Source organism: Schistocerca serialis, chromosome 2, assembly GCF_023864345.2.
Source record: "Schistocerca serialis cubense isolate TAMUIC-IGC-003099 chromosome 2, iqSchSeri2.2, whole genome shotgun sequence".
In the NCBI taxonomy this organism is placed as follows: Eukaryota; Metazoa; Arthropoda; class Insecta; order Orthoptera; family Acrididae; genus Schistocerca; species Schistocerca serialis.
This window is the reverse complement of record NC_064639.1, coordinates 46,773,861-47,062,218: the sequence shown is the minus strand read 5'-3', so window position 1 is coordinate 47,062,218 and position 288,358 is coordinate 46,773,861. Positions and strand designations below refer to the sequence as shown.

At 42.5% G+C, this 288,358-nt stretch overlaps 1 protein-coding gene across 3 annotated transcripts; it reads right to left on the bottom strand.

The window, feature by feature from the left end:
- Positions 1–114,643: 114,643 nt before the first annotated feature.
- On the bottom strand, positions 114,644–255,236 carry LOC126455439 (uncharacterized). Of its 3 annotated transcripts, none has more exons than XM_050091189.1 (5): positions 255,108–255,236; positions 221,672–221,833; positions 190,777–190,935; positions 134,785–134,950; positions 114,644–114,814 (listed from the first exon to the last, which is right to left on the bottom strand). In XM_050091189.1, exons 1-4 carry the CDS (start codon positions 255,186–255,188, stop codon positions 134,795–134,797), a joined length of 558 nt encoding a protein of 185 aa, XP_049947146.1. In that variant the 5' UTR covers positions 255,189–255,236; the 3' UTR covers positions 114,644–114,814; positions 134,785–134,794. The 3 variants fall into 3 exon arrangements, with proteins under 3 accessions (XP_049947146.1, XP_049947145.1, XP_049947147.1); XM_050091188.1 differs by lacking the exon at positions 114,644–114,814 and adding an exon at positions 119,643–119,789; XM_050091190.1 differs by lacking the exons at positions 114,644–114,814; positions 134,785–134,950 and adding an exon at positions 119,643–119,789.
- Positions 255,237–288,358: the final 33,122 nt, after the last annotated feature.

Sequence of the window (288,358 nt, the reverse complement as noted above, 5' to 3'; positions counted from 1 at the left end):
GCATACCCACTATACGCCCTCGCTCAAAGTCCGTCAACTGCACATACGGTTCACGTCCACACTGTCGCGGCATACTACCAGTGTTAAAGACTGCGATGGAGCTCCGTATGCCACGGCAAACTGGCTGACACTGACGGCGGGGGTGCACAAATGCTGCGCAGCTAGCGCCATTCGACGGCCAACACCGCGGTTCCTGGTGTGTCCGCTGTGCCGTGCGTGTGATCATTGCTTGTACAGCCCTCTCGCAGTGTCCGGAGCAAGTATGGTGGGTCTGACACACCGGTGTCAATGTGTTCTTTTTTGCATTTCCAGGAGTGTACATTGAAGGATTACTTAGCTAAAACAGAGTAGGGGTTTGATAAAAAATGTTATACGAATAAATAATAATAATAATAATAATAATAATAATAATAATGATTATAAAATATCCAACATTCCATGTAACACCTTCACTTTATGTTTTTTCCTTCTTTTTTTCTTTTCTGGAAATACTTACCCCCAAGCTATGTATAGCACAATGCTAACACCTCTTCCTCTTTCTGAGCTCAACATCTCACTCATTTTGGAGGAATGCTGACTTAGTTTTTCAGGATAGCAAATGGGAAGTTGCGGTACAGATAATGGCCCAGAGATCAACAGAGAGAGAGAGAGAGAGAGAGAGAGAGAGAGAGAGAGAGAGTGAGTGTGTGTGTGTGTGTGTGTGTGTGTGTGTGTGTGTGTGTGTGTTTTATGAAACAATGTATGTATCGCGTGTGCAGTGACTGATAGTGAGATATGAGTGAACAATGTGGCATTATTTAATACATCATTTGTAAGAAAAGTATTGTATACCAGGAGTAAATGTAATGACTCTCTCTAACTAGAAGTCTGTAAATATACGTGTATGTGATTAGCTTATTTTAAATTGATCTAAATTTGTAAATACTTTGACATGTCCTATATCCTTGTAAAATGAGATCTACAGATGAATAAATCTGCTGCTGCTGCTACTACTACTACTACTACTACTATTACCATGTCACAAATGGAATGAGCTATCAATACATTAACTACTCATTGGCTGTTTGCTTTTAGATATTTACAGTACTTCGCTGTAAGATCTAGCTGGAAAGGCATTTTACCACAATTTATTTTTGTAATATACAATTTTACCAACTTGTGATGTGAAGAGCTTTTCAGTAAAATTTAGCAAAACTAAACTATGAAAATAAATGGTGTCAATTTTCAGTATTACGTACATGAAAGTGCAGGAAACTTACACTACAGTGCAATGAATCTATATTGAAGGATTTAACGAATTCAACAATACAACATTGTAATGAAAACAAGACAACATTGAATATTAAATTTATTGGCATATATTGGTTTACGAGAGGGGAGGGATGGAAAAAGTGGACCCTGTTTCACTGCTTCCTGTTTGCATCAATTCAAACCGTTGAAACTCTGTTAAGTTCTTGTACAATTTCATTATTTCTTGTACAATATTTCCAGTTAATTCCTACTTGTTCAACTTAACAGTCATTTCTTTGTATTGTCTAATATATCATTTCCCTCTACCAGTTCACTTCATTTGTAAGGTGTGTCACTATGCCACTAACAATAATGTTTACTTACTATTAGTTACAGACCTTTTCACAGAACCCTCTCTGACACGAAGTGTTTATGAAGTTCCAGATGCTCAAAGGCTGAGAGCAATAGTGAATCTCATGGGCTTACAGGCTTGGCAAGAAAATTGTTTTTGATCACCAAAATAATCTGCCACAAGATGTGTGGATATGTGAGAAAATTGTTTTCGATCACTATAATAAACTGATGCCGTAAGATGTATGGGTATATGATATTTGCTGTCCCTACTAGAGGTCACACAACACAGAACCATTATGTCCATTCCGACTAATCTGAGAGCTCACTGTCTCCATGAAGCCTAGCACAATTCAGGTTATTTTTCAGTTAGCTAAGAAAATCAGAGATATTCTCACTGTGACTTCAGAAACAGACAAATCCTACATGGAATAGTCTTCTGGAAGTATTACCATTGAAAGAGCATGTATTGTTAAGAAATCTTTAGAAGTAAATTTCAGCATCTACTTCATTGCATTCTGACTGTCCCCTGCTGCCTCATTTTGATGATTCATGTCAAACAGAAGGCATCGTACAAAAAGAATGATAGAAAAATATATCCTTCATCTCCTCTTCTCTAATAACTTACTTTGCATCCAGTACGTTAATATGTAAAATACTGTAACTTCTTGTTGCCTAAAGTACTAATGGAAATAATCTGAAAACAGTGAAGGGTATTTTCTGTGCCTTGCAATCATTCTGTGAAAAGCAAACTTATTAACGTACAGTATGAATTCACAAATGGAATATCCCTTTATGCATGTTCTTATCACATATTTATAGCGAATTAGTTACCTAAATGTACGTCAGACCTGGTGTGGAATGGGTCAGTTAGGTCACAAATTTATCCCTTGGGCGCACCCGCCAATTTTTGTAACGCGAGTTGGTGCATGGCATAGTTTGTATACGTGTACAGATAGCTATTTTATGTTATCAAGGTAGGCATAAACATTTATGAGTTAAATCACAGTTTTATCTTAGGTTAATTAAACAATGATAAACTTCCATTATATGAGCTAAATCATTGTTCAATTAAACAATAATAAAATTAAGTTTATTATGTCACACTATTGCCGCATGCGATTGTTATCCCACAGTAATGACCCACTTGAAGCATTAAACATTGCAGTTGTTATCAGATCCCAGCCAAATGCTTATTCAATTACTAATTATCTTGCATACAGCTGTCTCATTGTGGGATCACACTGCTCGGAATTTGGAGCATTTTTTTTTTGCACGGGTCGTAAATTTTTTCTCGCCTAGCTTGCTGCTTATTTTATGTTACTGCCACTCATTTGTAGTATGACACCATAAATTATCATTGTATTAGCTGAAGCAATACTGAAGGAATAGGTACAGACTTGCGATACACTACTTTCCTAAGTTACAAATATGGTTTGGATTGTTGTTATTCTGATTGATTATAACATTTAAATTGCATTTATGGTCAATGTCCTCACAAAATATCTGTTATTTTTATGTACTTCAAGCTTAAAAATCATTATATACTGAGATCTGGTCACGTGATCGAAAGCATTCTGTTACTGGCTGATGCTCTGGTGGTGTCATAGGCTAGGAGTACGATGAAACTACATATGTCTTACAGGAGTGTTAGCTGAATTTACGATCTTTTTACATACTTTTTCTTCAAAGACTTTAGCTATTTAGTGATGAAAAAGCCAATTACAACTTTTAAGTAACAATATAAAGGATTTTGGGAATGCCAAGAGTGGAAGCCTCGTGAAAGTTTATGTACTTATGCTCTACCCATTTAGAGTGGTGATACATGCAACAACGAACATTCTGCAACGTCATTAAACTCACTCAGAACTAAGGAATTGTATAACTTTTGCAAGTGGCTCCATATATTATAACTAGATTGTCAACTGTCAGTCGAGCTACAACCCAAAGAACAATAAAATTATTCATGTCAAAACTTAGTGCTGATTTCCTATGTAGAAGACACTCAGCAGAGAGAACCTATTCCTTGCAGGCATTCGGCGGTGCAATGGAAAACACATCCGGCTGCAGATGAAGGGGTCACATGTTCGAATCCCGGAAGGGTCATATATTTTTAATAGTTTTACACAAAACACGAAACTAACGTTAATAAGAACTGACTGTAGCAGTTGTTTTAATCATGGGATGTATTATATACAGCTTCACATTAGTCTTAGTCTGAGAAATGGACAACAGAGGATAAACACATGTATTTTGCAAACAAACAGTTCATTGTTTTGGAAAGCATTGCTAGTAGTGAAGGTATCACCATATGCCAACAGTACAACAAGGTGTGGCATTATGAGGTTATACGGAGAGATATAAAGTGGGTACAATATACAGGTGACACAGACGTAAGGGCTATGATGTTTGTGAGTGTAGACTAATGTTGGCTTCCGAAGCAGACTTACTTCATTTTTATGTCAGGTGATGAAACTACAAAAGTTTAAAGAGTAAGTATCCTAGCTGGTGTTTCTAGTAAAGTGAAAGTAACACTAACTAGAAACTATCTTCTTGAATGTAAAGTGGGTGATAAGAGATTGCAGACGCAACCACATGTAAACAGCAAGGAAGACACAATAATATTCTGTTTCTGATTGGTGAAGTTTTGTAATTGTGATTTGGTTTTTATATGAGAGGCCCATCGAACCATTTTACAATGAGTTAAAATGTTCTTTTGCGTTAGATTCGATCCAGTGATCTATGGACATCAAAGCATAAAATTCGATGTTCTACTGCTTTAACAACTGAGCTACCGAACAACCGAGGTGTAGCTGGATAAAACAACAATTTTCACTTAGGGTTTAATTTAATTGAGTGACAATATCCTTCTTTATAACAGTTGGAGAGCTTATCTCGGAGGTAAGTTGGTGCTAAGTTCACAGTGCAACACATTTGTAATTAAGTTAGTGAACTTGTGCGTTGATGTGGCGGCAATTTGGTGGTACAGTGCAACCACATTTTATGAATATTCACATTCTCTGGTACACTGAAAAACAACTTTTCAGGAGTTTTTATAGATGTATTTGTACAGTATGGTACTACACACCATTTGCAAACCATTTTACAAAATATAGATTCCAAAACAAGATAGCACTGTGAATTAGCATTATGACAGTACGAACAGTGAGCTAGCCAATGATGTCACAGGACTTCACGACTCAAATGAAGCATTTTAGGGGCCTCTCAAATTCTTTGTATTTCATTTCCATTTTTATAGAATAATACTGAAATTCAATAGGAAAAAAAACCATGCTAGGAGCATAAAATGACAAAATTAATCATTTAAGACAATTACCAGAAAAACAGTAGAATACACAATTGCAAGATTAGTTGTGATGGCTATATATGTGTTATACTTTTTACCAATGTTATACAATGTGTTCATGTGTTTAAATTATCAGACATGTATTATATCTACGTTTTCGGTCAATCACGTGAGGGTTGATTGACCATTCTTAAATATATTCTTTTACATGTGATTACCCTACAATTGAGAAGTTCAAAACAGTTTTTAAAAAATTTTACCTCACACTGAATGGTAGCTTCTTTTATTTGTAAGTTATCGAGTTGGAGACATTAATGTTAATTTGAATTTCTCTGCATTTATGTAAGTTACAACATTGCAACTGACATGATTGTTTATTACACAAAATGCCCTAAATTTAAAAACAACAAATCAAAATGGTGTCCAAAGTTTGGTACTGAAAATTTAGGAAGTCCACTTTTGCAAAGTGTGGGGCTAGTTTTCTCTGGTGGGACCAAATATAAAAATTTGGTTTTTATGCATTTTGTACACCTGCATTATAGCAAAGTACTGTAAAAATTTGATATCTGACCGTGAAAAATGATATGAAGTTTTGAAAACGATAAAATAATTCACATTACACTACAACTGATTAAATGGTTTATTATTTCATTGTAATAAAATTCAGGTGTAACCTATTTTTACTTAACACTGTCACCCTATATTTAGTTGGTATTGTTTATTTTAATAATAAAATGTTGAACCCAGGAGCTTTTGCTTTAGTCCTATGTTAATAAAAATTGCCCATTTATATTTAGGTTGATTCTCAATTAAGCAGTACATAATTAAAGTTTAAAATGGTAAAAGTATAACAATAAACATGTGAAATTTCTCTATTCGTGAGATTCATGAAATTTGTGCATAAGTTTAGTCCTCAAGACAAGTGTAAAGACCTCAGTAGACAGAGTTACAAGTCTGCACAGGAGCCAGTACTCAGTGACTGTCCATCCCCAACTACATTTGTGGGGTTTCTTATTGTTGCAGTCAGTCAGTTCAGAAACCTCTGCAAGTGTAGAAGTACATACGTCATTGAGAGTGTAGAATATTTTATGTGCTTTTATTGTGAGTGTATTTTTTAATTAACTAAAATAATTTTAAAATTTAACAATGAATAAGTTTGAGAGACTAATTGGAATTCAGTATAACAGATGAACAGTGCTCTATTGGACATACAATTGCCGCGCGGAATTAGCCGAGCGGTCTAAGGCACTGCAGTCACGGACTGTGCGGCTGGTCCCGGCGGAGGTTCGAGTCCTCAATCGGGCATGGTTGTGTGTGTTTGTCCTTAGGATGATTTACGTTATGTAGTGTGTAAGCTTAGGGACTTAGCAGTTAAGTCCCATAAGATTTCACACACATCTGAACATCTGACATACAATAAGTGCATCACAGAACAGTTTATGGTTCAGTCTCAAAAAACTTTAAAAATTTAACAACTTTGAAGAAGACTAACTTTGTTTAACTTCTGTAACACCAATTTGTATCATAAGAAAAAATATATTTCTACAATCACATTTTTGGGAGAAAAATGTTCTGACCCCCACAAAGTTCTTATAAAGGCAGTTATTAAAAGTTTGAGAGAAATACAAATTGAACATTTGTCTTCGTTAAGTGTGAGTAAAACAGCTTCCCGAGTGAAACTTAATATGATTCTTGGAAATTCTCTGTGCTCAAATTGTTACTCAAAAATATTTATTGTGCATCCAGGATCAGAACATTGTAACCTTGTTAATGACATTTATGTTCATAATGAACAAGCTACTAGCAAAATTGGATTTTGGTTGTTCTAATATAGAGGTAAAGAAACTGCTCAAACTGAATCTGAGGAGGAAGTGTCTGACAATGTTACCTTCCTTCAAACAGTGGGTCACAACTGACGGCTGAAATGGTAACAGTGATTAAATCTCAGAAGTACATTGAATCTTTAACTGATAATTTAGAAAATCTCAAAAGTCACCAATATGTTTCTAAAATTTTTGAAGGACAAAAAAAGCACAATTTTATGAAACTGAATTCATAGCCCTAGTTGATTTTGCAGAAAACTTAGCATTTGTGATTCAGGATTGAAAACAAGGGTACCATTGGGTCAATGACTACGCACAGTGCATCTATTTGTTCTGTACTTCAAAATGAGATGAAGTTTCTAGTTCTTGAATTTGCTTTCTAAGCGACTACTTGGAGCACAACACTTCAGTTGTCCATGTGTTTCATAAGTATGTAACAAATTACAGAAAATAAAAGTAGTCCAAGGTAGGGAATTAGATAAAAGTGGTTGTCAACAAAAAGAATTTTCCATATATATTTGCAACGCCAAAGTAAATTATGAGTTGGAGGTCGAATTGCACTTTTTTACCTCTTGCCATGGTAAAAATGTGTGCAATGTAGAAGGAAGTACAACAAAATGTGAAGTGATTAAAGCCAGCCTACAAAGAATGACAAAATTCTTACAATACAGGACATGTATTCCTTTTCAAGGATGATGTTAAAGGCATCATCTATTTTTCTCATCAAGAAAGATGAGGTAGTTCTTCATATCAAAACAACACTTCAACCAGATTTGGAAACTGTATGGCAATGAAAGGGGCAAAGCAATCCACAAATTCCTTGGCATTGCAGGAAACTTAGTTTGGTACTATGTAACATCAGAAAGCAAATTTTCAAGGATTATTGTGTCAGTAAAATTACATCTCTATCTTTAACACTGAATGACACAGTGACATGTGTGTATGATGAATAATCATGACCTGCAGAGATTGAAAGAATAAGTTTGGAAAACAATGTTTTTGTACATTTTTACCATCATGCTGGTCCAAAAATATCATTCAAGGTATCTACTAGTGACAAAGTCTGGATACCAATGAAAAACATATTAAGGAAGCTTTCAGTGCTTGAACTTACCACTGGGCGGTCTTATTCAATATCACTGAAGCTGTCTGAAGAAATAAGTGTTCTTAACGATCACTACTAGGTTCAAGAAAGCAACACACCTCGAAAATATGTTAATTGAAAATATTTATTTTAAACTTGTCAAGATAATATAAAAGTTTAGTTCATTAATTTTTCAAGTTTTTCCTTGTAACACAGTTCATTAATTTCAATAACAATTGATAACATCTACTCAATATCACACATAAATTAGGCAACAGCCATGAGACTAACTGTAGTGTAATGTGAATTATTTCCTCATTTTCAAAATATCATACGTTTGTTTACAGCCAAATATCAATGTTTGAATTTTTACAGTACTTTGCATGGAATTTTTATATTCAGTCCCACCAGAGCTAACTAGCCCCAAACTTAACAAAAAATAAAAGATTTTCAAATTTCAAAAATTTATAAAAAATCAAGGAAACATTTGTCAGTGTTCTTGCTCTATATAAGGCTAGTAGTTTATGATATCTAAATAGAGAAAAAAATTCACTCTTATAAATCATTCCTTGGTTGTTCTTTTTGGGTCTAAAATGTGGATTTTCTAAATTTACATTATTGCCAAACATTGGGGGCCATTTTGACTGTTTGTTTTTCAATTTAGGGTATTTTGGGCAATAAACAATGTCATAGAGGAGACTTAGAATGTTAACTTGGACCCGGGCAGAGATATTCAAATTATCACTGTCACCACACTGAAAACCGGTGTGCGCTTACAATTTAAATGGGCTGCCATTGGCACAACGTAAAATTTAAAAAAAAAAAAAACTGTTTTGAGCTTCTCAATTATAGGGTAATCACATATAAAAAACCAGAATATTTAAACATGGTCAAGCAATCAGCTTCATTTTTATTGGATCACTTCACCTGAATTGACCCTTTTACATTTCAGTTTTAACACAGATTTTATGTCTTATGCTTGTTATAATCTCTTTGTTGGCTATGTACACGCAGTTTCCTTTCTAAGCATGTACAGACCAAGATGCCTACACAAATGTAAAAGTAATTGCTGCAGATTTCAATGCTGGGCCATCAATAAGCGTCAGCATGCGAACCATTCAATGAAACATCATCAATATGGGCTTTCGGAGCCAAAGGCCCACTAGTGTACCCTGGGCTTTCGAAGCCAAAGACTCAACATGTCCTCAAGATGCCTGCACGACACGAAGCATTATGCCTTGCCTGGGCCCGCCAACACTGACATTGGACGACCATTGGGAACATGTTGCTTGGTTGGACAAGTCTCGTTTCAAATTCTATTGAGCAGATGGGCATGTACGGGTATGGAGATAACTCATGAATCTGTGGACCCTGCATGTCGGCAGGGGACTGTTCAAGCTGGTGGAGGCTCTGTAATGGTGTGGAGCGTGTGCAGTTGGGGTCATATGGAACCCCTGATATGTCTAGATATGACTCTGACAGGTGACACGTACTTAAGCATCCTGTCTGATCACCTGCAACCATTCATGTCCATTGTGCATTCCAACAGTGTGAACAATTCCAGCAGGACAAGGTGACAGTCCACACGTCCAGAATTGCTACAGAGTGGCTCCAGGAACACTCTTCTGAGTTTAAACACCTCTGCTGGCCACCAGACTCTCCAGACATGAACATTATTGAGCACATTTGGGATGCCTTGCAATGTGCTGTTCAGAAGAGATCTCCACCCTCTCGTACTCTTACGGATTTTTACTGATTTATGGACAGCCCTGCAGAATTCGTGGTGTCAATTCGCTCCACCATTACTTCACGCTCTATTCGAGATCACGACAAGTTGTGTTGCAGCACTTCTATGTGCTTGCGGGGGCCCTACACAATATTAGGCAGAAGAGTGTTCCTGGAGCCACTCTGTAGCAATTCTGGACGTGTGGACAGTCACCTTGTACTGCTGGAATTTTTCACAAGTTGCTTTGGCTCTTCAGTGTATGTACTGTGGCGAAAAAGTCATAAGATAGCAATATGCTCATATACAGATGAAGTTAATACCACTTGCATAAAACATAAAAGGACAATGCATTGGCAAAGCTGTCATTTGTACTCAGGTGATTCGTGAGGAAAGGTTTCCAATGAGATTATGGACACATGATAGGAATTAACAGTCCTTGAATGTTGAATGGTAGTTCGAACCAGAGGTATGGGACATTCCATATTGGAAATCGTAAGGCGATTCAATATTCCGAGGTCCACAGTGTCGAGAGTGTGCTGAGAATACCAAATTTCAGGCATTACCTCTCGCCACAGACAATGCAGTGACTGATGGCCTTCTTTTAATGAGCAAGAGCAACAGCATTTGTGTATATTCGTCTGTGCTAACAGACAAGCAACACTGCGTGAAATAATGGTAGAGATCAATATGGGATACACGATGAACGTATACATTAGGACAGTGTGGCAAAATTTGGTGTTAATGGGCTATGGCAAGTAGCTTCTCTTGGGCTCTTGACCATATTGGTTGGACCCTAGCTGACTGTAAAACCATAGCCTCGTCAGATGAATCCTAATTTCAGTTGGTAAGAACAGACGGTAGGGTTTGAGAGTGACGCAGAACCCACAAAGCTATGGACCCATATTGCTGACAAGGCAACGTGTAAACTAAAGGTGGCTCCATAACGGTGTGGAGCTTTGTGTACATGGGACAGACTGGGTCCTCTGGTTCTACTGAACCAATCACTGACAGGAAATAGTTATGTTCAGCTACTTGGAGACCATCTGCAGCAATTAATAGACCTAATGTTCGAAAACGATGGAATTTCTATGGATGACACTGTGCCATGTCACTGGGCCGCAATTGTTCGCAACTGGTTTGAAGAACTTTCTGGGCAACTCAAGCAAATGATCTGGCCACACACATGCCTGACGTGAATCCCATCGTACATTTACAGGAGATAACCGAGAGGTCAGTTTGGGCAACAAAATCCTGCAATGGCAACACTTCCACAATTGTGAACAGCTATAGATGCCATATGGCCCAATAGTTCTGCAGGGAACTTGCAATGACTTGTCGAGTCCTTGCCACATCAAGTTGCTGCACTATGCTGGGCAAAGGAGGTCTGACCTGATATCAGGAGGCATCCCACAACTTTTGATACCTCAGTATATGTATATATTATTCCATAGTGTCTCTGACATACAATAGAGTCGTGCTGAATGGGCTGAGTATGAATAAATAATTAAATACATGAAATAATAACAATAATCATCTTACCAGCATACATAAATAAATAAAAATGAATATATACATTCAGACTATATTGCACTATGCAACTGTGGTGAGAGAAATCGAGAACAAAACAAAGAATATTAATGTTGAACAACATTTCAACTCTTCTGATTTATCTAATTCTTTCAGAAAATTAATATTACAAATTCCAGATGTTATTACTTCCTTTCATTTATCAACCAGGCAACATCATTACTAATGTTAACAATAGTCCAGTCAATGAAGGAAAATCATGGGAATAATTCGTGTAGTTACACACTTTTGTGCAGTTGTAGGGAGTAATGTTGTGAACAACATATTAAAAATCATGACTGGCATGGAGTGAGGGGCATTTAGATTTCACTTTTTTTTGTGTTTTCTTGAATATCTCAAAAAAAAAAAAAATGTCCTAGTCACTTTTTCTCAATACTAACGGTTGTAAGGGATGGAAAAAAATCACAGATTATGAAAAATTGTGTTTTAATTGTTTGTTGTTAAATCAAGCGAGTTGAGAACAAATATTGTAGAGATGTGCCATATCTAAGTGAAGGAGAACCATTTAAGGGTAAATATGGTCAGGGGGTGGAACAGGGTGGAAAGGGGGAAGTGGAGGGTGGATGTTGGAAGTGTGAGGGAACACAGGATGTGGATTGTAATCATACACTTTTGCCCTTCATAGGTCTGCAAACTGAATAGTGAGCAGGCAATTCCCATTCTCTCTACACAACTACATCACAAAAAGCAACTACAAGGTGTTCAACAAAGTTATAACAACCCTTCTGCAGCTCGCAACAGAGCTGGCAACATAATGTGCACACATGCCCGGAGTAGCAGGGAGGGGGATATTGTCCACAAAGTAAATTAACACTACAGGAACTGCACATATGAATTACTATATTCTGACTAAAATTACATAATAGTAGGTAAATTACTCTGACTACTCTGTATTCCGCATCACCCATACATGCTTTTATACCCACCACTGCTAGTGCTGCCACCTGCTGCCTTGAGTGGTTACTGCATGTTGACATCTAACATAGGCAGTGGTCACATTAATGTGACTGGACTGTGTATGATTTCTAACTACTTATGTATAAAATTATTACTGAAATCTCATATACAAAATGACAGACTAATTCCACCTTGCTTTTTCAGAACAAAGAACAGTAAGTTTGTAAATTACTGAAATGTTTTAATTATAAACCTCTGACCATTTTCTTAGTATATTATGTGCAGCCCAAAAGTACTCCATCTTCCAATATGGCCCAGGTAAGCTAAATGGTTAGACACCCCCATTGGAGAGCATGTTCCAAGTGTAACATGGTGGCAAAATGTATCCAATACTGTGATTTCACTGTCTATAATCAATGGCTGGAATACTGTTTGGAATATGAAGACTACCAAATGCATCATCCCAGCCTTGACTCTCCCATATCTCAAGACAGCCAGAAGCTTAAATTGTCTCCCTCTGCAACAGAAGTTCACCTGGGTGTTATGGAACTGCAGATAGTTCAACATAAGCCACACAATGCATTACAGCACATTGCTGTTCTAGATATGAACATGGTAACTCCTATTCCATCAAACGTACTGACACCCAGCCGACAAGTTATACTGTAGAGGTGTGGTAAGTGGCTCCACTCCATGCAGCCCACTCAACAAGTCCCAGCAATTCCTAATCTGAAGAAATATATGCAATGTACCAGTGACACAACTGATTGTGTAAGAAGGGCAGTAATTTTCTGGCCATTCATTAATTCAGACTAAGTGGCTACAACATTGTTAAATGGCTAACAATATGCTGTCAATGACAGAGTAGCAAGGTGCCACATTTACCAATATAATCCCTTTCCAAACACCACTATATAGGTCACTGACAACATCACAATTACAAATTAAGCACTTCACAGCCATTGTTTATAGGGCATATTGTACACAAAAGCTCACTAATCAACTGCAAATAAATATCTGCTTTATAAACTGACAATAATTCCAGTACACAAACACAAAGATGTTATTTCATCTACTCACCTGAGAGAACTGAACAGGATAGGCTTGTCAGGTATGGTCTGTCTGTAAACTGATACGGACAGTTGCCCTTCCTGGAACAACGCTACAGTTGTCATACAGGAAAAAGGATCAACTTCCCCTCTACAGGTGTAGAACAGTCTGCTTAGATTTTCATAGACTGTCCATATGCATTTTATGCATCAGTTTTGTTAGTATGGAAACTCATTTCTGTTTTCCATGTAGTGTTAATGCACTAGGCGGAAAATAAATGCCCCCGAGCATTACTGCGCACTGCATCACCAGCGTTTCATAAGGTGCATTGGCAGTGGGTCAGTGTAACTTGGTTAAACACCCTGCAATTGCTTCTTGTGATGTGGTGAGGTAGACAGTGTGTGTGACTGCCTGCTCATTCTACAGTTCATGGACCTACAACGGAGGGAAGTGCATAACCAGAATCTGGTGACCCCCTCCTGCCCGTCACAGCACCAGAATACAGTTTATCCCTCAATGTGGTTCTATTGCACTTTGATGCAGTATGAACATTTAATATTTGTCCTTAACCCATTTCACTTAACTGTCATCCCACGTAATCTCATGGGGGGCCATAAGGTGACCATTTCAGAATTTAGTCATATTTGTTACATGCATACATACATGTCTTAATAGTGAAATTGCCAAATAACACTGTCTTAACTCTAACCATTATCGATAAATTCAGGATTGAAGACAAGGGTTTGTGCCCGGTCATCAATCGGGCATCAAGTTTCCCATTTTCAGAGATAAACCACTTAGTAATGAGTTAACCTAAAGGCCTAATTTTTAATGCATCTAGTATGCAGGTCATTAAGTTGATATAATGTACAATAATTAGGACACATCATTCTGATTTTCTCATGAAAAATGTTGAAAACATTTTTCCATGCTGTGCTTTAAATTTGTGATTTTTAAAAAATGCATGACTTTTTACAGGGAAAGATCTCAGAGCTCAGCTTGTCATAAGTAATAACGGAATGCATTTGGCATTGCAATTAATAGTCCTTACCTTCACTTCAAGATGACTCCATCAGAGCAAAGTGTCAAATTTGATGAACTTCAAAGTCCTGGGATGGGGAGAGGGGGTAAATAGTTTTTCCTGAAATGTTTACATATCTGACAGCAATCATTTTATTGATTGGTAAAGAATAAAATGAAAACGCTAGGGAGCTGGTAAATGAAAACAATGTGCATTCATTGAAACATTGTTCCTAAAATGTTAGGTTGGGTGCACAAATGTTGTGATATATCCTTATTATGTTACTGTAAATTAAAGACACAACTTCATTGAAATAAAAGATGCAAGCTATGAGAGACATTAATATTTCTTTACTTATATGTTGCTATGTACAGACAGGAAGATTTTGCAAAGAACAGTTTCATAAACAGATTAAAATATAAAGAGTATAACACTGCATATACCATGTTGACATTGTGATCCAAAAACGAAACAAATTCACTTAAAGATGAGAGGTAAAAATCAAAGCACATATTGTCAAGTTTATTCAACTGTGCACTGTGACTTTGTGATGATGGGATTCCCACCTTACCTGTAACATTAAAGACGGAGTCCAAACAGCACTTTTTCTAGTGGGCAAGGGCGCCCATACCCAGGGTCAGGAGGGAGGAGGTGGATAACATTCTCTCCCTATCCCCTAGCTCTCAGGGAAAGTAATGAATATAGTGCAGTAAGGTACTTTTCTTTCAAGAAAGAAGTTGGTATTAAACAGGTTTTTAACAGGATAAGAAGTGGAACTTTTCTATGGCTACTTAAAAGCCACCAATTGTCCTCCTAATTATTAAAAATACTCCATACCTGCAGGTCTAGCCCCCCCCCCCTTTACAAACTGTCATATGGGTGCCTTGCTACTGGGCCATAAAAGTGATTTTGATTTGCAGAAAACATGCGGCTAATTTCACTATCTTAAATTCATGTGATGCCTGGGAAATGTGTCCCGTGTACCAGTTTTTGTCATATTTGAAAGCCATTTACTGCCCACTCACAACTGTTCCAACAGGGCATTTTCACAAGCTCCCATAGCAACAGTAGCCATGTTTGCATTTGTTGAAACCTATTCATTAGAATTAGTGTGATCATGTTCCTGGAACTGTCCTCACTCTACTGTACCTGCGCTCTAAGAGACCTTCATATGATTTGATTTCATGTGAAGAAACAAAGAACCTGTATTTCTGGACTATTCTGCATACAATTCGTTTTGTTTGACTAAAGTAAGTCTTTTCTGCACAAGACCTACTATGCTGGAAACATAACCTTTCCTTCCTGCACAAAGTACTGGCAAAAACGTCATTTTTCTTGAAACTTCGTTGTCTGTTTTCACAGTTTCACAAAACATCTTCTGAACAAATCCCACATTCTGCAGAAGCAGTTAAACCAATACTGTCTTTAACTTTTTTGCTACGTGTACCATATGCCCTGACACTAAAAGTAACAAGTGTTAAAACTACGATCTGTTCACTATGAGTTGAACTTCTACCTTCCTGAGTGAGGCGCTTCATTACATTGGAAAAATATGTGCATTGTTCACAAGGGCACTCCACAAAATATAGGGTGCTGATATGTTCTTTATGTATCCACAGATCAAATTGTATGAAGGTTTCTTGAAACACAAGTACAGTACAGTACAGCACAGTACAGTGAGGACAGTTCCCCCACAATGATCACTACATGCGTTTCTAGTCACTGCTACAAACCATATTCTAATGAGAAGACTTTCAAGAGATGTTAGGACCACAGTTGACACAATAGCATGTGGCTTACAAATATGACAAAAACTGGTAGATAGGACACATTTCACAGGTAGAATATGAATTTAAAAATGTTGAGATTAACTGCATGTCTCCTGTTGAATCACAATTACTTTCATGTGTCAGTATGAGAGATGCTGTTTGGGTCCCATTCTCCAATGTTGTATGTAAGGTGGATATCCCGTCATTACAAAATCACAGTGAACAGTTAGTTGTATAAACTTTACAGTGCTATGAAAAGAGCTCCTCTCTCACCTTTAAGTGAACTTATTTCATTTATGGATCACAATTACCAGGAAAAAATGTTGTATGTACCCTGGAAGATTTTTAAAAATACAACTTTCTGCTTTATATTTGGGTCAATCCGTATCAAGTGATGCAATGAGGGCTGCTTCGCCATTTTTAAATATCTTTTTAAATATGTGATTACCTTATAATTGAGAAGTGCAAAACAGATTTCTTAAACAAGTTCACCTTGCACCATTACTGAATGATGGTCAGTTTTAATTGTAAGTGCACTACAGTTCTTCAATTTGGTGACAAAAGCGTTAATTTGAATTTCTCTGCACTGGGTTAAGTTACAACGTTGCAACTGACATGATTGTTTATTATCCGGAATATCCTAAATTCAAAAATAACCAGTCACATCGACCTTCAAAGTTTAGTATTGAAAATTTAGAAAATCCACTGACCCAAAAATAACAACCAAGGAGAGAATTTTTCTCTGTAATTACGTATCATAAACCACTAGACTTACATGGAGCACCAACACTGACAATGGTTTCATTAATTTTTTATAAATGTTTGAAATTTGAGTATAAAAGTTTTGATTTATGCACATTTTGTACACCTATATGGAAGCAACGTAATGTAAAAAATTCATCATTAATATCTGACTGAGAACAAAGATATGAACTTTTTAAAATGAGTAAATAATTCACACCACACTACCACTGATCTTATGCTGTTGCTTATTTAAATGTTTTAATGCTTCATTGTAATACAATTTAGCTGTAACTTTAGTTAACATGATCACCCTATATTTTATTAATATTATTTATTTTTATAATAATATGTTAAACAACAGGAGCTTCTACTTTAGTTCTATGTTAAAAAATTGCCCACTTACGTCTAGGTTTATTCTCTCGTGTAAGTAGCACATTATTACAAGTTCGAAATGATAAAAGCAAAATAATAAAGATGTGAGATTTCTGTATTTTTGAGAAGGCTACAGTTTTGTGTATGAGTTTAGTTCTCAAGACAAATGTGTACAGGAGCTCAGTGGACAGAGTAACAAGTCTGCACAGGATGCCAGTAGTCAGTGACGACTCTGTACACGAAATGTGTACCCCACTACATTTGCTGCATGTGGCATTGTTGTATTCAGTGTGTTGAGAAACCTCTACTAGAGTGGATGAACATACCTCATTCATAGTGTAGAATATGTTATGTGCCTTTGCTGTGAGAGTAATTTTTAAATAACTAAAATAATTTTAAAATTCAATAATAAATAAATTTGAAAGACTATCTGGAATGCTATAAAATGGATGAACAGTGCTCTATTTGACAGATAGTAAGTGAAATGTTTCACAAAACAGTTTATGGTTCAGTTTACAAAACAACTTAAAATATGTTCATGACTTTGATAAAGATACACACACTTTGTTTAAATTACGAGTAAGCTGACCTATGAAAACAACTGTACTTCCATTTCTGTGTTTGTTGTATGTACGTGGAAATGTTTTGTAGAAGATCCTCTGTAATCGCTGTATGACAATTAAGATGCCAGATAACGTACCATGCAGACTACATTTAGGAAATAAAAACAAATTCACTTTGATTCAGAATCGAACCCTTGATCTTCTGCATGCTATCCAAAACACTATCCACTGCACCACCTGCACAGCACCATTCCTATACACTGACAGCGGTAATTACGATATGTGTAATTACAATGTTGCTAGACTGCCAGTCTTTGATGTCGATTTACACTAGGATTAGGAGGCTACACACCTCGGAAGTATGTTAACTGAAAATATTTATTTTTAGTTTGTCAAGATAATATAAATATTCAGTTCAGTAATTTTTCGAGTTTTTGCTTATAACTCAGTACCTTAACTTCAATAACAACTGATAGCATCTAGCCAATATCACACATGAATTAGGCAACAGCCATTAAGATCAACTGTAGTGTAATGTGAATTATTTCCTCATTTTCAAAAATTCATATCTTTATTCACAGTCAAATATCAATATTGAAACTTTTACAGCGTTTTGCTACCATACAGGTGTACAAATGTACAAAGACGAAATTTTTATATTCAGTCCCACCAGAGATAACTAGTCCCAAACTTTACAAACAATAAAGACTTTCAAATTTCAAAAACTTATAAAAAAATTAAGGTAACATTTGTCAGCATTCTTGCTCTATATCAGGATAGTAGCTACCTACTGGGCGGTGGGAGGGCGACACACACACACACACACATCACTCCATGGCTGTTTTTGAGGGTCTAAAATGTGGATTCTTTACATTTTCAAATCCAAATTTTGGAGGTCGTTTTGACTAGCTATTTTTGAATTTAGAGCATTTTAGGTAATAAACAATGTTGTAGATGAGACTTTTCTAGAAGCAATCAATTGCTATGTTGTAACTGCCCTGAGCAGACACATTCATAGTAACACTGATGTCTCTAAACTGAAAAACTGGCGTGCACTTACACATAAAAATGACCACCACTCAGTAATGGTGCAAGGTAAAAAATTTTTAAAAGTGGTTTTGAACTTCTCAATTATAGGGTAAGCACATATAAAAAAATTAAAAATGGTCACACAATTGGCTTAATTTTTATTGAATCGCTTCACTTGTACTGACCCGTTACAGAAGAGATCAATTAGGTTAATGTATGGACGAAGGTCTGAAGGGTTCTGTCATGAAGCCTTTGTGCAACATAAATAAATGACAATACTTTCCTTCTATCTGTATAGATTTATTATATTTTTTGTGAATACTAAAAACAACGTAAATAAGTGCAGTCATATGCATAATTGTGATACCAGAAGTAAGGGCAACTAATTGAGGCAGAGGACAAAATTAAAAATGACTGACAATAGTCCTTATATTAATGTGCATAGAGATGATTCAATAAGCTGCCACATACTTAAAAACTTGTGAAGCAAAGCTGTTCGACAAGGAGTCAAAAACTTTCCTAGTAAATAAGTGTTTGTATTCACTCAGTGAATTCTAGGTTACACGGCTTCTGTTAAAACACGTAATATATTTAGGACATTAAAAGAAATACAAGTTCCACTACTACGTGTAAGTGCTATTTATATTAATTCATTACACAATCCATGTATGAAGCTTGCAAAAGACTTGAAGACTACATGCAAAAAATGTATACAATAAACAACAGAAAAAAATACAGGACTAAATTCTGAAATGATTGCCTTATGATTAACCAAAATATCTGTGAGTTTGCAGGAAATGATCCTTAACTAAAATTGTGTACCATTAAACCACCATTTTCAATAATCTGTGATTTTTGCATCTCCTGCAACACAGAAATCATTCGTCATAGAGAAAGAAAAAAAAACAAAAAAACCGAACAGGGCCTTTTTTTGTAGGAAATTTAATGTAGTTTAATTTTGTATCAGGAAACCTTTTTCACTCATCACTGTGGTTTTTGAGATATCCAAGAAAAACAACCCCAACCCCTACCCCCATCCTCACACCCCACTAGGATCCTTTAATGTGTTGTTCATGATACTCCCCCCTACCACTTTACAAAAGCTGGCAACTATGCAATTCCCCCCCCCCCCCCCCCCCTCCACCTGTTTTGAGCTTCACTGACTGAGCTATAAAATTCAACCCACCACTTGTGTTTACAGCAGTTTTCACACATATCAGGTAGTACCATTCACCACCATAATGGTATTCTGCTTTTATGATAGGCAAGACATGCTGGAGAAAACATCACAAGCAGGGAGATGACTTCAACTGCGTTATGTTCAAATGAAATTAAATTGTGAGTGTCTGAGTGCCAAAATTGAAGGTCCATGGTCACATCCAGAATCAAATGTGTTTATAATATTGCAGATAGAAAGCAGTACCGTAAAATGGAATGAAGTAATACAGTTTCTAACTTAAAAACATATTAACACACACAATTTTTTTATAGATTTATATCAATGATTGATGACATCTATCTTAGGAGTGTCTACCTATATAATCATTTTCGATTTTTTATATTGTGTGTGTGTGTGTGTGTGTGTGTGTGTGAGAGAGAGAGAGAGAGAGAGAGAGAGAGAGAGAGAGAGAGTGTGTGATTCAAGGGATCTACGATACATTACAATTAGAAGAGAGGCCAACTCAGCTGCTAATTCAATATAGAATGGATCAGGATTCCATAAGGCCCTGGAGCTTTGCTGTTCTTACAACCACTGTTGCTTTTTGACACACAAGACATGCAAACAACACAAATTGTCCGTTTTTGTTATTTGGTCTTTTAGTTTTATAACCAAAAAGATTCCTACCTTGAGGACCATGTAATCAGCTCCTGGTGCTTGGCTTACTACTTCAATTTGTACAATTCTTCTTATGATTCTGGCTCATCCTCTTCATCGTTCTTGAAACTTCCTCCACGTTCAACCTGTAACTTTTCCTTCTGGCTGGTTCTTGATCTCTACTTTCTTTCCCATAATGGAGTTCCTGAAGCAGACCTTAGGCAGCTGATCAAGTACTTCTTGACAGTCCAACAGAACAGTGCCTGTTTTTCTGAAGCCACTCCTACTGCTGTCTCCACAACTTTCACTCAGCTCTTCAATTAGTCTTTTCAAAATTAGTGGAAACTGGATCTCAGTCAGAGAGCCTCAGCCATATTTATTTCTCCACTGCTGAAGGAGTGACCTCCACTTACTTTTCAAAGGCTTAGAAAAGATACACGCTTCGAGTCTGGACCACATGAGTCTTTGGGAATCATTTGTAAATGTGACTCCTTCATATCCAAGATATCAAAACCACATCAGAAAAATTGCTTGAGGGGTTGTCACCAATGAGAACTCTTGGTTGCGGCCGTTTCTGCAGGGAAGGTAAAGTCACTGCAAAAGATACCACTCTTCAAAATGTTTTTGGTCGAACAAGCCACTCTTCATTCACCTTTGATGTGTACCATTAGCCCCCACCCCCACCCCCACCCCAAACACACACATACACACCCATTGCACCACGACATACAAAGTTTCAGCTTTGTATACAACATAAATTGGTAACAATTTACTATCAGCTCTGAAAGAGCATTAATAATTTAGCAAAGTCATTTACTTTTTCAAGGTGCTTTTGACCCTTTCGACAAATAATTGTTTTGCTTTCTGGATCGTCACTCAAATTTGTTTGCAATACTGCAAGGCTTTGCACCACTGAAAGTTTCTTCAGGAATGTCGAAATAATCATTTATTGCTTGTCCAGGGGAAATGGAAACGTCCGATTCCACATGTCTGTATTGACCTGTGATGATTGGTTTGTGGGGTGCTCAACTGCGCGATTATGAGCACCTGCATAAATTCCCAGTATTTACACATTCTAGTCTCGCCACTTTCACGAATAGTGATGAGGAAAACACAAACACCCGGTCCCTCGGTGGAAAAAACTTCCTGACCTGGCCGGGAATGGAACCTGGGACCCCATGATCAAGAGGCAGCAACACAGGCCACTAGACCAAAAGCTGCTTGACCTGCGACATAATGGTGGCCAGGTGTGGTGTTTTTGAGTTGGATATAATTGTAGATGTAGTGTTGTACTTGATGGTGCCCTCTGGTAGTGAATGTGAAAAAGCTGAGTTTGACATGACAACCTCAAGTAAGAAGAACAAAGAAGATATTTGCATGCTCTCAGACAGTCATGGAATGGGCTTAGCTGGTATTATGTATAACATGCAAACTATGTTTAAGGTTAGTGGAATAACGAAACCAGGTGCTCCCTTGAGTGAAATTCTAAAAAACTGTGAACATTTTTTGGAGCCAGGAAGAAACTGTCTAATAATCGGGGGTGCTAATGACGTTTATAGTAAGCACACTACAGAAAATTACAAATGTGAACTTCTATGTTGCAAGTATACCAAAAAGACATCATCTCATGGAAAAATCTTGTGTCAACAAAGAAATCACTGTTACTAAAAGAAAATTTGAAAAAACCTGCCGAAGCTTCCCAAATGCCACATATGTGAATGTACCATCTTCAGAAAGAAGTCATTTTACCAGGCATGCGCTACACAGAAATAAACTTGGAAAAGCATTCATTAGTCGAGGAATACTTAATGCAGTGTTAGCAGTTGAAGACAAGAATTGCCCTACCATACCACTACCACCACCCATCACAGCAACTGAAATTCTCCAACATAAAAATGAAGATTTAACAGATGTAGTTTCAGCTCCTTTATCATTGCTAATGAAGTTTACAGAAGGGGGTACCTCTCCCACACCAGCAGCAGAATCTCCTAAGTTGGACAAAAATGATTGCAAGATTATTCATCATTAGAAGATGAAACACCATCCACACCACCACCAGCTGAAGAAATATCTGAAGGCAACATTAAACTTCGACTCAGAAGAAAAACAGCTCCACCAAAACATCTCCAGGATTTTTTATTGGCAGGCAACATCACACAAATAGTAAGGTAAATGGTGCACTGAAATCAAAAAACAAAGATGAGTTAACAGAATGTATAGGGTTTAGGCAGCTAAGTGAAATAGAAGTCCTCCTAAATGACTATTTAAAAGAAACTTCAGTCTTGTGTGTAAACGAGCATTGGCTGAAAGAGACACAGTCATGTACTGCTGTTATTCATGAATTTGAAATGATACATTTGTTTTGTAGAGCTAATAGTAAGGGTGGTGATATGTGCAAATATGTTAGGACAGATCTTGATGCCAAAGAAGTTAAATATAGCAATGTAAAATGCATAGAAAAAGACTTTGAATACTGTATATGTGAGTTAAAAAAACAGAAAATGTTTATTGTGTGCATATATATAGATCACCATCAGGGAATTTTACTTCTTTTCTCCACAACCTTGAAATGCTGCTAAATCAACTCAAACAGAAATTAACAAATACAATTTAAAAAACTAAATGCTGTAAACAACAACAACTGATCAATCTGTTCGCATCTTATAATATGACAGCAACAGTAACAGAAGACACTAGATGTTTAAATGGGTCTGAAACAATCATTGATCAAGTATTTGTCAATAAGAATAAATGTGAGCATATCACTGAAGTAATAGAGACGGGGTTCTCGGATCATAAGGCAGTCACGTTAACATTATGTAATATATGTATTAAGGATCCAGTGGTGTATGAAAAATACAGAGAGAAACGATTTTTAAATGAAGATAGCATAAGGGTTTTTAATCACATGTTATAAAATATAACTTGGGACACAGAATCAATGTGTGGTGTAGATAAAAAATTTGAGAAATTCCTAGCAAATTATTGGCGTTGTTATGACCTGGGAGGTAATAAACAGGAGCATAGGTAAACAAAAAAGTAAAAACAGCATTCTTGTAATTAAAAGTGAAGAGAAAACAGTAGAGGACCCACTACACATAGCCAACATATTCAACACACATTACACAAATATCGCAATTAAACTAATTCAAGGACGATGTGATTTCAACTCCAGAGCTCAACTGCCAATGAATGATAAAACCATGTTTCTATACCCTGTTACTGCATTTGAGGTACAAAATGCCATAAATCAGTTAAAAAATAAAATGACATGTGGCTGTGATGGGATTCCAGAAAAAGTAATAAAGAACAGTGCAAGATACCTAGATTCCCTGCTTGCTGACATGATTAACATGTCATTTAGCATAGGAGTCCTCCCAGAGAAACTAAAGAAATCGATTGTCAAGCCTATTTACAAGAATGGTGGCCAGTCTGATGTTATCAATTACTGGCCTATATCATTGTTATCTGGATTTTCAAAAGTAATTGAAAGGCTAATGCAGGAAAGACTGTCTCAGTTTCTTCATAAAAATCAAATTCTAGTAAAAGGGCAAAATGGTTTTAGGAAAAATAAATCAACTGACACAGCAATTCATAACTTTTTAAAAATGATCATAAAAATGAATTAAAATGTGGCCTGTTTTTGGACCTGTCTACAGCTTTCGATGTCATTGACCATAATTTACTGCTCAGGAAACTATACTGCTACGGGGTTCATGGAGTAGCACATGATTGGATCAAATCCTATCTTTCAAACAGGTATCAGAAGGTAGTGATACAGCATGCGGGTAAAGTCTACTCATCGGCATACCAAAGAGTCAGGTGTGGCGTGCCGCAGGGCTCTGTACTGGGGCCATTGCTGTTCTTAATATTTATAAATGATTTGCCAAGCCATTTATCAACAGTAGATGCAGTATTGTTTGCTGACGACACCAGTCTATTTGTCAAAGCTACGAATGAAACTGACTTACTGGAGAGAGTTACAGTAGCCACAGAAGAAGCAAACATGGTTTACAAACAACAAATTAACTGTTAATGACAAAAAAACAGTTTGGATGAACTTTAGCCATATAACAAACAAAGTAAAATCAGACCTAACTGTAAAACTTGGGCAGTGTAAGATAGAGCAACCCCCCCCCCCCCCCCACACACACACACACTAAATTCTTAGGATTATGGCTAGATGAATATTTAACGTGGGAGAAAGAACCACACAGAAATGTTAAACAAAAAATTAAGTCAGTATTCTTATGTTCTTAGAATACTAAAAAAATCCTGTAGTGTTGATGCAGTGTTACGTTCATACTTTGTGCTCATACATAGCACACTAAGATATGCTATCATATTTTGGAGGAATACCAGTTTGGCAAAACACTTGTTTGTGCTTCAAAAGAGGGCAATAAGGATAATCAGAGGTATGACACACAGACAATCGTGTAAAAAAGTTTTCAAGGAACTACAAATCATGACTTTACCATGTATCTATATTTATGAAAGTATATGTTTTATGAAGGCACACCAGGAACATTCTTTGTTAAATAGTCAAGTTCATGCCTACAAAACGAGAAATAGAGACTACTTTCATCGAGAAAGTCACACAAAAGCTATGTATCAAACAAGTCTTCTTTATCAGCCAAAAATCTTATTTAGTGCACTACCAATGGAAATTAAAAGTATACCAAAATTCCACATATTCAAAAAAGAACTTTAAAAAAATGTTAATCAGCAACATTTTTTATAGTGTCAAGGAATACATAAATCACCAGCATTCAATATAAAGTAGCTTATTTCCTTCATCATAATGACCCAAAATGCTCATTGAAAACTAAATTGTATTCATCTATTATTATAATTTATCATATTATGAATGCTGTTACGCATATGGTTTCATGTTATATGTAATAATATTTTATTTATGGACATATAATTGTGAATCTTTTCATGTCCTATTTTCTATGTAAGGCAATGTATGACAAATCCTATATCATTTTTATAAGGATGAGATACAAGAATACTAAGTAAATAAATAAATAAAATGTGGTTTTGAGTTCATTTATGTTATCATTGTGGTAATGCGGTTTTGAGTTGAGGAAGTTGGTGCAGTAACATGGGTTGTGGAAGTGTTTTCAGTGAGTTACTAAGGTCTCATAAGTGGTGTTTGTTTTGTGGAAAGAAAACAATTCTTATAGTGCTTTGTAGTTAGATACGGATATGACAGTGAAGTTCATGAGTGGGTGTTTGAGATTTTTCTGTTTTTTTTTTTTTTTTTGGTGTGTGTGTGTGTGTCTGTGTGTGTGTGTGTGTGTGTGTGTGTGTGTGTCCACCCTAGGTAGTATTGCCAGACGCTTTTGTTGATAAGTAATTTCTGCTTTGGGGTAGGTTGTGTTTTAATTCATGTAGTGAATATGGGGTACTAGGGTTTTTGAATTGTTGGGGTTTCGGTTCAACTTTTCACAGTTGCAGCTGTTGGTTTCTTGGTAACGATAGTTGTGGTTGAGCTATACAGGTTAAGAGAAATGTCCGATTCCTGTGGTTTTGTTGGAGTAGAGAAATGTGCCTGAAACCCTTCAAAATTTCATACCTATCCGACAAATATATTTCAAACTATACTGTCTGAAGTGTGCAGTGCGTAGCTAAAACGCCGAAAACGGGGCAATCCTTACCACAGTCTAAAATAAAAACTTATATGCTGAACTTTAAAACCAGATTGATCCATACAGCCTACCGCACAGTAAAACTAACAAAACGCTTATGTACGTCCTGTACAGCAAATCACTAAATTTCGCAAAAAAGTTAAAGAGCACAGGTCGGTAAGCAATAGAAATATATTAGACAGTGGAGAATAAATAGCTGCTTCGAATATTTTTCTTCACTGTTTTCAGACAAGTGTTCCTAGCCCGTCACTGTGATCCGTATCGAGAAATAATACGCGGCCCCTAGAAGCGCAATAATATTGAAAACATCAAAAACATCTGACGTATTTTGGGACGTCCAGAAATATTGTGCCGTCTGTTAACAGTACTGAGCAATAGCCTTGACAGTCTGTCGCGTGGTACACACATTAGGGGCCTATATGATCTTAGCGTTCACTGTTCGTTGTTATGATGAAAATGAGTTCAAAATTAGACGAAAGAGCATTTTCGATTAGAGTGAATCGATAAATAATTGCCAGCATTGTGAGATGTCACGGCAGACGAGTACGAAGACAAATGTTAAGAATGAACCGGATAATTTGCTGCTCAGAAACCACAGCGCAAAATTATAAATTGTGTGTGTGTGTCATTACCTGCCCGCAAATAGTAGTATTATTTCATGATACGCTTCTATAACTACGTATCAAATATTTTACGGTGTCGTAGCATAACAGTTAAACGCTGACTTTGGTGAATTACGTCTCTCATTACATTATTTTGTTTTGTGATCACGGGCATTTGAGAATCTGCGGAAATTTAACCTGGAGTCAGGGACGTTGAAGGGTTGTAAAATTTATATTTTTCATGTAAAAGAGTTGTTCAGTTTTGCAACAAACATTATATCCCAAACAACTGATGGTTATCCACTCAGTATTTGGTACACGAACATTACTTCGATACCGTCTTCACAACATACGAAAGGTTATGCAGCAAGCCATAAAGTATTCTCACACTTCGCTAAACGAGAAGTTTAGCGGAATCACTTCTAGAAGTACGGTATACAAGAAGTTTGCAATGAATAAAAATACCGTACACCAGATTCCAAGAAGGGGAAAGGCAAACGCCTAAGTATGGGGACGTCTAACATATCAGATGTTAGGCCAGCAAACACAAATGTTATAATTTTTTTCCTCCGATTCCTCAACAAATTTTTGTGAGTGAGCTTCATCTCTCCTTGATCCAACTTTGTTTCTGTTTGCAACAAAGTACAGCCCACAATCGTTGAGAAAGTTGACTTTGTCAACCTTCAGAATTTATTTGTGAACGGAGTGTCTCTTTGGGCGTGTAGTTACATTATTAAAAATAAGCATGTTTCCTTTAAAGCTTACGGCTGTCCCTGCGTTGATGAACAGCAAAAACTATTTTGGACATGACGATTCAATGGGATATTGTCATGACCCTTAAAGCATCCACCCCTCTGAAACCACAATTTAAGTTAAGGGAAGACAAGACAGAAGGGGAAAGACGCTACATCACAAATGGGTAACTTTCCCCTATGCAGATGGAAACGACAAAAATACACCACTCGCCCAATATATATGCTCCTGCAGCCGTAGTCTGCAAATCCGTGTTCACAATCTTGATAGGTCGAAGAGAAATACTGATAACAGTGAATGCACACTTGGATTTTATACCGTATAAATTATAATGTGGGCACAGATTTGAGGGCTTGTTGCTGTTACAGTTCATAAACCAACTGCATAACACAAATACTTCTCAAATTTTTGGACAGATACTTTCTAGGCAATGTATTTATCAGAACTGCAATTACTTGGGTGCGGTGTACTGATGAACACAAATTATATAAAATATTTCAATATCATAACAACAATATATTATTGGTTTTAAAATCTTGGGCGTAGGTACAACGGCAAGAACTTTTATTTTAAAGAACTTGTTTGTTATGCAGAGTTTCATTTACTAGTATTTTATTTAGCCTACTTCAGGCTTCACATGGACTGTCAATACCGTGGTATCTAGAAATCTCTTGTGTATGTTCTTACTTTAGTGATCGGTTCCCAAAAGAATAGGAAATACAACTGTCAAAAAAGTTTTTGCACTATCAGTCAACCAAGGTGCTTCTTGCGCCAAGGCGTTTCCAACTTCAAATTGAACTTAGGGTACGTAAATGCTGAGCTTTTGCATAAATCTATCACACAGCTTACTCAGATTTCCGAGACTATACTTGTTTATCTGATTTATCCTACAGAACAGACGCAATTGGCGCGAGAAACGAAAATGTCGACGTCAGTTCAAAGGCATGTTTCCTCGACACAACAGGGTACTGAAGCGTGCTTTCAGTCGTCTTTGCTTGCTCGAAATTTCAACAGTTACTTTACTCAGTACTCATGATTTATATAACGCCAAGTTATTAAGCTGTTCTTATTATTTCATGCGTAAATTGCATCAATATTTCTTGACACGGCTGGGCCGGTAAATTATATCCGAGACATAAGTTTCAAGATGTAATTTATACGACATTAATTGCACCCATGCTGCCATAGTACATTTCGCTAATCAGGAGCTTTAAATTCAATCACTTATCATTGCAATTATAAACTTATAGCGAACCTAAAGGCTTCATGCTCATTTAAGGGCATCGAATGGATCCCAATAACGACGCACCGATTATAGCAAGGAACTGAACACCTATAATATTTGAAACCACGTACAAGGAAAAGGTCTTATTTTTAGAACGTACCTTAGCTACGCAGTTCACTTCGGAGAAGCAGATTCCTCCACAATTGCTCTGAAAACTAAATTTCTGTTACGACCTGCTTCCTTTTCCTCTTCCTCACTTTACCCTGTTCGACAATAATTCAAACCGTATTTCATGCTACAATGGGCTGACGCGGCCAAGCTGTCCAACATTGCGAAATAAACAAACCCAAAATGTTGCGTCTTTGAGAGTCAATAAAATGCACAATGAGTTCTTTGTGTCTCTTATTTTAAAGTATAGGTAAATATAGCAAACACAACTTGCAAATATTGCTTTTCTTTGCTAAAGTAAACTTCCGCAGGATACGATAAAATGCCTCTCCACCAACGTGATTGTCTGTTAGGATCAGTCTGTCCATTCAAAAAAATTACGGACTCTGTTGTTATTCTGTTACATAGATAGCGTTATTATTATCAGTCTACACACGTGTGTCTGTAACCATGGAGGTAGAATAATTTTACCTCCATGCCTGTAACAGTATCATTCTGTCTTCTGATACAGTTTCATACACTGCCAGTCTTCGCATTTCATTACTCTCACCATAGCCAACTTAACACAACTCTTTTGTGACAGAGTCGCGCAGATGTCAGATCGACGTTGGTCTTTACATAACGAACGTCTTGTTGAACATCACATAAAAAACTGTTTTACTTTGTAACAGGTGCAACTGTATGATTATAGCACGCATACAAGAACCAGTCACCTACATTTAAGTAGCCACGAATGCTATGTTAACAAGTGTCTAAAAGGAAATACACGAAAACAGATGCTATAAAAGTCATACAGTAGGACGTGTGCACATAAATTAGAACAATTTTAGGATTAACAGTAGTGTGAACCAACAGATCACTATTATTCTTCTCACTGGAATGAACAATAGTGGAGTTTTAACATAGAGAAAACTTGTTAACCGTATATAAACGAAAACAAAATATTGTTCAGGTGTATAGGGCAGCATGCTCTTACACGTTAAAAAAACAAGTTTTTCACGCTAATAATTGTAAAAGATGACTGTAACTTGCTATTATGTATCAAATTAATGTGCATTAAGTTGTTTCTAACGTTATTAGAGTCGCTTAATTCATTAGAATTTCAAGTAAAGTTTCCTCAGTGCGTACTGCAGGAAGCAGTAACATTTGTTTAGCCGGCCGATGTGGCCGTGCGGTTCTAAGCGCTTCAGTTTGGAACCGCGTGACCGCTAAGGTCGCGGGTCCAAATCCTGCCTCGGGCATGGATGTGTCTGATGTCCTTAGGTTAGTTAGGTTTAAGTAGTTCTAAGTTCTAGGGGACTGATGACCTCAGAACTTAAGTCCCATAGTGCTCAGAGCCATTTGAACCATTTTTTTAGTAACATTTGTATTTTGATGATACAAAGCAGCATATTTCCGATGAGCTGTTCCGACGGTTTTGCTGGTATCTGTAAATCCATTTGCATTTACTCAAAGGCTCACAAATGCAAGGAAAAGGCGCCGTGTGAATACAACTTCATAGTAGGAGAAATTGCACATACTGATAGTATATTTTGACATTATTACATTTATCCTTTCCTTGTATCACTTTCAAAATCAGGGGAATCAAGAGGCAAAAACCTGGACAAGATGCACAAGAACAAAACATGAAATTACACGGATACAGAATTGCACCACAAATAAAACGTCACTATGTAACTAAATTTTTGTTTTCCTTGAAAAACAGTAAGTTTCCTTTTATTTTTATTCACTTCTATTTTGCTACAATTATTCAGCAGAAAATTGGGCACTGTATGGGCTATATTTTCACACATGTCACTTAGAGCATGTCTCATGAAGAAACAGGTGTCTGACAAAGCTAATCTTTTCAAAATTGACTTTAGAGTCTGCTCTTGGTTACACATTTTTAAAAAGTATGAGTCATAGCAATCTGGTACACACAGACAATTCTCTAAGCCATGTGGCCTAGGCCTAATTTTATAACTGCTTTGGATGGAAAAGTTAAGCAAACCTTATTGAGAATGTCAAAATAAAGGCTACAGCATTCATGTGATTTTACAACTGCAACACAAGTTCCACAAGACACTTTTTGTATAGCCTTCTGTAGTACATACCAACAACATAAACAAAAGCAGGATTATTATTAGTTATATCATTTTCATTCATTACTCTGATAAGTGAATATTAAATTCTGGGTTTGGTAGAAAAATGCAGTCATCCGCATCACCACAGTCAGACTGGACCATTACAAAATCATGATCCAAAATCTGGTGGTTGAAAGAAATGCTTCCATAACTAAAGACCATAAACCAAATAAATTATTGACACTTTTTTAATTCTAAAATCTGTACAAGATGTGATAATTTGCTCCAGATAGTTGTCTGTCGTCTAAATTACCAGTCTGAAGCCTTCTGTTCAGAAAATACTGCATTTTGAAATTATTAAAACATAACTTAATACTGCAAAGAATAACTTCATTAGTGTGGTACAAAGCTTTGTGTGTTTCTCTTGAAAGTGATGAAACTCTTACATTTAATGACTGTGACCTGCTTAACCAACATTTGAAATTTTATAAAAACTGTAGCCTAGAACCATTACAAATAAAACTGTGAACTGAGTTTCTCACACTGACTGCCATCCACCAATCTGTAATTATTCATACAAACTGGGCTGTACCCTCACTCTGCACTTCAAAAGACATCAAAGCAGTAACAGCTGTGTCACGAAAAACATTGTTTGCCAAATTTACATTTTGTCTGTCAATGGGATGCACACTTTTGCAACTGAGCTTGGAGCTGCTTTTATAAAGGCGGTGTGTCTATGTTCTGCTATGTAAAAGTTCACCACATCAGAAAACGTTGCTTCTAAAACCTTTTCACAATTCTGATCAAATGAGGGGAATATGAATGTCTTGTCTGCATCTTTTAACTTCATCTGATTGTTTTTTATGTCTTCAACAGATTTATAGTGTCATAAATGACATAATTATGTGAAATTATCTTTCATTACCTTTAATGTCAAAAGAAAAATGTAAGTAATAATAGCTGAGAGTTTTGTGTAAGTTTCATGAAAAAGTTTCTATTTACAGCATTGTTATCGCAGATTTTAAATATGAGTTTAAGTTCACAAAACATTACAAGTTTTCTGACTACAAGTGGTTCTTCATATATCTCCTGTCCAGACACATTTTTCACTGGATTCAATGAAGCAATTTTATTCATTCTCTTAAATGCAGCTGACACTAGAAAAGCTAGAACTGTTGTAGCTTCAGTTCTTAATTAATTCTCAGCAACACCAGTTATAACAACTCCTTTGAACGGAATTTTGAATGAATATAATTCTCATTCAACTGTAAAATACATATTCTTTCCTGAATGAGATATCCACTCTGCAGCAGAGTGTGCACTGATATAGAACTTCCTGACAGATTAAAACAGTGTGCCTGACCGAGACTCCTTTCTTCCAGGAGTGCTGGTCCTGCAAGGTTTGCAGGAGAGCTTCTGTGAAGTTTGGAAGGCAGGAGACAAGGTATTGGCAGAAGTAAAGCTATAAGGACAGGGCATGAGTCATGCTTGTGTAGCTCAGATGGTAGAGCATTTGCCTGCGAAAGGCAAAGGTCCTGAGTTTGAGTCTCAATCTAACACACAATTTTAATTTGTCAGGTTTCATATCAGTGCACTTCGCTGCAGAGCGTAAGTCTCATTCTGTAAACATCCCCTAGGCTGCAGATAAGCTGCGTCTCAACAATATCCTTTCTTCCAGGAGTGCTAGTTCTGCAAGGTTTGCAGGAGAGCTTCTGTGAAGTTTGGAAGGCAGGAGACAAGGTATTGGCAGAAGTAAAGCTGTAAGGACAGGGCGTGAGTCATACTTGGGTAGCTCAGATGGTAGAGCATTTGCCTGCGAAAGGCAAAGGTCCTGAGTTTGAGTTTCATATTCTTTCCTGTTCAGGCAATCTGGCAGCTATAGTCTTAAGAAAATGACAATTACTTGACTTATTTTCTGCTGAATGTTTAAGGAAGCAATAAGTTTTTGTATTTGTTTTGGAATTGGTAGACATAGAAGACATTTTGAACAAAGACTGTGTGCTGCACTGGAGTGTTCAAATATTAATAAAGAACATAGCAACATATTGCAAAAATACTTTTTCTTTTTCATATCATATAACATAATTTGTTCTCACAAGAAATTGACACAAGTGCTTTTTCCTTAGTCATCAGTAACATTTTGCAAATGTGCAACACAATCTTTTAGTTTTGGAACACAATCATGCTCCCAAGTTTCAGTCAATGTTTCAATGGTTACATACCTCTGTAGCATGTTCTGTAGCTGTGACCACTGAGTTATTTTCAAGTATATAGGCACTATCCATTTCTGGAGCACTTACAGTATTATTGCCAACATATATTTGAACACACTTACAACTGCCAATCTTTACATTAACTTGAATTTGTGGAATGTCTTCCATTGATTTATAGTGTCATAAATGACTTAATTATATGAAATTATCTTTCATTATCTTTAATGTCAAAAGGAAAATGGAAGTAATAATAGCTGAGAGTTTTGTGTAAGTTTCATGAAAAAGTTTCTATTTACAGCATTTTTATTGCATATTTTAAATATGAGTTTAAGTCTTAGAGAAATATATAGAATTGTTAATTACAGCATGGCATCACATGTCACTTTGCACAATTCTACCTATGTTTTCACACAAGTCTGTAAAACATTTCATAACATCTTCTGCAAGCAGCTCTTCATTTCTCTTATGAAGCTCTTCCTCTTGCTTTCATCTTCTTTTAACTAGATCTTTTCCAGAGTTATATTTAGACAGCCTGCTTAAATAATGTGTTAGACTGGGGGAAACTCTTGGTATTACTCTGTCTCTCTGTTATGGTCAAGCACTTGAACATTTCTTCTCATTTCCTAGCATACCTTTATAGACATACAAAAGTTTATTACATCTTTTTCAAAATGCTTAGCACAGACCACAGATCTCTTGCAAGGTAAACAGTCTTTTCTTGGATTGGCTGTTAATAATTCATGATGCATATCTGTATCTGTTGGGAACCAGAACACCGTGATATAGCTTTTATTGCCACTGGGTCAGTAATTGTGTGTGCATACTTGTCTGGAATTTGAAAAATATCATTAAATTAATGGTAATACCGATTTCCTACAGATAACAAACTACTCTTCACCAACATGTTTATCATATGGCTTCACTTCTACATTATGTCATTTTTGTTTCTATGAAAACATATTAGTCAGAAACTTACCTTTATAAAGAGACTAGAGATCTATCAGCATCTAGAGAAATAGTTTACAATAACAAAAATGGTAAGTCTCGCAACAAACAAAGCCAAACATTCACAAAGTACACAGAACTGCATCAGTTCAGTAGGCTGTCTTCACAGTGTTGCCACTTCTCATGACTCCATCTTGTGTAAAATGGGCTATGCTCCTACATACCAGGCTGAAGTCATTTCAGTGCAGCAACGAGCTTGAATAGATGTAACAGGTATTCAGCCAAAATTGACCAATTAAATGTGACATAAACGTAAACATTAGGCCACACTACAAATCAATCTGCTGCCACAACTGTTATTTGTCTGTCACATCCTTTGGTTGCACCAACTTACAATCAAATTAGCAACTCTCAATTTAACCTAGACTTCAGGTTATGCTACAGATCAGTCTGTCAACACAACCGAGTCAATAGTAGATCTAGGCATCCTGTATGGGGTGGAGGGGGACCAGGGAGGCCTCAGGGTATTATACTGGTCGCCCTAACCGACAAGTGCGAGAATTTGAAACTGAGCCACTGGGACTCACTTCAACTGTTTTAGGGAAACCTGTTTCGTCCAGAGTCAGGAGGAGACAAACAGAAAAGGGCAGGGGCCTGTTAATAGCTGGAAGTTCAAACCTATGGCAGCTGAGGTCACCAGCAGCAAGGAAACAGCAGCAAGGAACAGGAAAGGACACCAGGTGTACTCAGTGTGTATGCCTGGGAGCCTTATTCATGTTGATGAGGCTAATCTAGCAGTAATTGAGAGAACAGTGTGCAACCAACTGCAGATTGTGTCGCACATTGGCTCTGAGTTCATACTTGGGTCATTCCAGTGACTCACAGAGAAGGTTGAGAAGATTAGCCTTGTACATGGAATCTGAACAAAGCTCACAATTTGCAGCATTGCCACCAGAAATGATCATGGCCCTTTGGTTCTGAGTCAAGTGGAAGGACTGAACCAGAGACTTTGAAGGTTCTGTGAAAGCTAGCCTGTGACTTCCTGGACTTGGGCCATAAGACTGAACTGTACGGTCCCTATAAATAAGTCAGGTGTGCACTACACATAAGAGGCTGCTGGTCAGGTAGCTGACTTGTCTGGGTTGCACACAAGAGTTTTTTTGTTTGACCAACTCTCCATCCGATCCAGACTGATAGCTGTGGGAAACCCAGTAACATCAGTGTAAGGCTGAAAGAAATGCCTCTCATAGGCAAGAGTGTTAAAATTCTAATGTAAACTGCTGAAGCATTCACAACCAAGTGCCAAAGTTTGAAGTGCTCATGAAAACCCGTGAAACTCATATAATACTAGGTACAAAAAGCTGGTTGAAACCTGAATTTGACAGCAGTGAGACTTTTGGAGAAAATTTAAGTCTACATCAGAAGGATAAGCAAATGGGAAATGGAAGTGGTGTATTAGTCACAGTAGACAAGAAACTCAAATCCAGCAAGACAGAGATTGAAGCTGCATGTGAGTCAAAATAGGCATGACAATCTAAGTTACTGTTACGATAATCTCCAAAATTTGCAGTAACCCTAATAGAATAAGTAGCTGAATCTAAAAATTTCAGCAGATCATCATTGTGTTTCTTCCAATTCAATTTCTCATCAATACACACACCCAGAAACTTTAAATATTCTGCTTTAGTAGCAGATTTCTGTTCAAAGTCTATGTTTATGAATGGTGTAATGCCATTTACTGTACAGAACTATATATACTGTTTTTTCTCAAGATTTAGCGAGAGTCCATTTGCAGAGAACCACTTAATTATTTTCTGAAAGACATTATTTACAGTTTCCTCAGTTAATACTTGTTTGTTGGATGTGATTACTTTACTTGTATCCTCAGCAAAAAGAACTAGCTTTGCATCTTCATGAATACAGGGTGGACAGTCATTAATATATATGAAGATTAATAAGGGACCCATGATTTTACCCTGCGTTTCACCATTTTTGATACCTCTCCAGCTAGAGGACTCTCCTGATTTTTACAGACTATCTGAATTGTTAATTTCAACCTTCTGCATTCTTCCAGTTAAATACGAATTAAATGATTTGTTCACTGTCCCACTCATAACACAATATGTAAGCTTACATAGAAGAACTTCATGATTCACACAGTCAAGAGCCTTCAAAAGATCACAAAAAATTCCAGTGGGTGATGTTGATCAGTGAGAGCATTTTCTATTGAAAAGCCTTCCTGAAAACCAAACTGACATTTTGTTAGCACTTAATTTTTATGTGGAGCTACTCTTGAATACAGTACTCCTTCAAGAATTTTGGATAAAGCTGTCAGAAGTGGGATTGGGTGGTAGTTGTTAGCATCAGCTCTTTCCGCTCTTTTAAGCAGTGATTTAACAATAGCAAATTTCAGTCTCTCTGGAAAAATGCCCTGTTTCAGTGAGCTACTACACATGTGGCTGACAATCCCACTTATCTATTGAGAACAAGCTTTTAGTACTCTGTTGGAAATGCCGTTAATTCCATACAAGCTTTTACTTTTTAGTTAATTCATGAGTTTCCTAATTTCAGCATGAGAGATGTGTTGAATTTCAGTTTTATCAAATTAAATAGATATTGCCTCTTCATATACAGCCTTGCATTTTCTAATCTACAGTTGGATCCTATTTCCTCTACAACACTTAAAAATGACTATTAAAATTATTTTCTACTTCTGACTATTTGTTAACAAACTTTTCATTAAGTTTGATAGAAATACAGTTGATTGATTGATTGATTTATTGATCCATCTTTAAGCATTTTTCATGCAATTGATGTCGTCATTTTACATACATTATATAATTACAAAATAAGTCATACATTTTTAACATTCTGAATGAGTAAATATGTTTTATATTGCACATGTTTAGTAGTCATTAAACATAAATGTGTCATGCAGAATGACAAAAGGAGATACTGTATGTGTAACACAATATATATTCTAATAAAAAACATTTTAACAAATATATATGAGACAGGCTTAATACATGTTAACCACTGGGGAAAATGCATTATGTAAATAAATCACAACAGCATGGTACAATAACATTTTCAGAAGAACTTATGTAGTAGGGTGGTCATGTCATACAGCAGTTAACTATTGAGTAAAAATACATTATGTAAATAAAGCACAACCGCATAATACAATAACTTTTTCAGAAGTGCTCATGTAATATGGTGGTCATGTCATACAGCAGTTTTAATAGATTAGATCATTTTTATTACATACTTTAAATTCTTCTATTGTATAGAATGCTTTTTGTCCAAGCCACCTTTCTGTAATATTTTTGAAGACATTCAGTGATACACTGTGTGCTGTAGGTGGTAGCATGTTAAATAATTGTATCCCTGTGTATGTGTAACTGTTTTGGTTTTTTTTTAAGCCTAGTAACTGGGATGTCTATCATCTGCCTTTGGCATGTGTGATGACTATGAACAGACTTGCACAGTTTATAGCTTTCTTGGTTTTCCTTCATGTGCACTAAGCAACTGAGAATAAACAGTGATGTAAGTGTCAGTATTTTTAACTCTTTGAAATAGTCTCTACATGATACATGGTTTCTCACTCCAGCAATACACCTAATGGCCTTTTTCTTCCAAAGAAAAATTCTTTTTGCCCCAGAGGCGTTGACCTATAACAGTACTGCATATGTGAGGTGGCTATGAAAAAAGGCATAATAGGCATTTAGCAGTAGCTTGTCCGTCACACAAGTCCTGAGCTTAGTTAGCATATAGGTGACTCGGGATAACTTTTTGCATACATAATTGGTGTGACTTTCCCAGGTTAATTTTGGGTCCAGATGAATGCCAAGAAGCTTAACTGAGGAACTACAGCTGTCATTGTTACATAGGCTGAATAGAAAGTTTACAGTTTTATAGTGGTTAATTTGTAATTCATTCGTTCTGAACCATACACTGGATATTCTGAGATGTTCTGCACTTTTGTGCTTGAGTATGTTCAAGGCCCCGTATGCTGTAAGAAAGGTGGTGTCGTCTCCATGTAGTATGGACTTACAAGGCATCATATTGGACAAATTATTTACATAAATTATGAAACGCAAGGGTCCAAGCACGGACCCTTGTGGCACACCTCGTGCTACACCCAGTCTGTTTGATTTGTTTCTGTTAAAATGCACTATTTGTTTTCTCTCACTCAGATAAGACGTAATAATAGATAGTACTTTGCCTTCAAAACCATACGAGCAGAGCTTATTTTATAGAAAGCTTTACTTAGATCTACAAGTGTGTGGCATTTACAGAACGTTTGGATTCAAATGCAGACAAAGTGAAAGAAATAATATTTTCCAGTGCCTTCACAGTTGATAACATAGGTCTGAATTCAAATTGAGAATCACTAAGGAGGTTGTTGGCAGATAGATGCTTATGGATTTGGAGTTGCATGCAATGCTCTATTACTTTCGATAGAATGGGTAGAAGAGAAATTGGTCGATAATTACTTGGACATGACTTGTGGTGTGACCACTGTCATTTTTAAACATGTTGGGAAACAACCTCTAGTAAACATCCAATTTACAAGTACACAGAGTGGAAATGCTATTATACCTCCTATTTTTTTTTTTTTTTTTAATTACAAAATTAGAAAGACCATAAATGTCTTCTGCTCTTGAACTTCTTAATTTTGCAATTGATCTCATGATATCACTTAACTGGACCTCTTTCCATTCACATGTAGGAGAAATGTGTTCCAAATGTTGTAGGGAAGATACAGCTTCCTTTAGGTCCTGTTGACGTTTATTATTTGACTGAACTGCAGCAGAGGAACTTATGTCACAAGCATTAATGAAATAGGCATTGAATTCATCTGGTGTGATATTCACATTATATATAGTCATAACTTTTACAGTTCTTACTTCTTCCCAGGTCAGTCTTTACAACATTCTATGCAGCTTTACATTTGTTGTCAGAATTATTAATGCAATTGTCATTTGCCTCACACTTTGCTAACCTGATTTCTGATCTGTATTTACTCTTTAACTTAATATAACTAGCTTTGTCTGTATCATGATTTTTATATTTATCATAATAAATCATAACCAATGCTCTAAGCCTCTGCAGAATGGATGTGAACCACTTGGGTGTATAGTCATGTTTTCTGGTTGTTGCCGTATTTCTTTTCAGAACTTTTGGACAACAAGTCTTAAAAATGTCTGCGAGTATATTGATAAAAACTGTAAATGCATCCTCGACACTTTCACTATCAAGTAGGATGTCATTCCATCTAACGATCTGCAACTGTGTCCTGTAGTTGTCAATATTTTGATCATACAGTATCCTAATATGCTTTGCTTTGGGGCAGTTAGATATAGGTTTATTGATTTTTAATTTTAACCATATCCCCTCATGGTCTGAAAGAAAATAAGTACTGAACAACCCTAGCTCATACAGATCTTTTTCAACATTGGTGGTAAATTATCAAGACGGGATAACTGCCTTGTTGGATTGTTATTAATGCAATATAGATCATATGATCTTAACATATTCTGTAGATAAAGCTGCTTTGATGTCTTTAGCCTTATATCAGTGTTTATGTCTCCAAATATTAATATTCTATATTTGCTTAACTTTTCAAAGTGTAAGATCATGTTTTCTAAGACCTGTGTAAATAATTCACTATCACTATCTGGAGTATGGTATACTGAGACTATTATGAGTTTTAGTGTTGGAGTGCCCTGTTTCTCTTTTAACATTATTCCAAATTGTTTTAATTTAATTATCAGAGATGCTTATCTCAGACATAATGCATATGCTTTTGGACTTTTAAAGAACTTTTCTTAATATAGTGCTGTAGTTTTTATAATGTTTGACTGTTTCTGGATCATTAACCCCTCCTTCTAGCTATAACATACATTTCCCTTTTTTGTTTACAAGGTATTTTTATCCCTTTAGATGCCTTGGCTTTTTAGATGATTTCATACAGTTATGTTTCACTGTTTTCTTGGGGAAACTGTTTTCCCATATACTCATATAGGTATAATGAAAAAGGTTAAATTTTAAATTAGAATCAGGTTCCCTGTACAACCTCATTCCAATCTAACTGTTGCAAGAGTTCCCTAAATTTGCAATTGTTAAATTGTTAACTGAACTGTTTTGGAGGACTGTTTTGCAAGACTGTATGGAGCTACGTCATATACTGTAACTAGCTGTGCATCATGATAAAAAAGACCATTCTTAACTAGAAAAGTTTTTATTTGATTAAATTTATCTTGTTCTATGAAAATACTATCTATCAGTGTGCTGCTTTTCTGCACTACCTGATTAGGAAAATCAATAACTGATGTCAGATCGATAGAACCAAGTAGTACTTCAAGGTCATGCTTTCTACCAGACTCTTTCAGAAAATCTACATTGAAATCCAGGCAAACAATAATTTCATCCCTCTGTCTGACAGATAGCACAACAAAGAATGCAAGCTTTGCATAAATAGCTGAAATTTTGCAATGGGTACCTATACACAGCTACTATTATGAAAGTACCATTATTTATTTAAAACTCACGGGCACATTCTTCTGTATGTTGCTCTACACAAAATTTTTTAGTTTCTAAATTTTTCACATTACGGTAAATTTTAACACACATGACAACTCCTCCTCTCTCCATAGTGTCTCTACTTACATGTGCTGAAAGCTTATGTGTACCTACATTTATCTTTTCCATATTTGTAACTATATGATGTTCAGACAGGAATGGTACATTTACTCCACACCCAGCTTCTAAATCTTCTAACAAAACAAGAAGTTCATCTGCTTTGTTTTTTAATCCCCTTATATTCTGCTCGAGTATACTTACATTATTTTTCACTGTACTTTTACGAGAATCTTGTGATATATTAACATTATTTTTCACTGTCCTCTTATGAGAATCTTGTGATATTTTAACATCTCTAATATATGCCTGTCTGAGCTTCTCCTTAAGCTTAATTTCATTCAGTGATGAATTATTGGACACTGATCTTCACCTAAAACAAGAGGTACTCCCATGAGTTTCAGTGCCTCCCTCTTAAAGACTGTGCTATCATCCCAGCCAATTTACCCTTCCCTCTCTTACTGAGATGCAGGTCATGCCTTATGAGCCTCATTTACCACCATCATCAACAGGAACCAAACCAATGCCTCACAAAGTAGCCACCCGAAGCAGCTAATCTAACTCTGTATTGACCTTCCTAACAGAGCTGTTCAATTGGGGCCAATCATATCGCATGAAACCAGAAACCAAGCCAACATTTGTGTGTTTCATTGCAGATGCTATTATTTGTTTAAGGAACTCGGGATATTCACAGTATCTTCACAAAATTTTTATTAACAATACATCCCAACTCAAACATAATACCATAGTGCATAGTTGCAACACGAGATGAAAGGATGATATTCACTATTCAGTGTTACATCTGACTCTGGCACAGAAAGGGGAGAGTTAAGGCACCACAAAAATCTTTGGTCATTTACTAAATAGCATTAAACATCTGACAGATAGCCAACCAGCATTTAAAAACATATTAGAATAATTTCTGAATGATAATTCCTTCTACCCAGTAGATGAATTTTTAGATATGAAATAGTAAAAAAAAGATTATACTGTGTAAACCAAACTTATGTTAAACTGATACGTTCTACATCCTTATGAAATGTCATATTCATGATCTATGGAACAATGTATTAATGTAATGTCATGAAATTAGTATTATTGTCAGTGGTGTTGGGAAACAGCTGAAATCATTAAAACTGAACAAAGCTTCGGGGCTCAATGGAATCCTTGTCAGATTCTGTTCTGAATTTGTGGCTGAGTTAGCCCCTCTTCTAACTACAATCTATGATAGATCCTTTGATCAAAAAGCTATGCCCAGTTTTTGGAAAACAGCACAGGTCACACCCGTCTACAAGAAGGGTAGTAGAAGTGATTTACAAAACTACTGTCCAATATTCTTGAAATTGATTTGCTGTAGAATCTTGGAACGTATTTTGAACTCAAACATAATGAGGCATCTTGAACAGAATGACCTCTCAATGCCAACTAGTGTGGATTCTGAAAACATTTATCATGTGAAACACAACTCTCACTTTTCTCACGTGACATACAGAAAGCTTTGGATCAGGGCAGTCAAATAGATGCATTATTTCTTGATTTCAAAAAAGCATTTGACTCAGTATCACATCTATGCTTCTTGTCAAACATATGATCATGTAGGGTATTAAGTGAAATTTGTGACTGGATGAAGGGCTTTTTTGGTAGGGAGCACACAGCATGTTATCTTGGATGGAGAGTCATCATCAGATATAGAAGCAGCTTCAGTTGGGACCCAGGGGAGTCATGCTACCCATGTTGTATATTAATCGCCTTGAAGACAATATTAATAGTAACCTCAGACATTTTGGGCATGATGCATATGTCTGTGGTGAAGTACTATCTGAAAGAAGCCATACATATTCAGTCAGATCTTAATAAGATTTCAAAGTGGTACAAGGATTTGCAAATTGATTTAAATGTTCAGAAATATAAAATTGTGCAGTTCATAAAATGAAAAAATGTAGTATCCTATGACTACAATATCAATGAGTCTACCAAGCGAGATGGCACACTGGTTAGCACACTGGACTCACATTTGGGAGGATGATGGTTCAAACCTGGATGTAGCCATCCTGATTTAGGTTTTCTGTGATTTCCTAAATTGCTTCAGGCAAATGCCAGTATGGCTCCTTCAAAAGGCCACAGCCAGCTTCGTTCCCCATCCTTCCCTAATCTGATGGGACCGATGACCTTGCTGTTTTGTCCCCTCCCCCAAATCAACCAACCAACCAAACATCAAGGAGTCTGGAATCAGCCTACTCATACAAATACATGGATGTAACAATTAGTAGGGAAATGAAATGGAATGACCACATAGTTTCAGTCATGGATAAAGCAGGTGGTAGATTTTGGTGTATTGGTAGAATACTGAGGAAGTGCAGTCAGTCTACAAAAGAGATTTTGTGCAAATCACTCATGTGACCAGTTTTAGATAATACTTAAGTGTGTGGGACCCAGACCAAATAGGGGATATTGAGCATATACAGAGATGGGCAGCACAAATGGTCACAGTTTTGTTTGATACATAGGAAGGAACTCAGCTGGAAGATCCTTGAAGACAGACACAAACTACACTATGTGATCAAAAGTATCTGGACACTCCCAAAAACACACATTTTTCATATTGGGCGCATTTTGCTGCCACCTACTGCCACGTACTCCATATCAGCAACCTCAGTAGTCATTAGACATCGGGACAAAGCAGAATGAAACTCACAGATGTCAAACGTGGTCAGGTGATTGGGTGTCACTTGTGTCATACATCTGTATGCAAGATTTCCACACTCCTAAACATCCCTAGGCCCAGTTTTTCCAATGTGAGAGTGAAGTGGAAACGTGAAGGGACACATATAGCACAAAAGCATACAAGCCGACCTCATCTTTTGACTGACAGAGACCGCCGACAAATGAAGAGGATCATAATGTGTAATAGGCAGACATCTAACCTGACGATCATACAGGAATCCCAAACTGCATCAGGATCCACTGCAAGTACTAAAGTACTATCACAGTTAGGCAGGAGGTGAGAAAACTTGGATTTCATAGTCGAGCGAATGCTCATAAGCCACACACCACACCGGTAAATGCCAAACGACGCCTCACTTTGTGTAAGGAGCTTGAACGTTGGATTGTTGAACAGTAGAAAAAACATTGTGTGGAGTGATGAATCATGGTACACAATGTGGCGATCCAATGGCAGGGTGTGGGTATGGCGAATGCCCGGTCAATGTCATCTGCCAGTGTGTATAGTGCCAACAGTAAAAATTGAAGGTGGTGGTGTTGTGATGTGGTCATGTTTTGCATGGAGGGGGCTTCCGCCCCTAGTTGTTCTGTATGGCACTATCACAGCACAGGCCTACATTGATGTTTTTAAGTACCTTCTTGCTTCCCAATGTTGAAGAGCAATTCGGGAATGGCGGCTGCATCTTTCAACACAATTGAGCAACTGTTCATAATGCACAGCCTGTGGTGGATTTGTTACACAACAATAATTTCCCTGTAATGGACTGGCCTGCACAGAGTCCTGACCTGAATCCTACAGAACACCTCTGGGATGTTTTGGAATGCCAACTTTGTGCCAGGCCTCACCGACCAACATCGATACCTCTTCTCAGTGCAGCACTCCATGAAGAATGGGCTGGCATTCCCCAAGAAAAATTCCAGCACCTGATTGAAGATATGCCTGTGAGAGTGGAAGCTGTCATCGAGGCTAAGGCTGGGCCATCACCATTACAGAAGGAGGGCGCCATGAACTTTTAAGCCATTTTCAGCCAGGTGTCTGGATACTTTTGATTACATAGTGTATCTTGAGAAATTCTATTAACAAAGTTTCAAGAACAATCTTTCAATGATGACTCTAGGAATATATTACAATCCTTTACATATCACCCATATAGGGGTCATGAGGATGAGAAAAATTACTGCACGCAAGAGACATTCAATTGTTCTTCCCACGCTCCACACATGATTGGAACAGGGAAAAACACTAATAACTTGTACAATGGGATTTACCCCCTGCCGTATGTCTCACAGTGGTTTGCAGAGTGTAGATGTGGATGTAAATGTAGAATCAAGTCAATTAAGTTTAGCCAAATGGCAGTTGCACCATACTTATTTTAGTGACTCATTTGGCAGGCATGAAGCCTATACTGTGTTACTTGTTGTGTTATTGCTTTTGCCTCACATTAACAAGCTGCTTTTTAGTTGAGAAATTCACACAGTAGCTCCTACTGGCAACAAATTTCTTCTATAAACTTGAGAATTAAAAAAAGTCTTTAATCACTGGCGTGTTGTAAATACATATAGAAATAAGTCTGTAAAGTACTTGAAATAGCAAAATTAGGTCTTGGTGGTTAATAAGTACTATCAGACTTCTTATTTCATATACCTATGGCTTTGATGTAAGATGTAGGCCTAGCCAGTTGCATAACGGTACTAATCCAGTATGTTGTGTCCCAGAATGTCGGAGCAGCTAAGAGAGCCCCATTAGCCTAAGTAACAGACTATGTAACTGTATTCCAATTTCCAAATGGTGAGGGCAAGGCCATTGTATGATGGAAAACTATTCCACAAAGCGACTGGAAACCTTCAACATATTAAATTGTTTACATCAAACATTTTTATGAAACATTTTAGAGAAAGTAATTTTAGCAATGTAGATGGTTCTTGCGAAGGGAAGGAATTATTCTATAATTTCATATAAATAGGAAGATATTTAAACCCAGCAGTGGAGGACCCTACACTGGCATTAAGATTTCCTGTAGGACTCTGAAAAGGCTCAGTTCTAAGATAAAAGTTCGATGGGCCTCCAGTTTATAGAATATGTAAAGACTTACAAAAAATATATTGTCAGGTCATTGCAAAGGCAAAACTACTTTGAAGTGATAGCATAGTAAGATTGTCAGGCAATAAATCAAAATCTGTTTGGCAAAATATAAAAAGTGAAAGGGAGAAGAGACATGAAGAAAAGGAAATTACACTTACAAGTGATTATAACACATACTGTAAAAAAGACCTGCCAAATTACAGCATATAAATGCTTCCCAAATAATGAGGTTAAGTTTCACAAATCAGAATAAACTTGCATATCGTACACCAACTTACAGCATGAGGTTATCTACAATTACTGAAAATGAAATGTAAAGGTGGTTATATGCCTCAAATGTTAGCTGGTGTAGATGAAGTACTAGTGCACTTCTAATTCATAGTGATTCATAAATTGCAACACCTTGATACATATTGCCACTCTGTCATTCACTGAAGGAATATTCCCTGACAGATTAAAAATTTTGAAAGTCATATCTTCTTTCAAGATTGGTAGTAGGCACAAAGCTGTAAATTATTGACCTGTATTACTCCTCTCAACATTCTCCAAAGTATTTGAGAAATTTATGAAACAACAAATCACAAAGTACTTAAATGACCATGAGCTACTGATTAGTAATCCATATGGCTTTTGATTGGGCACATCAAGTACAGAAGCAGCAGTGATTGATTACACAAATGAAATATATATGAAGACAGTAACTGTTCTCAAAAGAACAGAATACTGTTGATGACCGTGCAGCTTTTCCCTGGAATCAATGATGACTAACTGAAACCCTCAGCTGCCGACAGGTGTTGTTGATATACCTCGATGTGGACAGCTGAAAATGTGTGCCCTGACCGGGACTCAAATCCGGGATCTCCTGCTTACATGGCAGACGCTCTGTCCATCTGAGCCACTGAGGACACACATGAATAGCGTGACTGCAGGGACTTATCCCTTGCATGCTTCCCATGAGACTCACATTCCCAACTGTCCACAATTCTACATATGTAATGTACCTTATAGACATGTGCCATTCACTCATTACTTGCGCACCCTTTGGCGATTCCCGTAAGACTTTGGGCAACCTGTACGCATTCGCACAGACTCAGGTCAATGGCTGGGTAGCCAGCTGGCCAGCCGGCCAGCCAGCCAGCCAGCCGGCCAGCCAGCCAGCCAGCCGGCCAGCCAGCAAGCAAGCAATCATTTCTGCCAGCCAGCCAGGATTCCTGCCTCTGCGGTCGCCTCCCGCCAGTGACAGCAGAGTGGGGCTTCGGCCCCAGTCGGCGTTCCGTCAGTCTTCCTCTGTCTTAGTCTGTCTTTGTCCGTCTTTGTGAGTCCTTTGATTTCTTCTGTAATTTTTGTCCTGTCCTGTTCCTTTCCTCCTTGTCATCACGTCAACGCCCATCACCACTACCACTAGAACCACTACCGCCATAGTCTACACATCTCCCTTCACTGCCACCACCACAATTATGTGGTGTGCCCAATCTCCCCCCCGCCCCACCCCTCATTCCATCCCCCCACTTCTCACTCTCCCTTCTGCTTCGCTCTTTGTTGCCCCATCCCCGGCTCCTTCCTCCCGTGCCTCCTCCTCTGATCCCTTCCCTCCCCTCCCTCACTCTGTCTGTGCAGCCCCCACTAGGGTGGTGGCCCGGAGGGCCACGTCCCACGCTCCGCTCTTGCCCTCGCCTTCACCATTGTCGTCATCTTCATCATCGCCATCACCTATGCTGTTGCCATCCCTGTCTGCGGTGCCAGCTCCAGTGTCCACGCCGAGACCTGCCACTCCCCGACACCTCCCAGTTGCTCCTGTCCCACATGCCTCCTCTCACTCTTCCATCGCCATCAAATGCCCCAATGGCACCCCTGCCTCCTCTGCTTCCAAAAAGGCCCAGCCCCGTCCTCCTCCCCCCCCCCCCCCCCCAGGATGCCATTGATGTCACCTCGCCTGGCCCTGCTACCTCCTCCTCCTCCTCCTCTTCCTCCTCCTCTTCCTCCTTCCCCTCCTCCTCCTCCTCCCCCTCCCCCTCCTCTTACAAATACTTCCTCTCCTGTCCTGATCCCTTCCTCCTCGAGGCCCAGAATCTCACGCTCCTCCTCCACCAACACTTTCCCAGAGCCCCAATCTCCCTCCTCACTCCTCGCCGAGACTCCCTCCTCATCTCCTCCCCCAGCCCCACCCTTTACACAGACATCCTCTCCCGCATCCCCGTTACCTGATTTAGCCCCAGTGCCTCCCTCACTCTTGTACCTTCCCTGTGCCCCTCTCACCAACCCCAAACCCCGCGTCGCCCACTGACCCTCACTGCTGTGATCACTAGGCTTAGTCTAACGGTCACAGAGGAGGAGGTGTTGGTGGAGCTCAAGGCGCACCCCTCATTGGAAATAAGGGCAGTCTGCTGCATATTCAACCCATCCGGCCCCACCCGCCTTATGCGGATGTTCTCGGAACATGCCCCATCCCTTGACCATCTCCTGAAGGAGGGTGCCCTCCTCTTCCACCAACGTTACAAGGTCGGCCCCTCCCATTCCCCTCCTCAATCCCTCCGCTGCCAGAGGTACCTGCGCTATAATGCACACCCTACATCTGAGTGTCATGAGGCCCCTGTCTGCCCGCACTGTAAACAGGCGCACTTCCTCCGGCAGTGCCCCAACCTACAGTCCTCTCCCTCCTGCAACACCTGTAATCTCCCACATCCCACTTACTCCCAGAAATGTAAGGCACGACCCCCTCCCACCACTCCTGAACTCACCGTCCCTGTCTGCCCTCTCGACACCCCCACCCCTCCTGACAATTCCCTTCGTCCCCCCCCCCCCCCCCCCCACCGCTGAGGACATCATCAGGTTCCTAACCATCGTCCTCCAAAATGTCCACCCATTTCAGCGCCCCCACACACCTCAGCAGATCTGCCTCGCCGCCCAATCCATCTTCCACCTCAACATGTATGCCACCTACTCCCATAATCAGGCCCATTTCACCTTCTCTTGTCTCGACACCCTCGTTTAAATCCCTGTCATGGCGCAACAGCACTGTATGTTGTTCAATAACATCTGTTCCCTTCCCGCCAACAAGAACCTCTTCCTGCACACCCTCGCAACCCATCGCATGGATGCCTTCCTCCTCAATCAAACCTTTCTTCAGCCCCAACACACTGTACACACCTTGCCCTACCTCCTTCACCACTCCAATAATCCTCTCCCGATAGCGCGTGGTGGAGTGGCCATTGGTCACCACCGCCAGATCCCTGTTCGGCTCCAACCTCTCCTTCCCAACCCCACAGAACACCTGATCCTTAGCATCTTCTTCCCTAGCCTTACCATCACCTGCACCACTATCTATGTCTGCCCCAATGCCCCTATTCCGTTTCACTTCCTCTCCCACATTGACCATACCTTCTCCTCCTAAGTGATCGCTGCCGACCTCAGCATCCATAGTCGTTCCGCCGCCCAGTTACGGCGGTGGCATTGGTTCCTCTCCTCTCCAGCACACCCGCCCTGAATCCAGCTCCACTCCCGATGTCATCCTCTCTTCCCCTAACCTCCTTGGCCGCATAACGGTGGATGTCCTGGACCCCATTGATAGTGACCATCTCCCTGTCCTCACCGTTTCAGACGGTCGTCGCCCCCGAAATACGTCCATGATTATTCCCGTGCCAACTGGAATGCCTACTGGGATATCCTCTCTACCCAGGTCGATACCCACCCCCTCACCTACCACCACCCTGATGACATTGCCCATGCCGCCTCCTTTCTCCAGCAGACCTTGTCGGTGGCTGTGGAGGCCCATGTCCCTTCCGTCGCCAACCACCCCCACCGTCCTACTTTACCCCCACAGGCCGTCCTCCTTCTCCGTGAATCCTGCCATCTCTACCATGCCTTCCTTCACACGTGTGACCTGGACACACTACGATGCCACCGGCAGCTACCATGACACATCAGAAACTTGCTCACGGCTAAGAAACACCGGGACTGGCGACAGACATGCACCCGTCTTAATGCTACATTTCCTATCAACTCGTCCAAGTACTGGTCAGCCTTCCGCCGCCTTACCGGATCTAACCCCCCCCCCTACTACCCTCTCCTACATGATAATCACCCCTTCCCTGACAACCTTAGTAAGGCCAATCACTTTGCCTCCTACCTCTCTGATGTCTTTACCATCCCAGACGATCCCCAGTTCGATTACTCCCTCTTCCCAGATGTCCACGATCGAACTGACTCCTCTGTCCCACCCCTCACTCTCGGTTTCCAATACTTGGACAACATTGCACACACGGAACTCAATGCCCCGATCACTACACAGGATCTCATTGCTACACTCCACACAAAACGCAACACCGCTCCTGGTCACGATCATGTCATCTACTGCCACCTTCGTGAAGCTCCTGTCCCTTTCCTCTGCACCCTGGCCAGGCTCTACAATGTAGTCCTGTCCACAGGCTACTACCCCGACCTGTGGAACACCTCTTGCATCCTGATGTTCCTTAAACCCGACAAACCGCCATCCGCTGTCTCCTCCTACCGTCCCATCAGCCTTACCTTGGTCTTCAGCAAGGTCCTGGAATTCATCCTTACCCACCACATCCACCAGCATCTCCGCCAGCACCGCCTCCTTCCCATTACCCAGTGTGGCTCGGCTGTCCTTCTCTACCGATGACCTTCTCCTTCACCTCACTCATCTCCTCTCCGAACAGCTTAATTCCTGTCACTCTGCTATTTTCCTCTCCCTCGATCTTGAACGCACCTATGACGGTGTGTGGCATTCCGGTCACCTCTTCAAGCTCCTAACCTTTGCCCTTCATATTAACTATGTCCGTCTGATCGGGTCCTTTCTTTCCCAACGTCCTTCCTACATCACCATCCATAACACAGATTCCTACACCACAGGATCCTCAAAAATGTCGTAAGGAAAGCTAAAACAATGGCAAATGATAAATATATTAAAAATTCAAATAAGAAATCGAAAGCTATATGGGAAGTTATAAAAAATCAAACAAGTGAAACCAAACAATTTAAAAAATATTTACTTATGTTTTGAATGACAAATGATTTCTTGCCCAAGAAAAACTGCAGCGACCTTCAACAAATATTTTGCAAACATAAATGAACAGCTGGTGAGTGGACTGGAAGAACACAACAAAATATCATCTCAATCATCCAATAGCGTGAGGAATGTGTCTACATAATTGTTCCTTTCACCCACAAATAGTGAAAAAATTTAATCAGTTATAAAAACCGTGAAAACAGGGTACTCATGTGGAATTGATGGAATACCAGATGTGATTATTAAACAATGCTGTCTTGATTTATCTGAACCCTTGACACACTTGAGCAACAAACAGCTCAACTGGCATCAGGAACCTTCCCATCATGCTTAAAAACAGCAAAACTGAAACCACTGCTCAAAAAAGGGAATCCAGAAAGTGTTTCAAATTATAGGCCAATAGCCCTACTGCCTGTATTTTCAAAAATTTTAGAAATTTTTTTTATAAGAGATTGTCTGATTTCCTAAATAAAAATAAAATTCTCTCTCCCTCACAGCATGGTTTCAAGAAAGGCTATTCAACTGAAAGTGCAATATTTGAATTTCTTATTGAAATCTATGCTAAACTGGATGTGAGTGAGTTTGTTACAGGCATATGTCTTGATTTATCCAAAGCTTTCGATGTCATTGACCATAATGCCCTACTGCAGAAACTTGACCACTTTGAAATTAGAGGTATATCAAATGAGTGGCTCAGGACATACCTATGTGGTTGTGAACAGGTGTTTGAAGTGCAATATACTGACCATAACGAAATCAGCTACTACTATTCAGGATGTGAAAATATGGCGTCCCTCAAGGATCAGTATTAGGATCCATTCTGTTTCTCCTCTACGTCAATGATCTTATGTACAACAAGTATTGTCAAACTACCCTCCAATTTGCAGACAATACAAGCTTCCTTATAAGTGGTAAAACTGAAGAAAAACTAAAAGACTTCACTATCCAATCAATGAACAGTGTATAACAGTGGTTCAGCTATAACAAGCTAATTATAAACGAAGAAAAGACAGTGGCACTGAACTTCTATAATCTAAAAGGAGGGAACCACCCAAATATACAAATAGAACTAAGGGACAGAGTTCTAGAAAGTGTTGACAGGACAATATTTCTGGGACTCTGGCTCCAGAACAACACAAAATGGGAGGTACACATTGAATATTTGCAAAGAAAACTAACCAAAACCTGCTACATGATAAGGATCTTAAAAACTTGTTGCAGCAAAGCCAGCCTGTTAAATGTATACTACTCCTATGTGCATTCTGTAATTAAATATGGTGTAACCTTCTGGGGCAATGCAACAACAAATACTAAACTTTTCAGGATGCAAAAGAGAATATTAAGAATTACTGAAGAGGTAAACAATAGGAAATCATGCAGACCCATATTCAAAAAACTATCAGTTCTTCCTCTTCCTTGCATTTTTATCTACAAAACATCAGTTTTCATCAAACAATATATTGATAGGCACCTAGATATATTATTAAAAATGAAGATATAATTGCATACAATACAAGGCAAAAATCTGACTTTCATACGAAACAGGTAAGAACATCATTGTGCCAAAAAGTCACTCTTCATACTGGAATAAAAATTTACAATAATCTGCCTAACCATATTAAATCAGTAAGTAAACTCAGTAGTTTTAAGACTGAACTAAAGGCATATTTAATTGATCGTTGCATTTACAGTCTGACAGAGTACCTAGAAACCAAAGAACAAAAATTAATATGCATTAAGAATATTCTACGTTGTATGTTGCCTTTAATGTTTGTTGTACATATGATTCTTTGTTAAATTATTCAAATATCTAGTCCTTAGGAATGCAATACAAACTGTACTTTATCTTGTGAAGACCTAACCATGTCCAATATCCTTGTATATATTCTATACATGTAGGATTTGAAGGACTAACTAAATAAATAAATAAATATCTTGATGCCAGAAGAAGAGCATGAGCGCAACCAACTGTCTAAATAACTTTCTATGATATTCCCTCTTACATTAGCATATGGTACTGGTACTATTTGTCTTATCGTTTATATGCTGCTTTTGTTTGTTTTATGATGGATGTTCTGTCCTAATCTGAAAAAGAATATTGATAATATGAATACTTTGTTCTGTGAAAGTGTATCTCACTTGATTTACAGTTTTGTAGTGCTATCATATCTTTTACTTCGCAATAAGGACAATGATATGCAGAATTTTCCAGTAATATTGCTCCTACATAACTCTTGCTCCACTACAAAGTTGACTGTTACAGAAATTAGTGTTAGTGGTGTTGAGAAACAGCTGAAATCGCTAAAATTTAACAAACTTTCAGCTCACGGTGAAATCTGTATCATGTTCTATACCAGATTTCAGTCTTAATTACCTCCTCTTTTAGCCATAATCCATGATAGATAAGATTTCAAAGTGGTGCAGAGACTGGCAACTTGCTTTAAATGGTCAGAAAAGTAAAATTGTGTGCTTCGCAAAACAGAAAAAACATGATACCCGATAACTACAATATTGATGAATCATAATTGGTGTCAGTCAACTCATACAAATACCTGGATGTAACATTTATAGGGATATGAAATGAAATGATCGCAGTCTCAGTCGTGGGTGAAGGAGGCGGCAGAAATACAGTCAGTCTACAAAGGAGAGTGCACAAAAAACGCTCGCACAACCCACCCTGTAGTATTGGTCAAGTATATGTGACCTGTACCCAATAGTACTAACAAGGGATACTAAATGTATACAGAGAAGGGTAGCATGAATAGTCACAGGTCTGTTTGACCCATCGGGGAGTGTCACAGAGATCCTGATGAAACTGAACTAGCAGATGTTTGAAGGTAGACATAAACAATCCTTAGAAAGCCTGGTTAGCAAGTTGCAAGAACCAGCTTTAAATGACAACTCTAGGAATACAACCCCCAGTGTATCAATCCTGGAGGAGAAGTTTAGACTGATTACAAAGCCCATTGAGGCGTTTAAGCAATCATTCTTCCTGTGCCCCATATGTGAACTGAACGGGAAGGAACCATAACAACTGGAACAACGGAATGATGATTGGGTTTCACTTCTCGTCGACTTCAATTTCATTAGAGACAGAGCACAAGCTCGAATTTTGTGAGGGGTATGAAAGGAAATCGGCCATGTCCTGTCAAAGGCATCATCCTGTCATTTGCCTGGAGTGGTTTAGGGAAATCACGGATAACCTAAATATGGATGGCCCGACACATGTCTCAACCATTGTCCTCCCAAATGCGAGTCCGGTGCGCTAACCACTACACCACCTTGCTCGGTCCTAATTACTGATCCAATGGGAAGTAGCCTTTGCCATACACTTCACAGCGGTTTGCGCAGTATGTAGAATCATTGTTGCAAAGAAATTTATTTTAAGGTGGATAGAAGACAGGCACACTTAGCGCTAGGAGTAGGAGAAGAAGCTACATACAACTTACATCACCTATACAAGACGAACCAGAACTCCACTGACAAAATTTCGGAGATTGTTTGAGGATATTTTCTGAGTTATTTGGTATAAATGACTTGTTGTCTCCAATGACGCGTTGCAGAGTAATGATGAAATGATGATTGGTTCTGCTTCCTTACCAGAATTTGAAACGTCTCAACAGAGCCATTCCATAAGAACTTCCAATTATGAATTATGTGGTCCACCATGTAACTGTGCTTGAGCGTGTGAAACGCCCCAGAAGGCCTGAGTAGCTGGACTGACGCCAGAAAAATGTTTTTACTTGCCACAAAACTAAGTATTCTGCAAAAGGTTATCAGTGTTTGATTATATCATGTCATTTATTATGTTTCACGTTCCCACATATACAGGGTGGTCCTTTGACCGTGAGCGTGCCAAATATCTCACGAAACAGGTGTCAAACGAAAAAACTACGAAGAATGAAACTTGTCTAGCTTGAAGGGGGAAACCAGATGGCGCTATGGTTGGCCCATTAGATGGCGCTGCCATAGGTCAAACGGATATCAACTGCGTTTTTTAAAAATAGGAACCCCCATTTTTTATTACATATTCGTGTAGTACGTAAAAAAATATGAATGTTTTAGTTGGACCACTTTTTTCTCTTTGTGATAGATGGCGCTGTAATAGTCACAAACATATGGCTCACAATTTTAGACGAAAAGTTGGTAACAGGTAGGCTTTTTAAATTAAAATACAGAACGTATGTACGTTTGAACATTTTATTTCGGTTGTTCCAATGTGATACATGTTCCTTTGTGAGAACGCATGCGCTTACAGTGTGGTTACCTGTAAATACCACATTAATGCAATAAATGCTCAAAATGATGTCCGTGAGCCTTAATGCATTTGGCAATACCTGTAACGACATTCCTCTCAACAGCGAGTAGTTCGCCTTCCGTAATGTTCGCACATGCACTGACAATGCGCTGACGCATGTTGTCAGGCGTTGTCGGTCGATCACGATGGCAAATATCCTTCAACTTTTCCCATAGAAAGAAATCCGGGGACGTCATATCCGGTGAACGTGCGGGCCATGGTATGGTGTTTCGACGACCAATCCACCTGTCATGAAACATGCTATTCAATACCGGTTCAACCGCACGCGAGCTATGTGCCGGACACCCATCATGTTGGAAGTACATCGCCATTCTGTCATGCAGTGAAACATCTTGTAGTAACATTGGTAGAACACTGCGTAGGAAATCAGCATACATTGCACCATTTAGATTGCCATCGATGAAACGGGGGCCAGTTATCCTTCCTCCCATAATGCCGCGCCATACATTAGCCTACCAAGATCGCTGATGTTCCACTTGTCGCAGCCATCGTGGATTTTCCGTTGCCCAATAGTGCATATTATGCCGGTTTGCGTTACCACTGTTGGTGAATGACACTTCATCGCAAAATAGAACGCGTGCAGAAAATCTGTCATCGTACCGTAATTTCTCTTGTGCCCAGTGGCAGAACTGTACACAACGTTCAAAGTCGTCGCCATGCAATTCCTGGTGCATAGAAATATGGTACGGGTGCAATCGATGTTAGTGTAGCATTCTCAACACCGACGTTTCTGAGATTCCCGATTCTCACGCAATTTGTCTGCTACCGATGTGCGGATTAGCCGCGACGGCAGCTAAAACACCTACTTGGGCATCATCATTTGTTGCAGGTCGTGGTTGACGTTTCACATGTGGCTGAACACTTCCTGTTTCCTTAAATAACGTAACTATCCGGCGCACGGTCCGGACACTTGGATGATGTCGTCCAGGATACCGAGCAGCATATATAGCACACTCCCGTTGGGCGTTTTGATCGCAATAGCCATACATCAACACGATATTGACCTTTCCGCAATTGGTAAACGGTCCATTTTAACACCGGTAATGTATCACGAAGCACGTACCGTCCGCACTGGCGGAATGTTACGTGATACCACGTACTTGTACGTTCATGACTATTACAGTGCCATCTATCACAAAGCGAAAAAAGTGGTCCAACTAAAACATTCATATTTTCTTACGTACTACACGAATATGTAATAAAAATGGGGGTTCCTATTTTTAAAAAAAATGCAGTTGATATACGCTTGACCTATGGCAGCGCCATCTCGCGGGCCAACCATCGCGCCATCTGGTTTCCCCTTTCAAGCTAGATGAATTTCGTTCTTTGTAGTTTTTTCGTTTGATGCTTATTTCGTGAGATATTTGGCCTGGGAACTATCAATGGATCACCCTGTATACCTATTCCTTTCCCTGAGCCGTCTTGTGTGTGTTTATGTGAACAAATGAGCATTTGAACGTCTTTTCTATCAATTGGTGGTGGAAGTTGAGTTGGTCGTCGTCTGGTAGAGCGAGGGCTGGGTGCTCGCTGCTTGGAGGGGAGAGCAGGATGACCTCCTCAGGATCCTAGTAGCTGGGCAGTGGGGCCTATTCTTTCTGGAGCTGGTATTGTTGGTATGTCACGTTGGTGACAGAAGCTCTTTCTGGTTTCCGTTTTCAAACGGTAACCGGTGGAACCTTTGTGGAGAGGAAGGCATTCTGCTGCTGGTTACTGGTGAGTACAGACGTAGCCCTATATTGCTCTGTTAGGAACTTTCGAAGTTTGCGTTTTATCAGTTCTAAATAGACTGAAATATTTAAGTTCGTTTCATCCGAAACGCTATGGGTCTTCCAGTGCCTTTGTGCTATGACGAAGAAGGAATAGCTGACGATTATGCGCAGTTTTGCACTGATCGGAATTGGCTTTGTTCCAGTAGGACAACGTGGTGGACGCACCAAAGAAACTTTCCAGCTTGTTTACGTGAGAATAACTTGCGCATACTTCGCGTGAAAAGTAAGGATGTTTATTCCTTCATTTCTTTGTGCCTTTGATTCCTAAGCTGACCGTCGTGCTCTTTGTTCGCATTGTAATGGTTGTCGTTATTTGAGGATCCATCTGCTCAACCTTTCGTGTATAATAAGTTTCTTTCGCTGTGACTTTAAGTAATTACTTTTATGATGGCGGAGGAAATCTGTTGTGTGAGAATCATGTGGATGTGGAATAGGTGGAGGCCTTCAGCCGGACCAGATACAAGGCGTGTTTTTTTAAGTAAGTGCCGTTTTGAAATTAAAAAAAGACATACTAAGATATCTCAATTATTTTATTTTTACATGAAAGCCTATACCTTATTCTACTTTCCTACATAATTTCCGTCAATATTGAGGCACTTGTCATAACGTTGTACCAGCTTTCGAATACCCTCCTCATAGAAGTCTGCCGCCTGCCTTGTTAACCACTGCATCACCACTGTTTTGACTTCGTCAGCTTCTTGAAGATTCAGACCGCCCAGGTGTTTTTTGAAGTGCAGGAACAGATGGTAGTCACTGGGCACAAGATCGGGGCTGTACAGAGGATAATCTAGAGTTTCCCATCGAAAAGATGTGATGAGATATTTGGTCTGATTCGTCACATGCGGACGGGCGTTGTCTTGCAGCAAAACGATGCCCTTGCCCAACAACTTCCATGGACTGTTGCTTTGATTCTGATGTGACGTAGGCCACCCATGTTTCATCGCCCGTAACAATTTGGCTTAAGAAATCATCACTGTCATTATGGTATCGCTAAAGGAAAGTCAATGCACTGTCTAAACGTTTGGTTTTGCGCACATCCATGTACATTTTCGGTACCCAACGTGCGCACAATTTTCGGTAATTCAAGTGCCCGGTCACGGTGCCATACAAGAAGCATACGAGAAGCATACGAGAAGCATACGAGAAGCATTAGGAAAGTCATCCCGCAAGGTGGACATCGTAAAGCGTCTGTTTTCTCTCACATTATTGTCCACTTCCTGTACAAAAATTTCATTAACGACTGAAGGACGCCCACTCCGTTGTTCATCATGTACATTTGTGGGGCCATCTTTAAATACACTCATCCACTTTATTACCATTCCATCACTCAATGTTTTCTCCTTAACTGCACAGGCCTCGCGATGAATAAAGATCGCTTTTAGGCCTTTAGCACTAAGAAATCTTATAGCAGCCCGTACTTCACGGTCGGCGGGACTCACGATTATCGGAAGAATCTTAAACATTCAGTACACAACGTAAACAAGGAAGAATCAGACTGTAATGGCGTCAGTGCGTAGATTAAGGTACAGGCTTTCATGTAAAAATAAAATTATTGAGATATCTTAGCACGTCATTCTTTAATTTCAAAATGGTACTGACTTAAAAAACACGCCTCATAATTCCTCTCGATTTGATTTATACAGCTGCTATTCTGTGATGGAAATGCAGTATCTCTGCCCATTTTTCCTCCTTTGAATGTGAGTACTGGTGGTCGTTTCTTGCTTGAGTCCATCTTCTGAGTCTGAACTGAATAAATGAGTGTATGCAATTTCCTTATTACTACATGTCCTATCCCTTCCTTTGAATTTCACAAATATTACGATCTTCTCATTAAAGAGAAGCAGGTTATTTTGTTCCAGGATCAGGCAACCGTTTTTCTCTTGTAAAGCGTCTGATTCCCTCCATTATTAAGCGCTATTAATTGATTAAACCAGTGATAAGTTGTGTATCATCAATCCTGCGTATTACAGTATTTCACGATCGTTAGGTTAATGCCTGGTTTCAATTGTAAAATCAATATGAATGCTCTGTTCATTTTTATATATATCATATTGCTCATAGTTGTAAGTCTGAATGCCCAAAGTACTAAACGTAGAATAGCGATTCATGGGTCCTAGGTCAAGTTGCCAGTGCACACTCTGTGCAAGATGCAAACATCCTACTTACATATGGCGACTCTGCCAGGATGCGCTAGACGTGGAGTCTTCTGGAAAATACTTATTTAGATTTTTACAGTGCTTTTATTATATGTGTTCATTTGTTTTTCTCTTTCTACACAGCAAAAGGAATTTTGTATTGTTTGTCAAGATCTGTGTTGCAAACAGCATTGTGGTTGTTTTTATGTTTCATTTTGTATTTTTATTATTTTGTTGTTTTTCTTACGTTTTAAATGGTTCAAATGGCTCTGAGTACTGGACTGAACTTCTGAGGTCATCACTCCCCTAGAACTTAGAACTGGCTCTTACGTTTTATTCATACATGTGATGATATCGTAAGATAACGTTGGGTAGTGCTAAGTACAGTGATTAAGGAAATTGTATTGATAGGCGGGTGTAGCGTTACAATTGTACAACGGATTTCATTCGTAAAATTATGGAAACAGTCAAGAGTGGTAACGGGAAAATCTGCAAAGGAAATAGGTTCAAATGATTCAAATGGCTCTGAGCACTATGGGACTTAACTTCTGAGGTCATCAGTCCCCTAGACCTTAGAACTACTTAAACCTAACTAACCTAAGGACATCACACACATCCATGCCCGAGGCAGGATTCAAACCTGCGACCGTAGCAGTCGCGCAGTTCCAGACTGTAGCACCTAGAACCACTCGGCCACTCCGGCTGGCAAAAGGAAGTAGGGAGGAAAGTGAAAGTACTAGTGTAATTGCACGAAGCGATAGTCGTATGAATACAGAAGCCACAAAAACCAGCGCAGTAAATAACAGGGCAGAGGCTGGATGTTTAGAATCTTGATGCTAGGAGTGTGGAAGAGGTAGAAAGAATACCAAATCCGAAACAGAACGCTCATTCGTTTAATAGAGGGAGTGAGGCCGCTGGTATTCACAGTAGCAATGAGGCGATGGATACGACTAAGCTCTTGCAGTTTCTCATTGTAATGCTAGGTCAATTAGAAACTAAAATCAAGGAGCAGTCAGATGGAATCTGAGCCGAGATGAACAGGTGGTTTGAGGAAGTAGCTGGAGGAATAAATAGTATTCTAACCAATGTAGAGCCGTGGCTTGGGGACATAGAAAATGAACAGCTGCATGTGAGAGAAAGCCTTATAGACCAAGAATGGACAATAGAAGCGAGATTTCAGGCCATTGAGACACAATCTCAGAAAGACAGGGAAAACCTACTGCCTCGGCTACAGGCAGCGGGCAAACATTGCCCGGACTAGGAGGGAGCAATATACTGCTTGACTCTTCGGTGAAGGTATGTTCTCGAAACTTTAGCAAAAGCCCGTACCGAGCTACTGAGCGTCTCTCCTGCAGAGTCTTCCACTGGAGTTTATCTTTCATCTCCGTAACGCTTTCGCGATTACTAAATGATCCTCTAACGAAGCGCGCTGCTCTCCGTTGGATCTTCTCTATCTCTTCTATCAACCCTGTCTGGTACGGATCCCACACTGCTGAGCAGTATTCAAGCAGTGGGCGAACAAGCGTACTGTAACCTACTTCCTTTGTTCTCGGATTGCATTTCCTTAGGATTCTTCCAACGAATCTCAGTCTGGCATCTGCTTTACCGACGATCAACTTTATATGATCATTCCATTTTAAATCACTCCTAATGCGTACTCCCAGATAATTTATGGAATTAATTGCTTCCAGTTGCTGACCAGCTATTTTGTAGCTAAATGATAAGGGATCTATCTTTCTATGTATTCGCAGCACATTACACTTGTCTACATTGAGATTCAATTGCCATTCCCTGCACCATGCGTCAATTCGCTGCAGATCCTCCTGCATTTCAGTACAATTTTCCATTGTTACAACCTCTCGATACACCACGGTATCATCTTCCAAAACCTCAGTGAACTTCCGATGTCATCCACCAGGCCATTTATGTATATTGTGAATAGCAACGGTCCTATGACACTCCCCTGCGGCACACCTGAAATCACTCTTACTTCGGAAGACTTCTCTCCATTGAGAATGACATGCTGCGATCTGTTATCTAGGAACTCCTCAATCCAATCACACAATTGATCTGATAGTCCATATGCTCTTACTTTGTTCATTAAACGACTGTGGGGAACTGTATCGAACGCCTTGCGGAAGTCAACAGACACGGCATCTACCTGTGAACCCGTGTCTACGGCCCTCTGAGTCTCGTGGACGAATAGCGCGAGCTGGGTTTCACACGACCGTCTTTTTCGAAACCCATGCTGATTCCTACAGAGTAGATTTCTAGTCTCCAGAAAAGTCATTATACTCGAACATAATACGTGTTCCAAAATTCTACAACTGATCGACGTTAGAGATATAGGTCTATAGTTCTGCACATCTGTTCGACGTCCCTTCTTGAAAACGGGGATGACCTGCACCCTTTTCCAATCCTTTGGAACGCTACGCTGTTCTAGAGACCTACGGTACAAGGGGGGCAAGTTCCTTTGCGTACTCTGTGTAAAATCGAAATGGTATACCATCAGGTCCAGCGGCCTTTCCTCTTTTGAGCGATTTTAATTGTTTCTCTATCCCTCTGTCGTCTATTTCGATATCTACCATTTTGTCATCTGTGCGACAATCTAAAGAAGGAACTACAGTGCAGTCTTCCTCTGTGAAACAGCTTTGGAAAAAGACACGAGGGAGAATTGAACTATGAGGATGATGAGACTGCTAGGTGCTCGTGGGGCTGGAGAAGGCATTCTCGCAAGTGTTTCTCATGGTACGAAACAGAGGAGTTTGACCACAAACACTTCCCGTCATTAAGAAAATTCAAATTATTTAAGGATACGAATGACGTTATCCATTTGTGGCTTGGGTGGAACAATTCTGTCTCACCCTCCCTCCAACGTGGCCTAGCACACACAAGATAGAATTCATGTGTGGTTTTCTGGCAGGAGAGCCCGCCTCTAGAATGCGCGAGTTTAAACAGGCGTTCCTCGTGACGTATTGGTCAGAGGTGGTGCTAGATCGCCTAAAACACAGTATATTTATGATTCTGGCTTTGAAACTCTCCAGGTTTAAGAGTGCTGCACATTTGTTTGAACATATGGTGCAGTCAAATTAGTACCTTGACGAGCTGTTTTGGCTTACGGAACTCATACGTATGTGTATGACCAAGCTGCCTTCACACGTACGTCACATAGTACTCGCTGCAGGGTGCAAGCATGATATAGATGGCTTCAAAGGCATTCTACAAGAATTGGAATATGAAGCTGGGCAATACACACAGAATCACATTGCAGAACAGCGCGACAAGGAGGCATGCGATTCCAGCCGCGGGTGCAGTAGGTGGCGCGTGAGAGAGGTGTCGAGAAGGCGCGAGAGGCAACGGTCACGGGACTGTGACTGGTGGAATGGAAATCGGAATGGCGGCTGGCAAGGCTGTGGAAGTTGGGGCAATGGTCAGGACCGTGGCCATTAGTATGGTAACAATAGGGACCAATCGAGGTGAAGGACATATGGAAAATTAGGAACAAATGCAAGGAGGGAGAGATAAGAACAGGGGTGCGGCGACGATGCCACTGCCCCGGGTCGAGATTCACTGTCCGGATCCAGTTGGCTGAGGAGGTGGTGGAGGAGGCGGTGGTGGTCGGCTGGAACAGCCGGGCTGTGGAGATGGCCCCCCGGGCTGTGATGTTCCCATTACCGACTGGTAGGGTGGCAAACAGATGCAGCTGTTGCTCTTCTTCTTCCGCCAGATGAGTCGCGCATGGGCGCCAGAGGGCTTGCGGTGGCGCCGCGGCGGTGGTGCCGCCGCTGCTGCCGCCGCCTCTCGCGCAGCTCTGATTGGCGTTACACTCGGCGCAGCATTACTCTGCGATGGTGTGCTGCTGATTCCCATCCCATCCCCGCAGCCACCGCTCTAGGTATACGGTGTACATCGTGTGATATACCTGTAACATAAATAAGAAAAAATAAGTTTAATGATCTAGATTTAAAAGAACAATAAATAATAAGACTAAATAATGGTAAATATTTGCTGTAACGATAAAGTTCAAAAATATTCACCTCGTCCACTCTGGATCCATGGCTTGAGCAACTCAACGGTACATTCACTGAGGTCTCCCACCCAGTCGGAAATATTCACCTCCTCATCTAAAAGGGCCATAATATTGCGCCTTTCGGTTTCTTGTTGTTGATCCGCCACGGCCGCCATCTCATGGACTCAGTCAGAGATTTCACCCCCGCCTTGTAAGCCATCCCAGGCATCCCCCTCCCTATGCATGGAATCACCTAGAAAGAAAAGAAAAGAATATGTGTAAGAAAGCTCAATCTAGACACTTGGAAAACCAATAAATATTACAAGAAATTATTTTATCTAAGAACTTCGTTTTTTTTTCTTTTTACATATGTACTTACATTCACTCTGTGCTTCAGCCCTCTTGACCTCTAGCTGTTGGTCTAGATTGGCTAACATCTGCGGGATGAATTCTAGAAAGATGGAAAAGAATGAGTATAATATGCAGTATGGAAAAAATCTCTGTAGCACACACACACACATACATACACACACACAATCAGTTAAAGGGTGCAGCAGTCTGCGGTACAAATACATGTATAGCACACACAATAACCGTTTAAGGACGCAGCAGTCTGTGGACTGTGGCCCAAACAGATATAACACATAACACAGACATAGAATCTGTTAAAGGACGCAGCATTCTGTAAAGAGTGCAGTCCAAAACAGATATAACATAGAGACACTGAACACAGAGACATTGAACAAACACACACACACACACACACACACACAATCTGTTAAAGGACGCAGCATTCTGTATAGAGTGCGGTCAAAAACAGATACAACACACATACAATCAGTTATTGGATGCGGCAGTCTATGGACTGTGGTTAAAACAGATAATTGAACACTGAAAAAGTACTTACCAGGAAACTGATCTTCATCTAGGCGGCAGCGCTTGCTGCTGCTGCTGCCACTGTTGATGCCGCTGATGGTGCCTGCACTCTTCATGGTGAAACCGAAAGTACCGCTATTGAACACACTGAACCAAGTACAGAAGCAGAGTGAGGGTGAATTGGGTTGTGGTATGGTTTATATAGGTTCTATGACGTCGAATCACGTCACTAATGCATTAGCCAATATGAGTGCAGCATTCTAGGGGTGAGGGGTGCTACGTCTTGAATGAATGATCACTGCGCTCCTAGTGGGAAAACCTCGAACATCTCATTTGATCATTGAATATCCAAATGGTACATTCAGTTATGTAATATCATTAAAATTGGCTTGGACTTAAGTACATAGATAATTCATACATTCTAACAAGCAGTCGTGCGCTCGCAGCCTATAAACACACTGCACACCCCATTATAAATGCATGAGAGAGAAAGCACTGCAGCACCTCTCTCTCAGCGCTTGACAGAGGGGTGATGCGTGTTTCACGTACTGCAAGCGACGATCTTGAATTACGTAATGAGATCGCACAGTTGCTCTGTCCTAGACCATATGACGAATAAAATGTTTGCCACCATTTTGGACAACGGTACTTGCGTCATCACCTGACGTCATGGTAGTGTCCTCTGGCGGTGGCAATATGTAGTGAGTCAGTTGGAGTCTGGATCTTGTGGTGAACACGCTGGATGCCCGTACTAGTGGTGGTCGGGCAACTGAGGTTAGTACGAGTGTCCTTTTTTCTTTCGCGCCATGGTCTTAGCTTAGTAGAGATACACAAATTGAGCTTTGTTTACTGCCAAAATTCAAACTTTCCACCAAAATCCGCCATCTTCAATGGCGTCATGGCCGCCATCTTGGATGACGTCATGCACTGTTGCCAAATCTACACAACGCCATCTTGGATGACGTCATCGCCGCCATCTTGGATATATCTGGCAACAATGCAGAGTAGCCTTGTACCTACTTTGCTCCAATACTGATGTGGAGAAAACCCTTTCCCTTTTTTTGTATGGATTGCCTCGATTTCAACAACATCCTGCTGTGGGGTGTGCATGATTCTATACGGACCATTGCATGGTTTGAAAAACATCCTGCACACACCTGCCTGTTTGTTTGACAGCTTATGAGCTCTCACTAGCACCTTCTGCCCTACTGTGAAACCTATTTTTCTGTCTCTCTATTTGTATGTCTTAAGTCGGGCCTCACCAGCTTTCCTTATGTTTTGTAATCCGATGTTAATAATCGCACAATGCCGCGGTTTTGGCTCTGCTGGACATGGCACAACTTCCTTAATCTTGATTGGTGGTTCCTTATTCTTCAGAATCAGGACAGTGGTAGTGTAGAAGAGGCATTTGGTAACTCATTTAGGATATCCTGAAATGTACTCTGGTGCACATCCCAGGTATGATGGATCCTATTACAGTATAGTCTGCACAGCTTATTAGCTTCCTTTATAATGCATTTTCCCGGGTTCGAGGTGGTGTGAAACAGTGAGATGAAAATAGGCCTAATTCGGTGTCTCCTCAGCATTCGTTTGCAGTGCACGGACTGGAACCAGTCCATTGTCCAAATTCACTCGCTTCACCAGACTGACTTCCTTTAAGAAGTGGTTGGTGAAAGCCATTGCAACCATCTTCACTGTCGCTCTCCTCAAGGGGAGTGAGGCAGACGTACTTCGATGTCAACTCCACAGCTACTACTACATATGTGAAACCCCTCCACGAATGGACAAGTGGTCCGAGAAGGTCGACGGCCGCGAGTTCCCTAAATCTGCTAGGAACAATAGGATGTAGCCGTGTGGCATACGACACAGTGGACAGCTTTGCACGCTGACAGGGCTTGCATAACCCTAATGACACAATGAATTCTCCTCAAAATGTCATTAAAGTAGCAAGTCTCCCGCAGCTTTTCATAGCATTTTCGTGCACCATATTAAGTGTCCATAGCTCAAATGCACGTACCATTCCAACTTGTTCACTAGCTCGTCAGGGATGACGAGAAGCCACATGGGGGTTCAACACCTTGCTTCTTGAGCAGCATGTCATTCTGCACTAAATAATGATGTCGTAGTGCGACATTATTCCTATCATGCCACTTTGTTTTCACCTCCCGCGACACCTTATCCTTTTCTTGTTCCCGAGCGATGCCACCTAACGACACCGTATCATGGTTTTCGAAGGCAACCCGACGCGTATACAGGACACTAAAGTTATTCTCGCCAAGGTCACCATTTTCCACATGCTCAAGGCGCACCGGAACGCGTGAAAGAGCGTCCGCTATGATGTTTTTCTCTCCTGGAATATAATTGAGCGTAAAATGGTACTCCTGAAGCAGCAAGGTCCACCTTCCCAGCCTCCCGTGTCCTATCTTTGCTCTCATCAAGAATTGGAATGCCCAGTGATCTGTAAATACCCTAGTTCTCTGTCCGAAAAGGTAGTAACGAAATCTTTGGAAAGCCCAGACTACAGCCAGGGCATCGAGTTCGGTTACAGAGTAGTTCCGTTCTGCACGAGAGAGAACCCAGCTTGCAAACAAAATAGTTTTCCAGGCTGTAGGATCGTCTGTTCCATCCATCTGGAATAACACCACACCAAGCCCACTGAGGGAGCTATCCGTCAGTAGACAGAAGTCTTGATTCAGATGGGATAAGATGGGAGCGTTAACCAATGCCTTCTTTAGCCCTTTAAATTCATTGGTCACTTGCTGGTCCCAAATCCACACCATATTCTTACTGGTCAGGGAACACAGCCATTTAGTATATACCAACTTCACACTCACGAAATTTTATAAAAGTTACAGAGACCAGGAAACCCACATAACTGCCATCTTGTCTTTGGTGTCACCCAGTTGGCGATTGCTGCTAGTTTCTTCAGGTCCGGCCAGATTCCATTTGTGGACACAACATGCTCCAAGAATTTCATATCTTTTATCCTAAATTGAGATTTGTCAACGTTTACCATGACTCCAGCTTCGGCAAAGACACTGAGGAGTCTATTCAGCATGTAGCTGTGTTCTTTCCATGACACCTCCGCAATCAGTATAACATCGACATACTTCGTCACTCTGTTTTTTAAGTTGTCCAGTAAAATGCTATTTAGGCCTCTAATAAATGCCACGGACGAGGTGTTAAGGCCACACGGAAGGTGACAGAACTGAAAGCGATTTGCACACCATAGGCAAGCAGTGTACTGTCAACAGGGCTCGTCAAGACATATCAGCCAGCAGCTCGGTCAAAGGTCAATCGATGAGAGAGCCTTTACCCCACGAAATCGTTGCAAAAGCTCTTCGAGACTCTCTGGTCAGTTGGTCTCTGGCATAATCACGGTGCTGATCTGCCGTGAGTCTAACACCAGGCAGACTGATTTGTCACGCTTCAGAACCACTAGTAGGGGAGAATTATAAAAACTCCTGGCCCATTTGATGATTCCCTGCTCTAGTTCCATCTCCACACTTGCCCTGTGCGCAAGGAGAATTGGCTACAGTTTAACGAAGAAAGGATGATGCGATAGCACTAAAAACCTGTAATTGAACCCTTTTTAGTACCTGGATTGTCAGCAAACATGGATGCATGTCTAGCAATGATTTCAAGCAACTCCTTCCATTCTGCGTCATGGTTTCTGACACAAGCTAGTCCATTACCCTCAACGTTCGCAAAGACGACGTCCAGATTCCGCTCTTCAGGCATGGGAACTCTCCCCTCGCCAATGTTAACGAGGAACTCATGCTCGGGTTGCACCTCAGCATGACCGGGAAACCGTAAACAGCTTACTTCACTCTCTCAACACAGCACACGCCGGTTAAAATACAGGGTGATGAGGATGTCTCGAACCTTCACCACCATAAACAAATTACTGACGTCGATTACCGCGTTGTATATACTCATGAAATCGATCCTCAAGATGGCCGCCACGCGCAACAAGGTACAACGTAGAAACAAAACTCAAAAATATGCCCCTGGGACGAAAATTCTAGCATCACTTGCTAATTGATTTCGATGCTCTTGTTGTGGATTGCCCCCCTCACCTCTGCCCATCACACTGGCAGAATAGTCCACTCCCCAGCCTGTCTGCAGCGTCCAAAAGCCATCTTTCTCACGATGGAATAAGGACTGCCAGTATCCAGAACACATTCTTCCTGCTGCAGACCCCCTATACCGATGCTCACTTCAGGCGTAATGACTGGCACCTTACTAGATAACTCCTCGTGCAACAAATCATTCCTAATATCCTCTCTTTCTACTAGCAACACACTCTCAATTTCCTTATTATTGAAACCACTGAGTTCTGCCTAGTTCACATATCAAAGGTCGGAGCTGTTGACCTTCACTAGGAGGATTCAATGAAAGGTGCGCGTACCAGTGCATATACTCCTCCCTACAGATGACGCACCATCACCAGCCCCATCTTCGACGGGCTGGACACCTAGCTGTAGTAGTAATAGTAATAGTGATTATCCTGTGGCTAGCGGTAGTGCTCTCCCCCGTCCTACTGGTAGTGAAGTACATCAGAATAATGGTGTACTGACCCTTCTAGAACACTCAGCAGTTGCTAGGGCTTTTGAGGGGCGCATCTCCTTCATGAAGATTGAGAATCCTTGAGGGAGGTATCGCGACCCTGTCAGGTATTTAGAGGCATTCCTCCCTGTCTTGGAGACCGAGCTCCTCAAAGTCCTAGACGACCCAGGATATAACGCCATTAAGAGCAGTGCAGTACTATGCTGTGAGCTGAATCACCCCCATAAACATCCAAGTGATGGGTTATGGCGTTGTTTCTCGGCGCACATTCATTGCTGAGTGGTATCGTATCGTGAATCCACCTTGAGTGCTATCATGGCCCGATTTCCCGAGATGGAAGTACGCAGGTCCGCTAAAGTGTTCAGCTGTATACCACACCTCGACATCCATATACATGTCTATGATCCAGTAAATGCAGGGTCCAGTTATATGAAACTCCCTGAGAATATAGCTAATAAGCAGGCATGCATTAATGTCGAAAATAGGAAGGATCAAACTTGTTTTGCATGGTCAATCCTGACTTGTGAGAGAATGTTCAAAACAAAAACGCAGCGTCCGAGCAGTTACAAAGTCAGTGATATTAAGACATATTATAACTTTGATGGTATAGAGTTCCCTGTAATGATCCTGGACATACCCAAGTTTGAGGCTCTGAATACTGGAATATCGGTTCACGTTTATGGCTTGGAGAAGAGGAAGAAGGACAAGTCAGACGAGCAAGAGAAGCACACCTTAGACGGCCCCCTCCATTTCTCAAAATTTGCAGGTGAGCGAGAGCTGCATGTAAACATGCTGCTCTTCTCTGAAGGTGATTATTATCACTATGTCTGGATCAACGACATGTCCCAACTCCTTTCCTCCCAAATATCCAAAAATATCGTTAAAAAGCATATTTGTTTAATATGTCTGAATTATTTTTCATCTGAAGAGTTACTAGCTATACATCTATTAGATTGTGCTTCCAAAGACTCGGTACGTGTCATTATGCCCACAGAGGAAAATAAATTCGTTAAATTTCAAAATGCTCACCACCAGCAGCGAAGACCTTTTGTAGTGCACGCCGGCTCCTATTACTCGCTGTGAAGGGAACCCCTTAGGCTCACATACAAACTTCACACAAGAACATGTAACTTACGCGGCAGCCTTCCAGGTGTATGTGGATATGATTCTAAACTTAACCGCTACCAGTCTTATGTAGGGGACAATCCTGCGGTTTGGCTCCTCACTGAGCTTGAAAAACTTCCATGAGAAGTTGATAAGCTCTACAGCACCAACATTCCCATGACCAAATCAAAGGAAGGTGATAAATTGTATGAAAAGGCGGTTGATTGTCATATTTGTGGGCTAACCTTAGACATAAATGCGGAAACTCCTCGTAGGGACCACTGTCACCTAACGGGTAGGTTCTGCAGCTCATAACGCATGCAATTTGAAGTATAAGTTGCCTAGACACATACTCGTCTTTTTTCATAATTTGAGTGGGTATGACACTCATTTTCTCGTTGAGCACTTGGCTAATTTCGGTATGAAGAAAGATCAGGTCAGTGTCCTCCCTGAAAGTGTTGAGAAGTATATTTCTTTCTCAAAACGAATGACGCCAAAAATTACGCTCCGTTTCCTTGACTCTTTACGCTTTATGCAGTCTTCACTCCAGAAACTCGTTGAAACTTTACCTCGGAATGATATGCATATCACTCGATCTGCGTTTCCCGATTAGGAAAAGTTCCAACTTGTGACCAGGAAAGGAGTTTTCCCATCCGAGTATGTTGATGGTATGGCAAAACTCAATGAAACCAGGCTTCCCGACATATCTGCATTTACCAGTACTCTCACAGGCGATGCCGTAACTACAGCAGATTATGAGCATGTCATGAATGTCTGGCGGGAATTCAACATCCCCAGTTTGGGAGAATATGCAAGACTATACATGGACACGCAGATGTTTTCGAAAAGTTCCGGAGTGTATGTATGGCCACATACTCTCTGGACCCTGCCTTTTATTACACGGCACCTGGGTTGTTCTGGGACGCTATGCTCAAAAAAATGGTGCGCAGAGTCGAACTTTTGACTGATGCTGCAATGCTTCAATTTTTAGAGCGAGGGATCCGCGGGGGACTTCGTCAATACGTTCACAGGCATGCCAAGGCAAATAACCAGCAGGTGCGTGTCGGATTTTGACGCATCCCTTGATTCAAGGGATGCGTACAAGATGTAGGGCATGTGCTTGAGACAGACACCACATATCCTAATAATTTGCATGGAGAGACAAGCGACTTGCCGTTATGTCGAGAGCAACAAATTCCGCGAGGAAGCACCATCCCTAAACTGTTGGCTACTGTTGGAGATAAGCAGAGGTATAGTATTCATTATCGTAACTTCCAGCAGGGCCTCAGATTAGGGCTGAAGCTTGTTAGAATCACCTGGGCAATCTCCTTCAAGCAATCCCCCTGGCTGAAGGAGTATATTGAACTAAATATCGAAAAGAGGGCGGTCGCGAATAATGATTTTGAAAAAAGATTTTTATAAATTAATGAACAATTCCATTTTCGGGAAAACTTTGCAGAATGTAAGAAATGAATGCGATATTTTGATTAGAACCGAATGGGAAGGGCGTTATGGCGTGAGAAAGTGCATCACCAGGCCAAATTTTAAGCGTGCCACCATCTTCAATGAAAACTTTGTTGCTTTGGAGAGCCGGCCAGTGTGACCGAGCGGTCCTAGGCGCTACAGTCTGGAACCGCGCGACTGCCTCGGGAATGGATGTGTGTGATGTCCTTAGGTTAGTTAGGTTTAAGTAGTTCTAAGTTCTAGGGGACTGATGACCTCAGCAGTTAAGTCCCATAGTGCTCAGAGCCATTTGAACCATTTTTGCTTTGGAGATATCGATGACTGCAGTAGAGTTTATGAAGCCTATTTATTTGTGGATGTGTATACTGGATATCTCCAAATTCTACATGTACCGCTTCCACTACGAGTTTTCGAAACCTCATTTTGTAGAATCAAAGTTGCTTTATATGGATACAGACAGCTTTATCTACTGTGATACATATGAAGTAATTAGGTGCAAAGGTAAAGAATTCAACACGTCTTCTTACGAGGCCGATAATCCTTACGGTATTGTTCCTAAGAACAAGAAGGTTATTGGTCTCATGAAAGACGAGGCAAATTGTTTATCGATTGTAGAGTTTGCGGGATTGAGGTCAAAAATGTATGCGTATCGTACAATAGACGGGGGCACCCAGAGTGCGTGCAAAGGGTGTTAGATGTGCGGCATCTCGAGCTCTTATGGTTGAAGACTATTTGCAGTGCCTGTATGGTCGTAGCATTCAAGGCGCTCCTCCACACATCATTCGGCAACCTAGCATTCAGTTACGAGGTCACGAGGTGTACAGTGTATTGCAGTCTAAAGTCGGATTGCCTCCTCATGACGATAAATGAGTCATTTGTGAGGATGGGGTGGAAACCCTCCCATACTCACACTATTTACTTGAAGCGAAAGGAGCGGCGGGGGACTGTGGTTCATAGGTAGAGAGAGAATGATCGTGTGAATTGGGTGATGCGAGTTTATGCATCGAATAGTATGGCTCTTTTATCATAGTGTAAATAATGGATGAGTGTGTTGTGTCGTGTGTATCAGTCTGCGTGCTTCCGTGTATGTCTGAGTGTGCGAATGAGTGTGGGAGCCTATGTGTAGAAAAAAAAATCTGAAAAAACTGTCAAGGAAAAAAGTGTCTATGTAAATATATTTCATTGTTATCAGTAATTAATATGCCAAGGAAAAGGAAAAACTAAGTTTTCGCACTTCATATGTGCATGTGTGTGAGTGGTTATAGATTAGATTTTAGTTTGTAAGTTTCAGCTGCTGCTATCCATCCAGTCAGAAGTAGTTTTAAGCATGTGAGTTCCACCCAATTAAATTCTTTATATACAAGTCCACTTGCTTGAGGTAGTGGAAAATGTTTAGATCCACCCACTTCAGAAATATGTGTTCACTTGCTTGAGGTAGTGGAAAATGTTTAGAGCCACCCACTTCAGAAACATATGTTCACTTGCTTGAGGTAGTGGAAAATGTTTAGAGCCACCCACTTCAGAAACATATGTTCACTTGCTTGTGGTTGTGGAAAATGTTTAGAGCCACCCACTTCGGAAACATATGTTCACTTGCTTGTGGTTGTGGAAAATTTTTAGAGCCACCCACTTCAAACAAATACGTTCACCTTTACCTAAGAGTCTTGTCTGTTTCGGGTGTAACTTCACTAGAGATAGTATTTAGCCTGTAAGATAGTGTAATTAGTTTGTAGTAGTACCTCTGCATTAGTTGTAAACTGACATAATGTAAATCTGAATCATGTATCTGTCAATTGATATAATATAAATGTGATCCCGTACCTGCAAACAGCAGAATGTTGATATTTCTCAAAAAAATTCTAAATCTGAATCATGTACCTGTAAATTTATATAATGTAAATCTGAATCACGTATCTGTAAACTTATATTTCGCAAACAGTGTTAAATCTGAGTTTAATAATAAATTCACTTATTTTTTGTAAAAATGCATAATGTTATTATTTTATGTCTCAGCCATGGTTCTTTTGATTAAAATCATAAATGTGTTTCTGTAGAATGGGTGGTTACATCCGCATTGCACTGCACAGCTCTATAAGGTCTGCTGCTTTAAACACTATGTCAACGAGAGTTGTGAATTTATCATAAATGTGTTTCTGCACAATGACGTACCGCCTTGAGCACACACACATTTTTAGAGACTTCCCTCCAAGCGAGGGGCAAGGAATGTGAAAGCGCACGTATTAATAGCACACGTAACGCTTGCTTGAAAGGCCTTGGTGAAAGCGCGCCAAGGCCCCGGTAAGGGTGTCAGACAGTTCCAGTGGAATGCATTTATAGATGGAGGCGGGTATAGTATCACCGATAAACTTACTTGCTAAGGACGTAGGTGTCAAAAAAAAAAGAAAAAAGTATACAAGGAACACCACTTTTTTGATACATGTTCCTGAGTCGATGGATAGATGGACAGCTGTAGCATTCCAGGTCTTGAATAGAAGCAAATTTAAATATTCGACGCATCCATGAGATCTTGTCCCTTCCCTTCACATAGACGATGGTGTCCATGTGATCGAATAATTTAAGCGCAGTCACCATATGTTTATAGGGTATGCCAGGATCATCCCAGTTAATTCCATGGTAGAAATGTGTTAACCACTTTGTGCTCTTCCTTGTCTTAGCGCACCTCACTTGATTGAAAGGTCTTGGTGATGTAATGTTTGCAGAGAATGTCTCTATTATTCCAGAATACTCTGTGTATGCTACAAACGTGAAATATTTAAATACGAACTGTCTACGCTCACCGTCATAGAGACCTAGAGCATCCGCAATGATGTTCACAACATGACACGTCATCGTGAAATGCTCTACGTGGGGAGCAGTACCTATTCATTTTTACATCTCGCTGCACAACACCTGTTAGCAGACAGTAGTTGATTACACGGTCATGTAGAACTAAAGCATATGCGGCAGTGTGTTCTGGGAAATTTGTCGATGATTAAAATTCAATTCACACAGCTATAGGTCCATCTTATCTCATTTTGTTTTGAGCAGTCTGTTATGATGATTGGTGAAAGCTCTTTGAAATTACGTGGACTAAGTAGACACTGCCCTCCCTCTCCTTCAGCAATTTCATAGTAAGAAGGGCGAAACCTCGCATACATGTCATACGCTAGACCCTACACATTTTGATTCCACTGCAGATGGAGATTGTCATATGGGTAGAATTCTGAATTGTGGTAGACTTTGGCAATAGTTAACTTGCAGTTATCGAACATGGCGGAATCATTTGCTATATTACCTCTTCTACCAGTCTGAAACTCAAGTATGATGAATCTAGGTGTCTCTAGATGGCTGGAGGTTTTAATAGCCCATGTGTGTCCGCTCGCCGTCGGTAACACTGGGTACTCGAAAATCTCCCACGAGCGAAATGTCAGTGACAGAAATGTACCTGAATTCAGGGCTTTTAAAAGCTTCAAACGCTCCTCATCAGACACACTGATGTGAGGCATTTTCCATACTATCTTGCTGATTGTGATCATATTCTACTCTGGAGTTCCTTGTCTGTCGCACTCCGCACCAGAATGAGTTCTTGTTTAGCGTTCATAATAATCTGTCTCATATCCTCAAAGTATCACGTAAGCATTTTTAGAGGTATGCTTGCAGTAAATCGCTTGCACTCTTCAACTTATCTATCCTCTGGATCGTCTATGAACCATCCTGCACTTTCTAAACTATGCAAATCTTCTAGTGATGCCGAGACATATGTTTTAATGGTTGATGTTATGCTGACATTGCGTGTATGGTCGATCTCAGACCCAGTGAGTTCATAGCTTATCTCTTGGATCAGGAATGCTAAAGCGTCACGTGTCAGCTTGGATCCCACTGTATCGCTGCTGTCAGTTTTCTTGAATGATCCCCTAGATATACGAAACTATTGCATGGAAGCATGTGTCTTGGTGCTGGATGACAATCCTGATTTCATCGTTCTTGTTAAAGGTGGTTGAAGCATAAGGTTTATGAGAGAAGTATTCCTGATGTATAATTCTCTCATCATACTCTACTGGACTGGTTATATTGAGGGATGATGTCATTGCACAGCTTCAGGCCAACTGATTTAAGAAACGCGTAGTTCGCAGGTGTTAGCACTTTGCTGTTCAGTAGCGAAGTGGCACGCTGTGGATTGCGTGCACTTGTTTTATATGGTATGCCCATCCTGTCTTAGATGTAATCCTACAATGATTTCCTCACCACGAAAGTCAGCAAGTTGATTATTCTGGTCAACAATACGCAACTCCAAAATAGTCCAATGTCTGAGCTGTCACTGGAAGTATTTTGCATTGGCAGACGTCTCAACAATCTTATACCACGCTGCAACTGAGGGGATGAATCCGTAAATAGTATGAATCAGACTATCGTTGAGATAGGAGTTCGTTGCAATGTTACACTTGACACTGATTGTGCTGACAGGGAGTATGTCCACTGTCTGATCTGACTTGTAAAATTTACTTGGATCCTTCCTCAAAATCTGTCCTTTTGTGAAACCCAGCAGGCGTCATATTGAACCTTCCTGGTTGAAGTCAATCGTTGCCTTTACAGTCCTTATTTCAGATTTAAGTGCATTGATGTTTCCACGTAGTTCAGTACCTTGTCCAGACTGTTTTAAGACTTCGTTTAAATCGTCGATATTGTATGCTCCCGGTTCTATTTCCACAATAGCTTTTTCATCATTAATATCCAGGTGCAGTTTATTGTTAGTCTCGGTGATATGTTGATGCTGTTGTACGTCTCCAGTCCAATCAATACAGTACTCCATTCGGCAACGCTCAAATCAATTGGTCGGAAATAGTTTGCACGCAATACAGATGATCGTCTTTTTAATGTCAGCGTGTACGACATTGCATCTAAACCTCAACTGACGAATGAATGTTTAAACCTCCTCCTTATATAGCGTGCTTATTCTTTCTGAAAGTTAAGAGCAACATGATGCATAGATGTCCTCAGAGGTGTGTATTGAAGTCCTGATAGCGTCGATAATTGTAGAGCACATGTCTTCTGTGAGTGAAGTATTGTTGTAATTCTTCTGGTGGCTGCAGGTCACCAAATGCGTCGAAATAGTAGACGGTATCCGCATCTTTCATAACATATGACACCCAGTGGGTGCCATGGCCTCCAGCATCATCTAAATTCACAATACCGCATTCATCAGTTTTCCACATAGTCTTCGGTAACCTATCCCACATAAACACACCACAGAATCTTGATATCTTGAATTTATCTCTAACAAACTTAAGAAGATCTGTATTTGTAAGTGGTCGATCTCGTAAGACCGCTAATGGGCTTTTTTTTTAAATTTATGAATAGACCAAGCCCTTTCCTGTACGGTTTCAAGTATAGTCCTTTTCCAATGGCTGCGGCTTCCATCATGCGGCTATGTCTTCTCGCCTCTTCTAACTGTGGCTGGGGCTTTTGCGCGTTCTTGATCGTTAGAGGAATAGCTGCAGCACCACCAGCGAGGGAGATTGTCGGGATGAGAAATGGAATAAAACCGCCAGATGTCTTGGGTATTGGTAGAACTCGAGGTGCTTTAACGGACCATTATCTTCTCCTTCCCGCATCTTTCTGCTTCAGTGAGTTTTTAGCTGCATACATCGCTGCCAGGATACAGTTCTTCAAACAGTCCTTCTTGTTCTTCTTCTTCTTGTTTAGTGCACAATGTACAGCATTCATAACTCACTTGAAATTCATCACTTCTAAGCCCAACTTGATCTTTCCACGCATGGCTTTATCAACTGCAAATGCTGCGATGCGTTGACCTATATCAATAGCCTTTCTTCTCCTTATCACCTTAGCCTTATCAGCTAAAATCCTTTCTGCAATGTGACTGCTTGATAGATCTTTATTTGCGGTGTATGCAATGTCGTGTTCCATACACACTTCGTCGAGCAGATTAACTCCCTTATCACCTCGCGCCAAGCATTTATGAAGGTTTGTCCCAGGTCCACAGTAGTTATACCCAGGGATATGTAATTCCAGCGGTAGTTTGTCTAGAATAGCACCACCTCCTCTAATGCGTCTCCTAACGTGCATGTTACGCTACTGTGGAGGTTGTGGACAAAACAAATCCATTATATAGCAAATCGCTTGCATCAATCCAACTGTTTTGTGTAGCATGTAAACCAAGCCATTTGACTAGTGCTTTATTTCCCCGACGTATTATGACTCTCTCCACGAGAAAAACAACAGGTTCTGAGCTTTTCTGCATCTCCTCGGTGTAGAAGCAGCCTGCAGTTTCTTCACCTTTACTGTCCTTGAATATATAAGTTCTAGGATTCGTTCGCTGCACTTTTGAAACTGTCAAAATCTCAGTTGACCAGTTCGGTAGGTATGATTTCTCAAATGCCGTCTTGTGTTTTGAGATACGTACCAAATCACCTACATTAAATTTATGTTTTCGTGGATCCAGCATCTTAATGCGATTGTACACCGTATCCGTGAGTCCATTATAACGAACATCGATTGGTCTCATTTTTATTGTGGTATGTTTGGTTCGATTATACCGAGCAGTTATTTCTGGGAGGACATCTCTCCATTTGTATGAGCCGCGAAGGTTAAAACGCATCCACATTCGACCTTTTACTGTTCTGTTCAGGTGCTCCAAGACAGTCGCCTTCAGGTGAGTGAATGTTGAGTAGTGCTGTATTCCGTACCGCTGCATCACTGTCTTGAAATACCTATTGTAGAACTCCCCACCGTGATCGGTTTGGAGGTTGTCTGGGCATCGATTCGTTCCTGTCTGTAGCAAACGCTCAAAAACATCGGTGACATTTCGACCCGTTTTTGTTTTGACAGGTAATGCCCAGGCAAATTTGGAGTATGTATCAATAACCATTAAAATGTATTTGAATCCTTTATTCTCACGTGAATATTCCCTCATATCTACAAGATAGGCTTGCCACAAGTCATCAACCCTTTAATCATAACATGCCTGGGAGGGTATATTTTCCTGCTGGTTTGTGCAGTTCTCGAACTACTGTCTCCATACTTATTCGATGATACCTCTCTCTCTAAGCTCTGTGATTATTGAAACAACTTCATTCGAATGAGCTGTATTTTCTGCAGTGGCTGATGCCATGAGCAGCAGTTGTCGATCTATTAGTTCATTAGGGTCCTCATAATATATATACTGAGGGATTCGATTTTTCACCGCTTTATGCTCAATGTCAATACCATCACCGCTGCTGTTGTTGTTGTTGTTTTCGCCTTCAAGTATTGGTTTTATAATGGTTTTATATTTCTCGTTGCTCAGGCTTTTCGTGATCTTGTGTACACCAGTCATATGAAATTTGCCTTATCCCTAACCAACTGTTTGGGGATTGTGGAATATGTTTGACTTAGACAAAATACATCAGCACCCATATGACAACCGAAACAGAAATATTTTCGAATTTGGTCTTGGTTTTTGACAGCAACATTGTCAAATATGAAGACTGTGTTTGGCTTTGCTTTTTCAGGTGGAGGGGTACCACCGCTTTCACTGAATGTCGTGTATGTAACACCATCTACACCACGCAATATCTCCCGCAATAGCTGATACTTGGGTTGAAACAGTGTTTCTGAGAATACACAAACATGTCCAAATGGGACCCCATCTACATCTGTTAACAGAGTCATGAGGATATTGGTCTTCCCATAATTGGATGGACCTACAGTAATTGCTCGTATATTATCAGGAAGGAGAATTCTGTTCTTCTTGTTCTTCTTCAGGTCTTCATTTGCATCTTCACAGACAGTACCAGTCACCGACAACAAAGTCCTTGTGGCGAGGGTGCTTAACCCAACCCGCCATTATATATATGAACGGATAATAATAGTATGTGTAGCCACTATAGTTCCATCACTTATCCGACTGAGCTATATTGACTACACAGAGAAAACAGCTATGTATTTTATGTATCAAGGTTAACTTGATCATCTCAGTAACTCGTATAGCATTGAAAAAAAATTATAATACTTTGATTATAATGAACATGAACACTGTTTGGTTTATACATAAATTATTTATTTAAAAATAATACATGGGGCGTAGTATTTCAGAAATATCATTACAATCTGTATGTATCTTCTTCTTCTCACTTCTACAGTATTTACCAAATAAAGGTTTTTGGCAATCAATAAATTCAGCGTGTATCTCACTCAAGCCTATAGATGACTCACAGTATTCAGGTTTTTCACACAAACAGTTCATTTGTTTGTCTTTAGGTTTAGCGGTCATATGGGAACAAAGGTGTTCCTTAAGATCGTCAACATATATACTATGCACATGTAGGGAGTTTACAACACCATTGCATGCAGAGTCTATACTAGGCAAACAACGATTCAGTCTGTCCAGTGCAAGACATATGGAAATGTCCAGATCGTATAACTTTATAACTGAGGAATGTCTTAGATAAACACAGTTGTCAACCAATTTCACACATAATGCACAGTCATCATACGCAGTTATAAAAGAAAGTGTCACACCAGTAAGGCGAACGTCTGGGGAGAGTGAGTTGGATAATGTTCTGTAGTCATCTGCTGATTGATACAGCGCTCTTCGTGGCATATTTCATCCCAGTCGAACTCGGAAATTGGCACTTTAAGACATTTAGATACATTTTCAATCTCCATTCTAGCACGCAACCCCCAGACACGATGCACTACTATAGCAATGTTCACATGTTTTGATCCACTGGGAGTTAAATTGTATGCGGATGTGAAAAGCGTAGGTGCACTCAACGCCTTCTTCTTATTCACAGTATCTGCACTCTGTGGGTGCGCTATCACAGGGATGTTCTGCTCGGATGGGTCATATGTTGGCGACCAGTACTGACCTCCATCTTGTTGTTTAACACTGCCAGCAACAGCATTCGATGTGTCGGGGGCAGATCGCATGTCCTCATCACATAAATTGATGAGTGGGATGGACAACAGCAACTCCTTGTCCTGCTCCAACAAGTGGGCTATCTGCGCTACTGGATCCCACGTGGCAGCTATTGGTTCAGACTCATTGGAGGCTGTTACTGTAGGTCTCGATGAGATGGCAGGCAAGTTTGCTACAGGTCCAGACTTGAAAGCAGAGCTAGGAATGTTGGCACTCGACTCTGTTGAACAAAGACGAGGAAGAATTAGATACGGACCAAGATGTGAAAACTTTGAATAATAATAGTAATAAGGCTAACCAGAGAGAATGATGTGATATGGGATAGTTACTTTTCCATTTAATCCTGTTCTGCATGACTGTGCTGGAGTGTGACTGCTGTTGATGCTTCATGATTCTGCTGACTGACTGAACAAGACTGAGGCCCCAAAGCTGCTGAACCCCACCTATATCTCCTAGGATGACGTCGCCAGATACTTCCATCTTACTGGCTGAAGTTGACATGTGACTGGATTAAGAGTTCCATTTGGTTCCTGCCATTTCCCCCACCCCAGAACGTCATCAGCTGACGTCACGACAGCGCCCTCTAATGCCGATGCTTGGTACTAGGTTCAGACCACGTGGTGAATACACTATTTACCGCCATCTTGGATAATGGTACTTGAGTCAACAGCTGACGTCATGGTAGCGCCCTCTGGTGCTGGCAATACATACTAGCCCATGTGGTGAACAAAATGTTTGCCACCATCCTGGATAACGGTACTTGTGTCATCACCTGACGTCACAGTAGCGCCCTCTGGTGGTGGCAATATGTACTACGTCAGTTGGAATCCAGATCTCGTGAATTTCCCATCACTTTTCTGGGGTAGGGGAGGTGTTAGGTTAGTGGAGGTATCCCAATTGACCTTCTTCCCACCAAAATTCAAACTTGCCACAAAAATCCGCCATCTTGAATGGCGTCACGGCCGCCATCTTGGGTGATGTCATACACTGTTGCCAAGTCTACGTGACGCCATAATTGATGATGTCATCGCCGACATCTTGGATACATCTAACAATAATGCAGAGTGGCCTCGTGGATACTTTGCCCCAATACTCATATCTCAAACATGAAACCTTTCATTGAGTGAGGATGGCCAAGTTGAGTGCAATATGATGCAGTTAATTAGGGATAAAACACTTCCTCTCTACATGATAGTGTCGGGTCAGTTTATATTTCCAATTGTTAAAGTATTCTTTTCTTTCTCTGGTAAGTGTGTTAGGCTTTAGTAATAGTGTATTTTTCATGTAAATGGTTGTGAACGAATATCGTCTGTATCTTTAATGTGTTCAATGTTCCAATGTCGAACTCCCAACGAGGAACATCGTGAGTCTGTTTAGGATTACAGTAGTTGGTGGCACATACACCATCTATCACATATCAGCGCACTGGGGCTCAAGAGGCGATATCTGTGTTCCGACTCAGTTGGCAAGCTGGACATCGAGCATAAAGACGCCAATAGAATACGATGTTCTGTATAAGGAGAACAGTATTTGTATATTCTGGTTCCATGTCTTGCTAATAAGGGGTCAAGAACCACTACTTTTGATGTCCGAGGGAGAATTAGAGAATTTCTCAGTAGCACAGTTGAGACTACCAATTTAATTGAAGTAATGTTCGTGTTTCCACTCTTCTTAGTTAAAGTAATCAAGCTGATTTCGAGGAAGATGTCTGCTACCTTGTTGTAACTGACTAATGGTTTTTTTTAGTGATCATATTTCTGGTGGTGCTTGTTTTCGCCACTTGGTGCACATGTTCTAGGAGAGATTGCAGAACCAACGGGTGGTCCATCGACACAGTGTTACCGCAACGTGGGCTGTGTGTTCACCACTAACTGATGTGCCTCTGTACGAAGGAAGCTGGTTGCTGTCGTAGACTAGGTACCAGAGAATGACGACTGACAAAGAGATGGTGGTACTGGTAGCCAATAATTGTATTGTAATCTTAGAGTCAGCTCAGTGTAGTGGGACATGAGTTGTGGTAGTTCTATGTTTTGTGTTTTGTATTGTATGCCAAAGGTAGTTTGGTTAGTGGGACGGTAGTTCTGAGTGTTTTAGATGTATGGAAAGTACTTAGGACTATTTAGACAATGTGGCGTGAAATGATGAGTGTCACATTCCTTGTGCTATCTGTTTCCAAGCCAAACTGTGACCACATTCCCCACCCTTATGTGAAAGTGAGAGGTTGTTGCTGTCGTAGAATTGATTGTACTCTGCATAATGTTTGGACGAGTTAAGCCTTTAATTATAGGACATTGGTTTTTGTTTTGTTGAATTTCTTTTAAAATGCCATGATATTGAGAGGAGTGATCGTTTCAAGTAGATAAAGCTCTCATCTAAACTTTTGGGAGACTCTGTCCAGCAATTTCTTATTATCATGATTGATTAATGCTCAGTTAGCGGAATATTTCGTATTTTTTGCCTATTTTACAAAACTTACTAGGCACATAGTTTTAAGTTAACCTTATTATTATTGTTGTATTTTTGTCTGCTTTATAAAGCTCACTAGTCGTAAAGTTTAAGCACAACTTCCTATTATTTTTGTAATTCTTGATGGTTTAGAGGTTAATTTTTGGCTTGGATTGTGCGACATCAACAGAGGACATTTTCGAGCTATCCTTGTAAATAAGGACACCCACTCGGAAAAGGATTCTCTTAAGTCTGTTTTTTAATGTTGGTGCTGTTTCGTACTGTGTAACGCACAAGTCCGTTGTCATAACAGGTATCTCAATACTGTGTCTCAGTGAGTGCAGAAGGGTTGGCTAGAGTTCTTCGCATTCCACTCCGCCGTGCAGGCACTGCACGGAGGGAAAGAAGCGGCGAGGGCGCGGCTGTACGTAAGTAACAGGCAGCTGTGCTTGTGGCTTCCCACCCGACTCCTGTCCCGAGAGAGGGCGCGTGTCCAAGGGCGCCAACAGCTGGTCTAGCTGCCGAACGGGGGCGCGCCGTGGGCACACATATGTCGGGCGGGAGGTATACCCTGCCGGCGGGCGACAGCGTCTCTACTAAGGCGCTGGCACTGACCGTCCCAAGGCGAACTCACATAACGGCTAGCTTTTCGGTCGTGGCGTACGCGCCATTGACGAGAGAAAAGTGGGCGGTGTACTCTGCTAGCTTAGGGTGACACGCAGAAGAGCCCAATGGTGTCACCCTTGGGTGAGGGCATCTCGACCGCACTTCGAAGCAATAAGCTGAAGGAAGAGGGGTTAACCAACGGTGCCACCACAACCGAGGGGCGTGGTTGCCACTGATTTGCGCTCGCCTGGCGCCATACTGACGATCTTCAAAAGTGACATTCCGGGGTACAGGACGATAACGGCGGCGCAACTAAGACGTTCCTTTGTACTGCAAGCTATGACGGCAGATTGCCTTATCTTAGAGATGAATGAAAGGAGAATCGTGTGTGAGTCAGGGCCTGCGTTTTAGATGGATAAATGTCAGTTAAGTGCACGTGTGACATTGGCCGCCGGCCGGGGTGGCCGAGCGGTTCTAGGCGCTTCTGTCTGGAACCGCGCGACCGCTACGGTCGCAGGTTCGAATCCTGCCTCGGGCATGGATGTGTGTGATGTCCTTAGGTTAGTTAGGTTTAAGTAGTTCTAAGTTCTAGGGGACTGATGACCACAGATGTTAAGTCCCATAGTGCTCAGAACCATTTTTGCCCACTTTTCCTCCTTTGCATGCGAGTGCTGGTCGTGGTTTCTTGCTTGAGTCCATCTTCAGAGTCTGAACTGAGTGACTGAGTGTATCCAATTTCCTTATTACTACATGTCCTTTCCCCTCCGTTGAATTTCACAAATATTACGAACTTCTCATTACAGAGAAGAAGGTTATTTCGTTCCAGAATCAGGCTACCGTTTTTCTCTTATAAAGTAACTGATTACCTCCATTATTGAGCACTGTTAATTGAATAAATCAGTGATAATTTGTACACCATCAGTCCTGCGTATTATTTCATGATCGTTAGGTTAATGCCCGGTTTCAACTGTAAAATCAATATGAATGCTCTGTTCATTTTTATATCTTTTGACGAGTCATTGCATAAGGGCAGTAATAAAAGAGAAGGTGAAAATCACCAGAACAACTTAATTAAATGATCAGAGAAAAATAGGAAAAACAATTGTAGATCCCCTTTTTTTATATAAACAGTTTTCAGCTCGGCTGGGTCTCTTGTTTTAAGAGTCGGCTTAGGGTGGTGGTGACCCTAAAATTCTATCATATTACTCGTAGTTGTAAGTCTGAATGCCCCAAAGTACTAAAAGTAGCATACCGATTCATGGGTCCTAGGTCAAGTTGCTCTGTGGAAGACCTAAACATTCTACTTATAAATTATCTTTGTTTCTGTGAAAATACTTTCACAACACAATCAACAAAACGTAGTAACATGAAAGGATCCAGTTATTTATGGGGAGCTATGGACGATCTACTGTTACGTGGTTGCCGTCGCTGCGGAAACAGCTGAGCATATCGTCGTCGTGTTGATTTTATATTAAAGCATGCTTTGTAGAGTAGGAGAAATAGCAGTTTTAAAATCTGTGTTTGTAATTTGTTTTTAATGTTTTTCCATTGCAATTTATGAAAATACGGTCGTAAGGAAAAAAGAATTATTATTGTGTCTGACAGAAAATTAAAAAAATTATAATCACTTCCGATCGCAAATATTTAGGCATTGCAGTTCTTGTTTGACCATATCCAGTCCTCTTCATCAGCACAGCACATAAGGGCCATCGGCTCTTCCACCTGCCGGACAAGTCGTGGAGTTGGGACGGGGAGATTAGTGGATCCTTCCTCGACATTTTCTGGGTGCAGATTTCACTGGGTGCGGTTTACAGGACAACCTATTCGACAGCTTTGAACCTACCTGAGGCGATTGACAGCAACTCACATTCCTAGGAATCGGCGTTACTCAGGGAAGACCAGAATTTTGCGTGTCCCACGGTCTCGCAAGAACAGATTACAGGGATCTGGGAATGTAGAAGGAATGTTGGGTGTTAGGGGATGTGGCAACGATAGTAATGAGTGTGAAACATTTAACTCACTATCTGAAACAGCGATAACAACGGAATATAACTGAGGAATTTCTATCAGTAGGTCGTAGAGTTTAGAGTGTAAAGAAAGCTAAGTATCATATCAGCGCACACTCCGCTGCAGAGTGAAAATCTCATTCTGGAAACATCCCCCAGGCTGTGGCTAAGCCAGGTCTCCGCAATAGCCGGCCGAAGTGGCCGTGCGGTTAAAGGCGCTGCAGTTTGGAACCGCAAGACCGCTACGGTCGCAGGTTCGAATCCTGCCTCGGGCATGGATGTTTGTGATGTCCTTAGGTTAGTTAGGTTTAACTAGTTCTAAGTTCTAGGGGACTAATGACCTCAGCAGTTGAGTCCCGTAGTGCTCAGAGCCATTTTCTCCGCAATATCCTTTCTTTCAGGAGTGCTAGTTCTGCAAGGTTCGCAGCAGAGCTTCTGTAAAGTTTGGAAGGTAGGAGACGAGGTACTGGCAGAAGTGAGGCTGTGAGGACGGCGCGTGAGTCGTGCTTCGGTAGCTCAGATGGTAGAGCACTTGACCGCGAAAGGCAAAGGTCCCGAGTTCGAGTCTCGGTCCGGCACACAGTTTCAATCTGCCAGGAAATTTCAAGGTAAGTAATATTTACAGTGTCTACGCACCAGAAGAGAAAAATGAACTTAATAATTACAATACACAATATTTAATAATTACAATGTTATCACACGAAGCTACAATTCAATTTGAAATTACTACAATGACACTGTTTGTAATTTTGTGATTTGAAATTAAGAACAGGGATAACTAAGAAGAAGTTTGTGTAATGTACTCAGTTACAAACAACTAGTCATAGAGAAAAATAAAAATAGTTCGATGTGTTGGTGGTTACTAAAATTAAGAAATGGCACTAGTTGAGGGTAATGTAAGGACGGTAGGAGGCGCAATATAAAAATAATTACAGAATTAACACAGACCGAGCGAGGTGGTGCAGTGGTTCAACACTGGACTCGCATTCCGGAGGACGACGGTTCAATCCCGCGTCCGGCCATCCTGATTTAGGTTTTCTGTGATTTCCCTAAATCGCTCCAGACAAATGCCGGGATGGTTCCTTTCAAAGAGCACGGCCGACTTCCTTCCCCGTCCTTCCCTAATCCGATGAGACCGATGACCTCGCTGTCTGGTCTTCTTACCCGAAAAACAACAACAATTAACACAGATGCAAGATTCCAGGGATGAAAAGATATTACACTAGTTTGGCAGCAAAACAAAGACAACCACTGTTAGGATTAGAGTTTTGCTCCACTGCTTTATATACTTTTGTTCAGTTCTTTCCCGCTGCTGTCTCGGTAATTATTCTGCGATCCTTGGTCCACTCATTCTGAAGGCCAAAGCAGAATATGACGTTGTTAAAAGTCTTTAGCTGTTCACATGTCATATTTTGTCTTATTGTTAAACTACACTACTGGCCATTAAAATTGCTACACCAAGAAGAAATGCAGATGATAAACGGGTATTCATTGGACAAATATATTATATTAGAACTGACATGTGATTACATTTTCACGCAGTTTGGGTGCATAGAGTTTGAGAAATCAGTACCCAGAACAACCACCTCTGGCCGTAATAACGGCCGTGATACGCCTGGGCATTGAGTCAAACAGAGCTTGGATGGCGTGTACAGGTACAGCTGCCCGTGCACCTTCAACACGATACCACAGTTAATCAAGAGTAGTGACTGGCATATTGTGACGAGCCAGTTGCTCGGCTACCATTGACCAGACGTTTTCAATTGGTGAGAGATCTGGAGAATGTGCTAGCCAGGGCAGCAGTCGAACATTTTCTGTATCCAGAAAGGCCCGTACAGGACCTGCAACATCGGTCGTGCATTATCCTGCTGAAATGTACGGTTTCACAGGGATCGAATGAAGGGTAGAGCCACGGGTCGTAACACATCAGAAATATAACGTCCACTGTTCAAAAGTGCCGTCAATGCGATCAAGAGGTGACCGAGACGTGTAACCAATGACACTCCATAACATCACGCCGGGTGATACGCCAGTATGGCGATGACGAATACACGCTTCAAAAAATGGTTCAAATGGCTGAGCACTATGGGACTCAACTTCTAAGGTCATTAGTCCTCTAGAACTTAGAACCAGTTAAGCCTAACTAACCTAAGGACATCACACGCACCCATGCTGGAGGCAGGATTTGAACCTGCGACCGTAGCGGTTCTGGCGGTTCCAGACTGTAGCGCCTAGAACCGCAAGGCCACTTCGGCCGGCAATACACGCTTCCAATGTGCGTTCACCGCGATGTCGCCAAACACGGATGCGACCATCATGATGCTGTAAAGAGAACCTGGATTCATCCGAAAAAATGACGTTTTGGCATTCGTGCACCCAGGTTCGTCGTTGAGTACACCATCGCAGGCGCTCCTGTGTGTGATGCAGCGTCAAGGGTAACCGCAGCCACGGTCCCCGAGCTGATAGTCCATACTGCTGCAAACGTCGTCGAACTGTTCGTGCAGATGGTTGTTGTCTTGCAAACGTCCCCATCTGTTGACTCAGGGATCGAGACTTGGCTGCACGGTCCGTTACAGCCATGCGGATAATGTGCCTGTCATCTCGACTGATAGTGATACGAGGCCGTTGGGATCCAGCACGGCGTTCCGTATTACCCTCCTGAACCAACTGATTCCATATTCTGCTAACAGTCATTGGATCTCGACCAAGGCGAGCAGCAATGTCGTGATACGATAAACCGCAATCGCGATAGGCTACAATCCGACCTTTATCAAAGTCGGAAACATGAAGGTACGCATTTCTCCTCCTTACACGAGACATCACAACAACGTTTCACCAGGCAACGACGGTCAACCGCTGTTTGTGTATGAGAAATCGGTTGGAAACTTTCCTAATGTCAGCACGTTGTAGGTGTCGCCACCGGCGCCAAACTTGTGTAAATGCTCTGAAAAGCTAATCATTTGCATATCACAGCATCTTCTTCCTGTCGGTTAAATTTCGCGTCTGTAGCACGTCATCTTCGTGGTGTAGCAATTTTAAGGGCCAGTAATGTAATCTTTGCTAATTTATTCTTCCGACTAAAGATCTTAACCTTTATGCAGTATGAGACAAACATTGTAACTACTGGCCCACGTTTTGTGGCACCTAACACTCTTAATAGCCAACGGCCTTGTCGCAGTGGTAACGCTGGTTCGCATCAGGCATCACAGTTAGGTGCTGTCTGGCTGGGCTAGCACTTGGATGGGCGACTATTCGGTGCCCTTGTGAGGCAAACTGAGGAACTAGTTGACTGAAAAGCAGTGGCGCCGGTCTCGTAAACTGACATACGGCCGGAAGAGCGGTGTGCTGACCACATGCCCCTCCATGCCGCTGCGTATCCGCATCCACTGGCGCCTGTGGAGTGAGTCCCGTTGGGCCTTCCAAGGCCTGTTCGCACGGAGAGAGCTTTTTAATACTCTTAATCACACCCAATGGTTCCTATCAACATAATTTTACCAATTAAAGCCTGCACGAGCAGGTTTTCTGCCTATTCTACCTCATTTCTTGCTATGCTGAACAGAGACAGGGTATTCTGTCTTCGATAATGTTCTAGTTAGGCTGCGTAAACAGGCTGTTCTTCTGTCTTAATCTCGTGTCTCCTTTTCATACTCAAGGCACGGACCGCTTTAAGTCACTGACTTCAGCATTTTTTTGTAACAGTTTCTCGAATTCTGGTGAGGACTGCTGTTCTTGCATGCCCTCGACAGTGCACTCTATCAGGTCGAGTGTGTCTTCCTGGTGGAGCGCATCATTTCAAAGAGCGGAACTCAATGTACAGTACAGGGAGCTGAACACAGACCTTACCATCCGTCGAGGACATTAGCTGGTGCGCGGCGGCTGTATATTCCCTTGTTTGCTTTCCGGTTTCAATTTTTCAGTGTAGGTTGGTAGTTTCAAAATGCGCTACTATCACGAAATTTCTTTCAAAGGATTTTCAGACGTTGGATATGCCGCCTTTCGTATCACGGAGGCTATTAAAAAGTGGGTCGTGAGCCACGAAGATGTCGTCTTAAAGCGAGCTGGAACGCTCTATCCTGACAATGTTAAATTTAGTGATTTGGGGTTCCCTGTATTTCAGGAACCACTGTAGCCATTGACATGAAACCTTTACAGGACATTAAACTGTATGTTCTGAGTTACTGAACTACAATGATTGCATTTCAGCTACTGCTTTCGGAAATACAATTTTTTAATTACACAGTTAAAATTTTGTGTACTTTTTGTATATTATCCGAAATAATTTTAATTATACCTAACATTGCATTCTTCTTTTAGTTCAGTAGACTCAGGATATGTAAGTTATTACTCCCTGAAAATTTAAATACTCTACTTGAAGTGGTTTCTGAAATTTTGGAAAAAATGCAACTGAAAATGTAAATGTTCAGAAACACCTTCAAAAGTTTCAAAAGACTGTAACTCACCTCATATATGCTTAATTTTTTATTTTTAGTCACTCAGAAGCGCCCTGCGCCATACTGTATATCATATCTCTTGACCTTTTTTCAAGTTTTTTCTTCGTCTTTCTGGACTCCTTAGTAGCCAACTGTGCTGTATACTCTGCTTTATCAATGCGAACCTTGTCCATTTGTTCAAGTTCTCTGATGCAGTTTGCTCCAGTATTAATTCCCATATGCTGTAGCACTTTCACCCTACCAATGTTACCATCATTAAAAGCAATAACAGCACCACTGACGCCCCCACTCTAGTGTCTTTATTCCAACAAAAACATTTTTTGGTAAGCAAGTCCATATAAGATTATTGAATGACTCATTGGGAATTTGAGTCTGACCATGTAAACACTTCTTCAGTAATTCAGGAGTTGCCAGGTCTCTGTCTATGGCTGTATGAACGTTTTGAGTACTGGGCATTGCGGTAATAGCACCATGAACCAGGTCCAGGACGGCAAAGGTGGTGTACTGGTTTTTCATCAGTTGACAGTCTGTGAAAGAAGGTAGCCTAAACTGCCTGCTTCATTTTCAACATATCCTCAGTATTATTTCTAATGGCCATCCCATAATACTACTGTAGTTCATCAACCATTTTGTCTGTCAGCCTGCCTCTTGTGGTTTTACCATCAAAAAGTTTCTTGTCTCTCAAACTTTGTTTCCACTTCCTCAACCTGGTGACCATCCTCTTCTGGACGTATGGCTGTTATATGCTTCTGAGTCTCCATCACCTAAGAACTTAGTGTAACACACTCCCCTTTCAGTTGCAGATAGACTAAAAATTTCAATAGCTGCAGAGGGCTCCATACCACCACTTGTTCCTTCGTAATTTCTGTAACAGATATGCCCTTCTTCATTCCCTGATTTACACTTATAACAATATTTGGTTAAAATCTGGAAATCTATTACTTTTCCAATATCCATACCATCATTTATTTCAACAGCTTCATTTGCAGCACCCTTCATTGACTCACACACAACAGATCCCACAGCAGCTCCAATAAATCCTGCATACTTGTCGATTTTACAAGGTGGGCGTGGCATATTCATCACGGCACACATTGTTTCTGCTGCAGTGTGTCCTTTACCAATAGCTCTCAATCCATAATTATCTTTAACTTATCGGAATTCCAAAATGAATGACTATTTTTACAACTGGCACAATTAGGGGTAAGTTTGCCGGCTAGTTCATTTGATACCTCACTGTCTTCATGTAAACTAATTGGCCCTTCACATATTTTACAACACACACATTCACCTAACATCGTTGTTAGGATGTGTAAATCTATCGGAATATAGCCTAATCTACCATTTACATCACTTTAGTTTTGAGAGAACTGTGTATCACAACGTTTTATTTTAATCTTCGAAGCACTAATGAGTGTTTCTCTAGATTCTGACGAGTTTGCCTGTATTTCACTGTCTGTAACTTCGCACGCCACATGTTGAACACAATGTTTCCATTTATTCGAAAATCTATTACCACGAAACCCACGTTTCTAAAAAACACTTCGTTTTGGCGTCATACTTTACTTTTTGAGAGATTTACCAATCTATTCGTCACTTTTCTTTGGCAAAACGTAGCACTTCGGCATACAACGTGTGTTTATGCTATGAAACTATACGATACTGTTTTTGACAGTGCTTTTATAATACAGCAATCCATAGCCTTCTATGTAAAAAAATAACTGATTTTATTAGATCTTGAAGTAAGGCACGTAAAAATTTTAACATTTTCAACCAGTGTAGATTTTATTTAAAAAAATAAAATAAAATACTTCCCATGTGATTCGTAAAATTGCAAATTATATAATGAGATAAAAATCCTAAAATGTGAATTTTTTCCATTCTAACTCCTCTTAATGCCTTTGCAGCCCTCTCTGTTCTTCGAAGAAGTCACCAGAACTGAGAAGCATTCTGCTAAAAGGATAATTGTACGTCAACTTCATAAATGGTGGCAGAAAGATACAGGCAGAATATGACAAATGGTGAAGAGTCACTTATAGGAAGTAAATGCAATGTCTTGCATGAAAGTGACTAATCACAACCACCAGTCAGCGTCATATAATAATGAAGAGGCACAGTTGATTTCGAATTTGTTACCTGTGGTCGTAAAAGTGAGCAAAACATTGGTAAGGAAAAGTTTGTGATGGCGCTTGGACTAAAGTTTACTAAGAAGAAGTCACTTTGCGTCATGTGTTTCAAAGGACTACAAAAACAGAAGGCAGAGCAGAAACCGTATTTCAATTTTGTTTGCTATCACAAGTCCAAATATGGCAACTGCACGACTTTCAAGTTCGCCTGCGTTCTTAACAACGGAAATATCCTTGTTTATGTGACAACAGCTGATGAAATCGGAAATAACACAAATCAATATAAACAGTTCTATGCTCTCAGAGAATTGAGAGAAAAAGGATTAAATGTATGCCAAGAGATGTCACTCCCAGGTATTTGTGTCTTAAACTGAATTAGCTCTGTGACGAAAATCTTGCTTTGAGCGGTAATATGCAAGATGTATGGAAATTATATGTTTTGCGGAAAGTAAAGTCCGAAGACTTATGTATCATTATTTGGATAAGTGCGATTACAAGAATATGATGCTACGGTACCTCTGTCAAAATGCGGAATATAAGTAGCCTACATTCACCGTGTATCTGTGCCACTTCATGTCTTCATGTTTTGCTCCGAATACGTTACTCTGTTAAAAACAACAAGACACACAACATTGTACTTCATGCAATGGGATGCGTAGTTCGTAGGCAGCCAGCAGAGAAGGAAAACAGAACTTGTTATGAGTCGTTCAATACGTAATGCACCACATTAAAAAAAAAGCCATTAATATACGACATAAATAAGAGCTGTTTGGGCAGCATAGTTTCACAGAGTGTCAACAGATGAAACCCTACAGCATGATTTATGTCCAAAAGGGGAGATTCGTGGTGCAAGTACTTGTTGAGCAATGCTACAGGCATATAGTATACCCACAAGCATTCCATACCACTTGCTGTAATGGAGGCAATTAGGCCTATATATAGGGATCTGGTAAATAAAAATCTACTTAGGAAATGTATGCATGGTCTCTCTCAGAATGCAAATGAAACCTTCAACAGCTGTGTATGGGAGAGAATACCCAAAACTGTATTTGTTGGGCTGACAGTGCTAAAGATTGGTGTAATGGACGCAATAAAAACATTCAATATGGTGCAATTTCAAGGATCAATGTTATGAAGAAATTGAACATCCAGACGGGAAGGGATATGGCTTCAACTCTAACTGCTATGGATAAGCGGCGGGTAACCGAAGCAGAGACAGCTGCAGAAGCTGCTACCAAGTAGTCAAGGATAAAGAAAAGAGCGAAGAGAAAGAGTATGGAGGATAAGGAAACAGTAGGACAGCTAGAGTATACAGCTGGAATGGTCTAAACGAGCATAATAGTAAGTTAATAAATCTATAAATCTTCTTTTGCGATTTACCGAAAACTTGAATTTTCATCATTCAGGCGCAGTTTTCTCCTAAATGACTGAAGTTAAACTCACAAAAATTGCTACAGGTATTTAGAATGATTTCCGCTACCTCCCTTGTCCTGAAAAATTTATAACATGATGATGATGTCGGTGATATTTGAACAACATTTTAAAATATTTTTGTTATAATAAAATAAATTACTTGTCTTTTTCACAGATCAGCATCAGGAAAGGGAATTGGAGGTATAAAATACTTACGTGAATGTTGTCTGTACTCTGACTCTTTTTCCAAGCTGTGCAGTCAGTGGTTCCAAAGAAAATGGTACCGCAGTGACATAGTGTTCCGTTTTTTATACTATTGTAAATAATGTTGTCAGTACCAAAACATGATAAATATCTAGATGATTTTTTGGGAAAAGCTTTGACTAATGACCCTAATCGTGTGTAAGAATTTTGAGCTATCTCTCATTTGTAGATCCGTTGCACAATGAGAGTGAAGATAATGCTAAAAATGCAGCCCATTTAGAGGCGTGTCCCCTTATTGGACGCAAATACAATAACCTGAAGAAGGAAGCGATCGGTCACAGGATATGGAGGCAACAAGAATCAATCATAACTGGATCCTGAAATAATTTCCGTTGTAAATAACCTGTGGCAACTTCCACACGTGTGACACGTTTTGGTTTCTTCTTTTTGTAACCGGTCTTCTGACTGGTTCTAAGAGCCTGCCTCGAGTTTCTCTTCATCTTCACCTTAGAGCAGCATTTGCACCCATTTTACACAGTTAGTGTCGGATGTGAGATCTGATTTTCTTCTGGTGCAAGCAGTGTTCAAATAACTTACAGGAATGAACTGTGTGTGCGAGTGTTACATTTCCGGAGTTTCTCTGAAAACCGAGGTTTTAGACTGACTTGCACAGCGCTTACTTGATGCAGTTTTACCTTGAAAATGGCAGAGTGTGCTCCTGTCGAAACATCAGTGGTCCCCCGTAAGTTATTTGAACGTTGTATGCGCCGGGAGAAACTTTACTTCTACGAAATGAAATGTATCGTTGCTTGAGCACGTCGGATAACTTTGCAGCAGTAGAGTAAGATTTCAATGTGCGTTGTCGTTTTTGATGAGCTGTCATGATCAAAATGTTGTTCTAACGTCTGCCAAAGTTGAGGAGCATATTAATTCTCCTGATACCAATCGTATCAAGCAACGCGCTGTCCTAGATCTTGTTCATGAGAGGATCTATTACAGTCGCCGACAGTTGGATTTTGTTTCGCATGAATTGTTTCGGCTTCATTTAATGATTACTTCGAAATTGGGGTTTTCTTGTGATTGTCTAGACAGTGCTTCATGATCAGTCTGGGAATTTGCCGAAGTTTCAACGTTTGCGTGACTCGGGGTCTAATCTATAGCTCGACGTTCTGTGAGAAATCTCACGGAGGAAGCTTTTGACGACGCAGCTTTATCTGTTCTAGGAAAATGTTTAAATTTTGCCCCGTCTCCCAAGCGTTTGCCAGAGGTTGACTTTATTCTGTTGAACAAGCTGTTTTTTAACTACCTTCTGATCCTGCAGAGGAGGCTAGGAGAGAGGCATGTCATGTGTTGATACGTTCACTTAGAGGTGATCCCCATCTTGTTACTTTACCTGCAGGCAACGGCAATGCTACCGTTGTTTTGGACAAGCAGGATTACATTCAAAAGATGGAGTTATTACTGTCTCGGTGCTGACCCCACAAAAGGTGTTGAGAGAAATACCAACAGCCTCCTGAAGAAAAATACCTTATGGCAGGGGACTGTCAAGAGTCTTATTTCATATTGTGCTATTCCCTCCTAGGTTATATGTCGTCCGTAAGGTCCACAAGGGACAGGTTCCTCTTCGTCCGATTTTAGCATTTTTGCTCCGAAATACCGTGCAGCAAAACACCTTGCTACTCTGTTGAGCACTATAGAATGTCAGCGTGAGCACCACATTAAGAACTTGGGGGATCTCTTACGACAACTAGAGGGAATGCGTTTGAATTACTCTGACATTCTAGTTAGTTTTGATGTGGTCTCTCTCTTCACCCGTGTTCTTCTGGCTGGTTCGTTGCGTTTGATTGAGGTTACGTTTGGTGCTGAATTAAAGAATCTATTTCGACATGTGTTGACTTCCACTTACTTTTTATTCAATGACCAATACTACGAGCAGACAGATGGAGTTGCCACGGGAAGCCTCCTTGTCACCTATAATTGCCAAATTACTTACGGAAGATTTGAAGGAAAATGCATTGGAGCCGGCGACTTTGAAACCTGTGTGTTTATTCAGATATGTAGACGATATTTTGTTGTTTGGATTCATGGCAGTGAGAGTCTGAACGACGTTTTGGAGCACCTGAATTCAGTCCACCTGAATATTTATTTTTCGATGGAAGTGGAAAAGGATGGCAGTCTTCCCTTCCTTGATGGGTTGGTCAGGAGAAAGGTGGATGGTACGCTGGGACATGGTGTTTATAGGAAGCCTACTCACTCAGACTTGTATCCGGCTCAACACGAAGGGGTTCTTCGTGCCTTGGTTCACAGGGCCCATCCCATCTTTGATCCTGAGAGTTTGTCAGCTGAGTCAACCCATCTCGAAGTCACCTTTCGTCAGAATGTTCACAGTGAAAGACAGACCAGGCGTGCGGTGCACTGTCGAGCAACCGTGCACCAGGTGAGTGACGATAGTGTCGAGTTGGCACCAAGGTCATATTTTACAGAAATATTTTGATGTTAAGTGCGTTTTTCGACATCATCTAAGACGAGGGTGCTTTTACGTTCCGTAAAGGCTGGTATCTACCGTGTTCCTCGCGGTTGTAGCATGGCATACGTTGGTCAGACTATACTGGGCGCAAGCGGCAAACATGCTTACAAGGACCGAGTAAATCCGCCACTGCAGAACGCTTTCTTGGCACCGGTCGTCCTGTGGAATGTAGCAACACAGAGATTCTGGCATGCACTTCCAGCTATTGAGATAGTATTATTAAGGAAGCTGTAGAAATTATATCAGCAGTAACCTTATGAATGGAGATCGTGGTTTTTGTTTAATGGAGATGATGGTTTTTGTTTAAATTCTGTACGTAATCCTGCTCTCTCCCCTGTGAAAAAACAGAGGGGCACGGTTTATGCTAGCTCATCGTTGATTGTTAATTTCACTATCGATAACTTCTGAGATCATCAACTTTGATTTGTGATACCGCCAGTGTGTGTGTTATCTTTCCGGAGTTTCTCTGAAAACAGAAGTTTTAAGTTCGCTAGCACAGTGCTTACTTGCTGCAGCTTTACCTCGAAAATGGCATGTCGTATTCCTGTCGAAATATCGGAGGTTGTTGACGAAGTTACCCAGATGCATTCCCGTTAGTTATTTGAACGTCAGTTGGATATATTCCAATCTCTGTGTATCCCTGCAGTATTTACTGTCAACAGTTCTCTCTAGTATCTTGGACGTAGGAATACACATCCTATTAGCCTGTTCCTTCTTCTTGTTAGAGTTCTCCATATGTTCTTTTCTTCGCCAATTCTGTTCATTTGTTACCTTATCAGTATACCTAATCTTCAACAGCCTTTAGTAGCACAACATTCCAAAAGCTTCGATTTTCTCCATTTATGGTTCTCCCACAGTACATGACCATCACCACACAATGCTTTGCTCCAAATGTACAAATTCTTCCTCAGGATAAGGCCAATGTTCGATACTGGTAGACTTCTTTCTCCCTTTGCCCGCCCTAACCTGCTTTTGATGTTCTCCTTTCTTCGTCTGTATTTATTATTTTATTTCTAAGGTAGCAGAATTTCTTAACTTTGTGGTCCCAATTCTCATGTTAGGTATATCGCTAATCTCATTTCTCCTCCTGATCAGTGCTTTCGTCTTTTTTCGATTTGCTCTAAATTCAGATTCTGCACTCATTAGAGTATTCATTCCATTCAACAGGTCCTGTAATTCTTCTACAATTTTACTGGGGCTAGCAATGTCAACAGCAAAATTTTATCGTTGATGTCTTTTCACCCTGAATTATACTCTAATGCAAGAAAAAAAAGACAAACCACAAAGGAATTATACAAATGGGACGGAAATTGGTAGGTGTGATGTACCTGTACAGACAAACTAATGATTATAATTTCAGAAAAACTAGAAGATTTACTCACTAGAAAGAACTTGAAGAATTGAGCAAATCAGTGACACGTTAATCCATCTCCGGCCCACATGCCAGTACTTATTCAGCTCGGCATTGATTGATAGAGTTGTTGAGTGTCATCATGAGGTATATTGTGCCAAATTCTGTCCAATTGGCGGGATACATTGTCAAAATCATGAGATGGTTTCAGGGCCTTGCCCGTAATATTCCAATTGGAGAGAAATCTGGCGATCTTGCTGGTCAATGATAATGTTTCGCAAGCATGAAGACAAGCATTAGAAACTCTTGCCGCCTGCAGGTGGGCATTATCGTGCTGAAATGTAAGCCTAGGATGGCTTGTCATGAAGGGCAACAAAGTGGGGCATAGAATATCGTCGATGTTCCACTGCAGTCTAAGGTTGCCTTGGAAGACAACCAAAGGTGTCCTACTATGATAAGAAATGGCACCCCACACCATAACAGTAGTAGGTTCGTGGCAGTATTGGCCCACTTTTGATATCAAATTGATATCAAATTAATTGATCAATTAATTACCCCATGCTCCTGATGACATCATGGGTTTATCTCAGCTGGCATGTGCCCCTTTCCCCTGCCACCTCTCTGGGAAATCTCTGTCTGGCCCCTCCCCTACCCTCCCCTGCCACCACCCAATAAAATGGCGGGAAAAATTGCTCAGTCTGTGTTGGATTGGGACGATTTCACAACTGTAGGTTAATATCTCACCAGTCACATTGCATTTAACAATTTAAGGCATTGGAATATTGTTTAAACAATTTTTGGGATATTGTTTGTTTATTTATCTAATAAATTTTCAAGAGCCAAGGCAGTGCAGAATGTTGTTTATTTAAACAATTTTCAGGGATGGATTTCTCACAGTGTATTTATTTCTTCGATGCTACTAAGTATTACTGGAATGTCTTTGTGTGCAGGAGAAATTTTCGCATATTTAAACAATTCGAATCTCTTTCTGTAGTAGATTGCTCAAACGTAGTTCAGTTCCGATTGAGAACTAAAAATGCTTGAAAAAATACTGAGCTACCTAGGATAGTTTGGAATCTCCCAACAGAAGTCGCACTAATCCCTGAACAAAGCGTCAGGTGACAGCAACCCTTTGTGCTGCTGCGCTGAGAGGTAAGAGGTGATAGGAAGTATTAGCATTCCCCTGCTATGAACATCAGATGTGATGTCAAGGTTGACTACAATGCAACAGACTGACTGTGGGAATAATGTATTACGAAAAAAAAACATCGACAACAAAGGTCATGAAAATACCACACCAACAGATATACAACAAATAGACTCTATAAAACATGCACCCACTCACAGCTCCAAGTAGATGCACAGTGATAGAAAAATAATTCCCTTACTGCATCTCGCTGGGACCATCGCGACAAAATGTCTGCCTCCCACTGAGTCCCAAAGCCTTGAGCCTAGGCCTGCAGACAACTAGAGAACGATCGCAGTGCCCCAACCGACTTGGTGTGAACAACTGACTGGTGTTCACATCACAAAGAGTGACGTGGTCCATCCCCACGTATGCAGACAGACAAAGGCAAACGAAGTATTAATTTTCAAAAACACTCGTCATGTATTAGGGAATGAAGTATTAATTTTCAACAACACTCGTCATGTATCGGTGTTCTTGTATGCCTCAGTTTGTGAACACAGACACTCTCCTCCACACGTTGCCCATAGCCCACACTATCGTGAAGGCAGCCAAATGCATACTAAGTAGGAGCTCGCTATTCACCCAGGGCGCCTCAAGTGTCACCACCAGGACAGTCCAATGACCGCAGAACAGAAGTTAACATCCTTTGATGCCTGATACCTGGGAAACCTCCTCCGCTCTCTCTCAAGTGGCTACTTCCTGTTTGTGCTTGAACCACTGTCTCCAAATATTCAGACACAGGAAGTGGTTGGCCAACTATGGCTTACCATAGCTCTTGTCCTTATTGTTTCTGCTCTACTTTCACTGGCTACCAGTTTGGAGAATTTCCTCCCTCATGATGCTATATCCTATAGGGCATTTATGATCAACCAATCGTAGGCTGCAGACAGGAGTGACACATCTGCAAATTTTTATGTAGATAGACCCATGTCTGTTTGTACTAGACGCTCCTTATCAAGTGGCTACTCCCTGTTTGTGCATCAACCAATGTCTCCAAACATGCAGACGGAGTTTTTCATCCCTCCTAGGAATACTGTGTGCCTATTGGATAATGCAGAGGACAAACGAAGAGCTGGCGCAATTGCGATTTAAAGAAGGTGGAAAACAGTTCATTTGCGCCAGCCTATGAAATTGATTGTTTAAGAATTTAAAGAAGTCAAACAGATTGCTTAAAACACCCACCAGCACCGTACAATGATCCTTCTTTGTAATAAAACATATTTTCAACGTTTGAGACTCACATGCAAACAATATGCAAATCAAGTAATAAAATTTCCACCTCAAATAGCGCTAAATATTTCCGATGTCTTGTATGCACCAAGGTTTCAGAACACAGGCGCCCTTCTCCGCCACAGCATTTTCACTAGACGTACCTGGCGAAAAAAAAAACCTTCCAGTCACATACACTAGCGATCCTGAAGTGTGTACCGTCTGCTGGAGAGCCATGGCCGCTCCGGACAGGATATCGCGTCTACGCGCGTGCACCGGTCGGAAGAGGCCGACACACCCATCGTCCACGCCGGCACCTGCGTGATCTTCTGCAGCCAACCAGAAGCTCAGAGGCCATACAGACTTTTACCGTGATCACCGACAGTTTACGTGGGGGGAATAATCGTCCAGCACAAACACTCGCCACATTAAATCTTCTCAAATTTCCACTTAATAATCGGAGAATACTTGCAACACACGCGACCACGAAGGCTGCCCAACACGTACTGAATATTAGTTCACTATTCACCCGTCCAGAGTGCGACATGGTTTGGTCTGCTGCGGACTTAAAGCATCCCACTCCCTCCCCCTTTCCGCTACGGGAGGCTCAGCAGTGGCTTGCACCTTAAGCCCAAATGTCCATTCGCTCCAGCCACCGGCTACCTCCGCCACGCTCCTAATTACCAGGCAGAGTCGTCCTGGCAAACCTGCCAAATATTTATCAGTGTAATTACAATTAAATATTATGATTACAGCGCCAATGGTCACATAATGAGCGAAGTATCAGAAATACCTCCCATGACGACTGTGGCTCTGGAAATATCAATTTCCCACATAAATCTATATACTCCTTATGACACGACATAATTTTCCATGTAAAATCTTTCATATCCAAATAAAATTAAAGGCCTCGGCTTTAATGTTACTTTGTAAACGGTCGCTGACCACGCAGCCATGTTCAAATCTTTCATATCCCTTACGGCTGTCTACGCATTGAAATCGCAGCTTTCCAAATTAAAGTTATACCTCCCTTATGACCGGACATAGTCCTACCCACATCATTTTCTTCACACATGTCGTAAACCCGACCACAGCATCTTTATATTCTAACACATACACATTTCTGAAAAGCAATGCAATATTGTTTATATCTATATAGTGTCCGGAAAAATTATGGTATCTCCACACTTACACCAGCGAGGTGTCTTTTCTCCTCAGATCTAGGAAATTGCCATTTAGGTCTTCCAACCAATCAGAATTGAGGACAGAATGCAGGTAAGGTACTTTCAGTCAGCGCTTCTGAAAGTTGTTACATCCTGGCAAGGCTCTCAAATATGTGTTGTACATCACAGGGTCCGCCACTTTATCACAATCGACAGCACTCACACGGACGAAAGAGTTGGAAAGATATCACCGATATGGGTTGGTGTACTGTAATAGACGTAGCAGTCGACAGTGGGACAGAGGACGTGTGGGAATCTGCTTAGGGGAGCCGATGAGAGAACGTTCTGCATATCCATAATATTGCAGCCTTATTGTCTGCCCTGTTTGTGCTCTATATCAGATCCAGTTGAACCCTTGTATTGGTGTATTGTGCAGCTGTTTACGAAATGAATCTATCACGCTTTATGGTCAGATATACTCGCCAGTGCCTTGAAATCACATTTCCCTACATCAAATCTGCCGCTCCCCCATTATGGCTAGACATACGTAATTTTTTGCGGGATTCCTTCCCGCACACGTCTGTCGATATGTCGGAACATTATCCACAGTAACTTTACGGTCCAAAAGCTTAGCATTCCCGAAAAGAAGCGTGATTATCATTTAATTGTGTATATCGTCCGAAAAATTATGGTACGCCAACACTCACACCACCTGGGATTCGTTTCCCATGGCCTACTACTGCTTCTTAGTAGCAAACCCCGCCCGCCATATCATTGTTATCACATATTCGTCGAGGAATAAAGGACGTAATTACAATTAAAAAGCCACTGTGTCTTTTATTTATGCTACGTACGTTCTTGCACGATAGTTGGCGTTTGCCAGATCAGGAGATCTGATACCCCCAGGTAAATAATAGACCCCTGCTAATTCTCTGGAAATCCCTTTACATTTTGACAGCACTGTTCCATAGAAGGCTGTCTAGTAATCCACTTGTCACTGACTGGGTAGAGAGCTATCACCACGAGAAAAATAGCACCCTAATTCACTACAATGCAGAGCGTACGTGGACAGCACAAAGAAATTCAAAAGTATTACACCTATCATTCATCGAGATCGAATGACAGTCCATAAATATCCCCCTATACATATATTAATCTCCCGTATCGTATTCCTACGATTATCACGCTAGAAATACGACAGCGTAATGATATCGGAGTCTTCGTTGACAGCACAGTGTCTTTCTCTCATGCTCTCTCACTCGTTATTTTAGTAATATCCAACGGAGTAAAACTATGAAGTATATTATAAAACTACTACCTTCTACAGCGCAGAAAAAAACATAGATTCTTTGTGATATATCTATCTTTGTGATTGATTCTTTGTGCTCCCTGCCACATCCGAGTAAGGTTCAAATATTATGCTATGATCGGATCAGTCCTATGAAATGATCGTCAGCAACGGAAAATGCATGAAACAAAGACATTTTGTAAGGAAATAGACAAACGCAAAGCAGAGGTGTTTGAAATTTGCAATTACACGCCCTGCTTCATTAACTCCACGAGCAGAACACAGTCTCTTCCACACACTATCATCTGACAAACAAATGTATACACAGGGACTGCAGTACCTCACAAACCCCTGTCACTAACTTAGAACCACTGCAGTTTTAAGACTGAAGGCACGATTTATGCGGTACAGGGATGGAGTACTTTGCATACATCTTCGTTCGTCTAGAGGAGGGCGCTGAAAAAGGTTTTCCGGCGGTTTGGCAGACGGCGCCTGTATTGGAAGTCCTCTGTTTGTTTTTAACGATTGCAGATAGCTAGTGCTCTAAATCACCCGCAGAACATATAGTTGAATATGAGTTGAATACCGGTTACACCACACAACTGATACACTCGTAGAGAACAACGGAAAAAATGGTTAAATGTGTGACAAATGAATTGCCACAACCTCCCCCTCTCTCTAGAATCAGTCTACCATTAAATCATACCTCGTTACAATCCTTCTCAACTGATCTCTCCGTCTACTTTCTCTCGTCGTGTAATTCTTTTCAATGAATGCATCTAACACAGTTGTCAATTTGGATAGTTCCCTATTACCTCAGTAGACATATAGCAGAATTTTGTTAAAAACCATGCAGCAACTGTTCGCTAAGGTATTTGTTAGCTGACACCACATTGTTTTGATTAGTAGAGAGTACAGATAAGCACAATGTAAATGCTGTTTTTTAGAGTTTAAAACACATAAACAGTCTTGCATAGGGTCAAACACGCGATCCATTCCGTAGTTGTATATAGCTGTCCCCCAAGCTTTTAACACAATGCGCTTTAGCTAAGGACACTTTATAAACAATATACAAGGTGATTGCCGATAACCTTAGGATCACACTTGAGCTTGTGATCCAATATACATAATTTTATTACTTTACATTTGGTGGTCATCCACGTTAAACAAGCTATTCCAGCTGTCTTATGGTTGTCGACGAAAAATTACCGAGTTTCCGGTTCCCGGTGCTTCCATATCAACTTCTTCTCGTACTAATTCCTATGTACAAGAATTTTCCTGCACCTAGCAAACATGTAAGTACTCCCTCATTCTCTCTGAATTTCCTCGCATTTTGACGTATTTTCCCCCCATTTATATGTATTTTTCGTCAAAATAGTAGTTTTACCGATTTCATGTCACTTCTGCTCATATGATCACATCACTTCTGTCCACGCGTTCTAAAACTGCTTGTAAGCGTAATCTATTTCTCACCACCTTGTGCAATGTGCTATTTTCCTGGATGTGAGAGCGCATGCATCAGTTCCACGTAGGGGGCCCTAATGGCACAAGGTAGGTTTAGGACGGGATTGGGACAGACCTCGGTGCTGGATTCACCATGCATTACGTCAGGGATAGGGTTTGAAGGTGGATCCACCACGCGTTACAGTCATAATAGGGTCCGAAGGTGAATCCACCATGCATTATGGCCGGGATAGGGTTCGTAAGTGGATCCACCATGCGTTATGGCCGAGACAGGTTTCGAAGGTGAATCCATTCATCATATGTCTGAGGCTGTCTTAAGGTGGATTCACGGTCAGTAGCTTTGGAGTATGGTCTGAGGGCCCCATAGATGAAACAAAAAAAAAAAAAAAGAAAGAAAAACACACACACACATACAGAAAAATAGCACAGTTGCACTAGGTGTTGAGAACTGTAGTACATCTACAAGCAATTTTAGAACACTTGCCCAGAAGTGACGTCATAATCACATGAGCAGAAGTGACTTAAAATCGTTAAAACTACGAACAGTGAGGAAAAATAAGTATAAATTGGTCACAAACACGCCAAAATGCGAGGAAATTCGAGGAGAATGAGTGAGTACTTACATGTTTGCTAGGTGCAGGAAAATTGTTGTACATGGGAATGAGTGTGTGACAGCAAGAGGAATATGAGAAAAAGTTGACATGGAAGCATCAGTAAAAAAGAAAACAGCAATTTTTTTGCGCCTGGGTGTATCAAAATCATTCCTTTCCTCCACCGGTGGGACTGATGGTGCATATTATCCATACTCTAAGGGTTTAAGCCCTGCAGTCCGAAGGTGGATCCACCATGCACTATGGCCGGGATAGAGTTCGGAGGTGAATGCACTACATGTAAAGGCCTGGATAGAGTTCGTAAGTGGATCCACCATGCGTTATGGCCCTTATTCCACATGTGGTTATGCATTGTAAGTCATAAAAATGAAGGACGCAGTCCTGAAGATTAGGAGGTGAGGATGACCATCACGTAGGACACTGAAACAGCGATCAAATACTTTGGTGCAATATGCACCACTAGTATGAGTAATCGATGCTCTTGGTCTCTTCAAAAATGGGACGCAATGACACTTGCTACCCCGTCACTGTGGAAGATGAGATTAAATTCAGACAGCTGTTTGGAAACGCTCCACAATGCCGCAAACTCTTTCAGTTTCGATATGTTACGATGTCTTCCACATTTTTGTCAATAAGAAAACTGCCTCTATCTTTTATTTCAACCATCTTGTGTGCAGCGGGAGCAGTAAAGTTTGCACCATGCTATCGATGTCCAGCTATTTGAGAGACACAATAGATCGAAACGTGTTAATGTTAGTATAGCACCTGACACAGACCTCAAAGTCACGGTAGAAAGACAAAATGCATGGCTATGTACACAGCGGTACTCATACTCTGCTCCAATGTGTTACAGCAGAAAACAATGTGTCAAACTGCTTACGAAACAACAACACAAGAACTCTCTATTGTGACTGGTAGTCTGTTGGATATGGTCTTCCTCTAGCACAGGTCTGTGGAAGCGACTTGATCAGACTGCTCCAGTAGACCAATACATGTCAATTTAATGGGATCACAGACAATATTTGTTTCTGATGTATTGGAAGAGAGAGACGAAGTGGTAAAGTCTTATTGAGCTCTATACCAGGTGATGTTAGCGAAGTTCTTATACTTCATAATTTTACTCTGCTGGGTGTTACAAAAACAAAGAGTGTGTGTGTGTATTTGTGTGTGTGTGTATGTATGTGTGTGTGTGTGTGTGTGTGTGTGTGTGTGTGTGTGGTGTGTGACAGTGGGAAATAGACTATGCTGTCAGCGTAGTCTCTGGCACCATTACAGTGTCGTATTTGTAGCATGGTAATCATACGAATAAGATACGGGAGATTACTACATATGTTGTTGTTGTTGTGGTCTTCAGTCCTGAGACTGGTTTGATGCAGCTCTCCATGCTACTCTATCCTGTGTAAGCTTCTTCATCTTCCAGTACATACTGCAGCCTACACCCTTCTGAATCTGCTTAGTGTATTCGTTTCTTGGTCTCCCTCTACGATTTTTACCCTCCACGCTGCCCTCCAATACTAAATTGGTGATCCATTGATGCCTAAGAACATGTCCTACCAACCGATCTCTTCTTCTAGTCAAGTTGTGCCACAAATTCCTCTTCTCCCCAATCCTATTCAGTACCTCCTCATTAGTTATGTGATCTACCCATCTAATCTTCAGCATTCTTCTGTAGCACCACATTTCGAAAGCTTCTATTCTCTTCTTGTCCAGACTATATATCGACCACGTTTCACTTCCATGCATTGCTACACTCCATACAAATACTTTCAGAAACGACTTCCTGACACTTAAATCTATACTCGATGTTAACAAATTTCTCTTCTTCAGAAACGCTTTCCTTACCATTGCCAGTCTACATTTCATATCCTCTCTACTTCGACCATCATCAGTTATTGAGCTTCCCAAGTGGCAAAACTCCTTTACTACTTTAAGTGTCTCATTTCCTAATCTAATTCCCTCAGCATCACCCGACTTAATTCGACTTCATTCCATCATCCTTGTTTTGCTTTTGTTGATGTTCATCTTACACCCTCCTTTCAAGACACTGTACCATTCCGTTCAACTGCGCTTCCAAGTCCTTTGCTGTCTCTGACAGAATTACAACCTCAAAGTTTTTATTTCTTCTCCATGGATTTTAATACCTACTCCGAATTTTTCTTTTGTTTCCTTTACTGCTTGCTCAATATACAGATTGAATAACATCGGGGAGAGGCTACAGCCCTGTCTCACTCCCTTCCCAACCACTGCTTCCCTTTCATGCTTCTCCACTCTTTTAACTGCGCTCGGACAAGGAAAAGCAGTCCCAGAGTCGAGAACCGAGCCCGGAAAAACCGGGAAAAAGAGCAAGAATAGCTGGTGCAGAGTTACGGAAGCACTTGATGGGAGGAGTTTTATTTAGACTACAGCCAGCCGTGATCATGTTGGGCCACCGGTAGACTTCAAGGCTAGTTTTCAATATTTGGGCAGTAAAAGATCAGGTGGGTGGAATATACTTTTAAGAAGATGTAACAAATGATATATAACAGGACAGAGTTCGGCGAAGTCCAGGGAGAGTACAAGTAACTCAACTATACTCACCTTCGTCACACTATGCAGACAGACCCTGACTTACGGGGAAAAAGTGGTTGGATGGACGTGGGTGACTGCATACTAAGGACTCTTTTCGTTACGGCCGATTCAGAAGACAATGAAAAGATCCGTGAAACCTTGTGACAGCTGCGAGCCAATGAAGACAGTAACCAGTAGTCTTGCCATAGTGTTGCGGGACGAGGTATCCGGCTGTCCTCCCGTCACTGGGAATACAGCGACGCTCTCCTGCGCTGTGGGGCTCTGAGCGTGACGCCTTGCCGCTGCCTTCTGTGGTGCGAGACAGCACTACGGGCCTTTTGCGATCTAACAACAGTAGCCACCGCGAGCACCTGGTCGGCAGCCGGAGGCTAACACACCCGAACCAGTGGAGTCAATGGCTATCCATTGTATTCGTTATGAACAAAGTGGCATGACAGTTCATCAATGCGTTCCTCAGTTGTTGGTCGCCCTGCTTCACTGGCAGGAACCCACAACCCACTGCCTGCCTTTCCTGTACCACCTGCACTCCTATGAGGAATGTAATCCACACTGTGTGAAGGCCAGAGTTCATTCCGTGATGCTCGTAGTTTGGAGGTGTTTTCATACCGTGGCTTGGACTGACCCACAAGTAGATGACAAGCTAATGGCATTTTAATATTTTATTCTGTTAATGGTACGTGAAATTCATAACTCAAATAGCAGTCCCCCAAAGTAGTTTGATGCAAGTCCAAAATGTTCTATAGAAAAATAACATTGATTTATGAGCGCCTTTCATACACAGCATCAAGTCGTACTTTAGGTAGGCTGCGTGGCTCTGCGCAGTATGTTTGCCTGTCACATGAACAACCTGGGTTCGAACCATGGCGGAAGTGAATTTTTGAACAAAGCTGCATGTTCCATGAGCAATTCGTGAAGCGTAAAGTATATGAGGCTTCCCTATGGCTCGGTCTGGTTAAATAGAAAAGAAATATAAGAGAAAGCACACGTTTGTAATATGCATGGGATTGGATATACGTCCTAATCTCCTTCTCTCCCTTGCCTCTCTCCATATCCCACTCTCCCTTTCTTCCTCCTTCTCCTTCTCTATCTGTCTGTCCATTACTGCCTGCCCCTCTCTTTGTCCATCTTCTCCTGGCCTCCTCTATCTCCTTCTGTCCCCTCTCTCTCAGTCCATAATCTCCTCCTCCTTTCTCTGTCAATCTTCTCCTTCTCCCCTCCCCCCTCTCTCAATCTCCTCGTGCACCCTCTCTCTGTCTATAGCCTCTTTCCCGTTTTCTGTACACACACACACACACACACACACACACACATATATATATATACAACATTGAATTCTAAATTCTAATATGGGCGTGTTTTTAGGTAGCTAACACACACACACACACACACACACACACACACACACACACACACACACATATATATATATATATATATATATATATATATATATATATATATATATATATATATGTGTGTGTGTGTGTGTGTGTGTGTGTGTTAGCTACCTAAAAACACCCCCATATTAGAATTCAATGTTGTGACAAAATTTCAAAGCAAACCACGGAGATCTTTTGGAGATTTATTTGAGCGTTTGAAGAAACTAACATCTACGTTTGTTCTTAATATAGAAACTGTACATGTTGCTAATCTCAAATGTCTGAAAGTTTTTGAGTGAATGTTCTGAAATTTTTACACGACATTGCATTGGAACAGATGTGTTTTATATGTCTATTTTTTAAAATATGTGTGGTGTATAATTTTTTATAAATTTAATAATAGGGAAACGTTGTCACAAAAAAATCTCAGAAAGTTATATTATATTAAAAAATGGGTACCTGATAACATGCCTGTATTAGACTGCAAGGTTTTGTCAAAATTTCAAAGCAATCTGTCAAGAAATTTCGGTGATACACGATTCTGAGCAAACGAACCTTTACATTTTTATTTAGACCGTTGATGCAGGTATTGAAACTGAATGAAAAAAAAAGGCCGAAACGAGACTCGAACAAGCTATCCAGCGATCACCCGTCTCGAGACCTGGTGGCTTTTTCTATGTTTTTGTGTTCTAAGCTTCAGGGAAATACTTGTAGAACATGTACTATTGTTTAAAAGTTGGCATCGGCGCGTAATAAAATCCACGACCCCTACATGGCAAGTGACCATCCTACCACAAACCCAGGCTGACTGTCGAAAATGTTTGAACTTATTTTACGGTATTAAAACGCTCGGAAAACTTCAAAGTCGATTGTCTCGAGAATTTTTAGAGTTGCATCGAATAGCTTTGGAAGACTGACACTTGAATTCTGAAATCCACGTACCTTGAACATAAAAAATTATAAAAATACGATTGCCGTGTAGCTTCTTGTCAGCCACTCACAATCCCTTGAACGTAAACAGTATTTTTATTTTAGCATTGTCGGTGCAGATAGTCCTTCTTTCTTCCGTATCTTAATGATGAGATCACTGTGGACAGTGCCGGCTTCCAAGACTGCAGTGTTCATAGGACTACGCTCCTGGATAGACGAACACTCAGGCACCCTATCGCACGGGGACCGATGACCTCGCTGTTTGGGCCCCTCCCCCAAATCAACCGACCAACCAACCCTTTTGCACTTGAGCTAGTATGCTAGATTACCCGTCTGTAATCCTATAGAAAAACTCTGGAAGTGTTCAGAACAGAGGATGAAACGTTGCAATAACATTCCCACACCACAATTTGATAACTCTGTGGAATCTGGTCATCAATGTATCTCCAACTGGATATGGCACATCTCAAGAAACTGCCTCCCCGAATTGAGTCAGTACCACACGGTATTTGCTTCGTGTCTCCTGGGGTCACTAATGCTTTTTCTGATCTGCTTAAATGTTTATTAGCTTTCAACATGGTTGTTGCCCAGCAGTGAGTGTCTTTATGGAGGTAGTGATGCCCTCTGGATTAATGATACATATTTTATTATAGGCAGCCCATTAGTGCCTTACGTATTTCACTGATCACATTCACAAAAAAGTGTAATAATACGGAACTTCATTTTCGCAGCTGTTACACAGACTTCTTGAAAGACTTTATCTAGTATTTTAACGATAATTTCCATTTCCCAGACATTTACTTTTGTGTAGTTCTTATCCATAGTATGGAAAGAAGAGAAGCTTCAGTCTGCTTTTGCAAACAATTCTGCTGCCTTCCAGATAAATACACTCCTGGAAATGGAAAAAAGAACACATTGACACCGGTGTGTCAGACCCACCATACTTGCTGCGGACACTGCGAGAGGGCTGTACAAGCAATGATCACACGCACGGCACAGCGGACACACCAGGAACCGCGGTGTTGGCCGTAGAATGGCGCTAGCTCCGCAGCATTTATACACCGCCGCCGTCAGTGTCAGCCAGTTTGCCGTGGCATACGGAGCTCCATCGCAGTCTTTAACACTGGTAGCATGCCGCGACAGCGTGGACGTGAACCGTATGTACAGTTGACGGACTTTGAGCGAGGGCGTATAGTGGGCATGCGGGAGGCCGGGTGGACGTACCGCCGAATTGCTCAACACGTGGGGCGTGAGGTCTCCACAGTACATTGATGTTGTCGCCAGTGGTCGGCGGAAGGTGCACGTGCCCGTCGACCTGGGACCGGACCGCAGCGACGCACGGATGCACGCCAAAACCGTTGGATCCTACGCAGTGCCGTAGGGGACCGCACCGCCACTTCCCAGCAAATGAGGGACACTGTTGCTCCTGGGGTATCGGCGAGGACCATTCGCAACCGTCTCCATGAAGCTGGGCTACGGTCCCGCACACCGTTAGGCCGTCTTCCGCTCACGCCCCAACATCGTGCAGCCCGCCTCCAGTGGTGTCGCGACAGGCGTGAATGGAGGGACGAATGGAGACGTGTCGTCTTCATCGATGAGAGTCGCTTCTGCCTTGGTGCCAATGATGGTCGTATGTCTGTTTGGCGCCGTGCAGGTGAGCGCCACAATCAGGACTGCATACGACCGAGGCACACAGGGCCAACACCCGGCATCATGGTGTGGGGAGCGATCTCCTACACTGGCCGTACACCACTGGTGATCGTCGAGGGGACACTGAATAGAGCACGGTACATCCAAACCGTCATCGAACCCATCGTTCTACCATTCCTAGACCGGCAAGGGAACTTGCTGTTCCAACAGGACAATGCACGTCCCCATGTATCCCGTGCCACCCAACGTGCTCTAGAAGGTGTAAGTCAACTACCCTGGCCAGCAAGATCTCCGGATCTGTCCCCCATTGAGCATGCTTGGGACTGGATGAAGCGTCGTCTCACGCGGTCTGCACGTCCAGCACGAACGCTGGTCCAACTGAGGCGCCAGGTGGAAATGGCATGGCAAGCCGTTCCACAGGACTACATCCAGCATCTCTACGATCGTCTAAATGGGAGAATAGCAGCCTGCATTGCTGCGAAAGGTGGATATACATTGTACTAGTGCCGACATTGTGCATGCTCTGTTGCCTGTGTCTATGTGCCTGTGGTTCTGTCAGTGTGATCATGTGATGTATCTGACCCCAGGAATGTGTCAATAAAGTTTCCCCATCCTGGGACAATGAATTCACGGTGTTCTTATTTCAATTTCCAGGAGTGTATGTTTTCGCTCCTTGGGCAAGTTGCACATTTTCTCTATACTATAATGCTGACACAGAATAAAATGTTACTTTTTGCATTGTTGGGCATATGATATCATAGCCGGCGTAGAGAGAAATTGCATATTGTTACTGCCATTCTCTAAGGTGACATTTTGTGTGAGACTGTACCTCCTAAGCTCAAAAAAGAAGTTCATTAGACAGTCCTGCGTACATTCAGAGTTCTTTTCCCGTACATCACTTCTTGAATTTCAAGTTGTCGGGTTTTCGATGTTACTTATTTCGCGATTATGTCTTTATCGTGCTCTTATCCTCAATTTGTGAGTATGAAATAAAGTTAATTCGCTCATTTCCAGCTTGTACCGGTACTCAAGATTTCGGTCCCCAGACGAAAAGACTGGCATTCCTTAAATTTCTTTACAACATATGGTCTTTTTATGACCACTTACAGTTCTCTGACCTGCATGTGGTTTGTCTACAAACTGTGTCTCTTGGCTGCCAAATCTCTTTCATGCAATAACTGAGTCCCCATTCAGTTTGTTTCATCTGTTTTTTTCGCTCCACTTCATAGTGATTTCGGTTTACATTAAGATAAAACTATTTGTTTTGTTACATTCTGGCAACAAAGCATAAAAAAAAACTTTCGTAGCGTTCAAACACTGCAGCAGTAGATTATATTCCTTACGCCATATTAGATCCAAACCACAGATGTGACACGATATTCTTGGTTCAAATGGCTCTGAGCACTATGGGACTTAACATCTGAGGTCATCAGTCCCCTAGAACTTAGAACTACTTAAACCTAACTAACCTAAGGACACCACACACATCCATGCGCGAGGCAGGATTCGAACCTGTGACCGTAGCAGACGCGTGGTTCCAGACTGCAGTGCCTAGAACCGCTCGGCCACCGCGGCCGGCATGATACTCTTGAGTCGCATACAATGGTAAGTCAATCGTGGAAGTGAAGTGAAACTCATGAATTACACTCTAGAGACCAATTACTTGACGATATTGATAAAATGATGTAAATCCTCTCTGTAGGTGGCAACAGAGTAGGAAGATAATCAGAGTAGCTACGTTAAACATAGTTGTTCTCTGTGGGATGTACGCCAAATAAAAGTGATGTACTTGTATTCCGACAAGTAAGCATTGGAGGTGTGAGATCCTGTTGGTATTCACAGGCGAATGAGTGTTACATGAGAAGAGAAACCTTTATTAAAGAAGCAGCTGTACGAGTGGAGTAAAAATTTCAAAAACGGCGCCATATTACCCTTCTGTTCGAGACAGTTAGGGAAGACATGTACACAGTGAAACAAAAAATTAAATTTTGGATGGTTTTGAAGAAATTAATTCTTACAGAAGAAAATGTTTGTATTTGTTTAAAAAACAAGTCATTTCCCACGTTATAGACTGAAACAAAAATAATTTCCCAGCTAACTAACGCCTGGGTTTTTAATTTTAAAAAGATGCTGCAAACATTTCACGGTATTCCAAGTGTAGCACACAGTGAAACAGTCATGATATTTTACGCTATTATTACTTGAATAGCTTAAATTACACATTAAACATTAATATATGTCAGATACATTTACGAACACTGAGATACGTTAAGTTTTGCTCATTGAGCATCAAGGCTACTAAAACTGATTGGTCAAGGAACATAATTTAACACTCGCCTAGTAGCCATATCCAAAACACCGCAGGCAGAAACATCGAGTTGTCCTTTTTATGTGACGCAAAAGCTGCGTCTTCTGCTTCTGGGAGTACAAAACTTTTGTTCCCAAAGAAAGGAGGCCTCATATTAATCATCACCAACTACTAACTTAAACACTTTAGCGACAAAAAATGCATCATTAGGAAATTTTATCAAAATATAGCTGCCAATCACAAGACCCCAGTTAAAAGAAAGGAAATCCTATGATCTGATTCATTGGATGACGTGTTTATTGCTGTGTTTGTTACTTTCACCTGAAGCCCTTTTGCTTTCACACTGCTTAGTTTCCTTGTTGTTGGCTCTCTTTACTCTTCTTTTCACTTTTCGTTTAACTGTATCTTTTTGCGTAAAGGTTTTGTTCAGTAGCCTCTTTCGTAGGTGTTGTGGGAGTGTCAAGTTGTTTTCCTAGGAGGATCTTTTGGGTAACCATGAAGCTCCTTGGGTGAGATATATGATTCGCTGGTCCTACTGTTACCAGTGTACAAACTGCACCTGGTTGCCTCAGTGTTTTGCATATTATCATCATAATTATTTGGAGAAGCTCTACTGGATAAGGCACACCATCAGAATTTATAGTGTGGTTTGAAACTGCAGACATAAGGAAATCCGACGCATCAAAGATATTGACATTATGTGGATAAATTCCACATTTTCTAACCCAAATGTTACATTTGTTGGTATCACTGCCTCAAGAAAACTTTCACCAACACAATCTGCGACTCGATCCATTGTCATAGGCTTGGATTTCTCAGCGTACCTGAGTCTACACTGTTTCAGTGTGTACTGTATTCAACTGTTTTGCTGTGTACTAAATACACCAATAACCATAAAAGTAATAATATTCATCCCCTACATATCTACCGCATCTAAAACTTGTGAATACATAGGTAAAAGTATATTTGATCACAAGATAGCAAGTTACTCTTAGCTGTATGTATTGTGGGAAATATCTAATTTATAAGTGGATGTTAATTGTAATTTCTGACCGTCAAAAAGATACAATAACATATAATGAAGCAAAAAGTTCATCAAATTTTCCAGCGTTAGTGTCAAAGATGTCACTAATAAAGATCAATGTAAAGAAAACATATTACTAGAAAGACCCAAAATCGAATTTATGACTGTGTATCATGTTTCGCTGTGTTCTACTCTCCTCCTACGATAACGCACTGTAGTAAGACTATGGCTGAGGTGGTTGAATTGTTAAAAATCGAATGGTATCGATCCGTATTGACTCCTTTCCAGTCACTATACCCTCCCTCTTATTGGATGTTATTACTTAAAAAGACGACATCGGTAGACGTCGTACCTAACATCTAGTTGACGAAAACTTTCTATCAGGTACATCTAATAGCGTAGCTTGACTGTTTCAGACTTCTTTGCTAGAGGAGGCACCACAACGAATTTGAATTACTTCAATGAGCTGACTAAATTAACTTTCTGCGAACTCGGAAGTAAGAATTCAGTCATTTGGGTAACAACAGTTACGTAAACGTTCCGTGACTACTCAAAAGTTGGTATTTGGAATATTACCTCTGCTCTTGTCCTTAAATATCGATAACTGCTTCATTTCGAAGTGCGATAAATGTAGTGTGGTAGTCGCCAGAAGAACATCTGGGAATGCACAGTGAAACGCAGCACTATTCTGTGGCGACGAGTGCACGGACAACCTGCTTTACTCTTTGGTTTTTATTAATATTCTTTGTATTGACTTACGTTTTTCAGTTGATTGGTGTTCGAGCTTTAGGAAATAAAAAGTTATTGCCCGACTACTACGTTGTAGGTCTTCAACAGACGGAGATAAGCTTTAGTTGACTAAAGTAGTAATTTCAACAAAACTGAATCACGAAAAAATCAATCTTTTGTAAGATAAATCACATTCAAAAGCAAATAACTTTGTTCCACACAAATGTTCACATCAACTTTCTTGACAGATAAATAAATCGCTTTCCATTTTCAAATATGTGTTTTACTTGAACTTTACAGTAACGTCAATGTTGATCGTAATAGGTCAAAACAAGAACAATGTCTGTGCCATGACGTTTTCCTTTACAACACTGATCGTCCATTTTTTTGTTTGTTACATACAATCAGTTTACATTTATTTTATGAATCAGAGGGCGCCGACAGGGTCTTGTACTGTGTGATGGTCTGCGGTTGGCGGACAATTGCGATCAGACCTCTGCCTGCCGGGTGTGCTAAAGACACCGCCATCGACATGTTACTGCGCTCTTCCACGAAAACAAACAGATACAAAACAAACCATTTAAATGCACAATTTCAATTTTAAAGACACACAGATACCACTGACAATAATCTTAATAAGTATCTAACTTTATACTCGTAGAATACACCCAACATGTGATTACCTGCAAACTGACCTGCAGGGGACATCGGGTAACTGTATTGATATTTTCTTACACTACATCTCCCACTCGCTCGTTCAGTTTGGCAGGTGATGAGACTAGGACTATCCCCCTTTTGCTTTATTTTAAGACTCATGACGACCCTTTGTTTCTCTGCAGTGATTATCAAGCCTAGCTATCAGTTCTGTGCAGCATACCATCTTATATACGGCGTCTGTTATCTCTCTCAGCTTAACTTATCTTTACTTGTTTCTCGAGCTTCTTTCCGAAAAACCAGCACTTAAAAATTCTGCGCCAGGTCAGGCTGGTATCTTTTACCATCTACTATACTTACATTAACCTGCCTTCAGTCTTTACTTTAATTAACTCTATGACAACCATTGACCTAAACTGATAATTATCAAAGTTATTCTAGATATACCGACACAGTTCCCTCTAGTTATAAGCTTACATGTTACTACTGTATGTAGCATTAAGACACTTTCTTTTTAGCTAGCTAGTTTTCATGCAATACTCTTTCATATTATCAGATTTTCTTTAAATTTTGAAATATCAGAATATGAACTTAAGATTTTGGCCGTCATCTGGAGCCCCAGTTTGATGAAACAGCTGTATGTAATCAGCTTTATAGAGATAGCCCATTCAACTGCATCATATTGGATGCTCTGCAACACTATTTTCTGTTTTTTCAATCAAACAGTTGCTTTTTTTACCTGCGTTTCACACACAGAGCTTCCAGGCATTCATAGTGTGAATTACCACGCATGAAGTCTTATGATTTAACATCTCCTTTTGATTAATGTGTATCGAAACCTGAGTTAAGAATCAATACCAGGGGGCTCTAAGCGCAAAAATATCAGAATTTCTCCCATACAACAATGAAAACCAACTTGTAAGGTCAGGGGACAATACGTCCGAAAGAACACTTACGTCAGACTCGGTATGGCATTGCACCATTTTGGCATGTCTCTTATGACATCGGAGATGTCTCTTAATATAACTATGAAAAGGATGTGTGTATTGTCATCTTTGGAGAACTTGCCCATAATATCTTCGCAAACCACTGTTAAAGGCACTGTCACTACTTTCTCGAGGACATTTACGTCCCGAAATCCAGAGGTCATTAGTATATTCTGCTCACGTCTCCCATGGCTAACCGAAGTCCACTATGTACTTGTGTGACATTACTGTCTTCTCTGCTTGGAATATTATTATTATGAATGATTTGCTCCATATATTTCCTAGCTCTATGCTTAAAGGTAAGTTGCTATAATGACTGATTTCATGGCTAGGTACATTTCGGATCAGGCTCTTCAGACTTTCCTTATCTCATGAACTAGACTTTCACCCTGCGTGTGCTTTGTAATCACACTGTTCCATTCTATTTATTTCCAGCTTTTCATCTAGTGCTTATTTGCAATTAATGGCTTCTCTCCTTTTCCTCTGTCCTTAAACAGTGCGAAATCAATTCTTCCTGTCATCGTGTTAATTCCTTAGATTATTACCAACTTATGACTATTGGTGGTCAGCTGATTTTTATCTATAAATAACTTTATTACCTCTCCTGCAAAGGATATGCTTCGTTCTCTTATTTGTTCAGAAATGGTTTAACTTGGTCTACACTCTATAGGTCTCTAATGACACGTGATACTGGCTCTTTCAGTAACAAGGCAACAATTCTGCTACTAGCAGTCCTTCATATGAGTAAATAAAACCTTGCATTCCTACTCACTTTTAGAACTCTTAAGACGTGATTTAGCTAATACTAAGTCTCTGAGCGTTCTGGTTGTATGTTTTCAGTCTCCTATCGCAATCCTGCGTTAACTCATTATGTACTACTACAGTCTATAAATGCCCATTTGCTGCTTCCACCAGTGGCCATGCAAAAGATGACAATTACGATGGTCCTATTTTGCATTTTCCTCTTGTTTTCAATTGCGATAAACACGTACTTGAATATGGGAGATCATTTAATATCTTCTCGAAATGAGGCATTAACTGGGCTCATCGAGCGTGCTTATTGGAGCAGTACATTCTACGTAAACGCCCCAAAAATGTCATCATGCACTCAGCAAGGTTTATCTCACATTGCAGTATCATTTCCTTGAATTGCTTACATGTACTTACTGCCATTCTCTCATAATAGATGCTGTGAAATACTCCAATTTTTAAAATAATCCCGCGTTAAAGAGCAAATAAAACACTGGGTACTCACTCTTTTCAACATGTATAATGTTACATGTTTTTACCAACACTTCAAGAGTACGAACACATATGTTAATTCTTCCAAACTATGCAGTTAAGAGCCGAAAAAATCCACCGAAATTAAGTACCATAGACGCTTTGGAATTATTGGATAAAGTTTATATCTTACGTGAGAATTCCTGTCTTTAACTTTTCCGCCGCGCGGAGTGGCCGTGCGGTTTGAGGCGTCACGTCACGGATTTCGCGGCCCCTCCCACCGGAGGTTCGGGTCCTCCCTCGGACACGAGTCTGTGTGTTGTTCTTAGCAGAAATTAGTTTAAGTAGTGTGTAAGTGTAGAGTTTGACCTCAGCAGTTTGTTCCCTCAGGAATTCACACACATTTGAACATATAAGCTTTTGGCAAACTTCACACGTCCTTAGTATCGATATCATTATTCGCGCCATGTTTTTGAAATAATAGCACGTCATGAGATTCTTTACACGCCTTCTTACTCCGAAATGTCCATACCATTCTTGCATTTAAGTGAGCAGTTCTTCAGTTGCGGAACTGGGTATACAAATGCGCCATATCAATCGTCATTAAAAGGTTTCCATTTCCTTCCCTTCCCTAAGGTTATGGATAATTTTTACTAGCTCTCCATCGTTCACTTGGTCGAGCTTCATAGAGTTAGCCAATTGCTTCATTTTTCTATTATGATTTACTTTGTTTGAAAAATGAACAGTTCACTACCGCTGTGTCATGATAACAGCGTTCTTTTCCACTGGTAACAACATATCCGGCATTAGTTCTGCTCTCTTTTAATATATCTTATTTCATAATTAATCGTTTATTCCCACTGTTAGTCGGGACAGCAAATCCGGTACTAGTTCTACTGTGCTTTAATATACCTTATTTCATAATTAAATTCCTGTAGACAACAACCTGTGGTGTAATAATTGGCAATTTGTCAGAAATGTCAAAGGTTGGTGGTCTGTACATACTACCGTCCTTCTTCTCCCCAGAAGTGCTGACACCTGCTGACAGGTACCCCACACCGGCGACCGCAGCAGTCGTTAGACATCGTGAGAGAGCAGAATGGGGCGCTCCGCGGAACTCATGGACATCGAACGTGGTGAGATGATTAGGTGTCATTTGTTTCATACGTCTGTACGCGAGATTTCCACACGTCTAAACATCCCTAGGTCCACTGTTTCCGATGTGATAGTGAAGTGGAAACGTGAAAGGACACGTACAGCACAAAAGCGTACAGGCCGACCTCGTCTGTTGACTGACAGAGACCGCCTACAGTTGAAGAGTGTCGTAATGTGTAATAGGCAGACATCTATCCAAACCATCACACAGGAATTCCAAACTGCATCAGGATCCACTGCAAGTACTATCACAGTTAGGCGCGAGCAGAGAAAACTTGGATTGCATGGTCGAGCGGTTGCTCATAAGCCACACATCACGCCGGTAAATGCTAAACGACGCCTCGCTTGGCGTAAGAAGCGTAAACACTGGACTATTGAACAGTGGAAGAACGTTGTGTGGAGTGACGAATCACGGTACGTAATGTGGCGATCCGATGGCAGGGTGTGGTTATGGCGAATGCCCGGTGAACGTCATCTGCCAGCGTGTGTAGTGCCAACAGTGGTGTTATGGTGTGGTCATGTTTTCCATGGAGGAGGCTTGCACCCCTTGTTGTTTTGCGTGGCACTATCACATCACAGGCCTACATTGACGTTTTAAGCATCTTCTTGCTTCCCACTGTTGAAGAGCAATTCGGGGATGGCGGCTGCAGCTTTCAACACGACCGAGAACCTGTTCATAAAGCACGGCCTGTGGCAGAGTGGTTACACGACAACAACATCCCTGTAACGGACTGGCCTGCACAGAGTCCTGACCTGAATCCTATAGAACATCCCCTTTGGGATAATTTGGAACGCCGACATCGTGCCAGGCCTCACCGACCGACATCGATACCTCTCCTCAGTGCAACACTCCGTGAAGAATGGGCTGCCATTCCCCAAGAAAGCTTCCAGCAGCTGATTAAAAGTAAGCCTGCGATAATGGAAGTTGTCATCAAGGCTAAGGATGGGCAGATATCATACTGAATTCCAATTTTACCGTTGGAGGGCGTCACGAACTTGTAAGTCATTTTCAGCTAGATGTCCGGATACTTTTGATCACATAGTGTATGGAACGAGCGCCATATACCATCAGCCTCGATAGAACAAAAATGATAATAATAAATGGCTTCAAGCTAATTGTAAGCAGTGGATCTCTGCTACGCTGGATGAAAATGTGGACTCCACCATTTGGAAAAAATGGAACCCTTATGAATCAGACAAAATCTTTAGCAATAAAAATGTATAATGGATTGCATGTTTTACGTATCAATTTTATTAATTTTACAGTTTCTTATGGCGTTAGAAATTCATACAGACATTTTACGGTCTTTAAGTTGAAACTTTCTGGCACACAGGAACGGAGAAACAATGATAAGACTGAAGTCTATAAGTATTTATTTATTATGTTGTAAATACAGCACAGTTCCGTATCACAGCTGTAAAGGCGAAGCCACATGAGGCTACAATTCAGACGTAACCGTGGCTGAGAATACGTGTTGATTAGCTGTTTCCGCCCACGGTTAACCTGGAAAGAACCTCAGCATTAGTGTTCACAATGACGATTACGTAAAAGAACACGGAAATCATAATGTATTTTAAACAACAAAATTTATTCCCCGAAGCTCAGTACCATCGAGAGGTTTGATCATGCTCGTACCGCCTGTACAGCTGTGCCTCGCAGCTAAACGCTTCCGTTTGGCAAAAGCGAGAGAGAAGCCTCGGTGCTGCGACTCTGGTCTGGCATTCGAGAAGGGGGCGCTTCAAGTCTTCATCATGCCATCGAGATTTGGCTCTCACTCTTTTTCCCCAAGTCCCATAAGGATACTGCCGGCATGGTTCCTTTGCAAAGGACGCTGTCGTTATCCTTCCTTACCTTTTTCATTCCTGGAGTGGACTGCCAATAGCAGAGGTAGCCGTGAGAAAAAGATTGAGTAACCAACGAAAGGGTAATATACTGCGAGTCCGAGTATGGAATGGTAGAAATCTGAATGTGGTACGGAAGCTAGGAAATCTAAAAAGAGAAATGCAAAGCCTCAGTCTAAATATGGTGGGGATCAGTAAAGTTAATCGGCAAGGAGATACGGATTTCTGGTCAGAAATCAACGTCCAAAGAAGTAGGATACCGAGGTGCTGAGGAATGACGAGGTGCGTTTGATTCCCTTAGCTGGTAGATAATTCGATAATGAATACCATAGTAAGCAGTTTAGTTAAAAGGGAGAGGGGTTCTCTAGTAAGTGAAATCACAGAAGTTGCTTACACAAAATCTAGCTACTAGGAAGGCAACGTAAAGAAACTTAGGGCAAAAGAAGAAGTGCCTCAATTAATCGACGAAAGAAGGAAGTACAAAAATGGCAAAAAATGATAGAAAAGCAGCTATATAAGTCCGATAGGAATTTAATAAATGTAAAGTGATGGAGGGAAGATGACACGAGGTGATTGCAGGAAAACTGTGAAGAGATGGAAACAACAGTGGTTGTTGGAAGGGCAGATTCAGCATGTAGCAAAGTCAAAACAACCTACGGTGGATTTAAAAGAAAGGCAGTCATCATTAAGAGTGCAGGAGAGATTCCGATGTTGAATGTAGAGGAGAAAGCAGACAGGTGGAAAGGATAAACCGAACGTCTCTACCTCACAGGGAAAACCTGTCAGCGGACGTAACAGAAGAAGAAATGAGAGTCAATTTGGAAGACACAGGGGATCCAATTTCACAGAGGTATGGAAGATTTACGATTAAATAAGGCAGAGGGCATAGTAACACATCTTCGGAATTATTAAAGTCGTTAGGGTGTGTAGAAACATTGAGACTGGACACATCCCATCAGACTTACAGAAAAACACCATTCACAGTATACTGAAGGTAGTAACCACAGATAAGTGCGCTACCTATCGCGCAATCACCTTGACGGCTCATGCATAAATTTGCCGACACCAATTAGAAACATGGAAACGAAAGTCTAGGATCTCTCAAGTGTCGGTCAGTTTTGCTTTAGGATAGGTAAAGGTACCAGAGAGGCAGTTCTATCGTTGTTATTGTTAATGGAAGCATGACTTAAAAACATCAATACACGTTCGTCGGATTTGTCGATCTAGATAAAGCGTTCGACAATGTAAATGGGCACAAGATATTCGAAATCCTGAGAACAACAGGAGTACGATTTTAGGAATGAGGGGTAATATACAATGGGTATCAGAATCAAGTAGAATGGAAGACCAGCAATGATTAGGTGTGATCAAAAAGGCAGTAAGGCAGAGGAGTAGTTTTTCTCGCCCAATGTTTAACATTTACACCGAATAAGTAATGTCGGGAATAAAAGCTAGGTTTCTGAATGTCATTACACTTCAAGGCGGAAGAATATCAACGATAGAGCCTAAGATTCGCAGATAACATTGCCCTCCTCTGACAAAACAAGAAAGAAATAAAGAAACACGACGGACTAAGCAAGGCGGACACAAGAAGCAGCATAGGGCTGTGCGATATGTAGGGTGCTGATTTTTATCCACTTTGCCATCTTGGCTGAGGGTAAACGTAAAATAAATACGTTTTACAGCAAAAATATTTTTAGGACCTGAAGATGACAACAAAGCCTGTTGAAACCAGGTGTCTTAAATAAAGAAATATTTTACGCCATCTTGGCTGTTCAATGGTTTTTAGCTCTAGGGTGGCAGGTGATACTGTCTGTTATGCATGAGGAAGTAGGGCAGTTCACCTCCCAGGGAGTAGTTGCAGTGCATTGGTGGTGGCAGGTGTATGGCAGCGAATGTCATAGATTCAATGCTGGTTGAACTAGTCCTTCATTCCACAACAAACGCAGCATTTGAGGTAGAGCTGGAAAGGCAGTGGGTGGCCTCTATGACATAAGTTGCCGAGGCCGGGAAAGCATGCCGGTGTCAGCAGTAACCCACGAGAAGGGTGGAACACTGCATGTTCCCCCAGGTTGCAAAGCGACGCTTACAGCACACCAGCAATGATGCTGACTCAAGAATGGCGCACAGTCGACAGTCACTGTGTGGTCTGAAGCAGCGGGACTGGGGGTGTTCGTAATTTCGTCCACTGTGCAACTCCTTTTTTTTGTCCCAGGGACGGAATTTGGAACTGTTGTTAAAAACTGATTTTATTTGCTGTTTGTAAAGATTACTTTTTTCATATGGAAAACCAAAAGCGGAGAGAAGTGGATTCGTTGCACTAAATTCTTGGTTTGCTATCATAAAATATGCTCTTCTTCTACATAGACATGTAAATTCATATTTGACAAATTTTTAGAATGATAAAAATAATTTGAAAAATAGTTCATTTGTGGCCTTTCAAGTGATTTATAATAGTGAAACTGTCTGGCAATGTTACACTGGAAAAATACAGTTTTTAGTTAATTGTAATTTTGGGAATTTTTGTGGGGGACGGAATTATGAATACGTTTTTTGTATTTCTGTTTTTGCAATGTTAATGTTTTGGTCAAATACTGGCTTAAGTATATTATAACAATTTGGTTGTAACTTGCCCCCAATTGGAGGATAAATTCAGGAATGTAGACTCAGGTGAAGAAAGTGACGGGACACCTCCTAATATCGTGGCGGACCTGCTTTTGGCTGGCGTCGTGCAGCAGCTCGATGTCGTTGGAAGTGGCCTGCAGAAATGTGAGCCAAGCTGCCTTTATAGCCGTCCATAGTTGGAAAAGTGTTTTGTACGCTAACTGGTCTCTCCATTGTGATCCATAAATGTTCAAAGGGATACTTGTTGGGCGATGTGTCTGTCCAAGTCATTTGCTCAAATTGCCCAGAATGTTCTTCAACCCAATCACGAACAATTGTGGCCCCGTGACACGTTTGGGAACATGAAATCCACGACTGACCAACCGCAAATGGTCGCCAAGTAGCCGAACATAAACACTTTCAGTCAAAGTTCGGTGCAGTTGGACCAGAGGACTCAGTCTATTGCATGTAAACACAGTCTGCACCATTATGGAGCCACCTCCAGCTTGCACAGTGCCTTGTTGACAACCTTGTCCGTGACTTTGTAGGGTCTGTGCCCAGCTCGAATTCTGACATTAGCTCTTACCAACTGAAATCTGGACGCATCCGGCCAGGCCACCGTTCCCAGTCGTCTAGCGTCCAACTGATATGGTCACGAGCCCAGGAGAGGTGCTGCAGGCGATGTCGTGCTGTTGGCAAAGGCGCTCGCTTTGGTCGTCTGATGGCCACTGATGCCAAATTTTGCCCTAATGTCCTAACGGACACGCTCATCGTAGGCCCCACCTTGATTTCTGCGGTCATTTCATACATTGTTGCTTGTCTACTTGACAACTGAACACAAACGCCACTGCTCTCGGTCGTTAAGTGAAGGCCGTGGGACACTGTGTTGTCTGATACCAGAGGTAATCCCTGAAATTTGGTATTCTAGGGATATTCTTGCCACTGTGGACCTCAGAGTATAGAAATCCCTGAGGAGCTACCACTTCAAGTTCAAAGTCTTTGTTACCGTCATGCGGTCATAATCGTGTCGGAAACCATTTCACATGAAGCACCTGTGCGCAAATGACAGCTCCACTAATGCACTGCCCGTTTATGCTTTATGTACACGTGCGTATTGCTACCTCATGACTTCGTCAGGTCAGTTTATAATGCATACTGACGAGTCTGCCAGCGTGTCCAGAAGCCCTGTCAGTGGTGTAATGTGTAGCAACACCTCCTCCCAGAGGCGTTGGATGACGTCTTCTGCATTTACAGTTCACTGAATAATTGTTCTTTTGTACTGAACACATGCTTTTGTGCCAGGCTCCTGATGACATCGTTTTGCTGATTCAATCGCAGGAGTCATTCGCTATGCCAGCCAAACCATGGTGCAACACTCCTCTCCCCTTACACTGGACTGTCTTCTCTTTACTCTCCTGGAAATAATATCAACAATGTCCTTGGTTTGACGTTTTTAATAGTCTCCTCCGTTTCTCCTTACTACAGCTTGGACCACACTGTGCACTGGCAGCTTATGAAATTAATTACTAATTTCTAGTGGTAACCCGATTCTTCTAGCGACTCATGCACTGTGAGCTCCAGCAATCGGATGCAAGTTACACGAAGTAGAGTCAGTACGACAAGAGTACCAGAAGCCAAGACACATAATCTCATGACTTTAATGCATTGTTCATCACGGTGTTTTGCACTTGCTGGAACATCTGCTCTATGGTAATGCATCCTTTTCCCCTGCTATCTGTTCGTCCAGTAAATGGATTACTTACCAGGCGGGAAGTATCTCCAATGGTTTATCCAGAAAATACAAGGGCTGTTTCATATTCACAATAGAGGTCTCAGTGACAGTAGCTGACAGATGAAAATCTACTTTTGAGATGTCATAAGTTGTGTCACTATATTGTAGTTCTAGTCTCAGCATCTCTTTCAGTCGGCCCCGCTCTTAGCAGTTTAAAATAACCACTTCCGCCTTGAATATGGAATAGATCCAACGCAAGCCGACCTTAGGGAGTAAGAGTGTGGTGCTACCACATATTCACTTGTTCCGAGCTTCGTTAAAACATCTGTACCTAGTCCCTTTGCTTTGGTCTTCACTATTTAGGCATATCTCACAAAGTAGGAGTTTGGCCACGGACAGTAAAGCGTAACTTTGCCTTTCTTTAGAAATCAACATCTGCTCTTGTGATCTTACATGTAGGTACTTTCCCAGAGATTCCCACTTCATCTGTCCGGGATGGACTATGTGACATCAATACCGTGTGCCGGTACTTGCCCCTGGTAACTGAACTAGTACTAAAATTAGAAGGAACGTCAGCATTGGTCGTAATATTGATGATTTATTAACAGCAAAATCGATTTTAGATCACATAATGATCATCTTCAGTGCTTTAGCGTACAAATTAAAGCTCGCAGACAGTGGTGTCTAGTTATTAGCAGTAATAAAAGCTATGAAACGATCACAATAATTCATTGTGCCTATGAGCTTTAATTTGTACTCTAAAGCACTGAAGATAATCATTATGTGATCGAAAATCGATTTTGCTGTTAATACATCATCAAAATTACAGCCAATGCTGACCTTCCTTCTAATTTTATGTATCATATGGTCGTTGTGCATTCTATGGAGTCGCCAATCGATGAACTAGTATTTCTAGTTGGGCTGTACCAGTGATAGAATAACGAGAAGCTCTGCCCACTCAGTTTATCTTCTGGTATCACTTCTGCTATTAATTCCTTCTTGACCTCCCATAGACCAACCAGAAATTGTTCCAGGGGTAACATTGTAGGATTCAACTGCCCATGTACTGCTTGGTGTATGGCCTCCTGTAATGCTGTTATCTCTACCCTCGCATCCCCTTTGCTACCAGTTAGGAGTTCACGACTGTCACTCTTTCATATGAAAAATCTAGCTGGGACTGTATCACGTTCACCTCTAGATTCGCCATGTCCATGGTTGTTTTATCAGACTCCGTCAGTTCTCTTGTTGGTTCACACGACGTTCGAGCCTTATTCCGCATGCCTTGTTCCGAATTTGTTAGATGCGTGGTATGGCACTCCATTATAGCGTTTTTCCTACCACCTAGTCTTCTTACTTGTCCCAGTGAATCATTTATTTTTCAGTTATCATCTGTACCAATGGTCCCTTAGATCAGCTTCAGTAACCTACCAGCTGTATTCAAACAAACATCATCTCGCGTGGCAACTTTGTGTTACTACTCACTTAGACGTAAGCATTGATTCTCTCGTCGTAATTCCTCCTACACTCTGTTCTTCTCGGCGTCAAGATGTAATTCTGCGAGTGCAACTTTCGTGTACAAGGGTGGCTAGTTAGGATGACACCCTCCTGTCTGGAGAACAGCACCCCTACCTTCAGTTGTTGATTCTGCATGCGTCTACCACTTCCTCATCGAACAGGTTCAACACTACCAGAATTGTGGCATGCACCATGTTTGTCCTTGGCTGGAACGTCACCTGGAAAAGGAACTCAAACATTCTTCCTCCCCCTCCTGATGCTGGGAATTCATTTCTACACATCGCAAACGATAAAAATCCTTCTGTTACGTAACACACCCCTGTATCACCTAACTCCTTAGGCAATAAACTCCTTCCAAGCCCAGTGCTATTAAATACATCAATATAAATAAAATAAATCTGCCTTTATCGACAAATAGTGTTGCTGTTGTTGTGGTCTTTACTCCGAAGACTGGTTTGATGCAGCCCTCCATGCTACTCTATAGTCTGGAAGCCTCTTCATCTCCGAATAACTACTGCAAACTATAGTCTTCTGTATCTGCTTACTGTATTCATCTCTTGGCCTCACTTTGCGAATTATACCTACCACACTTTCTTCCAGTATTAAATTAGTGATCCCTTGATGTCTCCCGGGTTCGATTCCCGGCGGGGTCGGGGATTTTCTCTGCCTCGTGACGACTGGGTGTTGTGTGATGTCCTTAGGTTTGTTAGGTTTAAGTAGTTCTAAGTTCTAGGGGACTGATGACCGTAGATGTTAAGTCCCATAGTGCTCAGAGCCCAGCCTTGATGTCTTAGAATGTGTCGCTTCAACCGATGCCTTCCTTTAGTCAAGTTCTGCCACAAATTTCTTGTCTTCCTAATTACATTCAGTAGCTCCTCATTGGCGGCCGAAGACTTCCGGCATAAGAAGTCACCCTCATTCTGCCAAAGACCTTGTCAATGAGGGCGGAGGAGCGGCCGGAAGTTCACGGCACTCTCTTTTCCTAGGGGCGGGAAACTGCCCCTGAAAGCGGAATAATCAGCAACGATCAACGGCACGAGGATGCTGAAGGCAATGGAAACCACTGCATTAAAGTAACGTGTAGGGTGTATCCATAGGACATGTGGCCTGTAATTGAAGAAGTGTCATGATGATATCTCCACTGGCTAAAGATTCCAACCCTTTCGGGGGGTGGGGGGTGGGTGGGTGGGGAACTGCCAAAGGCGGAGTTACCATGAGAAAAATATTGAATAATCAACGAAAGGATAACGTTCTACGAGTCGGGACGTGGAATGTCAGAAGCGTGAACGTGGTAGAGAAACTAGAAAATCTGAAAACGGAAATGCAAAGGCTCAGTCTAGATATAATAGGTGTCAGTGAAGTGAAGTGGAAAGAAGACAAGGATTTCTGGTCAGATGAGTATAGGGTAATATCAACAGCAGCAGAAAATGGTATAACGGGAGTAGGATTCGTTATAAATAGGAAGGTAGGACAGACAGAGTGAAGAGTTCAGCGATAGGGTTATTCTCATCAGAATCGACAGCAAACCAACACCGACAACGATAGTTCAGGTATACATGCCGAAGTCGCAAGCTGAAGATGAAGAGACAGAGGAACTGTATGAGGATATTGAGAGGGTAATACAGTATGTAAAGGGGGATGAAAATCTAATAGTCATGGGGGCAGGAATGCAGTTGTAGGGGAAGGAGTAGGAGGAAAGTTTACAGGAGAATATGGGCTTAGAACAAGGAGTGTAAGAGGAGAAACCTAATTGAGTTCTGTAACAAGTTTCAGATAATAATAGCGAATACTCTCTTCAAGAATCACAAAAGGAGGAGGTATACTTGGAAAAGGCTGGGTGGTACGGGAAGATTTCAATGAGATTACATCATAGTCAGAGAGAGATTCCGAAATCAGATACTGGATTGTAAGGCGTACCCAGAAGCAGATACAGACTCAGATCACAATATAGTAGTGATGAAGAGTAGGCTGAAGTTCAGAAAGAATCAATACGCAAAGAAGTGGTATACGGAAGTATCTGCGTTACATATACTCTTTCCACCTTTCAGTTTTCCCTTCTTTTCTCAGAACCGGTTTTCCATCTGAACTCTTGATATTCCTACAGCTGCTTCTCTTTTCTCGGAAGGCCTCTTTAATATTCTTGTAGGCATCATCTATCCTGCTTCTAAATCATTACATTTGACTTATAGTCATACTTGCTTAGACTTTTTCACTTCCTGTTAATTTTTTTATATTTTTTATTTTATTTTATTTTATTTTATTTTTTAGACGTTTGTGTTCCCTTTCACCTCTTATGTTATGGCACAGTGGAGACTATATCGCATGTTGTCCTCCATACATCATCATTTAATAGCAAAATAGTGAAATATTTCCCCATACATTGACTTATTGCAGCAAAATTGTAACGAATTGCCCTATACAGCGCATTGTTGTCGCAAAAATTGTAACAAGGTACTCTAAACATCGGTATGTTAAAGTAGAGTTGCCCTTCTTATAGCAAAGCTGTAACAATTTAGGCACATCGTGATGTTACAGATAAGCATCAACTGCCATTACTCCTCAACCATGGTGACTACCGCTACCCTGAATGCTATTGGCACAGTGATGGTCAGTTCATCAGTGGCTACCATTATCCCAATCATGATGAACACCAGTATCTCCAGATACTGTTGACTGGGACATGATGGTAAGTTGACGAGGTGACTGTCATTACCCTAGGTACAACTGGGTAGGGTAGTTACTGTCAACTAACATTGTGATTGCCATTGTTTGGAGACTTGTGTGTGGGGCAGTGACGAACGGTTTTCAGGGTGACTACGATTACCTGACATAGTACTGTGGGGCAATGATGGTTAGTTGACTAGTTTACTACCATTACCTCTCGACCATGGTGACTACAATCACTGTGAATGAAACTGCTGCTAAGATGGCGACATGATATGACGACTACCACAATCCTGATTCTGGTGACTACCTTCATCCTGAACATGTGGTGACAGTATGCATGCCATAACCTAATAGTGCGTGTCAGCCACTAAATCTCAAACAGTACTGTAACACCAGAAGATGGCAGTGTATGTGCTATAACTCGGCAGTGGCTGTCAGCTACTAGATCTCCCCTGTTTTATGATCAATTACAGACAAACAGGAAGTGAAATTGTAACGTATTGCTGTATACATCATCATGTTACGGCAAACTTGTGACAGATTGCTACATTACGGCAAAATTGTGACAAATTACCGCATGAATCACTACTGATATACAAAATTGTAATAAAATGCTCGTGTTATAACAAAAATGTAACAAAACTTCGCCATACATCGGTATGTTATGAAAAATGTAACAAATTGTCCATAAATGGCCATGTTACAGCAAAAACTCTAAGAAATTACTCTATACATCGCTATGTGAAAGCAAAATTGTGACAAACTGGCTGTGTTATAGGAAAATTATAACAAATAGCACTTACACTTTGATGTACTGCTGCGATATTGCAACACATCATCTCGTACATGACCAATGATGTCAACTAGCGGATCTCTGATAGCTCCCTAACACGAGGAGCTGGCATTGTAGGTTAAGCAGCTTGCCAATGGGAGTCAGCCACTGGATCTCGAATAGTATCCCAAGCAATAAAACAAAACTGTAAAAATTGCTCCATACATCAACTTTAAACAAAGTTGTAGCAAATTGCGTCATATATAACCATTTTTGCATAAAGCGGTAACAATTTGTCCCACACATTGCCAGCTCAGCAAGCTGAGTCTTAACTGGTAAAATATGACTTGTTCCAACAAGCAAAAACGATACATCAGCAAGTTGAGGTCTGTTGGTGCCAGCAAATGAAGACTTCTTCCAACAAGCAAACTGCTTAGTCAGATTTGTGATAATTCATGTGTACATTAGTGCTGTATCTATGAGATCACAAGCCACATCACCTTTACTATGATGTCATCGTTACACCATGTACAGATAATTGAAATTGACACTATGATATCAGAATCAGTGCAGTATTTTACTGGCCATCATAACAAAACAACCAGTCAGTATGTGCGTGACATCTTGGGTTGTGAGTGCACACAGACAAGGTCCAGTGACCTGTGCCTGATGTCATGGTGATGTAGTAAAGCGGTCTGGCGTGTGACATCATAGATGGGATATTGACATAAGCACATGATGTAACGAAACTACATCTTTTGTTGTTGGAACGTCTCGACTTTCTGGCATTATATATACGTATCTTGTTCGTTAGAATAGATCACCTTCTTTAGTTGGTGATGTTTGGGGAAATTTGTTAAAGTTTGGTGTAAGAATAGTGACAACTGGGGCACTTTGTTACAGTTTCATTTGATGCTTATGTGTAACCAAATATGAAATGTGGGATATCAATAGCTACAACCCACTATCAAAATTTGACACACACACACACACACACACACACACACACACACACACACACACACAAGCACACACACACACAAGCACACACAAACACACACACACACACACACACACACACACACACACACACACACACACAGCTGGCCATTATTACTGCACCCAATAGTGTTCAGAACAAGAGTAGTCACCATTACTAGGAGAGTGTCATTACAGGTATACTGTAACATAACAATACACAGGTCAGTTTACTACTATATTGGTGTAAAATGATGGTCATTGTGGGGCAAAATGTCATATAGTCTCCATTGTGCATTAACATAAGCAAGGATTGTTAGCATAAAATGAAAAATGTTTTATATTGTCAGATAACAGTAACACCGTATCATGGAGCCTGTAAGAAACATTGGTGACTTTTAAAAGTGGTTGAACATGGATAGTTGAAGGACAGCAACACCTGTTTCTCACCTATAGAAAGGTGTATTACCACTGCTCAGTATGCTATTTCATCAAAGTGTCATGTAGTTGCCACTGTGTGGCAATGTGAATCAGTTCTCAAGAAGTACAATTAAACCTGGAAGTTATAACAGTAGTGTCTTGTGTTTATACAAATAATGTCGATAATTTTTGGTTTCTGTGTACTTCAAACATCAAAGTACTCTAATTTATAAATACCCTACAGTCTGTAAGTTAGACGAGCAGTAGTACCATGTGTGTTGTGTAATGTTATAAAGAAATCTTTATGTATTTTGACAAATAACACAGACAATTAGCGTAAAATTAGAATTTTAGTTCGTGATCAGAGATCCATAAATATACTTGTATACTATGATAAGCAATCTGCATGTGTTGTTCTTCAACTTATTTAGTAATTTTGATGGATAATTTTATTTGTATGCTAAGGTTGTAACTTTGAGGGATTGAACTTTCCATTCTGTGTGGAACCTTGTTCATCGTTTTGTTTGATAGAATTAAGTTTTGATGTTATGATTTTGTATCATGAAAGTATGCAGTTTAAATGATGCGATACATTAAAGATCCCATCAAACGGTTTGATGTGCTAAAATGCTCAAAAGTGGAATGTTGGTGGATAACATGTCACCAGAAGTTTGTCCAAGATCAAAGGTACTAAAAATAAAGCTATATTAATCAGTTAACAACGTTAATTATTATTTTCTTGATGCTTTATGTTTTTCTCCTCTAAAACAGTGCTCCATTACTTTAATTCCACACTACCAATAAAATAGTTTCGTTTCGTTCTGGGAGGAACGATCAAATGTTGCTGCATTGGAATTTAGATAGGTATATAATATTGTGGCAACTATATTCAAAGTTTACAATAATGTTTTAAGTGTCAAGAGCAAGTTACATATTAATATAGCTAAGAGAAATTAAGACCATTCTTTGTTTGAGTTAGCTGTCACTGCTTGTCTGCTTAGGGTAGTATTTTAACCATTTCAAATTTTGTACACATACAGGCTTGGTGGGTTACTGAATATTGTTTAATTAAAACCTGATATGAAATGTCATCTGATTTCTTTGTATGTTATTTTGACCATGTGTTTTGTCTACTGTTATGAGACAATAACAAAGATAATTTAGACAGGGAAATGTAATTACGACACATAATGTGAGAGTGCACAGCGACATTTTGTGCATGATATGAGATGTGATAATAACAGTGTGACATCTGACATAAAAACCGTGTGTGTTGCTGATTTACTTTTTGGCATCTATTTTGGACATGTAAAAACTGTAAATTACACTCCTATGACTGACGTTTCAGATGTAAAAATCACGATGTGACACCTGACAGAAACATTTCATTGCTGATGTAACCTATGTACATATTTTTGATATAAATTTTTGATGTGCAATTACAGTAAGTTAGGCCGTTCATGTATTTTTGAAATACATTTTATGGGTGAAAACACTTGAAGTTACTATTCGTCCCCAAATTGCTTCTTGATCAGTTCGTTTTCATGTATACCCTCATTATCCCTAGAATAATATGTCAAAGCCTGTCTAGCATTTTACTTTAGTCATATGTTTTTTGTAGAACTATGGAACAATTTTGATGTAAAAATAACATTTTGACTCTTAATTTGACAGTTCACAGTCATACAGTAATAACAATGTAACACTTGCCATAAATATTTCTGGCGTATTTTTCACATACATTGTAGAGTTTACGTAGTGCAAGTTGTATCCTTAACATATTTTGACAGACGGTTTAGATGGAGAAATAATGTTGTGACATGGGGCACAAATATTATATATATATATATATATATATATATATATATATATATATATATATATATATATATATATATATATTTATTGTGCCGATATGACTGCATAGTGTCTAACAATTTATTTGTTATTTTCTCGTTTTATGAATTTAAATAGAAAAATTGGTGTCGAGGAGTGTTACATAATTGAAAAATATGTATACGCGAAACACAACCTCCATTTGAGAAAGGGAAATGGAAGCCCTACAACAGTCACTGTCAGAGACTAGTACCACCGACACTAAAGAATTATCGTTCCATGCGTAGTCTGCCATTAGCGCCATAACACAATCGGTGCGTCCGGGGTGGTGAAATTGTCGCGAATCACGGATTGCTGATGAATGGAGTCGCATTGTGTTCAGTGACAAATTGCAGTTCTGCACTACCCAGATGAACTTCGTTGGCGAAAGTATCGGCGACCTTGTGGGAGGTCCCTTTCCTCCTGTGTTTCCGAGGGACACAGTGATGCTAATGCTTGCGCCTTGGAGTGGTCACCCCTAGGATGTGACTTCAGATCGCGGCTGGTAGTGATTTCGGGAACTCTGACGCCACAATGGTACATCGCGAACATCTGTTTATTCATATGTTACCTCTCTTCCCAGAGTATTGTGGTGCAATTTTTCAGCTGGGCAATGCTAGTCCACACACAGCAGGTGTCTTCAGGGCTGTCTGCGTGATGCTGAGGTACTCTCACGGCGAGCAATATCGCCAAATCTGTCCACAATGGAACACGTGTCGACACCACGTCGGGCGGCAGCTCCGTCCCGCTGCCAGTATCCCAAGATATCAAGCATCAGTTGCAACAGCTGTGGCCCGTCTCACCTCGGGAGATGATACGACCGAATCAGTCATCACATCCAGATGCAATGCAGCTGATATGTGGGCTCATACCACCAAGTTCTTTGTAAATGTGACTCGATATTGTAATCACTGAAGTAGTGTCACAGACTTTCATAACTCACGAAGTTTGATTTTGCCTCTTTTTCCCTTTGCGGCTGCTATTGTTTAGGTTTTACTATTTTTTCTGTACTAAAGCAAATAAAATCATTTGGTATTGTTGGCTGCAGAACCATGATACCATCAAACACCTGATTCGAAATTTTCTTATTTCTTCACACACGATAACATCTTTTCATCGCCAAGCTTGAGTGTTGTTTCTTGCGTGTACGTGCTACAGCGTAGGTGACTGTGCAGACTATACGCAGCTTCTGAGGTTCTGTTTGTGTGGTTGATGACGCTGAGTGAAAAAAGGAATAGCATTATGGGCGTTATTGAGCTGAACAGTGTGGTTACCTACGGAGGGCTTTGGTATCGTATCTCGCGTGTCTGTCTATTGCTACTGTCGTACCTTATGGAGACGCTAGTTTAACAAGGAGATCCAAAGTCGCAGAACAGCTTTCGAACAGGCCAGTGTACACTCTGTACACGTACACCACATCGAAGGGTGTCCGTCCCATCTGGATAATTCCTTCGTGGTGCGTGTATTTCTTCCTTTGTCTCAGAGTGTATTTGCACCTGTTCTGATTTTTGTAGCCGGCCGCGGTGGTCTCGTGGTTCTACGCGCGCAGTCCGGAACCGCGGGACTGCTACGGTCGCAGGTTCGAATCCTGCCTCGGGCATGGATGTGTGTGATGTCCTTAGGTTAGTTAGGTTTAAGTAGTTCTAAGTTCTAGGGGACTGATGACCACAGAAGTTAAGTCCCATAGTGCTCAGAGCCATTTGAACCATTTTTTATTTTTGTATCTATCATCATCTACATGTGTACCTTCTACGTGCTAAAATAAATTTATTTAAACCACCATATAATCCTCTCATGTAATGCTGTACTAACTGTTGGGTATTACACCGAAAGTCACATGAAAAATATAAACAATGTAATTTATTGTAACAGGCAGTGTGGATTTGTGCCTTGTGTCTAATTAAGAGGATCTGTACGAACCACCTCTTCTTGTCCTGTGCGTCAAATGATTAGGAAGGATATTTCTTGCACTCGCAGAACTGTTAGCTGCTACCTCCGCCTCTCAAACGATTATGAACACCCTCGTCTGCGGAGCTTAACGTTTTGCGCTGAAACAATTACTTGATAACAATAACTCAGAAATCTGTTCCTTACCACGGGAATATCAGACTTCGTAGATGGAGACAAGTGTCTGCAGACAGAATAATTCTTCGCCGTCCCTCAGGGCCTTGGAGTATATTTTGTACTTCCCGTAATAAAGCGAGCTGAACTTTTGTAGAGTCAATCCTCGTAGCGATAATCCACTGAAGTGGTAGGTTCCCTGCATACAGAGAAAGCGATTTAATTACACATTTCAACAATAAGAATCAATTAAAAAATAAAATAAAGCCGATTAACTACGGTTAAAAGCGAATAACTGCCATCTTACATCACTAGATATGTTATCGGCAGGCTCAGAAGAAGTATGGGTTTGCCGAATAACTGCAGATACACCTTCTTCTAAACCTGTTGTTATTACAGTATTCTACATCACCCACACTGATATGTGTATACCTCGGCAATCCGCGAGTCTATGCATTCATGAGATGGCCACAGCAATCTTACTTTTGAAAGCTGATTCCATCCCCATTATCTATAGTGACCCTAATTTCGGCAAGATGTGGTTCCTGCAAGAAGGAGTTCGACACTATCGCAGCAGGAGAGTGTTTGATGTTCTGGAGGAGCACTCTGGGGACTGCATTCTGGTTCTGGGGTACCCAGAGGCCACTGGCATAAGCCTCGATTGGCCGCCATATTCGCCGCATCTGAAAATATGCGACTTCTTTTTGTGGGACTATATTAAAGACAAGGTGTACGGCAATAACCCCAAAACAATTGCTGAGCCATTCAGGAGGTCACCGACAGCATCTATGTTCCAACACTTTAGCGGGTCATGCAGGATTTCGCTATTCGTCTGTGTCACATCAGCGCCAATGATGGAAGGCATATCGAACATGTCATTATATATATATATATATATATATATATATATATATATATATATATATACTCCTGGAAATTGAAATAAGAACACCGTGAATTCATTGTCCCAGGAAGGGGAAACTTTATTGACACATTCCTGGGGTCAGATACATCACATGATCACACTGACAGAACCACAGGCACATAGACACAGGCAACAGAGCATGCACAATGTCGGCACTAGTACAGTGTATATCCACCTTTCGCAGCAATGCAGGCTGCTATTCTCCCATGGAGACGATCGTAGAGATGCTGGATGTAGTCCTGTGGAACGGCTTGCCATGCCATTTCCACCTGGCGCCTCACTTGGACCAGCGTTCGTGCTGGACGTGCAGACCGCGTGAGACGACGCTTCATCCAGTCTCGAGCACGTTGAGTGACACGGGATACATGGGGACGTGCATTGTCCTGTTGGAACAGCAAGTTCCCTTGCCGGTCTAGGAATGGTAGAACGATGGGTTCGATGACGGTTTGTATGTACCGTGCACTATTCAGTGTCCCCTCGACGATCACCAGTGGTGTACGGCCAGTGTAGGAGATCGCTCCCCACACCATGATGCCGGGTGTTGGCCCTGTGTGCCTCGGTCGTATACAGTCCTGATTGTGGCGCTCACCTGCATGGCGCCAAACACGCATACGACCATCATTGGCACCAAGGCAGAAGCGACTCTCATCGTTGAAGACGACACGTCTCCATTCGTCCCTCCATTCACGCCTGTCGCGACACCACTGGAGGCGGGCTGCACGATGTTGGGGCGTGAGCGGAAGACGGCCTAACGGTGTGCGGGACCGTAGCCCAGCTTCATGCAGACGGTTGCGAATGGTCCTCGCCGATACCCCAGGAGCAACTGTGTCCCTAATTTGCTGGGAAGTGGCGGTGCGGTCCCCTACGGCACTGCGTAGGATCCTACGGTCTTGGCGTGCATCCGTGCGTCGCTGCGGTCCGGTCCCGGGTCGACGGGCACGTGCACCTTCCGCCGACCACTGGCGACAACATCGATGTACTGTGGAGACCTCACGCCCCACGTGTTGAGCAATTCGGCGGTACGTCCACCCGGCCTCCCGCATGCCCACTATACGCCCTCGCTCAAAGTCCGTCAACTGCACATACGGTTCACGTCCACGCTGTCGCGGCATGCTACCAGTGTTAAAGACTGCGATGGAGCTCCGTATGCCACGGGAAACTGCAAACTGGCTGACACTGACGGCGGCGGTGCACAAATGCTGCGCAGCTAGCGCCATTCGACGGCCAACACCGCGGTTCCTGGTGTGTCCGCTGTGCCGTGCGTGTGATCATTGCTGCTACAGCCCTCTCGCAGTGTCCGGAGCAAGTATGGTGTGTCTGACACACCGGTGTCAATGTGTTCTTTTTTCCATTTCCAGGAGTGTATATATATATTACTGGCCATTAAAACTGCTGCACCAAGAAGAAATGCAGATGATAAACGGGTATTCATTGGACAAATATACTAGAACTGACATGTGATTACATTTTCACGCAATTTGGTTGAATAGATCCTGAGAAATCAGTACCCAGAACAACCACCTCTGGCCGTAATAACGGCCTTGATACGCCTGGGCAATGAGTAAAACGGAGCTTGGATGGCGTGCACAGGTACAGCTGTCCACGCAGCTTCAACACGTTACCACAGTTCATCAAGAGTAGTGAGTGGCGTATTGTGACGATCCAGTTGCTCTGCCACCATTGATCAAACGTTTTCAATAGGTGAGAGATCTGGAGAATGTGCTGGCCAGGGCAACAGTCGAACATTTTCTGTATCCAGAAAGGCCCGTACAGGACCTGCAACATGCGGTCGTGCATTATCCTGCTGAAATGTAGGGTTTCGCAGGGATCGAATGAAGGGTAGAGCCACGGGTCGTGACACATCTGAAATGTAACGTCCACTGTTCAAAGTGCCGTCAGAGCGAACAAGAGGTGACCGAGACGAGTAACCGATGGCACCCCATACCATCACGCCGGGTGATACGTCAGTAAGGCGATGACGAATACACGCTTCCAATGTGCGTTCACCGCGATGTCGCCAAACACGGACGCGACCATCATGATGCTGTAAACAGAATCTGGATACATCCGAAAAAACGACGTTTTGCCATTCGTGCACCCAGGTTCGTCGTTGAGTACACCATCGCAGGCGCTCCTGTCTGTGATGCAACGTCAAGGGTAACCGCAGACATGGCCTCCGAGCTGATAGTCCATATGCTGCTGCAAACGTCGTCGAACTGTTCGTGCAGATGGTTGTTGTCTTGCAAACGTCCCCATGTGTTGACTCAGGGATAGAGACGTGGCTGCACGATCCGTTACAGTCATGCGGATAAGATGCCTATCATCTCGACTGCTAGTGATACGAGGCCGTTGGGATCCAGCACGGCGTTCCGTATTACCCTCCTGAACCCACCGATTCTATATTCTGCTAACAGTCATTGGATCTCGACCAACGCGAGCAGCAATGTCGCGATACGATAAACCGAAATCGCGATAGTCTACAATCCGACCTTTATCAAAGTCGGAAACGTGATGGTACGCATTTCTCCTCCTTACACGAGGCATCACAACAACGTTTCACTAGGCAACGCCGGTCAACTACTGTTTGTGTATGAGAAATCGGTTGGAAACTTTCCTCATGTCAGCACGTTGTAGGTGTCGCCACCGGCGCCAACCTTGTGTGAATGCTCTGAAAAGCTAATCATTTGCATATCACAGCATTCTCTTCCTGTTGGCTAAATTTCGCGTCTGTAACACGTCATCTTCGTGGTGTAGCAGTTTTAATGGCTAGTAGTATATATATATATTATTGGTGTTTTGCCCTTAAAGAGCACAGTTGGCCTAAACTACATGGCCAATTCCTTTTGCTGCCTTCCTTGCTGCCCAAACTTCCCTCATTCGCTCGCTGTGTTTCTGTTTCCTGTCCTCTGTCCATGCTTCTTATAGGCTTTGTGTCTTCAGCTACATCTTGATTGCCTTTTTGGTTGCCCATATTTCTTTCATCTTCCGGCTGTGATCTTGCTTGTGTTCTTCGGTCCATTTTACGCCTGTTCGTTTGTTATAGTGTATCTCGTAATTTGCTTTTCTTAATGATGTTTCTGAACTTTATTCTGTCGTTTATTGTGTCTGCTGTTATGTTGAGTTGGTTCAGGTCGTTTTTTACCTCTGCCACCCATTTGTTGTTTCTAGTGGTTACCCTGTAAAAGATCTGTTTGGTCAGTCTGTGTGATGGCATTCTGTATAGGTGTCCATAGAATTGTAGTCTTCGTTTTCTGATCTTTTCTGTGATTGTCTCCATATGACTGTATAGTTCCTCTGTAAGTTTCTTGATCCATATTGCATTGTTGTTGGTTGCGCCAAATATTTTTATAAGTATTTTCCGTGGTCTCTAGTGCATATAGTGCCTCGGGGAGCACTACCGTGTCGTAGTGGCGTCATTTGACATTTTGTGAGATAGACTTCTTGCTGTAATGATTCCAAACTACTTTGTATGCCTTGTCCAGTTTAGTTTTTCTTTCTTCGTTTGAGTCTTTGTTATTTCCGCTCATTTGTAGTGTTTCAACAAGGTATTTGAAGTTCGGCGTTTTGAAAATCGTGCCGTACTTTGTGTTCAGAGATAAGAGTTTCTTTGTGCTCATAAACTGTGTCTTTTCGTAAGAGATCTGTAGTCCAGTTTTGGAAGCGATTTCGTGTAGTTTTTCAATAGAGTCTTTTGTTTCGTTTGTACCTTTAGTGACAATCGCCAAATCGTCTGCAAAAGCCAGGCATTTAATCTGTAGGTTTCCTAGGGTTATCTCCTGTTGTGATGTTTCCCATTTATTTATTACCTTATCTAACACTAGATTGAAAAGGAGAGGTGAGAGGCCATCGCCTTGTCGGACACCTGTGCGAATTTCAATGGGCTCTGATAGTTCCTCACAGAACTTAACTTTGGAGGTCGTGTTGTTCAAGGTTTGCTCTATGATAGTCTGTGTTTTGTTGTCTACTTTGTATTCTGCTAGAATTTTGAAGAGAGTTTTCCGGTCGATAGAGTCGTATGCCTTTTTGAAGTCGACAAAGGAAATGACCAGGTTCTGTTTGTGTTGTACAATCATTTTCAGGTTCCAAATTTGTTCCGCACAAGACCGCCATTTACGGAAGCCTGCTTGGTATTCCCCAATCAAGTGGTCGGTCTGGCATTCTAGTCTGTTTAGTAATACTTTATAGAGGATCTTGTATGTGACCGGTAGTAGGGATATTCCTCTGTAGTTTCTCGGGTCCGTCTTGTCACCTTATTTTGTGTAGTGGGTGTATCAGGGCAGTTATCTAGTCGTCAGGAATTTTCATGGTCTTTCAGATATCTTCCAAGATCCTGTGGATGTCTTTGGTGAGTTTTGGGTCTTGTAACTTCCAGATTTCCGCAATGATACCGTCTTCTCCTGGTGACCGATCGAGGTGGCGCAGTGGTTAGCACACTAGACTCGAATTCGGGAGGACGACGGTTCAATCCCGTCTCCGGCCATCCTGATTTAGGTTTGCCGTGATTTCCCTAAATCGCTTCAGGCAAATGCCGGGATGGTTCCTTTGAAAGGGCACGGCCGATTTCCTTCCCCATCCTTCCCTTACCCGAGCTTGCGCTCCATCTCTAATGACCTCGTTGTCGACGGGACGTTAAACACTAATCTCCTCCTCCTCCTCCTTCTCCTGGTGCTCTACGATTCTTGAGTGACTTGATTGTTTCTTTAATTTCTTCTAGAGTTGGAGGTTCACTATCTGAATTGTACGTGCTCGTTTCTGTCATCGTTTCTTCCATAAGGGGGGGGGGGGAGGGGTCCGTTTGAGGAGTTTTTCAAAGTACTTTGCCAGAATGTCACAACTGTTTTTGGTATTGGTTTCTAGGGTTCCATTCGCTTTTCTGAAGCACAAGTTGGGTGGTTGATATCCAATCATATTTTCTCTGAACGTTCTGTAGAAGTTTCTTCTATTGTTCTTCGTGAAGTCCGATTCGATCTCCGTCAGTCACCGTTTATCATACTGTCGTTTTTCACTGCGGATGATTTTGCTTGATTGTTTCTGTGTTTTCAGGAAGTTCATCCAATTCTCTTGTGATTTACGGCTACTAAATTTTTTCCATGCACTGATTCGTTGATCAATAGCTTGGTCACATGTGTGGTTCCACCAACGGTGTTTCCTCGTGCGTGGTGCTTGTGCTAGTTTCATGGCCTCTCGGATTCTACCTGAAAGTTGTGTCCAGTCTGTCGTTTTCTCCATTTTAATTTAGTCTAATATTTGTGTCTGGTTTAAAGTAAGCTATTCTGGATCTGGTCTAACAATTTTATTCTTCTGGAGCTTTTTCTTGGACAAAAGACGAATCCTGATCTGTAGTAGGTGGTGGTCTGAGTCGAAGTAGCCCTTACGTGTGTCTATGTTCAAAATTTCTTTTTGTGAGTCTTTCTGGACTATTACGTGGTCGATCTGTAGTTCTTGCTTTCCGCTGGGGAATTTCATGTGGTAAGTTTCCGTGTTGGTTTCTTGAATTTTGTTGACATAATGGCGAGATCGTGGCTTTCGCAAAAGTCTATCAGGTGTTTTCCATTTTTGTTTGTGTCCTTGTGTGCAGTATGTTTTCCTGTGGTATGTCTGTATATCTTTTCTTTTCCTGTTGTAGTCATTAGTCGGTGCATGTCCGTTGATTATTGTGTAGGACTTGTTGGCTGATTTCACTGTGATGGTGCTAATTATTTCGTTTGGTGACGAAAAGTCGATTATGCTGTCCGTGATGGACCTGTGTACTGCAAATCCTGTGCCAAAAAGCCTTAGGTTTTTCAGTTGTCTCGATAGTTTTCCTTTGTGTATTCTAAAGTTCTCCGTGTTGAAATGGTCTTCGTCTGTGAATCGTGTTTCTTGCAGTGCACATATTTTGATTTGAAATTTTTCGAGAGCGTCTGTGAGTTGCTTCCTCTTCCCGTCTTCATCAAGTTGTTCACGTTGAGTGTGCCGATGTAGTGTTTGCGTTTGGTCTTGAGGGAGTTGTAGAAGCACCGATTCTTCTCATGATGTCCGCGAGTCCCCGAAATCCGATGCTCACGACGCTCCCAGTCTGTTGACTTTGGCCCGGGGTAATGAGATTTTCCTCGTTGTACCATCACGATGTTTAGTAGTTGAGTATATGGCATGCTGCCGAGTACAACCTGACTTTCCAGATCAGGAGGTTGGTTGAGGCCGCTACTGAGATGTGGAGCAGACGCCTTTTGTAGCCGCCCACTGTTGGAACAGACGCTACTAGTAGTTTCGGTCCGACCCGAGTATTTCATTTCCTCGGTACCACCTATATCTAGGAGGCATTCCCCTATCCTCCACCTGGGGAGGCCCTCGGTTGCGAGTCTACTAACAGCCCCGATAGTGTATATATATCAAGCCAAGGGACTGGTAACACAACAAATAAAGAAAGAGTAAAAAAGTTAGAATTTGCATATAAATTAACACAAAACTACTACAATAAGAAATCAATATCCATACAAGCGAAGATTAAACATTATAATTCAGTTATTAGGAGACAAGCAACGTATGGATCAGAGTGCCTAATATTGAATAAGAAAGATGAATTAAGAGAACTAGAAAACAGAGAGAGAGAAATGCTAAGAGAAATTTTAGGTCCTGAGAAAAACAAGGAAAATAGGTGGATTAAAAGGAGAAATGAAGACCTGTACAAAAATACAGAAAAGATCACAGATACAATGAGGAAGAGACGACTAAAATTTTATGGTCATTTAAAAAGAATGGAAGAAACACGGATTACAAAGAAAGTTTTTAATTACGTTAGTAAGCTGAAAAATACTGTAGGATGGATAGAAGTAGTAAAGAAAGACGCCAACAAAATAGGTGTTACAGAAGAAATAATACGTGACAGGAATCGCTTTAGGCTACTTATCGAAAACGCAAACTATGAAGAAGATGAGACAAAACCTCGACCCAAGAGAGTGTGGACAGATGAGCAGAGACGAGCAGTTGGTGAGAAAATTAAGAAGTACTGGGAAGAACGGAAGAAAAAGAAAAAAACCATAAGTCTTAAGATGTATGCGGTCCATAGCTGGCTAAATTCATATATATATATATATATATATATATATATATATATATATATATATATATATATATATACGGGGTGGTCCATTGATAGTGACCGGGGCAAATATCTCACGAAATAAGCGTCAAACGAAAAAACTACAAAGAACGAAACTCGTGGAGTTTGAAGGGGGAAACCAGATGGCGCTATGGTTGGCCTGCTAGATGGCGCTGCCATAGGTCAAACGGATATCAACTGCGTTTTTTATTAGGAACCCCCATTTTTTATTACATATTCATGTAGTACGTAAAGCAATATGAATGTTTTAGTTACACCACTTTTTTCGCTTTGTGACAGATGGCGCTGTAATAGTCACAAGCGTATAAGTACGTGTATCACGTAACATTCCTCCGGTGCGGACGGTATTTGCTTCGTGATACATTACTCGTGTTAAAATGGACCGTTTACCAATTGCGGAAATGGTCGATATCGTGTTGATGTATGGCTATTGCGCTCAAAATGCCCAACGGGAGTGTGCTATGTATGCTGCTCGGTATCCTGGATGACATCATCCAAGTGTCCCGACCGTTCGCCGGATAGTTACGTTATTTAAGGAAACAGGAAGTGTTCAGCCACATGTGAAAGGCCAACCATGACCTGCAACAAATGATGATGCCGAAGTAGGTGTTTTAGCTGCTGTCGCGGCTAATCCGCACATCAGTAGCAGACAAATTGCGCGAGAATCGGGAATCTCAAAAACATCGGTGTTGAGAATGCTACATCAAAATCGATTGCACTCGTACCATTTTTCCATGCAACAGGAGTTGCAAGGCGACGACTTTGAACGTCGTGTACAGTTCTGCCACTGGGCACAAGAGAAATTACGGGACGATGACAGATGTTTCGCACGCGTTCTATCTAGCGACGAAGCGCCGTTCACCAACAGCGGTAACGTAAACCGGCATAATATGCACTACTGGGCAACGGAAAATCCACGATGGCTACGAAAAGTGGAACATCAGCGACCCTGGCGGGTTAATGTATGGTGCGGCATTATGGGAGGAAGGATAACTGGCCCCCGCTTCATCGATGGCAATCCAAATGGTGCAATGTATGCTGATTTCCTACGCAATGTTCTACCGATGTTACTACAAGATGTTTCACTGCATGACAGAATGGCGACGTGCTTCCAACATGATGGATGTCCGGCACATACCTCGCGTGCGGTTGAACCGATATTGAATAGCATATTTCATGATAGGTGGATTGGCCGTAGAAGCACCATACCATGGCCCGCACGCTCACCGGATCTGACGTACCGGGATTTCTTTCCGTGGGGAAAGTTGAAGGATATTTGCTATTGTGATCCACTGACAACGCCTGACAATATGCGTCAGCGCATTGTCAATGCATGTGCGAACATTACGGAAGGCGAACTACTCGCTGTTGAGAGGGATGTCGTTACACGTATTGCCAAATGCATCATTTTGAGCATTTATTGCATTAATGTGTTATTTACAGGTAAGCACGCTGTAACAGCATGCGTTCTCAGAAATGATAAGTTCACAAAGGTACATGTATCACATTGGAACAACCGAAATAAAATGTTCGAACGTACCTAAGTTCCGTATTTTAATTTAAAAACCTGCCTGTTACCAACGGTTCGTCTAAAATTGTGAGCCATATGTTTCGACTATCACAAAGCGAGAAAAGTGGTCCAACTAAAACATTCATATTGCTTTACGTACTACACGAATATGTAATTAAAATGGGGGTTCCTATTTTAAAAAACGCAGTTGATATCCGTTTGACCTATGGCAGCGCCATCTAGCGGGCCAACCTTAGCGCCATCTGGTTTCCCCCTTCAAGCTAGACAAGTTTCGTTCTTTGTAGTTTTTTCGTTTGACGCTTATTTCGTGAGATATGTGGCCCAGTCACGATCAATAGAGCATGTCTGGGATGCACTAAGGAGACGGGTTTCATCACGTCAGCATCCACCAACCATTCTCCAAGTCCTGCAAGCAGCGCTGCAGGAAGAAGGGGCGTTACCGCGTCAGCAAGAGATTGATGATATCAATCACAGCACGTCCCGTTTTTGTCAGGCTTGTATTGCTTCCAGAGGTGGTCATACCCCATATGGAGCACATTAACCAGATGTCGAAATGTCTGTGGAAAGGTTAAGTTGGAAAAAACGAAGGACATTTTTGTTTACCGCTATGCCTGTTGGAGTTGTTTATGTTCTGTATTCTTTACACTGTTTCTACTTTAGTTACTAACACCCATTTATACTGCTTTGTGGAAAAATAAATGCAACCTCGCGAAATATCCCTTTGTTGCTTTAATTTTGAACACCAATGTACAATCGATTCTTTTCAAGTGCCTAAAATACCCCAAGTTAAACTATATAAAAGTTTAACTATGAGAGTGCTACTTTCCAAATTACAAAATTATTGAGCTTCTAGTCGGAATTTGTGAAACAACCGAAAAGTACTAATTTTGGAAACTAAGATTATATTTCTGGTTTCTATGAATTACGCAAAGAGGAGCGTCATACCACGTGAGGTCGGAAGAACAATGTGATGGTCCTTATATTCAGCACAATATGAGATAATAGCAACAGTAACATATACTCGTACCTTTTGCCATAGGATTGCTCATTAATAAGGCATATGATGCTCAGGTAATAGAAGGAGTAAATATTTACAATTACTGGACTGAGAAACAAGTCAGGACAGTGAAGTATTAAATCAATCCTAAAGTTTGTTAAATTGTTGCTGAAAAATGGCTCTGAGCGCTATGGGACTTAACTTCTGAGGTCATCAGTCCCCTAGGCTTAGAACTACTTAAACCTAACTAACCTAAGGACATCACACACATCCATGCCCGAGGCAGGATTCGAAATTGTTGCTGAAGGCAGTCTAATCTAATAATTACTTTTGAATACATTATGGAAGTGGCAGTGATCAATGTGTTACAAATATTTACTATTAAAAACAGTCTTGATCACGATTTATTTATCAAGGTGACCGGGTTCGACCACTGCTGTGGTCATCTTCAGACCTACAAGTTGTATACAAAGCTATAATTAGAGGGCTACATACATTAAAGAAAATACATAAAGCTACAAAGCAATGAAACGAAGAATTACCGTTGAGTAGGAATCTGTTGGAGTTATTTTGGAATTAAGTTTCATAATTTTAGTGCGTAATCTAATAATGTATTCTACAACAATGCCAGCGCGCATTATACTTAATACTACAGAATGTGGCAGCAGAATTGTCCCCACTGGGCACCAAAATGTAGCAGGACAGGGATAGCTGTGGGAAAGCCAGAGAGCAGTTGTTGCTTGTCGTGATGTGTCCTTCTGTTGGCACAGTACAGTCTGTAGATGGTTTGGGAAACAGGCAACACTTGTGGGGAAGTGGCAGACAGACTAGTGGCGGACATATACACTGTCCTTTATTTAATTGGTCAAACTGACTTGTTCATGGACATGAACAAATGTTTAATTACTGCGTCCAGCTAGTATAGTGATTGCGGTGCATGTCTCTCTACACGTAATATTCTGCACTCCGCGGTATTGTAGTAATGTACAGTAGCGCAGAGAGGCGATCTGTTTACACACAAGGGAGGCCTCTCGGCTCGAACGAGAGTTTGTATTTAAACGTTTGTACACAGACACATCTCACACTCCTCACGACGCCTGAGAAGGCGTGTGACTGTGTCGCTCTTGGTTTGTACACAATAGCGCTTGCAGTCTTTCAAGAGAGGCCGGGTGGGAGGGGAGAGGGGGCTACACGACAGTCGATCTTTTACCTCAGCAAGTAGTTGAAGTGTTCAGCGTCAGTACTGTCATACATATACAACGAAAATGAACGAAAACGTTAATGTTTGGAACGTTTTAAAAAATTGTGACATACAAGCTAAGAAGGCGGTTTAGGACAGGATGATGAAGCTTTCGCAATGGTTTCGGTGAATCTGATTATTCAGAGACATGACTGTTGATTAGACTGTTCCGATGAAGTTGCATTGGACGGGATAGTGGACGAAGAAAACAGCTTTACAGATGATAGCGCGATTAATAGTGTTCAAGATTGTAGCGCTAGTGCCAGTGGCAGAAACAGTACTCATCAAAGGAAAGCTAACAAGTTGACTATGAACCTTCACCAGAAAAGAAATCCAGTTTTGTTAGTATTTTAACACTTTCCAAAGAGCGTCTTTAATGTTTTTAAGATGATCATCATACTGCCCCACGTCGAGTTGCGACTTACAGTTTGTTCTTGAAAAGACATCCATCTATAAAAAGCACATTGACCGTCAAAGTAACAGTTGATTATAAGGAGAAAAAAATGTGTAATGAACATGAATTACGAGGATACAAGGTAATGAAAGAACTGGAGCTCAAACAACACATTCCACCCCAATTTTACAAGGGACGAAGGAAGATGTGTCCGCTACTGGTACCTCAAGCTTTGGGCATTTCAAAAAGCAAGAGATACCGGGGACACAAAGTTTACATATTATGCAGTTTTCATAGCACGTCTCAAGAAAGAGTACAAGATGTGCCGCAGACACATCACTGCTTTCATGACAACAAGACATGTACAGGAAGACTAAGAAATTCGCAGTCTGGTGGCCACATTGTCGAAGAAGGAAACCAGAAAACTGCAAGTTTCCAGATACAGCCACACTTCATTTGGAACTCTGATTAAAGTGGATTTAATTATGAACTAATTTATGGTGCGTCACTGTCTAAAAAGGGGAAAAATCAACCGCTGCCTTGGTCCAGTATGCACGCAGTACAACTCATAGTTACACAATAATGTTGCACTTTTAGTGGGTGGACATCTAACAAAAAGTTCTGTATTTCCATTTAGGAAAAAAAAAAAAGAAAATTTCGGCCTGAAAGTTAGAAGACGATTGAAGACGGTCTTCCGCCAAAGACACATTTGGAAGCTGCGAAAGGAGGTTGTCTGCTGTGGCCGTGCGGTTCTAGATGCTTCAGTCCAGAAACGCGCTGCTGCTACGGTCGCAGGTTTGAATCCTGCCTCGGGTATACATGTGTGTGATGTCCTTAGGTTAGTTAGGTTTAAGTGGTTCTAAGTCTAGGGGACTGATGACCTCAGATGTTAAATCTCATAGTGCTTAGAGCTATTTGAACCATTTTGGAGACTAGGAAAAGTGAGAAAATGTGAAAAGACCATTTGAAACCATTATTCATAAAAGTTGTTAATGACAATGTCGCAAATAACAGGAAGTGCATATTACTTTGTGATTCTTGCAGTGCTTACAAGAACACAACAATAGTTCGACTTCGATACTCAAGTAGGAAGCAGAATTTCTATAATGAAAGTGCGTTCTGTTATTCATAACCAGCTGCCTGCTCCAGTGTATCAGCTTATGCATCAATATTCCTTGCAAGAGGCTAGGTTGAAAACTCCTGCACGTGTTGCAGAATTCAAGAATGTGATTCATGCGGCATTAATTTTGCAGCTCAAGAATGTTATTCTGAGGATTGTCCAGATATTGATGATGATGATGTTGGGTTTGTGGGGCGCTCAACTGCGGGGTTATCAGCGCCCGTACAAATTCCTAACCTTTTCTCAGCCCAATTTCGCCACATTCATGATGATGGTGATGAAATGATGAGGGCAACACAAACACCCAGTCATTACGAGGCAGGTGAAAATCCCTGACTCCACCGGGAATCGAACCCGGGACCCCGTGTCCAGATATTGGTTTCACCAAATGGGCCTATTGTGATTCCTCATATTGTTTCATGCATTTTGTTGAGAAACCTCACGTACATTTTTTAAGTCAGGTAACGGGTCGACTAGAAAGCTTCTAAGTACATTTGGAGCAAGGAATTCCTGTTCGAGCCGACAAACGTCCCTCGCCAGTGGAACATCGACCCAGGGCGCCAGCTCGGCGTTGGTGACGCAGATGCTGCAAGCAGAGCGGGGCCAGCGAGCAGCGCCGCATGTCTTTACGGCAGGCACATGATGGCGCTGGCCTGGGTCCACCTGTGCAGAGCAGCCGCGGGCGGCTGGTGGAGTGCTGGCTGTTCGGGTAGCGCTGCGAGGCGGCGGTCGTTGGTTCGCGAGCCGGTGGCGGCAGAACTACAGCTTAGGCTTCTCAGAACTACAGCTGAGGCTCCTACTGACATACACTGGGCGTCACTTACGCACCAGATGGCCGATCGATGACGCGCAGGTTCGGCCGTGGTTAAATATAGGACTACTGCTATTTTTAAAAATGTAGGGAATCCGATACGTCGACATTTAAAAAATATCATTATCGGGCCTCGATGTATCGAGAAATATTATCAGTGTACCGACGGAAAAAATATCGGCGCACAGGCAAAAATAAATATCGGCTCCACATTGTAAACATACTGCCAGTTTAGAGCTGTGTACTTAAGTATTGATTTATTATTAGATCTTCTTACATCAACAAGCTAGCAGCCTGCTTATCCCAGTTAGAGTGAACTGAAAGGAAAACAATGCACGTTCATACGTGACGATAACCATTTTGCTAACAATGGCAACTGCAAGTAAGTGGCACAATAAAAGGTATCCGATGGGTCTGTCGTTCGGTTTCGTCACATATCGGATTTGTCCTGAACACTTCATATCGTCTTCCCTGTTCTTCCATTTCTGCAAACGTCAGCGACCTAGCAATTGTAGTGTCAAATTTGCGTGGTGAATTTAATCTCTGCAGTTTCTCTTGGTAGCACTGAGCACCGATTATGTCAGCATTTCCCCTCACACGTCTCCGCCCACCGCAAAGATCAATCTTGTCATTTAATTTTTGTTCATCAGTTTCAGCAACTGTTTTTGAAGAATGCCGATGTGAAGAAATAGCACACTAAGTGCGTTAAAAATTGTTTTTTAACGCAACTGGTATGCTATTTCTTCACTTCGAATATCTTATTATTCCTTTTACACCGTCAACTCCCAGTGCAATCGGACTGCTTCTTTGTGCCATCTATACTTGCTTCACACAGTCAAAGAGGAAGACTGGACGTCATGAAGCTCAGATAGTAATAAGACTCCTACATACAGTGAAAGTAAAATTATGTTCTGCTATAATTTCAAAAGAACGATTTCAAATATTTTCGAAAATTTATGTAAAGATATAATATAAAATAAAAATATCGGCACTCAACACTGCGATTTTGATGTTGAGAAATCGATATAACAATCATGGCGATATAGCCTGTATATATCGGTACTGCTATGGAATGGTCTTAAATGATCGATATATATAGGTTTATATCGGTTAATGTGTCGCGGCGAATTATCTGGAACGTGTCGGTGACCACCTGCTGTTGCAATGGGCTGCAATACTCCTGGAGGCTGTATCACGCATCTGTCGTTACAGGGGCGATTCAAAGCCACATACTTCCCACGCCAGCTGCGAAAGACTTGGATGTGGGGAAAGATTTGCAGGTCTCGTTTATAGCTTTATCCTTTACTATACAAAGCAGCTAACCATTAGAAAAGAATATGTGTTTAGTACTTCACATTTAAGTAGTACGCTGTCTACAGTCAGTGAAAATCCTGTATACTACCGTGATGGTAACTGTTCGACTTGATACTCAGGTCTCAGTGGAGACGTCCGAGCAGCCTGCAATAATATGTCGTTGCATATCATCGGGTGTAGTTGGCGTGTCCTTGTAGACAGCGTCTCTCCACAGAAAAAAAGTCTACAGCCGTTAAATCCGGCGAACGGGCTGGCCAACGTACAGGTCTACTGCGTCCAATCCAACGACTTGAAAACAATTCGTGAAGCCGTGCATTAATACTTCGTGCACTAAGGGATGGTCAGCCATCGTGCTGGTACCACGGGCTGCTCCTAGTCGGGAGAGGAACGTCGTCTAGCTTTGGTCTGTTAGGAGGCTGCGATACTTGTGGTGCCTGTTCAGTGTTCCGTCCGTAAGAAACGGGCCTATGATTCACTATTCCACAATACGGGTTTACACACCACGGACGCTGGCGTTACACATCACGAAGCCCACGGGGATTGTCAGCAGACCAGTAGTGAATGTTCCGGCGGTTTGTCTGGCTTCGATTGGTAAATGAGGCTTCATCACTGAACAAGATACATGATACATCTGGAGTATCCTGTCTTAATACTCATGAACAGAATCGTTTCCATGCAGCTCTTAGCGGAGAGGGATGTGATAGGGATGCAAGCTGTGTCGATGGAGAACGCGTGGGACACTCGCCTGAACTGTGCCGTTTTCTCGTACAGCTGCGCTGGAGCTAACGTGCAGATGAACTGCAACAGCAGCAAGAACATTAATATCTCCCTCTTCTGTAATTACTTGTTTCCTTTTGTTACGTTATTTCGGTGTTATACTTCCACTTTAACATAATTGGTTGAAGAGGCTGGTAAATAATTGCCGAGATAGTTGGCGCCTATTGGGATATTTTGTCACATACGCCGCACAAGAATGAACTGCACTCTTCCTAGACTCACCATACACAACACAATAAGCATGTCGGCTTTTTCTGCATTGACAAATTCCATCGTCAATTCAGGACCTACTGCTTGGACCGTCACAGCCTACTATAAGCAAACATAACACTGTACCTAGCAACTATGCAGGTTGATTGGCACAAACAAGCATCGGAGAGGAAATTTTTCAAACTGCGATATCTCATAAACTACTCAGACTAGAATGCTGTAACAAATACCACTGACATTTTAATTTACTCTACTTTTAGTATGTTAATGTTGATAGACACTGTTCCATTTAAAAAAGTGTATATTTGGACAAAAAATGCACGTTATGCTTAGTGGCTAGCAGTATGACACCCTAACTACCAAGCCTTTCTGTGAAAGCCGCACATCAACAGCATTTTCCATTTCCACGAAATGTGCCGTGCAATTTTCAGGTGACTCACCCTGTATAAAATTTTCATAAGTAGCCTAACTCTCACATATCAGATTCTTAGTGAGTCAAGTAAGGAAGATATTTTAGCACAAAAATCTTTTCTCTGAGCTGTTCTCCTTCTTTTGTCACTTCCAGTTTCAATACATATTATTAACTTTCCTCTTTTCTGCTTATGGTTTAGAACCATAATTTTATCTGTAAGTTTCCTAAAGCAAATATTCACAATATGAGGACAGATATACTATCCCAATTGTCAAGCACGGTATCTCATTTACGAAGTTGAAATTCCCAATACGGTGCACTGAATTACCTTTCCATATATTGTTGTATCCTAGCTATACACCTGCCCCTACGGCTACTTGGGACACACCTGCTACCGTTGGGTGCCATGCTCCAGTACCACAAGCATCATCTGTCTAAGCCAGCTCATGTGTTGGCAGTTCAGCACTGGCTACAATGGCACTACTGGCACCAGCGCCTTCACAGCCGTGTACTAGCTGCCTATCTGCCAGCTGTTGCCCCGACCAACACACTGCGACCTTAGACTCCACGGCCTCTAATATATGTTGGCAAATCAGTACTGGTCAGACGGACACGTGATTTGAAACATTCCAGCACTATTAGAGTTTTCATGTGATTCAGCATTTTGGACATCCATCCAAACTGTAGTCCATCTGGAAATAGAAAATTGTTCTGTGCGATGAACCATGGACTTTGCCGTTGGTGGGGAGGCTTGCGTGCCTCAGCGACATAGATAGCCGTACCGTAGGTGCAACCACAACGGAGGGGTGTCTGTTGAGAGGCCAGACAAACGTGTGGTTCCTGAAGAGGGGCAGCAGCCTTTTCAGTAGTTGCAGGGGCAATAGTCTGGATGATTGACTGATCTGGCCTTGCAACAATAACCAAAAAGGCCTTGCTGTGGTGGTACTGCTAACGGCTGAAAGCAAGGGGAAACTACAGCCGTCATTTTTCCCGAGGGCGTGCAGCTTTACTGTATGGTTAAATGATGATGGCGTCCTCTTGGGTAAAATGTTCCGGAGGTAAAATAGTCCCCCATTCGGATCTCCGGGCGAGGACTACTCAGGAGGACATTGTTATCAGGAGAAAGAAACCTGGCGTTCCACGGATCGGAGCGTGGAATGTCAGATACCTTAATCGGTCACGTAGGTTAGAAAATTTAAAAAGGGAAATGGATAGGTTAAAGTTAGATACAGTGGGAATTAGTGAAGTTCGGTGGCAGGAGGAACAAGTCTTCTGCTCAGGTGAATGCAGGGTTATAAATACAAAATCAAATAGGGGTAATGCAGGAGTAGGTTTAATAATGAATAGAAAAATAGGAGTGCGGGTAAGCTACTACAAACAGCACAGTGAACGCATTATTGTGGCCCAAATAGACACGAAGCCGACGCCTATTACAGTACTACTAGTTTATATGCCAACTATCTCTGCAGATGACGAAAAGATTGATGAAATGTATGATGAGATAAAAGAAATTATTCAGATACTGAAGGGAGACGAAAATTTAATAGTCATGGATGACTGGAATTCGATAATAGGGAAAAGGAGAGGAGGAAATGTAGTAGGTGAATATGGATTGGAAGGAGGAAATGAAAGAGAGAATTTTGCACAGAGCATAACTTAATCATAGCTAACACTTGCTTCAGGAATCATGAAAGAAGGCTGTATACATGGAAGAAGCCTGGAAATACTAGAAGGTATCTGATAGATTATATAATGGTAAGACAGAGATTTAGGAACCAGGTTTTAAATTGTAAGACATTTCCAGGGGCAGATGTGGACTCTGACCACGATCTATTGGTTATGAACTGTAGATTAAAACTGAAGAAACTGCAAAAAGGTGGGAAATTGAGAAGATGGGACCCGGATAAACTGAGAGGACCAGAGGTTTTAGAAAGCTTCAGGGAGAGCATTACGGAACGATTGACAAGAATGGGGGAAAGAAATACAGTAGAAGAAGAATGGGTAGCTTTGAGAGACGAAATAGTGAAGGCAGCAGAGGATCAAGTAGGTAGAAAGACGAGGGCTAACAGAAATCCTCGGCTAACAGAAGAGATATTGAATTTAATTGATGTAAGGAGAAAATATAAAAATGCAGTAAATGAAGCAGGCAAAAAGGAATACAAACGACTAAAAAATGAGATCGACAGGAAGTGCAAAATGGCTAAACAGGGATGGCTAGAGGACAAATGTAAGGATGTAGAGGCTTATCTTACTAGGGGTAAGATAGATACTGCCTACAGGAAAATTAAAGAGACCTTTGGAGAAAAGAGAATCACTTGCATGAATATGAAGAGCTCAGATGGAAATCCAGTTCTAAGCAAAGAAGGGAAAGCAGAAAGGTGGAAGGAGTATGTAAAGGGTCTATACGAGGGCAACGTTCTTGAGGACAATATTATGGAAATGGAAGAGAATGTAGATGAAGACGTAATAGTAGATATGATACTACGTGAAGAGTTTGACGGAGCACTGAAAGACCTAAGTCGAAACAAGGCCCAGGGAGTAGACAACATTCCATTAGAACTACTGGCAGCCTTGGGAGAGCCAGGCCTAACAAAACTCTACCATCTAGTGAGCAAGATGTATGAGACAGGTGAAATACCCTCAGACTTCAAGAAGAATATAATAATTCCAATTCCAAAGAAAGCAGGTATTGACAGATATGAAAATTACCGAACTATCAGTTTAATAAGCCACGACTGCAAAATACTAACACGAATTCTTTACAGACGAATGGAAAAACTGGCAGGAGCCGACCTCGGGGAAGATCAGTTGGATTCTGTAGAAATGTTGGAACACGTAAGGCAATACTGACCCTACGACTGAACTTAGGAAATAGATTAAGGAAAGACAAATCCTTCGTTTCTAGCATTTGTAGACTTGGAGAAAGCTTTTGAACAATGTTGACTGGAATATTCTCTTTCGAATTCTGAAGGTGGCAAGGGTAAAATACAGGCAGCGAAAGGCTATTTACAATGTGTACAGAAACCAGATCGCAGTTATAAGAGTCGAGGGGCATGAAAGGGAAGCAGTGGTTGGGAAGGGAGTGAGACAGGATTGCAGCCTATTCCCGATTTTCTTCAATCCGTATATTGAGCAAGCAGTAAAGAAAAATTCGGAATAGGAATTAAAATCCATGGAGAAGAAATAAAAACGTTGAGGTTCGCCGATGACATTGTAATTCTGTCAGAGACAGCACAGGACTTGGAAGAGCAGTTGAACGGAATGGTACAGTGTCTTGAAAGGGGGATATAAGATGAACATCAACAAAAGCAAAACGAGGATAATGGAATGAGTCGAATTAAGTCGGGTGATGCTGAGGGAATTAGATTAGGAAATGAGACACTTAAAGTAGTAAAGGAGTTTTGCTATTAGGGGAGCAAAATAACTGATCATGGTCGAAGTAGAGAGGATATAAAATGTAGGCTGGCAATGGCAAGGAAAGCGTTTCTGAAGAAGAGAAATTTGTTTACATCGTGTATAGATTTAAGTGTCAGGAAGTCGTTTCTGGAAGTGTTTGTACGGAGTGTAGCCATGTATGGAAGTGAAACGTGTACGATAAATAGTTTAGACAAGAATAGAAGCTTCTGAAATGTGGTGCTACATAAAAATGCTGAAGATTAGATGGGTAGATCACATAACTAATGAAGAGGTATTGAATGGAATTGGAGTGAAGAGAAATTTGTGGCACAACTTGACTAGAAGAAGGGATCGGTTGGTAGGGCATATTCTGAGGCATCAAGGGATCACCAGTTTAGTATTGGAGGGCAGCGTGGAGGGTAAAAATCGTAGACCAAGAGATGAATATACTAAACAAATTCAGAAGGATGTAGCTTGCAGTAGGTACTGTGAGATGAAGAATCTTGCACAGGATAGAGTAGCATGGAGAGGTGCATCAAACCAGTCTCTGTGCTGAAGACCATAACAACAACATTCGGAGAAAGTGTTTAACCATGAACCACGAATTAAGACACTTCACTGATTATCACACTATAAGACTTTGAAAAGGCCAGGTGACACAGGAAGATTTTAGTTAGAGTACATCATGGTTAGGCAGTGATTCCGAAATCAGATACTGGTTTGTAAGTCTTACCCAGGAACAGTTATATCGGCAGATCATAATTTAGTAGTGATGAAGAGTAGGCTGAAGTTTAAAAGATTAGTCAGGAAGAATCAATAACCATAGCAGTGGGATACCGAAGTATTAAGGAGTGACGAGATTCGCTTGCAGTGCTCTAACTCTCTAGACACAGCAAAAAGGAATATCTCAGTAGGCAGCACAGTTGAAGACGAATGGACATTTCTAAAAACCGCAATCACAGAAGTTGGATAGAAAAATGTAGGTACAAAGAAGATAACTGCGAAGGAACCATGGATAAGTGAAGAATTACTTCAGTTGATCGGTGAAAGATGGAAGTACCAAAACGTTCACGGAAACTCAGGCATACAGAAATATAAGTCGCTGAAGAATGAAGTAGTTAGGAAGTGTAAGGAAGTTGAGACGAAATGGCAACATGAAAAATCTGAAGATATCTGACAAGAAATGATTGACGGTAGGACTGTCATAGCGTATGTGACAGTCAAAACGATCTTCGATGAAATTATTAGCGAGAGTGGTAATATTAAGTGTACAACGGGAATTCCACTGTTAAATGCAGAGGAGAAATCGGATAGATGGTAAGAATATACTGAAGGCCTCTATGAGGGGCAAGATTTGTCTGATGTGATAAAAGAAGGAACAGGATTCGATTTAGAAGAGATAGGTGATCCAGTATTAGAATCAGAATTTAAGAGAGCTTTGGAGGTCTTAAGATCAAATAAAGCAGACGGGATAGATAGTATTCCATTGTAATTTCTAAAATCATTGCGAGAAGTGGCAACAAGACGACTATTCACGTTGGTGTGTAGAATGTGTCAGTCTGGCGATATGCCCTCTGATTTTTGGAAAAATATCATCCGCGTAGTTCCGAAGATTGCATGAGTTGACAAATGCTACAATTATCGCACAATCAGCTTAACTGTTCATGCATCCAAGTTGCTGACAAGAATAATATACAGGAGAATGGAAAAGAAAACTGAGGATGTGTTCGATGACGATCAGTTTGGCTTCAGGAAAGGTAAAGGCAACAGACAATGGAAGCGAGCTAAAGAAAAATGAGTACACGTTCATATGAATTGTCGACCTGGAAAAAGCTTCCGACAATGTAAAATGGTGCAAAATATTTGAAATCCTGAGAAGAATAGAGGTAAGCTATAGGAATCGACGGGCAGTATACAATATGTATAAGAACCAAGAGGAAACGGTAAGAGGGGATGACCAAGAACTACGTGTTCGGATTAAAAAGGATGTAAGGAATGTAGTCTTTCGCCCCTACTATTAAATCTGTACATCGAAGAAGCAATGACGGAAACAAAAGAAAGGTTCAAGAGTGGAATTAAACTTCAAGATGAAAGGACATGACATTCGTTGCTGACATTGCTATCCTGAGTGATAGTGAAGAGGAATTACAGGATCTGCTGAATGGAGTGAACACTCCAATGAGTACAAAATGTAGACTGGGAGTAAATCGAAGAAAGACGAAAGTAATGAGAGGTACTAGAAATGGGAACAGAGAGAAACCGAACAACACGATTGACGGTCACGAAGTAGATGAAGTTAAGGAATTCTGTTACCTATGCAGCAAAAAACCTATCACGGACGGAGCAAGGAGGACATCACAAGCAGACTAGCACTCGCTAAAAGGGCATTCCTGGCCAAGAGAGGTCTACTTGTAACGTAGGCCTTAATTTGAGGAACAAATTTCTCAGAATGTACGTTTGGAGCCCAGCATTGTATGGCAGTGAAACATGTACTATTGGAAAACCGGAACAGAAAAGAATCGAAGCATTTGAGATGTGGTGCTACAGACGAATGTTGAAAATTAGGTGGGCTGAGAAGGTAAGGAATGAGGAGGTTCTGCACAGAATCGGAAATGAAAGGAATATGTGGAAAACACTGAAAGGAGAGGGGACAGGATGATAGGTCATCTGTTAAGACATCAGGTTTGTTGATTTGGGAGAGGGGATCAAACATCGGTCCCATCGGATTAGGGATGGATGGGGAACGACGTCGGTCATGCCCTTTCTCAGGAACCATCCCGGCATTTGCCTGAAGCGATTTAAGGAAATCACGGAAAACCTAAATCAGGATGGCCGGACTCGTGTTTCTACCGACGTCCTCCAGAATGCGAGTCAGTGTGCTAACCACCGCGCTACCTCGCTCGGTTGAGACATCAGGGGATGAGTTCCACGGAACTAGAAGGAGCTGTAGAGGGCGAAAGCTGTAGAGGAAGACAGAGACTGGAATACGTGAAGCAAGTAATCGAAGGCGGAGGTTGCAAGTGATACTCTGAGATGAAGAAGTCAGCATAGGAGAGTAATTGACTGATGACTCAACAAAAAAAAACGGTCAAAGAGTTTGCATTTGAGGGTCGTACTATCCAGTCCTGCTGCATCCTCGTCGTACAGGAGCCGTCGGCTATACAATCTCTGTTTTAAGGGATCAAGGCCACGATGATCGCATCCGGAGAGACCAGAGATACAGGGTGGATGCTAGTACGTCGACTACTCGAGTTGCGTACCGACATTCGCGATAAGGTGACGTGGGTTATCGTGAAGTATCAGCATCCATTGTGGTGGAGTGGCTTTCGTTAGACATGCTGCTCATCATTCTTTGATGTCTATTATTGTTTGTCCATCAGCAGCCAAAAAAAGAATAACAGCACGTTGGTAATAATGTCGCCACAATTCAAGTTTCTGCATTTACAACACGCACGTCGGATTGACACGAATGCAACACTAATTCCTTTCCTAGATGTCCGTGCTTATACACCCGCAGCGAAGTCGCACTACGTTGCATATACACTGCAGCAACTCCTTCAGAGGTAAAATTTTGAAGGCCCCGTATTAAAAACAGCTCACCGCTTATATAACACCTGGAAGTCCTGTTGCACTCTGTGACATTATGTTATTGGTAATAAAGTTTTCATTGTTGTTTCTGTATCTTGGAGCTTGTTCTGTCAGTGTGAGCTCATAACAGGCCACATAAAAACATAGCGACGAGAATCAAAGTTCATAAAGTTTAGTGACACTCAATAACAACAAGCCTCGAGAGTTTAAAATTTTTGTCTGCTCAATCGATGTCGGCGAGTTTTTCAGCGTATTTATAGTGAATTTTCTCACATCTCCGACAGTAGACGGTGCTCAAGACAACTTTGTGCATATCTGTCGTTGTGACGCTCGAATTTTCTTACAGTATGTTCCACAGACAAGACACCACACGTTCTGCCTTTATTATAATCAATGCAGCAAATGCAAGAACTGATCGGAGAAGCTGGTCCACATCACCACATCACCGGAGGTACCCAGCCGTATTCCCCTAATCGCCTCCACAGTCAGTGGGCTCTGAATAGCACTGGTGCCTCTTCCCCAGTCCTGATGAGGCAACCTTGAGTCAAACTGATTCCACACCTGGAACTACAACTCATGACACGTGATCGCTCAGGTATGCGCATCAGTGGAGTTTCTTCTTAGCTTTTTCAGCTACTGAAGATACTTGCCCTTTCTGACACATGACCACCGTGGTCGTACTGAAGATACTTGCCCATTTCGACAATTGACCACCGTGGTCGAACCTCAAACCTTACACTATGTAACACTGTCTATTTTGCTTTTAGTAACAATTCTTTTGCTCATGCACACACTTCACAGTCAGGACATCACCCACATCGCTACAGGACTCATTGCCAGTCCTTCCTGTTTGTCCAGTCCAGGGTGCTATTACGCACAATATACACTCATAGAACCCATCGCCAGTCCTCCCTACTTACGCAGTTCTTGGCGCTAGTATGCAATGAAGATATTTCATGGCGTCTACCATGCCGCTCCAGGGCTTGTTGTTCCTTCACCACTTCGAACACCAAAGTGCTTCCGTTTCCACAGAACCTATATACGTCCTCTGGGCACCAAATGTCTACACAACTCCATTAAGAGGTGCTCTAGCATTACTGTAAACTTTCCAAGAACAACATATTTCAATCATCACATTGTAAGGTGCTCTTGCCCTCCGGACACAACACATACAAATAATCTCAGTACATGGTGCTGTAGGACTAAGGGCTTAACCCATTTCAACATCCCTGTGTCACCATTTCAGGCAGTCAATCCCATTTCAGAAGGACTAACTCATAATCATCCTTTATCTCTTCCTCTGAACCGACCTGGCTAAATGCTACAGGTCGTCTTCCTGCAACGCTGCAGTCTAGTCAACTCTCCACGTATCCTCAGTTGGATGGGTACAAATACGACTAAAGGCATCACACAGGCTGATTGCCATTCCACGCCGGACAATCTCTTAGGACCACCAACTGGACTTTCTATGTTCCTCTCTCTTGGATATCCATGTGTAAAAAGGCTGGTCTATGTTGGACCATGTCTCGATTAACTGGTAAACGGCGTTTTCGCTAAAACGATCCTACAGTTCCCTGTCGTTACAGATTCGCTCCATCCGCTGTTGCACCAGTTTTCTGTTACACCCTGGCAGTCCACATTGGCAATTGGAATGGTTTCGACTCTCGGGTCCCAAATCTGCTGAAGTATTTCTTCTGTTACCAATGGTTTCTTTGCAGTTACATTCTTTATATTTATGTTATTCTTTCTAGCCTTACAATCGAATCTCTGATTAAGGAATCTCTTTCTGACCATGATGTAATCTAACTGAAACTATCCCATATCGCCCCGCCTTTCCCAAGTATACCTCCATCTCTTGTTATTCTTGAACGGAGTATTCGCTATTACTAGGCAAAATTAATTACAGAACACAATTAGTCTTTTTGCTCTCTCATTTCTTGTCCCCAAGCTCATATTCCTCTGTAACCCATTCCTCTATTCCTTTCCTACAACTGCATTCCAGTCCGCCATGACTACTAAATTTTCATCTCCGTTTACTCAGTATATTACCCTTTCAATATGCTCGTATCTTTCTCTATATCTTCATCTTCAGTTTGCGACATCGGTATGTATGCCTGAACCATGGTTGTCGATGTTGGTTTGCTTTCGACTCTGATAATAATAATACTATCACTGAACTGTTCACCGTAACACACTCTCTGCCCAGCCTTCCTATTCATAACGAATCCTACTCCCGTTATACCATTTTCGGCTGCTGTTGTCTTCCTTTTCAGATTTTCTAGCTTCCCTAACACGTTCAAGCAGAACTGACATTCCACTCCCTGACTCGTAGAGCGTTGTCCTTTCGTTTGTTATTCAATCTTTTTCTTATGGTCACCTCCCCCTTGGCAGATCCCTCCTGGAGATCCGAATGGGGGACTATTCCGGAATCTTTCGCCAATGGAGAGATCATCATGACATTTTTCCATTTACAGACCACATATTTTCTGGATACATGTTATATGTGTTTAATGCCATGGCTTCCATTGCCTTCTGTATCCTCATGCCGTTGATCCTTGCTGACACTTCCGCCAGATATTGGTCAAGGCGTGCAAACGTAGTTTAGAAGGCATCCGGCTAGGACTAGGTTTATGCTGCAACCCCAGTTGGATGGTAATATTTAGGGCATTCTCAAACAGTTGGACAGCGTGAGTGCTATAAAGGAGAAATTGCGGAGCTTTATTTATTCCTAGAGTGGCGCTGATGTTTGATAGTTTCCCAGGCACCAATATTAGATGAAGGTCAACAACATTTTTAAGTTTTTCATTTGTTGTACTAGTCCTGTAGCGACATTCCGAATCTGCTGAGTACTGGCGAGTAAGTTGTACATGTTGATGAATAAGGGCGTTTTGAGCTTTAACTGGAAACAGTGCTGCACACGGATGCCTTCATTCCATCGATCCGCATCCAAATGATTTGACGATCAAAACATCGTTTGGTGTAGTGTCCCACTAGAACTGAACAAAGCTCTCTTGATCCAACGTTGCAGGTGAGCGTCGTAATGCTTCGTAATTGTTCCTGTACATTGATGATCACTTGAACTAAATCTCACATGGAACGGAGAATTACCTTTTGACCCTAACACCTCAGAATTAATTTATAACCTAACAACTGCTTGGCTATACGTAGTAGGTGAAATTCTTCCTCTTAAAATAGCGCTAGATCAAACTCGGCCAAGTCAATAAGTGCTGGGGCGTATGTAACAAGTGGTACAATCATTCAAACAACCATTCTACAAATGTAGAGACTGGCATATGGAACAGTGATGTCCCAAGGACGGTAATTAAGCAGTAAGGATATAACATCTCATTTCAGTGGACAAAGGCAGAAATGTGGAGTCCTAATCCTGAAATTAGCAACACAACTGTAAACCCAGGTAGTATCATGCTCATGTCAGTTGGTGGGGTATGAAGGCGATGACACATAGCCTCAGAAATAACCACCTGTAATAATGGGAATGAACAAAAGTAGAATGCAACAGTATCAAGTATCGCAAACTTCATTGGATGGGGAGGAGGAAGATGTCGGGGTGGCTGGATGTAAATGTTAGAGTCTCTTGACAATGAAAAACTGACATCTCCACATAGTCGTAAGCTCTCAACTAAATGATTAGTTGAATTGATTCAGTATATATGGATAGCAAAAGGAGGAGAGGGTCAGTAGCGTGTAAGGAAGGATGATGGCTGTGGGGGAGAAATACTGTAGCGCTGGAGTTACTGACAGCGGTAACTGTACGAGGAGACTTGGCTTCCATTTCTTTCAGTAGGATGTAGACGCTCGTAAAAAAGACGTCAACGCTAGATTGCAGCTCTCGTGAGAACCCAGATTCTCCTCAAGAAACTTGAAATGTCTACGACGTGGAACACAACTTTAGCACTACAGGCTGAAAAGGAAGAGGCTCCAAATCTAATATGCTCTCTACGTCACACTGGTCATATAAGAAGAGTAAAAACAGAAAGTTCATCCCTGATGGCAGAGCCATGAGAGGGGTACAGGTTGAACTCTGTAAGAAGAGAAGCACTATGTTTTGATAATTGTCGAAACACTACATAGAAAGAAAATGGTAGTGCCAGGAAGATTCAGCTTTAAATACCCTTCTTTGGCTTAAGAAGTAAAACAGAATAATATCAGTGGCATGGTAATGGGGTAAGAATAGACAGGGGTAGGGTCAAAAAATTTGATGGCTAGTGTTGAACAGCAATCGCCCACTGACAAAATTTCTCACAGATCCGCAGCCCGGATGATGATGGATGAAGGATCTGTACCACTGAAAAAATACTCAAACTACTCCTAACTCGCCACAGATGGGAGGCAGTCCACTCATAGTGCTGAACCAATAACATGAATTCAAGTGAATACTGACCATCCACAGTATTACGTTGCAATAGCAATCTACTGATCACACCCACAGCTGACATCACACCTATCCCAGTAGGTTACTTGAAATGTACAGGGTGAATCAAAAGTCCACTGACAATCTTTCAGAGGTTTTTCAGGGATATATTTAGAGTATTTTGGTACAAGGGATCCGCATCTCTGATCTGCATTACAGTGAAAAAGCTTGTAGCATTTACTTATCAAGACACACAACATAAAGCACACAGTGATGGAAACTCCCACAAAGACGCAAAATGTGCTGTTGACGTGGTTGCTGTCAGTGCGGGAACAGCGTAGCCTAACGCCACTGTGCCACTCTTCCATTTCATCAGCCAGCTCTTCACCAGCACACCTTCCCACATTCCTGCTGTGGATCGTTGTTAATGCACAACTAACACTGCAGGTATTTTCGTACACTGAAGAGCCTAAGGAACTGGTACGGCTGCCTAATACCGTGCAGGGCCACGGCGAGAGCGCGGAAGTGCAGCAGCACGTCGTGGCGTGGACTCGAATAATGTCTGAAGTAGTGCTCCAGGGAACTGACATGAGGAGTCCTGCAGGGCTGTCCCTAAATCCCTAAGAGTACGAGGGGGTGGAGATTTCTTCTGAACAGCCAGTCGCTAGGCGTCCCAGATGTGCTCAACAATGTTCATATCTGCGGAGTTTGGTGACGCGCGGAAGTGTTTCAACTTAGAAGAGTGTTCCTGGAGACACTCTGTAGCAATTCTGGACGTGTGGACTGTCACACTGTCCTGCTGGAATTGCCCGTCGGAATGCACAATAGACGTGAATGGATGCAAGTGGTCAGACAGGATGCTTAGGTACGTGTCACCTGTCAGAGTCGTATCTAACGTATCAGGAGTCCCATATCACTCCAACTGCACACGCGCCACGCCATTACAGAGCCTCCACCAGCATGAACAGTCACCCGCTGACATTCAGGGTTCATTGATTGATAAGGTTGTGTCCACAGAAGTTTACCTCCAACTGCTCGACACAATTTGAAACGAGACTCTCCGACCGGGCAACACGTTTCCAGTCATCAACAGTCCAATATCGGTGTTGAGGGACCCACGCAAGGTGTAAAGCTTTGTGTCATCAAGAGTACACGAGTATGCCTTCGGCTCCTAATGCCTGTATCTATAATGTTTCGTTGAATGGTTCGCACGCTGACACTTGTTGATGGCCCAGCACTGAAATCTGCAGCAGTTTGTGGAAGGGTTACACTACTGTCACGTTGAACGATTATCTTCAGTCGTTGTTGGTCCCGTTCTTGTAGGATATTTCCAGCCGCAGCAATGTTGCAGATTTGATGTTTCGCCGGATTCCTGGTATTCATGGGTTACACTCGTAAAATGGCTGTACGGGAAAATCCCCACTTCGTAGCTACCTCGGAGGTGTTGAGTCCCATCGCTCGTGCACCGACTATAACAGCATGTTCAAACTCACTTAAATTCTGATAACCTGCTATTGTACTAGCAGCAGTAACCTATCTAACAACTGCACCAGACACTTGGTGTCTTACATAGGCGCTGCCGACCGCATCGTCGTATTCCGTCTGTTTACAATTCTCTGTATTTGAATACGCATGCCTATATCAGTTAGTTTGGTGCTTCAGTGTAGAAACAAGGATAACTGGGATAAGAAACGGAATAAATCATAACTATATAATTATTGCGTGACGAGTCATCGGAGACCAAGGGTCCCACATAACAATGTTCTCAGAATGTCTCTCTGAACAGGGTCTGCCACTTTGTCGGTGGAGTTCTGGTTCACTCTGTAAATAGTCGAGGGATCGTTGCGTGTTATTTACATACACTGATCAATAAAATTCTGCTGATCCTCTAGTAACTAAAGTGAAATGATTGTAGATTCAACTTAAGGAATAAGACCATATTGATGCAATAGGTAAAATTGCATGACAACAGCGCACTGAACCAGAAAGCATTCATGGTACCCAGGGGTGCTGGTTTTAAACACTAACGTAACTAGTCAAGGGTGTTAGTAATTTTTCCGAAGAATGAAAGTAAGACACAGCTATAAACTCATGAGAACAGCTAGGAGCTCATGAAAACAGCTACGAACTCCTGAAAATAGTGACAGACATTGCAGTCAGAAATCGAAACTCATCAATCGACATAGAAGGAAATCAGTTATTAGGGATCAACTCCAGAAACGTGGAATGCATAAATATTACATACTTATCAGAGACTTGTGTATTGGTAACGGTACAGTTTTCTTGTTGCAACGCTTCAGTGAATGTGGGGATGCCGCGTTCTGTGTATCTGTATAGCCGCTGGCTACTGACCACTTCTGTAGGTGGGCCAGTCATGGGCCTCCGGAAGAGGATACTACGCTGGTGGGAGGGGGGGAACTCGGCATGGCCAACGGTGGGAGAACACTGCGCGGCCGCTGGTGGCGGACACAGCACAGCCCTGGTGCACGCGTCGAGTCCCGGTGTGTGTTCGTTGTGGCCGTGGACGCTGCCGCCTTCAGAACGGAGCGTTTGTGTTTTGTTTCCACAGTTGGGGAGTCACACGTTGTGCTGAACTGAAATCCACTAGCCCGTTTTTCTACATTGTCGGGCAGAAGTATTTCTACTGCCTCTTTGACAACCAAGTCCCAGAAACGCTGCCGCTGCATAGATTTATTCAAAATCGAAAGTGCGTTCCTCGTCGACGCTATGGTCTGCCTGTGGTGTCACCGCCAGACACCACACTTGCTAGGTGGTAGCCTTTAAATCGGCCACGGTCCGGTAGTATATGTCGGACCCGCGTGTCGCCACTATCAGTGATTGCAGACCGAGCGCCGCCACACGGCAGGTCTAGAGAGACGTCCTAGCACTCGACCCCAGTTGTACAGCCGACTTTGCTAGCGATGGTTCACTGACAAATTACGCTCTCATTTGCCGAGACGATAGTTTAGCATAGCCTTCAGCTACGTCATTTGCTACGACCTAGCAAGGCGCCATTATCATTTGCTATTTATCTTGTGATGCATGTACCGTCAGACCGATGTTTACCAATTATGGATTAAAGTTAAGTATTCCAGAAGCTACGTACTTTTTTTACTATCTCAACTCCATTAACTGTTCCAGACCTCACGCCAGCCTGCGTGAGCTTAAACGCGTGCCTTTCGGCTTCCCGTCACAGTGGATTGGCGCTCTTGCCTAGTCACAACACTGCCACCACTAACTTGTCTGTCTGCCCTGTCCGTTCGGCGCTGTGAGATGTATCCCTCTGTACGTCCAAGTACTGCATCCCTCAATACCGTAAATGTCCAGCATCTGCAGACCTAACCGTTCTTTGGTTTAGTCAAGCATGTCTTAATTTTTCGCGTTGCGTGGAAAACGGTCTTTATTATGGGATTCTCCTTTACTCTCTCGATCCTCGCTGTCGGCAGGCCTATATGTGGCAGGAGCTGCACGTGTTTGGCTTCTTCTTCTTCATCTTCTTCTCGTTTGTTCTCCCGCCTCTGTAAGGCGCGTCTTACTAACAATTTGTGGTAATAGTTTTTCGCGGATAGTTTCCCACAGATGCTCTAACTCATTTAGCAAGCTCTTCCTGTCGTAGATGGACCTATCTCTATATATTAAGGTGGTTAATACTGAGTTGCACTGATCTAGATGATGCCAACTGCGAGTATATAGGTCCATATGCATATTCTTCCTGTAGACGGAGTGTCCCAACGAACTGTCTGGATTTCTCTTGATCAACAAGAAGGGTAGACTTCGACTTTCTTATACACTCCTGCAAATTGAAATAAGAACACCGTGAATTCATTGTCCCAGGAAGGGGAAACTTTATTGACACATTCCTGGGGTCCGATACATCACATGATCACACTGACAGAACCACAGGCACATAGACACAGGCAACAGAGCATGCACAATGTCGGCACTAGTACAGTGTATATCCACCTTTCGCAGCAATGCAGGCTGCTATTCTCCCATGGAGACGATCGTAGAGATGCTGGATGTAGTCCTGTGGAACGGCTTGCCATGCCATTTCCACCTGGCGCCTCAGTTGGACCAGCGTTCGTGCTGGACGTGCAGACCGCGTGAGACGACGCTTCATCCAGTCCCAAACATGCTCAATGGGGGACAGATCCGGAGATCTTGCTGGCCAGGGTAGTTGACTTACACCTTCTACAGCACGTTGGGTGGCACGGGATACATGCGGACGTGCATTGTCCTGTTGGAACAGCAAGTTCCCTTGCCGGTCTAGGAATGGTAGAACGATGGGTTCGATGACGGTTTGGATGTACCGTGCACTATTCAGTGTCCCCTCGACGATCACCAGTGGTGTACGGCCAGTGTAGGAGATCGCTCCCCACACCATGATGCCGGGTGTTGGCCCTGTGTGCCTCGGTCGTATGCAGTCCTGATTGTGGCGCTCACCTGCACGGCGCCAAACACGCATACGACCATCATTGGCACCAAGGCAGAAGCGACTCTCATCGCTGAAGACGACACGTCTCCATTCGTCCCTCCATTCACGCCTGTCGCGACACCACTGGAGGCGGGCTGCACGATGTTGGGGCGTGAGCGGAAGACGGCCTAACGGTGTGCGGGACCGTAGCCCAGCTTCATGGAGACGGTTGCGAATGGTCCTCGCCGATACCCCACGAGCAACAGTGTCCCTAATTTGCTAAGAAGTGGCGGTGCGGTCCCCTACGGCACTGCGTAGGATCCTACGGTTTTGGCATGCATCCGTGCGTCGCTGCGGTCCGGTCCCAGGTCGACGGGCACGTGCACCTTCCGCCGACCACTGGCGACAACATCGATGTACTGTGGAGACCTCACGCCCCACGTGTTGAGCAATTCGGCGGTACGTCCACCCGGCCTCCCGCATGCCCACTATACGCCCTCTCTCAAAGTCCGTCAACTGCACATACGGTTCACGTCCACGCTGTCGCGGCATGCTACCAGTGTTAAAGACTGCGATGGAGCTCCGTATGCCACGGCAAACTGGGTGACACTGACGGCGGCGGTGCACAAATGCTGCGCAGCTAGCGCCATTCGACGGCCAACACCGCGGTTCCTGGTGTGTCCGCTGTGCCGTGCGTGTGATCATTGCTTGTACAGCCCTCTCGCAGTGTCCGGAGCAAGTATGGTGGGTCTGACACACCGGTGGCAATGTGTTCTTTTTTCCATTTCCAGGAGTGTACATCCTTGTTGAACTTGATAATACTGTGTAGGCTGTAGAAGCTGTAGAATGTCCTGTGCCATACGATTACCTCACTAAGGCGCCGCCCACATATCTGTAGTACCTCTTTCGCTTCACGCGGCGGTGTTCAGCATTACATCGTCTAAGTGCTCCGTGTACAGATTAGCAATACCCGGAGGTAAACCCTCTTGCCCATAGAATTTCCCGTCGCATGTTAAACAGTTAGTACCTGTCGAAAGAGTGTGACTATGTCCCGATCAACGCGTCCCTCCAGTAGAGCGAAGGACTCTTCCAGTAGCACCAATGTGAAGAGCGACAGTCGGCCGGTGTGGCCGAGCGGTTCTAGGCACTACAGTCTGGAACCGATCGACCGCTACGGCGCTACGGTCGCAGGTCCGAATCCTGCCTCGTTCATGGATGTGTGTGATGTCCTTAGGTTAGTTAGGTTTAAGTAGTTCTAAGTTCTAGGGGACTGATGATCTCAGAAGTTAAGTCCCTTAGTGCTTAGAGCCATTTGAACCATTTTAAGAGCGATATGAGATTAATGCTGACTAGTAGTTCCTTCTTGTACAGGTGAAATCCTCGGAGTGCCTTTACAAATTCTGTCGAGTGCTTAACGTGGTGCGAATAGGACCCAAGAGAGGTATTAGCACTTGTGCTAGACGTTAGGGTATCCCTTACGTGGGCTAGTTTATGGTGTTCATATCAGGCTGCAGTGGAACTTTCTCCTTACGGATTTTTGGGACGCTATTTAGTCGTAGTGGCGTTGGTTCTCTAAGGTAAAGCCTTACGATGGTATTCCTGTCGAGTCCTGAGCTGTTGAGTAGACAGATGCTCTTGCATGTCGCAGATGTTCCATCCTTTCCTATTTGATGCGTGTCAGATCTTGCAGTAAAGTAAATGAAATTCACTCGCAATTGCGAATACGAACAACTATCAGTTGTATTACGGAACGACGACAATGAAAATTTGTGCTGGTCCAGGACTCGATATCGACACAGATTTTTTAATTTCCCTGCCTTTCCATATACAGGGTGAGTCACCTAACGTTACCGCTGGATATATTTCGTAAACCACATCAAATACTGACGAACCGATTCCACAGACCGAACGTGAGGAGAGGGGCTAGTGTAATTGGTTAATACAAACCATACAAAAATGCACGGAAGTATGTTTTTTAACACAAACCTACGTTTTTTTAAAATGGAACCACGTTAGTTTTGTTAGCACATCTAAACATATAAACAAATACGTAATCAGTGCCGTTTGTTGCATTGTAAAATGTTAATTACATCCGGAGATATTGTAACCTAAAGTTGACGCTTGAAACCTCCGACGTTCAGTTGTGTGTTGTAACAAACACGGGCCACGGTCGGCGAGCAGCATCTGCAGGGACATGTTTACGATGACGACCGCGTTTACGAGAGTGGCTGTAGTGCACTGTTGTAGTTTGGTCTAGCTGTCGCAGTGTCCGCATGTAGCGCTTGCTGCTATTGTTATTCTGCATTCGCCTCCGCACGCAGACCAACTGTAGTACACCGTGTTACCAGACGTCTGTGAAAGTGTAGTGTTGTAGGAACTGTGACCATGGTGTATTCGAACTCTGAAAAGGCGGAGATGATACTCATCTATGGCGAGTGTCGACGAAATGCAGCTGAAGCCTGCAGGGTGTATGCAGAACGGTACCCGGCAGAGTGCATCCAACGTGCCGCACATTGCAAAACATCTACCGCCAACTGTATGCAACGGGTATGGTCGTAGCACGCAAACGGGTCCGTAACAGGCCCGTCACAGGAGAAGCGGGTGCAGTTGGTGTGTTAGCTGCTGTTGCCATGAACCCACACATGAGTACACGGGACATTGCGAGAGCCGGTGAGTCAAAGTAGTGTCATGCGCATACTGCTTCGTCACCGCTTTCACCCGTTTCATGTGTCGCTACATCAGCAATTACATGGTGATGATTTTAATCATCGAGTGCAAATCTGTCAATGGGCATTAACAGAGAATGCGTTGCAGTTCTACCTGTTTACCGACGAAGCGGGTTTCACAAACCACGGGGCAGTGAATCTACGGAACATGCATTACTGGTCCGTGGACAATCCTCGCTGGCTCAGACAGGTAGAGCGACAGCGACCGTGGACTGTACATGTATGGTGCGGAATCATTGGCGACCACCTCATTGGTCCTCAATTCATTGCAGGGGCCCAAACAGGTGCAACATACATCGTGTTTCTACAGAATGATCTGCCAACGTTGCTCGAAAATGTCCCACTGGAAACGCGTCGACGTATGTGGTATCAGCATGATGGTGCACCTGCACATTCCGCAATTAACACTAGGCTGACCCTTGACGGGATGTTCGACGGGCGTTTCATAGGACGTGGAGGACGCATAAATTGGCCAGCCCGTTCTCCTGATCTTACACCTCTGGACTTCTTTCTGTGGGGTACGTTAAAGGAGAATGTGTACCGTGATGTCCCTACAACCCCAGAAGATATGAAACAACGTATTGTTGCAGCCTGCGGCGACATTACACCAGATGTACTGCGGCGTGTACGACATTCATTACGCCAGAGATTGCAATTGTGTGCAGCAAATGATGGCCACCACATTGAACATCTATTGGCCTGACATGTCGGGACACACTCTATTCCACTCTGTAATTGAAAACGGAAACCACGTGTGTACGTGTACCTCACCCCTCATGGTAATATACATGTGCGTCAGTGAAAAAGACCAATAAAAAGGTGTTAGCATGTGGACGTAATGTGCTGTTCCAGTCTCTTCTGTACCTAAGGTCCATCACCGTTCCCTTTGGATCCCTACGTAATTCGGTGCTCTCCGATACACACGATCGAACAGCGGAGGAGTGGTACTCAAGAGTCAACTTTAGGTTACAATATCTCCGGATGTAATTAACATTTTACAATGCAACAAACGGCACTGATTATGTATTTGTTTATATGTTCAGATGTGCTAACAAAACTAACGGGGTTACATTTAAAAAAACGTAGGTTTGTGTTAAAAACATACTTCCGAGCATTTTTTTATGGTTTGTATTAACCAATTACACTAGCCCCTCTCCTCACGTTCGGTCTGTGGAATCGATTCGTCAGTATTTGATGTGGTTTACGAAATATATCCAGCGGTAATGTTAGGTGACTCACCCTGTATTTATGTCCATGAAGCTATTTTCAAGTGCAAATTTTGTCTTCGAAACTTTTAAATGGAACTGTCATCAGTATCTAGATTTCTGTAATTGCTATTTCACAGTTTGGCAATCTTTCTACAGTGTATCCATCCTGTAGATGGTGGAGGGTACATGATACCACAAAACTCCATACTGCAGTTCGGTAGCAATGATATGCAAATGAATATATCACTAAACAAACTTAAATATTTGTGGGGGACAATCTATAAGGTGGATCGAAATGGAAAGCTTGAACTTTCTTTAATGCCAAGAATATAGGGAAAGACACTATCACACAGCAATGGTCAAACTGAATTTGCTATGCAGATGAGTAGATGCACTATTCATGTCTTGGATGGCATCTGTATTACACACCTGTTCTCATTCGGTACTCAGCTGGTATCGATAGGTTATATCTGTGCTGCGCTTTGCTTTGCTGGAGTACTGGCTATTCTTCATGTTTTAATGGCGCCGTTAATACATTGTGATTAAACGAATATTGAACCATGCTAATTGGGATTACTCTATCCAATGAGAAATATTGTATCTTTGATCGCTACAATAGTAAATGAAGGGAAAAAAGCATATAATATTATAGTTGGAATGTGCTTTTATCTGTATGCAGTCTCACGTGTGTCGGCTTGGAATCCTCTGTTATAGTGCGACGTCTGCCGTAATTGGAAATAAAAATTATTCAATATTTTATTACGCGATTCCCTACTCAAATTCTCCTACTCACGGTGGTCTACATTTGTCATTTGGATAGCGATGTTGCATAAGAATAGAAGGTGGGTAGCTGGTACGTCAGTTTCTAGAGTCAAGTGCAGGTGAGTTGGATATTCAAGTTAGCCTCTGCAAAACAAATATCACAGTACAAATATCATTTCTCTTACATGAGGCAGAGAGAGGAGTACTGTGAAAAACTGGAAAGCGTTTTAAGAAGTTATAAAAATCCTATTATAGTTGAAAAATTTCTCTATGCGTCTGTGTATTAAAACAAAAAAGGTGGGAGAGATAGCTGTAGACCCTAACATCTAAGCTTGTGGGTCAAGAGCTACAGAAACTACTGTGCATAAACAACGTGTACTGTATCACATGTCAGTGTATTAGAATATACACTGAAGCCCCGAAGAAACTGGTACGGGCACGAGTATTCAAATACGGAGATATGTAAACAGGCAGAACATGGCTGTGCGGTCGGCAACGCCTTTATATGACAACAAATGTCTGGCGCAGTTGTTAGATCGGTTACTGTTGCTACAGTGGCAGGTTATCAAGATTTAAGTGAGTTTTAACGTGACGTTATTGTTGGTGCACGAACGATGGGTCACAGCATCTCCGAAATAGCGATGATGTGGGGATGTTTTACGAGCGTGCCGTGAATATCAGGAATCCGGTAAAACATCAAATCTCCGACAACGTAGCGGTCAGAAAAATATCCTGCAAGAACGGCACCAACGACGACTGAAGATAATCGTCCAACGCGACAGTAGTGTAACCCTTCCACAAATTGCTGCAGATTTCAGTGCTGGGCCATCAACGAGTGTCAGTATGAGAACCATTCAACGAAACATTATAGATATGGGCATTTGGAGCCGAAGGCCGATTCGTGTACTCCTGATGACTGCATGATACAAAGCTTTACGCCTCGCCTCGACCCGTCAACAGCGACACAGGACTGTTGATGACTGGAAACATGTTACTTGGTCATACGAGTCTCGTTTCAAATTGTATCAAATTGTATTGACGTGAACTACTATAGGCACAACTTTACGAAGCGATGGACCCTCATGTCAGCTGGTGGAGGCCCTGTAATGGTGTGGGGAGTGTGCAGTTTGAGTGATATGGGACCCCTGATACCTTAGATACGACTCTGACAGGTGACACGTACCTAAGCATCCTGTATGATCACTTGCCTCCATTCATGTCTATTGTGCATTCCGACGGACTTGGCCAATTCCAGCAGTGACAGCCCACACGTCCAGAATTGCTACAGAGTGTCTCCAGGAACACTCTTCTAAGATGAAACACTTGCGCGCGTCACCAAACTCCGCAGACATGAACATTATTGATCATATCTGGGATGCCTAGCGACTGGCTGTTCAGAAGAAATCTTCACCCCCTCGTACTCTTAAGGATTTAGGGACAGCCCTGCAGGATTCATCATGTCAGTTCCATGGAGCACTACTTCAGACATTATTTGAGTCCACGCCACGTCGTGTTGCGGCACTTCTGCGTTCTCGCGGGGGCCCTGCACGGTATCAGGCAGGTGTATATGTTTCTTAGGCTCTTCAGCGTACATTTTAGCCAACCGCTATTTAGTGTGCTCTGCTAAGATAAGTGCTTGGATTGCTCTGCAATTCACAACTTGTGAGCGGTAGGTACTCTGTAATATCGGATTATTTGATCCTTTAAATTACACATACTACTGATCGCCAGAGCATTACTGACTACATGCAGTCTCTACAACAGAAGAATTGGCATAATCATCATTTCTCGTTTAAATATTGTAAAACCGATGTAAAAAGGATTGCTGTGCACATCTTGCCACAGAGGGGTGATAGAATGTTAATAATGTCCCACTTCTAAAAAATGGTTCAAATGGCCCTGAGCACTATGGGACTTAACATCTGAGCTCATAAGCCCCCTATAACTTAGAACTACTTAAACCTAACCAACCTAAGGACATCACACACACCCATGCCCGAGGAAGGATTCGAACCTGCGACCGTAGCTGTCTCGCGGTTCCAGACTGCAGCGCCTAGAACCGCTCGGCCACCGCGGCTGGCTGTCCCACTTCTAGAAAAACCTCAAATGGCAAATAAGCAAGTTACATAAAATCCTTAGATTGAAGGCTTGATGTCTCCTTGGTGCAACCAGTTGCCTGTGTACTGACTGGAATATGGTGGCCACATCGTTCCTGGCATACAAAGCGAGGGTCAATGACTTACGTAGACACCCATCCTAGTATGTTCATAGTGCGCTAATACACCAATGGGCCAGTGGCTGCTTCGTGGCCAACATAGCTGCAGTAAAGGCAATAATAAGCCCGTTGTGATGGAGGCAAAGGCAGTGCGCTGGCATGTGGGGCGAGGCAATACTCTCCGGTGAGGCAATCTTTGATATGTGATGGGGCTCTCCAAGGCGTGGTACTTGTTTAAATCAGGGGTGTCCAACTTACGGCCCATTTTTGTAATGAATGAATCCATTCTCTGTTATACACGAGGGTCATTCAATAAGTAGTGCCCCACATTTTTTTCTCAGAACATATTTATTGTTAAGAGTCAGAATTTGGTGGCGTCAACATGTCTTGTCCATGTCCTTTTTTTCTACATAGTCTCCATCATATTCTATGACAGAACACCGACGTTGTGGAAGAGTATGTAGGCCCTGCTGGTAAAAGCTCTCGTCCTGTAGGCGTAGCCGTGTTTTCACTGCATGACCGACACTCTCGGCATCTTGAAAGTGTGTTCCCCGTAGAGAATCTTTAAGCGGCCCAAAGAGATGGAAGTCCGAGGGCGCCAGGTCTGCACAGTAGGGTGGGTGAGGCAGTGATGTCCAACCCAATTTGGCGATGTATTCCCAGGCTCTCAGCCGCGCGGGGTAGCCGCCGAGCGGCTCCCAACGTCAGAGGCTCGAGTCCTCCCTCGGGCATGAGTGTGTGTGTCGTACTTAGCGTAAGTTAGTATAAGTTACGGTAAACTGATAATTTTTACTTATGGACCGTCTGACAGCAACTGAATAAAACACAATTTTAGTGACATACGCATTTCGCCTTTATTTTCTGCAAGGCATTATCAGTGGCAGGTTGCGTGGACAATTTCTTACATATTACGCTCATGTTGCATTTTTGGTGTTGTTCTTCTTCTTATGAATGGCAATTTGTGGTTTTTTCCCCACATTCCACAGCACCATGAACTGAACGCTTGTTTCAATGTAATGTTTTGGTTTCTAACGCGTATGGACTTAAATTGTGTTTTATTCAGTTGCTGTCAGACGGTCCATAAGTAAAAATTATCAGTATACCGTAACAGCACACGCAACTGAGGAAGACAGGACTACAAAAGTTGAAGATGTTAGTATAAGTTAGATTAAATAGTGTGTAAGCGTAGGGACCGACGACCTCAGCAGTTTGGTCCCATAAGACCTTACCACAAATTTTCAATTTCCCAGGCTCTCAGACTTGTGTGTGGGCATGCATTATCGTCTTAGAGCAAGATTTCTGCTAGATTCTTGTCCGATATAACACTCCGGGAACGGTTCTTGAGTTTATTCAGAATCTTCAGTATCTCTCTGTATTGATGGTTGACCCTCTTGGCATCACATCTACGAGAATAACTCCATCCCAATCCCAGAAGAATGTCACCATGACTTTTCTGGCAGAGGAGGTTGTCTTGAATTTGTGGTAAATGAGGATGATGCCACTCCACGGACTGCCTGTTTGTTTCTAGCGCAGAGTGGTGCAGCCAGCTTTCGTCCCCCGCAACGATCCGTTACAGAAAGTCCTCTCCGTCGGTCTCAAACGCTACAACAATTCAGATGACACAGCCTTTCTTTGAATCTTGTGGTCCGTTGTGAGCATTCATGGGACCGATTGTGAGCACCCCTTTAATATTCGAGAGTCTCGATCATTGCAGACTCACTTGCAATGCTGACCGACAACTGTAGAGCCAATTGTCGAGTTGCGATGCGACGGTCGTCACGAATAACGTCATCCGCTCGATTCAGCATGTCTGGAGCAGTGGCTGTGACAGGACGCCCCGAGCGTGGCTGGTCATGGAGCTCTGTTTCTGCATTTCCTGAGGCTGTAACATTCATTACCCATCGTCCAACTGCACTCCTATCAACTGCAGCATCGCCATACACTGCACACAAACATTTATGGATGTTCACCACGGTTTCTATCCCTGCACACAATAATTCAATAACAACACGCTGCTTGTAACGTGAGTCGTATGTAGACATCATTTTGATGCTGTACTACGGCCCTGCATCTGCCACAACGTTTGGAAACTTCACCGGCGCACAGACGAAACACCAAATGTGAGGTACCAACAAGGACGTTTGTCTATGTATATTAATGGCTTTTTTTTTTAAAAAAATGTGGGGCATTACTTACTGAACGACCCTCGTACATTACTGTCCTGTTGTGAAGAAAGTTCATAGGCATTACGCCTTATTATATATCGATGGGCCTAGCATCCCAGTAAGCATCAAAGCTGGGAACGGAATTGCAGGTTTCTGTCACGCGGGATCCTGCAGACTCGATGGAGCGCGCCGCTAAGCCGCGCCTGCAGTGGCCCTGGACTACGAGCGCCCTCTCCCGCACAATGCAGGATGTCTGGCAGCAGCCACAGAGCCCACTCGCCCTCGGAGCCTCTTTGCTACGTGACGCTATGCAGACACTGCCTAGTTGTGACTCTGAGACATCACTCGTGCTTTAGATCTGAGAGTCTCTTCCTCGTTAACACTCAGAGCCTGGTTCTATTTCTCGCTGCATTATTTGTAATAAGTCTTTGTACACTTGGAGAAAGACAAGTTACGTAAACCTTCTGTTTACTGCTTTAACTTGTTTGCTAATCATTTCTGCTCCTGTAGAGCTTTACTACAACAACAGTTCCCACACCGCTTTGTAGCCCACCTACCCTTACCATCGTGTGTAAGTCATACACAACACATTATATAGTGAATAATTACGTTTGTTGACATTATAAGCATTGCTACAAAAGTTCCTTTGCCCCTATAGAATGAAGTTATTACATAATGAATAAATAACGTAGCCGATGTTATAAACTTTGCTATGGGAGACCCTTTGTGCAGCATTATATCTCGTGTATGTATTTATGTAGGTGGATCAGACTTATGATGCTGTGTCTGCAGTGTCATGTGGTCGACACACAGGAGTACTATTTTAAGATGAGAAGAGCCTTCATTTTGAAGTAGAACAGCGTTCATTGGTAGTTGCCACCTGTCTGCGTCACCAAATTTAAAATGCAGTGATTTTGTTTGGAGATTCTATACTATGCGGACTCTGAATGTGTTGATAAAAGAGAGAGTGAGTAGTCCGCAGGAGCTGATATCATAGCACACACAGTGAAGCTGTGTGACATGCGGTGCCTCCTAAGTGTCGAGGAAGCTCTGTGACAGAGGTGACACCATATCCACAGTATGTTTTCTGCACTACAGTACTACACACACACACACACACACACACACACACACACACACACACACACATCAGTAAGTACAACATAATGTATTGATATTGTGATGACCAGTTTCTTATGTTTCTTAAAACAAACTTACAATTGTACATTACTGCTGTGCTTATGATTTCTGCTCTTCCCCATTTGAAGCCTGGTTTCTTGGTATGAAGTTATACTATCAGATTATTTGTAAAAGTTATGATCGTGTGTTAGCTCCGTGCTGGTGTTCCCTGGAGAAATTAAGATAAAGCAACCATGCATTAGCCAATAGAAAAACGCACATTTTAATTTTGCATCATTTTTTCCAGCCAATACGAAAACGGGGAGTCGGGGAAGAAGGGAGCGAGTGTGGGTGTGGTGGAGGCTAGCCATTTTGTTTACATATGGGCCACAGCCAAGTGAGCAGTTAGTTTACACAAAGATCGAAGGGTCTTGCAATGTTGTACAGAGATGGTGTTGAGTGGAAGGATATTGAGCAACAAATTTATTAACATTTTTATTAAAAACACAAACCAGTTCCTTAAAACATAGAAAATAATGCAAGACAATGTGAGCAGCTACCCCTGGAATTAATTAATTTATTTCCAACAACACAACTCTTGTAGATATTACATAACTTTCAGAACTGACTGAATGCAATTTAAAAAATTATTTTCTTGGGAACAACATTAAGCTAAAAACATTGATAGACGCTTAGCCCAGAGGTCTCAGCAGTTAACAAGCCTATAAAATTAACCTGCATATTCAACATTACAAGTTTCAAAATCGTATTGAAAATAGCTAACAGGTCATTAACATCAGTCAACCACTATCACGTGACAGTTGGCAGGTAATTAGATGGAAGACCACTGGGTCCAAGCAGGCAGAATAACCTGACAACACTAAATTCAAACTATGATACAAGTGGGAGTTGCAGAGCCAAGCAATTTCTCTTTCGTCATTCAAGCATTTATAGCGATCGCAACTAACCAGATACACGCTGTCAGTAAAGGTATTTATCATACCCACGCCTCTTTAGCTGGGTCCACAATATAAACAACAGATACATCTAGCTATCCTATAATATACAAATAAATAATTAACCCTTTGCATTTGTAACGCAAATAGACACTGTAAATACACTTGAAAAAGTCGAAAGTTGTGCATGAGGCACCTGATTCGTAAATAAACAACAAATTTTGTTATAGATGCGAACTAACTTAGTCAAATAGCTGAAGCATCGGTACTTTAGTCACATGCACTCACAGACACGTAACTTGAGTGAGACCATTTAAAGCATTTGTGAATGAAGATGTTTACATGTCATGACGGATAGCCAGCATGGCAAAATAGAATACCCTCTATGCGCCACATCATCATCATGCACATGTTAATTGTCGGCTCACCATAATTTCTTACAGACCGAAGTGTAATTTGAGAACTGCTCAACCAAAGCTGGCATCAAGCAGCTGCTATGACCAGTTTGCTAAGACTCAGAAACCAACCACGTGCCTCTGCTCCCAGTTCTTGAAATTGACAGACAGGAACCCAAATCGGCGGCACAGTGGGCACAGGATTCTTGCAAATTCAAATCCCGAGAACCATCATGTAGAGGTAGCTTTTTTAAAGAGCGATTTTCATGGACCAGACTACATTAAATCCAGCCGGACCCATAGTGACCAAAATTGAAATTTATAGCACTGCAACAAAGATACTGTCGCGCACAATATCTCGGCATTTACTTCAGCTGCTATCAAACACGCCGTTCAACCGGCCATCACTTCAAGAGCGCCCCCAGAGCAGCGACAGCGCTTAAGTGCTAGCCGACAGACAAACCCTCTAGGCGACAAACCACTCGAGAAGCTATTCCGTGCACAGAGGCTAGTAATGAGTGGGAACTATCGATATCAAAACGTGTCCACACAGCACATATCTAAAGACTATTTTGTTTTCATGACGGCACCAGCCGTGTAATTGGTTTGTCTGTGGCAGTGATGTAATTGTTTACGTAACTATGATAGACTAAGTAAGTGATTTGGAGATATGGCAACCATGCAGTCTGAGTCAACTCTCCTGACCAACAGAACAATGCCCATTTTAATTTCTCCTCAATTTGAGTCACCCAACTGGACTTGAATGGTGAGGAGAAGGGGAGGGGGACTGACCTTGAATCTTGTTGTGCTGGGCAGGAGAGCCAACACCGTGTTACTAGAGGAGGCCGAAATGTACGCGTTTTAGCTCACGCAGGCTGGAGTGAGGTCTGAAACAGGACGAGGAAATTATAATTTAGTAAAACGGACGTAGCTGGTGGAATACTTAACTTTAATCCATTAATGATGAACGTCGGTCTTGACGGTACATGATTCACAATATCAATACTAACTGATAATGGCGCCTTGCTAGGTCATAGCAAAATGACGTAGCTGAAGGCTATGCTAAAGTATCGTCTCGGCAAATGAGAACGTAAGTAGACAGTGAACGATCGCTAGCAAAGTAGGCTGTACAACTGGGGCGAGTGCTAGGAACTCTCTCTAGACCTGCCGTGTGGCGGCGCTCGGTCTGCAATCACTGATAGTGGCGACACGCGGGTCCGACGTATATTACCGGACCGCGGCCGATTTAAAGGCTACCACCTAGCAAGTGTGGTGTCTGGCGGTGACACCACAGATCTCACATGGATGTTTGTTTACATAAGAATATTTGGCAACAATGCAGGCTGAGACAGAAAGTACCCTACCCCCTGCTAACAATTTAGGGTTGAATTTTCTGTTATGAGTAGTCTCAGGTAGCACCTTACGAAGACAACAAATCCTGTTGTCCAAATATTTTTGTGACACTGATATCTGGCGGACATATGAGGGTGTCAACAGATGGCTGTGAAAGCCTGAAAAATTACAAGGAACTCTATGGGGAGGAGATGTACTAAAATATCAAGAATTTGGACAAGCTTTGACAAAGGGAAGCGAGGATGCTGAGATGTCAAGATGGAGAATTAGTACAAGTTTTCGCTAGGATGAAGCACCTCATCAACTCCAGAGCGGCGAACAGGATAAAACGTCAGGTGAGCATAGTAGTTGTGAAGGAAAGGTTTCGAAATAGAAGCCACAGACTGGATGTGATTACTGGGGAGCTTTTACACTTTTACCTGTATACCGCGGCCTCTCTAGTAGATAATGGTTGGGACTGGATATACAGTGCCTCTTGGTCCCTATCAGAGTGCACCAGTGTGCTAGTCTTTGAAGTTTCACGTTATGTGTAAGGGGGCTCATGAGATGGAAGATATCCTCACTGTGATGAGATGAACTTAAGTGGCAAGCAGTTTGATGCCACCACCTTGAAGGTACTCAGCAGAGCCCTCAACTTCGCAAATACTGCTAGGAATGCGCGTATTTCAAGTGTCATTAGTGCCATGGAGCAAGTAACGAGTGAACTACCACCAAATGTGGCAGAAGAAATCGGCCGGGAGACCCGCAGAGTGATCAGTAAGACAAAAATCTTCAAAATCAAACATTTCCAGTGATGAGAACCAGCGCTCAGGAAGCTCCAGGCAGGCAGCAGCATCATGGATTTGGCAGCAGACAAAGGGAACTCCACTGTCATTATGCAGCAGACTGATTATGATGAGACAGTTCGTCATCTTCTATAGGACCCAACATACAGACGTTTGCAATGTGACTAGGTGGTCAGAGTGGACAAGAAGACCAGGGCTCTCTTGATTGCAACAGGTATGCCTTACAAAGTTATCAAACAAGTACGATCTAGAGCGCTTAGAGCGCTATTTCCACCTAAACTGTATGGACTATGGAAAGAACACAAGAAGGGTGTGCCACTAAGCCCAACTGGAAGCAACACCAGCGCATCAATGTACACAAATGCTTAGAATTTGAAGGAAATGCTATGCACATATGGCGGGAAACGTATTCATCTTCGAGGACTTTTTGCCATGTCTCAGAAAACTACATACCATGGAATCTGATATAACAGTCAGTTTCGATGGTGTCTCCCTGTTTACTAAGGTACCACTGAAAGACTCAATGGGTCTAATTGCAGAGAAATTTGTTGCTGCTCTAATGGACCCATTCAAGCATATACTAACATTTTTTGCTATATTTGGGCCGGAATAACGCAGAGACAGAAGGAGTGGTCATGGTCTCCAGTCTCTACCAACCTGTTCATGGGAAAATTTGAGGAGGAAGCATTAGAGACGGCTAGATACTAACCCATATGCGTCATCAGGTACATGGGTGTTACTTTTGTGATCTGGCTCAGTGAGTTTTCGGAGCATTTTAACTGACAACACTCAAATACAAAGTTCACCATGGAACTGGAAAGGATGGTCAGCTGCTGTTTCTGGATGTAGTGGTCAAAAGAACAGCAGATGAGTCGTTTGGGCACAGCGAGCATTGAAAACCAACAATCTGTTTTATACATGCAAGCTAGCAGCTGTCATCACCCAGTGCAGAAGAACGGAGTTCTAAGGCATTGTTCCACACACCTTGTCAGACCAAGATAGTTAGACATCGTAACTAGAGCATCGCCGTTCAGTTTTCTGCAAGAATAGATATGCAGTCGAACAGATTCAGAGGGCGTTTCAATCAGTCACTTTGCCACACATAAAGTTGAACAAGAAGATGAACCAAAGAGTATGGATTTCTTAATATGGAATCTATTTGCGCCGGGATTCTCCGGAAGCATAAAACCAAATATGTGTTCTGTCCAGCGACCAAAACAACAGGACTATTGGGAAATGTGAACTCGGTCCTCGGTTTACGAAAATGAATAATTCATGGTACACCTTGCCCATGTGGCATGTCAGGTATTGAGCAAACAACTAGAACAGTGGACATGAGAAGCCAAGAACATCAGAGACAGATATGACTGTGATAGGCAACTAAATTATCCATTGTTGAGCACTTCCTGGAACTCAATCATACCATGATATATGAAGAAACAAGGGTTCTGACACAGACTACTAAATACTGGGGCAGTGTTACAAGAGAGTCAACTGAGGTAAAGAAGGTAGAAAACCCCATGAATCGCGACACAACCTCAGCAAAGCCTGGGATCCTGCACTGGAGGTGTTAGGAATACATCGGTTCCAGCAGCAGAACTCAACAAAAAGAAGATTTGAGAATGTGCATATGGAGAATGAACTGCAGACAGAGCAATATGTGCAAAATTCTGATAACAGATCGCCAGATCGCTGTCAGTCGCACTGGACCGAAAACGGAACGTCAGCTCGCCGCCACGCACATTGAACCGAAGACGGAACATCTCAGGACATTTATAGAGGGAACTGACTGCAAAAGGACCGCTAGAACCGACAATGGAGGGGGAAGGCCATAAAATACTGGACCCGTTCCAGAAGACGAAAGTCTCGCATAGCACCTGAAGAAGGCAACGAGCCACGTTGTAGAACTATTGTGCATAGAGAACACTGGTATCCCATAGAACACTTAGCAGCTCAAGATGGATTAGTGGTGTTCGTGTTTAGCGTTGCTACAAGATCTGGTAGTACATATAATAAGCGAGAAGAGCATCAGATGTTGGGTAATGCGGTGAAGAACATGTAGATGCAGCGTAATCATCTGGGACTGCGTTATCAGCGACTGACAGAGTTTGAAAGGGGCCTCATTGTGGGTCTCCACTTTCCCAGTTGATCAAATTGTGCGGTACCCAGATTTGATGGGCCTTCAGATGTGACAGTGGTCCAAAACTGGACTGCATGGGAACGCGAGAGTAGGCATGCTCGTCTTCAAGGTTCAAGTCACCAACTCAGAGATGCATCGCCATATTATGCACCAAACACATCGTAGCCCTCCATATCTGCATCTGCCACCCGAGAACAAGTAATGACCTTCCTGCAATATTCTGCCTTGTCTCACTACCAGCCCAAGCACGGGCTGCTGTTAACATCACAGCACACACGGCTGTGTGTGGAGCAGTGCTGTGATTGGGAAGTTGAACTGCTGAGCCGGCCGTGGTGGCCGAGCGGTTCTAAGCGCTAGAGTCTGGAACCACGCGACCGCTACGGTCGCAGGTTCGAATCCTGCCTCGGGCATGGATGTGTGTGATGTCCTTAGGTTAGTTAGGTTTAAGTAGTTCTAAGTTCTGGGGGACTGATGACCTCAGAAGCTAAGTCCCATAGTGCTCAGAGCCATTTTTTGAACTGCTGACGAATGGCATCGCACTGTGTTCAGTGACGAGCTGTGGTCTTGCACCGTCTTGGATGACCAACGTCCGTGAGTGTGGCAGTGACCTGGGGAGAGATTCCGTTCTTCCAATGTTTCAGAGAGGCACAGTGGTGTTACTCGTGGCGCCATGGTGTGGGAATCCATCGGGTATGGCTTCATGTCACACCTGGTACTGACTGAGGAAACTCTGACGGCACAAAATTACATAACAGATGTCCTGCATCCTTATGTACCAACTCTATTGCTGCAGTATCATGGTGCAGTTTTTCAACAGGATAATGCTTATTCTTCAGTGAAATATGTCTCTATAAACTGTCTGAATGATGATCAGGCACTCCCGTTGCCAACAAGAGCATGTGGGGAACCAGCTCCGAAGACAGCTTCCTCCCAGTGGCATTATGCTGGGAAGTTAAGTTCTAAGGATCAGTTACAACAATGGTGGGCCAGCTTGCTTCAGGAGAGGATACTCCCATGATGCGAGTTCGGTCTGAGCAGCCAAATGTTACGTCCTCGCTGCTAGTGATAAATGGGTGGATGGTGGACAAAGGGACCTAGACAGGTAAGCACACGAGGGCACTTTAAATAAATATATTGTACTCAACTTGTGGGTGAAGAAATGCTACTCTGTTGACGTGGCAGACGCGCCTAACCAGAAGCAGAGGCCGATAACAGGCGTGCATCCAAGTACACTGAGCTTGCCAGTAGAGCTAACTGTCAACAACTCGGTGTAACGTTGTGTGCCAGCCAGGAACTCGAAGTAATCTTGAACTAGAAGAGCGGTGTCCAGGTGCCCGCCGGTCTTGGCGTTCTTCATTGGTCTGCGACTTGGAGGTTCTTCATTGGTGGCGATGTTTCATGCGCTGCTCCCGGCGCTTGCAGGAATCTTCAAGACACTGGCTCTGGCAGTATGTATAAGGTATGATACTATAGATATAAGGTTGTATGCAACCATTCGCCCAAGAATCAGTGCTTGCATTCAGGCAGATGGTGAGACGTCATGTTGATATGTGAATTAATACTGACAAGTACATTGTAAAGTCGGCTCCATTTTGTAACCACTGAAATCTACGTCTACATCTACATACATGCTACGCAAGCTGCCATATGGTGCATAAGAAAGGGTATCTTGTACCACTACTAGTCATTTCCTTTCCTGTTCCACTCGAAAAGAGCCCAAGGTAAAAAGCGACTGTCTATATACCTTTGTATCAGCCCTAATTTCTCTAATCTTTGCCGTCGATACGTTGGTGGTAGCTGAATCCTTCTGCAATGAGTTTCAAATGCCATTTCTCTAAATTTTCTCAGTATGTTCCTGGAGAAAAACGTCGCCTTTCCACCAGGGATTCCCTTTTGAGTTTCCGAAGCGTCTTCGTAGTACTTGCGTGTGGTTCGAACCTACCTGTAACAAATCTAGCAGCCTGCCTCGTAATTGCTTCGATGTCTCGCTTTAATGCGACATGGTGCGGAATCCACGCACTGCAACAGTACTTAACAATGGGTCTCACTATTGTCCTCCATGCGGTCTTCTTCACATATGCTCCATTCTTTCCTAAAATTCTCCCAGTATACGGAAGCCGACCATTCGCCTTCCCTACTACAATCCGTATAAGCTCCTTCCATTTCAAAGCTCCTTCCATTTCATGCGGCTTTGGAACACTATTAGTGATCACAGCACGGATGCTGTATTCGACCATTATGGTTTGGTTTTCCTACTCATCTGCAATAACATACATTTTTCTAAATTTAGAGCGAGCTGTCATTCATCACAACAACTAGAAATTACGTCCAAGTGATCTCGTATCCTCCTACTCTTCTACAGTCACTCAACGACGACACTCTCCCGCGCATCAGACCGTCATCAGCAAACAGTTGCAGATTGCTGCTCACTCTTTCCGTCAGATGGTTTACATATATAGAGAGTAATAGCTTTCCTGTCACACTTCAGTGGGGCACTCCTGACGATACCCTTGTCTCCGATGAACACTCGCCGTCGGGAACAACGTACGTGGTTCCGTTACTTAACAAGTCTTGGAGCCACTCAAATTTCTGGGAACCCGTTTCCCATGGTCGTACCTTCGTTAACTGTCTGCAGTGGGGCACCGTGTCAGACGGTTTTCGAAAACTTAGGAATATGGGATCTTCCCGTCGCGCTTCATCCATGGGATTCCATCCGGGCCTGGTGACTTAAATGTTTACAACTTTTTCTGCTGATTCTTTGCGCCAGACACGGCTACTACTATGTCGTCTATACGGGAGTCTCTGCGATTATCAAAGGACGGTGCGTTTGTTCGACCCTCGTACGTGAACGATTTCTTAAACGCGAAATTTAAGACTTTTCTATTGCCACAGCTGACTGCTGTACGAGTGACTGGATAGAAACTTTCGGCCCGCCTAGTGATTTTGCGTGGGACTAGAATTTTCTCGGCCGACCAGCAAGATGTTTTGCTAAGGTGTGACGGTGATAGTATCTGTACGCTTCACGCATCGATCATTCTAGAAACGCACTAATCTTTACCATGGTTTGCGTGTTCTGGAGGAGACTAGTGTGCAACGTCCCGTCAAGAACGAGGTCGTTAGAGACGGAGCGCAAGTTCGGATTAGGGAAGGATGGGGAAGGAAACCGGCCGTACCCTTTGAAAGGAACAGTCTTTCCGTTTGCCTCATGCGGTTTAGGGAACTCATGTAGGACCTGCATCTGGATGACCGGACGCGGGGTCGAACAGTCATCCTGCTGTCCTCCTGCATGCGATCCCATTGTGCTAATCACTGAGTCACCTCGCTCTGTTTTTTGTGCGTTCTATTTTGAAACATAGGTGCAGTAGTTTTGTTTCCTTAGCATTTTCTGAGTTTTGTCATTAAACGACGGTGCTCAAATCGTGAAATTTCACTTCGCTTGTTCCTCCTCTGCTGGATGGTTCACTGATTTTGTCAGGCAGTGCAATTAAGTTAAAACTATATGGGAAATGGCTGAAACACAAACTGCGAAATCAGTTAAGCAACGTGAGAACTTTGTTATTGATGAAAACTGCCAAATAAAGAAGGAAGCATTTAGTTAGCTAACGTAATCGGAGTTCAACGGATAAACCAGTAGAATATATTCAAGAAGCAATGCCACATACAAACACGCTTATCGTAGTTACTCCATGTTCTGTCAAGAAATGTAATTAGCTCTCACGAAAGACAACGTTGTTACGGAGCTGATAATGTCTCAAGTTAAGTATTAAATCCTGTTCTTCACGTTCATGCAGTTTGTTCAGTGACATATGCGGTGTATCTCTATTGAATTTGATAATCCCAGACAGATTGAAATGCGCTATAACCATATCTCTTTACAGAAAAGATAGTAATAGATATTAATTCTAAACACTACTTACCTCTTTCTCGAATGTACTGGAAACAGTTATGTAAACAAGGTCCACAATTCATCTCTCTCAAAATAAGGAACTCTTAATTTGTGTTTCGATGTGCCCTCTCTCTACAGAACACGCTATTTTTCAATTAAGGAATTAGATCATACAAAATTTATATAACAAGATATTGTCAACTAGTATTGACTGACTTGTCAAAGGCATCTGACTGTGCAGTTAACAATACTCTCCTAATTACGCACAAAAGTTATTGCGTCATAGACCTTGCTAGTAAATGCCATTAATTGTCTCTATATAAAAGAATGCAGAGTGTCGCATTAAGAGACGCAAGGAGCTGTACACAGTGAAACAGCATCTCAAGAAACGAGAATAGGCAGTACAGGTGTGCCACAAGGATCTATATTTATATTAATAATGTACCATTACACATGAAAGTAGCAGAAATGGTTCTCTCTGAATATATAAATACTCGTATTTTAATCAAGCCTAAAAAAGATAATCAACACTTGAAATGTAAATGAAATTTTCTTTAAAATTCGTAACCGATTTTCGGTAAACAGAATGTGATTGAAGTTAGATAAACACAATGCGTTTACAGATGTAAGAAATCTTAACCGTCCAACCTCTGCAAATTTTGAGTTACAGTTAAAACCAGTTGTTCAGGATGAAATGTCAAAATACTGACTTAATTCAATAATGTTCATTCCCAAATGTCATATGACATCATGTTGTAGGATAGCTGGTCGTTGAGGGAGAAGTTGTTTACCTCCCCGACATCTGCAATATCTACTCTAGAACCACTTGTACACAGGCCTTTCAACACTAATATTGGCATGGCAACAGTAGCCTCACCCTACGCTTCTTAACTTACGAAGTATGTTTACAACAGACAATCACATCTCGGACGTAAGAGTAACATTTACAAATATAATGCATGATACTAGAATCAGAAATTACTCATTCCACCCACCATTCAATCTGATTGCAGTACAAAAAGGGCTGAGGAGTTCGGTCATAAGAGTTTTGACCACCTACCCAATAATAAAAGGAATTTAATATTTGATGGAACTAACTTAATGATAAACAGATACAGACACAAAAAAAAAGAAATAGAAAAAGAGAAAAAAACGAAGCACCACGATGGAATTATCCGAATGGTATTATTGGTTCAAATGGCTCTGAGCACTGTGGGACTTAACGTCTGAGGTCATCAGTCCCCTAGAACTTAGAACTACTTAAACCTAACCTAAGGGCATCACACACATCCATGCCCGAGGCAGAATTCGAACCTGCGACCGTAGCGGTCGCGCGGTTCCAGACTGTAGCGCCTAGAACCGCTCGGCCACCCCGGCCGGCAATGGTATTATTAGTAGATCTTATATATTGACAAGCAAGGTATTACAGTTTCAGGAAAATTGAGTCATTTACACTGACGAGCCAAAACACTACGGTCACCTGATTAACACTTTGTTTGTCCGTCTCTGGAACGAAGAACACAACTGATTCTGAGTATCAGGCATCCGACAGTTTTTGGCAGGTTTGTGGATCTATGTGGTGTTAGATGTCTACGCAAATTTCATATAATTCGTGTAAATAACGGGTCGCTGACTTGCGTACGCGGTGATGGCGACCGATAGCGTCCCAAATGGATTCCAAAAGATTTACATCAGGCGAATTTGGTCGCTGAGACATCAACGTGAGTTCACTATAACGCTCCTTAAACCACTGTGGCACGTTCTAGCGCCGGAACACAGACAATTATACTGTTGAAAAAAAAAAAAAAAGGTTCAAATGGCTGTTAACACTATGGGACTTAACATCTGAGGTCATCAGTCCCCTAGAGTTAAAACTACTTAAACCTAATTAACCTAAGGACATCACACACATCCATGCCCGAGGCAGGATTCGAACCTGCGACCGTAGCAACAGCGCGGTAATTATACTGTTGAAAGATGACATCTCCGTCGGGGAAGACATCAAGCAAGAAGGGATACAGGTGGTTTGCAATTGTCAGCCTGTCTTCGATTACTACCAAAGGTCTCATGGAAGCGCAGGAGAATGTCCCCCATAGCACAACAATGCTCTGACCAGCCTGCGTTCCTGGCGCGCTGCACGTTTCGAGCCACCGTTCGCCTCAATGACGGCGTTTGTGGAGACGACCGGCTACCTAGTGTAGCAAAAATGTGATTCACCCTAAGACTCGACACGTTCCCATTGATCGACGGTGAAATACTGACTAATCAGTAATAATAATACTTCGTCAAAGTCAATGGATTTCCCTATTTGCATCCCATATCTTCGCTAGAGTGATTGCCCGTCCTCGTCTGCTCCGCTTACATAACTTGGTTGCCGCGTTACGTGCTCGCAACGCCACCAAGGGCATCCATAGTTACGGTAGACAGTGTTCATAATGGTTTGTATTATCAATGTATTCAAGAGAAAGAGCTTCACCAGTTGAGCAAGCCAATAACGATTTGGTTCTTCTCTGGCACTTATGCAAGCAATTTATCGGTTTGACATTGATTGACAGAGTTGTTGGATGTCCTCCTGAAGGATATCGTGCCAAACTCTGGCCAATTGATGTGGCATATCGTCAAAATCCCGAGACGATAGGAGGCCCTGGAAATAATGCTCCACACGTTCTCAGTTGGGGGAAGATCCGGCCGCCTTGCTGACAAAGATAGTGTTTGGCATGCATGATACAAGCAGTAGAAACTCTCGCCGTGAACTGGCGGTAGCTGCGTCTCTGCTCCAGACAAGTTTTCTGCTTGGACTCTCATTGACTGCAGTAGAACTGTCTTCATTGGTGACTCTTGCTTCGAACTGAGCCCCGATATCGAGCGACGGTGCGGTGTGTCTGGATACGCCCTGGACAGTGGTGGGATACCAACGTGGTTGTCGCCCGCCATACGGCCCAACAACCAGAAGATGGTCTAGGAAGCCATTTCTTTTCATAGCACAACCCCTTTGGTTGTCATCTGCGCCATCTTTACAGTACAGCGGTGCTTCGACGATATTTTGTTGCTCTACATGCAGGCCTTCGCGGGTTTACTTTGCAGCAATATTCTTATACGGCGAGAATTTCCACTGCTTGTCTTCGCGCTCACCAAACCTTATCTTGGCCAACAAGATCGTCGGAGCTCTCCCCCATTGAAAACGTTTTGTTCGTGAAACTCTTTCTCCTGAATAAATCATATTATTTCTCTGAAATTGTAATCGTTTGTCTGCACGTGCACATCACAACTACCGATTTCCGTCCCTTTCGTAGAATTTCTTCGTGGTGAGTTTTTCGCCATTTTCCTGTATATAAACTGAATGTTGTACAAGTAGATTCTCAGTCATAGTGCTTTTTCTGTTGTAACCCTCTCTAGTTCAAAGAAATTGGCGCCTTCGTTACAATTTAGACGTGATTGTGACGCAAGAGTCATATTGGAGTTGAAAACATATTTCAAAAGGCTATACTCTCGTCACACCACTGATTCTTCTCGAATACTTTTTTTCTTATCGCAGTTACTTAAATTCATCGCACTGTTTCACAGAGTATCACATTCTATAAAAGTATTTTAGCTTTTCTAGCTGTACCAACACCAGTATCAGTCTAGTAAGCAACATTTTATCAAATATTTGGCTTGGCATTACTAGTTATGCTTGTGTAAAGGCAGTTCAGTGTACTGATGGAATACTTACCGGAGTCACTGGCTTCTCTGTGATACCAATCTTCTTCCAGAAAAGTTCGAATATGTTGGGCAAGTTAGACTTTATGTAGTCATATGGTTCGGTGAAATTGTGGTAGAAAATTCGGCTCCATCCACCAGTACTGCCCCACCTGTACGCAGTGATCTGTACCTGCAACGATAACACATCAAATCAGCAGAGAATTGTTCATCAACACCTTTGTCATTTAGGCCAGTAGGAAATTTAGCGAAAACATGTATAAATATTTAGTGTACTTCCAAAAATAACACACGGCGTGCAAGTGAAAAGAAGGAAGATTTAAAGAAAATTTTGTATCCGTTATTCAGCGAACAAAAGCGATTTAAAATTGCATCATACTTTCTTAAACATTGCTGGGAAAGGTGTCCACTATTCTGCAGTTTCAGTTGGATGTAGATATTCATCAAAAAAGAAAAATGTGAGTGATAATTCAGTGATTTTATCTGAAAGTTGAAATAAAATCATATGTTACTAAATACAGGAATACTCCTCAGTACTCTAAAACCTCTCGCGTTACGTTACGATTTCTTAATGGTAAATTGCGGGCCCAATAGAAATTAGTATAAAGAAGGAAGCTACCACAAACATTTTATATGAGTGAAATAAAGTACATGATCTAAAGTTAAGCAGTATTATACTGTAATAATACCAAGTGAAGCAATATTATGCTATAGCAAAACTAATAACAAGAACAATACCAGTAGCAATACAGTAGATGAAAACTTCAAACGAAGTGGCGTAAGGTTTTGTGTTGATAGAGATTCAAACCCAACGCCTAATCTGACTGTAAAGTAAACAGAGTCAAACGTTAAATATGGAATTTTTTCACTGGTAGTGAGATGTGTCCGTGTTTGAACTATAAATAACGTAACGAAAAGTTTTATGCTGACTGGCAGTCGAGCACCCACCCGTCGCCGTTTTCCTGACACATGACGAGACGTTGACTACCGTAAACCTTCTCACCAGTAATTTGGAGTGGTATGGATGAACCTCACATGATGTGATGAACCCGTCAGTGACTAACTGGGATCCAAAACCAGTACATACCGTCAGTGGTGAGAATGCATAATGAAGTTAAAAGTCATATTTATTTTTCATCAGTAGTTTGGTTTAAATATGCTACAGCTTGATACACCATGACGCAAATTTTTGTACCAGATCAGGATTCGAATCAAAACTTGCATCTTTCGTGGAGACCTTGAGGAATTTAACATATGGGTGTATTGTCTCGAAGGGTTGAAAGGGTTCAAAACCCATGAAAGAGGACCTCTAATTTCGAATCCTCCACCAGCGCGTGTTTTCAAAATCGCAAGCGCAAATAAAATAAGGAATAAGTGTTCTGTGATCTTGTATTATGATTGGGTCCTTAAATAAAATAAAGTTTCTATAGAAAAAATGCGCATTATCAAATTTATGTGACTTCAAGTAGGCGATTTCACGCAGAATCTACAACTAGTGAATTATCTGTATTGTCAGTCATTAAGGCAATGAGATCGTGCTATAAACAGCATTGGTTTGACAAGTTATACGGCAATGTGACCACTTTGTGAAGCAGAAGATGATTTAGCTTTTGTATTCAAAATCGATCGAGATCTAAACATTTTGTCACCTTTTCATCTCTTCTCTTATTGACCTACAAGCTTCCAGGACGAAAATCAGTTAGGAAACCTTAATTCCTCTTACAACCTATATTAAGTACCAGCTAGATTTAAAGTTGAAAAATTTAATAAACTACGACATAAACAAAAAATTTTGTGAATACGTAATTTGATTGTTTTATGTGTATTACTGAATAAGTTATTTACTGCATTTCTTTTTGGATCTTGCCTCACTATCAGATCTACATATATTTGCATTAGTCTCAGAATGTTTCTTGGCTATGACACCAGCTAGGCACAGATAATATCGAGGTCAAAAGCCCGTCTATCTTACTAATATGTGAAGTTAATCGGTTTATGGATATTTTATATTTTATTAAAGTAGTCTTTCGCTACAGGGTTATCAAAGCAAGTTGTAATTAATTTGTGTTAGAAGAGTGCATATTTTTTTAGCATTTATCATTGCTTTATTGGATGTAGAAAGCACAAGAGATAACCATAAACAATAAATTCTCTCTCATTAATCAAAGTTGTTTCATAATGTTCAGCTGGTTTTACCATTGTGATAAATCGTAAGATCATCATCAAAGCCTATTTTTCTTGAATGTGGCGAATAATTCACATCGAAACGATCCAATTTAAAATTAGAAAACTATTTTCTGATGTTATTTCTTTGATGTACTCATAGTATTTACGGTGCATACGTTTCCAGCTGCCTCCACTACCGGCACCACGCCATTAAATCCAAATAGAGCAAAATTTCACAAATTTTACACTGATTTCTGTTTCACTCTCGGCTTTCTAAACATTAAACAATGTTCATTATAATTTTGAAATGTGTAACGTTCAATGACGCATCGCAAAAACAATTCTCGAACCACAGACAAAAAATGACGAATGATAAATACACTTACAGAAATCTGTGTGACAACTCGACACACAAAATATCCACAGACTTATTTACTAAACTACTTTCGTTATGTAAAGCTGGCCGCGGTGGCCGAGCGGTTCTAGGAGCTTCAGTCCTGAACCGCGCGACTGCTACGGTCGCAGGTTCGAATCCTGCCTCGGGCATGGATGAGTGTGATGTTCTTAGGTTAGTTAGGTTTAAGTATTTCTAAGTTCTAGGGGACTGATAACCTCCGATGTTAAGTCTCATAGTGTTCAGAGCCATTTTTTCGTCACGTAAATTTTAGCTGCAACAGTAGATTACATACTTTAGCATCGTTCACGTCATATGGTACAGAAGCAATGGTCACAACACTGTTGACTTCGCAATTACACTGAAGCGCCAAAGAAGCTGGTATAGGCATGCATATTCAAATATACAGATATGAAAACTGGCAGAATACGTCGCTGCGGTCGGAAACGCCTATGTAAGTGTCGCGTGTAGTTGTTAGATCGGTTACTGCTGCTAAAACGGCAGGTTATCAGTATTTAAGTGGTGTCATAACCGGCGCACGAGCGATGGGACACAACACCTCCGAGGTAGCGATGATGTGGGTGGGGATTTTCCCGTATGACCATTTCACGAGTATACCGTGAGTATCAGGAATCCGGTACAACATCAACTCTCCGACATCGCTGCTCCAGGAAAAAGATCCTGAAGAATGGGACCAACGACGAATGAAGAGAATCGTTCAACGTGTCAGAAGTGCAACCCTTCCGCAAATTGCTGCAGATTTCAGTACTGGGCCATCAACAAGTGTCTGTGTGCGAACCATTCACCATCTGGGATGTCTTGCATCGTGCTGTTCTCCACCCCCTCGTACTCTTACGGATTTATGGACAGCTCTGTTGGATTCATGGTTTCAGTTCCCTCCAGTGCTACTTCAGAGATTAGTCGAGTCAATGCCACGTCGTGTTGCGGCATTTTCTGCGTGCTCGGCGGGGACATACACGATATTAGACAGGTGTACCAGTTTCTTTGGCTCTTCAGTTTACATCAGCCGAAGTGTAGTTTGAAAAGAATATAATAGGAATGCCCTTGAAATCTTGGCTTTACGTTCGACTGCACGACGTTTACCTCTAGACTGCGAACAAGCAGTTAGCCGTTATGGGATTTTATTTCACTGAATACAAAATGATGTCGAAAGTACACATTGGTTAGCCAAGGCAGCTGGTGAGAGGTGATGCGGCCGAAAAAGGAAATGGGTGTGTTGACAGACTGTGAATCTTTTCCAGGGAGCTGGAATTCTCATCTAGCGTTTTGCATCCTCTGTTATGATAATATGATGAGCCAGATATGTGGTGAGTTCGATTGTCTGTTGAAACGATTGTAGAATAGAATGATCATAGTCTGGATTCGGGTCACACTTCAGGCAACAATTCTTTACAGGTACGAACTTCCAAATACGTATTAGAGTATAGTGAAAATTTTTGAAGTAAATCGGTAAGGATCTTTTTGAGTTTTTTGGTAACAAGAGGACGTGTATTTGTACAAAAATATTATTTTACATGAACCTGTATACCATATAAATTTAAAAATATGTAGCCTATGTCTGTCCGAATTTTACCCGGGTACCGTGCAAAAATATGAATTAAATCGCTGAAGAGCTATCCCAGATTTTTCCTATAATATTTCACATTTATATAGTACGTACACGTTTATATACCACATATATTTAAAAAAATGTATAATCGACGTCTGTCCGAGATTTTTGCAATCGTTAAAATACTACTTTTCTCTATATAGTAGTGTAGATGAGACATTATTTAACACTAGTAAACTCAGATTTATTACAATAACTGATATTTCAAAGTGGAAGTATCTTCTTCATATGACGTGACGAAAATATTTGTAATGGCTCAGGATCAGTAACTCCTATCTAGCGACTACTTTCCCCTTACGTTATCACCAGCACACGTCGTTGAGCTCACTGCCGAGTATCGTGACCCTATGAAACAGGCGTCTCCATCCTCGAGGGTTACCATTTTTCTTTTAAGAGGTAGACTGGAGACCTTCTTGATTGGATCTATCCACCTGCTCACTGTGACTTTCCATTGCTCTCTTGCCGGCCATCTTCCCTTACATGATTATTTTCTCTCTGTTTTCTCCATGTCTTATCACATAAAGGCCAAAGAACTGGAGAATACTTTGGCTGATACGATAAGAAAGGTGCCCAGAAATACTAAGTGGCTCAGTAATGGACACATTTTTTCTTCATTCGATCCATTTTACGCGTTGCAGTCTGCGCCAACATCAAAGTTCCAATGCATCGTTAGAATGGTTGTCTCTGGCGTTGAGGGTCCAAATTTCGCAACCATAAAAGAAGACGGTAAACACGAGTGTTTCAATAAGGCAGACCTTTCCGGTGTTCGTTCTCGCTCTGTTTTGTCATGTCTTGTTGACCCTCTTCATAGCCACTGACCCTAGCGTGATTCGTCTCCTTATCTTCACAGCTTCCCACGCAGCAGATGGCTGACTCAAGATCCACGAAAGAACACAAGATTTTCAGTTCTTGTAGTCGGCCTGTGAGTTGAACCTGTGCTCCTCGATCAATTACCGTGTGTTTAGATTTGTCGAGATTGAGGCCCAGTCCATACGACAGACTAATATCCTTTACTTATTTTAGTATCTCAGCAAATTTATCTTAGATGCTGGCTGACAGCACGGTGTCACCAGCAAATCTAGTGCTGTTAATAGTTCTACACCAACTGAGATGCCTTTAGTCCACTCATCAAGAGCATTCTTAATGAGAGGTTCTGCGTAGTTGTTGTGTAGCTGGGGGTATAGAAGACAACCCTGCCTGACACCTTCATAGAAGAAATCAAGACTTGACAAGTCCTGTCTTCACAGCTGCTAGGTGATTGTTGTATAGACTTCTGATCAGTGCTGTCAAGTCTGGTAGGACGCTGAACTATGCAAGCGCCTTCCACAGCTTCAATACAGTCAAAGACTTTCCTATAGTCGAGGAAGCAGATGGAAACAGGAACATAGAAGTCTCTCGGTTTCTCGATTATTCGTCGTATGTTGAGTATCTCTTCACGAGTTCCTTTCCTTCAACAAACACTGCTTTTTCTGTGGATATGTGAGGCTGAATATACGGCTCGAAACGCTCGTTCAAGATATAAGAGTATCACAGATGCCGTTAATGAAGTGTGACCTGTCCTCTCTTCAGTTCCGTGGTATTTCTCTGATTATGTTCTTGTACCTGTCTTGATCCTGGATGGAATCGATACCAATTTTCTTCAGATTGCTTCTTTCTTCAATTAACTGCAGTGTGCACAGTGTTACCCAAGGACGCTTTGCACTTTGTGGTCTTTCTGATGTCGGAAGTGAAGAGGAAACGACCTCCTTCGTTCTGTCCCACGTTTGAGATACTGGTGCAGCCTTATCAAGACTCATGTTGTGAAGTTTTGGCCTTAGTTACAAGCTCACCAAAACTTTCTGAAGCGATTCCATATTTGCGAGTTTCAGATATCTTTGAGCTTAAACCGCATTTCATGGACGGCAGATTGTGATCACTTTCACATTCAGCGCTAGGAAAAGTCTTACAGTCCAACACCGAAGTTGTCAAACTTTATGGCACTAGGATAAAGTCAAGTCGTTTTCTGAATCTATCAATAGATAATATCTAAGGGTACAGATGTTTTGCTTGACGTCTGAACATAGTGTTACAATCAGTGAGATCGCTCCTCACAAAAGAATCTAGTACGTACCTGCCTCGTCACAAAGAAATCTAGTACGTACCTGCCTCCTCACAAAGGAATCTAGTACGTACCTGCCCAACCACACACTGTAAGTGCATGTCTTGCGTAGTATGTCGAATTTTAGCATTGACGCCTCCTTGAATTATTGCCTGTTCTTTATTATGGGTCTCACTTCTCAATAGAACTTATCCTCATCCGATGCTGCAGCAGTAGGGTTGTAGATCTGAGTGATGTTGTGTTTACATGGGGCAGCATTCAAATTTATGGAGTTGATCCTCTCATTAAAGTGCACATACTGGATAACACAGGAGTTCAGGTTTCTAGGAACACTATTGCAACACCATTTCTGCTTTGGTCACTACTTTCTGGAAAGTACATAGTTTTCCTTGATTCATGAAGTGACCACTTCCTCTCAGGAAAGTCTCACTATGCCCAAGAATATGTAGGCCATTCACTCTCCTTTCTCTTTCTCTTATAATGTTTTCCTGTTAGAAGTAGTCCTTTTCCTGTTTGGAGTGGCCCACGCACATTCCATGTTGCAATCTTTCTTACAATGAGCAGAGGTAAGTTACATTGTGGTGTTGGTCTGATGACTTGTTTCAGTCCTATCTCCCCCACTCCTCTGGATATCCCAATGGAGGACTTGAAAACTAAACTCCGTCAGAACAGGCCTTGGAAAGCCCAATGGTATCGACCGGCCGCCGTGTCATCCTCAGCCCACAGGCGTCACTGGATTGCGAATATTGAGGGGCATGTTTACGAGACCGGAGACGCTACTTCTCAATCAAGTAGCTCCTCAGTTTGCCTCACAGGGGCTGAGTGCACCCCGCTTGCCAACAGCACTCGGAAGCTCGAAGCAAGTTAGAGCTGAACAAAGTCATCGGGTTCTCGTAGGAAAAATTTCAGTCGTGGTTTCCCGTTCCCTTCCACTATCTTTGGTATATAACCACAAAAGATCCTACATACATGGTGTTAGGGGTATAAGTTTAGATATTGTGATCATTGGTTTCCTCATGCGTACCGATTTCAGTGTGTTACTTGATTTTTCTCTGCGTCTAACAATCTTTTGGCAAACACGTCACGTAATTTACTATCTGATGTTTTCTGAGCAGTTGTAACTGAACCATTAAGTGCACTATGCCTATCAGTATAGACTACCAGTCTTGCGTCTAAACCTCCACACTTCAACACCTGACTTGCTGTCCAGTGGAAAATAAGCATTAATGACTTGCTCTTAAACATCTACTTTGAGGTACTAACCAACTTAAAAACATACCACTCCTAACAGCTATAATTAACAGTCAGCAGATAAATTAAATACTAAAAAATGTTGTTCATTATTCTGTCCTGGTTCACCAGAAGCATATAAGCATTTATACCCCTGACACCCTGAATGGTTTCACCCAAAAATGACAATATGTGACGTATTTAAACTTGAAATGACACAACGTAGAGTTTTGGGATTGTGAATGCATATCCTAATAGTGTTGTTGTATGAGCATATTCAAACGCTAAATATCAATTTTTTTCATATTTATCGAGGTGACTGAAACTGAAATAGCCATACGAAAATGTTTTTCTTAATCGGAATACGAATCTGGAACATGTGAGCAATGTCTTCTAGCGAGAAATAGACATTATATATATATATATACAATTCTTCACCAGCGGGATGTCTAGATGTTTTGAATTGGAAATAGCGTGCCGAAAAGATGTATGGAGAGGAGAACACCGCATATATCGTCATTGTAGCGATGAAAACTTTAGTTGTGGTCTTCAGTCCAGAGACTGGTTTGACGCAGCTCTCCATGCTACTCTATCCTGTGCTAGATTCTTCATCTCCGAGTAACTACTGCAACCTACATCCTTCTGAATCTGTTTACTGTATTCATGCCTTGGTCTCCTTCTACGATTTTTACCGTTCGCGCTTCCCTCCAATACTAAAATGATGATCCCTTGATGCCTCAGAACGTGTCAAATCAACCGATCTCTCCATCTAGTCCTGCCACAAATTCCGCTTTTCCCCAATTCTATTCAGGACCTCCTCATTAGTTACGTGATCTACCCATCTAATCTGCAGCATTCTTCTGTAGCACCGCATTTCGAAAGCTTCTATTCTCTTCGTGCCTAAACTATTTATCGTCCATGTTTCACTGCCATACACGGCTGGACTCCATACAAATACTTTCAGCAAATACTTCATGACTCTTAAGTCTATTCTCGATGTTAACAAATTTCTCTTCTTCAGAAACGTTTTCCTTGCCATTGCCAGTCTACATTTTATATCCTCTATACATCGCCCATCATCAGTTATTTTGCACCCCAAATAGCAAAACTCATATACTAATTTAAGTATTTTAATTTCTAATCTCATTCTCTCAGCATCACCTGATTCAATTCGACTACATCCTTTTATCCTCGTTTTGCCTTTGTTGAGGTTTATCTTATATCTTCCTTTCAAGACACTGTCCATTCCGTTCAACTGCTCTTCCAGGTCCTCTGCTGTCTCTGATAGAATTACAATTAGTCAGCAAACCTTAAAGTTTTTCTTTCTTCTCCACGGATTTTAATTCCCACTCCAAATTTTCCTTTTTTTTCCTTTACTGCTTGCTCAATATACAGATTGAATAACATCGGAGATAGGCTACACACCTGTCTCACTCCCTTCCCAACCACTGCTTCCCTTTCGTGCCCCTCGACTCTTGTAACTGCCGTCTGGTTTTTGTACAAATTGTAAATAGCCTTTCGCTTCCTATATTTGGCCTCTATCACCCTCAGAATTTGAAAGAGAGTATTCCAGTCAACATTGTCAAAAGCTTTCTCTAAGTCTACAGATGCTAGAAACGTAGGTCAGTATTGCCTCACGTGTTCCAGGATTTCTACGGAATCCAAACCAATATTCCCCGAGGTCGGCTTCTACCAGTTTTCCAATCGTCTGAAAAGAACTCGTGTTATTTTTGCAGCCGTGAATTATTAAACAGATAGTTCGATTATTTTCACATCTCTCAACACTTGCATTCTTGTGATTGGAATTAATACACTCCTGGAAATGGAAAAAAGAACACATTGACACCGGTTTGTCAAACCCACCATACTTGCTCCGGACACTGCGAGAGGGCTGTACAAGCAATGATCACACGCACGGCACAGCGGGCACACCCGGAACCGCGGTGTTGACCGTCGAATGGCGCTAGCTGCGCAGCATTTGTGCACCGCCGCCGTCAGTGTCAGCCAGTTTGCCGTGGCATACGGAGCTCCATCGCAGTCTTTAACACTGGTAGCATGCCGCGACTGCGTAGACGTGAACCGTATGTGCAGTTGACGGACTTTGAGCGAGGGCGTATAGTGGGCATGCGGGAGGCCGGGTGGACGTACCGCCGAATTGCTCAACACGTGGGGCGTGAGGTCTCCACAGTACATCGATGTTGTCGCCAGTGGTCGGCGGAAGGTGCACGTGCCCGTCGACCTGGGACGACCGGACCGCAGCGACGCACGGATGCACGCCAAGACCGTAGGATCCTACGCAGTGCCGTAGGGGACCGCACCGCCACTTCCCAGCAAATTAGGGACACTGTTGCTCCTGGGGTATCGGCGAGGACCATTCGCAACCGTCTCCATGAAGCTGGGCTACGGTCCCGCACACCGTTAGGCCGTCTTCCGCTCACGCCCCAACATCGTGCAGCCCGCCTCCAGTGGTGTCGCGACAGGCGTGAATGGAGGGACGAATGGAGACGTGTCGTCTTCAGCGATGAGAGTCGCTTCTGCCTTGGTGCCAATGATGGTCGTATGCGTGTTTGGCGCCGTGCAGGTGAGCGCCACAATCAGGACTGCATACGACCGAGGCACACAGGGCCAAGACCCGGCATCATGGTGTGGGGAGCGATCTCCTACACTGGCCGTACACCACTGGTGATCGTCGAGGGGACACTGAATAGTGCACGGTACATCCAAACCGTCATCGAACCCATCGTTCTACCATTCCTAGACCGGCAAGGGAACTTGCTGTTCCAACAGGACAATGCACGTCCGCATGTATCCCGTGCCACCCAACGTGCTCTAGAAGGTGTAAGTCAACTACCCTGGCCAGCAAGATCTCCGGATCTGTCCCCCATTGAGCATGTTTGGGACTGGATGAAGCGTCGTCTCACGCGGTCTGCACGTCCAGCACGAACGCTGGTCCAACTGAGGCGCCAGGTGGAAATGGCATGGCAAGCCGTTCCACAGGACTACATCCAGCATCTCTACGATCGTCTCCATGGGAGAATAGCAGCCTGCATTGCTGCGAAAGGTGGATATACACTGTACTAGTGTCGACATTGTGCATGCTCTGTTGCCTGTGTCTATGTGCCTATGGTTCTGTCAGTGTGATCATGTGATGTATCTGACCCCAGGAATGTGTCAATAAAGTTTCCCCTTCCTGGGACAATGAATTCACGGTGTTCTTATTTCAATTTCCAGGAGTGTATATTCTTCTTGAAGTCTGAGGGTATTTAGCCTGTCTCATACTTGCTCACCAGATGGTAGAGTTTTGTCAGGGCTGGCTACCCCAAGGCTATTAGTAGCTGTAATGGAATGTTGTCTACTCCCGGGACCTTATTTCGATTTAGGTCTTTCTGTGCCCTGTCAGATTCTTCAGGCAGTATAGTGTCTCCCATCTCATCTTCATCTAAATCCTCTTCCATTTCAATAATATTTCCCTCAAGTACATCGCTCTTGTATAGACACTCTACATACTCCTTCTACCTTTCTGCTTACCCTTCTTTACTTAGAACCGGGTTTCCATCTGAGCTCTTGATATTCATATAAGTGGTTTTCTTTTCTCCAATTTTCCTGTAGGCAGCGTGTATCCTATCCCTAGCAATATATGCCTTTACACCCTTACATACGTCCTCTAGCCATCCCTGCTTAGCCATTTTTCGCTTCTTGCCGATCTCGTTTTTGAGACGTTTGTATTCCTTTTTGCGTGCTTTACTGAACTTTTATATTTTCTCCTTTCATCAATAAAAATCAATATCTCTCATGTTACCCAAGGATTTCTACTAGCCTCGTCCTTTTACCTATTTAGTCCTCTGCTGCCTTCAGTATTTCATCTCTCAATTCGTGAAATCTTCTCGGGTGATCAGCCGAGTAAAGGCGTCGTCTTCTCGCAACGTTTCGAAGGGTTTCGTACCCATCATCTTCAAGCGAAGTGTCGAGATGCTGTGTTGCGCGCAACACAGCATCTCGACACTTCGCTTGAAGATGATGGGTACGAAAGCCTTCGAAACGTTGCGAGAAGACGACGCCTTTACTCGGCTGATCACCCGAGAAGATTTCACGAATGGAATACGCCGAGAAAGTCTCAAATCACATTCATCTCTCAAAGCTACCCATTCTTTTTCTACTGTATTTCTTCCCCCCGTTCTTATCACTCGACCCCTAATGCTCTCTCGGAAACTCTCTACCTCTGGTTCTTTCAGTTTATCCAGGTCCCATATCCTCAAATTTCCACCTTTTTGCAGTTTCATCAGTTTAATCTACAGTAACTGTAGTTACTGGGAGTCAAAATTGACACTCTATCGTTATTGTTGTGAATGCAGGAAGAGATGGTAAAATCATCAATAATGCGAGGAGGACATGCGACAGCTTCAAATGACATGATTATTTTTATGTCAAATCAGGATTAGACCCAGACGTGCGCCTTTCATGGACACCTTGAGGAGTTTGGATTTAGGAAGAAACAAGTAAGTGACAAAAGTTCGTACACCGCCTCTAATTGTTCGTTCCGCCGAAGAGGGTATCTGATTTCGAATCTCCGAGCAGCACCAATATTTTCGAGATCTCACGTTTAAATACAATAAGAAATACTGTAAGATAGCTTTTTGGTGGCAGAGTTTCTGCTTGCCGCGACTTCTGCATCTGTTTTCGCCCAAGCTTAACGATCTTTCTTCCAGTAGGTAATTAATGAAAAACATCTTTAATGTGGATTTGTAAGGATGGTACAGTTCTTGTCTTTTAACTGGCGTTACCGGAGTTGAAGGGGGCTTGTTCGTACTAAAAAATGGTTGCCTGAAGTGACACCCGAATACAGACTATGAACATTCCATTCTACAATCGTTCCAACAGACCACCCAACTCAACACATATCTGGCACATCATATTATCATAACAGAGGATGCAAAACGCTAGATGAGAATTCCAGCTCCCTGGAGAAGATTCACTGTTTGTCAACACACCCGTTTCCTTTTTCGACCGCATCACCTTGCCTTGGCTAACCAATATGCACATTCGACTTGATTTTGTAATCAATGAAATAAAATGACTAGTGCCGACTGGTGACGCTGAAGGGCGGAACCATTCCCACATGAACGATTGGTTCCCACTTGAACTGCTGGGATACTCGGTGTGTTTGCAGTCTGGAGGTAAACGAACGTAATGCCAAGATATCAAGGGCACTCCTATTTCCAGCCTTTCAAACTACATTTTGGCTGATAGACGCTGAAGAGCCAAAGAAACTGGTACACCTGCCTAATATGGTGTAGGGTCCCCGCGAGCACGTAGAAGTGCCGTAAGACGAAGTGGCATGGTCTCGACTAATGTCTGAGGTAGTGCTGGAGGGAACTTACACCATAAATCCTGCAGGGCTGTCCATAAATCCGTAAGTGTACGAGGGGGTGGAGAACAGAACGTTTCAAGGCATCCCCTATATGCTCAATAATCTTTATATCTGGGGAATTGGGTGGCCGGCGGATGCGTTTATAAACTCAGAAGAGTGTTCCTGGAACAATTCTGTAGCAATTCTGTACGTGTTGGATGTCTTATTGTCTTGCTGGAATTGCTCAAGTCCGTCGGAATGCACAATGGATATGAATGAATGCAGGTGGTCAGACAGTATGCTTACGTACGTGTCACTTGTCAGAGTCGTAACTAGACGTATCAGGGGCTCCGTATCACTCCAACTGCACGCGCTCCACACGATTACAGAGCGTCCACCAGCTTGAACTGCCCCTGCTTACATGCAGTGTCCATGAATTTATGAGGTTGTCTCCACACCCATAAGCGACCTCCTGCTCGTTACCATTTGAGACGAGACTCATCCGACCAGGCAACATGTTTCCAGTCATCAACAGTCCAATCTCGGTGTTGAGGGCCCAGGCGAGGCGTCATCAAGGTTACACGAGTGGGTCTTCGGCTCCGAAAGCCCATATCGATGATGTTTCGTTGAATGGTTCGCACGTTAACACTTGTTGATGGCCCAGCATTGAAATTTGCATCAATTTGCGGAAGGCTTGCACTTTTGTCACGTTGAACGATTCTCTTCAGTCGTCGTTGGTCCCGTCCTTGCAGAATCCAGTTCAGCGGGAAATGCTCGCAGAGGTTTCGGTGTGGGAACTTTATCCTATGCTACGACGGCGTTCGGTAGCACTGGTGCCCAGCTGAAGCTGCGTTAGTATTACTAGCTACTAGTAGACAATTTTCATAGGTTAAAGTGACAGTTTCAAGCATACTTTATGCTTATCTTCGTTCCTTTTTGTCTCCTACATCTGGGCAAATGAAGATTTAGTGATCTACAGGTTTGTTTCTAAATTATCAAGTAAAATCGCACCAAGTGTAGTAAACATCGACTAATATCAAGTAATACTCGTGATAAGTAGAGATTAAAACAGAGTAAAGTAGAGGTTAATTCTTGGGCCTATCGCGACTCAGCATCTCCGCTTTGTGAGTAACAACTTTCCTTCTCATAAATATTGTTACATTCCAGCCTGGATTTTCCATTATTTGATTAGAAGTTATGTTTTACTATGAGTAAGTTAGTTAACAGTTAAGTGAATGTTGAGTTTCTCTTTTAAGCGGAAGTGACTAACTGTGTTCGTTATACTGAACAGCTGAAGCGATAACTTGTAGAACTAATTTTTGCGACTCGTAAATTACCAAAATTCGCGTAGTGTAAAGCGTCTTAAATGACGTAATTATATTTTCAAGCTGTGTTGCAATGCGTAGTAACATTGGATGTTGCCGTAGAGTAGTCCGTCAAGAGTGGCTGGAGTGGTATTCGTAGACTGTGCGCTGGAACTCAACTTGGCCACTGCAGATAGAATTAAATGGAAAACTCAACAACGCTCTCCCATAGAACCGTAGGCTCTGAAAATCGAAGGGGAAAATCACTGAAAAGGAGGAAAAAATTTGTGCTCTACAAGCAGAATAGTTTAGGCGAAATTTTAACCCGTTAGAAAGTTTTTTATGATGCTGAGCCATAGTCATACAGTATTTCTTGAAAGAACACATCGCCAATTGACTGTCTATTTCTGTATATTTCCTGCGTTCAGTCTAGATTTCGGTTTCACCCCATTACTGAGTATAAAGCTAAAATAAAAAATATGCAAACAGTAAGAGATACAGTAAAAAGTTGGTAAATTTAAAATTACAATTAAAAAAATATTAGACGTAAGATGGTATAAAATTACGAGGTATGCACTTACATCTTAGACCATCAACTAATCTTGCTGTGTACTGTGTAAGATGACATATACACAGTCCAGCACCTTTGCTTAAAATGATATAAAAATAGTACGAAATCAACATCTTGTAGAAATGCAGCATGATATCGTACAAGGACTTCATGTCTGAGCAAATCGACACAGAGCAGGTAATCTGTAACTATGATGTCAAAGAAAGTAGATTCTAGAAGACCTTACACTTTAAAACGTAGAGGTATCATAGATATAAATTTATTAGTGTTAGGTGTCATCGGACCATATGTGATTTGCCTTTGGAGGCGGCATTGCCAATCATAATTTTTGCATTTACATCTAACCATCAGACCGTTGATAGTATGAAGTGAACATATGTTATGTAGCACTAAGAAACCAAAGTCTGTAAGGAACAGACGAGACAAAACACAAAAGGCAATGAATCACACATAACAGTATAGCAAACGCCAGTAATAATGTAGAAAAACTAAACATAACAATAAGAGTGAAAAAACGGGTGGGCTTGTGGGTGGAAATGAAGCTGGGTGGAAGAGGGCTGGATGTTTTTATTGTCATCAATTTTTTGACTGACTAGTCTGCCACTAGAACTGAGCCAGCTCCGAAAAGTCTTCCGGGAAAACGGGTACAGCCACGGACAGGTGTCACAGGCTGTTTCTGGTGCGACACGCAAGAAACACAGCAACAGAGAGGTGAACACCACAGAAGAAGAAAGCAAGAAACTTGTGTTTCTGCCGTTCTGTGGTAGAATGTCGGGAAAGATTAGCTGGCTCCTGAAGAGATAAAACATTTCATTGGTGTTCAGGCCCCCAGCAAAAATTCGACAGCTCATGAGGCCTGTGAAGGACGATCTAAGGGCTTAGAACACCTGGAGTGCACAAGATACCATGTCAGTGTGGCTGTCACTACGTCGGCCAAACAGTACGCTCTGTGGAGAAACGCCTATGCTATCCAGAAAAATCAGCTGTGGCAGAACACGCCTTAGAAAATGGACACCGAATTCTGTTTGACGGAACATCTCTCGTTATGAGGACGAAGGGATTTTGGGATAGCGTCATAAAATAAGCTATTGAAATAAAAACCTCTGAAAACACCATCAACAAGGACAGCGGTTTGCAGTTCAGCACAGCCCAGCCATCGCGAGGTTAGTTTCCCACCCTTGGGGCAAGAGAGTGTTGTGAAACTTCGTCCACTCCTCCACTCACCTTGACAATTCCGTTGGCAGAATGAAGGTCATTTATTATTCTGAAGGTCTTCGGCTGCCATTGCTTGATGATTTGTATTCAGAATTTAAACGGTGGCGGGGCTCGAAAGTGGAACCGAGACCGCTTTGATTACTAATCGAAGACCCTATCCATAGACCATTGGCTGCTAGCCAGTAGAAGATACTGTTATGCAAATGTCGTATAAGATTGATAAACAGAAGGTGAAGAGCGTGACTGGAAAGGTTAGAAAGTGGGGAGGGTCTTGGAAAGGAGGGAGGTACATAGGAAATGTAATGTTTGAAGTAAGTGTATGTGTGCAGAAGATAGAGTGTGGGGATGGGAGAGGGGGTTTGGAGGAGGGGAAGGAGCAAAGGAAACATGGGTGGATATTTAATTGAGTGTTGAAATTGGCAGTCCCATATTTTCTCTTCCCCTTTGTTTTCATCTCCCCCAACCAACCCACACTGCTGCCTCCCCCTCTTTTGCTTCACCTACTCCTTTGTCTATTTTATTTTTTCCTCTCCTTACTTACACTTACTTCCTTGTACATGTCTGCCAGTTATCCTTCTGTCCTCTCCCCCATTTCTCTCATACGCCTCTCCCCTGCCATCATTGATATACTAATCCAGTCCAATGGATCACTTTCCTTGCCCCCCCCCTTTCTTCAGCTACTTGTTTATCGTTGTGTCAGTTCTAGTTTTTTGTCCCATCCCTTCCACCTGCCTTAAACTTCTCCCAGCCCCCACCACCATTCTACTATCACTGCCCCAACATGCCTTCTTCCCTCCCAGCATATACTTAATTCTAACACTATATTTGCTACATATCCATGTCAGTAACTGTTATATGCAATTGGGCTCGCCTCCCCTTTCCAATCCTTTCTCGCCTTCTCCTTCCTCCTTCCTCACTCTTCACTTTCTTCTTTTTCTTAATATTATATGACTTTCGCATAACAATATATTCACCTGTTCTTCTCCACCCCCAACCCCCCCATTCCCTTGTCCCGCACCCCAAGTTTTAGATTCATATTGTTCTATTTAGTACTTTTATATTATTACTAGTGCTTACTATATCGTTAAGTGTGATTCTTTGGCTTTTTTATTTTCTTTCATCTGTTCCTTACAAGTATTAGTTTCTTAATTCTACACAATGTATGTGACTTCATATATTAATGATCTGATATTTACATTTAAGTGCAAAGATGATGATTTATGATGCCACCTCAAAAGGTAATCACATATGGTCTGATGATGCCTAACAATAATAAGCTTATATTTCTGATATTTCCATATTTTAATGTTTAAGGTCTTCGAGAATCTACACTCTTTGACATCACTTTCACAATCACGTGTTTTAGGTATGTGCTAGTCTTGTATTAACCCATTTTGGGCTGACTTTCCACTGTACAATATTGCGCTGTATTCCTACAACAGGTTAAATTTGCACCATTTATATCATGTTAAGCAAACAAGGCTGAACTATTTACATGTCATCCTGCACAGTGTGCAGCAAAATGATGTTAATGACCTAAGAAATAAGTGCATCTATTGAGTATTGGGGCAACCTATGTTCTGCACCACTTTCCATTGTTGCCAGATGTATCCAAGATGGCGGCGATGACGTCATTCAAGATGGCGGATTTTTCTCAGGAAGTTTGCATTTTGGCTGGAAGATGGGGCAATTGGGCTACCTAAAGTAACCTAACCCACTCCCCTCGCCTCTCCCAGAAAAATGGTGGGAAGTTCAGATACCAACAAGATAATGTATCACATCACGGTTACCTCTACTAACCTAAGAAAATCGCGGGAAGATAGGTCAGTTGGGCTACCTCCACTAACCTAAGTCATCCAACCACCACTTCTTCCTAACAACTGGCGCCAAATTTGAATTTTGGCGGTAAAGAAAGGTCACTTGGAGTTTCTCCACCAACCTAAGAAAACTGTGGGAAACAAAGCTCACCTCCACTAACCTAAGTCACCCAACCACCACCTCATCCTAGGGATTGGTGGGAAAAGGACTCAGTCTGTGCTGGGCTGGTGGGGTGAGGAAGGAGTGTACTTTATTTATTTTGGCACAATTTATTTAGGGATGGAGTGTATTTGTCACAGTGATACAGAACATACGCTATGACATGCCACATAGAGCACAGACCTGCAAACTACTCCTCAATAACTTATTATATTGCTCTGCACTCGTGCTTGCTAACTATAAACTGTCAAAAAAACGCATTGCACAGCCTACAGACCTGCAAACCACTCGTAAATAATGCAATATATTTATGTCCAGAGAGCCAAACAACCTGTAAATTGTGAAAATAGTAATCCATCTAAAAGACTCTGCAAACACGCTCGCTAATCATCAACTGTCGAAATCATGCACCAGGCTTCATTTAAACAATTAGAGACAGCACCACCATCCAGTGTGTTCGGCACATGGTGTGCACTCAAACTGATCTAGTACACAGTACCACCACTAGAGTTGTCCATTCCATGACATAAGCCAAGACGGCAGCCATGACATCAGCTGATGACACAAGCACCATTATACAAGATGGTGGCAATAGTGTGTTCACCACGAGGTCCGGACGTAGTACAAAGTACCACCACCAGAGAGCACTGTCGCTCATTTCATGATGTAACCCAAGATGGTGGGGGGGGGGGGGGAGCGGGGAAATGGCGGGAAAACGACTCTGCACATGCTGGACGTAAGTTTTTATTTTGCATGTAGTGTCTCCACCACGAGATTTTGACTCCAACTGACGTAGTACACAATACTGCTACCAGAGGGTGTTGTCATCCCTCCTGTGATGTAATCCAAGATGGTGGTCTGGAGGGGGAAAATGGAGCGAAAATGACTCAGCCTGCGCTGGGCTGCTGGAGAGAGTAAGAAAGGAGTGTACTTCATTTATTTTGGATCAATTTATTTAGGGATGGAGTATATTTATCACACTGATACAGAAAATATGCTTGGGGTCACGCCACAAAGCCCACAGACCTGTAAACTACTCCTAAATAACGCTCTGCAGACACGGAGTCAACTCCTAATTTATTGAAATAAGCTACACTGACTTTATAAATCGAGGTACGACATTACCTCTGAATGAGGTGGTTTTTCTATCCAGACAGATACCGAGGCAGTGATCGCTGGAGTGTACATTATCAGACCAGCACTCCAGTTACACATAGCCCACGCTGCAACCTCATTATAAAATCGCTGAATTTTGAAAGTGATTCAGTTAAGGAACGTGGTATGTAAGCAGTATTTGCAACTCTTCACACCACCCCAGCTAGATGTTTCTATAGTACTTGTAACATATTCTGACTCAATACCATATCAGAGGTTCTGTGATATATTCATTGAGTTATAGGCAATGACTGTAGTAGTAGATGTAGATGATGTGCTGATTGAGGTCGTAAGAAATTGTACACTAGCTTTTCAGATCTCTATTGTTACACTATCTGCTAGAAATGATGTCCATTATTTTGAATCAACCACATACCTATGTCGGATCACACCCATAAGTGAATCACATTTCTGGCACTCTCATATCCCGAAACAAGTGACCTTTCTCGAACCTGTCTGCTACAGTAAAATTCCAACCTGGTTTTAGTCAGCTCCCTTCGCAATTAGCAAGTGCTCCCATTTCTACAGCTTTGCGCATGTGATGCTTCCAATTTAAGTTGGAGAAAGACATATCCGCCACCTTCTGCAACCTGTGTAAAAACAGAAGGAGCTGACTTAATGCAACAGGTTCGTGTTTTGACCATTCGGTGGAAATGCAGGCATTGTAGTGCGCCTCCAAACTAGATACAGATACTATAATTCGAAGCAGATCCGCGTCCATTCACATCTATCTCCCCAACATGCTATCATCGTTATTCTGTACCATCAAACAGAAAAATCACGAACTATAAAAGATAAACTAACTTCATGCATTACAGAACTCACCTAGGCGGCATTGCTAGTGCGATGATGCATAGCTGCATTATGGGTCCGGCGCAGAGAGAGAGTTGTTTTGATGCTTTCCAGAATAGCATTTATAACAGGTCACCCCATCCGTCATTGAATTTACCTGTCTAACTGCTCCTGTCGCCGATGCAGGATGATCCTATTAAATACACAGCTTTTGATCTATTGCAGAGAGCAGTTTAAGGTTTCATCACTCGAACTATAGGAGGCTGGCCGTATCCCACAGACTATACACAGTCAGACTATATACAGTCACAAGAGACGCTCCCTGTGACCCTGTGTCGTTGTTTGAAACATTGTTTTCTAACACGTTTTGTTCACTGTCATGCATTTTATTTTTGTGCCACGACTTCGATGTCTATGTCTGGTCCTAAACTGAAATTAAGACGCTCTGATCCACAGCTTCTCGCAGAAAACTAGAAATTGCACAATGTAAATCATATTGTTACTACAGCTGCCATAACACGCCACAAACAATGGATGGTTTTGAATAAAAGTGAGTTACAACATAAGCAAACTGAAAGAGTTTTACGGCGTTGGGTTGGGTTTCGAAAGTACAGTTAAACTAATCTGTCATAGTCATGGAATAGCTGATGACTCTACATTCCGTTTCGACTGACTCATCATATTGCAGTCATGTAAGCGCTCAGCGTTTTGGTGCTATCCACCGCAGAAGGTATGGTCCATCCACCAAAACTCTTGCCCCATCTCAAACAAGCGATATCAGTCATTCATTATGTGGTAACCAACAGCATGCCAATGCACGGATTGGATGGAAAAGACACCATCAATGTTCTCTAATAATAAGCATCACAGTTGATAGTGCCAACAACTTTACAGCAATTTCAACACCGACCAATAATGTGAGAGCAAGCTTCTCAATTTCAGTATCATAGCTAAACCGCCCCTTCTCCACTTTACAAGCATCACTGCTAATGTGGATAGATGACTGTGCAGTACGTCCATTCATTGTTAATTCTCGAACACATAAATCATCAAAAGATACCAGACAGCGCTCCACATATTTATAACACCTCGAGCATAGTGGTTAATTTAAGATCTATCTCTCTGCGTATGGGAGTCGCAGAGTATTCTCCCTCTCTTAGAGTAAAATTAGAGAGTGAAAGACCCTCCTCACACTGTCACTGACCAACCCGCCCTGCAGCACCGTTACCGAATGAATCTGAAACCGACCAGAAGAAGATCGATACACTCCACGTCTTGTGAATGAAAGGAACTTTCCGACTGGGAGAGCGGTGTAAATGAGTAAGAGTCTTTCCGTATTTGACAATATGTATGGTAGTTTGTAAGATTTAATTGCCATTGCAATATGGCGATCTGTTTAAAATAACCGCTGAAAGTCTCATCTGAAGAAAGAAAGAAAGGTGGACGGTGCTTCGATACTGGCTGCATCAATAATTCGTTGGGTAAGTTCAATAAGAGCCAATTGTAATGCTCGTTTTATTCACACGCTTTGTGCTGGGGTATAGGAGCCTCTACATAGCGGAGAGGACGTTTGTGTGTGTTGAAAGTAGGAATGGTAACACGTGTTGGACGGGGTACCACATTAGATCCGCGACGTTATTCTTCGCTATTTTCGTAAACGGGTACTGTTAGGGCAAGAATTTCCGTGCATACATCCAGAAAGTGAGCGTTAACTATTTCTGGGACACTATAGAATTTCTGCAAGGTCGACTCAGTTCTAATTTTTTACATAGTCATGTGACATCAGTATAAGATTGAGAACCTTGTGAGATGCACTTGCGATGGTTTGTAGCTACGCGCCCACACTTAGGAGCATTGCATCAGTCACGATGGGCAGTTAAGCATGATTAGACATGTCTCTCATGTCGTGCTAGGAACAATGCGGCCTGTACTACTCTGTCATCAATGGTAAAGACACATGCTGCCCAGAGGCGTCCCATGTATGAGACCTGCGTGGGCGTGCCTTGGAGTTCTGTGATATCAGTGTAACACTGACTGTATACTCGAAAATAGAAACAACTTTGACCTACAGCGGCGTGAGAGCGATGGACTGTGCTGACTTGCATCCGGCAGTGGCTCGCAGTGGTGTCAGCACGTGAGCCCCTGGGGCGTCTGTGCTCCCGCCCGGTCGCATCAGCAACAGTGAACACGTATTTCGAGAGGAATATCTCAGGTACCAAGTATGAAAGGGATGTCACTGCCTCATTCTTGAGGGCATCTGTGCGTGGTTTTTCAGCTGATGGTCAAGTCACTTCGCAGGGCCGCAGGAAGCCTCCTGTGCGGTCTACTGGATAGGGGGTGGTGGGCAGTGACTGCATATGTTGCTTGGGCGTCTGTTGCGCTATTTTGCGAGCACGTCTTTAGGCTGTGCTATGCATCATTTGGACATTTTATGAGTACTGAGCGTGTCTACACATCAGTGTACTGCATTATTTAGGAGGAGTCTGCATGTCTGTACTGAAATTATTTCAGTAAATTAAGAAGTGCTTGCATGTCTGCAGAGCGTTATTTAGGAGTAGTTTATAGGTCTGTGGGCTTTGTGGGGTGACCCCAAGCATGTGTTTTGTATCAGTGGGATAAATATACTCCATTCCTAAATAAATTGTGCCAAAATAAATAAAGTACACTCCTTCCTCTCTCCACCAGCCCAGTGCATGCTGAGTCCTTTTCCCACCAATACCTAGGATGAGGTGGTGGTCAGGTGACAGATTAGTGGAGGTGACCTTTGTTTCCCACAGTTTTCTTAGGTTGGTAGAGAAACTCCAAGTGGCCTTTCTTTACCACCAAAATTCAAACTTGGCGCCAGTTGTTAGTAAGAGGTGGTGGTTGGATGACTTAGGTTAGTAGAGGTAGCCCAACTGACCTACCTTCCCGCGATTTTATTAGGTTATTAGAGATAACCATGGTGTGATGCATTATCCTGTTGGAATTTGAACTTCCCGCAATTTTTCTGGGGGAGGGGAGGAGGGTTATGTTAGTGGAGGTAGCCAGATTGCCCTATCTTCCCGCCAAAATCCGCCATCTTGAATGACGTCATTGGCGCCATCTTGTATGATGTCACGTGCTGTTGGCAAGTCTACACGCCGCCATCTTGGATGACATCATCGCCGCTATCTTGGATACATCTGGCAACAATGGAGAGTTGTGCAGAACATAGGTTGCCCCAATACTCTCTTGTAACTGTATTTAAGAGTACATCTAATATGGCCTATTATTTGCATGTTTTGCATTTAGTATTGTACTATGTATGTGCCTATCTCGTAATGTTATGCCAGCCTGTAACTAATATATTTTTTAAATTTTACAGTTATTTTTAAGTCTTACATTTTGGGTATTCTTACTTTTAACATTGTACTCAATAAGGGTGAGGAAATCTGAAATCTAGATTTTATACAGGAAATATACCGTTTAATGGTGGTGTATTACATAAAATAGTTGAAGGGTTAGATGATCGTGGGGACTGAATAAAGGTAGCAAGTTATCAGCGAACGGGGAACAGCTCTGCCGCGAGCTTACGTTACCTAATAAGTCTGACCTGTTATCTGAAGTAGAAGCGGTAGCAGGCTTCTAACAAAGAAATTGAGTGTAGGGCGGTACCAAAGGAGAGAAGGAAGATAAGAGTCTTGCTGCTAGATAGCAGCCATGGGAGGGATGTAGGCCAGATGGTAGAGGACAAATTGGTAACAGGGTACCAAGTCACAAGTATTGCGAAGCACCCTGATCCTGATGACAGAGGTAGTATGGCTTCTCTTTGACAAGGATTTGGAGCAGGGAACGGCCAGCATGAAAACAGAAATTACAGCATTAGGAGAGTACCTGGGTGAAACAGGAGTAGCAACTACCTACACAAGAGTGAGTTTTTTGGAGGTCCTGTGGTGCTGTGACTAGCCAAGGATTAATACCGCTGTGAGATAATGAACGCAGGATTGAGCAGGCTGCTCCGGCTGAAATGAAATCGCACATGAGTGCAGTTTCTCTCGCTACAATTCGGAGAAGGGGGTATACCAGGCACGTCCTTCACCTGAATAGGGGAGCGAAAGATAGGTTGGATGAATCCCTATTGTGACTGGTGTCAGACGCTCACCTTTTTAAGGTTCGAATCAGGATTCAGGCATCTTGTTAGGAAAGAAGATGAATAAACGGAAGAACCCCATAAAATGCTTAAGAATGCACAGAAAAGTAAGGTTAACTTATTTCGATATGGTATCAGAAGATTGAGTTATAAGGCAGAAGAGATTCTAATCTGTTTCGAAAATTTAGAGAGCTCTGAAAACATGAACATCCTGTGCCCATCTCAGCCCCACATAAAGGGTTAGAAAAGTTAAGATATAAAAATTACACTCGCACCATCGTACTGATTAGGAGCTTTTAAGTATGTTGAGGCACAACACAAACTCAACAATATTGTGGTTAGTGGATTTGTGGTGAACAGCACATGGAAGCCTGTGGTTGCGAATTAATACTGAAAAATAATTCACTTTTCATTGTAGCTATATACGGACTCCTGCTGGGAAATTTTTAACTACGTGTGAGCAATTTGGATTCCTTACTATGGTGTTTTCAGTGTAGGTTTTGTAAGGGACTCTCATAGGAAATATGATCTGTTAACCTTTTTTGAATCCTACAATTTAATCTCAGTAATTAACTTTCCAACACGGTTGGACAAAAACAGTAAGACCATAATTGATAACGTTTTCATTGGTGAAGGTCAAGGGAAGAAAATAACTATAAACACAGTAATAAATGCTATCTCTCATCATAATGCACAGTTAGTTTGGCTAAATAACGTAGTGCCTTGAATTACTGATATTCCCCAGTGGAAATAAGAATAACTGATGAATCACAAAAAACGTGTTCAAGAAAAGTTTGCAACAAAATCCCTGGGATGCAATTTATTATGAACAAAAATGCTGACACGAAAGTTAATGTATTCCACGACAAATTCATATCATTATTTGAAAAATGCTTCCCATATATGCTAATGAGGAAGGACACTAATGAGCAGTGAAAAGACTACGAATCATTAGAGGAACTGAACTATCTTCAGAAAGGAAAAGGGAAATGTATCTTTTGGTAAAAGCAAATAGAGATCTCGCAGTAGTTGTCCACTATCAAAAATACTCAAAAGTACTAAAAAAGCTTATTTAAAAACAAGGAACATGCACTTTAAGTCAGAAGCCAGTAACTCTGACAACGGTCTTAAGGCATAAAGAATATAGTCATGCGAGAACAATTGGCCAAACAGCAGGACATCACTATTGAATTAAATGGAAGAAATGTATTTAATTTCTTAAACATAATAGAAATACAGGGACAATATGAAGGCAAACAGTTTAAGAAAAAATCACTGTAGTATATTAAAAGATCAACTCTCATAAAATTAAATCACCAAGGCAAATCGGTGCTGACCACCTTAAGACATAAAGTCAGATTCATCTGCAACGGGAAGACCTTGCCGAAAGAGTTACTGCATCTGTGGGAAACTTCCTGCAAAAAGGGATACAACGAGACACAAATAAAGACAGACTGAAAAGAGGAGGGAGGGAAAACCAGAAAAACATATGCAGGGCCGTAGATGGCCAAGATCGCCAGAAAAGTGGAGAAACACCAGATGGAGACAGTTTTCCACGCAACACGAAAAATTAAGGCCGTGCTTGGCTCTTCCAAACATCAGTTAGGACTGCTGACGATGGGTGCTTAGTGTACTGAGTGCGAACGTGGGGTGCAGTACATCGGACATGTTCTGAGACTTGGTTGTCAAAGAGGCGGTACAGATAAGTTTGCACAACGATTTGTAGGATTGGTGCATAAGTCCGTAGCGTTTTTCTATAAGTTTAATAAACACACCAGTCCACATAACAGGAACTTAAGAAATGCAGGAATCCTTGGTTTTTAGGTGAAGAATTTTCCGAGCCATATTCGGAGCGCATTTTCAGCCGGAAAGGAAGCAATTCAAAGGTTGTTCGATAGACACGGGAAAAGGCGAAAATCAGGGGGCGCAAGATCAGGTGAACAAGATGGGAGCGGAACGACTCTCCAGCACGACTCCTGTACAACGTTTTGTGTCAGTCCAGCAGGATGCAGGCGGAAGTTACCGTGGAGTAGTGTCACTTCGCGCAGTCGTCCTGGTCGCTGTTCTTGACAATAAAAGTCAGCAGTGGTGGTTACGCGACGGGGAAGCAATTCTTAGTACATCACACCGTCACTGTTTCACCATACGCGTAACTTTTATGGAAGCGGATGGACCTTTTCGAATAGTTGCTGCTCTATTAATAGCAATAACAACACTCAACACTCAATAACCGTTCAAATTACCGTAAAAATTACAACAATTAACAGTCAAGAATGATGAGGTTACCAAAAGCCACATAGCCGTATGAAGGTCCTTTGCTCGCGCTACTGCCGGTTTCACGTCAGTATAGACCCATCTTCAGGTTTGTAATGGTTATATTTCCATAACGTAGATGCGCAATTACGGAGTCCCAGCTTTAGGAAAGTTATTCACGTTAAAAGTCAAACCATTTTCTTGCTGTGCTCTGTACAGTGGTATTATCCCCATCAACGGCACGAATGTTTTTGGATACCTCTGTTGCTGTCACCTCTCTGTTGAACTCTAGAAGAAGAATATGCGGTCTCTTCAAAAATTCCGGAACATTCGTAATTTCGCGCAAATGGTGTGTTGGAGCGGAATACGGTTGGCATCCTCGCACAAGCCTGTGTCTGATATGTAACTGCCCGAAATTTCCGTGTTGTATGTGTGTTAGTTATTATTTAGTGCTGTATTGAGTAGAACGCCGCGTCGCACAGTTATCGAACTTCGAAATGGGAGGACTAGAGGAGCAACGCCTCTGCATTAAATTTTGCCTGAACAGCAAGCAAATCTTTTCAGAGACACACCAAATGTTGCAGGAAGCCTGTGACGATGGCTGCTTAAGCGGTACACGATGTTACGAGTGATTCACGCGGTTTAAAAATGACCCGTCGGAAGTTAGACACTATTTCAGGACGCCCTTTGACGTCTACCGACAACGTCCACGTCAGGAACATCAACAAAATTGTGCGTGCGTGTCCGAGAGATTGAAGAAGAAGGTAAACATTTCAGCTGGATCATGTCATTAAATCCTGACGCAGCATCTTGGAAGGGATTGGTTGTCACCAAGTTTACCCCTTGCCTCATGAGTTAAGACCAGAAAGACCTTCACCTCGCAATCTGTGAAGAGCTTTTGGATCGCGCAAGTGAGGACGAGATGTTCCTTAAGAGAATCATAACTATTGATAAGACGTGGATCTACGGTTATGATGTTGAGACCAAGGCTACCATCGGGACGTGTTGCGACGCTTGCGAGAAAATGTGAGAAGGAAACGGCCTAAAATGTGACGAGGCAATTCATGGCTCTTGCATCACGATAACGCAACTGCACATTCATCCCTGGTGGTGAGTGACTCTTGCACAAAAAGCGAAATCACTGAGCTGCCTCATCCTCCGTACTCTCCAGACCTGTCCGCTACGCACTTACCATTACTTTTAAAGCTGAAAACCTCGCTGAAAGGACGGCGATTTGCAACGATAGACGAGATAAAAGAAAATTTGCAGACAGTGCTTCGCACGATTCAGCAGGAGGTGTCCCAAGATTGCTTCCGGAAGTGGATGGTTCAAATGGTTCAAATGGCTCTGAGCAGTATGGGACTTAACTTCTGAGGTCATCAGTCCCCTAGAAATTAGAACTACCTAAACCTAACTAACCTAAGGACATTACACACACCCATGCCCGAGGCAGGATTCGAACTTGCCACACCGACATCCGCTGGAGGTAGAAACGGCGTTGGGAGCGGTATATCAATTGTGGAGGGGAGTATTTCGAAGGGGACCATGCACAATAAATAAAAGGTAAGTGTAGTGGAATTTTGTGGACAAAACTCCGGAAACTTTTTAACAGACCTCGTATCTCGGATTTCTCCACTTGGCAGCTCTACGCGCTGCCCCCATTTCTCAAAATAACAACGTGTCAGCTCTGACAGCAACAATGAACTACAAATAAAAAATGACAATCGATAAATAAACCCATCGGAGCCGGAGTATCAACATGCAGAACATAAACCCTACGGACTTATTCACCAACGTAACAATAAACCGGAACAACGGATTTCATTTCAGCACAACTGCGTAACACGACAGGAACGCCCCGGTGTGAAGGCTGCGGGGTTCGCGGAGAGGATGGACAGCCACCGCTACTCGACGCCCGCACCAGCGCCGCGCCCCGCCGCTTTCCCCAATCCGCCGACCCCGTCGCGTTCCCCCACCACCGGGGGGACACGTTCTTCCGGAGCCGCGTGATTGACGCACATACATAAGTAGTCAGCGGGCCAGCGGCTACGTAGATACGACGAACACAGCATCCCGACACTTCGCCTGAAGATGATAGGTGCATAACTCATTGAAACATTGCGACAACATGACGCCACCACTCGGCTGGTAATTTGAGAAAATTTTGTCAGGTAGTATATCTTGTTTCTCTTGGCTTGTGAAAGACGACTATTTTTTTGGACTAACCAGCACACGACACACATGTATCGTATAGACAACATTAAAGCTATTTCTCACGTTAACATACAGGGTTCTACAAAAAGGTACGGCCAAACTTTCAGGAAACATTCCCCACACACAAAGAAAGAAAATATGTTATGTGGACATGTGTCCGGAAACGCTTACTTTCCATGTTAGAGCTCATTTTATTACTTCTCTTCAAATCACATTAATCATGGAATGGAAACACACAGCAACAGAACGTACCAGCGTGACTTCAAACACTTTGTTACAGGAAATGTTCAAAATGTCCTCCATTAGCGAGGATACATGCATCCACCCTGCATCGCATGGAATCCCTGATGCTTTGATGCAGCCCTGTAGGATGGCGTATTGTATCACAGCCGTCCACAATACGGGCACGAAGAGTCTCTACATTTGGTACCGGGGTTGCGTAGACAAGAGCTTTCAAATGCCCCCATAAATGAAAGTCAAGAAGGTTGAGGTCAGGAGAGCGTGGAGGCCATGGAATTGGTCCGCCTCTACCAATCCATCGATCACCGAATCTGTTGTTGAGAAGCGTACGAACACTTCGACTGAAATGTGCAGGAGCTCCATCGTGCATGAACCACATGTTGTGTCGTACTTGTAAAGGCACATGTTCTAGAAGTACAGGTAGAGTATCCCGTATGAAATCATGATAACGTGCTCCATTGAGCGTAGGTGGAAGAACATGGGGCTCAATCAAGACATCACCAACAATGCCTGCCCAAACGTTCACAGAAAATCTGTGTTGATGACGTGATTGCACAATTGCGTGCGGATTCTCGTCAGCCCACACATGTCGATTGTGGAAATGTACAATTTGATCACGTTGGAATGAAGCCTCATCCGTAAAGAGAACATTTGCACTGAAATGAGGATGGACACATTGTTGGATGAACCATTCGCAGAAGTGTACCCGTGGAGGCCAATCAGCTGCTGATAGTGCCTGCACACGCTGTACATGGTACGGAAACAACTGGTTCTCCCGTAGCACTTTCCATACAGCGACGTAGTCAACGTTACCTTGTACAGCAGCAACTTCTCTGACGCTGACATTAGGGTTATCGTCAACTGCACGAAGAATTGCCTCGTCCATTGCAGGTGTCCTCGTCGTTCGAGGTCTTCCCCAGTCGCGAGTCATAGGCTGGAATGTTCCGTGCTCCCTAAGACGCCGATCAATTGCTTCGAACGTCTTCCTGTCGGGACACATTCGTTCTGGAAATCTGTCTCGATACAAACGTACCGCGCCACGTTTATGGCCCCGTGCTAATCCATACATCAAGTGGTCATCTGCCAACTCCGCATTTGTAAACATTGCAATGACTACAAAACCACGTTCGTGATGAACACTAACCTGTTGATGCTACGTACTGATGTGCTTGATGCTAGTACTGTAGAGCAATGAGTCGCATGTCAACACAAGCACCGAAGTCAACATTATCTTCCTTCAATTGGGCCAACTGGCGGTGAATCGAGGAAGTACAGTACATACTGACGAAACTAAAATGAGCTCTAACATGGAAATTAAGCGTTTCCGGACACATGTCCACATAACATCTTTTCTTTATTTGTGTGTGAGGAATGTTTCCTGATAGTTTGGCCGTACCTTTTTGTAACACCCTGTATACCTGTATGGTGATGGCGCACCCCAGTGTTTCCTCTTTATAATTTCGCTTATTTGAGTATGAAATCACGAATTCCGCATAGAACAGGAATCAGTTTCTCGATTAAAACGGACCAATCCTATATTACAAACGTTGAAATTATTCCGAAGCTAATAACCCGAATTTGAAGAGTGTACCGCTTTCGAAGTTGTCCCTAGAACAACTGCGATACTAATAGCACAAAATACAACAGTTGGATTTTGAAATGCGGAAGTAATACCGATATCCCTGGAATTAATGAAAAGAAACTATACGGTCCGGCCGGTGTGGCCGTGCGGTTCTAGGCGCTTCAGTCTGGAACGGCGTGACCGCTACGGCCGCAGGTTCGAATCCTGCCTCGGGCATGGGTGTGTGTGATGTCCTTAGGTTAGTTAGATTTAAGTAGTTCTAAGTTATAGGGGACTGATGACCACAGATGTTAAGTCCCATAGTGCCCAGAGCCATTTGAACCATTTTTGAAACTATACGACATTTAGTGAGTACTTTCTCATAATCCATCTGAATGAAAACAGATTTACGACGCCTTAGATGGTTCTGAAAGTAACTGAAGTGAATAGCTTAGCTGAGTCGCCCTGTAGGTCCGGAAAGGTGTGTACTGCTCAGCTCCAGTCCGCACTTAAGTTATGGCGCATAGCGTCAATAGCGAGGTATCGTTGGCGGATAGGGCAGCCAGTGCCTTCCGCTCATGGAAGGCGCTGCCCTGTTCCAGAATTTACGAATACAGCACAGGGAGCGGCTGAACAAGCTCAAGTCTCACCTCGGAGTCGTCCGCAAAAAGGTCGTAGTTGACAGTGAACTCTCCTCTGTACACAGTTTCTTTAGTTTCCTCATCCACGACCTGCGAGAAGTTGGCTGAAACCCCAGGGTATTCTCCATCGTCGCAGACCGCATACTCCAAGACGTCCACAGCGTACGGACCCTGCCAAGCAGAAACAACACGTGTGTTACAACAGAAAGAACTAAGTAATCAAGTAAACACAACAAAATTGGTCCTGATGATGAATCGGGGCTAACGAAAATCTTGATAATGCCGTATTGCTAAGTTAGTTGTCTTTCATCAGAACGTTTTGCTACTACAAGCACTACCAAAATTCAACGAAAAGAGTTCAGGAATACATGTTTTACATAGAGCATACACGCAACATGAATAATCACAATTTGTGAGTTTATATCAATGCTTGCCAACATTTCCTAACCGCCGGAAGGTACACAAGGGTGAAAGAAGACGTATGCCATTCATTGTGATTTCGGCCGTCAATGTGTCACTCAAGCACTCAAACACAGTTTGCAAATACACTGACGGAAGAAATCGCAACACTAACAAGAAGTTGTGCGACATAAACGAAAGTTGGTAGGCGTGTTTCTACAACTGAAAGACAGAGTCAAATTTTGCGGAGGTCGCATAAGAGTGGATCTGTCACTATGAGGATGAAAATCAGGTTTGCTTCAAATACACGCTGTAACCATCGTGAGTTATCTTTGAGGTTGGCAGTGGTGAGTAGATGTTAGTCAAGAATGCCTTGCAAGGAGACCGGGCTCCGGATGGCCACATGGCACTACCGAGACGGCGTGTGGCTCTGGCACATAGTACTGCGTCTGCAGAAGCAATTTCAGCAGCAGTTGGCACCACTGTGACACACCGGACCGATACAAATCGGTTAGTTCAAAGACAGCTTCGAGACAGTCGGCCTGGAGCGTGCGTTCCACTGACTCCAACCACGGCCATTCGTGTCAAACATGAGTTCATTGAAGGGCCGGGTGGAGGCCTGTTGTGTTTTTTTATGAAAACTGGTTCTGGCTCGGTGCCAGCGATGGTCGTGTGTTGGTCAGAAGGAGGCCAGGCGATGGCCTTCAACCAACCTGTCTGCGCGCCAGACACACTAGACTTACAGCTGGACTTACGGCCTGGGGTGCGATTTCGTCTGACAGCAGGAGCACTCTCGTGGTTATCCCACACCCTCTGACTGCAAATCCGTATGTCAATCTGGTGATTCGATCTGTTGTGCTGCCATTCATGAACAGCACACCGTAAGTGTTTTCTAGCAGGATAACGCTCTCCCACAAACCACTGTTGTAGACCAACATACTCTACAGAGTGTCAACATGTTGCCTTGGCCTGCCCAATCACCAGATCTATCTTCCATCGAGTTACATAGGACATCATCGGACAACAACTCCACCGTCATCCACAACCGGTATTAAGCGTCCTTGTGCTGACCGATCAAGTGCAACAGTCCTTGAACTCCATCCCTCAAACTGACAGCCGTGACCGCTCGACACAACGTATGCACGTTTGCATGCTTGCATTCAACATTCTGGCGGTTACACCGGCTATTAATGTGCCAGATATTCACATTTGCAATGGTTTATCCCGCGCTTACATTAACCTGTGATCTTGCATTGTTCATCGCTTAAATATGTTACTTACCCAAACGTATTTCGGAAATTTTATTAATATACATTAATTATATTTTGGTCCTGCGATTTTTCCTATCGGTGTATTACTGCTATCAAATTCCGGGAGTGCAATGCGTGACAATAAATAGAAGGTAATAGCATGTTTGTTAAAAGCAATGTGCCGAGTTGAGTTCCCGGTCCGACATACTGTTTAAATCTCGTAGGAACATTCAAAGTAGTACATACTAGCTATAGAGTGAGACATCCACTGTTCAAAAAACTCCAGGTGGTACTATTCAAGTATTGCGAGGTCAGATTACCGGAGATATGGTTTGTGAACTGGAGATCAAAGTTGTAAAAGAGCTGGCGAAAGAGGCATTTCAGAAGCAGAAAAGGCTTTTAGCTAGTAGTTTGAACGCAAGATTAAGGAAGCTACTGGTGAAATGACTGATATTAAGCGTGTCCCTGTACGGATGTACGGATTAGAAACTCGGACATTGAGAAATCAGGACGAGAGGAGAATTGAAGCTCGTGGAATGTGGATATGGCGCGGGATGGAGAAGTGCAGCAGGACTGATAAAGTCAGGAATTGGGAGGTACTGAGAAGAGTTGGAAAAGTTCGGAAAATGTTGCTAACAGTGAGTAATAGGAAGCTAAACTGGATAGAACATAATTTGAGACGAGAATGCCTTCTAGTAGAAGCAACTGAAGTCTTTATTCGAGGGAAGAGAGGGAAGGGCAGAAGAAGATACCAGATGTTGAATGGCGTCAGTAGAGCTCAAAAATGCTTCAAATGGCTCTGAGCACTGTGGGACTCAACTGCTGAGGTCATTAGTCCCCTAGAACTTAGAACTAGTTAAACCTAACTAACCTAAGGACATCACAAACATCCATGCCCGAGGCAGGATTCGAACCTGCGACCGTAGCGGTCTTGCGGTTCCAGACTGCAGCGCCTTTAACCGCACGGCCACTTCGGCCGGCTCAGTAGAGCTCAACGTCGATACCAGAGAATGAAGACCAAAGCATTGAACATATAAACATTGTGGAGTAAGAGGTCTAAACTTACTGCAAGGCAGATACCCAAATGATTATGATGTTGCAGTTGTTTCCCCACGATATATTTTCTTCAGGAGCGCTGCAGTAGTAAGGTATGAAGGGGAGCCTTTATGTGGTTTGGAAGGTATGCGGAAGCACTGGCAGGTGTGAAGCACTAAGGCCTGGTTTGTTCAGTCCGCGAAACGCAAGGTTTGGGGAAGGAGTTGCAATCTGATATACAGCTTTAAAGTATCAAATATTTCTCTCAGCATAACGACCATGATGACAAAATTATAGAAATGCAGAGAGATACTGACAACAGTATTCTTGCATGCCGTTCTCGAATCGAATAAGAATTGGGAAAAAATTCTGCACTATGCAAACTACAGCCGCACATCACACAGACACTTAGGGAGTGCAAGTACGGATGCAGAGACCAGCTCTTGTCTTCGCAACATCTGCTGCGTCACAGTCAATGATGCAATGATGGATGAGCAAAATTTTGCCATTGCTGCTATTAACATGGACAGCAAAAGAAAGCTGCTGAAGTCAGCTCTTGCGTATCAGAGGGAAGAAGATTCGTGGCCGACCAACGAACTGGTGAACTGGCAGACTAGAACAAGCAGCAGTGACCCGTCTGTAGTGGGGATTGCGATGTTGGAGGTTCTTGCAACAAATCGACACAACGCTTACCTGTGCAAATGTTATTTTGTTCTTGCATCTGACGGTGTATATAAACACGAAATCCGTTATCAATACAAACGAAGACATTGGCTGACTGCAGCATACTGTAGAATGGCACAGATAACCAACGTCAATGTGTGTTAAGAATCAGAGCCTGCTGCACAACCGTTTATTAGTTGTTTTCATTTGTGTAAGAGTTCTATGCAGCATCTGGCCTGCTCTCAGTATTCATCACTTTAACGTGCGACGGTAACATATTCTTACCACATGACTCATATTCTATGACCGATGTACAGTATGACAATTGCCAAGACCGCGTTAGTGACCGTACAGGAAGTTCAAAAATGTTCCAATGGGTGTGAAATCTTATGGGTCTTAACTGCTAAGATCATCAGTCCCTAAGCTTACACACTACTTAACCTAAATTATAGTAAGGACGAACACACACACACACACACACACACACACACACACACACACACACCCATGCCCGAGGGAGGACTCGAACCTCCGCCGGGATCAGCCAGGAAGTTCGTAATTTTGTAAAAAGCGGGGCACGAGGGAGTTCTGAATATCGATCTCCCGCGCTGTGACCACTTAACCACGACGCTGTTGTTCTTGCAATTGACTCGTTGTCTTGAGCTTGGAACATTCACTGTTTCCATATTACTACTTTTTTCACAGTTCGGTACGCCTTCTTTCTGTTTTCATGCTTGCTCTGTGTTCAGTTTTTGACGGGCAATCCACTGGAGCATTTTACCCCTAAATCTGAGGGTGATGCGGTGGGGAGTTTCTCTCATCAATAAGACGCCTCAGGGAGCGCGCCTGCACCACTTTATCGTGGATTTCTCTCGGAAGAACCAGAGGTCGAGATACGACCTAACGTAAGTGAACCAGACTGGCCTCAGGATTTCGGGTAACCACAGCAACCTGTGCTGTCGCCGTCACCCACCCAGAGATTGCTGCTCATTGTGCGCCAGGCGTTCAGTCTCATCAGAAGTCGTCGAAAATTTTCAGTTCCTGGTCATCTGGGAAGCTTCCGTATCTCATAGGTGTGTCAAGTTTCAAAATACACCGCCTGACAAAGATAGAGGAGAATCCCGAAGGGAAGCAAGAAACGAAATGAAACTCCACGGGCTGAGAGGATACATAATGTTATTGCACCGATTACAGTATCGAGTCACGTTTACAGACAACAGTATGAGCCGACTTGTCGGTGTGACCTGGCCTGGATGCAAGCACTGATTCGGTTGGGCAGCGAGGCACAAAGCAGTTGTGTCCCGAGGCAAGCCGGCCCGCAGCTGTTGCGACTGGTCCTCGATATCCCGGCTGCTGAGTTCACGTGGGAGACGCTTCCGCACTTGTTCTTTCGCCGTCGGATGTGGGGACCTTACTGGCCACGACAGTAGCTGAACATCACACAGGCATTTCACAGACACTGCTGTGATTGGGTCAATATTGTACTGTTGAGAAATGGCACCACGACGTCTTATGAGAGGTAATATGAGGGGTACCAAAAAAATCGGAATAACATTACCATGGGCATAGTTTGTGTAGCACGCGTTTCTGCCGGTACGCGAGTATGGCGGAACTCATTGCCAGTTAACTGCCGCCTGTATTCTACATCTACATTTACACTCCGCAAGCCACCCAACGGTGTGTGGCGGAGAGCACTTTACGTGCCACTGTCATTACCTACCTTTTCTGTTCCAGTAGCGTATGGTTTGCGGGAAGAACGACTGTCTGAAAGCCTCCGTGCGCGCTCTAATCTCTCTAATTTTACATTCGTGATCTCCTCGGGAGGTATAAGTAGGGGGAAGCAATATATTCGATACCTCATCCAGAAACGCACCCTCTCGAAACCTGGCGAGCAAGCTACACCGCGATACAGAGCGCTTCTCTTGCAGAGTCTGCCACTTGAGTTTGTTAAACATCTCCGTAACGCTATCACGGTTACCAAATAACCCTGTGACGAAACGCGCCGCTCTTCTTTGGATCTTCTCTATATCCTCCGTAAACCCGACCTGGTACAGATCCCACGCTGATGAGCAATACTCAAGTATAGGTCGAACGAGTGTTTTGTAAGCCGCTTCCTTTGTTGATGGACTACATTTTCTAAGGACTCTCCCAATGAATCTCAACCTGGTACCCGCCTTACCAACAATTAATTTTATATGATCATTCCACTTCAAATCGTTCCGCACGCATACTCCCAGATATTTTACAGAAGTAACTGCTACCAGTGTTTGTTCCGCTATCATATAATCATACAGTAAAGGATCCTTCTTTCTATGCATTCGCAATACATTACATTTGTCTATGTTAAGGGTCAGTTGCCACTCCCTGCACCATGTGCCTATCCGCTGCAGATCTTCCTGCATTTCGCTACAATTTTCTAATGCTGCAACTTCTCTGTATACTACAGCATCATCCGCGAAAAGCCGCATGGAACTTCCGACACTATCTACTATGTCATTTATATATATTGTGAAAAGCAATGGTCCCATAACACTCCCCTGTGGCACGCCAGAGGTTACTTTAACGTCTGTAGACGTCTCTCCATTGACAACAACATGCTGTGTTCTGTTTGCTAAAAATTCTTCAATCCAGCCACACAGCTGGTGTGATATTCCGTAGGCTCTCACTTTCTTTATCAGGCGACAGTGCGGAACTGTATCGAACGCCTTCCGGAAGTCAAGAAAAATAGCATCTACCTGGGAGCCTGTATCTAATATTTTCTGGGTCTCATGAACAAATAAAGCGAGTTGGGTCTCACACGATCGCTGTTTCCGGAATCCATGTTGATTCCTACATAGTAGATTCTGGGTTTCCGAAAACGACATGATACTCGAGCAAAAAACATGTTCTAAAATTCTACAACAGATCGACGTCAGAGATATAGGTCAATAGTTTTGCGCATCTGCTCGACGACCCTTCTTGAAGACTGGGACTACCTGTGCTCTTTTCAATCATTTGGAACCTTCCGTTCCTCTAGAGACTTGCGGTACACGGCTGTTAGAAGGGGGGCAAGTTCTTTCGCGTACTCTCTGTAGAATCGAATTGGTATCCCGTCAGGTCCAGTGGACTTTCCTCTGTTGAGTGATTCCAGTTGCTTTTCTATTCCTTGGACACTTATTTCGATGTCAGCCATTTTTTCGTTTGTGCGAGGATTTAGAGAAGGAACTGCAGTGCGGTCTTCCTCTGTGAAACAGCTTTGGAAAAAGGTGTTTAGTATTTCAGCTTTACGCGTGTCATCCTCTGTTTCAATGCCATCATCATCCCGGAGTGTCTGGATATGCTGTTTCGAGCCACTTACTGATTTAACGTAAGACCAGAACTTCCTAGGATTTTCTGTCAAGTCGGTACATAGAATTTTACTTTCCAATTCACTGAACGCTTCACGCGTAGCCCTCCTTACGCTAACTTTGACATCGTTTAGCTTCTGTTTGTCTGAGAGGTTTTGGCTGCGTTTAAATCTGGAGTGAAACTCTCTTTGATTTCGCAGTAGTTTCCTAACTTTGTTGTTGTACCACGGTGGGTTTTTCCCGTCCCTCACAGTTTTACTCGGCACGTACCTGTCTAAAACGCATTTTACGATTGCCTTGAACTTTTTTCATAAACACTCAACATTGTCAGTGTCGGAACAGAAATTTTCGTTTTGATCTGTTAGGTAGTCTGAAATCTGCCTTCTATTACTCTTGCTAAACAGATAAACCGTCCTCCCTTTTTTTATATTCCTATTAACTTCCATATTCAGGGATGCTGCAACGGCTCTCTGATCACTGATTCCCTGTTCTGTACATACAGAGTCGAAAAGTTCGGGTCTGCTTGTTATCAGTAGGTCCAAGATGTTATCTCCACGAGTCGGTTCTCTGTTTAATTGCTCGAGGTAATTTTCGGACAGTGCACTCAGTATAATGTCACTCGATGCTCTGTCCCTACCACCCGTCCTAAACATCTAGGTGTCCCAATCTATATCTGGTAAATTGAAATCTCCACCTAAGACTATAACATGCTGAGAAAATTTATGTGAAATGTATTCCAAATTTTCTCTCAGTTGTACTGCCACTAATGTTGCTGAGTCGGGAGGTCGGTAAAAGGAGCCAATTATTAACCTAGCTCGGTTGTTGAGTGTAACCTCCACCCATAATAATTCACAGGAGCTATCCACTTGTAGTTCACTACAGGATAAACTACTGCTAACAGCGACGAACACTCCACCACCGGTTGCATGCAATCTGTCCTTTCTAAACACCGTCTGTGCCTTTGTAAAAATTTCGGCAGAATTTATCTCTGGCTTCAGCCAGCTTTCCGTACCTATAACGATTTCAGCTTCGGTGCTTTCTATCAGTGCTTGAAGTTCCGGTACTTTACCAATGCAGCTTCGACAGTTTACAATTGCAATACCGATTGCTTCTTTGTCCCCGCATGTCCTGACTTTGCCCCGCACCCTTTGAGGCTGTTGCCCTTTCTGTACTTGCCCGAGGCCATCTAACCTAAAAAACCGCCCAGTCCACGCCACACAACCCCTGCTACCCGTGTAGCCGCCTGATGCGTGTAGTGGACTCCTGACCTATCCAGCGGAACCCGAAACCCCACCACCCTATGGCCCAAGTCGAGGAATCTGCAGCCTACTCGGTCGCAGAACCGTCTCAGCCTCTGATTCAGTCCCTCCACTCAGCTCTGTACCAAAGATCCGCAGTCAGTCCTGTCGACGATGCTGCAGATGGTGAGCTCTGCTTTCATCCCACTAGCGAGACTGGCAGTCTTCACCAAACCAGATAGCCGCCGGAAGCCAGAGAGGATTTCCTCCGATCCACAGCGACACACATCATTGGTGCCGACATGAGCGACCACTTGCAGATGGGTGCGCCCTGTACCCTTCATGGCATCCGGAAGGACCTTTCCACATGTGGAATGACTCCCCCCGTTATGCACACGGAGTGCACATTGGTTTTCTTCCCCTCTCTTGGTGCCATATCCCTAAGGGGCCCCATTACGCGCCTGACGTTGGAGCTCCCAACTACCAGTAAGCCCACCCTCTGCGACCGCCCGGATCTTGCAGACTGAGGGGCAACCTCTGGAACAGGACAAGCAGCCATGTCCAGCCGAAGATCAGTATCAGTCGAGTATCATATACTCTTTGTCCATATTGAGTGTAACTCGATTTTGACCCATGAAGTCGGCTGCTATGATTATGGGTACAGTAAGTTCCGCTTCTGTTTCATGCCCCTGACATGAAAAATTACACGCGCTAGACAACTAATCACAGCTAACGCACCCATGAGTCATAGGTTAACCTGTCAATATGTTAGCCTTGTTCTCCCATTGGTTTGTTATCGTTACTTTATTTTCCTCATTACTTTTAACGACTGACATCTGAATGCTTTGGGATGAAGTTATTTGCCCATAATCTTTATTAAACGCCTCTGTTACTTCTTTATATATATATATATATATATATACTCCTGGAAATTGTAATAAGAACACCGTGAATTCATTGTCCCAGGAGGGGGAAACTTTATTGACACATTCCTGGGGTCAGATACATCACATGATCACACTGACAGAACCACAGGCACATAGACACAGGCAACAGAGCATGCACAATGTCGGCACTAGTACAGTGTATATCCACTGCTGCAGTGTATATCCACTGCTGCTATTCTCCCATGGAGACGATCGTAGAGATGCTGGATGTAGTCCTGTGGAACGGCTTGCCATGCCATTTCCACCTGGCGCCTCAGTTGGGCCAGCATTCGTGCTGGACGTGCAGACCGCGTGAGACGACGCTTCATCCAGTCCCAAACATGCTCAATGGGGGACAGATCCGGAGATCTTGCTGGCCAGGGTAGTTGACTTACACCTTCTAGAGCACGTTGGGTGGCACGGGATACATGCGGACGTGCATTGTCCTGTTGGAACAGCAAGTTCCCTTGCCGGTCTAGGAATGGTAGAACGATGGGTTCGATGACGGTTTGGATGTACCGTGCACTATTCAGTGTCCCCTCGACGATCACCAGTGGTGTACGGCCAGTGTAGGAGATCGCTCCCCACACCATGATGCCGGGTGTTGGCCCTGTGTGCCTCGGTCGTATGCAGTCCTGATTGTGGCGCTCACCTGCACGGCGCCAAACACGCATACGACCATCATTGGCAGCAAGGCAGAAGCGACTCTCATCGCTGAAGACGACACGTCTCCATTCGTCCCTCCATTCACGCCTGTCACGACACCACTGGAGGCGGGCTGCACGATGTTGGGGCGTGAGCGGAAGACGGCCTAACGGTGTGCGGGACCGCAGCCCAGCTTCATGGAGACGGTTGCGAATGGTCCTCGCCGATACCCCAGGAGCAACAGTGTCCCTAATTTGCTGGAAAGTGGCGGTGCGGTCCCCTACGGCACTGCGTAGGATCCTACGGTCTTGGCGTGCATCCGTGCGTCGCTGCGGTCCGGTCCCAGGTCGACGGGCACGTGCACCTTCCGCCGACCACTGGCGACAACATCGATGTACTGTGGAGACCTCACGCCCCACGTGTTGAGCAATTCGGCGGTACGTCCACCCGGCCTCCCGCATGCCCACTATACGCCCTCGCTCAAAGTCCGTCAACTGCACATACGGTTCACGTCCACGCTGTCGCGGCATGCTACCAGTGTTAAAGACTGCGATGGAGCTTCGTATGCCACGGCAAACTGGCTGACACTGACGGCGGCGGTGCACAAATGCTGCGCAGCTAGCGCCATTCGACGGCCAACACCGCGGTTCCTGGTGTGACCGCTGTGCCGTGCGTGTGATCATTGCTTGTACAGCCCTCTCGCAGTGTCCGGAGCAAGTATGGTGGGTCTGACACACCGGTGTCAATGTGTTCTTTTTTCCATTTCCAGGAGTGTATATATAATCATCTGCCTTAGATATCGCTATTGGTGTTATCAATGGTGCTTTATCCTCTTGGCATAGTATTTCTCTCTCCTTTTCGTATAAATGAGCAACATCTTTTACAATTTGGTCATCATCAGTTTTTGTACTACAGTCTATATTCACCGTTAATAACTCCTGTTCCTCATCATCGGTCGATTCCCACACAATTGAATCCCAGAATGCTGGTATTTGTAACCGATTACTCCCTAAACCTACTTCGGAATCTTGCTGATCAAAACTAAGTCTATCTACATGTTTAATTATATAATTAACTTCATTTTACGATTGAATCACTTATGACTGGTCTTCATACCGTTCATCTTGTCAATTCTGTCTTTTACCTGGATTTGGTAGGCTCAATTCGATTTCCTGTACCGGTTCATTTCGCGTGTTTTGTCCTGCTAAAGCTTGATGTTCCCAACCTTTCTGCGTTCTGTCCATTCCATTTCCACCTGCGTAGCATGGATTTTGTGGTTGAAAACCTCTAATCCTACCTGCCTCGCTTGCACGGTGATTATATCTTGGATCATAGTTATCACCGTGGTGTCTAAGACCAAATCCACTATTGTAATTCCGCGGCCCAGCAAAACCATAATTAATTTGCGATCTCTGTTTATTTCCAAAACCATAGTTATTATTGTTATCCCATGGACGATTACCATCCCTTCCAAAATGATTACCTTTTCCTACGCTATTATTGCCATTGTCATTATTGTTAAAGTCTTATCTGTTGCTATTATCCCCCATACCATTGTTTCTTCGTGTCATCTTCACTGAAGATGAATTCAAGTTCTCTAAACATCCCTTTAAATGCTTGTATATTATCTCCTACCAACCAGTGACTGCTGATGTCGCAACGGTAACTGTGCATATACGTATCAGCTCCTCATCACTGTATGGATTACTAAACATTGATTCTTTTTTTGTCATTTCTTCGAAAAATCTAACTGGATTCTTTTCTCCTGAATTTTCGAATAACTCTTTCTGTATTCATACTTTATTCTAATTTGGGATTCCGTGGACCAGTATCGCTTCAAGAATGTGGATTTAAATTGTTCATACGATTGACAATTTGCAGCTACTCTTTGCATGGTTTCCGCTATTGCGCCTTCCATATGCCCACAAATGAAGTCAAGTTTACGTCTAAGGGGCCAATGCTCTGGTAAACCGATCTGGAATTGATTTACAAACGCGCATGTGTATAAGCCGTTCCCGCTTTCATTGTAATGTTGCAATTTTCTGACTATCAAAAGGTGATCATTGTCAAATTTTTCTATTCCACCATACGGCGTTTGTGTTTTCACAACATTACCCGGTCCCTTCAACTGTCATGTTGTTTTGTATTTGTTCTGATACATTTGGGTCCTGAGATGACAGATTTACGTCCCATCTAGCTTCGTATCTACGCAGTGGTGTGCAGTTATCTAAACCGTGCCGTTCCTCGTGTATCGGACTGAAAGATTCGTTTAAATTTCCCGTTAGTGGATCAGTCTTTTGTTTTCCTAGTTGATTCATATTGACTTGCGGTTAATAACCCGTTGTACTATAACTTGGAAATTGAGAAATTGGTGCATGTGTCGTCGCAACTTGCTCTGTTCTCGCGTCACTCGCGTACGTTCGGAGGGTCGGCTGCCGCTCTGCTGGAATTGCCGCCTTTACCGTTTCTCGCTCCATTGTCTGCTGTGACCGCACATTACCTGCTTCGTTCACCTGTGTTAACTTTTGTCTTCTCATTTGCTTCTGTTTCGTGTCGGTAACTACTGACGCAACCTCTTGTGGATGTACGACTGGAAGTTAATGTTTTTTTTTTGTGTTTCCGCTGCTGCTACGAAAGATTGCACAACTGACTTGTTTACTTCTGGATTTTTGTCCATCACTATGTCGGATGATACTACCGATTTCGTTGCCTCACTACTGCTTTCTGTACGGTTCTCGATACACTGCTTCAGTTCTGTAAGAAGCTGTTCATACTGTTTCTGATTTTTTGAGACGGTGTTTTCAGTGAGTGTATCGAATCTTTTTAATGCGACTCGCGTGACACGTTTTCTGACATTGAGCTCTTCCACGATTGTTGCTCCTTACCAGACGTCTTATGTGCTAAATTATCATCTCTTTGATTAACATAAGACACTGGGTCCTGCACCTGGTCAACGTTAGAACGCATCTTTTTCTGGTCAACCATTAACGATTGTATAAGCTCGCGCGAGTCTCTCGCCTCTCTCCAGATTTTAGTAAACTGTTCATTAACTTCCGTTCGTAGCCCTCTTCAATCCGAAACCGCGCGACAGCTACGGTCGCAGGTTAGAATCCTACCTCGGGCATGGATGTATGTGATGTCCTTAGGTTAGTTAGGTTTAAGTAGTTCTACGTTCTAGGGGACTGATGACCTCAGATGTTAAGTCCCATAGTGCTCAGAGCCATTTGAACCACTTGAAGCTTCCGTTCGTAGTTTTTGGTGATATTCGCGGACTTTTTCGAATCCAGCAATGGCTTCAACTTTGAGACAATTTAAGCCAGCATTTGTCTCAGTTTTTAAATCTGCTTCGATCACTGTCCGCGTTGTTACTTTGTGCCAGGAGGGCTCTCAACAAGGGAAGTGTCCAGGCGTCTCAGAGCGTTGTTCGGACATGGAGGAGATACAGAGAGACAGGGACTCTCGATGACAAGCCTCGCTCAGGCCGTCCAAGGGCTACTAATGCAGTGGATGACCGCTACCTGCGGATTATGAGTCGGAGGAACATTGACATCAACGCCACCATGTTGAATAATGCTTTTAGTGGAGCCACAGCACGTCGTGTTACGACTCAAACTGTGCGCAATAGGCTGCATGATGTGCAATATCACTCCCGACGTCCATGGCTAGGTCCATCTTTGCAACCACGACACCATGCAGCGCGGTGCAGATGAGCCCAACAACATGCCGAATAGACCACTCAGGATTGGCATCACGTTCTATTCACCGATGAGTATCGCATATGCCTTCAACCAGGCAATCGTCGGAGACGTGTCTGGATGCAACCGGGTCAGGCTGAATGCCTTGGACACACTGTCCAGCGAGTGAAACACGGTGGAGGTTCCCTGCTGTTTTGGGGTGGCATTATGTGGGGCCGACGTAAGCCGCTGGTGGTAGTGGAAGGCGGCGTAACGGCTGTACGATACGTGAATGCCATCCTCCGACCGATAGTGCACTCAACTTGGCAGCATACTGGCGAGGCATTCGTCTTCATGGACGACAATTCGCGCCCCCATCGTCCACATCTTGTGAATGACTTCCTTCTTGATAACGACATTGCTCGACCAGAGTGGCCAGCTTGTTCTCCAGATATGAACCATATCGAACATGGATAGACTGAAAAGGGCTGTTTATGGACGACGTAACCCACCAACCACTCTGAGGGATCTACGCCGAATCGCCGTTGAGCGGTGGTGCACTCTGGACCAACAGTGCCTTGATGAACTTGTGGATAGTATGCCACGACGAATATAGGCATACATCAATGCAACAGGACGTGCTACTGGGTATTAGAGGTACCAAGTGGCAGACTCTGCAAGAGAGGCGCTCTGCAGCGCGGTGTAGCTGGCTGTCCAGGTTTCGAGAAGGTGCGTTTCTGGATGAGGTATCGAATATATTGCTTCCCCCTACTTATACTTCCCGAGGAGATCACGAATGTAAAATTATAGAGATTCGAGCGCGCACGGAGGCTTTCCGGCAGTCGTTCTTCCCGCGAACCATATGCGACTGGAACAGGAAAGGGAGGTAATGACAGTGACACGTAAAGTGCCCTTCGCCACACACCGTTGGGTGGCTTGCGGAGTGTAAATGTAGATGTAGATGTACCGATGTGTACAGCAATTTGGACCACCACCTTGAAGGTCTCGCTGTATGGTGGTACAACATGCAGTGTGTGGTTTTCATGAGCAACAAAAATGGCGGAAATGATGTTTGTGTTGGTCTCTACTCTCAGAAACGAAGTGATGAAACACTTCTTTTGATGTGTGTAGTTTAGACAATAAGAGAAACGTGGTGCAACAGAAGAATGCTGAAGATTATGTGGGTAGATCGCGTAACTAATGAGGAGGTTCTGAATAGAAATGGGGTGAAGAGGAATTTGTGGCACAACTTGAGTAGAAAGGAATCAGTCACTAATTTATCAAAGAAAAGGAAAAAATCTCTACTGCTGATACGGCACAACTGTCCTTACGAATTTAGGGTGAAATCTTTGAAGACAGAGTAGTTACGTAATGTCTCTCGCCCTCGCGCTCTCCGGATCTATTGCCGCCCGACTGTTTGTTTTGGGATGCGGCTAAAACATTCGTGTATCAAAATAGCCCATTAACAACAGATGAACTGAAGATAGCGGTAATTGAGCAAAATATATGGGGGGAACCATACAAAATACTGACAGAGAAGATAAAAACCCCACTAGTTCTGAGAAAGATTGAATAATCAACGAAAGGATAACGTTCTACAAGTTGGGGCGTGGAATGTCAGAAGCTTGAACGTGGTAGGGAAACTAGAAAATCTGAAAAGGGAAATGCAAAGGCTCAATCTAGATATAGTAGGGGTCAGTGAAGTGAAGTGGAAGGAAGACAAGGATTTCTGGTCAGATGAGTATCGGGTAATATCAACAGCAGCAGAAAATGGTATAACATGTGTAGAATACGTTCTGAATAGGAAGGTAGGGCAGAGGGTGTGTTACTGTGAACAGTTCAATGACCGGGTTGTTCTAATCAGAATCGACAGCAGACTAACACCAACAACGATAGTTCAGGTATACATGCCGACGTCGCAAGCTGAAGATGAACAGATAGAGAAAGTGTATGAGGATATTGAAAGGGTAATGCAGTATGTAAAGGGGGACGAAAATCTAATAGTCATGGGCGACTGGAATGCAGTTGTAGGGGAAGGAGTAGAAGAAAAGGTTACAGAAGAATATGGGCTTGGGACAAGGAATGAAAGAGAAGAAAGACTAATTGAGTTCTGTAACAAGTTTCAGCTAGTAATAGCGAATACCCTGTTCAAGAATCACAAGAGGAGGAGGTATACTTGGAAAAGGCCGGGAGATACGGAAAGATTTCAATTAGATTACATCATGGTCAGACAGAGATTCCGAAATCAGATAGTGGATTGTAAGGCGTACCCAGGAGCAGATATAGACTCAGATCACAATATAGTAGTGATGAAGAGTAGGCAGAAGTTCAAGACATTAGTCAGGAAGAATCAATACGCAAAGAAGTGGGATACGGAAGTACTAAGGAATGACGAGATACGTTTGAAGTTCCCTAACGCTATACATACAGCAATAAGGAATAGCGCAGAAGGCAGTACAGTTGAAGAGGAATGAACATCTCTAAAAAGGGCCATCACAGAAGTTGGGAAGGAAAACATAGGTACAAAGAAGGTAGCTGCAAAGAAACCATGGCTAACAGAAGAAATACTTCAGTTGATTGATGAAAGGAGGAAGTACAAACATGTTCCGGGAAAATCAGGAATACAGAAATACAAGTCGCTGAGGAATAAAATAAATAGGAAGTGCAGGGAAGCTAAGACGAAATGGCTGCAGGAAAAATGTGAAGACATTGAAAAGATATGATTGTCGGAAGGACAGACTCAGCATGCAGGAAAGTCAAAACAACCTTTGGTGACATTAACAGCAACGGTGGTAACATTAAGAGTGCAACGGGAATTCCACTGTTAAATGCAGAGGAGAGAGCAGATAGGTGGAAAGAAAATATTGAAAGCCTCTATGAGGGTGAAGATTTGTCGGATGTGATAGAAGAAGAAACAGGAGTCGATTTAGAAGAGATAGGGGATCCAGTATTCGAATTGGAATTTAAAAGAGCTTTGGAGGACTTACGGGCAAATAAGGCAGAAGGGATAGATAACATTCCATCAGAATTTCTAAAATCATTGGGGGAAGTGGCAACAAAACGATTATTCACGCTGGTGTGTAGAATATATGAGTCTGGCGACATACCATCTGACTTTCGGAAAAGCATCATCCACACAAATCCGAAGACGGCAAGAGCTGACAAGTGCGAGAATTATCGCACAATCAGCTTAACAGCTCATGCATCGAAGCTGCTTACAAGAATAATATACAGAAGAATGGAAAAGAAAATTGAGAATGCGCTAGGTGACGATCAGTTTGGCTTTAGGAAAAGTAAAGGGACGAGAGAGGCAATTCTGACGTTACGGCTAACAATGGAAGCAAGGCTAAAGAAAAATTAAGACACTTTCATAGGATTTGTCGACCTGGAAAAAGCGTTCGACAATACAGAATGGTGCAAGCTGTTCGAGATTCTGAAAAAAGTAGGGGTAAGCTATAGGGAGAGACGGGTCATATAAAATACGTACAACACCCAAGAGGTAAAAATAAGAGTGGACGATCAAGAACGAAGTGCTCGTATTAAGAAGGGTGTAAGACAAGGCTGTAGCCTTTCGCCCATACTCTTCAATCTGTACATAAAGGAAGCAATGATGGAAGTAAAAGAAAGGTTCGGGAGTGGAATAAAAATACAAGGTGAAACGATATCAATGATACGATTCGCTGATGACATTGCTATCCTGAGTGAAAGTGAAGAAGAATTAAATGATCTGCTGAACGGAATGAACAGTCTAATGAGTACACAGTATGGTTTGAGAGTAAATCGGAGAAAGACGAAGGTAATGAGAAGTAGTAGAAATGAGAACAGCGAGAAACTTTACATCACGATTGATGGTCACGAAGTCAATGAAGTTAAGGAATTCTGCTACCTAGGCAATAAAATAAACGATGACGGACGGAGCAAGGAGGACATCAAAAGCAGACTCGCTATGGCAAAAAAGGCATTTCTGGCCAAGAGATGTCTACTAATATTAAATACCGGCCTTAATTTGAGGAAGAAATTTCTGAGGATGTACGTCTGGAGTACAGCATTGTATGGTAGTGAAACATGGACTGTGGGGAAACCGGAATAGAAGAGAATCGAAGCATTTGAGATGTGGTGCTATAGACGAATGTTGAAAATGAGGTGGACTGATAAGGTAAGGAATGAAGAGGTTCTACGCAGAATCGGAGAGGAAAGGAATATGTGGAAAACAGTGATAAGGAGAAGGGACAGGATGATAGGACATCTGCTAAGACATGGGGGACTGACTTCCATGGTACTAGAGGGAGATGTAGAGGGCAAAAACTGTAGAGGAAGACAGAGATTGGAATACGTGAAGCAAATATTTGAGGACGTAGGTTGCAGGTGCCACTCTGAGATGAAGAGGTTAGCACAGGAAAGGAATTCGTGGCGGGCCGCATCAAACCAGTCAGTAGACTGATGACCGAAAACAAAACAAAGTTCTGAGAACGCTAAGGCAGGATGACGGCACGATGACGACGGGATGGAGGAATACCGCGGAGTTTATGCTGTATAAACTGCTCCCTGACGACGTTATCGATACAGACACACAATATCATGCAATACTAAGGGAAAACCTACACACACCATACAACACTGTAACTGTCACCTGTCCTTTTGCGCAAGAAGAGGTTGCGCTAGCAATTTCAGAGATCGAGAACAAGAAAGCACCTGGACCAGATGGTATCCACTGAGAAAACTAGCACCGCAGATCACCCCGTTCCTAACATCGTTGCTGAACGATGTCTTAAGGCTGGGCAGGGTACCTACAGTATGGAAAACCTCCAAAGCAAACGTTATTAAGAAATCAGCGGACAAGGATCCTTCAGATCTAAAGACGTACAGGCCAATATGCCTAATAAACACCCTAGCAAAGATTCAGGAGAAGCTAAGACATCTCTTGTACCGCAGTCACTGTACAACAGTTTTCTAGACTACTGTAAGAACCGAGTAGTCGAATGGCAGGTGGACAGTCGGAAAGTAATCAAAAGCATTACCAAAGGCTGTCCTCAAGGTTCGATCTGCGGCTCCATCTTCTGGGACATAACAATCGAACCCCTCCTACAACTTCTGGATGGGGATGACAGGTCAGACGGAATTGTCACCTACGCAGATTACCTATTAGTTGTAGTCACTGCAAACAACAGAGCCCAGTTAGAAGAGAATACTACAATTACTCAGTGGTGTCACAACATCAAACTCAGGATAGCCGAAAACAAAACAACATACACTTTACTGAAAGGATCACTGCAAAGGAATCCTTCGATTAAAATTGGGGACACAAACATCAAACTAGCACACGTTGTGCGCTATCTTTGCGTACACATAGATGAAAAATTGAATTTCCACGAACACATAAGTCTAACAACAGACAAAGCAGAAAAAATACTGCACAAATTGGTGACGCTAAATTCAAACACAGTACAGACTACCTCTACCAGTCATACGGACATACCACTGTGCGCTCTCGAAGCTAGCACGTGGGAACACAGACTGAACGTGGTCACCATCAAAGCATCGGTCAGACGAGGGCAGAGAAGTGTCCTACTTAGGCTATCTGGAGCCTTCGGTACCACCTCTGCGGATGCACTGTGTGTGGTGCTCGGAATATTTCCCATAGATATCACGATCAAATACTGAGCTGCATGGTACTGGTTAAAGGTGGGGAGACTAGATAAGGTACACACAATAACCGGTGTGCCAATAGAGACGATACGTCACCTTAAAAGTCGGCGTCTGGATACATGGCAAGGTGAGTGGGCTGTAAGTGATAAGGGACGTAGACTGCACGACTTCCTCCCTGACGTAAGGGAGCGATTGAGAATGAGACATATCGATCCCAGCCGCGGTATGGTACCTTTCTTAACCGGACACGGACATCAACCCAAGCACTTAAACCAAGTGAGTCTGAGGCAGACATCTACATGCACGTGCGGGGAAGAAGGTTCCCCAGAACACACTCTCTTTCTTTTTCTGCGGGCAACACGCGAACAATGGACTTACACTACACTTAGACTACACAGATACTAACATAGATTAATACACAGCAATAAGAGACGAAGAACAATGGGAACAATTAAACGCACTGACGAACAGTATTTCAAAAACAACACGTGAAGAATACATGCGGACACGACATAACAGACGTGCCCATGTGCAACGTAACAACAATCTTCAGAGGGTGGACAGCGATACCTACAGTGACAGCGAAAATAGTGACAATGAGGAGGAACAGGAGGAGGAAGCTGAGATGTGACAGTAAATAAGCATAAGATTCTGGCGTTCTAGCCAAGAAATCACCAAATGCTGTACATGGATGGGCATCTAAAGTAGTTAATACATAGGATTAGTAATAAATAGGATAAGCAATATTATTTCTCTACTAATAACCATTCGTGTGTGTGTGTGTGTGTGTGTGTGTGTGTGTGTGTGTGTGTGTGTGTGTGTGTATGTATGTGTGAGTGAGTGAGCGTGAGAGTGTGTTTCTGTGTGTGTGCGACTGGCGGTCAACGGCTCTAAGAAACCATTCCGAGTTATTCACCGTCAGTCGCATTCGGTGATGGTACTAACAAATCACTGCTCTATCCTATCATCTTTTTATACTCTTCTTAAAAGAACAACAAAATTTTATTTATATTTCAACCTTAAATTATTATTATTTTGAAAAGTATCACTCTTTGTAAATATTGTAGATAAAACAAAAGAAAAGAAAACTGTAAAAAGATGAAAAACGAAAATTTTAAGATGTACGACATGTTTTAAACATCAGGTAAAAGGTCTATAATTTGGCAATAAATAAATAAAAAAATTGATTATCTGCATTCCATTCCACGTGAAACAATGGTAAAGACGTTCGCAAATAAATGTAAACGTGTTAAACTATGCCTTCAAGGAAGGGGAAAACATATCCTGTATCTACTGTGATGTTAGAGTTTACAGTGCATTTGATTGCAATTAATAAAATTAATTAACTTTATTGTTTTAATTAAAATTATGTTGAATCCCCCCTCCTGATATAACTGCAACCACTGGGAGTGAATCCCCACCCTAGCTTATACAGCGACATGTGCACTACTGGCCATTAAAATTGCTACACCACGAAGATGACGTGCTACAGACGCGAAATTTAACCGACAGGAAGAAGATGCTGTGATGTGCAAATGATTAGCTTTTCAGAGCATTCACACAAGGCTGGTGCCGGTGGCGACACCTACAACGTGCTCTCTCTGTGGATACTACGGGACAACATCTGAGGTCATCAGTCCCCTAGAACTTAGAGCTACTTAAACCTAACCAACCTAAGGACATCACACACATCCATGCCCGAGGCAGGATTCGAACCTGCGACCGTAGCGATCCCGCGGTTCCAGACTGAAGCGCCTAGAACCGCTCGGTCACAACATCCGGCTCAACGTGATGACATGAGGAAAGTTTCCAACCGATTTCTCATACACAAACAGCAGTTGACCGGCGTTGCCTGGTGAAACGTTGTTGTGATGCCTCGCGTAAGTAGGAGAAATGCGTACCATCACGTTTCCGACTTTGATAAAGATCGGATTGTAGCCTATCGCAATTGCGGTTTATCGTATCGCGACACTGCTGCTCGCGTTGGTCGAGATCCAATGACTGTTAGCAGAATGTGGAATCGGTGGGTTCAGGAGTATAATACGGAACGCCGTGCTGGATCCCAACGGCCTCGTATCACTAGCAGTCGAGATGACAGGCATCTTATCCGCATGGCTGTAACGGATCGTGCAGCCACCTCTCGATCCCTGAGTCAACAGATGGAGACGTTTGCAAGACAACAACCATCTGCACGAACAGTACGACAACGTTTGCAGCACATGGACTATCAGCTAGGAGACCATGGCTGCGGTTATCCTTGACGCTGCATCACAGACAGGAGCGCCTGCGATTGTGTACTCAACGACGAAGCTGGGTGCACGAATGGCAAAACGTCATTTTTTCGGATGAATCCAGGTTGTGTTTACAGTATCATGATGGACGCACCCGTGTTTGGCGACATCGCGGTGAACGCACATTGGAAGCGTGTATTCGTCATCGCCATACTGGCGTATCACCCAGCTTGATGATATGGAGTGCCATTGGCTACACGTCTCGGTCACCTCTTGTTCGCACTGACGGCACTTTGAACAGTGGACGTTACATTTCAGATGTGTTACGACCCGTGGCTCTACCCTTTATTCGATCCCTGCGAAACCCTACATTTCAGCAGGATAATGCACGACCGCATATTGCAGGTCGTGTACGGGCCTTTCTGGATACAGGAAATGTTCGGGTGCTGCCCTGGCCAGCACACTCTCCAAATCTCTCACCAATTGAAAACGTCTGGTCAATGGTGGCTGATCAACTCGCTCGTCACAATACGCCAGTCACTACTCTGCGAAGAGACTTTGCGAACGCACTGTATTACGTTCAGAGTAAGCAGTTGATTTCAAGTGACCACAACGAGTGCTTAATAACGAGCAGACGCGCTCCTTTTGTAATAAGCTACGGTTCTTTAACTTTGGTGATGACTCATTACAGTGGAAACAGTTCAACTATTATGCAGGGTAGTCTTACTAAATGCGAACGAAGTGCAGGAGACCATCCATGGGATGATAGGGAGCAAGAAATGTCGTATGGATGTGTGGATGGATACGAACAGTGTCTGTGCCACAGGGTATCCGTTAATTCATCATGCGTCCATAGTAAAAATGCAGCGCCTGGTGTGTTGTCATGAATGTTTCAATCTTTGCAACCTACACTCTCAAAGATCTCCCATCTACCACCTTCAAGTGGATGTACCCTTAATATCCCCCCCCCTCCCCTCCCCTAGCTCCGCAATGCTTTTCAGGCCATATGTCCATATTATCCATATTATGAAACTGTTGCTCCTTTACAGGGATAGTTTCCTGCTGTTTGTTACCATTCAGCAAAATCACCCTGTATATCTACCGAAAGCGAGCAAGATATCTGCGAATAGAAAACTTAACGTACTTCGAATACATTGCATGTTCCAGTGGGCCAATGTCAAATTTTATTGAAGATACATGAATATAATTCGATGACAAGTTAAAACTATGTTGTGCTGTCTACGAAGTATCAATAGGATTACTTTACGTACGGATAAGGTCATGGGCGCCTTGCCACGGTTGGCGCGGCTACTCCCGTCGTAGGTTCGAATCCTCCCTCGGGCATGGGTGTGTGTGTTATCCTTAGCGTTAAGTTAGTTTAGGTTAGATTAAGTAGTGTGTAAGCCTAGGGACCGATGACCTCAGCAATTTCGTCTCATAGGAACTTACCACCAATTTCCAAATTTTCCATAAAGATTTCACTTCAGCTCACTTTGAGCATTATAGCTCTCTTTCGCTTCATACGGTATTACGCGAGGAGTAATATGAGGTGGATGATCAGAAACTGTTGTGTGACATTAAAACTAGTTCGCATAAGAATAAGGTCTTGAATGAAGCAGTCTCTATATTCACAGAAGTGTGTTAGAATGAAACGACCAACCACCAGAAGACCATCGCCTTGTCTTGTTCCTGATTAGCGAGCAGAAAAGATCGACTTCGAAAATCAGACACTACTACGCTACAAAGTGACTCCATCACATTCAGTAGCAGGCAAGCATTTCCGAAGGAAAATTTGATCGCACTCCCTAATAAAACACACACTGCTATTTCGTATTCATTCGCCAATACCGGGCTCTCGACTTTCACTAAATATGTCCTTCCTCAATGAAATACACTCCTGGAAATCGAAATAAGAACACCGTGAATTCATTGTCCCAGGAAGGGGAAACTTTATTGACACATTCCTGGGGTCAGATACATCACATGATCACACTGACAGAACCACAGGCACGTAGACACAGGCAACAGAGCATGCACAATGTCGGCACTAGTACAGTGTATATCCACCTTTCGCAGCAATGCAGGCTGCTATTCTCCCATGGAGACGATCGTAGAGATGCTGGATGTAGTCCTGTGGAACGGCTTGCCATGCCATTTCCACCTGGCGCCTCAGTTGGGCCAGCGTTCGTGCTGGACGTGCAGACCGCGTGAGACGACGCTTCATCCAGTCCCAAACATGCTCAATGGGGGACAGATCCGGAGATCTTGCTGGCCAGGGTAGTTGACTTACACCTTCTAGAGCACGTTGGGTGGCACGGGATACATGCGGACGTGCATTGTCCTGTTGGAACAGCAAGTTCCCTTGCCGGTCTAGGAATGGTAGAACGATGGGTTCGATGACGGTTTGGATGTACCGTGCACTATTCAGTGTCCCCTCGACGATCATCAGTGGTGTACGGCCAGTGTAGGAGATCGCTCCCCACACCATGATGCCGGGTGTTGGCCCTGTGTGCCTCGGTCGTATGCAGTCCTGATTGTGGCGCTCACCTGCACGGCGCCAAACACGCATACGACCATCATTGGCAGCAAGGCAGAAGCGACTCTCATCGCTGAAGACGACACGTGTCCATTCGTCCCTCCATTCACGCCTGACGCGACACCACTGGAGGCGGGCTGCACGATGTTGGGGCGTGAGCGGAAGACGGCCTAACAGTGTGCGGGACCGTAGCCCGGCTTCATGGAGACGGTTGCGTATGGTCCTCGCCGATACCCCAGGAGCTACAGTGTCCCTAATTTGCTGGGAAGTGGCGGTGCGGTCCCCTACGGCACTGCGTAGGATCCTACGGTCTTGGCGTGCATCCGTGCGTCGCTGCGGTCCGGTCCCAGGTCGACGGGCACGTGCACCTTCCGCCGACCACTGGCGACAACATCGATGTACTGTGGAGACCTCACGCCCCACGTGTTGAGCAATTCGGCGGTACGTCCACCCGGCCTCCCGCATGCCCACTATACGCCCTCGCTCAAAGTCCGTCAACTGCACATACGGTTCACGTCCACGCTGTCGCGGCATGCTACCAGTGTTAAAGACTGCGATGGAGCTCCGTATGCCACGGCAAACTGGCTGCCACTGACGGCGGCGGTGCACAAATGCTGCACAGCTAGCGCCATTCGACGGCCAACACCGCGGTTCCTGGTGTGACCGCTGTGCCGTGCGTGTGATCATTGCTTGTACAGCCCTCTCGCAGTGTCCGGAGCAAGTATGGTGGGTCTGACACACCGGTGTCAATGTGTTCTTTTTTCCATTTCCAGGAGTGTATATGTAACGTGCAGGTTGTGACCCAAGGACGTCGACATGTGGAGGTGTGGCTGTGGTTGTAATTTATACAGGGATAAGCAAAGCGATTAAGACGATCTCTAATGCAAAGCGAGACATCGAAGGTCGAGTCGGAGTTCTGCACAAATTTTCATTGTCATCATTGTAATGCAGAGCCAAAGGTGGTTCATATTAGCAGTTGCGAATACATTTCCTATAAATGTAACTACACCGCTGAAAGAAAAAAAGATAGTACACCTGGAAAGACGATTTCGGTCTTGATTCGATGACGGCGTATGCCACCTGAGGGATAGTAGATTTACTGATAATGGTTTCAACGTCTTCCGCCAACACTAGCGTAGTGGCGTAGGTAAAAGAGCGCCATCTGTATCTACGCTTTAATAGGGGGTGCTCAGAGCCAGAAGGCCAGTGTGGTGCAGATGTGTCAAGCAAGGGGGTAACCATGTCTTGGAGACGCACCTAAAGGCAAACGAGCAGATTTGAGAAGGGCCAAATTGTGGCCTTCCGCGTGGTGGAATGGTCCTTCCTTTGGAGTACTACTACAGAAGTCGGACGCGCTGCGTCAGTTGTGCAACGATGCTGGTACCAGTGGCCACGGGGTTCTGGACGTTCACGCAGACCGATGTCCGCCAGGATCGTCGTACTGTAAGGGCAGCAGTGGTACGACACAGCTACGAACCGGTTACTATAGAGCGCGCAAAATGCCGCGGCCGCCAGATGCGCAGTCGGCTGGGGCAGCTTGCGGAGAGCGGCAGTGATGGGAGGCAGCTCAGAGCGCTGGAGGGGAAGCGCTGTGCTAAACTGAAGCCTACAGTCACGTTTTTGATGAATATTAAGCGGGACCCCCCCATGCTCTGACTTGCATGGTGACCTATCAGAAAGATCTGTCACGTCTTCTTCGGTTATTGTCTAAAAAGAATTGCGCAGAAAATACAGCGATTTATTTTCGCCTGGTTTGTTAACCATTTGTAGCTTTCAGAGAAGAGTCACGAATGGAGAATTTTGGGTAAAATTTACACATTTCTCTTGTTGTCATGTTAAAATTTTCTTCTTTTGCCAAAACGTAGCGGAGTTTACACAATCTCACTTTAGCATGTTGTGCAGACGCCATTGCGAGAGAATTTGGGAACAGTGGTTTACTAAGTTTATTAAGTGAGGAATTGAGGAAAAGTAAGGTCAGCATGAAACAGCACATCCTCGGTACAAAATAAACGTATGATGACTTCAGTTATGTTGTTCCAAAACCCACAGCATTAACGAAATAATGGGAACATCATAAAGAACCAGATACATAAAGCTACAATTTTTTTTTACCTAATAGCTTCTGTAAAATGGTTTGAGAAAGATTGCAGGGCATGCGCGTCGATTCTGTCATCACCTACCGGCCGAAAGGTGGAAGAGTCACGGTGGCCTCCCCTGCTAAGCAAACGAATGAGCTCGGCCAGCTCTTGGGGCGAAAACCCGTCACTGCACATCGGCCACCACATCCTGCGCGACTTACAGCAGTGGGCCTACAGCACGCACGGCCCTAGCCCGTCTTCCACTCACGACACAGCATCGACGTGCACGGCTCGACTGCTGCTGTCACTGGATTACTCAGAAGATGGAATGGCCCGCCGTGGTCTTCAGTGACGAAAGCAGATTCTGCCTCCTGCGTCTTCTCTGTTGTATAATCACATAATTTCCCGAGGACCTTCACTGTTATATAGGGATACTTTATGCAACGTATTGTTGCGGCACCTCCGTTTAGGATAGGGAAAGTTAGTTTTGTGCATTATACTGAGCACAAGTTACAGCCAGGTGCGGGGCGGATTGCAGTGAGTTACGCATAACAATAGCTGCGAAGTACGAGTAGAATAGAGGTCACAGGGCCGTCAAATTGCTGAAAGAGTAGACGTAGCATATATGTCGCATATCGCAGGCAGAAGGGGCCCACTGGCCAACCTAGCATGTTACGAGTTCGTGAAGCATGATTGTGTGGCTAGTGGCACCGGGAAGTCGCTTCGGGTAAGTGTGGGTACAGTATGTGTTATTGAACCATTGGAAGATAATGAAATTTTGGGTTCACTGGGTTGTTTTGTGGAACGTGGTGTTGTACGCGTACAGGAGGGGAACAAGGGCGAGTAGTTCCCGTGAATGTGGATAATTGTAGCACTGTAGACGCGAATTTGAGGAAAGGAGTTTTAGTAGTAAATTTGAATGTGCCAGATGACGAAGATTGGTGTTCGAGAGGTAGGCGAAGCGATCCACTACTAACTACCGATAGAACTGCACTGAGTGACAAAATTAAGCATTTAAAAGAAGGAGAAAGAGTGCATATGGAAGATATATTGTGGGAATTTAAGGATTTGTTTTTTCCACGAGGGCCGTTACCAGCAACTCCATTAGTTCAACATAGGATACCAACAGGGAATGGAGCACATGTTTACCGTAAAGCATACAGAATACGGAGTTACTTGCAGCCTATTTTTGGAGGATTTCATTGATCAGCACCTTGCGGACGGTATTACAGAGCATAGTAAGAGTTTCTGGGGAGCGGACATTGTCGTTGTGCCTAAAAAATCTATGGGTGGAACTAAGAAATACAGGTTCAGTTGTGACTACCGATACCTCAATAATAAGACAGTACCGGACGAATACCCCATTCCAAACGTACCAGAGACTTTGGATCACTTAGGACAGTGCCAGGGCTTTTCTACGATGGACTTGACAAGTGGTTATCATCAGTTGGTGACTCCAGAGGATCGCCCAAAATCTGCTTTCTCTACTCCTAGAGGCCGTTACCAGTATATTAGAATGCCATTCGGTTTGAAAAACGCTCCGGCAACTTTTCAGAGGTTGCTAGACAGTGTCTTGAGGGGTCTGAAACCACGGCACTGTCTAGTCTATTTGGATGAGATTATAGTGTTTTCAAGCAGTATGGAGCAACATAGACAGCGGTTAAGGGAAGTCTTTATGAGGTTAAGAGCAGCTTGTTTGACGCTGAGCGTGGAGAAGCGTCATTTTGAATTAGAAGAAGTAAAATATTTGAATCATATTATCAGTGCGAGCAGATCCGAGGTTGGTACAGGCTGTAAGGGATTTTCTGGAACCGAAAACAGTTAAGGAAGGGCAGTCATTCATCGGAATTTGTAGTTTCTATCAAAAGTTCGTGAAGGGTTTTGCAGCCGTTGACGCGATTGTTACGGAAGTGTGTGATATTTGAGTGGACAGAAGAGTGTCAGAAAGCGTTTGACAAACTGAAAGAAGTGTTAACATGAAGTCCGGTTCTTGTGTTTCCAGATTTTGAAAAGGAGTTTATACTAGCATGCGATGCATCGAATCAAGCATTAGGGTGAGTTCTTAGTCAGGAAATTGATGAGAAAGAACATCCTGTAGCCTATGCGTCGTGGCAGTTGAATGCAGCAGAGAAGAAAAAAAATGTTCGAATGTGTAAGAAATCTTATGGGACTTAACTGCTAAGGTCATCAGTCCCTAAGCTTGCACACTACTTAACCTAAATTATCCTAAAGACAAACACATACATCCATGCCCGAGGGAGGACTCGAACCTCCGCCGGGACCAGCCGCACAGTCCATGACTGCAGGGCCTTAGAACAGAGAAGAATTACTCAACAACAGAGAGGGAGATGCTTAGCGTAATCTGTGGAATTACATATTTTAAATGTTATTTATATGGGAGAAGATTTCGGGTAGTGACAGATCATGCTGCATTGAAGTGGTTGTTGAGGTTGAATCCGTCCACTAGACTCGCGCGATGGGCTTAGAGAATTCGACTACGAGGTGGTGCACAAACCTGGGAAGAAGCACAGTAATGTGGGTGCACTAAGTAGGAAGGCGCAAAAGTAGGAGTCATAGGTTATGACCTAGCAGTATGGCAAGAGTTATAGGACGCGGACAACGATTGTAAATTGTATTGGACACAGCCACAATTTAATATGTACGACGGTCTTCTGTGCAGGGAAACGAAGTTAGGGCCAAGGGTAGTAGTGCCAGCGAAGTTGAGAGACGAGGTTTTAAAGGAAGCACATGATCACATGTTTTCTGGTCGTGGAGGGTGCAGGGCGAGGAATAGAAGAATGGCGGAGAGTTATTGGTGGAGAGGTAGGAAAGTAGATGGGGATCAGTATGTCAAGAATTATATACCATGTGCGCAGAGAGCAGATTTGAGCCGGAAACAGCTACAGCTACAACGATTGCCGGAAGTGATATGTCCGTTCTCTGTGCTGGGGATCGATGCCTTAGGATGTTTCACGCGAACACCATAGAGGAACAGACTCGTTCGACAATAATAGATCATTTTTCGAGGTATGTGGAGATGGTGGCTATGCCAAATCAACAGGCAGCAATGGTCGCGCAAGCGTTAGTAAACAACTGGATTTTGAAGTTTGGTGTACCGGAGACAATAATTACTGGCCAAGGGACCAACTTCATGTCGGATTTAGTGAAGGAACTGTGTAAATCGTTGAACGTAAAGAAGTTGAGGACGAGCGCATTGCATCCATAGGCCAACAGAAGGACAGAATATGTAGACAGAACAATCGGGAAGATGCTGAGTTTTTATGTGGCATATTTAAAGCATACTCTATGGGCATACAATGCAAAAGTCCATACAAATACCGGTTTGTCTCCGTATGAGGTAGTGTATGGGCGAGAAATGCCGTCACCGTTTGATTTGATGAGGCTACAGAAAGGAAGGACCGGTGAATCTGTACGTCAATTCGCAAAGACAATTCGAGATGTTTGGAAACGGTACAAAAGGCGAATACAAAGGCTTTGGAAAGGCAGGAAGACGCAGTAAAGCGGAAAGGAAGTTTACCGCAGTATAGAGTGGGGCAATGGATAAGCTGTCTAGCCCCCATACGCAAAAAGGGAAAACGAAGAAGTTCGTCACGAGGTATTAACGGCCTTACCAAGTTGTTGAAACCACATCCCCCGATAATATTAAGCTTCAGCTGCCAACTAGAACAACGATAATACACATTGAGCGGTTACAGCCATTTAAGGGTTGCCAGGATGTGATTCCAGGAGTGTCACAGGAAGGAAGGAGGAAGAAAGAGAGAGTGAAGAGAGGTGCTAAGCACAGAGAAAACCAGGAAGATAGAGTACAGCATGAAGTGCCATATGATTTGCGATCCAGAAAATGGTAGAGTATTTGTAGTTTTTTTCGTGTCATGTATCATTGGGTTTGTGTAGCGTGATTAGGCCTTGTATTTTCATATGTTGTATGTATTTTCGAATATAACCTGCTGCAGACAGCTGTCCTTTTGAAGGGGGAGGAAGGGTGATGGTGATCCCTGAAAAGGGAAACGTAGCGTCTGACGTATGTGGAGTGTTGTTGGAGGAGAAATCAAACGCAGTTCTGGTGAAATAAATGCGTTGGAGTAAATTTTGTGGCAAAGCCGTAATAAATATGTGTTGAACGACTCCAGAGTCCTACGATTTCCTGTTTAAATTCTTAGCTATCGATAGTACTGGGTCAGGGCAGTCGTGTTTATTGAAGTAGTTCCTGTAATGTAAATTTAAGAATGAAAGTAGTCACACAATCGGTGTTGGGTTTGGATCAAAAATGGTGAATGTTCGAGGAAAATCCATGAAGCTACAACTATGGGACACATGCTCAGTGCAGCTACTTTTAGCCAGGGGGAAAGGAATAGACTGTTCAAGGGACATCGTGGAGCCAAAATTGAACTTGCAACGGGTCGGTATGCACTGGATCTTCTCCACCTACGAGAATTTGGTAGCAGCGGGGAGTGTTTGAAGAAGCGAAACGTATAGAGCTCGAGGGGAGCGGAATTTTAAGCAATCGAACTACGTGTAACATAATAGGACCAACCTTCCACCTGCTAGCATCAATTTCAGGAGTCACGCAATTGAATGTTACACAGCCACAGCTGTACTGGCGAGAGGCAACTTCAGAGTTTTTGCCAAGGCAGAATCTGACCTTGTTAAATCAAACTCTGGAGCCAGGTCTGTTGAGATCCGTAAGCCAGTTCGTTTTAGAGCAAGAGGGGCGCATATCAGCCGAACGGCTTGTGCATCATATTGCTCAGTTTAGGGAAAGGTAACGGCAAGTAACGATCATTTTCAGCACCTCTGTGCCAACTGTCATCGCAGCCTTAACTTTGTTATGTGTTGTTTTCTTTCTGGTCAGGCGGAGAGCTAATTCCAAGAGAGAACCAAGGGTAGTCCAAGTCCCAGTGAATTGGATACCGAGGCCGTGAGACGAGTAGGTAAGGGGTTGATCGAGCAGTTGTCGTCCACTAAGAAATTTTTACGTTTTGTTTCATGTCATGGTTTTAAGGGGCACTAGACCACATTTAAGTTTTCTGAAAGTAAGGAAAAATGTTATAGGTGCCGACCAAAACAAGTTAAGAGCTAGTTAAGGGTCGAACCGGGGACCGAGTCTTTCCGAAAAGGGGAATAATGAATGTAGCGGCACTACCGTTTAGGATAGGGAAAGTTGGCTTTGTGCAATATTCTGAGCACAAGTTACAGCCAGGTGCAGGTTGAATTAAAATGAGCTATGCATAACAACAGTTGCGAAGTAGAATAGAGGCCACAAGGCCATCAAACTGCTGAAAGAGTAGACTTAGCAGTTTTGCATCTCGCAAATCACAGGCAGAAGGGGCCCACTGGCCAACCTAGCTGGTTATGAGTACGTGACGTGAAGCAGCGCGCATGGCAAAACAGAGGCGCACAGCCGCTTATAAATAGGTGCAGGTTTCTAACAAGATTCATTTGAAGTGTTGCAGCTCTCCTATATTGCGGGGCGTGTCACACGACCTGCTACACAGAGCAGCAGATGGGGCGCCAGCGTTCCAGTCCACGGCGGGTCGGTTGTTCGACCTTCTGAGGCCGATGTGGGGTCCGTAGCCAGCCAGTGGCTGGCCACTCCATGGCTCACTACCGTGGGCAGTTGTCCTGGCTTCCAACACACGCCGGAGCCATCCTGAGTCGGACTCGGGATCGCGGGCGCTTGTTGTCACCGCGATCTGAACCACGCTGGCGAGAAGCACACAGCTGGGTGCCTGCAGCTCACACCGAGCTGCGCTGAGTCACCAGTCGACACACAGTGCGAGCGTGGGTCGCTGAAACAGCCATTTTGCAGACAGTGAAGTGGTGTCCTCAGCATTGCGGGACCCGGTAATGCAGACTGAGGGGAACATGACACTGTAGTTGGAAACAATAAATCACTTGGAAAGCTAGGATGAGTCTCAATACGGTGCCTTCTACCTCTTCCCGCTACATTTGGTCAGCCTGATACATTCGGTGGCAGTAGTTACCACTACAGTATGTTGCGAGCAGTGGTAGTACTAAAGAAGTAATAAATTATACTGGCATGTGCGATGCTGAAGTTTCATTGCATGAACAGCGAAGACGTAGTAACTTTCTTTTCCGTTCGTCATTTTGTGGGTGGGCGGCGTCAGTGAGAAAAGAAATGTGTGAAGTTTTTTGGAAGTCATTTTCAAATACTGGACGAATATAGTTTGGATTATATTCACACTTTGAGCTCCAAAAGATGTATACACAGTTTCTAACTTTATTACTAGACTTCTTGTGTTAAACCGTTAACCTAAGATTATACCTATTAATGAGTAGATTGTGACAGTGTTTTAACTGAATTTTCTGATTTTGAGAAGACAGAAATAGAGAGCTGTTTTACTTGCTAAAAACATTGTAAAGCCAAGATCACATAAGTATTTCTTTATTTAAAACAACTAGTTTCGGTAGACTTTGCTATCATCTTTAAGGCTTAAAAAAATCTGACGGTTATGTGAAGTGTTTATTGTAAGTTGAAAATTACACCAATGGGTCATGTGGATAAAAAAGTAGCACATTGTAAAAGCTTTAGCATAACTAAAGTATATAAAAACATAAAATACTTGTGCAAATGGCCATGTCCATGTATAAAACGCTCACAGATGGTCATCATATTACAGAAACACAGTACACAGTAGCACGTCTGATTACCTAAGCTGTGCATATTCTAAACATTGAAAATCCGCCTTAAGCGGCACACAAGGTACAGCTGCAATACCTTATACGACGTTTAAGGCCGATTTTTAATAATTAGAATATGTGCAGCGTATGAAAATAGATATGCTTCTACAGTATGCACTGAGTTCTCATCTGTGAGCGACGGGACCAATGACGTCAGTAGTTTGGTCCCTTAGGAACTGACAAACACGCACACACACACACAGGGAACATACACACATCAAAAAAGTTTTGCATCACCCCGGTTTCTAGAACATCTGAAGATAGACGTTGACTGTGGATATTGTATCACAGACACAGTTCCTTTGACTGTTCAGAGATGCCACTAAACCCGCCCAAAGATGTAAATAACCATGCATGAGCAGCATCTATTAGATGGAGTGGGTCAGACAGCCGATCAGTTCCAGCCATTCCACCAGGAAGGAGGTACACAGCTCATCTTAGTTCAACAATGCGTAGACGGTCAATACCGCGGTTCGATCGCGTCCGCATTGTTACTTTGTGCAACGAAGGGCTCTCAACAAGGGAAGTGTCCATTCATCTCAGAATGAACCAAAGCGAATTTGTTCGGACATAGAGGAGATACAGAGAGACTGGAACGATGTTTGTGTTGACCTCTGTTCCAATTTTCTGTATAGGTTCCGGAACTCTCGGAACCCACGCGATACAAAACTTATTTTGATGTGTGTATAACTTAAAATAACACGTTTCATAACAAAAAAGATTTTTTAAGAACTGAAGATGATAACAAAGTCGGTCGAAAGCGGTTGTTTTAATGAAAGAAATATATATGCGATCTTGGCTTTAGAATGTTATTAGACAGCATTTTAATTTTTTAAATTCGGCCTATAATTATGTGGAACTCTGAAAATAAAGATTTTATTCTCTATCTGGTACTGGATGACCAAGTTACAATTTCAGATTATTCTCGAGGAACGAGAATTGCGCATGCAGCAGACAGAATTTACGTGACTTTGGATAGTGACTGTGACGTTTAGAACCGCAGTGTAAAATTCCAAAGGGAGAAAATGCGTTGGCGCATCCCCTGATGAAACAAAGGCGCAACGCGGACACTCACGGCGAGGGCGATGTTCGCGCTTGCGCGGGGCGCCGCGGCTCCTGCCACCGCGGCCACCAACAGCAACACTCGGGCCTCCATGCTGGACGCGACTGGACCTCGCGACGCACTCACTGCTGTGCTCGCTGCATCGCGACGTCGCGTGACGGCCTGCGCGTCCCACTTTGCTGAATGCTCCAGAGCTAACAAAGAGCCGCCTCTCCATGCACGCTTGCGCACCGTGCTTATCTTCCCTGCAACGCTCGTCGGTCACGACAGCATGACATAGTCCTCTTCCTGTTTTGCGGAATTCGCTACCTGTTAAAGCATATTTCGTGGTTGAGCGGTTAACTCCGTTTCCTGGGGATGTGCAGTCACACGGTCCAGTTCTCGATGATCTTTACAAACTTCTTTTTTCATTAGGAATGTCTGACTCGGCAGCCTTGCCAGGCCAAATAAAATATTGTCGGACATTGTAAGCAGTGATAGTGCAATGCAAGCCTTCATGGTGCTGTGTAAATGAAATTCTTGCATCGGGTGTTTTTATTACGAAGAACTTTTGTTTTACTGATTATATCCAGAATGCCGTTTCCTAAATGAACATTTTTTATCCTCAAATATGATATTTTGGATCAGTTCCGGAACAGAGAGTTCTTAATTACTCCAGAGTGCACTTCACCGCATTCACATATTTGAAACTTTCTCCTGTACAGAAATTGCAGCCAAGTTATACTGAGGTAACAAATGTCAGGGGATACCTCCTAATATTGTGACGGACCTCTTTCCACTCGGCGTAGTGTAGCAACGCGACGTGGGATGGACTTGAAAGGTCATTGGAAGTCCTCTGCAGAAATATTCAGCCATGCTGGCCAGCCAGTGCTTCACGCAGGTGTTGCACCTGCAGGTGTGCATTGTCCAGTTCTAACATCAGGGCCGCCCTCTCCTCCGCCACGGAGGATGTGAGTCCAGCAGCTGCATCATCGGTGACATTCTTCAACATTTTGTGGAAGTCAGCATTCTTGTCTTCGTGTCTGCTCTTCAGCCAGCAGCAACGTAGTGAAGGGCGGTGGGTGGAGGGTAGAATGGCGAGTGCCGGGGGGAGGGGGTCCACTGATAGCACCTCTTGCCCGATGTTGCAAGGCACCCTTTTCTTTTGCAGCTCTTCTTCCTGTTGTTATGACTCCAGTTCTTGATATAACTGTAGCTGCAGTGATTTCCCAAGTATGCGCCAACGCAGCTGGCGCACAATACTACTTTGCTGTGTGTCACGATGCAGCTACGTGTGTCATGTCCTTACGCACACTTCAAGCATGCAACAGCATTTCTGCAGTACTTGGCGATGTGGTCAAGTAGTTGTCAGTGGTAGCACTGCTCTGCCCTCATATTTTTCTTCTTGCTGTTGTGGTTGTTACTGGTCAACCTGAGCAAGATCTCAACTGGCTGTGACTTGCCTCCCTTTCTGTTACAGACATGTTCATTGTTCATGGAGGTGTCAGGCTGTGTGTCGGGATGAGTAAGCGAACGAGACAAGAGACAACATTGACGATGAGACCTACAGATAGTTGAGCACCAGAAAATGCTTCCTCACTAACTGGATCCAATATTTATGCCTGGGGGATGCCTGGAGTTCTGTCTGCTGTCCACTGCAGATGATTGTGTGTTCCATCTTTGGAGCCACACTTCCGCACAACTGCAAGTGTTCAATATTTTGTCCGCGCCTGCTGCGGCAGGTGGTCGCATCATCGTATTTCACACACGGTCCACGCCCACAGTCTTGCAGCACTGTAGGTGTCCTTACACTGTCCGAGCCAGCTGTGGCTGACTCTCGCGACAGTGTTCCATACTCAGTTCACACCGAGTAAGTGTACTCCCTGATGTTGGAGTTCTATATTTCATCCGTTCCCAATGCAGCAACTTCTTGCTGTGGATACCATTGTCCAGTGCTCCATATTAGGTGTGCTACCATGAGCCGATCCCCAATGTCTCAGGCTATTTTTGTGGTTCCATGTCTTGTCTGCACCTGCTGTGACCATCTCCCATGGCGGTGGTAGATGCCTGATGCCCCATATGTAGGGCAACAGTAGTCTCTCATGTGAAAATCTTAAAAAACTGTTCTCCTCATGTTATTAGTTTACGGCCCATTAATTTGAGCTGTTAAATGTAGATTAACATAGCAAATAAATCTATAATCAGGCAGATTTTTATATTGCTAGGATATGATTTCTATTATTTTTCTCTTGTCTTTTTCATGACTGATAGAAAATAGCAAAAATTTCAAGAAATGGAGTCTTTGCAGAGACAATGTGACGGGCTACTCACTCCTGGGTGCAAATTAGTGGCGTTACACCTAGTCAGAAAAGAGCAGAGAATGTATTTTTGAAAATACCAGAGCAAGTAATTCTTGAAATATTTTTCTGAGAAAGAGTAAACATTACCATTGTGTGTAAATGCATAAAAAGTGCTGAAAACCATCACATTGTAACTACTAGAGTGTCACATCCAGTAGGCATATGCCGACTTGTTAAGTTTAAGATTCTCTCAGCATTATACTACATGGAAAGTAGCAGTGTCATGCTTAGGTCAGTATCAGTGAGTACTGTGATTTGACCTGAGAAAGACAAGAGCTGGTACACACATGCAAACATATTACTTTCTGCTTAGCTACTGGTGTAATTATACATATGCAATAAGTGGGCAATAATCTGGGATTGGAAACACTATTTTGTAGGAAGAGGTAGCGATGGATTATGAAAACTTCATCTTGCTCATAGTCTGGACTTCCTACACTATTTTGTGGCTGACTTGTGCTAATTAAACTCCATTTATGTGTGATGGTCATGAAGTGCGTTGATATCACCAAAACGTTTTAACATGTGAAAGTGTTTGAAATTACCAGTGCTACTGAAAGAATGTTTGAATAAGTCGTGACAAATACTGCAAAAAACTATTTAGATAAAGCAGAGACCGCATCAACATGTATTTGACAAATGCACATAACTATCTGTTTTCTGTCGCCAATAACCAGGCAATGAGAAGCAGCGAGTGCAGAAGATGCCAGCCTGTCAGTTAAAGGAGCCAGTGTCTTAGCCATTTGTATAATATTTTCATAATCAACTTGTGTATCAGTAAATTACTTTCGGCATGAACTTCATATTTTATGTTTTAGTTTTATTAAATAGTTAGATCTCTTCACTTACTTGTCTTCCTACATGACTAACTGAATTGATTTTCTTTTGATGCCTTTATTGAGTGCCCTGTCCCTCCCCATTGTAACCAGTTTTTTAAGTTCCGAAAATTGACGTATTTCCTCACTGAATTGTCAAAGAGCTACCCATTTTTTAACTGCCACCAAACACGTTTTACCTGTTGGAGTGTTGTATAAGTGGTAAAATCCTGTCTGAACAGTTTCATCAAATCCTTCTTTTACACCTATAGTACCAATGGAAATGATTTCCTGAAATATAACTTAAAGGACTGAATGTAAAGAGAACTTTTTCTTGATGCACGGTAGTAACATAGGCGTGAACAGTAATTGACAACAACATTAGCTTTTGGAATGATATCTTCTTCTGGAAGAAGAGGAAAACAATTCAAGGAAATGTAATTAATCAATGTTTAAGGGGAAGCCATGGTAAAGGACAAGAGGCAAGAAAACTCACATTTAGAATAATTTGTTGAAAATATTTTTTTTTGTGCTGTTCAATTTTAGGAATTTGCAATGTCTGTATTCTTTTATAGTCAATTAATTTCTTGTTCTGCATAACATTTGAATGATTTTTATGGAGAGAACGTTAAAATGAGTCAGTTTGCAGGTCTTTTATACAATTATTTTGTGTATATGGCTGCATACTGGCCATTTATGGAGTGCACACAGTATATTCCATTAGAACTACTGATGGCCTTGGGAGAGCCAGTCATGACAAAACTCTACCATCTGGTGAGCAAGATGTATAAGACAGGCGAAATACCCACAGACTTCAAGAAGAATATAATAATTCCAATCCCAAGGAAAGCAGGTGTTGACAGATGTGAAAATTACCGAACTATCAGTTTAATAAGTCACAGCTGCAAAATACTAACGCCAATTCTTTACAGACGAATGGAAAAACTGGTAGAAGCGGACCTCGGGGAAGACCAGTTTGGATTCCGTAGAAATGTTGGAACACGTGAGGCAATACTAACCTTACGACTTATCTTAGAAGAAAGATTAAGAAAAAGCAAACCTACGTTTCTAGCATTTGTAGACCTAGAGAAAGCTTTTGACAACGTTAACTGGAATACTCTCTTTCAAATTCTGAAGATGGCAGGGGTAAAATACAGGGAGCGATAGGCTATTTACAATTTGTACAGAAACCAGATGGCAGTTATAAGAGTCGAGGGGCATGAAAGGGAAGCAGTGGTTGGGAAAGGAGTGAGACAGGGTTGTAGCCTCTCCCCGATGTTACTCAATATGTATATTGAGCAAGCAGTAAAGGAAACAAAAGAAAAATTCGGAGTAGGTATTAAAATCCATGGAGAAGAAATAAAAACTTTGAGGTTCGCCGATGACATTGTAATTCTGTCAGAGACAGCAAAGGACTTGGAAGAGCAGTTGAATGGAATGGACAGTGTCTTGAAAGGAGGATATAAGATGAACATTAACAAAAGCAAAACAAGGATAATGGAATGTAGTCAAATTAAATCGGGTGATGCTGAGGGGATTAGATTAGGAAATGAGACACTTAAAGTAGTAAAGGAATTTTGCTATTTAGGGAGTAAAATAACTGATGATGGTCGAAGTAGAGAGGATATAAAATGTAGACTGGCAATGGCAAGGAAATCGTTTCTGAAGAAGAGAAATTTGTTAACATCGAGTATAGATTTAAGTGTCAGGAAGTCGTTTCTGAAAGTATTTGTATGGAGTGTAGCCATGTATGGAAGTGAAACATGGACGATAACCAGTTTAGATAAGAAGAGAATAGAAGCTTTCGAAATGTGGTGCTACAGAAGAATGCTGAAGATAAGGTGGGTAGATCACGCAACTAATGAGGAGGTATTGAATAGGATTGGGGAGAAGAGCAGTTCGTGGCATAACTTGACTAGAAGAAGGGATCGGCTGGTAGGACATGTTTTGAGGCATCAAGGGATCACAAATTTAGCATTGGAGGGCAGTGTGGAGGGTAAAAATCGTAGAGGAAGACCAAGAGATCAATACACTAAGCAGATTCAGAAGGATGTAGGTTGCAGTAGGTACTGGGAGATGAAGAAGCTTGCACAGGATAGAGTAGCATGGAGAGCTGCATCAAACCAGTCTCAGGACTGAAGACCACCACACACACACACACACACACACACACACACACACACACACATACAGTATACTACAATGGCTTAATTTTATCAGTGAAAATGCGTACTGGTATATTAATCATTTCATGATTCACTTCATTAGTGGAACATACTAAAATAAACCAAGGTAAAAATAATCTCATTTTATGCACTAGATTAAATGCACTTGAACAACAGTAAACATGTTCCATGTATAAGTTCACCACGACAGTTTGTAGCAGACCACCCATTATTATTCTTATTTGTTCATGATATTTTCTGTCAAACAGAAAATAAGTTGAGTTGATGGTTTGCCTAAGGAGTATAGTAAAACAAATCATCAGCAGTGTTCTCCTTGGATGACAGCATTTGAGCTCTTTAGCGCAGAATTTCTTTCTAATAGATGGAAATGTTTTCAGGTGTGGAGATGTAGGTCAGTGTTCGTGTGGGTTTCCTATCCATGTTGTGACTCAAGGATGTGTCTATTCTTTTATTAACCAACACATCAAGGAAATGTAGCTGGCCTCCTTTTTCAAGCTACGTCCCGAAATTTATATTCAGACGGATTGAGTTGAAATGCTCCAAGGACTGTTTATGTTTTCTTCATTCCACTTGGGCACATCACATACGTGTCATCAAAATATCAACAGAAACACGTTAACTCAGCAGAATATGCTGACTTCACTTGAGAATTTTCAGTGGAAAACCAATTCATTGAATACTTTGGAGCAAAAAGCACAAGCATCTGGCAAGTTCACACGGAAATAAGATGTTTGTCTTCTGTACTACACTCTCGTTTTTTCATTAAAAAAAACATATACAGATTTGAGCGCTTCACAAATACAGTTTCAGAATCAAGTTACGATTTTAGGTCAATATGATCAAACTATTTTTGTAGTTTCCCTCTCCTGTACCTCTTTGTCAACACATTTAGTACTGGCAAATTCGTTTTTGCTCTGCTGTTGTAGCTGTGATGTCTGATTGAAAATTTGGGGTACATTACCACAAATGAAATCTATTGCAAAAGTGCAGTTAACAACTTTCAGTCCTTCAAGAAGCCCCTAACAACAATTTTGTGTAGTTCAGTGGCTGGGTGCAGGTCTTTCAATTGGATTCAGCAACTTGTGTATCCCTGATCAACCAGGGGTAGGGGTAGGGGACCTACAGTTTAATGTGGAGTCTAAACCACAAGTCACTTCTGGCCACTCTTTATATCACTGAGAGGTGAAGGCTAAATCAAAGGCAGACACAAAATTTCCATGTCTGCCCAGAAACTGATCTCACAGGCTCTTGGTTACTAGGCATACACTTTATCACTGGCCTGCTAGGCATGACAAGAAGCCCCCACAAAATTATAGACTAAACACCATGTGTTATTCTCATTGCTCATATCAGTGCAATAAATACTTTGCACATAGTGTTATTCTCATTGCTCATTTTAGTGCAATAAATACTTTGCACATATTCTTCTGACTGTTAGCAATGAAATGTATCGGCAAATCACATGCACTGTATTTATATTCCATTATTTTTGGTCATTCCTTCCTTTTATAGTATTTAGTGAATCTATGGCAGGTAAACTCACCCAAAATGAATAAGATGTGATGTTCCAAATTTATTTGGTTTCATTTGTTCACTACGTTGGCGCATAATTTCAAAGAATTTTTGTTTTGCATATTGGTATTTCATTTGCTATGGGTTTATTTATCAATTGTTACTTTTTATTTGTAGTTCACTGTTGCAATTTGAGTTTACATATTACCATTTTGTTATTTGCAGATAGTGAATGGAGCTCAAAACACTAAAAAATGGAGTGCCAAGTGGAGAAATTTGAACATTTCTGACACAGTCTTCTGTTTGAGGGCATTAGAGGTTTTGACAGCTGAAGAAGTGGCCAGAAAAATTTGTCCTGTGTAAGGAGGTTAATGCATTTGGACAGAACCTGCCAAGAAAATGTTTTCCCATTTCAAGGAGGATCATTTTGACATTAGTGACTCTCTAAATACAGGAAGACCTTCAGAGTTGATGAAGATAGTTTAAATGCATTAATCCACAATGATCCAGGTTAGTGTACTTAAGAAATGGCAGATGTGATGAACTGTGGTCATTCCACCATCATGTGACATTTGCACGCAATGAGGAAGGTTCAGAAATGGGATGTATGGGTACTGAATGCTCTAAGCCCCTGAGGTGTAACTATCACTGCTGACATTTATTGTAAACAACTGAGATAGTTTGTTGATGTAATCCAGGACCAATGACAATGAAGACTATGTTAAGTAATGCAGCTCCATAATACCTGCCCACATTCTGCTAGTCTGACAAGAAAAGCTATACAGAAGTTGGGCTAAGAAGTTGTTTCGCATCCACCTTATACAATTGATCTTGAGCCATCAACATTATTGAACAAACTTCAATGAACTCCCGTTCCAGATGAAAATGTGCTCTAACAATGGCTTGGTGAGTTCTTCGCATCAAAAGCACATGATTTCTACAGCCTTTGGTTTTAAAAGTTACCCCAGCATCGGCAGACTGTTGTAAATAGAGATGGATAATATATTACTGATTACTAAAGTCTCCGTTATATGTATCTATTGTGTTTATTAAACTTATGGAAGAATGCTATGAGCTTGTCCTCAAACCTGGTAGTTTTACTGAACTGGACTTTTGTGAACAGGCACAAGCTTTCGAGTAGCCAAGTTTACTTGTAACAGTAACTACAATATCTTTAGTGATAAAAAACTTGACACAGTTCATTACATCATCTGGCACTTTGTACTTATAATATCTTCATCACACTGGATATTTGTTGATATTACTGAAGTAGCAGATCAGCCACTCTATTTGTGATTGGCCTATTGCATTTACCCACAAAGCTTCATACATTTACAAACCTTATGTCTACTTGCACTTGTGGGTACGTAGAACCACTGGCTCCTCCCTCCGCCCCCCCCTCCCCCACCAAATAGTATCGCTGCCCTACTGCAGCAGGAACAACTGTACCTTTCCCAGATCAGTCCTCTGTAGTACACACACTATGCTACATGCATTGTGCATATGCTGCGAGAATAAAAGTATTCATAGTAAGTGACGGGAGTGTGAGTGATTATTTATCATCGTAATTACCGCATCCGCTCTCCACTACATACATGCTGATATCGTAAACATCACACCCAATTGTCTAACATGCAGTCAGTGCCTACATTTTTCCTCAAATGATTCAGTGTTACTATCTCTTCGTGAAATGTGTTGGTACTGCGAAAGATCATACAAAGTGATTAGAAGTTGGTATCAGTGGTGGCACACAGATGTAACTTTAGTGACAGAATGCCATGTACAAATGAAATTTCATGGTAGAGTGAACATATTTCTTGGAGGCTAATTATTCAGCCCCATTTTACTTATTTCACAGGCTTACCTTTCACCAGTTGAATCTGATAGTGCATGATTTGATTTTATCAGGGAAGCAAAGACAACGTTGGTCAAACCCACTGCTGCCTGCACCAAAGCAGAGTTTATTGTGCGGTACCGTTACCTTTGTCTCTAGTAAAGCCAACCAATGCCCTTGAACAGTGCAAGGGGATCCTTTACCAGTGCTTTGCTAGACACAGGTTCTTCAGGTCTGATCGATCCAAATATTCCGTGTCTTTTAATCTCCAGTACCTCGCATTCATAGATCAAATGTGATGCGGTTTCCTCACCCACACCACACATCCTACATTGGGGGTCTTCTTGTATATCCAGCACATATACTTGCGGCTTAAGCCCCAGTTTTTACCACACGTTCCCCTGGTACTCATTAGAGTACCTTTCGCTTTGAAACAGGTGCTCCTTATGTGAGGGGTCCACAGCAGTTTCTCATCCAGGGTTACTCCTGGATATTTCACTATCCCCTTCACTGGTAGAGTTTCATCGAGAAGATTGAGATTGCAACATGTGTGTTGGATCTGCTTCATTGTAAATGGTACTACAACAGTCTTCTTAGGACTGACCCTTAGACCCTGTTTCCTACACCAATTTTGCACAATGTTCAATGCTCCTTGCACCACAGCTCTGGCTGTACTTGAAAATTTGCCAAGAATTACTATGACAAGATCGCCTGTGTATCTCTGGCAAAAGTACTGTCTAGAGTTTAATTTTACAGTCAGTTCATTCACCACAATGTTCCACAGTTGAGGGGACAAAACCCCTTCTTGTGGACAGCTCTGGTGTTTTTGATTTCCATTTTTCCTTGCATAATGGTGGCTTCTACCTTTCTGCCACTAAGCATGGCTCTAATCCACCTCCAAATGGTGGTCTCCAAGCCATGCACTTCTGTTGCCTTAACTATGGATTCGAAGGTCGTGTTGCTAAAAGCCCCTTCGAAGTCCAAGAAGATGCAGAGGGTTATTTCCTGAAAGTGTAGTGGTTTCTCCACCCTCCCAACAAGTTGGTGGAGTGCATTTTCACACGATTTTCCTGGTTGGCATGCGTGTAGACGGACCCTAGTTAACTTCCTCCCGCTAACATGCACGTTGACCAGTTTTTCTAATTTCTTAAGAAGAAAGGAGGACAGACTGATTGGTCTCATATCCCTGGCCTTGGTATGATCAATTCTCCCTGGCTTTAAAATGAAGACCATCTTCACTGTCCTCCAAATGTTATGAATGATTCCTGCTGCTAGGCTAACCCTAAATAACCTGCATAGGAATCTTATTATGTTCACTCCTGCTTTTGCAGGAGCGCTGGAAAAATTCCACTTGGGCCACGTGACTTGAATTGCTGGGATGTTCTCACCGCCCAGTGGATTTTACTATGGTCAACACATTCTCCGGCAAATTCCCAGTTCTCCCTTCGAATACCTGAAAACCAATACCTCACAGGAGTCACGTCTCAATCTATCTCGTCTGTCAGAGGACATTGAGGAAAATGAGTCCTGAGGAGTAGTTCCAGCGTTTTATGTGCTGTCCTTGTATACTATCCATCCTCTTGCCTTTAAGTTCGTCCAGGATTACTTGGTATCCTAGTGAGGATTTTGTGAAGTCTGACCTGAACAGCTATACTCTCTACCTCTTCACAGAATACCTTCCAGGATGCCTGCTTTGCTTGCTTATCTGCAGGATTGTATTTGACAAGGGTCTACCGATATTCTGCCCATTATCATTTCCTTCTCACAAGGTTAAACAGTCTTCATAACTGTATCCCCTGTGATTCCAGGTTGTTGTTCCACCAAGATACATTACTATTCGTGCACTTCTTGGTGATTGAGCAGGTGTCGTGGTATGAGGTCATGATGGCTGCTACTTCCTCAAGCTCTACTGGATTCGTTATTGAATTACTGACTTCCGATAAGCTTGAGTCGAGGTCCCTTCTATACACCTCCCAGTCGTTTCCCTGGGATTCATATAGGACGTGATCTGTCTAATGCCCATTTCCACCTCGAGCTTAATACACATGTGGTCTGATCAGGATGGCTCTAAAGCCACATGCCATAGTTCGACATAACTACCCATCAAAGTGAAACCAAAGGTTATGTCAATTACCCTTTCCCTTCTTATATTCCTAAACATAAGTTCCTTGCCCCTATTATCTCTAAGTTATTAGCTAGAAGAAATCCTAGAAGGTGCTCTGCTGTTGGTGTGGGTGCTGTCCCACACTAAGTTGTCGCATTAGCATCTCATCCAACCAATAGTTGGTCGCCCTGTTGTGCACAGGCTTATGTCAGTCTCCTCACCTCCTGAGACGGAGGAGCACTGTCCTCGTAAGGAAGGTATTCCGAGACCATTACAAACTCCCTTGTGATACGTTCCTCATATTGCTGCATCCTGATGGTCACTAAATCCCTAGATCATCGGCATGAAGGGGATTCCATTTTTTACTTAAATGCACGTTCTGGAGTTTCTTGTATATCTAGCAGAAACCAGCTTACCTCCAGTGCCACTGAGGCCTGGTACACCCCCTTTATACAAATAGGGTTCCTGAAACAGAACCACGTCCACTTCTTGCCTTTCCAGAAGCCGACTCAGGGCAGCAGTGGCCCCTTTACGGTGTTGCAGCACATTCAGTCTCCATCTTGAAGTCATTGTCGCTTCTGATGTCTTTGATTATCCTGACGGCAACCTGTGAGATCCTCAAAAAAAGTCTCAGGGCCAGTTCTCGCATTGCCTTCAGGGACTTCACTCTGTATATCACCACAACGGTTGGGCCGTTTGGTGCAACGTTCCGATTGATTACCTTCCAATCCTCTGTCGAGACTTTCGGATTTTGAGACCCTATTTTCTCAATCAGAGTCTCTGGAGAGGTATCCTTAAGGAGTTTTGGCACCAGATTAATATCTTTGCGGTCTTGAAGAGGTCAGCTGCTATCTTTACCAGCAGCTTTGTATCCTCCCACAGTGATAGTAGGGCCACCTTTTCCTTAAGCCAGTCCACTGTGCCCAACCCCTCACAGACAAAGATAAGAGTACCTTGATCCGGATAGACTCTCCTGAATTTGGGTTCTGGACCAGCGTCGTCCCCCAATCTTCCCGAGGAGAGCCATCTGCACGAGCTCCTCCTGCTGTGAGGTGATCTTGACTGATGGATGCCCTTGCTGGATAACTGCCATCCTAAAAACCTAGGCTGCAGTACTATAGGCCTGTTTCCCTGCTTTCCGCTGCAGCGTTTTCTGGCTACGCTTATCCTGAGAAGGCGAGTCTTAGATTCCTTCGTTGTTCTCTCACTGCCTGCCCTCAATGTAGAAGGGGTCTGTACACCTCCTTCGCACTGGGACAGTCTTTTCTTGGAGATCTTGGGCTCAAACCCCTTTAGTTCCCTCCACTTTTGCTTAGGAAACCACTCTTTTCCTTCCGTTATCTTTTGTTCTATAAGAAGTTTCCTCCTCTGAGCCCCAGACAAGTCTCTGCTCTAAATCTGGTCCAACTTCTTAGTAACCATTCCCACTTCTTGAACAGGTCTGTCCCCCTGCTCAACTGAGGGGACGTTTTCCACCCCCGATTTTTGGGTGTGCGAGGTCTCAACTTGCCCCTCAATACTGCTGTTTTCTTTTGTGTCCATTTTGATCCCACAAGAGTTGGGGATGTAGACGGTTCATACCACAGAAACCCCACACGGTGCAAGGCTAATTACTCAAGAAGGTCGCCCAGTATCCTTGAGGCTCCATTCACAATGCATCTCCCATGCATCTTCTAGGTCAAGAATATTGTAGAAGTGGTGTACTGGTCATCTTCTTGAGGAGGTCCTGATTGAACACTGCTTGGCCATTTTGTCTACTATGTCAACCCCAAACTTAAAGTTTCTGGAGGTTTTTTTTATTATTTGTACTCATAGTAACACTAGGATGAAGGGAGCTCATTACTAACACATTTTCTTACTTTCTTTCCTTGATAGACTGCCAAGGAAGTATCACTGGATTTTAAATTTTTTACATAAAAAACTGATTTATTTGTTTTCGGTGGCCATTGACATTGTCAGTGGTTCTCTTACTCCAGGCCATCCATGACACTGTCAGCTCAGTGTATCAAAGCAGGTTTGTAATCTGTGATGCAGTTTTCTGCGAATTTGTTCCAAACAGCCGAAACCAATGAAAATTTATGCCTGGGAACGTAAAGACTGTATATACGTCTGGTCGAACCTCAGGAATCTTATAGTTTCTCATGATCTATTTCTACTCATCCTGCAGAACTCTTTGTAAATTGGAAAGTTTCTTATCTTCACTAAGTAATGTTTCCAATATGTTTCAATCTTCATTTCACTATCATCTTTGTAATGTTGATTCTTGTAGGGGGAGACAAACAACGGTAATTTGAGCTCATTATTGTCCATTCACACCACAACAATATGAGAAAAGTTAATTATCATATCACAAAGTAAATAGCTTTTGTCTGGTAGTACATAAAATAAACATAAGGTATACCAATAAACAAAGTTATAGTATTATTTTAAAGTGGTCAGTATGACCACTATTAGTGTTATAGACGAAACCTGCAAAAAAAAGTAATTAGTTTGCAAAATGTGCTGTTCTTCAGTATAATGAAAGTATATTCCAAAACTTGGAGAAAGGAAATGCCGTAATCATTCTGCGAAACACAGCTAACACATAGAAACAAAAAGGGTTCATTTTGACCCCTTTGGGCATTCTAGTGTTAAGCTGCAATGTGTGGAGGGTGCAGTTCAGTCTCCAGGCGGTTATTTGATGTTCAGGGGGTATTATGATATCATGAGTTGGATTCACACATTAAGGTTGCTCTCTACAAGAACCATTATGTTCATTTCAGCATTATTGGTGAACATGTGTTACCATGTCTCCTACAGCTTCATGATGAATGTGCAATGGGCACTCCCATCTTCCAAGATAAGTCGTGTCCTTAGGGCACAAGCATATTTTATTAGTGCGACAACCATCTGGTTCCCTATCACATTTCAACAGGCTGGCTAAATCACCCAATCTTAATACCATACAAAATATCTGGGAATATTTGGACCAGCGAGTGAAATGTAACATCTCAGCAGTTTTTTTAGCTCTGCAGGATCTGATCATTAGTGATTGTCTTCAGCTGGTTATGGTGCTTCTGAAAAAAAATGTTGACTTCCTTGTATTGTCAAGGCTAGATGTGGTATTACATGGTATTAACATGACATCTCTCAGGTGCTTTAAAAATGAACATGACCGTAGAAAACACTTACTTTGTGATAACTGGTTTAGGTCAGGTTTTTACCATTTTCGGATCCTCATACCACGATGATAGGTGGTGGCAGTGAATGTAGTAGGTGTTATAATTCCACAAAGATCAACAGCAGTTAACGTTCGTGGAGTTATGACACCCGTTCATTCACTGCCACCACCTACCATCGTGGTAGGAAGCTGTGAAAATGGTCAAAAACTTATCAAAACTGATCACCACAAAGTAAATGTTTCTTGCCATACAGACTCTTTGTGTTAATTGTTAAAGTACTTTTTTGGCAGACTGCTGTCCTCTTGGAGAAATGTTCTCAAAAATTACTCTCATAGGTGTGACTATTTTTTCTCTGGTGCGCAGATTTCCCACACCTGAGAGAAAATGTTTTAAAACTTATCGATGTACCACCAAGGAGTGTGAGCTTTTTTGTGTCAGGAAACTGCCACAAATGGCTCATCAGTAATGTTGCTATCCATGATGCTCTTCGCCAGTAGTAAATAGTAAATAAGCAGTGATAATGATTTCGTATTATTGTAATGGAATCAACATGTGATGCAGGAATGTACAAAAGAAATATGATCTTGATAAGAATTCCAGATCCTGTTTTAACAATTATGCAGCTAGGCAGTTGTCATTCACTAGGTGTATCACTAACCAACCATTGTCCTTAGAGCACCACCAGTTACACCTCACTTTAGTTGTAATCCCATGGGCTCTGTGGTGTTGCTCTAATCATGCAATAAAGTGGCACCTATCATTTGTTATTAAACAACGCATTAACTAAATGATCCACTGTGATCTCAGGCACAATAGCAGCACATCGAAGAAAGATGGAGCTACATGAAACAGATATGCTCACTTAAGCAAATGGAGTGTTGTCACATTATGAGAACAGGTGATACAAGGACGCAATCAGAGTTCATCTGCAACAGTCATCATCATGTAAATACATCGGATGTCCCATATATCAATACCAGCATAACCAAGTTTTTGCCAAGATGCACAATAAAAAAGGTACCAAGCAAATGTTGTTTAATTACCTGACGGACATCAGAACATCAGCCAGAACAGTTCGCATTATTGTAACTTTATTCATTAGTAGCTATGAACAACAGTACATCATTTTTAAGTAACATCCTGCATTTTTAATTCAGTAATCATGGTGCTCTGCTCAACACTTGTTCAAAAACATATCGCAGTGTACCATTCTGAAGGTTTGTGGGAGTACAGAGAGCACCAACAAAGAGAAGATACAAATTTTACTCGTCTATGGAAAATGTAAATTAGCAGAACTAGTGTGCATTATCCTTGTGTTTACATTTCTTTACTGTCAGTTGCAGTGAATAGACCAGTTACTTTACTCCAGGCATCTGCACCGCACCAGAAATAAATCTCCGTTGTTTCTCACGAGTTGTCTCATAGTAAGTAGGTGGACATCTCTCAATCTGCTTCTTCTCAGCCCATTACTGATGTTCTGTATGTTTTCTTTTTCTTACTTGCACGTAAATTTTAAGTCAGAATGGGACTCTGCCTGTCACATGACATGCTCTCTTCAAGTAAGCTACATGAGCAAACTTCAGAGACTGAATAAATTTTTCAATTTAACAGAGTAAACTATTTTAAGGATAACCCCTGTTAAGACTGAACAAGACGAAAATAATCAATCGTTGGTAGAAGCTTTAGACTGGATGGTGAAGCACGTCCTTGAAACAGTAGTGTCACTGAAAGCAACAGAGTCAAGTTAGAGTCTTGGAGTAACATGAAACTTACGTCGTCAATGTTCAACATAGTAAATATCGGTACATCACTACAGTATACTTACAATAAATAACTACCGGCCGCACGCCAAGCCGCGTGAACAGTCCCCTAAACAGGTGGCTTCATCAGTGAACAGAATTCAGTCATGCCCTTGGTGTTATTCACAGCACAAACCGTTCCATCCATACAAACGCCAAAATTGCCCGTCCAGACTCTGGGATGCTGCCCACTCGTCTAACACAGTGTGCCTAGGAAGCTGTTTTCTCAGATAGCTATCCATCATCTTCACCTGAAGATGATGGATACGCAATCCATTGAAACTTTGCGACTAGAAGACGATGCCACTCGGCTGATAACCCGTGAAAATTTCATAGCATATTAATGGAGTTTTTACTGTAAAGTGAACTGACAATACTTAGATTAGCGGACGTAATATGTGTTGAGTGGTACTTAAGATAAGTAAATAAATTAGAGAAATTAGAAAATAAATGAAAAAACTTAGTTTAGTTTAGAAGTATTACACACTGGCAAACAACGGACAAAGCAGCAGTGGGAATGGCCGGCGCTTGCAAGTCAGCATAGCACGTTCAGGAGAAGCTGTCGATTCAGCCGTCAGGGCATCGCCCGACCGGCTCACGTGTTTCTCAGTTGTCACGTGTGAGCAAAGGCCCTCGCCTACATTCCAAGAGCCAATGACCGACGTTAAGAAGATTCTTCGAGAAGCTTTTCAACGTGACAGACGAGGCAATGACCGTGAAGTCGTTCACCTCCAGTGAACTGAAGTGAATAAATACGCGAGACGCAGTGGGCCCGACAAGAAGAAGAGAAGAGTAGCAGTAGTTTTCAGTCAGTTTCGGTGCTGAAGACCGCCATGCAAGAAGAGACTACATCATGCACAGACGCACCAAGTCCGCCGCTGTAATGGAATAGCAAGCAGCAGCCTCGGCGCCAGAAGACAGAAGTTAAAAGGTATTCGAAGTCTGATTTTTACGTACCCGGGTGACTCGTGAGGACGGGAAGGAGACGGCCTCACATCAGCAGTCACCTGTGAGCTGGGATGAAGATCGGACAGCCGAAGACTTGCAAGCGGGAGTCCGTTGTTCGAGTCCGGGACACTGGCCTTCCCCCGCCGCGCCGCTCCGCTGGCCGACGCACAACATACGCGGCCGCTTAGAGAAGACAAACACTGGGACGCCACATCCAAGGTATCACCGTCTGATGCACGACTTCGCTCGCAATAATTAAACGGGCCACAGCACGATGCGCGTCTTGAGTCAACTGGGCGAGACGGCGACACGAGATACACACCGCCACGCGTTATCAGACGCCGCCGCTGCCGCAGCAGAAGGCTTCGCAAACGACACAGCTGCTGCTTTCCGAGCCAGAACATCGAGTAAGGAAACAGTTGTACAAATTTTCAATAAAAGTTATCTTACGTAAAAATGCTGTTTAATTCTACCTCATACCTGAGCCAAGGAAGAACCCACCCTGCCCACATGTTGTTAAGAGAGAAAAAGTAATTTTAGTATTCTCATCCTCACAATTGACTAGCATCAAAAGAGAAAACCCAGTTACATTTAGTATCAAAAGTGTTACGAATGATATGTCGCAAGCAATTGGCGAACGCAAGCAAAATATAAGTCATGACTAAAGAGTTAGGATGACGGCTCGTACTCTAGTGTGGCTCTCCTAGTACAGCCGAGGCTAGCTGAAGCGGCGCTTATATTCTCTTCGTATAGGTGCCGCTCCTGTTGTCGTAGTCACGGTACTACTGGCTGACGTCTTCTCACAGCCTTGTTACGCCTGAACATTCCTTCCCCCCCCCCCCCCCCCCCCTCCCAAGAGACGAACCGTCGTCATTTAGGTAGCGCGACAGCAGCGGGGAGGCCAGAGGGTGGACGCTGCGCTGGACCAGAAACTGTGGCTGCAGGGGGCGTCAAGCTTCCGGTCGTACCCCGCCGCCCGGCCTTCGCTCTCGCGGAAACGTCTCCCAGAAAAAGATCGGAAGGTTACCCGTCCACCTCGGGAGGCCAAGTACCAGATGTGGAAGGCGACGGCGACTACGGTGTGGGCGGGTCCAGCTCCATCGGTAGGACGAGAGGAGGAGGAGGAAGCTCAGTCTCCATGGCGTGGTCCCGCTGTGTCTTGATGACACCCTCTGGCGGCTGCTGTGGCCGCGCTGTTCTCTGGGTCCGGGAATTTGCGGAAAGAGACACAGAGGGTCACAGTGCACATCACAGTGGCGAAGCTGATTGTGATGTCGACGCTGCATCCCGTCTGGACCTATAATGAGATACATGCAGACGTCAAGTCGAAGGATGATCTCGCCTCGCGCCCACCGTCTGCTGCCGCTAAAATCCGTGAAAAACACAATATCACGCAGTGCGAAGCGATGCTTGCGGCCTTCCTTCGGCGCCGGATGATGAGGAGGGTGGGGCAGATGGAGCAGTGTCCGAAGATGGCGGCCGTGAAGCAGTTCCACCGGCGATCATCCATCTCAAAGGATGCAAACGATAGGAGGCGAGAAACAGCTGCAGTGCTTCATTATTGGTGTGTGTGCGTGCGTGTGTGTGTGTGTGTGTGTGTGTGTGTGTGTGTGTGTGTGTGGTGCGAAGATTGGCCATCTAGGGCTAGAATGTTCTGACAAAATGATCCGCTTCGCCGCTGGACTATGGGTGTAACGGTGCACTACTTAGATACTCTATGCCATTGCATTCTCAGACTGTTTCAAACACACGAACTGAGGCCGGTGTCCGATACTATGACTTCAGAAAAAACTAGGAGGCCAAAACTAGGCGACAACGCCTGAACTGTGCTACGTGACGTTGTCGACTTCATTGGCACACCAAAAGCAAACTTACTCTATATGAGTCAACGACAATCAACCAACGAATATTCCGAAAAGGACCCGCAAAATCTATGTACACACGTTGCCATGGTGATTTCGACTTACGCCAAGCAGAGAATATTTGTGTCGGAGCGGACTGATTTGGGTGTCCATACCCTGCCAAGTACAGTGTCGACGCCTTAACTGTTTCGCACTAACAGTCCCCTAGTGTCCTTGGCGAAGTAACAGCAACACTTCTTTTTGCTGAGCTTTGGCTATCAACATATGTGACTGTCCACCGTCATTTTGAATAAGAATCACACCTTGCTGTGTAGCGAGTCTATGCCGACGTACAAGGTATCGGCGCACTACAGAGTTCTTGACGCTTTGCAAAGAACGAGGCCAAGATGTGCGAATAAATGTTAGCAAAATGTTCAAATCTGAATCATCTTCCGTGGCCTGTGCATTTTTCGTATAGTTCAGAGGATAGGATTGAGGCAATTAAAAATCATGCGCATCGATGTGACAAAATGCAACGGAAGCGTCAAAGTCTGTATCACGTCGTATCGGAAGACGTGAAAGTGCGTTCCCATTGCCATGTTGAGCCGCCGTACGATACACAATCTCGTACTGGTATTGAGACAACAACAAAACTCACCTTTGCAATTTTTGGGAAGTTGATACAGGAACCGGCTTCATCGGATGAAAGAACTACTGCAATGGCCTTTGATCCGTTACTAAATGAAATTGTCTGCCATACAAGCAGTGGTAGAATTTGGTGATAGCATACACAATAGCTAATGCGTCTCTCTCTATTTGTGAATAGTTATACTGAGGTTTGGACAACATTTTTGATGCGAAAGTAATACCCCTGTCTTTATCACCAAATCTTCGCAAAAGCACTGCACCGATTGCGTAAGAGGAATCAAGCACCGATCACTGAGCAATGCATCTTTAAGTTTTTGAAAAGCTTCATGGCACGCATCTGTCAAAACAAATGGGACTTCTTGCGATTCAAGCGATCCAATAGATCTGTGTTTTGTGCAGCATTCGGTACGAATCGAAGATAATAGTACATTTTCCCTACGACTGACTGCAATTCTGTGACATTGCGAGGAACTGGAAAATCGGATAACAAATGTGACCGAAGAGGATGTAAAACTTGACTATTTATGACATGACCAAGAACTTGCAACTCAGGTTTGAAAAAAATCACACTTGTCCAGTCTACACTGTAGTCCTGCATCAGATAACACATGAAACAATGCATGCAAATTTGCAATATGTTCTTGAGGTGTACGACCTGCTACGACAGTATCGTCCAAATAGTTTGAAGAGTTTGGCACTTGCTCAGTCGGCTGTTCCAAATACCGTTGGGAAACGGCTGGTGCGGAAGCACTGCCACAAGGCAAACGCAAATATTTAAACAAGCCCAAATGAGCATTTACGACAGACACTTCTTGAGATTTTTCATCGAGTGGTATTTGAAGATATGCGGCGCTCAAATCAATTTTGAAAAGTAGCGACCAGCGAATAATCTGTCCATGAGATACTCTGTGTGGCAATGGATAAGTATGAATCACAGTTTGTGGGTTGACTGTAGACTTCAAATCAACACAGGACGAACGCGATTTGGAGGTTTGGGGAGCAAACCCAGTGAACTTGCCCATTGACTAGCTTGTATGGGCGCAATAGCTCCGCTATCTTGCAATTCTTTAATCTCAGCTGCTACTTCGTCTTCTAATGCAATGGGAACAGTTCCCGCTAGGCAAAATTTCGGCTGAGCATTGTCTTTCATATTAACATGTGCAACAAAATTATTAGCCTTGCTTAAACCTTCAGAACAGAGGTCAGGGAATTCTTTTAGCAAGCTCGCTACACTGTCGTTTGCACCGAATGCAGACACTGTCATTGTCCTGAATGTTAAAGTCAAAATATCAAATGATCAAGACCAAATATGTTCTAACAGGCGCGTGATTGTAGCACAATGGGAGTCACAGTTCACGTGTGCAAGCAATGCATGGCAGGCAAAGAACATTTTCTGGGAATGGGAATGTCTTGTCCATTATAATCCGTCAGGTTCGTGCTAGTTTTAGGCAGGCGTGGGGAGCTTAACAGTTCATATGTGTTACGACTCGGCAATGTAACAGAGAGATCCATGTCCAACTGAAATTTCAGACGTGGCAAGCACAAGCGCCGGCCGCTGTGGCCGAACGGCTGTAGGCGCTTCAGTCCGGAACCGCGATGCTGCTACGGTCGCAGAGTCGAATCCTGCCTCGGGCGTGGATGTGTGTGCTGTCCTTAGGTTAGTTAGGTTTAAGTAGTTCTAAGTCTAGTGGACTGATGACCTCAGATGTTAAGTCCCATAGTGCTTAGGGCCATTTGAACCAAGCACAAGCTGCCGCGGCCGAATGGGTCGATCGCAAACAAGGGACTCAACCCGGAAAATTGCTAGTTGCTCAGACTTATCAGCCGACAGGGCGCCTGAATCATACTGATATAGTATTTGCACTACCTGCTGAAATAATGGATCGGACTGTTTCAAAATCTGTTCTCTAAGTTTGACATCAGATACATTGTACACGATCACATCACGCAACATAATATCTGAATATAAAGCACCACAAGCACATTTGAATTTGCATTTCCTCGTCATACCCTGCAAATCTGTTGATCATTCACGATAAGTTTGTTCTCACCGTTTATTACAATTAAAGAATTGACACCCAGCTGCTACAACATTCACTTGTTGGTCATCACAGTTAGTTAGCGAATCTACAACGTGATCACACGAAAGCTCACTCGGAGTGGCGTTAGGAAATAGTTTGCTAGTGAGCCTGAACACTGCACTTCCTACCGTTGAGAGAAAGTAACAGCTTTTCACAGTACCCGTTATGTTATGAGATAGTATGTGGGCTTCATATTGTTGCAACCAGTCGAGTCATTCCTCCTTGTTCACGAAACAGGCGAAAAGGTGGTATAGCTGTAGGTATTAGTGTAAGTGGTGCTTGTTCTGATGGGCGTGCAGTGTCGGCCAGTAGCTGCTGCACCGTGCTGAGCAGTGCAGGTATTTGCTGAGTCTGGAACTGTGTTGCATCTAACGCTGGCGGCTGTCGCGCCTGAGCAGGGGGTGGGATGGGGGGGGGGGGGGGAGAGCATGTTGGGAGAGACAAATGCAAGAAACAGGCAAGGCAAGCAAGAAAAATAGCTACAAAAGTGAGGAAGATTTCTGCAACGCCCACGTGAAACCACTAATTAGCACAAGAGACTATTAAAGCAAGTAAACACCCCTGCAAAGTAAAGACAAGAGTGAATTAAAGCGCCGTGAAAACACAACTGAAATTCCGTGGCCGCCAGGCTCTGGATTCTGCATATAACTTGTCGCCAATGCGGGATCCTACCCACTCGTCTGACATAGGGTGCCTACGAAGCTGTTTTCTCGGATAGCTAGACTAAAAATGAAGCAAATCACATTAATTTAGTTTATTACAGTAATGTGAACTGACAATACTTAACTTAGCGACTGTAAAATGATGTGTCGCAAGAAAGTAATAAATGTTATTCGATGTATATCATTTCAATGCAAGCACAACACAAGTCACGGCTATCCTAGTGCGACCGATGCCAGCTGGAGAGTCGCTTACGTTCTCTTCTTGTAGAGGCCGCTCCTGTCGTGGTGTCGTCCCAGTCAGCCTGCTATTGGCTGACGTCGTCTCACGGCCTTCTCTGCTGTATCGTTCAAGCCGACGTGTTGGCGCTTTACGTTTCGCCGAAACGCAGGCAAGCACAGTGTTACGCTTGTGGTGGTCACGTACAATCCGTATGTTTGCAACGGAACAAACATAACAACCCTCCCCACTCACGAAAATCTAGTCAAAAGGGACATGTAATGAATGCAGTGTATTCAAAGCGTGCAGCTGGCATTAGCAAAACAAGCAAGCAAACAGATTCTTCAGTGCTATACCAGTCCAGCAAACTTTTTGTTCATCTGCATATTAGTGGGAAACGTGTGAAATTTCAGTTTTACATGGGTCCCTCTGTTACACTGCTTAATCGTAACATATATGAACTGTTAAGCTCCCCACGCCTGTCTAAAACTAGCAAGCACCTGGCGGCTTATAATGGACAAGACATTCCCGTTCTCGGAAAATGTGCTTTGTCTGCCATGTATCACTCGCATACGTGAATTGTTACTTTCACTGTGCACATTGTGTAACGCGATTGTGAGAACATATTTGGCCTTGATCCGTTTGATTTGTTTAGTTTTCAAATTCAGGACAATGTGTTGTCAGTGACTATATTCAATGTCAAAGACAGTGTAGCTAGTTTGCTGAAAGAATTTCCTGAAATCTTTTCTGAAGCATTAGGCAAGGCTAACAATTTTGTTGCACATACTAATATCAAAGGCAATGCTCAGCCGAAGTTTTGCCAGATCAGAACAGTGTCCAATGTATTGGGGACAAAATCGCTGCTGAACGTAAAGAATTGGAAGACAGCGGAACTAATGCGCCCATACAAGCTAGTCATTGGGCAAGTACACTGGTTTTGCTCCCCAAGCCTTCATGTAGCGTTACAGTAAACCGACAAACTGCTACTGATACTTATCCATTGCCACACAGAGGATCTCACTGACAGATTATTCGCTTTTAAAAAATTGATTTGAGCGCCGCATATCTTCAAATACGACTCGATGAAGAATCTCAAAAAGTGTCTGAAATAAATGTTGATTTGATATTTGCGTTTGCCTTTTGGCAGTGCTTCCGCACCCGCCGTTTCCCAACGGTATTTGGAACAGCTGACTGGGCAAGTGCCAAACTCTTCAAACTATTTGGACGATGCTGTCGTAACAGGTCGTACACCCCAAGAACATATTGCAAATTTGCATGCATTGTTTCATGTGTTATCTGATGCAGGACTAAAGTGTAGACTGGACAAGTATGATTCTGTCAAACCTTAGTTGCAGTTTCTTGGTCATGTCATAAATAGTCAAGTTTTACGTCCTCTTCAGTCACATTTGTTATCAATATGTAATTTGCCAGTTCCTTGCAATGCCACAAACTTGCAGTCAGTTTTAGGGAATGAACTATTATCTTCGATTCGTACCGAATGCTGCACAAATCGCAGCTCCATTGCATTGCTTGCGTCGCAAGAATGTCCGCTTTGTTTGGACAGATGAGTGCCAAGAGGCTTTTCATAAACTTAAAGATGCATTGCTCAGTGATCGATTCTTAGTTTACTTCGATCTTGACAAACCACTTCTACTCAAACTTGACGCTTCCTCTTACGGAATCGGCGCAGTGCCCTCGCACGGGATGGGTGATAAAGACAGGCCTATTACTATCACGTCAAATCTGTTGTCCAAAGCTCAGTTAACTATTCACAAATTGAGAAAGAGGCTTTGACTATTCTGTGTGGTGTCACAGAATTCCATCACTCTTTGTATGGCAGGCAATTTTACTTAGTAACGGATCACAAGCCATTGCAGTTCTTGTTTCATCCGACGGAACCGGTTCCTGTGCGAACTGTCCAAAAATTGCAAAAAAGTGCTTTGTTGTTGTCTCAATACCAGAATGAGATTGTGTATCGTCCAACGGCTCAACATGCTAATGCAGACGCAATTTCACGTCTTCCGACTCCCCCTGATATAGTCTTTTATGCTTCTGCCTCATCTTGTCTCATCGATGCTCAGGATTTTGAATTGCTTCAATCTTTTCCGTTTAACTATAGAATAATTGCACATGTCACGGAAGCTGATTTAGATTTGAACATTTTGCTAACATAAATCCGCACATCATGGCCTCGTTCCCTGGATATCATCAAGATCTCTGTAGTCCACCGATACTTTGCACGCCGGCGCAGCCTCGCTGTACAGAAAGGAGTGATTCTTGTTCGAGATTGCAGTTGACAGTCACGTGTGTTGATCCCTAATGTTTTGCAAAAAGAAGTGTTGCAGTTACTTCACCAAGGACACTGGGGGATTGTTTGTGCGAAACAGTTAGCGCGTCGACGCTGTACCTGGCGGGATATGGGCACCCAAATACAACAGATGACATCACAGTATCTCGCATGTGCGGAAAATCAGTCCGCCTCGCCACAAAAATTCTCTACTTGGCCTAAGTCGCAATCACCATGGCAACGTGTGCAAGTCGACTTTTCGGGACGTTTTTGGAACACCCGGTGGTTGATTGTGGTTGACTCGTATAGCAAGTTCCCTTTCGCTGCGCCAGTGAACAACGTCACGTAGCACAATTCAGCTGTTTACCTCTACTTTTTGCTTCCAAGTTTTACCTGAAATCATAATGTCAGGCTACGGCCCTCAGTTCACGTCAAATTCTGCGAACGCAATTGGATACAGCATTAAACTAGTGCACCGTTGCATCCACAGTCAAACGGCGAAGCGGAACGTTTTCTCAGAACCTTGAAGCAGCAAATGTTCACACTTGGCTCTGCGCAAACCAGAGATCAAGCATTGCAACTGTTTCTCACCTCCTATCGTTCGCATCCACGAGATGGACCATTGCCGGCGGAACTGCTTCACGGCCGCCTCCATCGGACACTGCTCCATCTGCTCCACCCTCCTCAGCACCCGGTGCCGGAGGAAGGCCGCAAGTACCTCTTCGCGCCGCGTGATACTGTGTTTTTCAGGGTTCATAGCGGCAGCAGACGGTGGGGTCGAGCTGAGATCCTCCGTCGACTTGGCGCATGCGTGTACCTCATTCCGGGCCCTGACGCATTGCAGCGCCGATACCACAATCAAATTCGCCACTGTCATGCGCACGGTGATCCTTCTGCATTTCTTCCCTCAGGTTCACGGATACCGAGGACAGTGCGGCCACAGCAGCCGGTAGAGGGTGTCATCACGACATCGCGAGACGACCCAATGAAGACGGAGTTTTCGCCTCCTCTGCCTCCTCTCAACCTACTGACCTGGCCCCGTCCACGCTGCAGCAACCGACGCTTTCTACATCACGGTATGGGCCTCTGAAGGCGGACGCGTACCCTTCTGGGCGTTTTCCGAGGGACGTTTCCGCCAGAGTTCAGGCCGGATTGCAGGGTACGACAGGAAGTCTGACGTCCCCTGCACTTGGTCCATCAGAGCGTCCACGAGTATGCAAGTTTCCTAGACACAACAATTTCATTTATCATAGCAGTGGATAGTCAGAGACACATTTACCATCAAATCAGAAAAAAGAAATCACTTCCAGTTCAGATTCGAGTCATACAAAATATGACACTAATTTGAAAACAAAACAGTTTATTAGTAAACAGTATAAAAATAGAAACAGTTTACGACGTATTTTCAAAAATTTCCGGAACATTTATAACGAAGGAGTGAAATATGGTTGGCATACCAGCACACGACTGTGTTTAAATTGTGGCTGCTGGAAGTTTCATTATTGTATGTTTTTTAGTTATTGTTCTGCGCTATACTGAATAGAACGTTGTGTCTCACAGTTTGCGAATTTCGAGATAGGAGAGTTATAGGGGCAATGCGTCTGCATTAAATTTTGAGTGAAACTCAAGAAAATCTTTACAGAGACAAACCAAATGATGCAGGGAGCCTTTGTAACAGTATTCCGTGACATACACAATCAAAAGCTTTAGATAGGATGAGGTATAAACTACAAATTAGTTACTGTTTTTCCAATGCCCTGACTACATAAGCTGTGAAATTTGCCACTGCTGTCTTTGTAGATTGACTTTTTCTGAAACCATGCCGTGCGCTATTAATTATGTTCCGTTTCTCTATGAAATTGACTATCCTACGCCTACATCTACATTTACATGGATACTCTGCAAATCACCTTTAAGTGCCTGGCAGAGGGTTCATCGAACCACCTTCGTAATTCTTTGTAATGCCAATCTCGTATAGCGCGCGGAAAGAACGAGCACCTATATCTTTCCGTACGACCTCTGATTTCCCTTATTTTACCGTGGTGATCGTTCCTTCCTGTGTAGGTCGGTGTCAACAAAATATTTTCGCATTCGGAGGAGAAAGTTGGTAATTGGAATTTCATGAGAAGATTCCGTCGCAACGGAAAACGCCTTTCTTTTAATGATGTCCAGCCCAAATCCTGTATCATTTCTGTGACACTCTCACCCATATTTCGCGATAATACAAAACGTGCTGCTCTTCTTTGAACTTTTTCGATGTACTCCGTCAGTCCTATCTGCAAAGGATCCCACATCGCGCAGCAGTATTCTAAAAGAGGACGGACAAGCGTAGCGTAGCTAGTCTCCTTAGTAGATCTGTTACATTTTCTAAGTGTCCTGCCGATAAAACACAGTCTTTGGTTAGCCTTCCTCACAACATTTTCTGTGTGTTCCTTCCAATTTAAGTTGTTCGTATTTGTAATGCCTAGGTATTTAGTTGAATTTACAGCTTTTAGATTACTTATTTATCGTGTAACCGAAGTTTAACGAATTCCTTTTAGCACTCATGTGGGTGACTTTATACTTTTCGTTGTGTAGGGTCACCTGCCAATTTTCGCACCATTCAGATATCTTTTCAAAATCGTTTTTAAATTTTTTTTGATCATCTGATGACTTTATTAGTCGATAAACGAGTGTCACCTGCAAATACCCTAACACGGCTGCTCACATTGTCTCCCAAATCGTTTATATAGATAAGGAACAGCAAAGGGCCTATAACACTACCTTGGGGAAAGCCAGAAATCACTTCTGTTCTACTCGATGACTTTCCGTCAGTTACTACGAACTGTGACCTCTCTGTCAGGAAATAACAAATCCAGTCACATAACTGTGACTATATTCCATGAGCACCCAATTTCACTACGAGCCGCTTGTGTGGTACAGTGTCAAAAGCCTTCCGGAAATCCAGAAATATGGAATCGATCTGAAATCCCTTGTCAATAGCACTCAACACTCCATGTGAATAAAGAGCTAGTTGTGTCTCACAGGAACGATGCTTTCTAACCCCATGTTGACTGTGTGTCAATAGACCGTTTTCTTCGAGGTAATTCAAAATGTTTGAACACAATATATGTTCCAAAATCCTGCTGCATATCGATGTTAATGATATGGGCCTATAATTTTGTGCATTACTGCTACTACCTTTCTTGAATATTGGTGTGACCTGTGCAAATTTCCAATCTTTCGGTACGGATATTTCGTCGAGCGAACGTTTGTATATGATTGCTAAGTATGGGGCTAATGCATCAGCATACTCCGAAAGGAACCTAACTGGTATACAGTCTGAACCAGAAGACTTGCTTCTATTAAGTGATTTAAGTTGCTTCACTACTTCTACGTTACTCATGTTGGCAGCTATTCTCGATTCGAATTCTGGAATATTTTCTTCGTCTTCTTTTGTGAAGGCATTTCGGAAGGCTGTGTTTAGTAACTCTGCTTTGGCAGCATTGTCTTCGATAGTGTCTCCATTGCTATCGCGCAGAGAAGGCATTGATTGTTTCTTGCCGCTAACATACTTCATATACGACCAGAATCTCTTTGGATTTTCTGCCAGGTTTCAGGACAAAGTTTCGTTCTGGAAATTGTTATAAGATCTCGCACTGAAGTCCGCGCTACATTTCGACCTTCTGCAAAAGATCGCCAATCTTGGAGTTTTGTGTCTGTTTAAATCTGGCGTGTTTGTTTCGTTGTTTCTGCAACAGTGTTCTAATCCGTTTTGTGTATCAAGGAGGATCAGCTCCGTCGTTTGTTCATTTATTTGGTATAAATCTCTCAATTGCTGCCAATACTATTGCTTTGAATTCAAGTCACATCTGGTCTACACTTATATTATTAATTTGGAATGAGTGGAGATTGTCTCTCAGGAAGACGTCAAGTGAATTTTTATCTGCTTTTTTTGAATAGGTATTTTTTTCGCTTATTTTTGGAGGATTTGGGGACTACAATATTCAATGTCGCCGTGTTCACTAATCCCTGTATCGGTATTGATGCTCGTTATTAACTTAGAATTATTTGTTCCTAACAGGTCAAGTGTGTTTTCACAACCGTTTACTATTTACGTGGGCTCAGGAACTAACTGCTCGAAATAATTTTCAGAGAATGTGTTTAGCACAATTTCGGATGATGTTTTATGCGTACCTCCGGAAATAAACATGTATTTTCGCAACATATCGAGGGTAAATTAAGGTCACCACGAACTATTATCGTATGAGTCGGTTACTTGTTTGAAATCAAACTCAAGTTTTCTTTGAACCTTTTAGCAACTGTATCATCTAAATTGGGAGGTCAGTAAAAGGATCCTATTATTACTTTATTCCGGTTGCCAACAATGACCTCTGCCCACACTAACTCATAGGAAGTATCTACTTCAATTTCGTGACAACTACATACAACAGCAACAAACACGCCACAGCCAACCGTGATTAGCCGGTCCTTTCGGAACACCATTAGGTTCTTCGCAAAGATTTCGGCTGAGCTTATATCCGGCTTTAGCAAGCTTTCAGTGCCTATAACTATTTGAGCATTGGTGCTTTCTATTAGCGCTTGGAGATCTGGCACTTTCCCAACGCAGCTACGACAATTTGCAACAGTTATACCAATGGTTCCTGTATCTACGTTCTTCCTGTGTTCAGCCTGCACTCTTTGTGACTGAAGCCCTTCTTGTGTTTTCCCGAGACCCCCCTAACCTAGCCTTATGGCTATTTGTACAATTTAAGACAGCAGAGATGTGATTGTAATAGGTCTTTAATTGCTGGTGTTCCCTTTGTCTCCCTCTTTATATATTGGAGTTACTCTATTCTTCTTTAGGCAATATGGAAAGATTCCTTAGTATTTGGTTTATAAGGATTGTGGGAGGCTTACTTATGTACTCGGAAATATGTTTAATTATTTTAGCAGACATGCCATCCAATCTCTCTGAATTTTTCCATCATCTGCAGGTTATAGGGACATTCAGGCAGTTACTGTCTCGGAGCTTTTTATGTTATTTACTATTTGGATGTTTCAGATCCTGACCAACCATCCACTACATCTATGTAGTACTGACTAAAAATATCATATACTAAATATGGGTCATTTAGTCATGTTCCTTCCTTTGCCAGAGTGGTATCTACATGAGCTGGTGTTTCCGCCTCTCTCTGACAAAAGAAATTATAGTAACTGAAATAAGAGAAATGGAGCAAGTGAGTAAAAACGGTAATTTGCGACATGACCTGTATGGGATTATGAGTAATATTTGCAGCTGTAAGTGGTGAATAAGGGAACTGTCTCTGGTCATTCAGTACTAGGCTTGTGGGTTGACGGAAATATTTTTATTAATTTCCATAATCTCAAGACGCTTCATCTTCCTTCCTTTGTGGATGTGACGCAATACTTCACGTTTCACCTTGTAACTATGGCCTTCTTTAAGCAGGTGGCCTGCAAAAGTGAAGTCTCCTTTTCTAAGTTTCCAGCTTATGTGGTGTTCCTTCGAACAGGTATATATTGCCCTGCCAGTCTGACCTACATAGAATTTTCCACAGTTAAAAGTAATTTTATATATTCCTCTGTTTTCCAAATGTGGCTTGCTGTCTTTCTTATTGGGCAAAATGTGCCCAGCAGTGTAATGCACATAAATTTCTTTTTGGCATTCCTGGATTTAAGCTTTCTGGCTACATCGAGTGAGCTTTTCCTAAGTATGGAATTGTGCATGATTTATTGTATTCTTGAGCTAGTGGGTTAAGGACAGGCTAAAGAAGAGAGTACACCTGTTATTTCTGCTCTTTGAGCATTACGAAGTCCACTGAGGCAGCAGGATAGCCATTGTTTGATGACATTTAATTCCTTCTGAAGTTGGCTCCACTCATGGGGATGGATATTAGGTAATGTATCGTAGAATGAAAGGCAGCATGTTTACGGGTCACTGGGTGTTGAGAATTGTCTGGTATTACTATATATGTGGCGGTGGATTTCCTATAAATCTTGAAAGTCTGAATACAGTCACTGATGCCTATAGTTTGTTGTGGTCTTCAGTCCTGAGACTGGTTTGATGCAGCTCTCCATGCTACTCTATCCTGTGCAAGCTTTTTCATCTCCCAGTACCTACTGCAACCTACATCCTTCTGAATCTGGTTAGTGTATTCATCTCTTGGTCTCCCTCTACGATTTTTTCCCTCCACGCTGCACTCCAATACTAAATTGGTGATCCCTTGATGCCTCAGAACATGTCCTACCAACCGATCCCTTCTTCTGGTCAAATTGTGCCACAAACTTCTCTTCTCCCCAATCCTATTCAATACTTCCTCATTAGTTATGTGATCTACCCATCTAATCTTCAGCATTCTTCTGTAGCACCACATTTCGAAAGCTTCTATTCTCTTCTTGTCCAAACTATTTATCGTCCATGTTTCACTTCCATACATGGCTACACTCCATACAAATACTTTCAGAAACAACTTCCTGACACTTAAATCAATACTGGATGTTAACAAATTTCTCTTCTTCAGAAACGCTTTCCTTGCCATTGCCAGCCTACATTTTATATCCTCTCTACTTCGACCATCATCTAAATTGGGAGGTCAGTAAAAGGATCCTATTATTACTTTATTCCGGTTGCCAACAATGACCTCTGCCCACACTAACTCATAGGAAGTATCTACTTCAATTTCGTGACAACTATATACAACAGCAACAAACACGCCACAGCCAACCGTGTTTAGCCAGTCCTTTCGGAACACCATTAGGTTCTTCGCAAAGATTTAGGCTGAGCTTATATCCGGCTTTAGCAAGCTTTCAGTGCCTATAACGATTTGAGCATCGGTGCTTTCTATTAGCGCTTGGAGATCTGGCACTTTCCCAACGCAGCTACGACAATTTGCAACAGTTATACCAATGGTTCCTGTAGTTAGATCTAAATAATTTATGCAGTTACCCCCAAACTCCACTGTGAATTTTATACTGTTTAGAATTTAGTTGCTCGAGGAATTTTTTAAGTTGTCTGGTAGTACCTGTCCATAAGCACAACACATAATCAACATACCTAACCCAGTACCCAATCTTGGAAGAGAGTGGATTTCTTTCCAAAAACTGTGTTTCAGAATTGTCCATGAAGATTTGAGGAAGCACTGGACTGACGGGGTATCCCATGGCTAGACCATCCAACTATTTGTATGTCCTATCATTGAAACGGAAATAATTTCGTGTTAGACAAGTTTCTGTAGCTAACCTTATGTCATATGTGACCACCTGGTTAACTTTTGATTTATCTAGTAAGTCTATGAGACTGTTCAGGCACACTGCTGAAAGGTATACCAGCTTGGCCTGAAGAGGATTTTCATGTCATTTAAATTGTTCACTAAGTCAACAGAATCAAGGATCTCATGAATAGATTAGAACTTGGTTTTTATTTTCATTGGGTCATTTACCTCTCTGGCTTATCCATAATATGGAGCTGAGAATGAAGACATCACAGGACAGGTTGGGATATATTTATAGAGTTAAGGAAGTCCATAAAATCTAGCAGCTGTAGGATTCGTGATGGTGAGGAAGTAGGCATCAGATTCTGGAATTATACTTCTATACAGTTTGATAATACCTGTAATTTTTTCACTATAGGATTGTGTCGGGTCTTTCTGTGTCTGCTGGAAGTTAGTGACATCTAGGAAATCTTCCACTTTGTTAACATAGTCGCAGTTGTCCATTAAGACAACAGCATTTCCTTTGTGTGATAGGATTGCTATAACGCTTTTGCTAATCATTTGGTCTTGAAATTGTTTAATACTTGATGTTCCTTATCTGGTGGGGCACTAGAAACAAGGTTACATGTTTACAGTCTTTTGATCCTTCTCCACTCTGAATAATTTGTGCCGTGATCCAGTTTTTACAGAGCTTCTTTTGTACCTTCATAGTAACTTTTGAACAGCTAACATTTACATAAGAGTTCATAGTTCCACAGAAAATTTTCCAACTGTTTTCTACATTTTGCACTATAAATCCCCTCCTAGTTTTCTTTTTTCATCTTTTCTACATTTTGCACCATAAATCCCCTCCAATTTTTCTTTTTTCAGTAAAACGTCCAAGATGTTTAGGTTGGCTGGTTTAGTCTGTCTTAGTTCTACTACTGTATTCTCATTGCTCGTGACATTATTGTAGTAACCCGTTGTAACCGCGACCGTTGCGGTCGCGGGGTGGCCGAGAAAGCGATGCGGTACCAAACGGAGAGATGCCTGCGAACAAACAAACGAACGGAAAGGACGGACACGAAACAACGACGGACAATCGAGAGAGATCTTACGACGACACACGAAAGAAGCAACGGAGTGACAGAGACATCCAAACGAATCCATCACGTCCACTAGCAATGAAAACAAAGAATGGTAAACACGTTGTCTGTTGTCGAGGCGATATGTCAAGACACATGCAACGATTAGACTCACTGATAGAGCTTTTTTTTTCCTTTATTGATTTTCAATTCTCTCCCGAAGGGGGCGGGCTGCAGCAGCTTAGTACGCTGCACTACAGCCTACAGACTTTCATTTTAAAAACGGAAGAAGAAAAGAAACAAGAAAAACAGGCGATAACATGGTGACGTCAAGTGTAAAATGGCGGAAAAATGCGGAAAGTTAAAACAGAAAGCAAGTGGGGTTGGCAATGTTAATAAAAGACACAGGAATCAGACAAGTAACATAGTACACGCACAATTAAAAAACACGGCGACAGTCTGGTTTATGTTCGCAAGAGATAAAAGGCACACCCAGCGATAGTATGATGGCCGTTCGCAACACTTCCCAAAAAACACAACACGGAACACTCACT

What these genes read in the sequence shown, in the direction of transcription:
- LOC126455439 (XM_050091189.1), bottom strand. Translation starts at nt 255,188, where the DNA reads ATGGAGGCCCGAGTGTTGCTGTTGGTGGCCGCGGTGGCAGGAGCCGCG. An exon ending in GCGCGAACATCGCCCTCGCC is followed by an intron (nt 221,834 to 255,107) that starts GTGAGTGTCCGC and finishes TCTGCTTGGCAG; the next exon opens with GGTCCGTACGCTGTGGACGT. An exon ending in CAGAGAAGCCAGTGACTCCG is followed by an intron (nt 134,951 to 190,776) that starts GTAAGTATTCCA and finishes CTCTGTATGCAG; the next exon opens with GGAACCTACCACTTCAGTGG.